The sequence below is a fragment of the Nipponia nippon genome, unplaced genomic scaffold (assembly GCF_047370975.1).
Source record: "Nipponia nippon isolate SJK-2023a ecotype South Korea unplaced genomic scaffold, ASM4737097v1 scaffold_10, whole genome shotgun sequence".
NCBI lineage: Eukaryota > Metazoa > Chordata > Aves > Pelecaniformes > Threskiornithidae > Nipponia > Nipponia nippon.
In genome coordinates, this window is record NW_028262291.1 from 11129863 (window position 1) to 11391056 (window position 261194).

Here is a 261194-nt window from a genome sequence, read left to right on the forward strand (position 1 = left end):
CATATATTCCCTTCCTGCTCCCCAAAACTGTCCAGCCCAGCTGAATTGTGAACTGTGATTCTAAGGACACCCAACTTCTATGCTTTTTCAAAATGTAAATAAAACTTCCCCCTTTCATCTATAAATTCCCCAAAACTCCTTCAAGTCCTGCTCTGTCTAGATGGAAGACTCTTTTTTTCTCAAAAGATGTCAATTTTAAAATGAGGCGGTCACCTTTGTTTCTAAGCACAGTAGTCCCTATTTGTTTCATGCCCCTATTTGTTTCACAGCAACAACTGTTGGGAAGGGACCTTCATGATGCCTCTCAGTGAAACTCCAGATTTAACAGCTATAACATCTAGAACCAAAATCAATGTTCATGTCAAGTGTTAATCCACAGCTCTCCTGTCCCTTCTTCATGGAAGTGGCCAGTTTCAAACCAAAGCTTCAAATTTTCTCACGCTGCCCCACAGAAGGGGCATGGGAATGCCCCCATTGAAATCTACAGTGTAGAACAGAGAGGCAGGTAAGTAATCTGGCTTGGGTAACAAGAGCTGCTTTACTGTCATCCCACAAAGCTGCTTCGCAGGGTAACTAGCTCACATGGTGTTTTGAATTGCTGTGGCTGGGCTACCTGTGGTACTCAAACAAGCTCTGTCACCCCCTGCAATATCAGGTATATTTAGAGTGCCAGTGTAGCCCTGCTCCCAAGTTTTGATGGTGAAAAAGGAACTTCAGTTTGCGTAAGTGTTAGTGTCAGCCTTTTGTAGTGTCACATTCATGCTAGAGACAACTGTCCCAAAGGAACGGGACCAGAGCTAGCATTTCCCTTCCTTGGAGTCAATGAAGCAGCCTTTGGTTAGAGCTGCGGTCTGGGTGACTGGAGTAACGAGGCTCTGCAGTCCATAATTTTGCACTGTGCATTTCCTCCCTAAGGAGTCGCATGGCTGGTTTATTGAAATCACACACAAATAGGTCTTAAGTGCATTTCTTAGCGGTTGATATTAGAAAAAACTCACATAGCCTAATCGTGAAATATGCTGGTGGAACCTGCAGAAATGTGGGCTTTATTCCTGGCTTCGGGACCAGTTGGAGGGCTGACTTCAAACAAATCTTTTAACCCCTTTGTGTTTCAATTCCCCTCACCTGTAGAAGAGGGATGCTCACCCCCTCTATGCTACTGCCATGTGCCAGCATGGGCTGAGCACATTCTGGGAGCAAGACTGGGCAAGCCTGTCCTACTGCTGACCTCCAACACCTATTCCCTGGATAACTGGAGAGTTTCAGCTCCAATGGCAGCCAATACAGGACCTTTACCAGCACTCTATTCACTAAACAAACATGTCTTTTTATTGTTGTTATGATTGCAGTTGGTTGACAGAAATCCCATAAAACTTGATGTTGTAAAAAATAATAAAAACATTTAATGTTACAAAAAAGTTACTTTGATACTAAGCGCCAAGTTGGCATGACTAAGAGTGTATTGTCACAGACAGTAAAACTACCAACGCTCCTTCCACTCATTGAGAGGCTAAGGCCACTCTGGCCAGGGCCCTTGGGTCCCTACACCCCCTCACCACACACCTTCCAGGAGAAATCCTCAGCAGACCCTTCTTCTGCTCTCAATTGAAGTTACTTTAGTAGCTTTAAAAGTGGCTCTGGGCTATGCTGCTCAACTCCAGTTCAGAAACTGCACTTGATGAGGCGAAAGACACTCCACTCCTTGCCATGACTTCATGCTCTGGACCACAAGAAAACCTAGCAGTGACATGGATGTCCCCACCCTCTATCCATGTAATGGCCATATCTGATCATCTGGTGTAAGCCATTTTGTAAGCTGAGATCCCAATTTTTAAACTGCTGCTCACCAGGCCAGTCATTAGATTTGATCTGAAGTTATTTCATCATTGGGATGATCTTTTATAGCATGTGAAGTATTATGAAAGTTAGTATTATTCCAGGGTAATAAAATCTGCATTTCAGAAACTTTTGAATAAATATTTAAGAAAAAATAGAAATATGTTAGGTAAAGTTTAGTTTATTTTAATTTTTATGACTCCTCTGGATGGCAGGACAGCTGTATTGGCTGCATAACATATTTTTTAGAGTTAGAAATATACAGCCATCTGTTCAGCTCGTAACATGTGTTAATAGGTATCTCAAATTTCAATTCAAGAAATAACCATCTTAATAAATAACATAACAGCAGGAAACTTGGGTTAACTAATGGAGACCTAGCTGTAGTAGTACTACATCTGTTTAAGTTAGTCACTACAGAAATATTCAGGTACCAAGTACTTGGCTTAAATAGGACCTTTAGTCAAAAAGCATTCGAAAACTGCATTTCCTTGAAGTTTGGGACTGAGACTAAGAAAAAGACCTAGCCAAAAGATTTCCAGCTTTATGTTGACACTTGGATACATTTTACGGAGATGAGAGATCTTTACTAACAATATACCCACCCAAGCTTCATAAACTTCTCCTATGGACTTGGTGTGCCAAAGATGACCCTTCAGATAACTTCAGACCTACCTAGACTTGAAGTTCAGACCGCTAAGTCTAGAGGAAGAAAAAAACCCATGCAAAATGTCTGAGTTAAGACCACCATTAAATTAATCTCAAACTGTGCAGCCCCTGTAAGACATAGCCTACTTAAGTGGTCTCAGTGCAGAAAATGGTCAGCTCTGAATTTAATCTGAAAGGTGAGTTAGTACTGGATGATAATATCCTGTACTTGCATGGGTATGCACAAAGCAAGACAAATTACAAAATAAAGTAAAAGTATGGTGTTGTTTGGTTTGGGTTTTTTTTTGTTTTTGTTTTTGCTGCTCCAGAAGGCTGCTCTTGCTGCACAGTAACAGGCAGCGTAAAGGGCTGTAACTCTAGGTCTTTGATTGCCAAGATGAAGAAAATGTCACTCTCAAGCAGATGGTACTGCTGATGCAGAAGGTCATGGACTTGGAAATTCATGTAAACAACCCAAAACAAAAGCAAGGGAATGGTAGGGATAGTCCGTTATTATCTTTCAATATTGAAAAGAAGGTTGAGGAAGCACAGCAAAAAAGGAATGCCAGTTTATCCTTGGATTAGCTATAGAAAATGCATTTGATTTCCTTAACAAGAACTAGAGGGAAACATAAGCCAGCAAAAGAAATCATGGTCAAATCCTTGGACCTCTACAGATAAGGATCTTATCTGAGTATGGGGAACCACAGAGGACACAGTGTCAACATAATTAATGGTCCTTATGCCATTTTCCACTGCAGGGATGCATTCCACTCCCCCACCAACCAACTGGATGCTGGAGGGGCCTAGGCGCCCTAGTCAATGCTGTTCCTGGTTCAGCCCTTAATTCTAGGACTGAGAAGCACAGAGAGCAGTTGACATCTTCCTCTCCCATCTCCAGTCATCTTCCAACTATAGCTCAGCAGACTGGTGAATTCCAGTCCTTTGTGGCTAGCATGGGGCATATGTCATACTGGAGAAGCTGCAAGACTATGACTTTATGATTTCATAAAGTACCTTCACAGGAACTAATTAGGGGGTAACTTATTAGGAGAGAAACCACCGAGTTATGAATGAACTGTCAGCTGCTGTGCCAAGTAACTTGCATCAGCAATTACAGTCATAAACGTTCTGGGTAAAAGCACACTTAACAGGACCCTTTCACAGGCTGCGCAGTCTCTGTCACAGGAACAATTTAGTGATTCCTTCATTTGTGCCAGCTCCAGAAGGGCCTGGAAGATCTGTGCTCTCTATTCAATTTCTGTGACATGAATTTGCATCCATCTTTGCTAGTCATTAACCACTCCCCTCCCCCAATTTTTAGCTCTTATGGCTGCGGAGAAAATGATTCAAACATATTTTGAAACAGCAAGATCTTCCTGAGTCTGTGAAGAGCCTAATAAGATGCTTGTGAATATGGACTGCCCTATTCATATTAATCAGTAGCTTCATTGGTCTCACAGCCACGGAACTGGTAATTTTTCAACAATATACTAAAATTAATTGAATTTTTCATGTGGGTTTTGCCACAGACACAGGACATTCATTTCACTTTGTTTCTATACTCTGCTGGAATCTCTCAGCAGCTGTTTCTATCTCAGCACTATAAGCAGAAATCTGTGGGATTATGGTACGTCACTCCTGCTCTCTCCATTCAGTTAGGCAGCTGTATAACTCATCTCTGGCTCAGCCCCTGGTAGTGTGGCCACACTGAAGTTACACCAAAGTTACATCCCCCAGCACCCAGTCCATGCCTCCATATCTTTAAGCTTGCTTATAAATTGGTACTATCACGTGACAAATTGACAAACTGTATCTATAAGAGGCAAAATCAACCAGTATGTTGTATTTTCTCATGCACTCCTTATCACTAGGACAACTTGTAAACATCCAAGCAGCTTTAAACAGTTGCACACTAAAGAATATGAACCCGACAAGCTTTCAAAAATGCACAGCCCCAAACACAAAAATACTTCCCGCACAAATAACCTTCCATAGCTCAGCAGCAGACACAGAGTTTGAAAACTCTCGCAAACAACAGAAAGAGACATGGCATCTAATTGGAAAGAACACCTTTCCATCTTAAATTGAAAATGGAGTAAAAAAACATTTTTATCTTCCATTCTTCTCTCCCAGATTGCATTTTGTATCCATCCCTTTTTAAGAATCACATCAAAAAAGAAACACTCACCTTAAAGTTTCCTAAGTAAGAAACTAGCTGTTCGTACAGTACTTCCTATGTGCTAGTATTCAAGGACTTCCAGAATATGATTAAAATATTATAAGCTGCATTTATGAGAGCTGAAGTCATGTAAGGTGATTTATATAGGCCATTGCAACCTTCCTATCAACCGTAACTTTGCTTAAGGCTACTGTTTATGCGTTCAGAAAATACTGGAGATATCCAAGGTCTAAGGCACCAGAAAAAAGAAAAGAGAGACAAGCGTCTGTCATGGTACATAGAAAATTAATCCTTCTGGCAACTCCTGCCCAGCCCCAGATTAATATGGATTTACAATTAACATCATCAGTGAATCAAGCAGCGTTGTAATTGTTTTTGCAGCTACTCCAAAACTTTATTCTGCACAGACATAACCTAATTCTAACTTAGTGAGACAGAACAGCTTGACACATTTGTTATCTAAAGACCACTTCAGCCAAAGAACATAATGAAAAAGCATGGGAACTTGACTCAGGAGCAAAGGCTCTTCTTTAATACTTGTTCCAAAAATAAAAAAGCCTCTCCCCCCTACATGTCTCATTATTTCGTATTCTTGAAGCTCTAATTTTGCCCCAAGGACTGCCTCAAAAATACATTCTCTTTGATAGGATTGCTTAATACTGCTCAGTCAAGTGGCATTAGAGCCTTCTGAGGGAAAGAACATATTTCTTATTCATTTTCTTGACTAATTAGTAAAAATGACTTTGGGAAACCTTAGTTGTAGAAGTATCACTCACCTCTTTTTCACAGTGGGTATTAATAACCAGCCCGCGCCATTGCTCGACGCCCGAGCACAGTTGGCAGGCAGTCCTGCGACACCAGCCCTGGGCCCTTGTGGAGTAAGGTGCTGTGGCTGCAGTCTTCATGCAGCGACTCAGGTCGCATGCATGCCAGGAGCAAACCTGTTATTCCCTCTCACAGGCACACTCTTACCGACTTCATCACTACAGTACCTAAGGGCTGCTACAAAGGGGGACTAACCAAGTGTAACCAAGTCATTCCTCCAACTAGTCTGTAAGTTTCTTTCCTTAAACTCAATGAATTTGTAGAGACACAGATAGTAAATAAAGACAGCGTGCCTGAATCACACAAACATTGCAAGCTTACTTCTATAGTTTGTTCAGCTATGAAGTTTAAGAAGAAAGCAAGGACTATCACTATGTGCGGTAGTATGTTTTCATTGTGTATTACACCATCAATACACTAAGGTATTGACACTTGAAACCATTTCCAGTAAGGCTGAGACAAGACAAAATCAAACCCAAGGACCTGAATCTACAGTTCTCACTAAATCAAAAGCAGGATTGTTGTTGACATGTATAGAAAATAATGACTCAGACCCTAAAAATTCATGATGTTGACTTACATTTGTGATTTTTTTTTTTTTTTTTATACACAAGACTGTATTTAGAGTTCTTTACACGAGTCCAAGAATATGGCCTGGCCATTGCATTTCCTACTGTTAATTTGCTGGAGTGTTTTTGTAGTCCAGTATGTAAAACTGTCAGGGTGTGATGCAGAAAAACAGGCTTTATGAAAGAGCATGAGGCCAAATTGAAATGAACCTCCCAGCAAAGGAAGAAAGGGGTTTTTCTTGTTCCTCAGCACCACTGCCCACCGGCTGAGCTCGGCTGGAATGGCTGCACTACAAACAGCCACCTCAGACCTTTGGTTGAGCCATGAGGCCACAGAAGGTCTCCTGACTTCCTTGGAAACCTGTAGTTCTAAGCATTTCTCTCTGGCTTTCTGTGGATGTCAGAGCAAGGCTCAGAGGTAAAAAAAGAACACAGATCCTGCAAGAAGTGTTAATCTTTTTGTTGAGAGAGGAAAGTATTCTAGAACAAAAAACCCCATGCTTTGGGGCACATGTTCCACTCTGCAGTTACTCAAGAAAGAAGAATTTCTTCCTTTGCCTAAGTATCCAGTCATTAGTAACATGCTGAAAAGTGGTCTTTTTTTTCTGTAGAACCATATGCACCAAACTAGGTAATACCAGGGTAACATGGTGGGAATTCTCACTTCCTCGTGCCCAACCAGCACCTTTCACTTGCTGTCACAAGTCAATAGAAGCAAAAAATAAAATAAAACAAGAACAAAAAGAACCCAACAACATCATTCTTAAAGCACTGCCTGAGCTTCCACTTAGACAAGAGCAGTTGGGCCTATTCCAGCAGGTAATGAAATCCACTTCTCTGACAAAATGGGACATGATCATATGATTTTATTGCTTGTTTCTCTTTCCTGAAGAAGTTCTGTCCTCAAAAACGGTCTCTGAGCTTGACAATATTAATGATATTGATTCTGCTTGACAATATTTCAGGACTTCTGCAAAGACGTCTCGACTAGAGCTGAGCTGTAAAAAAATACCTATTTTTTAAAAAACGTAGCAGAATATGATGTGTTGCCATGTCCACCAACTGTGAACATGACTTTTCATCAGCTATAGGGATTGATTTAATACAGCTGTAATCATGAGGCTTCTGAAAAGCACAGTGGGACCTCTCAGACTCTGCAAGCCTCCCTGATACTTTGAAAGAGGCACTCTATGTCCAGATTTCTCTCTTAGGACTAAAACCACCACACCAGGCAAAAAGGAATCTGTGACAGCTTCAGAGTAATTCTGTTCCTGAGCAGAAGTGCTGGCTCTGGGAGGTGAGAGAGGGAACCACAGAGAAGAAGAGGCCAGGAGTTACTCCCTTTCTTCAACAGTGCACAGCAGTGACAACATCTGCAGAGTAAGGACAGGATGGAGTGCCGGGAATAGATGCAATACATATCCCACACACCCAACAGAAGAGTCACTTCACCTTCATCTTGCTTCACCAGTGCTTTGGAACAGCTGTGGGGAGAGAAAGACTGAGCCTATGGGAGCGGTGGCTTTAGGGATATTTCTGGGCAGGCCTTCAAAGCTCATTTCTTCGCCATATTTCCATGGGTGTCCATGAAGACTGCAATGAATAGTCAGTCATCTTGATCCTTCCCCAACTCAATGCAACAGATCGCAGGGAGAAAGGACTCAGTTCCAGATTCTTTTTACAGCTAATGGTATCTCACAGTTGTTTCATTCCTCACACCCTGGCAGCATGTGTTAGGGAAACATATGACACTGAGGGCCTCTCTCCCTCTCCATCTCATGACAAGCCTGATGAGATCAAGAGTCAGTCAGTCTGGGGTGGGAGTCAGTAACAGTGATTCTAGCAGATGACCTATCTGCTTCTCTGTGTAGGGCATAAGGAAAGGGAGTAAGGACAGCCCACAAAGCTAACAATCAGTCATGGGGCGACTCTTCTGATTCTGGTGGGTATAGTAGCTACATGTGTGCAGTCCAGAACCTATGCTAGCTCGAAGTCTGAAAGATTCCAATACAGCATTTTACCTTCCCTCAAAATATCATAGCTAGTCTGAAGAGGCTCCTACGTCAACCCTTTGCTAATACACCTGCACAGAGCAAAAGAACATCCATCAGGGCCAATATTAGAAACACCATACCAGAGGGTTCTCCCTGGAAGAGCCAGAACCAGTGGAAATGTGGCATGTTTTGCTCTGTCTGGTTGCACACTCACCACAGATCATGTGAATGGCTCTGAGTTTACTGCTGTGGGAGCACAACTGGCATCTTTGAAGCTTGCTGCTGAACTCCTCTGTATCGAGAAAGAGGGTGGCCCCTTTTCTTGACAGATATCCTGTTGACATGAGGCTGCTGTGGTGCAGCCTAGCTGTGCTGTCTTGCGGGCTGTTGGCAGCCCCTGGCTCTCCATGCATGTATTAACCAGACTAACATGGGTGCATTTGGGAGGGTGATGAAAGGGCAAGATTTTGCTAAACATCCTATGAAACTTGTGAGGAGTTAAATATTAGTGAGTGTGGGTATTCATAGGGTTTGACCTCCAAAGATGTTAAAGTGACAATCTAGGGACAATCTAGCAACAAAAGCCTAGTTCTTCACAATATTTGGGCACCTAAATCCTATCCATGTTAGCAGGCACTAGGCCTTTGAGGATGTAAGACAGCAGTTCAGATTTATTTAGATCAGTGCCCACCACAGTCCTACTGCTTCAAGCTCCTGGTTGGCTAAGCCTTGGAGCCAGACAGTAAGGAATGCTTGACGTTGGCAGTGAGGTGGACATATCTGACAAGTCCAAGTAAATTAGCCATGGTCATGGTGGAAACAGGGTGGCAGAGTAACAAAAGGAAATCATCTTATTGCCAGAGACATGGTTTAATGGCTAAACTATGGTACTGTACTTCTTTTCAGAAGTCACAAGCAGTCCTAACTGAAGAACTAAACCAATCAAACTCTTCTCAAAATATTTCACTGATAATAATGTAACTGGCTGGTTTGTTGTTGCAACTAGAAGCAGATCTAAATAAGAATATGACAAACTGATGGTACAAAATAAAGTTACAACAGTAATTAAATACAGAACTCTGTTTAGCAATGCAGGTTTGGTTATTAATCTTGCTGGGTTAACATTTTGGCGAGGAGGCAGTTAAACATTTGTATTTTGAATTTGATCTTGTTTTGTCATAGAATGAATTTGAAAGTTCTGGAGGTGGTATCTATCAAAAACCTTGCCGTCTGAAGCACATGATTAGCATAGGACAAATGTTCTATGTTGATATGCATTTGTGATCACATTAAAGATTTTCCTTAAATCAAGACACTTTAATACCCACACATTCTCTATCTAGCCACTGGGAAGCAGGTCCTGTGGGGTCAGGTAGACCACTCTGGGCTATTTCATAGCAAAACAGTTAGTCTGCATCACAACAAACTGTCACACTTTAGGAAAAAGCAATTCTACCATGGTGTATTCTGAATTACAGACAGGCCTCAAATGGTCTCCACAGATGCCAGCTCACTAGCAGCCTGAGTCAGATAGCCCATCTGTCTGAATGTCTATCGCATTTCTTCAGATCTTTGGGTACATTAAAAAAAGCAAATTTTTGCTGCCTCTCTTCCCCTGCTCATCCTCCAACATCACTTCCTTTAGGATGTAATGCCCCCAAATGGCTTTGGGGCAGCTTTTACAAAGGAGTCCCATTTTGGATGCTGTCCTAACTCACCACAGAATAGTCCTCTCCCCTCCTCATACAGTAGTGTGCACTCTGAATTTTGTAATGCAAAAGCCCTGAACCAAATCCATCCCTAACGTAACTCTACTGAAGTCAAAGAAATGACTCCAAGAATTGGTTTGTCTCTTGACTTTAATACCAGAAAAATGCTTCATCCAGCATAAAAGTAGAAACTTAGTACACACTTCGGTGTGTTAGACAGCCTTGTCATCTCAGCACTGTGTTTTCTTTTGAATAGGCTTATTATCCATATCTGTGTTACTTCTGAATCTGGATATTGCATTTGTTACACAAAGAAAGAAAATCAGTTTTACTGCTTGAGACAGGGACTGCTGAGACAGCTGAGTTTCAGCGTATGTTAATAGTACAACTGTCCTCATTTAAAGAGATAGTCAAACCTTTAGTAAAATTTTCGTTTTTAAAGATTTCCTCTACTAAAGTAAGTGTAACTACCATATACCATTGCCATCTAGTGGAAAGGTAAGTAAGAACACAGGTTTCCTTCACTTTAATAGCTATCTGTGATGATCATTGATGATTATTTTAGCTAATTTGGAAGACCTCTAGAAGGCATACTGTAAGGTCCATACATCTCTCAATGCCTGCTCTGCTCTCAGGGAAATCAATAGCTTCTATTTAATTTATCTTCTGGTATGGTAAAAAGAAGTGTTTGATTGCTGTTAGCAATCTTATTAATAAAGAGTTTTTCTTTTGAAACAGAGGAAACTTAGCTTGTTTCCTTATCTTTGATTAAATATAACATTCACTAACTTAATTGAAATACATCGTGTTAGTGGATTCGCATGGTCAATAAGGAGGTATTTCAGAGACAACTGCTGTGAAAGGGGAGGTCGTGGTACAGCAGAAATAGAAATAATGCTATAGCAATGCAGCTCCTCCTTGGCTTCTCTGAAAGAATGAAATTAACACAGCCTTTTGCAATTAAAAGCATACGCAAGATTCGGGCAGCCTGGCAGATTAAGCATTGAATTGAGGAGCTTCTACACAAAAACTCTGGTCAGGCTAAAACACTTATTTCTTGTAGCCATTTGTTTAATGAGTTTACATCTGCTGTAACATTCAAAGAAGTCAGTAGAGCTCAAGTGTTTGACAGCTGCTCTTAAAAAAACCAAGGAGGACGCGCTTTGCTCATCTTCCTCGCAAACTTTAGATAAGGATGAGAAATGTGACAGAGATCCACTGGAAAGCCTCAAAGGCAAAATACATGATATCTAGTTTTACTAGATTCTTGATCATTTACAGTTCACCCTAAAACTCCCACACATTTGTTTCTTAATGTCCCTCATGCTCCGTTAAACCTCACTGCAGCAATGTTCCCATAGGAATGTGGCCACTTGCCAGACTCTCTCATGAACATTTCATTAATCTTCTTGGCTCTCATACAAACTACAAAACATTATTTGTTAGCAATTTAACTGTTTTGCTCCCAAATGTGCCAGAAATGTGATCTTTGCTATGCTTTCATTCAAGAAAACACGAGGATAATTATATAGTAAATGAAATGAGTTTTTTTACATTTAGCAAGATACAATGCCATGAAAGGTAAACTGATTATCTTGTTTCTGGAATTAATTCTTATGCTATCCTAAACACCCAAATCATTCTCAAATGTTAAGATCTAAGTTATACTTAACAAAATACATCTTTAGATACAGTTTTATTTCAGTACATTACACAATGATCTCTGACTTCTTTAATAATTCAGACCATACCATATAATCTACCTACTTCAGAGGATAACTTAACAGAAAATACTGACTGTTTCTGTTTTCTGGAAGTCTGGCCTGACCCACATCCAATGATGTTGAGAAAAGACTATCACTGGCTTTGCAACAAATATGAAGAGTCTGTTAGCATGCAAAGCTTTGAAAGCACACATGACTTGCCAGAGAGGAGGAAAATGATTTAGAGAAGAACAGCTTCATCCTCTGCAGAGCAGGGAGGACTTAATTCTAGATATACAGATACATAACTTTTATTTCATAAAATGGGAAGCTTCAGAGTGGTATCAGTGGATAAAGCTGTCCTCAGGTGCATATAACACTAACAGCACAGAAGCAGATTTTATCACTCAATTTCACCTGGGCTTAAAAACCCAAAAGTATCACACAGACAGACATGCAGATGCAATTCAGCTTCATGTGAGAAGTGTAACCATTTTTTAACTTTGCAGTACCGCAAATAACAACCTTCATATGTGTCAACTCCATGAGTTTTTTTGTAACCGATCTATAAGAAGTTCAGTTAATTCCTCAGATCCCATTTTCACTTTGCAACAATGTGACTGTTTTCAACAATTTGCTTCCATGGCACTGCACGCAAAGCAGTATGCATCTGCAACTGAGGGGTGAAATTAGGAGTAAAGAGTAAACAAGACTGCAGCCATTTAAAAGGACAGGATCAGAGAATTAAAGGGAAGGGAATGAACAACAGCACATTTAGAGGTCTTTCTGTTTTCTCTTCTGACTTCTATAAGTGCACACAAGAAACCAAAACATTTGGGATGTATCCAAACTCAGGCACTTTTGAGGTTTTCCCAGCACTTTTCTGGCTTAATATTGCTCTGCAATGTAATGGGCAGAGACATGCAGCCATACTCTCCATATTGTGCAGTCATCAAATTGCAGTCTGTGTGAACAGACACATGTTTGACCAGCCATGAACGAAGCAATGGCCACAGGCTGTTTGCTGGGTCAGAATTTAGATTTTTTTTCTTAGAATAATCCTTAGGGGAGAAGAAAAAGGTCTTGCAAATTATGTTGCAGAATGTGCTGGATTGTGGCAATAACTGATTGATACACGCTCTTTCAATCCTACCTTTTAAAATTGTAGCAGGGAGATGAGTGGGGAAGCGTTATGAGTGTGTCCATAGAACATGAGAGGTTGATGATAGAAATAAGAAGCTCTATCAGTTGTTGCATGCAGCAAGATAAAGAAACCATTCAAAGCTTTTAATGTTGCTTGGAGAAAAGGAACAGGAATGACATAGTGCTTAAGACCAGTTGGACAAAAAATTTTTGATGAGACAACAGCATGATCAGCTGCATGATTTTAATTGTTTGGATGTTGGGTTGATCAACTACCTTAACCAGGAAGAAGGGACACCTAGAAGATGAGGTAAGTCATAAGGTACGACCAGATGAAGGGGGGTTTCAGAGCTGGGCTGAAGGGTTAAAGTAGGTAGGAAAAATTTGGTAGAAAGGCTCGTACATGATTTCAGGAGAGTCAGGGAAGGAGGAAATAAGCAATGGAGGGGGCAAGGCACCCAAGAAAGTATCTGTTGTTCTTAGACGGTGATTCAAGACCTGATGCAGCTCTTTTAGCACTGGACTGACAGTACTCATCTGCAGTGTTGCAAGGGTTAAAACCAGTCCAGAGACAAGCACATATGTAATTTGCCATTTGGAATGAGCATTCCCAATTTAGCTTTCAACCAGTGGCAAAGCCTAGTCATAGCAGTGAGATGCCAAATATTAATTTAGGCAAAGCTACGCTGCTATATACTCTTGGAAGCTGTATGATTAGAAGTCGTCAATAGAGTATACCTGACCTAATTTCTTATTTTTATTTCATAAGTAAAAGCAACTCAAGGGAACCCTGAGCACAGAGACTTGCTCAACCCACACCATAATTGGACTCGCTGATTGAACTAGCTGGTTGGCTAAAATTGTATTCTGATTAAATTGTAAGACCTTTTTTCCAAATGGCAAAGCTCTCCGCCCTGTAATGCCCGAGAGCCCCATCCGAGAATTACAGTGTAAAGAGAAAGAGAGTGCACAGTGTCAGACAGCCTCTGTTGTTCCCTCCAACAAGTTATAAATAAATATAGGATACTTACAGTGTTCTGTACTAGAGAAAGCCAAGATCAAGGCCAAGTGTCAGTCCTCCCTGAAAATAATTGCAGTATGCAATATAATCCTACATACTCTAGCAATATGTAGCCTAAATAGAAACGAACAGGATAGTACTGGATTGTGGGTGGTGGAATTGTACCAGACCCTGGGAATTTTATGTTAATTAAGACATGCTGATTAATAAAGAATTTTAAGTTTTAATAAGCCAGTAACAAAAGAGAAATTGTGTTTAAATAACAGGCGTGTCTTGATTCCCTGGAACAAATCTTCTGATTTTTAATCAGGGGAATTCACCTAGTGGAAAATTTTGCCTGACTTAAGACAGCAGAAGTTTTCTCTTGGTGTTACTCACTGCGGTTTAACTCCCTATCCCAGAGGTCTGCCTGGGTAACTGAACCATTGGGAAAGAGGTCTTAGAAGCAGTAGAAGTTACCGTCTTGATACCAAAATTACTGGGTGAGGTTGTGTCATACTAGAGGAGAGAACAGAGTATCACAAGACTTCTGGGGTTAAAGTGTTAAGGTACATGCAAGAGACCCAGCAACACAAGATAGTTCAGCTTATTTCCTGAAAGTGGTCAGAAGGCAAGTTACAGGTCTGCTAGGAAAGACATTACTAAAAGTGCTGGGACTGCGCTGCCCCAGCAAGATCCTTCCTCTCCCACATCAGGGTACAACTGCTTCTTGCCCCTACTAGTAGTATGACTACACATAACTTCCTTAACCACAAAGTGAATGACAGCCCCAGATCTTTTCTGTTACTGAGTACACGTGGTAACAGTGACATCCTGAGGTTTGATGCAGGTTTCCTTGTACATATATCCCAAAAGGAGGCAGAGCTGACTCGGAGAAACTTGTCCATTAGTATCCTATCTTGACATCATGCTCTGCACCTTGGTGGATCACACAATACCTTGTAGATTATATAAAGGTGCTCTGTTCAATGGAGGGACATTATTGTAAGCATGAAATAGGAGTCCAGACAGTTTTGGTAATCCAACCGCAAACAACATAGGCATAGAAAATTTACTGTGGCTAATGAAAAATGAAAAGCAAGGTCTAGTTATCTGCAACTGAATTTCAGAAATTAACACTCAAAACTTTCAACTGAGGAATACGCATGTTCCTGAAAAGCAGTGTGACTGTTCAGAATATCAGTAGATAAATCTGTACCCTACATCTGCTTCCTACCAACTTGATAACTTCACAGTGATTGGGAAGTGCATAGTGTTGCAAATTCATTGCCAGACTATCCTTCTTACATGGGAGGACAATGTGCGTCCAAGACAGAAAAATCTCTGAATCTGGACATGGAGCTCTGGCTAAATGAAGCTGAGTTTGCTACGTGCCTCTAATTTCTTTGCTTTGATGGAAGTCCTAATGTCACCACTTAGGCAATGAGAAGGCGAGTTAGGGCTTTATCAGGACTAACTGGCGGCAGGCAGAGTTGAAGGCAGATCTTGATTAAGTGCTCTAAGCAACTGGAATTAAACTGTGGGACTGCAGAGTCTGAGAAGTAGTGGTCCACATGCAAGTTTTCATTTCAGAGCCCCTCAAACTAAGCCCCTTTTAAATCCTGACCTTTTTCCTCCAGCTCTCCTCTTCAAGCTACAAGTAAACTCATGGAACCTGCCAAAGTAGAAAACTAACTTATTAGTCACAGGACAGTTGGTGGCACACAGAGCATACTCCTGATTAATTTATCAGTCTAGGTTATTTTACAGCCAGCTGGCCCACCCTCATTGTGTTATATGAGCATGTTGCAAACTATAAAGTGTTCACACAAAGATACATTTCTCTCTCTTCCCCTCACCCTCTGCTTTTATTTTGTACTTGTTTCTTTAGAGATAGTGGTGTTGTGGGAAGGCTCCATGAAGTATCTGTATGCCTGCTTCTCATTTGCATTAAGAGTCTCTAAGGTGCCATGAAAAGTTTAGTGTTAAGTAAGATTCAGGCTTTGATTTCTGTTAGGATGAGAGAGGGGTGGTTTTGTTTTAATTCTTTTTAAATTGTGTAAATTTGATTAGTATTGCTTCCTTTTGACAGGCTACACTCAGTAGTGGCTCAGATTACCTTCTCTGCAATTTATATTTGAGGAGTTTATTTGATTTTGGCATTGCTTTATTAAGAGAAGGCACAGTGACCCAATTAGAAATATCGGATAGGGATCCTGACCAATTCAATCTTTACATTTTATCTTAAAAAAAGAACGAAAGAAAGAAAATAAAAGTTCCCAGATAGCAAAATCATGAAAATCACAAAGGGAAGTGCCACCTAAGACTATACTTCTATCGAAAATGTAACCACCACAAACTTGTTTTCCACTCGTCTGAATCAAGACTGGGACTCATTTCCCAATGTGTTAGAATTGTGCATTTCTTTTTTTGTCCTCTTATAGTTTGCAAGGCAAACAAACAAACAAGATTAATTACAATACTTTAACGGTCTGTCAAATAAGGCAGTTCTGTTGCTTACTTTTTAAGCTAGTGCATTCATGGGAATCTTTTTTTTGTAGCATTATCTCATAAAAATACACATGTAAGTTTAGCACAAACCATAAAAATGTATTGTAGACTTCAGCTAATCTAGTATCTTTCATTTGTAAGGAGGATTTGGGTGGAGGCCAAGTTAATTAAAACCAGAATAGAAATGTCTTCTATTCATATGAGTCATATACGTCTGACGCACAATAGAGTCTGCGCAGCTAATGGGTTAATTTGTCCCGATAATACAGAAAAAATGAAGCTAGAGGTTATGACACTGTTTGAACTGAGTGCTGGTTTCAGACAGTAGATGGGCAAGGTTATTATGCAATTAAGAATACAGATCTGCTCTAAGGATGTCCTTTCTGTCTATTCAAGTGCCGTTACAAACAGTTCAGAGAGATCTGGAGGTACAGACGGCTTAGAAACCCAGGCCTGACACCTTCAGTACTCTTATTATTGTAACAACATGCACATGAAAGTGTTTAACCTACTGTCACATGGAGGAAAGTCTAAATCACATGCATGTAACTTGTAACGCTGGCAATTTCCTCCTAGCTGATGGCCCTGCAGCACTTCAATGGGAAAAATTCCTCCCCAAGCAACCTAACAAACCCACACACTTACTTGCCTCAGTGGCCTGATGCTGAGCACCTACGTCTTTACCACAAGAAGTGTGGTAATCTTTTAAGCTAACAGCCTTTGTAACTCCTCTGGTCCCTTTTCCCCTGAGGACTGGCATTCCACATCAGCCTCACTGGTAACTTTCTAGCTCCTTGTTTTACACCGCAACTTAAAGGCACAGATAGGGTACAGAAAGGGGAACCTGGTTCCTAATTCATGCCTGTCATGACCTCCTGTGTAAAGTTAGAGAAGTTCTCTTACAGCTTTCCTCCTCCCACATTCCTGCGAGACTGTGAGCCTTTCAAGACAAGGACTGTATCATAGCATGCATTCATGGAACTGCTAGTGCAAGAAACCCTGTAGGCATGGATATAAACCAAACATCAATAATAAGCACACCTGAGTTATATTTGCCTACAACTTAGTGCCAAGGTTGAAAGCAGACAGCAGCATTCTGCTACTCTGCAGTTGATTTAGTTATCTGATCTCCAAGGGCCTCACAAGAGAAGTCATAAATTATCCTGGTTTTTCAGCCCTCATGCAGGTGAAACTCTTAATGAATACAAGAGTGGACAAGAAGCATATATCTTTTATGAGCTAATTTACAAAGTGGCTATAAGGGATCCTTTGAGGAAAGCAGGCCTTAAAAGTAATGGTTTTGTGGGTGTAATTATATAGGATTGTGCTAGGATGTGAAGACAATACAACGCAGGCCTCAGTGTAAATGTGACTGAGGCTTCCTACGGTGATACGAATATTTATCCATTTCTAGGTAAAACAGACTCAAATAAACCACAAGGACTTTTCTCACATATTTAAAGTTAATTCAGTATTTTGCTGAATTGAGGCTACAGTCCTCAGCACCTTGCAAGTTTCAGACCGCACAGGAATATACGTACTTCTTCCCTTACCTAAGTATTGCCACCCAAAAAAAAAAAAAAAAAAAAGGAAAATTACATTTAAAAAAAGAAAAAAAAAAAAAAAAATGAAAAAAAAAAAAAAAAAAAAAGAAAAAAAAAAAAAAAAAAAAAAAAAAAAAAAAAAAAAAAGAAAAAAAAAAAAAAAAAAAAAAAAAAAAAAAAAGAAAAAAGGAAAGTTCTGATCACAGTGATTTTCCCCCACCCCCCTGCACGTAATTTAATAGCCCTCATCTGTTCATCTAATAAAACAGTTATAAATTTGGCATGTGATCCAATGGACTAATCATTCAGAGACATGACTACAGTCAGCACCGTTCATTCCTGCCAGCATCAAAAGCCCTAAGCAGTGGATGGTGCTGATTAGTCACAGCTGAAGACTTTAGAGCCTCAACATGCTAGTTTAGTATTAATTTTCACCTAACTGGAACAGTGCAAACATCCAGGAGAGGGAGGAATAGTTAAAGCATGTTTTCAGGCTTATTCCCAATAAAACTAAACTGAGCCAAGTAGGAAACAGTCTGTGCAGTCTGCCACAACATGGAGATCTCAGAAGGGAAGCAGAAGATGTTCTTCCTGTTTTCCCTCCCCAGTCCATGTGAGGGGCATGGCCCCAGGCAGATTTTCTGCTCTTCACACAGAATATAAGGCACCAAGGTTGCAATCCTGGAAAGTCTGTTCAAGCACCACCTCTCCCTGAAGCCATCTAAATTTCACCCTTGATTTACATTTGAAAAATCCCTAGCATTTTATGCCTGCACATGTTCGAAGCTGACCCAGTCTCAATGGGACTAAGTAGTTCTAGTTTTAATCTGGCTGGGATCCAAAAATGAGACGTAGCACTCAATCTAGTACTTGTGCTCAGAGAAGGCCCAAGAAACCTCAAGTGGCTTTACAGACAAAACGCAGTTGTGTCTGCCATCTTCCTAAAACACAGCTTGTAAATGATGTGGTGCTCACCTTCCCATGTGAGCTCACCTAATGGCTAGAGAACAGGGAGGAAGCAGGGGATGAAACTATTATTTGCTTTGCCTGAGGAAACGCAAACCTGACTCAGGCTGCAGGCTGTGTAGGGTAGGAATACCTTCTCTTGGGGCTGTTTTGACAGCAGAGTCCTGGAAGAGAGGAGTGAAAGTGACCAAAGCTCAGCAGGAACTTTGCATTGAAACAGAGGTGATGTTAGTCCTGGTTCCTCTTCAAAATGTGTTTTGGTATTTTAGCACCCTTTGATTAACTAAAATATAGAAGCGGGCCTTACAGGAGGCCCAGAAGACAGGTTCTTCCCCCAAATCCTTTTCCATCTTTTTAACGACCTAACCACCAGTTATGCTCCCTCTTCTGCTCTCTTTCTCTCTCTGTCTGTTAAGGTGGAATTACTTTATACACAGAGTTGCAACTTCAGCTTATGAGTCAACAGTGCCCCTCCAACACCACTAAAAAAAGGCATATCACCTTAAATTTGTATTGCAGGTTACGGCACTCTTCCAAGAAGGAGGAGAAATAACTCCCACAGGTGCAGAAGGGCATTAAACCCATATCTTTTATTTTCCGGGTGAACAGTGATGAAGAAATTGAGGTAGTCAGACGGTAACCTTTCTGTTGCACTGCAATGTTTGAAGAAGAGCAAGTCTACTTGCTCTTCAGGACAAAATTCATAAAATTCAGGACAAAAGCCATTAAGAGCATATGGTAGGGCTTAAGACATGGATCCTAAGCAAGTAGAGATACTACTTTCCAGCCCTGCGTAATAGGGCTGGGACTGAAGAATGGCATCAAAACTCACCCTGTCCTTAGTGTTCCCTGTTGATTAGGCAGCTCTGCTTGGTGGTCTCAGCTTTACAAGCAGACCTAAAGATCAAACACCTGCTTCTGGATTCATTCCAGTAATTCAGTGGCTAAAAATGTTGATATGTAGCACTTTAGATGCCTGTACTTTTGACTGGTTCCAAGTTCTGCGTAGAAGCTCCTGCATTAAAGGGTCACAACAAAAACAAGTTTATAAAAAAATAGATCTCAAAACCTTCCTAAATGCAGTTATTTTCTGAAACACAGTTTAATTTCGATAATTTTAACATTTCACTAAAATTTTGTTAAATTTCTAATTAACAAAATTACTCTGCAGAAAATTGCATTATACCCAGCTGCAATATCACCACTAAAGTGCACAGCACAGCAATATTAAAGCAAAGGTATACTTTGCTATTTTGAGTCAAATACGGCATTTTCCCGACCTGCTGCTGTTAATCATTTCAAGTGTATGTTTACATGGCTGTTTTTGCCAACCCACTGTCAGCTGTCACCAGCCCCCGCAGTAAATAATAATAAACACCAAGTACACCCACAAAGAGGTAACTGAGAATGCGTTAGATGCATAGAGAGGTCTGGAAGCTCTGAGAACATAAACCATAGAGCCTTCCTAATTTTTTGTCATACATCTCATAATTTGACACAACAACAACATACAGTGTTGATTTTCAGGTGCAAATTTTATTGTGGATCATAACAAAGGTTTCAGAAAAAGCACAGGAAAAAATCAGCAATACAGTGTCTCTTACTTACAGAGTACATAAAATATATTCCGTGAAAGCTACCAACTCTGCAGTTGAAGGCAATGCAGCTTAATTTAAACTAATCCGTATTTTCAGATACACATGTTAAGAAGCAAATTTTGCAAATATTCTTTTTTCTCAATTAGTTTGATATTGAAATTTAGAACCAAATATTTCAATGACACTAACATCGTTGCACAGTGTATAGTACTAAACTGTTAGACAGAAAATAAAATCTCATTATTGTAAAGAGTCACACAGAAAATATTGTCAAAATATATAAAATTAGCCCTAGTAAATGTTAAATGACTCAAAACGTCTTTGGAAAATCTGTGGATGCTGAGGTATGCATAATTTTGGAATTTTGGTGCTGCTATCTCCATTTTTCATGTGATACATCAAAAAAAAATCTTAAACTAATTATAACTTTCTACAAAGGATTTCTTCAGCCTTTAATTGTACTTTAGCTGTAAAGAGAAAACCCACACTAATTCTTACAGTAAAATGACAAAAGTCTATTAGGTAACGGTGTAGAAAAACTTGCAAGAGGGCTTCAAGGCACTGTTCTCTCTTTGGGTGCTTGGCACACACACAGGCCATTCATGAAAGCTGTTTTGATAGGAAGAAAAGAATAACAAAAACTAGACCTAAAGCTAGTATCTAGTACATTAAATACTATATATATCTTTCTCTAATGAAATAAAACCCATTACTTTTAAAAGCCATTCTGCTTTACAACACTGTGGCTTGCAGTAAGGTGTCTGCTAAATTAATCTGAAACATGAATTTAAAAACATACTTTACAAAAATAAGTAAGAACAAAGATCAACCAAGTAGCATTTACCTCAATCAATATAGTCTGCCTGAATGTCAACCATTCCCAAGTACTGTAACCCTCTGTAAAACAGAAAGGACCAAACGCTCTGTTGATTTAATGCCACTAGTTTACATGGAGATATGCCAATAAGCAACTTGGTCCACAGTCAATTGAAGTAGATTAGGACCTTATCCAGCACTCGCTGCTCCACTTGAATTCCTGAACTATGTAGCTGCAACGGCTGCTGGCCCCCTATAACAGGAAGATATCTACTGACTAAGAAATGCGAAGAACTAGATATTCTGCAGTCAGCTCATTTAATAAGAAACTTGGTGCGTCTGTACTCCATCGGAAATATAGAGCAATCCAATTCTGGACGTTATGTGTATGTCCCAGGTAAAGCTATGCAAAGATTCCTTCAATACCTTTTTTCTAGGGCCTGTTCTTTATAGCAACTAAATGCCGGTCAGTTGGGAAAGAAATCTGAAAGGAGCTGATCTCAAGAAATTGGGATTTTAGATAATTATTTTGACAACATCTTTTTGACATACTATTAAGAATCTGTAGCTCCTTTTTGAAAAAAATAACAGTTTTGTGTGGTTGACAGAGCATGCCAGGATCAATCAATAGGGAAAGGATGCCCATCTCCAACCACAAAACAAATCTGGATACCGTATTGCTGGATGCAATAGATGGATTAGAAGTCAGAGAGTGGCGGCGGCTTGGATACTACCTGGCTTTAGAAACCTAGCCAAAGCGCTGACATAGCAGCCTCGAGATCAGGGGCTCCCTCTGTGACCAGTAGAGAAACTGGCCTCTCCAGGTGACTGTTCATATCTTACATGGTCTAAATCCATTGATTTGGATCTATTTAATCATTTAAAGTAATTATAAATAAAATCAGGATTGACCTAAAACTTAAACAACTTCTATCTTAATATAAACGGTGAGGAAAATTCTGCATTCAGCTGTACATCAGTATACACTGCTATGTATCGAGAATACAAGCATCATAGGTGTCGGCAGAATTTGGCTCAGCTAACTTACCATTTCGCTTCCCTGAAGGAAGGTGCTGGCCTGCACTGATTGCTGAAGAGCAAACTGTCTACAGTAGTAGTCTATATTTCTATAATATTCTGTATCAAAGCAATAAATATTAGATATAATCTGTATATTAGATTTCATATTTATCTGATAGCTATTTAAATCTACACTGTCAAAAATATAAGCAGTGACCCACTCCTACATGGCAGCATATACTATTTGTGTGAATGTGTTAAAACTATCACATGGGTCTATATTTACATAGGACACTCTTGTTTATATAGCAGATTTTAATTTACATAAATTCTTACCATAGGATAGCTAATAGTGTAAAGGTTGGCTATTGTTTAAATGTTTCTATGGTTCTGCATAATTGCATTTCAGCATGAGGATTTCATCATTCTGTGTCAGTTTTATGTTTTTTAAGGATGGAAAATGGAGCCTGACAGACTTCAATATCTCCAATAATGTTATACCAATATAGCACAGGAACACTTATTTTCAAGTCCAGGCAAAAACCAGTTTCACTGTTCCTAACCTTTTTCCTTTACATATATAAATCTCCTCTTTAAAGAAAGTGCACTCCTGAAAACAAGGGCAATCAAAATGTTTTGGCATTGCTGAGATGTAAGAGTATTTCAGCTGAGCATGATCTGCAGAAAAACCATCATACATATATTAATTAACAATTACAATTACTACAATCTAGGTGTGCAAATGAAAAACTTACATGTGAAATATTAAAATAAGCTGAAATTGCTGCTGGTATATACATGAGAAGTTCTGTCTCAGTTTGCTCAAAAAATGCTTTGGTAATTCCTATCACTTAGCTTCTCAGATATTAAAGATATAATGAAAAAATGTTCATTTTCACTGAGGTCAAAATGTCTAGTTATTTACCTGTGTAAAAGGCAAATAATTGTTATTTTCTGCACCTCTAATTTCAGAAACTCAGTTAAAAAATATAAAGGTAAAAAAATATTTTAATAAAGATATTTAGAATGCTTATAACAATCAGATAACAATTTCTGAGTTCAGAGAACATCCAGATATTGCCCTTTGAATTAAGTATTGACTTTCCTTTGCACAAGTTGCTATTTACTTCTCAGAATAATAAATTCTGTGCCCCTCCCAGCAGAAGTCAGTATCATTTTGTTATTAAACATCAGTTAGTGTTCATCAAAGACAGAACATGATTGCTTGTCTTCCCTTTATGCTAATGTTGCACTGGAAAACTCTACATTAAAAAAAAAGCCTGGAAAACTGAAAAATATGTAATGCTTTATATACTAAGTAACACATAGCTGTTATTGACTGTTCTTGCCAGCACTGCATTTCTTCAGATGAAGAGACTCAAGAGCTGACAGATTGCTTTCCCTTTCACCTACACCAGTTCTGCCATAATTGGATGACTATTAACAAGTCTCCTTCCTGCACTAAGCAGTCCGAAGATTTCTAAACAGTCGTCCAGTAATTTCTGCCTAAGGATTTTTTTCTTTACTGTGTAACCCAGGATCCCAAGAATCTCTGGTTGCATTGGAACACTTCTTTTGGAAAGGTATATGATACTAACATCAAGACTTCTAGCAAATGATTAATTTACTCTTCAACTTATGCCAGTGCAGTTTTTGACGATTAGCACTTGTGTCAGGCAGTCTCTATCAGCTTCTTCATGGAAACATAACTGGTGCTTGATATCAAGTCTAAGGGAAGAATCAACTCCAATTTGTCTTTTGTGTCTTTGCTAAAGCTAGAACAAAACAGATAACAGCTTATACTTGGTTATGACTAGAAAAAAGTACTCTTTATAGCCATGTAAAATGACCAAAGAACCTTATGCTGTAATAGAGTCTTTACAGATGGGAGTAGTTTTGACGTAAAAGCAGTGCTTTTGTATCTGAAAGGCTACAGGAATGTTTCCAGAAAATAAATCTTATTTTTTTGTGTTAGACATTATGCAGCAAAATACATTCATCATAAAATCAACCAAAGGGACAGATTCTAAATCCTATTTAGGAATAAATCTATACTTGCAACCTGGTAATCGTGTTTAAACTACTAAAAGAAAAACAAGCCATTCTTTTACTTTCTAATACTAGGTAATAACACAAATATTATAGGGAAACTGTATTATACAGGTGTGTTTTCCTGAAATGTGTACTTTGCAAAAAAGATCTCTTCCTTGAACAAAACCAAGTGACAAGCTGCAAAGTGTGCTTATGAGGAATGCTCAATAACACATATTTAAAGCACATTATAATAAGTCTGAAGGAATGAGTAGCCACTTCAGTTTGTACCCATAAAATTCAAGCCTAACAGCACTGGAAATATAAATTAATCAGGTTAAGTGCTTGAGAAAGTCTCTTCTTTTTAGCTGTGAAGCGAACAAGAGTATTTAACTGTTTCTCCCCATGCACATTTCTCATAATTAGAATGCAACCAATTTATCATGGATAGAAAATCCCCAGATTAGAAAAGATATATGTAAAAAATATTAAAATAGATACTCAGTGCTGAATCTTCCTATGATTGGCTTCAACGGCTGATTTGAATTAAAGTTACTAAATCTTTTTTTCATTCTTGCTTCATCTACTACAAAACAGTGTGAAGACAGTTAATATTGAGACATTAATTCTCCCAGAATATACCCAAATACCTTCTTCCAAACCTTTTTCTTCATAACTTATATTAGTTTTAAATCTACTATGAAAATAGTAGTGCAAGAATAATCAATAAAAAATTCTTCAGGTAAATGGTTTAGTTCCTTTTAGGATAAAGATGCAGAGGAATACCAATGAAAAATATGCTAGTTATGATGCTTTCTTTGTTAACACTCCTTTACGTCCCAAATCAATTCTTCACTCCACGTTCCTGTATTTGGTAAACAAATTGTACAGTACTCTCAGTGTAGACTTCAAGTCACAATTTACAATATCTAAAAAAAAAGAAGACAAGGGAAAAGACCATTAGTAACTTCATTAACTCAAAACGTTTTCAGAAAAAGTGCCTATTCTCTACTCCCTTTCCTTGTTCAGATCCACATCCATGAACATTCGAATCACAAAGATAGTAAGAAAGAGTAGAAATACAAATAAAGCACAGCTTTTAAACTGGCAACTCAAAAAATCATTATTTCAACCACTTCTAGTTAGGTATACAAATGGCTAATGGTGCTGATGAAGAAATGCGACCAAGGTTTAGATGCCCAGGAGACAAATTGTGCCTAGGATTACGTATATTTATATGACTGAATCTTCAGTTGATTGTGGACCAAAAGTAATGATTTTGAAAAAATCATCAGGCAGGAACCAACGGAACTCTTCTCTATATGTAAGAATTGCAGGACTTGGCCCATTCTGGGCTGCAACATCCTTTATTAAGCCTAATTTCAGCAAGATAGCTAGAGGCAAGTTTAAATTTTCAGAAGGATCTAAAGAAGCTAGGTATACAAGTGCCCCTTGAAGACACTTGTGAAAATGCTTTGGGTTAGCTGATGTACATGGCTGAATCAGTCCGTAGAAACTCAACATCTAAAGTAAAGGATTTATAGGAAACAAAAAGCTAATGAATACCTGCTGTTTCCAAGAGAAGCTGTTGAGAAAGTCAATATTATTTCACAAGAAATCTATAAAACAAACTGACAAGTACTACTGCAGCAGTCTACGCTAGTGCTTCAAGGAATATTCAGTCTCAAATAGGGACTCAGAATTGCCCTCAGAAAGAACAGAAAAGAATTAGAATAGAATAGAATTAGAACAGAATTAGAATAGAACAGTCCTATCTCTTTCTGTTGACTGTATAGGAACTCCATCTCCTAACTTTGGTTCTTGGAATTGGCCGTGAAGGTGTAAAGCAGGTGGTGTCCCATTATCTTCAAAACCTCCAAGTAAGCCTAGTAAATTGTGTATGTAATCATCAGATATTTTTGCCGTTATATTTATCTACAGTGATGTTTCTCACAGATTGTGAAGGGTTTATACTTTGAAGAACAAATCCAATCAAACCTATGCATGGTGTCCCAAAGCATGCAAACTTTGAAGGGCTAAAGGTATTAGCTAGACGGCAAACTGACATCCATGGACAAAGGGTGAAAATAATCAAACCTAGATTTTGTGCTGAGACAACGCATGGTCATGAAACCATGGCCAAATGGTTTTGTGGCTCTTAATAAATCAGATCAAAAATGCTTGGTATAAAATGAAGAGAAAATGCCAAAAGCTACCCAAAGGGCACATTGCTTCCACAACATCATGTTATACGCAAACAGTATTGCAGAGTATAATTCGGGAAATTTCCTCTTTTAGGCCAGCAGCAAGATGTAACATCTTCATTTCCTAATATAGAACTTCAAATGAATAAAGAGACAACTTTGACAGGTCTTTGCAAAGTTAACAGAGTACTCCACCAGCACAACAGAATTCCACAGAAAGGTCCACACTAAAAAGAAGCATGCTCCCAGAGAAAGATGAGTTATTTCCATTGCTATGTGTGTTTGACCAAAATGTATAACATTTTACTGGTTGCAATTTTCAAAAAGAGAAACTTGAGTTTGGCTTTGATTTACACATTTCAAGAAGTAATCTGAAAAAGCTCAAACTGCAAATGAATTCATTACAGACTCAGTAGATTAATGTTCTAGCCATTTTTACAGTAAAAGGTCACGGAAAGCTTTTTAATACCTTTTCAATTATATTGCAAGTAACCCAAATAAACTGTTGACCCCATAAAAATCATTGGTTTTCATACTCATTTATTTAACCACATTCTTTTTTCCACTAAATATGTTTTTCATATTCTAAAGCACTTTTCAGCATATTTTTTCCTCAAGAACCTCAAAGAAACAGTGTAGGAATTTAAAGAGTATTTAGTATACACATTTAGGGTAAGATCCTTTTCAATACTCTTTTGCTCACTGGAAATTTTAAGTACGGGCATTGTGCCCAATGTAACAACACATAAAACAGATGTGTTTTTCCATTCACATTGGGCAGGAAGTTTCATATTAAGCATTTCAATAATTGCACAAGAAATGTCTTATATATGCTGAAATATCCTTATGGCTTGATTTATACTGGAAAAATTAGCTGTGCCCTAGAGCAATAAATACCTGAAAAATTAAATGCTATAAGAATTTTAAACCTCCATGGGGAGTACGGGATCACAGATACTCTCTGTTTTACTTGGATCCCTAGATTTCACTATTTCCCCCTTCTCTCTTTGACTATTTCAAACATAAAAGTTTGTGATACAGTCACCACTGGTTTAGTTAAGCACGATTGTGGATAAGAGTTCAAGCAATCAAAAGAAGCAAAAAAAATAAGACTGGGTGGGTCCAGACTAAATGCATAGACAGTGTAGGCTCAATCCTGAGACATAAATTTTTTTTGCCTCTGTGTGTGTATGTGTGCTGCTGTTATGATCTGGAACTTGGGAGGGATGGAAAATAAGCAGAATGGAGCAGAACTTGATTCAGTGATGTGTGCCTGAGTCTCCAGAGAGCCCTTACTATTAGAAATAAAACTGAGCATTAGCTTATATCAACTCCTTAGGGAATGACAATCCAATATTACAGCAGGAAAAGACTCTGTGCACCATACAATGTGAATATGCAATACGTCTTGAAAACACTTATATATTGGCTATTGTGGTAGGTAACCAGCAGAAGCCCAGCTACCACCCCTGTTGGGAACAATGGAGCAGAAGCTGCACATCCAGCTCCTGCATGGTAAGAAGTAGTAACTTCTCATGGGAGGAACCACAAGAGCACCCTATAACATGGTAAATCATAGAATCGTTAAGGTTGGAAAAGACCCTTAACATCATTGAGTCCAACCGTTAACCTATCACTGGCAAGTCCACCACTAAACCATGTCCTCAAGCACCACGTCTACCTGTCTGTTAAATACCTCCAGGGTTGGAGACTCAACCACTTCCCTTGACAGCCTGGTCCAATGCATGACTACCCTTTTGGTGACAAAGTTTTTTCTAATATCCAACCTAAACTTCCCCTGGCGCAGCTTGAGGCCGTTTTCTCTCGTCCTACCGCTTGTTACTAGGGAGAAGAGACCGATCCCCACCTCGCTACAACCTCCTTTCAGGTAGTTGTAGAGAGCAATAAGGTCAGCCTCCTCTTATTCAGACTAAAAAACCCCATGGGCCCTATATCCAGCCCGAAAAGCTGGACGTAAACCCTGTATTTATATGAGCAAAGAGGAGTGGAATCCTGGTCCTGCTAAAGTCAGTAGCAAAACCTTCATCTTCCCTGAGGACACTTTTTAGTTTCAGTCTCCAGCTCTAAATCTAATTTAAATACGCATGATTAGGTCGTGCACTCAAAGGCAGTTACGTGAACATTTGAAATCCTTCTTCCACGACATCTACCTCTTTTGTGAAAATCTTGTAAATTACACTGGAATACTTGAGGTTTAGTATGAAGATGTGGGATGAGGGAAAATGGAGCAATTGGAGCAATTCATATCTGCCAGTGACACCATTCACAATTGTATTCTTTTTCTTTCAGTGAATATCTGAGTATTACTGCATATGTTTGGTCACGCAAATCTTACCCCGGCAACTCAAGAAAGGAAGCCTTGCAACATTTGAGAAAGCATATCTATCAGCCATTTAAAATACAGAGTTATCTGAGCGCTTCAAAATGTATCTTGCCTTTTGCTCTTGGATTGACGTTTTAGCCTTCATTTAGCTATACCATAATCCTATGAGATAAGATCTGGATCCAACGCCAATTTTTAAGAAGGCACAAAAAAAGTAGAATAGATACCTTCTGGTCTTGGCTTTGGTTTTTCCAATCCACCATCTTGCATTAGCTCAAACGCAAAGGATACATTGAGGACCTAGTAATATAATAAAGGTAGTCATTATTGTGAACTATATACATATATATACATACATATACATATGGTCAAAACAAGATGTATTTAAAGCTGCAGACCGAGATCCTTGGAAGGAAAAAATAGTCAGGTCTCCATATATCAATGGAAGATCTGGTCCACGGAATCCAGACAATCCATTGTTCTGTTTTTTCTGGGTGGTGATGGTGCTTTCAGAAATACAAAAGTAATTGAAAAATAACATGTGAACTAACATTACCCATAGAAAAATTACTTACAAGTAAGAATAGCCCACCTCCCACAAGTTTAAAAATTGGAACATGACGGCCCATGAAGTGCTCTTGTCTTGAATAGACAGCTGAATTGCCTGGATAGCAACAGACACTGGGGTAATGGTTGGTCTTAAAATGATACATTATACATATATGCCTTTATGCTTCCAAAAAACATGAAACCTTTCAGATGTTAAATTCTTGGATTTTGGACACAAAAAATCAGTTCTGTCATCAATTCAGGTGAATAATTCTTTATACATTTAATGAACAGTAAGTCTGGTTCAATGACAGCATCACACAATTGCTGCCAAAATCAGTTAATACTTTCTAACCACCCTATCATTAATATAATTTTCCCTTTTATTCCAGATAAGCATTAATACTGAGGTCTTAAAAACACTTGGAAATGGTTACCGGTACAGTCCTCTCTTGATTTCAGCTATTTATATCAAACTTATGCAAAAAAGTTTGTGTCATCCTTGTACTACTAGCCATGTTTATATGTTTATTTGTTTTTAACAGAAAAATGAAACCTAATTACCTTTTGTTCAAAACTATCAGGAGTCAAGAAAAAGCTGTGCAGAGGAACAAAATAGCCTTCTAGGAGGCCCATTAGCAGGACTAAGTACACACCATCTGCAAACTGTAAAAAAGACATTTCTCAGTACGTTTTCTGAAGTAAAAATTTCACCAGTCATTGCTTTGCTTAATGAACAAGATATACATTGTCTAATGCAGAACTGTCAACAAACTACTAAAACAAATATTGTAAATTGCAACTAAAAGATCTCATATCATTTCTTTGATTCCTTTTATTTAGTTAGTACGTTCTGTTATGTCTTCTCCAAAACTGACCTAATGCTAAAATATACATGCAGAATAAAGTTCCTGGAAAGAGAGGTCGTCAGTGGCTTTGATCTATGCCTTTGCTTTCTATTTTTTTTCTATTGCTTTCTACTAGTTGTGAGGAATCAGAACAGCCACCTTTCAAGCTCTCAAATGGCATGCATTCCCTGAGCAGCAAAAAGCAGAATGAAGGTGCAACCTCATGACTGCACTGAAATTCAGTATATTGGAGGAAATAAAGGAACAAAGAATCATCTTTGTCCATGTTCTGCAAATCTGAGTCAATCTAATTTTAAGTGTATGTAATTACAGATAGAAGATACCTAACTGCTATGATATATGTTCATTTCTATCTAAAAAAATAGCAACATCCATAAGATTTTGTTAAAGGCCTCTCACTCTTAACCCTGTGGCATCAGGTCTATCAGTGCACTGAGATATCCTCACAAACAAACTGGGTTATCTGAAGCAACCCATCCCCTTCCTGAGGTAGATAATTTTCTTTCAACGGATAGAAATACAGTCTCTCATCTTAGGGAATACTGTTTTGGACAAATGCTTAAGGGGTTTCTAGGTACATTTAAATGATACAGTTTTTCCAAAAGTAAACAATGCAATAAGAAGGCATAGGAAACAGCCTTCTGAAAGTCCTTATTTCCATCTAAATCATCATTTTACCTGTGAAAAATCTATATCAGATTGATAGCTATTTAAATAAACCAGAGATTCTTAAAAACATGAATCAAGACATAAAATAAAACCTGTCCTGAAGACGCCTCGGTTTTTTTGATAGTGCAGATACCATCCTGCCTGCCTGACCTTGTAATTTTCTTATGATAACTGCTGCAATTGTTCACATAGGGAGGTATTAATACAGCAGGATTAAGCCTTTCTTTTAGCTTCTTTCCAGCCAATTTAGCAGCTGAGAACAAGAAAGAAGACCATGTACCACATTATTTCTGTGGTGCAATCAAGCCTGCAGCCCAACTGCACAGCTGCCTATACACTTGAGTAGCTTTACTCTCAAGAACGTATCTCACTGAATAGAGTCATTGTAATCCCATGCGATTGCGTGCCTGTGTAAAGGTAGGCAGGAAACAACTGTTCAGCTTGTCGTTGAATCAAACCAAGCAGATAGAGTTTTTCCCTGACCAAAACAAGCACAGGTTCTGCTTACAACACTTGGCAACACTCAAGAGGTAGCATCTGTTAATTAATTTTTATGCTAATGGAAGTACGAAACCATTTTAGAGCAATTTAGCTGCCCTCATGATTTCTCTGCTCACTTGGTGTGGATCTTCTTCATATGAACATATTTAGAATTGAAAGGTTTCCCGCTGAAATAACATCTTAGAGCTCAATCAATAAGAATTCAATGAAATTTCTGGATAAAGTTGGGGGCATAGTGCATAACATAGTGCAACTATCCCTCCCCCTTTAAGAAAGGCTGTAAAATCCTACCTGGGTCTCCAGTTCAGTGACCTCCAAATTCAATTTATTGAGATGCTTGTTCACAAAGGTGATGAGAGTCTGAAACATGAAAACAATGTAGTGAAGGCCTATGCAGTAGGGCAGCAGGTCAACGCACGCAGTATGAACTCCACTCAGAAGAGAATCTGCATGAGTGAAGAGACTGCAACATAATTTTAAAGTTTTAAAACTGAAATGTGACACTAAAAAAAAAAAAAAAATCTTTTTTTTTCCAAGAATGAAGAACAGAAATAAAATGAACATGATGTATATAAATAAAAACACACTGTTAAAACATAATAATTCTTAAAAAAATCCTTGTAGCAGACTACAGGGAAGTGGGTAATTGGACTCCACTCAAATCTGACAGCAGCCAAAATACTCTAGGTCAGACCCCTGGCACTTGTAAACTGAATACCTCTTTGGCATCAGTACACTCAATCTACCAGCTGGGTTCTACTCAACATACTCTTTGTGAGAACTTCTTTTTGATGGAAACTTTGATAACTACATGTTCTTCTGTGTTCCAAAGGTAAGTTCATGCTGCTAAATATTAATAAAAAGTAACATTACAATCATGAATTTGTATATTTGTTGAAGCATAAAGCTTAGTTGTATTTAATGTATGCAAACTATGCCAATTATATGTTATATACATACACACTCACTACATACGTACAAACAGATACACACAAGCATGCACATGCACACATTGTGTATTTTAAAAATAAAAACCTCCCAACCTTTTTCACGACATTGAGCTTGTCTGGAGCATGGTCAAATAAAGTATCAAATGCATCTCTTTCTGAAAAACATTCAGATATGTTAATATACTGAGCATCAGTTATCCAAATGCAGAATAAACACTTATTAAGGCACACACTCATTTAAGACAACAGAGTCAGCAAACAGTTTCAATATAGTCTCTTTGTATTCCAAGTACCATGTGTTTTGCGTACTGCTCTCTTGCTATAAGCTGCTAGTAACTTATTATCTATTATTTACAAAAAGCATAATTTTCAACTAGGATTTGGATTACCTAATAACCCTGTTCCTCAAAAATGAACCAAGAATGGTATCTTTATGCATAAAACCTTAAACAGCCAGATCCAGGGAGCTAAGTAACCAAATCATTGTGTGCAGAAGAATATGAGTTTACATCTAGAGTCACTACACATACAGAGGAAGATTTTCCCCATGGGCCATTGACTGCATTGTGGTCTGCTATATTATTAACCACTTCAAGCAACCTTATGACTACACAGCTGCAATACAGTCCTTTATATAGATGTTTTTGGGCCATTCTGATATGCAATTTAGGACATTACCAGCAGGACCAGCAACCTAGGGTGGCATGACTGGAGTGCTACTATAGTCACCTTCTGAAGAAAACAGGAAAAAAAACCAAAACGGCACCAGAGCCTTTTCTGAGCAATTTCCATTTCAACAATCACCTGAATGCTAGCGAATGACTCTACAAAAAGCTACATTCATATTCTTCAACAAAAAAATGTTAGAGTAGATCCCAAAGCAATTGTAGAAGAGAGACCTTATACAAAGTAAGACTGCTCAGGGATATCATTGGGAAAAGAAGTCATGCATGTAGCCTTTTAAATCAGCTGTAAGGTAGCCGTTGAAATAACACAAGAAGCAAATGCTAAATTCTTGGTAGGACTCCACCTAAGCTCCTCAGATGAGTGTTTTCTGTTGGCCAGGCATTTGGGCAGTCTCAATACTAGCAGTAAGACATACTAGGCACAGGAACTTGCATGGTGTTTAGGCCTGCTGAATAATGACTCAATGCCATTAAAGTGTAAGTAGGTAATGTATGCAAGAACGCCAACAAGTTAACCAGCTGGTTTATGATAAGACATCATTTCATATTATGCTGGGAACTTAAGACCATTAATACTATTAAAGTAATGTTCTGGAGGTTAAACCACAAAGCACCTGCAAATTAACACGTGCTGAAAAGCAATGAAATATGTTTTAAAGATGGCCAAACTGATTTTAATGCTTTTTTCCTTTTGTTAACTGCCACAATAGCCTGTGGTGCATATATGTATATATTTGCCAGGGCAACTTGAAATCCTCTACTTCCTTGCAGTTTGATCAATGTGACCACCCATTGCAGAACTAATGTATACTTTGTCTGCCTCAAGAAAAAGATAATAAACAAATGAACTTACCATGCCTTCCCGATAATGCCCTATTAAAAAAAAAAAAAAAAAAAAGGAACAAAACACAGTTATATATAATTCACTTGCACACATTGCGCTGCAAAAGAAAACAGCATACATGGCCAGATCTTCAGCTTGGTGAAAACTGGAGTAGATCCCTGGAATTAAGTAAACCTTCATCAAGTTACTCCAACTGAGATCTGGATTAGTCTGGAGTTCATCAGTATAATATCTCCTGGCTTCACTAAAGTCTCATGGGAGGCAAGATCTCAGATTTCCTACTATTGAACCAAATCAACACACCTTGCCTTCATGAAGATTTTCATGTTGATTTTGTGAAAACTTTTCCCTTTGCTTTAAAGATGCATTTACCACACCAACTACAATACAATTCCAGCCAAAACAATGCTTGGACTGGGTTCTTACAGACTGCAGCATTTTGCTCCAGTTGATCCTTCATGTAACTATTACACGTAAAAAAAAAAATAATCCATAAAGATTCATAATAAGTCAATAGTCTGGCTTCTCTCCATTCTGTTAGAATCTAGGATATTTTACTATTGCTTTCTGTTGGTTTGGAATAACATTTCTGTTATAAATTGTTCGGTGAGATGACAGGTACAGAGCTTACTACTGTCATTTTACATCCCCAAAGTCCAAACACCTAAAAATAGTCATATCACATTCCTTTTTGAAAGAATCTAGTTCTCTATCAAATTAATACCAACATAAAAGAATGAGGCATATCTTGCTTGTTTGTGTGAAGGACTTTTGAATAAAATAATAAGAAATATAATAAATACAGAAATAAATTCATAGTAGATAAATATAAAATAGAGATTTTGTATATCTTCATTCTGTCTTCTCTTTTATCCTGGTCTCCTGCTTTTAGTTCCCCAGCTCTGTATTTCATCACCCTTTTGTATTTTTAGATGCATGTTTGCAGCTCTTGAAAAGGCTAAAATACAGTCACTGGCTGATGCATCATCTTCGTTGGAACCCCAATACCAAAATCTAAATATCAGCAAATGCTTGGATTTCTGAGATGCATCTGTGTTCAATTACTGAACTGCTGGCAAAAGTGGTGTTGACATACTCAGTGTTACCAGTTATTTCCTCTTGGATTTGTCGAGACTGGAGGATTCCTTCTCGTTTCTGGAAAAAATAAAAAAGTGACATTTTTCTCAGTAAAGTTTAATGCTTAGGGTACAGTAAAAATTTATTTGTGATCTACAAATATAATTAGATAAGAAACCTGCAAAATAAGAACTTTTTAAGAACAAACTTACAGTAATATATTATTTCACCTTGCAAGTATTTCAGAAAACTCTTTTGTACATTAACAAGAAACTTGAAACTCCACCTGTAGAAGGAAGTATTTCTTTTCCTTTCTCCATTGTTCTTAATGCACTTTTCTTTTAAAGGCCCCAATTCAGCAAGGCATTTGAAACACCTAAACGCATATGTAAGTATTTTAGTAGAGGTATGTCTAGGTGAGTTGAATTAAACCTTGTATTTCAATGAACAGCTTGGCAGATGGTGCCCATGCTTCTCTTTTGCAAAAATCTTGCTCCTAGGCTATCTGTTCTTTCTGCCCTGTTCACACACTTTCTTTTTTGCCTCAGTGTTTTCCTTTTCTGACTTCTCTCCACACAAAGAGCTCTATTTGCTTGTGATGGAAAACCAAAATGGAAGCTAATCCATTCACAGCCTGCTCCAGACCCTCATTATCTTGGTGTTAATATATGCATTAATTGCAATGTTCTTCAGATGCGAGAAGTCCTCCGTATGTGGTGGTGAGTGGCCTGCATCTAGAAGCTGTGCACAAAATGGCAGAAGCCAACTCAAATGGTTGCTATTTGAGTCAGTTGGACAATGAAAGAGTTTAAAAATTTGACGTTGTTTCCAGGATGCTGATCACAGTCATCTGGTGGCGGTGTAAATACCACACATATGTTTAGCCTCTCTTTGTGTTCTCTCTGTTAATTCTGTTCATTGGAATTAGTAAAATTTTGCAATACAGAAAGAAAAGTCAGGCAAATGCTGACGACTGCATGTAAAGTCTAGACATTAGGCAATTATTCATGATTCTTCACTCCCTGTCATACAAGGAAATGAGAAAAATAAATTTATGCTGGTCCCAGACTTGCCTTCTGCATGGAAAAAAGAAAAGGAGAATAACCTTTCGGAAAAGTCCTTCGTGGCACGTGAACTGGGGCTGCTGCTCTTCCCTGCCTTGGAGAAGATAGCACATCACGACCTGAGGCAGCCCTCAGTGTATGATGTGCTGAGGATCTGGCCAGTTTTGAGCCTATTACTTCTATACTGCATTACTAAAATATATGAGGATCAAACTTACTTTCCACAAGAAAGCCATACATGGCACCTTCTGGGTCACTCCAGACTGGCACTTGGAGTAATTTGAACTGTCCTTTTAGCTAGATGATAGTTTCAAGTGTTTTCTGTTAAAGTCCTGGTACTAAATATCTTGCACATGGTTAAAAAAGCATTCAGGGAGGACCTTTGAACATTAGAAAGACAGAGTGGAGTCCAGTGTGTTACATACTGAAAGAGAGGGCACAGAACAGCTGCTGAGACATCTTCTGTCACCTAGCACGACAGTATGAACAAAAATTATATCATTTAGGGCTATCTTCATTTCCAGCTTGTGCGGACAGCAATAAGTACTTGCACTTGAAGTTACAATCTAGCTCAGACTAGCTTAAGTTAGAATTCCACTCTGTTTGGGATTTTTGTTTATTCTTCCCTTTGCTGCAGTGTGAAGAGAAACTTCTGTCTCCTCCTGACGATGACTCTGACATGCCAATGATGCCTTCTCGAGCAAAAGCTCTATCGCTCTCATCTCCTAGAGGAGCTGAGCATCATAGCAACAGCAACTGTACTTCTCAGTGCCCAGTCTGGTGACAGGGGAGAAGAAAAAGGCTTCTAATACTCTACCTTCCCTCTGCAAACATGCAAAAATAGCTCAAAACATACTCCAGTACCAACATAAAACATATTTTCCTTTTTGATAAACTGCAATTAATATCAATAGGAATTCTGCACCTTAATCCTATTGTCGACCAAAAGAGGAAAAAAAAAAAAAAAAAAAGACATCAAACCCTAGTTTTGTGCCTGGCATCAGATCACTAACATTAATGGAATTTCCACACTGCCTAAATACAACATGCATCTGCTGGACACTTATTTGACCAGCACATGTCAAGATAGACTTTCCTATGCTTTTGATTCATAAAAAGACTGGTGAAAAAGTCCCAATGGCAACAATCAGAATGGACCTTAGAAACACTAGTCTAAGCACCTTCTCTGTGAAGGCTGCTTCCCATACATCTTTTGCACTTTAAAATCTCAAAATTGACCCTAACACTGATGTCACCTGTTGTAAAGTTTGTTTTATACTGGACAGAGAATGACACAATATTCCTAAAAATACAAAGAAATGCTACTGAGGACTGAAAGACTGTCCAGCAATGTTCCTTAAAGATAACAGTGGCTATAACTGAAATAAAAAATTATACAAATGAATATCTACTATTTGAAAGTCACCGAGAAGTGAGGCATGAATTAAGATTCCCCATTAAAAAGTAAAGCTGGATGCACATTCCAGCGACCACAGAAGACTTTATTTGGGCAGGCTTGGCATCTTCTTCCCTCACAGCTGAAAGACTCCACTGAAGGCCATGAAAGATCTTCCTAATCACTTATCATTTTAAATTGATGACTACACCTAGAACAAAAAAGTACATCTGAAATTTGGGTAATATGTCTGGAAATGGAAAGGGTCGCTCTTCTTCATGTCTCTTCGCATCAGGTATATGTCAGCAGTTTTATAAAACTGAGGGCCAACTGCTTGATTTCCCACACAAAGTCCCATTCTGAAAACCTTCACACTATTTGAATGGGTTTTGCCTATGTATTGTTGCTATCCATTTCGTCTGGAGGATCACATTTTATAATTGCCCCACCAAGATGAAATGCAGAACTATTCTGGAGCTTTAAAGGACAAATACATTTGTCATAGGTTCAAAAAAAGACTTCTTGGGAACCTGGAGGCAATGCTGCTTGGAAACATTTCAGACCTTCCCAGGGCTTTCAGAGAGGCAGTGGACCAACGATCTCAGATTAAGCTTGTGGTATACACCTTCTTCTAATCTCATTAATCTCCTAGCTTTGCTTAGCGGTAGTTTATGCACCCAAGAATTACTGTCCCAGTGCTTAGAATATGCTGAAGCCATTCTGGTTGCTCTGCCAATGCATTCTTATGCCCTCGGACTTACAGCTCTTGCACAGAAGCAATCTGTCACTTAACCATTTGTGGATGACATAAATAAATAATTTTTTAAAAGAGGCAAAATGATAGCAAGATCCAGCTCTCTGCAAAAGCTCTCACTTGTTTCAGTAGAAATGATCAAACAAAGCCTAGGCTTTCTTCAAAATTATTCATTCCATTAGTATAGAAGGAAAAGAAAATAATACAACAAAATAGATACAAAAGGTCCAGCTATCACATTTTTTCCCAAATAAGCTTATAACCCAGATTTCATATTACTCTCATTGCTAACAGCAACAGGAAAAAGCTTTCATAAGAACTGTGCTGATTACCTGTTGGGCATGAGCACATTTTTTATTTCAGAAATATCTTTGTTTCTATTTGAATAAACTACACCCAGCCAACACGTCAACCCTCACATTTTATGATGTGTTTCTAAGCCTAACAAAATCATGAAATGAATTAGGGTAGTCTTCCTTAAAGACTTCATAAAAGTATTTTGTTCTTTTATTTTTCTCTCTCTTCTATTCCCTTTATCAAACTTTATAGGGTAGAATTTAAAACCAGCTACCACGTGGTCTGTTGAGTTTCCCTAGGCATGACCTTACTTTACAGAATGTTTAGAACGCGAGGCATGCAAGTTTGAACACTAAATTAAGCTTTAGGATCTGCTGATTGTTGATTAAAACTTTCATTGAGTTCAAAGGGTACGTGATGAATTATATAGAACCAACCCCACAGGACATGAAAGACAGATTTAAAAAATAAAAATAAAAACCCCACTCACCATAAAATCAAAATGAAAAATGTCTCGAACACAATTACAGTAAGAATACTGGCCCCCACCCTATGTTAATAGGAATCAGCACAGCCTTGGAGTTCCACTGATGGGCTTTCACTAAGAACTGTGTCTACAGGGTGAAATCTTCTGCAACATTACTTGGATTTTATTCTTGTGCAACTGCTTTCTCTGCCATTCACTGGCACCTGAGCTACAGCTGTGTAGCTGAGGCAAAGCAGTGAGTCTGATTCTCCCACTACTTATTGTTTTTAAATCGGTTTATCTCTACTGACTTCAGTGGATTTGCTGTTGAACTACATTGGCCTATTAAACAAGAGGACAATTACATCCATTGATTTCAATGGGAATTTTGTCTGCATATATGGAGAACCAGATCTTGCATTCTGCTGTCACTTTATTTTAGGACTGTATTCTTTTTCTGGTTTAGTTTCTCATCCCAAAGATGCCCTGATGGCTGTGCTCCTGATTTCTTACGCAGATTTTGGAAGAACTTTGAGATAAACCAGTGTAACTAATATATTTACAATAGTCAAAGGAAAGTGCTTGAAAATTATGTTCCTCTGAAGCCTTAGACACGTAAGTACAGATTTGCTGGGGTTCTCTTTCATCATCTGTAGAGAAACCCACAAAGCAGAATCTGAGAGTCAGTGAATCATTATCAGGCATCAGTGATACATCTACCAGAGACCCTCCTTCAGATTTCTCCCCAAATTGCAAAACTTGTCTGATTTGAATGCTGGAAAAAGGAGTGGTTACTTTCTCAGATCTGTCCCACAGATTTTCAGTGACACAAAATTTGAACAATAGCTCTTTGCACCAGGTACTTCAGGGTAACATCAGTTAAAACACATAAATAAAGACAGTTACAGTGCGAAAAATAAAGGCAAAGTTAGAGAGAGAAAGAAAAACAGATTGAATGGGAAGAGGACAAATAAGATAGAGCAAGCACAAGTCCAACTGAAAGAAAATTGATGAACAGAATAACATGAAGAGTTTGGATGGATCAGGCTCTAATAAGGAGACTGAGTGACACAAAAGATTTAGTTGATGGGATTTTGTTGCATGCTTATGAGAAAGCCAACACTGTAATCAGACTAAATTAGCATGCACAAGGCTGAAAAAGAATATTTAGTCACCTAACATGAATCTGAATGTAATAAACAGTGACAATTCATCATTCAGTGCCAAGAATGATTTGAATCTCTATACAAGTGAGAAGACCGTCAAAAATGGGAAAAATAATAATTCTAGAGATCATATTGGGTGATAAACAAACACATTCCAACAATAATAATGCTTCATATATTTTTAATGTCGGAGTCTGGCCGCTTTACAATCAAAATAAGACATTCTGAGCCACAGCTCAATCTGGGAAAGCACTTCTGCCTTTTTCTGGTTGAAGCACTGTCAGCAGGGAAGATGCACGTGTGTTTCTTGTCAGCCAAAGAGACACACGGATGCTCGCCCAAACACAAATTCTAGATGTATTTTTCAAGAAACCCCTCAGTCAGTTTCACAACTCTATCAAGAGCTGTTTAACACCTCTCTTACCTGCACAACAACCACCTGAATGGACACATGATCTGGGAGTCTGATTGGTGCTCGAAAATACTGTGATAACGCAACCAGAAGATGAAGTATTGCTACGAGACTTTTAGCATGAACAGCTGAAATAGATATTAAAAGCACAAGTTACAAACTGCAAAGTAACTAGGGCACATATTTTCACTTTTTAGGACGTGGGGGTTATGGGACTCTCTTCCTCTTGCCACCTGGAGCCAGAAGGCACTTTTAAGGCATCTCTCCTTTACTGGTCTCCTCCTGCTCAACAGGTCATGCAAATGCAGCCCAGTCAGTAATATGCGTCAGCACCAAAGCGTTACTTTTTGCAACATGTCTGGATGCCATAGGCTTGTGTAGATGGAAATCTAAAGCTAATCCAAAAGCCAGATTTCATGTACAGCAGTTTAAGTGCTGTCTCTGCATTCTCCTTGCCTTTCCTTTATTCCCTTTACTTCAATAAGGATTTATGGACTATCAGAAAGATATTTTTGTACTCATAACATGCACTTATTCATTTTTAAGTGTCACAATGTCTGCAGGATGATAAACGAGCCTATTTTGGCAGAAGCCTTAAGCAATAACTTACTAAACTCAATGACTCAAACATTCCTCATGAAGTTGTTATAGTTCTTGTTATTGAAGCTTTTTCACAGCAGGTTTCATATGGGTAGTTAACACTAACACGACTTACAAGATATCAAAAGCCATACTGTAGGAAATCCTTAATCAAGTATCAAACCATTGGCATGAAAGTGAGTAATTTCTATTTCTTATTATTGCCTTTCTTTGTCTTCTGTTTTGTTTTTGCATTTATAAGCTTCCCCAGAGTAGTATCCCTAAACAATCTTTGATAGCTACAGTACAGTGCACTTACGTTCTTTGTGCTTGAACTAATCAATCACTACTACCTTACTTCACTGGTAAAGCAGGATCAGATTCACTAAAATGTCCTTCTTCATTACCTTCCAATGCAAGTCTCAACTCTGCCATGGAGATACTCATCCATATAAAATGTGGCATTGCTGTCAAATTTGGCTGGGGTGCCAGTGGTCACGGATGAGGTGCTTTAGCAGAACACTAAAAAGATGTCTCTCCGCCTAGCACCGGCGTGTGCTGCAGCTGGCTCCAGCTGCTGCTGTCTATCTCTACTTTAGCTCTAAAACACATGTAAAACATTAAATTAAAACTAGAATTTAAATTGTCAGGCCACTCCAAACACCCTGCCTCCAGCTGCATAACAGAGAATGGAAAATAACCTGGGGGGGAGGTTGAAGAGAGATGGGGACAGAAAGCTCCGTGGGACCACACGAAGGGGAAAGTCAAGAGATGCCTAATGTTCACTCTTCCTTTCTCGAGCTATTTCTCTCCCTCTCGCTAATTTTTTGTGAATGGAACTGGATACAAAACAGCTCAGCTCAAGACAGGTATAGAAGACAGGGAAACTGCTATATACTGGTCACCAGTGTGAAATGATTCTGGATACCAAACTTAAAACAGAGGCCTAATTTTCTGAAACTGCTGATAATCTGCTTTCTGCATCACATATGCACTAAAATGTCTTGTGCTGGCCACTGAAGGCATTTCTATTAGATATTACTGTGTTCATTTTTAATACAATAAAACAGGAAGGGTGCAGTCCTAATCTTGATGAGAGCTTTGTAATCAAAATCAGCGGTTCAGATTTAGCCTTAAATGACTAGAAATATTATTCATATCTATGTTGCAAATTTTACACTAACAAAGGGTCCTAGGGCCTAACTCTCCTTCCACCTATCTACTACATTTGTGCAGGTACTTGCTCGTTTCAGCAAACCAATTTAGTAACAGAAAACCTAAGCTGGTATGCATAAGAGCAGAAATACCATACTTTGCCAGACTCTGAAAAGACAGTTTATTTAAACTGGAGGCTGAGCACCAGTAAAGAGAGTAGAGTGTAACACATCTGGAAGTGCCCTGCATAGCAGCTCATACCATAAATACCAGGCTTCAGCCCTCCCTTATCGTTGGATATTTCAGAATTCCAGATAGCAGCTATAAACTCTCGGCTGTCAACAAAGGAGAACAGCATAGAAAACACGCAACTTACAGTCAACGTTCCACTTAATGCTTCTTGGAGGGAGTTTAAGGGTTTCATTGATCTTTTCAAGTACTGTCTGTAGCTTCTGTTTCTGAGCAATTTCAGACTGAGTAACTTCAGCAACATTCAGCTTCTCACTTTCAAGTTTCTCTGAAGTGATAATAGAAGAAAAAACAGAAGAAAAAACACTGTCAACTCCATGAAGAACATAAAGACATACCACGCACCCAGACGTACATTCAAGAGATATTAGACTTCCTAGTTTTAAAATTACCTGCTTTTCCCTCCAGAACCACTTTCCCCCACACTTCTGAACTCCTAAAGATACAGTTCACCTTTTCTCTTTATTTACCTATTGCCAAGGGGAAGGCCAAGCATTAGTGAAAGCCACACTACTAGCTAACAAATATTTGCTGCAACTCCCTTTAGGGAACACCAGACTCTGAGGTAAGGCCCATTACTTCTATTGGTACTGGATAAAGGGTATTCTGTATGCAAGTGGCTTGTACAGCAGACCATCAAACCTAGGAAACAGATATACCAACTTTAAAATTATTTGTTTCATCAGTCTCAGCTCCCTGGCTTCTCCCTCAGACTCAGGAGATTTAAAAATTTTATTTGGTCCATTTGTGATAAAAGTGAAGTGACACCATATTCATAGAGGTGGAGGGATGCACCCAAGAAATGTGAACAAGTATTTCTGGAGGTATGAAAACAACTAAAACCTCAGGCAATTTCTTTCTGTGAAACCACTGCCATGTTCTGCACTCAAAATTTGCAGTAGATTTTAAAATACTTTATGAATTGGTTTGTTAATGATTAGTACAGATTGCTAGGTATATACATACATGGCTTAGTGTTTACCATTAAATAGTAAGCAAAGAAAATTTAACAATAAAAGCTCCCTGATAACACTACCAGAAACAAAATGCTTGGTCGCCTATCAATTTACTTCTATGAAAGAGTATCTTGTTAAGCTTGGTAAGAGTTGATCTTATTCTCATCAAAGCCAACTGAGTATCTTCCCAAAGAGAGTGAGCCCGAGCTACCAACCTACGAATCCTGCCTAAGAGACTGCTATCTCCATGGGTTTCTTGTGCCTCCGCAGAAATCAGTCTGTATGTAGTCTCACAACAAGACCAAAGTCTTTAGTTAGCATAGACCTGATCCACAAGGAGTAATGGAAAAGATTCTACTGAAATCAATAAGTGCTGGATCAGTATACGCATATTTAGAATAAGGCTGTATCTGATACACATTTTTGGGGTTTTGGGTGAAGTCACTGAAGGTCTGCCCACGAGAATCAAATTGCTCAGTCTGGGGCATACCCAGTCCATCACAATATATTCAATAGCTTAACCATTCATAGAAGGGAATAGTCTGTGTAGTCTTTATTAGAAGTGCTCACACGATGTTTCGAGATTCATTTAAGATACTGAAAAGAAATTTACTGGAGACTTTATGAGCTGTAATAACTAAGAAAATGACTTCCAAGCCAACAGTTAAAAAAGCACACGCCAGCTCTGCATTAGCAGTTTCTTTTCTCTATCTGTTTCTCAGCTGAAGCTCAGTTTGCAGTCCACTGGGTACCATTACCTCAGTAACATGAAAAGCCAAACATCAAATCAGAAAGAAATTCCAACTTTCCAGAGAAACTTCGCGATGTGAATAAACTATAGTATGGAACCAGCAGAGATTAAAAACATCCACCATTGTACTGAAAATACCCTTGCCTTCAAACTTACTTTCTACTTGTAACACGGTTAAGTTTGTACAGCACATATGCAGATAATAAATTTAACTGGAGCGAATACTGTTGCCAAGACAAGAACCCTCCCTCTCTAGCACCCCAGGTAGGCTTTATGCTGTTCTCATCAACTACAGAGCACCACACATTGCACTGTAGCTATAAGGATTGTGCATACAGCCTACTGCTCAAGGGTCTCATAATACAATGCTATTTTTATATCACTTAGTGGCATAAATGTAAGATGATACCAAGGCTCCTAAGTAGGAACAAGTGATCCACTTACTGACAAAGTGCCCCAACAGCATGCACATATATTTTTTCTTACCAAATAATTTCTGCAGTACTTGTCCATCATACAGGTCTTCAGCCAAGTCTTTCACAATAATCCTCTCTCCTACTAACACATCATTAATCCAGTCAATTAATACCTATATGGGAAACACAAATTTGGCAGTATTATACACTATTCATTTGCAATTTAAAACACATGTCATTTTGTACAATGATGAAACTATTTAGCAGAAAGAATACCAAAGCTGCAATGGCTCAAAATACAAATCAGTCTGAAATGCCATCAGAAGAAAACAGCAAGGACTTACAAAGGACTCTTCTAAGGTGGCTGTGTCAATGCACCATGATGTCTAGACAAATACGGGACTGATGCAGTGCCTTCTGGAGTGAAATCCATCCTTTGCTTTCAGTAGTATTTTAACATTTTATTGTGAAGCAAAAGCGTTGAAGTCCATTCTAATGAAGCTTTCTGCTAAAGTTCTAACCCCAAGAATCACAAAGACTACAAGGGAAGTCGCTGTGATCTTAGATTGGGGGTGGGATGGGACTAAGAATCTGGACTCAGGATTTTAATCCAAATTCTTAATTCTCACTGTGCCGTATGTAGAGAAAGATACTGCAACAAATGACCTGCCCATTTCACTGGGATGTACACACCATGTGGTTTCATTTAATTAATATCTAAACAGTGCTTTGAAGTGTTCAAATGAAAGAGGCTGGGATAGCATTAAAAAATAGTTTCACTTTCCTGAAAGTGTTTACATGCTTTTCATTACCTTCATTAGTTCTTGTAATTTTGGGTCATTTCTTGAATTTGGATCAACCATTGTTCGGACTTCATTTTCCTCTAGAAGGTTTAAAAGAAAGATATTAGAAACTATTACAGGCATGGAACTTTATTTTACATCAAGCTCTTATGTTGAGATGTAAAATTGTTGTGAATTACCTAGCATAGTGTCCTCAGGGTCTAGTTCGAATGGAATTGGACTGAGAGGTAAGTTAATGGCATTTATTCCTTCTTCCTGTAATTCAGATACTAGGAAATAAAAAAGAAGAGTTTGGTCAAATTTCAGTTCAATTTTACTTACTATTTCACTCTTGCTAAAAGTAGCATTAATTGTCTTAGAGTCATGTTCTTATAAAGAAATTATCAGATAAGCCTCTAGGTGTAATGACAGCAATAAAATATAGCTAACAAAAGTGGGAGGCCCAGCCAACAAACCTTTACTTGTACGAGTAGATTTTTCATGGATAATGGTACTGGAATCAATGCAATTTCCTCAAATCTTTTCCAGGATAAGGCCCATTTTCCTCAAATTTTAAAAGGCTCACTTGCATTTTAATGGTCCTGACATTTTAACACTAATGAATCATTTTAGTTAAGGGAAATGATTATTGCTTTCAGCTATGTCACCCTTGCTCTGGAGATGCTTCAAGTTTAGCTACTTGAGAAGAGCTGGGTCTGGCTATATATCCACGCAGGAGCTACCAGACTGATAAACTATTCAGGACTGAAGGTGCAGTCGTGGCACACAGCTCCCTCCATTGTTCAGGTCAGAGACCAGCTGGAGCAGACTGGGGGAGGCTCCTGGCCCGTGTTCTTGGCCTTTCCTTAGCAGAAACCATGGCAGCAGGACACAGGCGTAAGATGATGAACCCTCAAAAGTACTGCCTTAGCGTGGAGTCCAGACAGGTTGAGAAAGAACTTGGACAGAGGAATGAGGAAGTAATCCCAAATCCCATAGTTTGGACATGACCACAGTTGTCAGGGAACATGGACAAGTTCTTACTCAGCCAAAGTCCCCTAATGCTGCAAAAATCAATGTTCTTGTATTAATACATGCTCTGAGAACATAGGAACAGGGAGATCCAGAGAAGAAGCGTAAAAGCAGTCCTGCCACTAGTGCTGTACTGCACAGGTTCTGTACCTGGTATAGTTCAGAGCAACTTCATTCATGCCTCTGGGTGACCCAAACTTTAACAGTTTACAAAGACAAAACCCTTCCTTCACTGCCCAAACATGCCTCCATAACAGAAGAGAATAAATACAAACGAGCCAATACACTAATCCTACTGCTATGGAAGAACACATAGCACTGTGCAGGGAGGACACCCATTTTGGTCATCAGACAAGTTTGTACCTTGCTTTGTAACCAAGAAATCGGTGCAAACCTGATTTACCAAACCAGGAATGAGGCTCACTGTCTTATGAATGAGAAGTAAGTAATGTTGTATTGACCACTCACTTTCCAGTGTACAGACCTTCAACAGAACTGGTTGTTAGCACAAATGTTCCAGTTTAAAGTTAAAGAACTTAATTCAACCATCCTACATGTGTCCTGAACATTCAAGTAGCTGTATACACCTTCTGACATGAACTAAAATACATGATTTACATGCAGATGCACATTCGCCATCTAACATTTCAGATTTGCTACCTGAAGCTTTCTTCAGTTTATCTTGGAACTTACAGAAACAATTTAGGTTCGGAGAAAACAGAAAAGTAGAAAGTGACAGTAGAGATCTTGTGTTTTGTTCCAGGCCCAGTGACTGCCTCGTAAGTTAGCTTTTGGAAAACAGTTTTACGTCTCTGCCTTAACTTCCTGTGTGCAGTAAGTACAGCTAAGTTTCACATGAACACTGTGATAATTCGTCAGCTGGCGTGATAACAGTACTTAAAAATTCCCAGATATTTTCTATGCTTTGTGAAATGTTTTGTGCTCTACCAGATGAAATGTCTGTGCACATTTCAAGAGTCTGTAGCTGTATTCAGGCATTTATGTAAGATTCATAGCAATAATGACTTATTACTTTTAATTGTACAAAAATAACTTTGAAAAATCCACTACCTTCAATACTGAAACACTAACTTCACTCCATACACACACCCTGATAGTATATTTGTAAAATACAAATACTGAGCAGCTCTAAAGAGTCATAAAATAATGTTGACAATAATAGTTCCCTGGATTGTTGTATATCCTCTAAAACTGATGGCTGAGAGCAATGGACCAAATTAATCCCTCATGTAACTCCATTGAGTTCTGAGGAGTTATAGCAAGGATGAATTCGGTCTAGCATGTACAATCTCAGGAACTGTTTACACTTAATGGCATTTTTTTAACTGCTAGCACTCCTTAGAGAAAATCATTGTTGGTTTTATTAACCTCTTTGATTTTTTTTTTTTTTTCATTTTGGTTCAAAATGGTTATGGGCATAAAAATGTCAGTGGATAGAAAACTTCCATGTGGAGGTCTTTGTGTTCTGAACTGTTTAGTTCATGGAGGACTTCCGCACAAAGGTTCCTAGGCAGAAAACGTTTTTTTCACATCAATCCCAAGAGGGAGCATAGAAAATAAAATCCAACCGGCTCCACTGAGCTGTCCTATCCTGAAGGGCTGGATGCTCTGCTTGGGCAAGACATGCTGGAGGAAGCAGTCAGCTCATTTTCCTAGTGAAGGACAGTGAGGAAAGCTTTTGGCTCCTCTATCCCCGGAGCGACCCACTGGCAGAGCTCGTTGACACTTCTCCACAGAGAGAGAGTGGACCTTTCAAGGCTGATCATTTTGTAAAGCCTTCTCTACAAGGCCCACTGAACCTCCCCATTTTTGCCCTCCAATGTGCACAACTATTACATTCTACTTTTAATAACATGACCTTCATCACATTACCAGACTTTCTGAAAATAAGAGAAAGCAAACAAAAAAAATGGTGTATCTTTGCATGGAAAGGGAACATAAAATACAAATAAAATAATAATAAATATAGATGAGAAACTAATAGATTGATCTGTTCTAGAATGCATTGCAAGTGTTGTATTTATTGTACAGCAAGAGCTAAGTCCTGCTTTGCTGTATGCAGATATACAGAAGCAGTGGTCTTGTTCCCCCAAGCAGCTCAACCGAATCACATACATTTCTCACACCTGCCCAAGCCACATGCAGAAGCTACCCAACACACCTCCAGATGATCCAAAGATCCTAAATGGATCCAGTTTGCCAGAGAGGACAGGTCCTCCTCAGCCACTGCATTCTGCAGTGCGCAACACATGCCCAAGGTTGGTATTATTCCCGAAATAAAGACTCCTCCTGCCCTCCTGTCCCCTACAAGCAGAAAACATGATGGAGAAACCCCTGAGCCTGATAGCATCTTTTTCATTTCTTTCCCAATACTGAAGAGATAAGATTTAACTACAGATTAATAATACTACTAAAAGGAGCAGGTAAGAACACATGCATTATATGAAGATGTACGTAAAGGGAGAGAAAATGTATTATGCAGTATAGCCTCACTTTCCAAGAATTTCCATCAAAAAAGTTCCATGACAAACCACTATTGTACACTTAGGTGTTTATAGAGGAACCACCAAAATGTGACTGAGGTTAAGAGTTTGCATACCACAATTTCAGCAGACGAATCCATTTTTCAGCTGCTTTTCATTAATTTGTTTTAATTAATTTTCATGAAAATCACTTCAGCAATTTAGTATTTTAATAAAAACAAAGCACACGGGTTTGGGACAATTTTTGCAGCAGCTGAAATTAAAATAAAATAATCTAATTTCTTAAAATACTTTGAGGAATGACTTGGAGCATCAGTAAGACCTCCACACTGAGTCTTACAGTGTAAAACCCAGGAAGGGAGGAGGGGACACAGCTGCAGCAGTTCATCTATACCACACCAGTTGCCAGGAGCCAGACCAGCACACTAGGACCTGAGGCAGCTCCTCTGAAGGACAGTATCCACAGGGTTGTCTGCTTGACATTGGGCACGCTCGGCCACTGGACGACCCCAGCAATTAGAGTTAAGCGCACCTTTCTGTTCTCACCCTCTGCTGCGGCCCAGATACAGCCTAGTGCGTCAGCTACCATGGGGCTTGTTCTCGTCATGCTTATATTGGCATGATTAGGGACTTTATCCTTCTGGACATGAGAGGAAAATCCAGTCTTTCATGTTTTTTTTACAGTCACCATGCTGAGTGGAACTGAGAGTTGAACGCACTTTTAAAGCAAGACCCTTAAAAGCAACAGTTACACATGGCCCAGACAAATCCCTGTGGATTGGCAATGTGAAAGGCCCAGTTTTAACTCTGGAAAAGGAATGGACACTTCTGCTCAGACTTCTGATTCAGCTCCACATGCCAAATTTGTTATGATGTAATCAAGTGCAACTCCACTGCTATCAGCTGTCAACAGACTTCCTCCTATCATGCCAGCACCAAATTTGGCCCCAGAGCTGGGGAGCCCACAAGCTTGTATCAACAGCAACTACAGCAGCTATTTTAAGCTGGATAGAGTTCTTATTGGTTTAGATGCTCTAGGATTACAAGGTCATAAACCTATGCTATCAAATCCACGCGGGTGCTCTGAGCCAGACTTTGCCCTTTGATGCATGCATCCAACTGCCATTGAAACTGTTGGACGCCGAGCACATCTGAAAGTGGAGTACTGCCCATACGGTTTAAATTGGCTTAATTCCTCTAGTACATGCAGCCTGTTGCTCCACATTGTATTTATTAGACAGTTTCATTTGGGTTTTTTACTTGTTTATTTTGTGTGCTGAAGGCTTTTTGCTGCCCTGTTTAGTATTCAGGGCTTAATGTTATTCCGATTTGAATAAAATACATCTTATTATTTAACTGAGCTCAGAAATGCCCCATCACCCAACACACTCTCTGTGGTTTAGACGTATTTTAGCATATCTATCCAAAGAATCATAAAATAAATACAGCAAGATGTAGTGTTAAATGGTCTCTCCTCTGAGCACTACAGCCATGTCTTTCCATATAATTGATTCCGTACTTGCAAAACTAAAATTACTCAAGTGCTACAACACTAATGGATCAATTCTGAAAGTTTGTGATTAACTAGAACAGAACCCTAATGTTGGAGGAGCACAGTGACACAATGCTTCTAACCTCCATCTTTCAAAATCAGGAGATTTAAATATATGCATATACACCTACATAAATACATATATACACACACTTCTGCAGTTCTTTAACTTCCTTGCTTTCTTTAATGTAAGGGTTTTCCATTCAAGGTCATCTCTGCCATTTTTAAGATTGCAAATACTTTGGTTTGGGGGTTTTTTTGTGTGTTTGTTTTTTCTTTTTTTTTGTGTGTGTGTGTGTGGAAGCTGAGATTTGTTGACATTCACATGACTCCAGGAGTTTAAGCTTTCTATAAAAAGTCAAAGGACAAACTACCTGATATTATGAACTACTATGGCAGACAGTAGCTTGACATGCCGTGTCTCTATCTTAAGCTACTTTTTCCTGGAACAAGCACAACTTGGAAGGCTAGCTGCAGACACCATATTGCCAGAGTAACACTGGATATTTGTATATACACTCACATTCAAACATGCATGCATATGCTACATATTTTTACATATGTAGCCAGAAATTACAGCCAGTTTAGAAAAATGCTGATTTTCAATAAGAAATGTCTTTACTGCTCTTGTACAGAGATATCCACTCAATTATAGTTGAACCAAGTTTAGATGAATCGTTTTTGATTCCATATTCTCTTTACTGGGTGCAAGCTTCTGATAAATGCTCATGACCATGATGGCTTGCTTTTGTAACCACTTGTGCACAAGAGCCGCTTTACTTCTTATACTGACTTGATAGTCTGCAATGTATCCGCACAGATTTCAGTGGATTTATGCTGATTTATACCAGCTCACTGGCTCAGTGTTATTCCTATTCCCCCTCACATACTCCACTTTTATACCCTGATATAATTCCAGTGGAGTAATTCTGAATTTGTACTGGCAAATGTGAGAAGAGATCCAAACTACCTAACATAGTCAGAGAATGAGAGAAAAAACAGTAACAGCGTTTTCAAAAAGTCCTAGTTTAAGCCTTTACAGAATAATACTATTTAGTCAAGCAAACTTACGCAATTGCTTTCTGGGCCATCCATCCAAAATATTATTTTCTAATGCTTGTGTGTGTGCATCTTATAAGTCCACAAAGGGAAAAGAAAATATTAATCTAAAATGGTACTGCCTAATATTCTTGAATACATAATTCATCCAATATGGATTTTGGCAGCTCAGCTTAACTCCGAAACAAAAGAAATCCACACAAAAGACAATAAATCTGCATTACACATGGTACTAAAATGATCCAACGGATTTATAGATGTTTACAAGTTTGCAGAGTGTGACACAGCGTCCACCAGAAATTTGATATTCACAGCACAAAACATCGTAAACATATGTCTGCAACTACAAAGGGGCCTTTTTATGTGGGGATCATTGTTAAAATTGTCTTCAGAACATAAACCTTAAGTTGTAAATGCTACTCCCCATTTATTCTCCAAGACATAACAAATGGGGAAAGAAAAGCAGAGATATGTTTGTAATTGAAAATGTTTCTCAGGAAATGATCTGTACAGGAACATCATTCTCATTCCATTAACTGCTGACTCCAAGCCAACCATTTGTAAAAGTAAATAAATATGCAAACTGGCTGACAACAATGTGCCTGCCTTTAATGTTGCTGCATTAGTACCCAGTCTCCAAAAAAGAATCTATTTTCTTTTTTCATTTCTCCAGTAAACCAAACATGGCATACACACAAAAGAACGGGAGAAATGCTGTTCACAAAAAAGAATGGGAGAAATGCTATAATTTGATTTTCATGTATGCAATACAAATTAAATGCTTATTGCCTTGAACTTTCTTTAAAGTCCAAAGCCACTCCAAAGTACCTCAGTGACTAACTTGCTGTTCCTTTCTTTTTTGCAATTAGAAGGGAAAAAAATCCTCCATAGATTGACAGATCTCTGGTCTGAGTAGGTAAAAAACAACAACAAAACAGGGAGCAAACTCAATCCTTTTAAAGGGTACACGTGATTTTCCTCACCACGTCACATGTAGCTTCATTAAGCCTTACATGCTTTCACATTTCGTTTGGGATGAAGGTTCTTTCTCAGAATTTTCCTGTAGTTTCTAAGACGTAACAAGCGGTGCGGTGTCACAGCTAACACAGATGCCGGTCATTCCATCCATTCCTTCAACACACCCTCTCAACACATCTTTTAAAATACATCAGCAGTATGTGTAGATGTTTTGAAAGGCCTGTCAGCCTATAGGAGTGTTTAAAATATCACTGAAAAAACCCAAAAGACAGCGTTGGGAACAAACGCAGGCAGGATTTCAAACGACACTGATTTTTCCCCCACTGAAGAACAAACCATGCATATAAGAAATGCTGTGACCATTCCAAGTCCTTATCAAAATGTGCTGCGCTGAATCTGATCCCAGCATGAAAACTCCTCAAACAGCCTCAGATACGTTGGTAGGGTCTTTGTGCAAAAAATACCTGCAGGTTGTTAGCTGGTCTGCACATGGTATCCCTAAATACAAAATATTTTATTGAAACAAATCCTTTGACAGCTAAGACTTCCAATTTATTGAGATATTTACTGTGATATCTCAGAACTGAATTTATTGAGATATCTCAGAACTACACGGGGTGCTCGGGGCTATCTGGAGACAGAAGGGAGAGCATTTTTATCCCCTTCACCGATATTTCTCAAGTTATAACAAATCTGCAGGTAGCAATGTCCAGAAGAGAGTCAGGCAGACCTCTTGGTGTAGTCCTAACCCTAACCAAGGGGAGGCAACTGTTTATCCTATATGCTCACCAGCTTGCTGCAACATTTTTTTCCAAGTATTGTGGAATGTAGAAGCTGATTTTATAGGACTGACTTGCCTCGTTCTCTGAATCACCAACCAGCTAATAGTAGCTATTCCAACATCAACAAGAGGCGCTCATGCAGAAAAGACAAAACCAAAGATCTGTTCCAAGAAGTCTTTCCCAGCCCAACGAGTTCTAGCTATTCTTAAGGGAAAACCCAAAAATAGTTCTTAGGAATGCGAGGGCATACTAGTAGCAAGCTGAGGATTTCCTGAATTTCTTGCTCTTTTCTTCTTATGTATATAAGCCTTGTTTTTGAAGGAGAAAAAAATTGTCAGACCCACTGCATCTCAATAATCTAGATGACTTCTTCTTCTTGGAAGAATTAGAAAAATGACTACATTTACTGGAAAGTTGAAGTTCCTTTTCAAGGACTGCGAATTGGTTTATGTATCACACAAGGCCACTATGTATCACACAAGGCCACTATCAAACTGTAATTCCTGGAACTACTTGTGTTTTAATATAAACACCTGGTCATCTTCAAGGAATGACTTTGTTACAAAGGATCAAAAGACTTGTAGTGGCCAAGTATTTCTACACCCCAGAAGGAAAAAAACAAAACCAAAACCACCTTAATATCTTCTGAGAGCTCCTCATGCAAAGACCTTTCTTTGGTATCAAAGTCAACCAAGATAAAGTTTGAGGGTGACACCAAGGCTGGACAAGTAGCAAGCACAAGGAAGACGGGATAAGAGTGGCCCGAAGAAATTAAAATAATAATGGATACAAAAATGCAGATGTATTACTTATTTGCATAACTGGTAGTTTGCAGTCCGTGCTTTGGTACCTTCTGTGTCAATCCTGAGCATCTAACTGTAGTTCCCAGATCCAGTACAACAACGAGAATTGACCTGTGATATCTAATTCTTTTTTTCCCCTCCATTTTGAAGATTTTCATTTTCTTGCTATGTTTAATATTTGTGCCTAACACAGAGATGGTTTCTAAAAGTCTCTGCAGTGTGTCCTAGGGAACTGAAGTTTCTTGTCAAGGGCAGAATCAGGATCTAATTTGGGAATTGGGATCTAAAGACAGGCCTTCAACATGGGAAAACTAGGCTGTGGCTTTGGCTGGATCAACAGAAACCCAACTACATCCTTAAAGAAAATGGCCTGGATTTGATGAAGGGCAGAAAAATGAAACCTTAAAATGGCAGAAATATATCTTCTAGCATACTGAAGAATAAACTGCCTTTTGGGGTTCTCTTGACCAATGTGGAGGTTAGCGTGCGTTTGACAGCAGAAAAACTTCAGGCTTGGATTGTTACAGGAAAGAAAGGTAAACTTGTTTCCCCATTATTCCCCCCTTATTTCCTATGAGCATGTATCATCAAGATGCAGATCCACTGTGTGGAAGCCCTCCTGTCCTTACCCAGCCGTACAGTGTGAAGGCTCATTTCAGGGACAGAGAGGAATATATTAGGGCTGTGGCAATCCCTGACTAGAGGGAGAACTTTTGGTCAGCTGGCATGAATCACAGTGTGGTGTGATCAATAGTATGGCTGTGGTATTCTCCTAAAACACATTTACACAGAAGCGTAAGATGATGATGCAAGACAGGACTTCGGTAGAACAAACTGGAAATTACGTTTGGCTTAGGAAAGCAGAATTAGTTCTCAATTTGCACAGGAAATAAATCAACACTTTCCAGTCTAGGTTCTCAAATCCTTTAATCAGAATTAATTAGTTTAGCATCCCACCAACAGAAGAAAATAGCATTATCCCCATTCTGCAGCATAGAAAGTGACGCACTGCTAGATTAAGGGATATATTGACATGTTTCCTTTCTGGAGACACGAATTCCACTTGTAAAATGGAAGCTAGGCACTTTAAAAGTACAGCGTTGAAGACCTGTCTATAATGTTATACTAAGCCTGATGTAGAATAGACAGGAATACCCATACCTCTTGTTTTCCAAACTCATATCATAGCAAAGAGAACACCCTTCTTTTCATATAACCAGTAGTAATGATTTTCATCCAACCCCTTGCCTTGTCCTTCAAAGGCACTGCCTGGTACCCTCCTGAGCATTCCTGATCCTACTCATTTCCTTATAAAACTCAAACAGCTGCTCCAACTTCCAAATGCCCCGCCTCAAAAAAATTACCCTACTGAACTGTTCATCTGATTATGGTGTTCACATGTTTCTTATCACAGAACAAGTTGCAAGCAATGTAAGCCCCAGCACTGTAAGGGTAAACCCACAGGTCTGAACTGCACATGCATTGCAACCGTCTTTTCAAAGATATCTCAAACAAGCTGTAAGTTCGGAGCAGCACTTGCTACAACCTGTCAAGCACCGTCAGACAAGGGAAAAAAACTCTGTATAATGCTCCTACCTGTTAAATGCATTTCATGGGTTGCTGTCATTACCAATGTATCAATTTCAGCATGCAAAACATTCATACCAATAGTAGCTGTGGCTGTATTTCCTACTTCACAGGTGAACACACAAAAAATTGCAATTCAAGCATCTAAGTAAATAACCTTAAATGGGTTTTACTTCATAGCACTAACACATTCAGAGTGTCCCAGAAATAATCTGCAGCCTTCAGTTGTTGATGACATAAATGAGTTGATGTTAATATTCCTATTAGAAAATGTTTAGTACTACAAAATTTTCATTTTAATAAGCATGAATATTAAAACTTACCTACTGCATGATACATAGCCCATTCGAAAATTGCTATCTCCAGCATGCCTTTGACTAGAAATGACAATTTTCCCTGAGTGGAAACTCAGCTGATAAAAATCACTATTTTCACACTGGATCCAGTATTACTTAAGGACTGAATTTGTACCAAACTGAAGTTAATAGAACGCATACTCCTATGAAATACCGCTAGGATGAAACAGTTAATTCTATCTCACTCATACTGCAGAAATATTTTCATGGAATAGCATTCAAAATTAACAAACTACTATATTTTCTTCCTTTTTTACCCAGGAAAAATGAAGTCTGACAAGGGCAAGAAGAAAATAAACTCCCATTCTTATCTTCAAAATATTACAAACCAAAAATAACTACCATTGCAAAAATATAAGGTCGGAAAATAATTCTCCTATAGTATCACAGAAACAAAGATGAAAAATAACTGAATGAGTCAGTCTAGTCTCCTACCTTTAGGGCAAAATGCTCCACAGCCCATCATAGGGTCGCTGGGCCACCCTCATAGTGCATCACAGGGAGTACTGCAGTCTTCAAGGTGTTTGAAGCCCCTTGCTCTGCAGGCCCCTTTGCTGCTGCTCTTCAGAGAGGCTGTATTAGCTTTAGAGCCTGTTTTCCAACAGAATGGTCCAAGCACATCACAACTCTCAGCTCAGAGCATTGCTTCAGAACAAGCGACTGACTGCCTATATAATTTAATATGGTGCCACATGAGACTCATCTACAAAAGAAACTAAATCTGCTTTTTGCAGCTTGCTAAGTTGCATTCTGCATGCTGGGATGCAGTTTTGACTGTGTGCTTTTGTTATCAGTCATAAAACTGAACAAAATGCTCAACAGCAAGTGTAAAGCACATGTTTTTACCAATCTCATAGTTCGTTTCTGCTGTAGGTAACTTGTACCTTTTCCCCTTACAATCGAATAAAGTCACAATTCCCCCCAAAGTGTAGGAAAGGTTTAGACACGGACATGGCAATATTGGAAGTGATTTTTTTTTTGTGTGTGTGTGAAACAAAGGCTGGTCAATAAGAGCTACAGAATTCTTGAATCCTGTTGCCAGAATTGAGATGCACATGCGATATTACCAAATTCAGGTCCTATCACAGTACTCCTTTCTCTATAAATACTTCCCTACTGAAATAATTAGCAAAAGTCACGTGGAAGGAGGATTAAGCTCTAAAACAGGCAAAAGCATATAAAAAGCTAAAAAGCAGAGGAAAGGAGAAGTATGAGTCATCAAAAGAATAATAAACTACTGGTAAGAAATGAACTAGTTTTATGGGCTATGGGTCCTTCCAAAGAGGGACAGTAATGAAAAGATAATCTAAAGCAATTACTTATTCGGGCTAAAAATCAAATTGCTATGAGGTTTTCTACAGACTAAAACTTTTCAGAAGCTGTAAAATGTTTAAGTTTCTGTTTCAGCTTGGAGTGGGATGAGGGAAGTGACACATCCCTGGCTCATTTTTAAGTCGTGGAAAGTGGTTACCTTTCTAGTTTCCAACTGAAGTTCATTTAAAATACCAATGCCAAAAGACAAGTATGGAGAACTGAGAGGTATTTATTGTTTAGGGTTATCCAGCTGTGCTACACACCGTTCCTCCCCCAGGTTTTGTATCAGATGCGATTCCCTGCAGAAAGAGACACGGAGCTCTCATCACTGTTGTGAAACCACATTCTTCGCCAGTTCTAAGGAGTCTCTGATACACATCGGTCTGCAGCACTGGGTCACTCCTAAAACCAGCTTTCCCCCGCCAACAGTCCTATTTCATGCTGTACTCACAAGTAGTAATGGGGCTTCCCATTCTGACTCCTGGAGTCCCATTGCTTTCTGGCACTGGGAAACTGGATTGCTGAACTGCTGAATAACAACATTCAATTACAGGACAATACTGAGCTGGCAGTTCTTTACCAAGCTTTCTTTTTCTTAATTTCTGAATAGAACCATAAGTGTCCCAGATACTTTATTATGGCAATCCCATGCGGGAGGTAAAGTACAGCTAAAGGAAAACTACACTCCACTTGAAACATCAAGGAGGATGCTGAGGATGATTATATGTTAAGAAAACTCACAAAGTCTGAAGCCACAGCAACCTGTATCATCAATTCAACCTATTTTATAAGTGATTATTTACACCTGTTTATAAAGAGGCACTTTTTTGCATGCACAAAACCAGCTATTTTAAAAAAACTGTAAATGAAAGTTGTTTTTTTATGATGAGTTTTTGTACCCACAGTAGTAGCCAAGAGATCATGTCCAGGTAAACTGTTCTAATAGGTGTAGTTACAGTAGAGTAAGAAAGCTACAAATTAGCTAAAGCAGAGCTGCTTTCTTAGAGGGCGTAACATGGCAAGAAGTTGACAATAGCAGGTCTGAAGCGCGTAGCTTGGGGACCGAGCAAAGGAATTTCTAATCATACTCTCTGTAATCCATTTTCACTTGCCACAAACAAATTCAAGCAGGACTTAATTTCTAATTCCTGTAATCTAACAACAACAACAACAACACCATCATTCAATGTGTGCCTCCCCCTTCCTTCAGAAGAGATCACTGGAGGGGAAAAAACAGCATGTTAGTAAGATGCTTTGGGCCTAGAGTTTCCCAAACTGTTCCTAAGGGCTCACTTTCAACCCCACAATTTTCAGCTTTGTAAAAACAGAAGTATAGCCAGGGAAGACTAAAGTCTTTTTCAAGCGGTTTTGGCCATCAATACAGGAAACAATTCAAAGGCAACATGACACTGATAGCTTAATTTGTGAAAATGGATAAATACCATATCTGCCACATAGCACATTAACCCATGTAACAAATAAATACAGAAATAGCACTGCAATACTTGGTTAAAAGGTTTTGGTTCACAGAGGAGGAAATTTAATTAAAGCATGTAATGTCAATTACTGTCATTTGTAATTTTATTTTGCTTCCCTAGAAACAATACAGATGCAGGATTCTAAAGTTACCTGCATGTTTGATGCAAATGGGATAAAATTATCAAGGTTCTGAGAAAATCCAGATAGTAGTAGGGAAAAAAATGCATTTTTACCTAACCTCATTCATGGATCTTCTTCAAAGTGTTGATTACATGAGGACTGACATGCCTCCAATTTAAACATATAAGCCAACAACCCAGACCTGAAACAAGACTTTTATGTTTAAAAAATTGTGTTAAGTCATCAAAAAGGTTGGGAGGGGAGCAACAGCCTAATTCTCAGCTATTGCAAATGGGCACAGCCTTACTAAAGCCAACAGAAGAGCATTGATTGATATCAGAAGAGAATTTGGCTTACTGTTTATACTGATTGATTTCAATTGGAAAATTACAGGGCCAGGTCCTTAATGCTTCTCTCCTTTGCTTTGCTCTGTGCAAAAGTGACAGAGACCTAGAAGCCATGTAGGAGACTCCAAGTATCTCACCACCACAGTAATAAACATTGCCAAATCTCGGCAGTCCTTCTCCTTTGCCATACACAATGCACTGCAGTATCAGCATCCATTTCTGCTTTTACACAAACTGCTTTTCAGCAGTAGAGCTCAGTGCTGCAAAGAAGCATTCTACCCATATCGTATTCTCCTGAAGTCGGGAAATAACACCAGAAATGGACGAATTAAACTTACTGTCGGTGAAATACATATCAAATATATTTCTACCTTGCAAACTATGATCTGAGCTACCACTAGAATCAGCAGGAGAAAATCTGCTGTAAAGACCTCCGAGGCATTTTCCTTTAAGTACCACCACTTCTAAATATGGCAAGCATCCTGCCTTTGAAAAATCATACTTTCCTCAATAGTGTAATGCTACAGTAAAATGGTGATTAGAATTATAGGAAAGAGCTAACAAAAGAAAGACAAAACCAATCAGATGCTTTCTCATGTCTCTAAACGATACACATAAATTGTCTCTATCAGGTTCCTCCAGGCTATTTCAGGAGTATGCAGAACACAAAATGATGCAGATTCATTACAAAAAGTCTAAATCTAATCTACTTGAATTTAAAATGCCAGGAATCACGTAAATGGAAGATGAGAAGACAGAATTCATATGTTACACATAAGCAGAACAAACAAGAGTCATACAAACTGGGAGTCACATAAAATGCTCAGTTACCAAGAAATTATAGGTCAGATCTCTGGCAGTGCCAAAGTCTATTGGTGTATAACTGCAGTGAGGAAAGAGGTGTCTCCAAACTGCCTTCGTGCCTTCCCCAGTCCTCAAAAGGATGACGTGAGGCTGGCATCTGAGATTTCAGGGGTGTTTTGTGGGGTATGAGTCACACTATTTTGTCATTGAAGGTCTCAGAGGTCTGCTACGCTTTCTGAAATCCATCTGTGGAACTCTCCAAAAAGTTCTTTACTTTTTACAGTCCACTTACACGAGGGCACATACGATATGAAACTTTTTGCATCCTAGGTCGAGATTTCACCATGCTGAGGAAATCCTCAGCTGTTCCAACAGACCTGGTGTAAAGCCCCTCCACATCACTTTCACAATCAGCACAAAGGCCTAGGAAGCAAAGCCAAGAAGATGCCCTAAGACAAACAGTGCACTAGCTATTCACAATTTACTTAGCAAAATTGAAATGTGAAGATTTAATTGTGATTTTCAAAAGCACTTGCTTTTGGCTAAGCTTTGCTTTCCTGCAAATCAGTACAAAAAAAAAAGATAGATTTTAATCTTTATGCCTACCATCAATGCTTATGTAAACTTAACCTCCCCTCCCCATTCACCATGGCTAAAATCCAGAAGTGAAGAATTCCAAAACAGACTGTGTAATGCAAAGGGAGGAGGTAGATACCAAAGTTGCATTTTTAGAGGTGCAAATTATCAAACTGTGTCCTTCCCAAATAACACAGAAGAACGCTGACAAACGTCATTCAAAAGGGGCAATTCCAATTAGACCTAGGTGGAAAATGCAAAAAACTAGACTGTTGACAAAAATAAAATATCATTGACATGACACAGTTCACCTATAATATAGCTGACAAATGGCTGAAAACAAGTTGACAAGATCCTGAGGGATTACCGCTCCCCCAGTACATTATTATTATTTGTAGTGCATCTTGCAAGGTCCAAGTGTTACTAAATACAGGCAGGCCCATTATCTGTTCCCCTAAACACACAGGAGAAAGAGAATGATGTTATAGCTATAAATATACACACTTTTTTATGCCTTATGTCATAAACAAAATCTTTAATACAACCTTACATGCACACAAAATCAGATCATTTGGAACACTCATTAATACAGCCTCTCTCTCCTAATAAGCAAGTCTCATTCCCTGTCATTAAATCTAGACACACTCAAGTCTAAAACTTTCACCTGGAGCCAGGCTTGTTGACTTGTTATGTGCTGACATTTTAAACTGAATGCAGGAATTACTCTCTTCTCATTTTCTAGGCAAGTTATGCTGGATCGAAATCTAAACATCAGCAGTGCTACTGAAAATACAGAGACAACCGCCAAGTCAGCATAATCTCAGCAGCATAAAACTAGTATGCAGATCAGACCTAAATCATAACTCCTGCTGATTTCTCTTGTGGCATAAAAATATTACTCAGCAAGAGTAAAGGCAGCACAATTGGTTACCAAATACCTTGCTCAGTGTTATGATATTGTTTCTCAAGTGAAAAACTACAGTGTACTGATTTACAAGGATGTCCAAAACCAGCTCAAAGTTTGTAGTTTGTGCCAGAGTAAGGGGAAAAACCCCTTGATTTATAGACCTGCACATTAACAAGCCCCTCTTTCTCGTTACCTCTCTCTGCTTCCATTTAGTTTTCACATTACTTGAGTTGGATTTCCTTTAGGCCTGGGTCCTGTTCACTAAACTGCATTAATATACCAATTCCATCTTGAGATCTCCTTTTCTAGAATACTGCCAAGCTGGCAATATGGCTCCTGAGAGACTACTTTCCCTGACACGCAGTAAGCTATTTATTGACACACCACTGTTCGTTCCCATGCAGTTTTGCACCTAAGCAGTGAACTGGATAGCAGTTCCATATGTTGGAACTGTTACACTTCTCTGGAAAATTGTATTACTTTGGGTAAATAAAAAGCTAAGAGCAGCAGGAAAAATATCATAAAAATGCAGCCGAATGTTTCATCCTGCCTCCATCAGCAAATTTGGTCTATGACCTCTGCATATGAGTCATGCAAGTGCTTTAAAACTTGCAGTGATTTATATTTTCAGGATAGGAAGTTCAAGGCTTATATTTCTATTCCCCAACCATACATTATTTTTCTCCATACACAATTTCTTGATAATTATCTATGAACTAAAATATATAGGCATCTTTTTTTCTACTTTGTGGTGCATATTAACCAAAACCATTCATCTCAATAACCAGTCTCTGTGTTCTTGGCAGAGTATAGCTGATGTGTAGGTTATTCCTGGAACCATACTAGGTTGATGCTCTCATCACAGTTTTAGTCATGGAAACAGGCTTCTACCAAGACAGGCATTGTTTGTGAAAAAGGAAATTCCCAGCATATCTGTCAGAAACAAGAAGTAGTAGGGTACACCACTTTAAAAACAAAAGTATCTAATATTTACACAGTGCTGTTCATCAGAAGACCTTAGTTTGTTCTACAAATCAAGCAATGCGTGTTAGAACTCAGGGCTCGTGTCCCACTGAGAAAGCACCCTCTCTATTCTCAGTCCCTCTGAAGCACAGCTTCACTCCTTGAGTCCCACATTTATAAAACAGATGAAGAGCAACAAGTCAAAATACCACACAAGCACCAGAAAAACAGAGATGTTCTCACCCATCACATGCACACAGACTATTTCTGATTCCACTTTCAGTAACCTAACTTTCAATTAGTTTTTCAGATAAAATCATTAGTATACACACCACTGTTTTGCTGCCATCCTGCTGATCAGAACCAGTGACTAACTTCGGCAACACCGAACCAAGCAGAATTATTTCTGGACTTTTGTAGGCCGCTAAAGAATTGCATGAAAGCTTCAGTGAACTGGACTGCCTATTTCCAAGAGTTTCCAGGACTTCTATCATGTGGGCACACTCTGGAATGGTGAGATAAAAGGTAACTCTACAACCCACTGTGTAAACCTGGTACTTAGTCTACATATTTGAGATCTGAATTTTAATCTCAGAAATGGTAGTGCCAGGGTTCAAAGCACATGGTCCGCTCCAGGAGCAATCTGATGGTCAGTATCTGGGTGACCTAACGCTTCCCTGCATGTCTCACAGGGGGGGTCTTGGGTCCGCAGACCCGTGTTTTCTATGGTCTATTTGACCTGTATCACAACACTTGAAAAATAAGATTACCCGGAAGGTCTCACTCACTTTAAAGAGATCATTTGTTTCCTTTGTGATGCAGGCCTATAAAAACCACAGCACAGATAAAGATATGTTAGCTTTACCCTCTAGGGACCAAGTATAGGAATTAGCGTATTGGTTAGCTACAACTGATTAAGCACTTTGCCCTCTATCCTGTAAAATTTAACAAATAATCTCTTCATTGAGAAAAGGTGTAAAAATCTATCCCCACAGCTAAATTCTATAGGGCTACTTGTCTTCAGCTCACTCCTCTGTAGGATATTTTATGACACCAAAATCAAAGGGTCTTGCACATCAGAGTCTTGACTGTATCGTGTGGCACTGTTGTGTTTCCTGTGTGCTCTCTTCAACTGGTCCTGCCCAGATAATGAGAACTTTTCCATCTTATACCTCTAGAGTACTAACAGTGACCAATAGTTCTGCTTTACCTCATGGGAAATCTCTGGGGTGTTGTGAATCCTGTGTTGGCAGTTTAACCTAGGTGGAAATCTGTGTTCATCCTTGGAAAGCCTTGCTTTAAAACTATTTTCTGAAACATTCAGACTTTAATTGATCTTAGTATTTATTTGTAGTCTGAATGAGTTAAAACGCAGGTGAGGCTCCCCTGCTGAATGAATGATTAGCTTAAGCACAAAACCTGATCTCTCTGACAGATCTGGATCAGTTTTAGAGCTCTGCTGCAAAATGTTACATCTGTGAACAAGTTAATCCTGGTTTTTCTGTTAGCTCTCCAGATATAACCAGGGACCTGAAAGCTTCTGTTTTTCTTCAGATGTGTCCATTTTCATTAGTACTACAGGGCACGTCAGGCAAATCCTGCCCCTTGTTACTTGCGCAGCCCAACTGCAATTAAGTTAGTAAGTCTGTTGTAGTAGCCAGGATGGTGTCCAAATCCTTTTCCATAGCTGTGGTTGTTCTGTAGTGTTAACAGGAAGAAGAAAGTAAAACCTTAATTTGTCACCGAGGTAAGCATCTATCGACTCTGGGCACAAAGAAAGGCCAACAAATCTCTGCTGTTGAAGAACGGCAGTGGCACTTTAAGCCTCATGATATCACTCTGATGCAGATAATGGTCACGATCACTGTTTTATGGATAGGAAAACAGACAAAAAAAAGAATTTGCATGCAGCCTCAGAACAGAACCAGGATTAGAGCTCAAGGGCTGCTGGCTCCCAGACACAGGCTTAGTCTACTTCAGCAGCAGTACCCCACGCTGTGTAAGCTTCACCAACTCACCACAGCATCACTTTCCTCTCACCCACTTCATCCTCATTCAAGCTGGTCACCTCCTGACCACTCCTGTCACTTTGTCCATCTGTCCAGCCCCCCCTTGTTTGCTGTCACCTTTCTACTCGCCCACTCTGGTGCTGCTGCTGCCACTTCCCACCTGTGCTGTCATGGCTTCCCCCTTCTCCACCCTACAACGGCAGGCACAGGGCCAGAGCTGGTATGTCCAAAAGATCTTGTTTTCCAGATCCTGCAGGAAGCAGAATCAGAAGTTAAACCATGAAAAACACTGCCCCACGCTGCCAATCCAATTTATCATATTTTGAATGCAGGTATTAAAAATATGAAAAGGACTATTAACTCTCTCGTGTCCCACTTAGTAGCACCTTAAATTGACTGTTTGAACTTTGCCTTACAAGTCCGTTTCCAGTGTTAACCACTGATTTTACATTACATCCTAGATCGCGTAGTTCTCAGCATAATCTCCAACTTCCTGTGATTCCTGTAAAACACTTTTTCCTGACAATTTTTAAAGAAGTCTTTAAAAAAAATATTAGAAAGAGAATCTGATAGTCTATGCTCCTCAAAACCAATGCTCTCAGAATTAAGTTTAAAAGCACTAGACAGGCAAAAGAAAATATTTCCTGGATCAATCAAGGCTTAGTGTAATAAAGGGAAGATGTTGCCTTTAATAGTCAAAGGAATCTACCACCTTGTTAAAGAGTACCAGCCAGCTAACCCATGTTGATGAACAAACAGGAGATTTTCAGTTTCTGGGCCCTCACACGGTAAACCTGTTGGTTTATAATTACAGCTCTCTTTGCTTTGCCAGGGCAGGGAAAAAGGGCAGGCGAGAAGCTGTGCTTCACCACAGTAGCACCTGCATGCAAATGCAGCGATATCAGCTTAGGCGCTCCGAAGGGAACCACTTGCCGTAAGTAAATGCAGTTTGACAGCAGCTCCTAATAAGAGGAAGGAAATGAGGGACAGAAAGAAAAGTGATAGGAGACAAAAGGACTTTATAAAACAGGGCTTTATTGCTTTCATTTATAGCATTTTCTCTTTGTTCTGTTTAAGCACTGAGCCTTCCAATTCCAGACACTGCACAAAAGAGATACCTGTCTAAAAAAGTTTATTTCAATCTGGAACTGTCTTGCAAGATGCTTCACAAACTCAGCAGTCCATTATTAGGAGTAACAATAAGCTACCTCTAATTAATCTGGCACAGCCTTTGCTTCTGATACCAATCAAATCAATATTAATGGAGAGTTTGTGCTCTCTCATTACAGCACAAAATGGGTACCAATCTTCTCATGAAGATTTTTGGACCATAAACTGTGTTTGAGGTCAGTGTAGTTGGCTTCTTCCCACCCCCCTTTTTTCAACCAGGATGGAAAAAATATATAATGATGTGCTATTTAGTACCTGGATAAAAATCTACATTCAGGCTGCCTACACTGAGAGACTAAAACCAGTTCAATATGAAGAAATCTCAGTCTAAGAAAATAAAGATTTTAGTAGCTCGCAGAGCTCAAATTAAACACTTAAATAGGTAACACTAGATATTTCTCATGCTGCCTCACATTTCTCTATTTATTTTTATCTGCAGGATCAGGCGTGTTAGAGAGGGAGGCCTGGTAAGAATTGCCTCAGCCATCATTCTTGGTTACTTACATCTGTGGTCAATTTTCCACACTTTCTTCCATAAAAGGTAAACGAGGCACTGTACTTGCAACAGGATAATCTAAACAATATGAACAATGTTACTGTTAAAGACCATCTGGCTCATCAAGCACAGCTCCAGACTTTTAACTCCTTGAATAAAGTGTGGAACCCTGCAGTGTATTTTTTTATCCAAAATTCATTTTTTAAAACGGTAAAAGTAGAGCTCCTGGAGACATAAGGGATTCAGAGTGTGAGGAAATTAATTTTCTGGTTTTATCCCTCTTGTATCTTACACATGCCGCAATCCAGGCTAGATACAAAGACTTAGACATCAAATTTTCCTAAAAAAAAAAAAAACAAACCTCTAAAATTTTCTGCAAGAAGCCGCTGCATGTAACTGGTATGTGTGGGGTTGACATTTCAGAGGGGAGACAAGAGGGTTAAGTATTTCATAATTCACTTCAACCTAATGGCCTGATCCTGCCACTTCTTAAAAGGTAATAAAAGTCAAAGAAGGGTCACCAGGAATTAGAAGAAAAAAGCGGGGGGAGGGGTAAGGGTGAATGCAACCAAAGAAGGCTTTTGTTAATTGTACACACAATTTCTTATCTGTTTGATAATTAACAAGTGACTGGTTGGTGGGAGAAAAATGTTAAAGCAACGCAGGAACAAAATAACCTGGAAGAAGGCAAGCCGGTAGGGAGAAAACAGAGCGACCCAGAAAGTCCAAAGAGCAGAGGAAGCACTGGAGCTGGCTGTACTCTGCGCACCAGGAAGCCAGGTCACGGCTCCGTGCCTCAGTTTCCCCACCCACCCACAGGGTAATCGCAGCCCACGGAGGGCACTGCCAGGATTCAGTTCTGTGAAGTGCTCTGAAATACAAAGCGGCAGCAGCATGCCCCGTGCCTTCAAGCAAAATAGCCCCACAGACATACAGGAGTTAAATATTTTTATACATTTAAAAGGCTATGGACTTCAAAGCACACTTGTTTTTGAACTGAACAACAGATAGAATTAAATCTTGTCATCGGTCTTTGTTTCGTTTTCCCTCAGCTCTAACTCTGTGATTACTGTGCAGAGTGGGTTAAACAGCTCTGCAGCCCCGTAAGTGCTGGGCTGTAACAGAGGGCAGGGTTTTGGTCCTCAAGAGGCTTTTTTTTTCTCCAAAGAAGTTTTAATGGCATTATAAAAAAAAAGCACAACAACCAACTGGTTTGTTGAAATACTTTAATGCGTTTTATTTAATTTCTAAAAATATTTTTGGAAGGCGAAGCAAAGAAAATGAATTAGAGCATAGCTGGAGTTTTTCTTTTTGGGTAAACACAAAAATTAATTTTCATATTCATTGGTTCCTTGCTTTAAATTCTGCATCTTGCTTTAACCAGAAACATCACCCTATCTGGTTTCTAGGTAGAGCACACACATGACTGAACCTTCCCCTACAGTAAGTTCTTCCAGCCACTCCTAGAAACATGTGCCCGCAACCCCTTTTCAAAGTTTACTCTAATTTGATCTAATTTTCATTGAAGCTATTATATCATAAGCCCACTGCAATATGTACTGACATACACATGCTAAATTCTTAGCTTACAAAATCTTTTTAAGATGCAAGCAGAGCTTTTTTTGATTTTTAAAGAAATTGTATTTAATATATGCTCATGACTCATCAATTAAAAAAAAGCAGTGTTACAGTAAGCAAGATAGGTCAGGCAGCTTTATGATTAATAGGGTCAAAATGTTAGAATTCATAGTTAAAACTTTGGTTGCTCACACTGAAACAATTAACCCTATCTACTGAGCACCAACTATATACCAGCCAAAAAAAACCAACATAAAATTTCAGAAAGAAGCAATATTATATCACAAAACACTTATTTTGGTGTGTGTTCCTCCCCTCCAAAAAAAAAAAAAAAAAAAAAAAAAAAGGCAAAAAAAATTCTCCAATTTATCAAGAGATTTTCTGGGTGTAACTTTTCCAGAACAAATCTAGCTTTTAAGTATGAGATGTTAGAGTACCATGTGTAAACTAGACATGCCCTAGTGGCTATTGTGCTCCAAAAACGTCCTGTTTTCTGGTGTACTAAAAGTTCCTTTCCTCATACTGAAGCTAATATTAGGATTTGGAAAAGGAAAACAGAAATCATTTCATCAACAAGGAGTCTCTTGCGGAAACCTCCTGTATGTTAACGATAACATCAGTTACAAAAGTGTCTGCCAATTATACTCCTGAGAAAAATCATTCTTATTTTAAATTTATTTTTCTGCTAACTTGACTGAGCACTTATGATAGTAAGCATCAAATGCACTGTAAGCAACTACTGGATTTTAATTAAGAGCATTCCACAGGAATAATACTAACACGTGCTGAGCGATAAGCGTATACGCACTAACACTGTTCTGTAAAGCCTTAAATTACACACTTCAGTGCGTTAGATTTAAATCCTAGAAGACATTGGCACCAATTGCTGGGATTACAACTTTCAATTAAACCTAGAACTAAAATTACTGGATTTCAAACCATTTCTTTAAGCCACACCTGTCCTCTAAGCCTTTTCACCCCATTCACACTTAATAACCCTTAACATTTTTAATCTAGAAAGCTCAAGTGGTCTTTCAAATTGAATCCTCATCACTGCTCCATTTCACATATCTGGAAACTGGGGCACACCATAATTAAATATCCAGACCTAACACAGGAACCCGTGCCATGGCCACTGCTTTTGAAGTGACTGTACCTTGTTCCCAAACTTGTTGCTCATTCTCACTCTCACATGATCATCATCTCTTGCACAAGCATTCAAACGGCCTTACGATAAATTACATCAGGAAAGAGCTTCAGATTAAAACTAATCAACTTTTCAACAAAAAAGGTTAGTTTTAACCTATGTCAGTTCCCAATCCCATTCATTCCACAGCCACACAAACACTTGAATGGGCTCAAGGGAGGTGACACCCCAGGGGTTATGATGAGAGTGAGACTCTATCTTTCAGTCAGCTTGTAAGACTAATGAAACTACAGCATTAATGCTGGAGCTTTCTAATATCCTGCTGTGCCCATGAAATCACGCACACTCAGGACCACGTGATCATTCAGCAGAGAAGGTGAAGAGGGAATGCGCACTCAAACAACAATATTCCAGAAAATACAACCAATGCTAAGGGATGGGTCTTCAGAAAGCTTATGGTAAAACTGAGAAGCTCCTTATGTAGCACACTGAAGGTACCAAAAACTTCACATAGTCAGAGGCCAAATGGGAAAATTCACCCAAGAAAATATTGGGAGAGAGGTTTGGTTTCATTTGTTGGAGGCTGGCAGAGCATTCTGAAAAGCCATCATATGCCTCTCATACTCATCTACAGCTGTATGTTTCTGGCCAGTAAGTGCTGAGCTGGTCAGGCCTTCACTTGCCTGTTTTTATGTTAACTAGCAGATATAAGAGATAGAGTTGCTATTTATAAAAAAAAGCTTTTTAAGTGAAATATTAAATTAACAAAAGAAAAATCTAGCATCCCTATTTAGATTATAAACATTAGAAAAGTGCCAGATAATTATACCCACTGGTGTAATTCAGCTTTTCTTTCAAGACCTGAAACTGTAAGATTTCTCTGGAGCCTTTAGATGGTCTTCTCCAATGAAACACCCAGAGGAAATACTTACCTTTTGGGGGCAAAGGGAATAGAAATTGTACTCTGGTCCATGCATGTAAATCAATACAGCTGAATCTGTAGCCATTACTTAGGAGGCGTGCTCTAGGCGGGCACATCTCAGGTTGGGATTTTCAGAGCCAAATAGTAGACCTGGCGACAGAATGTTACATTGAGTCAGCGCAGCAAAATTCTCTAGTTGGCTTTGAAAACCTCAGTCATGTTTCCATCTAACTGAAGAAAAAAGAGGAGGAAAAAAAAGAAAACAAAAAATATAAATTCTTTCCTCCTGATCCAGAACTATTCTCTATTTGAAAAAGTAGTTAATTGCTCTTCTAAATAATGTTAAGCTTACTTAGACTAAATCTCACCAAGAAACATTTGACCCAACCCATATGAATTTCATATGGCAGCATACTCAAATTTTCTTAAAACCTCATCCTCTTACTCTTGGCCAAGCCACAGCTGAAGAGCTGCATGGATGCTGTGCATGGTGGAAAAGTAGTGGAGACACAGGAGAGAGCTTTGCACATGCACTTTCACACCTGGAACACTGTGCCCAGTTCTGGGCTCTCCTCTGCAAGAGACATATGGAGCTACTGGAGAGAGTCCAGTGAAGGCCCACAAAGATGATGAACAGCCTGGAGCATCTCTCATGAGGACAGGCTGAGAGAGCTGGGACTATTTAGCCTAGAGAAGAGAAGGCTCAGGGGGATCTCATCAATGTACACAAATATCTGAAAGGAGGCTGTAAAAAAGGCAGACTATTTTCAGTGGTGCCCAGTGACAGGACCAGAGGTAATCGGCACAAAAAAACCCACAGGAGGTTCTGTCTGAACATCAGGAAACACATTTTTACTGTGAGGGTGACCAAGCACAGGCACAGGTTGCCCAGAGAGGTAGAGTCTCCATCCTTGGAGGTATTCAAAAGCCGTCTGGACACATTGGCTTTAGGTGGCCCTACTTGGGCAGAGGGGTTGGACCTGACGACCTTCAGAGGTCCCTTCCAACCTCAGCCGTTCTGTAATTCTGTGACTCCAGGCACATAGTCATCTTTGTAGCTCAGCAGTGACACTGTCATGAGCAATTGTGAATGGATGGAGACACATCATCTATCTCCCATCACACTGCCTGTATGAACCTAAAGTCCCAAGGCTCTGGTACACACAGTGATTCTCCAACTCAGAAACGCTCAGAAGGTTCAACTATTGATACAAATTGGAGAACAAGACTCCCACTGCAAGAGCAAAGAATTGAGCAAAGAATCCACCAGGCCATGCATGCCCTCAACCACTCTTTCCATGCACAGACATCAAGTAAATAACTCACATTAAGGAAATCTAAGCCATGCACGTATACAGGAACACCTCATTCTTTTCTTGAATTCCTACAAAGAGTTAGATTCATTTAGTACCCTGGTAAAATGTGGTATTGCACACACATGCTCTGGGCATAGGATCTGTTACAAATCAAAACTATTAAGAATTATTTCATCTTTTCTCTTAGCTGATGTTTGATATATTTCAGTAAGTATTGTACACACCAGGAAGTAAATGACCGGTGTCCTTTGAGAAGAAAGTGTGAAGCTAACATACGTCACTTCTGAATAAAGAAATGATCCTCTCCTTCTCTGGAGATTGACAAAAGTGGGTGGCCGTTTTCTGCAGATGAAATCCCTGAACCTGCACATTCTAGCCCATACTCTTTTTGCTTTGAAGCAAAAATAAAAATGCTTGGGTTGCTGCTTCTTCTGCAAAGGTTTCAGTGACAGTAACAACAATGTATGCTAACACTTTGAAAGCCTGGGGAACTAAACGACAAGGAGGACTCCACTAAACATAGAATTCTCTACAGTGCCTGGATGAAACAACTGAAGAAAACTGCTGCAGCTGATTGTACTGTCTCTAGGTCTTGGCATTCATTATTTAAGTTCAGTGGAAACTGTTCAGCCTTGAAGCAGACTGACTCATGCACTTTAACTTCCAATTTCCTGCAAATGATCCATTAGTTTTTGGCAAGTTTCACACTGCACAGTACTTCCATGAAAAGGGCTGTTCCCAAACTCTTCCGATTTCAACAGTGTTTTTTGTAACAGTTTTAATGAAGGTAGAATTTGTAGATACTCATGCCCTTATGAAACCGAACGTGATCCCCACCTGAAGACGTCCAACACACTTAAAGGTAAACGAATGATTTAGTTCCTAAATATTCTCATCAAATGTACTTATTGGGACAAATCCTACCGGGCTATGCTATACTCTCCATATGAGGCAGTGGGCATTTATCAGAGAACAGAACCTGGGTTTAGATGTGCAGTGTTAAGTTTCATCTTAAAAGGAAAGTAAAAAAATACTTACATACTACCTACACTTCTCCCAAAAGCGCACTGCCTACTCCTGTACTTCTCTGGGTTTACAACGGCTGAAGTGAGCCACTTGGTAAATGCTAATTCCATCATTTGCAACTACAATTGGTTTTAAATTTACCATTCCCTTCAAATATTTTGTCACCAAGTGGCATCTGAAATATGTCAGTAACTCAAAATGGAAAATAACTGTGGTATCTCCAATGCCACCATTTGGTAACTGTAGATAAATGTGGTCTAGTAAATGGTGACTAGTAAAATTCTTCTTCTTCCATCCCCAGGATGTAATTATTTAAAAATGAGAAAAGCGACGAAAACATCAACATACATACATGTGAATACAGCTTTCAAAGTACTTGGTAGGATTCCAAATCCATATGTGCTCCAGTTCAGCTGATACAGTAGAAAAGCTTTCCCCCCTAAAATTAGTTTTTTAAATTCATGCACCTTGCAGATCGCAGGGCTGGAGTCTTGTGTTTATCCACGCTCTAAGAATGCTACAGTAAACAGATTTCCTTACCTCAGCATATCAAATCTCGATCTACACAAGGCAATCATAAACAGGTTGCAGACTTTTCATGTTCATTTCAGTTCCCTGGGACTGTCAGCAAGCACAGATTATTAACTGACATTTGCAAAATTCTCTACTCTTTGTAAGAACTGATCCAATCTCATCCAAATAATTTTACTTAAGTGATACAACCGTCAAACAGTAGTGGATTTTTGGCCACTACAGGAAAGTTTAGATGCGACAAACTAGGCAAGACGGACTAGTAGCAAAAAAGTTTTACAAAAGAGAAGCAAGCTCCAGAATGTTTTGAAAGGCTTGATTTTAAGTGTGTAATAATACATTGTGTTAGACTAACAGGGGATTAGACATTGTGGGAACTTAAGTAGCTATTTAGGCACCTAGATCCAGTATGTATTTGGGTGTCCAAAAGAAACCTACCAGCTCTACAGGTGCCTGCATCTCAGCTGGTAAAGTCCAGCAGGTATCTAATTCCCTAGGGCTGGACATGAACACAGACATAAACCTGATTCAAAAAATAGGTGCTTTTTTCCCAGCCTCCTTTCCTAAGCTAGACTTTGCACAGGTATTTCCACTGTAAATAAAATATGCAAAGGTGGCAGATGAAAGTTATAGTAATTATTACCTACTGCAGAGGGTTACCTTGCTTCCTGCACAAGCAATGTGGCATTCAATGTTTCATGGCAACACTAAGTTTTCCTTATTTTCTTGGTATGTAAGTTACTATTCTCCACTTCAGAAAGAACTCTCTCCGACCTTGCTGAATCACTAGGAAGTATCCCGAAAGACTGGTTAAATGCTCAAACAATTAGCAAAAACCTAACCCCTTTCTTTCTTTCTTTCTTTCTTTAATGAATTCTAATTTCCTCATTTTTAAAATGTGTAATTTCTTGCAGCTATGTTTATGGTTCAGTCTGACAGATCCGCTTTGCTCTTTCCACTACATTTTCAAGCCTTAACATAGTACGTGCCTGATTTAGTCCTTAAGCTCTGCACACTCTGACTTGATCCATGTATGCACCTCTTTGAGCACATGAATGGTTTCTTGACTCGTCTACTTGACTTGTCTACTTGCATGCTTATTGTTAAGCGAGGAATTAAGTGGTTTGTCAGACTGATCCCAAGTGCTTAGCATCTGAACGGCATGAATTTTTACTCGGTTGAGTAAGAAAACCTTTCCCAGAGCTTCATCTCTCTATCCATGCTAACTGCCTACATACGACTCTACTTTCCTGACAAAAGAATAGAATTTACAGACATTCTTATCTCTCTGGGATTTATTACTGAAACTGGACACCAATGGTTCAAACGGGGGAATCAAATGAAGCAGAGCTGGTATACTAGTCATCTAGGGGTTAGGCTAATTTGTTAGTGCCCTTGCTGTTTCTTGCCATCAGCCACTATGCATCCACTCTTTAAATTCTGAAAAGAACACCAACCTTTAATCTGTGGTATTAGTTCCTTTGACAAAATGGAAGATTATGTCTTTTTCCCACAAGCCTTCATGCGAAGCTTAGCCAGCTTCCATCTGGTCTGGCTAATTAAATGTAAGTTAACATTAAGTTAAGAGCCAGCTCCAGCCCACAGACCTTCTATTCTGCAACTGCAGATTTATTAATTGGCCAAACTATTTGAGTATTTAATTCCAATTTTTGATTACTTCTATTTTCTCCACTCTCTCATGAAAACAGGGAAATGTTTTTGAAGACATATTTGCATAATTTCAGCTCAGAAACACAAAACATTAAGACATGCTAATAAGATTCTGAGCAGCCATAAAATTGTCAGGTTTTTTTCTTCTGTATTTGACATGTTAATAAAGTACCATCATAACAGTGTGAAGGATCTGCCTATTATGCACAAGATCTGGAATCACTGGAGCTGTACACTGTTAAGCTGGCTGTGACCCACAATCTGGCCCTATATGTACTAAAACTAGAGCCAGTTGTTGTATTCCTTATTCAGTCAAAACTTTCTTTGACCTTAATGGGCATTCTGTCTGAATGAAGAACAAAGGGATTACATCTAATATGGAGAGTTACTAATTGTAATCATGCCCACAGTTAACTTTTGATAAAATTCATTTGGAAAACTGAAAATACAGAGAACCTACTAAGCCAAAATGGTGCTTTGCGCTATTTTTAATATTAACTCTATGCAGGTCTTGTACCTAATCTGTTTTTCTGTATTTAACATTAGATGTTAGAGAGGAAAACTATAAGCTTTAAGACTTCTGAAATACATAATCTGGCAAAGTTAGATTTTTGAATTGGTTTTAACACCTGATTTAACACTTTGAGAAAGATTGCTATTAAGTAAAACAGCTTAAACCTCTTAACCAAATCCTCCTCCTTTGGGATAGAGGCAAAGATCACATTAAGAAATGCTATTTCTTCATATATTTATCTAATATAATGCCTGCTGCAACCATATGTAAAGCAAATTAAAAAATGCAAAATCCAGAAAATTTCTGCCTAGTTCACATAAGCAAAAAAATTAAACACTGAGCTGCTAAAAAAAAAACAAACTGAAACAAAAAAACAGTTAAAAGTTCTGTTTCATATAAAAATCTAAACCATATCAAAACATGCAACAAAGTTACAAAACCAACAAAAACTGTGAATGGCACAAAGCACTGTCTAATGGAGCAAGACTAAACACTGAAATTAGGAGACCACTGCTCATTTCCACTTCTTACCCTGCAAAAGATCACATGAGTAAATCAACTCAATCCACCTTTTTCTGCCTCAGTTGCCCCAAGCAGACGGTACGGATAGGACAAATATTTCTCCCTTTCTGTCCCCACTCAAAAATTCTCCGGTGTTTAGAAATGCTCAGGTTAAGATGTTCTGTGTAAGGGCAGACTACTAGCAGCTATTATTATGTTGGAAATAAAAATGGACAAGTAATTCACTTCTGAAAGACTCTGAAAACAAAAATGCTGTTGTTACAGAGTGCAAGACCAACAACAGACACAAAGCATTTTTGATTAAGTTTAGTTATAATACGGGATTTTCTTATCAATTTATTCTGTTCTCTCCCCTACCCATTAAATTTTGACGACCTGCTTGATAAAAACCTTTCTCATGAACCTTTCAGTCTCTGTTTTATCCTCTGCCTAGCTTGCTTTGCATTTCTGCTCTTACTGTACACACCAGCTCTGTTTTCTCTGTAGCTTACGCTGGGAATGCCGTTCTGCACATAGAGTTGTTACCTTTTACTCAGACAAAAGCAACTTGGCTCAGAACGTCTAATAAAATCTACTGGGGTAACCCCTTCAAAAATGAAATACAAGAGGCAAAATGCAATCTAAATTTACTGGTCGTGCTCTAAGATTAGACACAGTCTTCTTCCAAAGACCCATTAAGATGCAGCTCATATTCAAACCACCAGACCTGCAATCCAGCAGAGCGCTGAGCTCCATTCTGACACACTTCCTAGCTGATTCCTGTGCACCAACTCCTGGCACTCACTCCGCTCACGCCCGCTTTCCTCGTGAACTGGAGCCACCTTGTGCCCTACAGAGCACCTGCACCCTGCTGTCCCGTTAGGAAAATGTTTATTTGCAAAGCCTACTGGCATTCTGCACATCAGACGGCAACTCCTAAAAACATTTCTTCGGATAAATTGTTTTATTTGTGAGTAACTGTGTCAAGTCAGTTAAACATGAACAAAATAATAAAGATGCAAATCAACTGGATGCTGATTATTTTTTTTCCAATCCAACCACCACCGAAATGAGTTTTTAGGAAGTATGCAACACACTAAGTCACTTTGAACACTCGCGGTATAATGAGGACCACCACCACTATTTTCTAGTTTATTATCTGTTCTTACCTATAATTGAGAATTATAACAAAGCAGTGAAAAGAATCTGAGACCATGAGCTGCTTTGCTGCATGTTTTATTTTGCTGTAAAACAGTAGTCTCTTCCTCTACAGTAACAAATTTGAGTGCACAGCACACAGCCTTAAAATGCTTACAAGTGCTACGGTTCAGATTTGGCCTCTAGCCATAAAATTCAAATCCAGCTTTGAAACATCCACAAAACTCAGAGCTGAATTTTTTTTGTCTCATTAGAAAATGGGGATCACACATCAAATAGATCTGGACATATTTCCAGAGGTTACTGGGCCAAATTCTGTCTTAGGACCAAATCTACCATATTCATGCTCTTTTATTCTAACAGGATCAATATCAAACGTGTTGAGGGCATGCGAGTACTGAGCCAATACGTATTTCCTTTCCTTCTCAAAGCAAGGGTGATTTTCTTTATTCTAAGGGGGGAGGACAGATGTGATCACACCTTCTAGTAAAATTAATACACGTTATTTAAACACATGAGACCTGACATTTCTTCTTAAGCCTGAAAGCATGGGCCACAAAAAAAACCAAAAAACCACCCCCACCCCCCCCCCAAAAAAAACCAAAAATCCCCCTGAACTACATAGTTACAACAAAAACTGTTCTGGCCTTTTACCATTCTTCTTCTTCATGCACTCTGACGACAAGTTAGGCATATCATCTTTTGAATCCAGTACTGCAATACATTATACTGCATTTACTCTGAGCACTCTGACATTATCATTATCTTCTTTTGTGCCTGACAGCAACTACAGCTCCTATAATGCCATTATTGTAATTAAGAACAATCTGAACCATTGACAGCATTGCCTCGTTTGCTCTAGAATCCCCTGTGCATTAGTGTTCTTCTAAACCAATATTTCACTATTAATAGTTTGCTGCTTTAGAACCGCCTATGGTTAAAGGAAAAAAAAATTATTAGGCCTCAGCCTAACTCGATGGTCAAAGAAGAAACTTGTTAAGAAAAAATAAATGAAAGGCTGTACACTGGCAAACTGTTACGCTTTTCTTTACACACACTGAAAATGGATTCACACCCTGCCAACCTATTCAGGCTGTTACCCAGGTGAGGAAGCTTATTTTGGCTTGCTTCAAAAGGACCACCTGTACAGATACAAAAGAAAACATCTCTCTCTTCTCCCACTAAATGTACCCAAAGTACTTCTCCATCTAAACTCTCCCTTTCATTAATCCAGCTCACAGTTGGATAAGTAGGGCATAGCAATTTAGACATTCTTGTCTGGGAAATTCTGACCTTAACACCCACCCTTGCTGCTCATGTGCTCTCTAGGCTGCCTGTAGCCCTGTCCATCTGTTTGCAAAGTATGACCCCTGCTTGTTTGCTGAGCCAGGAAGGTGGTCCACCATAGCCCTATGATTGCTTAACACCCAAGTCTTTGACTGTCTGTCATTCCAGGGAAACAATCAATCATGGGCTAAAGAAGTGCAGGTACAACCGACAGGACAGCACTGACACAGCAATGTGCACCTCTTAGAAGCTAGGGCCAGAAAGCCCATGGCCAGGCAATGAGAAGCAACTTACATTTTTTCCCCTGTGGTAAATGAGAAGCTGGAGTATTAAGTCCTAACCTAAAAGAAACCAGCAGTCATTACCTGCACATTATCTGGAAAGGGCTATGTTGAAGGATACCTATTGAACATCACTGGTAACATGGAGTTTTACCTATTTTTAGTAGACATGAACACAGGAAAGCACTATATGAAAATGACCAAAGAAACATGGCTAGTGGAAAAAGCTGGTATCTCCAAAGGATAATACAGAAAAACACATATGAAAGAAAATATTTCATAACTCCCTTTCTCCATCCTGTTTCTAGCATAGTTAACTTCACCTGAATTGTTTGCTTGTGCACTGCTGCAGCCACCAAAGCCAAGAGGCCACCTCTAATTAGAGCACTTAAAAGTTGTCTTACTGCATGCAAAGGCAGGCAAAAGAGATTCAAGTACTACATGAGACTTCAGTACAAATACTAAAGATGTGGCGACAGATTTTTCTTCTTGTGAACACACATTCCAATAAAAAAATGATGAACCCGATACTAAAGAAACATTCATGAAATTATAATGTTTATACTACATTTAAGATTTTTGATGCTTTCAAAGTTTTTGCAGTATGAAATTGTATTTTCATGTCTGGGACATCTCTACTGTTCTGGAGATGAACAGCTGCTCCTCACTCTACCACACCCTTCAGTCTCTGCTCAGAGCTTTTAAAGGGAGGCAGTGGTCGCTGACAATTGTTACACCTCTTCTCCTACCACCCTGACTAAAGTCCCTTTTTCCAAGTGGAATTTCATAGGTTTCACTATGAATAAAGGGTACTCTCACCCACCACTGGGTCAGTGCCACAGACTGCTGACGGGAAGGGAAAAGAACAGCATCAGCTCTATGCTGAGCAGAAATCAGAGAAGCCAACATGACTTAACCATGACTACAACTACCAAGAATGATTCACAGAAATATATATTCCAGGTGTTTTCTTTTGCAGAAATAATTATCTAAGAATAACAAGATGAGTAAGGTATTGTCAGCCGTGGTACACTACGTGGTGCTTAACACAAACATCAATAAGAAGCCACAAAGAGAAATGAAAAGACTAAAAGAAAAGCAGTATCGCTAACTCATGACCAGTGTGCTCTCTTTAATTTTGTATTAAATCCACATATATGATAAGAACGTTTTACAGCACCACATGCAATTATTTCACAGGGACTACTACAAAACTAAAGGGAAGGCAGAATATCTGGGAGACTGTAGAGCCTTGTTACTTAACCCTGCAATTCTTCAATATTTTCAGTAAGATCATCACTTGGTTGAACAGTGGCACAGTCTAGAGCCAGGTGCAGGATTAGGGTGAACAGATGGTGGCTAATCTTCCTAATACAGCTCTGCCAATACAACTCACTCTTGACCAGTCACATCCCTGTTTTTCTTTTTTTTCTGGCCCTTGGTTTTCTCTGGCCCGAGCACAGGTTGCCAAGGGGTAGTTGCATGGTAGGCTAAGGATTCACATAAGGCTGGTGATCTGGTTTTGCTTTTGGTCCAAGACATCTTTTGTTTGTATTTCAGTCTGGTCACCAAAGTGAATTAACTTACTGGTGTGCTCAACACACACATACATACCCAATCCCAAGGGGGACAATGGTATTAAAAGCAAGTAATATTATCTATTAATAATTATTAGCACACCAAAAAAGATGTACAACGACATGTCTAAAGAGCAAGGCTCTAAGTGCCTTGCTACTCAGTGCTCCGAGTACAGCTACACACTCGAAGCACAGGAACTACTATGAGCTGCAGAAGGCACAAGGAATACACAGAGAGCAAGCTAAGCCTTCAGCCCGACCCCAGCCCTGCATTTGGAAGAACTGCAAGTGAGAATGTGAAGCACTGCAAAATATCCTGCCTTCCAGCACATCCTCTCTCACACAAAATGGCATCACACTGCTCCCACCACAGCACTGACTGCACCTAGTGCAGTGTTAACTGCCCTTTCAAGGGTCATCTCTTTTTGGCTTCGGCTGCAGTTTAGCTAAGAAAATAGCCTATCATTTGGGACACAAGTCAACAGCACCGTATATCTTAATAGGAACTGGTGTGGGGAGGAAAAGGAAGGGGACAGAAGCAGCAGATGGGAAAGCTACAATACTTTAGGTACATCTCAAGCACTGCTTTTCTAAAGCTTCACTTCGCAAAGAACTGTGCCCTTAAAACTGCTGACTTCACCTTCAGCGACATCAGCATTTTGCTGAAAAAGACTGCAGAACTCTGTGGATTAATATAATAGGAAACATTTGATCTCAGATACAGTGAAGTAACAAAAGAAATGGACTGTCCTTATCTTAATCTCAGTGAGAAAGGCAGAGAGCCCAGTATTAAACTGTTTGGCCTGCAGGGAGGGCATGGTTTACTGGTCGTGGAAGGCATTGAAGAGAGAAAAGAAAAAGTAGGATATATCCCAGAGATTCTGTCCAAGGGAGACTCACAGAAGCACACACCTGCACTCACAGGAAGCTGCCTTTAAGCTGAGGGTTTCAGAAGATGTAGAAACCCGTAAGCCGTAATCAAACCCAGCAAGAACTTTTCTCTTTTTCAGTCTTGGTCTCTTGGTCTTCTCTTACCTTCAGGGCAGATTCCTTAAATGCTAAGGGAAATATTAGAGTTCTAAAATTACAGATTTTCTTGAGAGTACCCTCACTTTACTGAGGATGAAAATGAGAACTTCGTATTTACTCTTCTACAGCTTCACTTGGTTATATCCACCTTCATGTTGAAGACTGGGTGCATGTTTTTATGAGTCTGGTATCAGGGATAACATATTTTAAATCTGGAGATGTAAAGAAAAAATTAACATTGAAATAAAGGAACATCAGTCTGAGCTGTTTTCTAACTGTTTTTTTCTTCTTTCGATGGCTCTGTCCTGTAATTTGGAAGCACTGGAGGCTCTTCAACCACTTGTTCAATGCTGTTTTTACTTCACCACTTTAATCTTCTTTACCTTTCATCTAGATAATTGCTCTGCATCTAGCCAACTACAGCAGATACTGAAAAGAACTGACAAGAGTCTGCTGTCACCATGCCTTCATCACAACTGGCCAGTCAGAGTACGAGCTTGTTGGACCAGACCAGTCCACCTTCCCTCAGTTGAGATCCTGAACCATCAGACACCTGAATCTTTAGATGATCTCCAGAGGTCCCTTCCAATCGTAACTATTCGGTAATTCTGCAACCCAAGCTTGTCAGTCTCTATGATAGCATGGTCCAGCTGGCATCTCGTGGCCACCACCCCTTCCCCACAGATGGGTAACAGCTGCTGTAGCAACAAGCACTGCCAAACCACCAAGCACTCTCATCCATGTCTGCTCACAGCACCTTGAAGAGCTCAGCAGTGACTGCTGTGACCAAGGCAGCACAAGGAGAGGAGGGGAGCAGCTGCTGCTGAAGAGAGGAGAGGAAGGGATGGACACAGCCTTACAGAAGACATCCTCCCTCCCCCTGCCCTCCAGCCCAGTCCCTCCTCCCAGCCCAGCAGCACCTCAGAGAGCAGCTGCTTTCTGCAGCTCTGCTCCTCTTCACCACCCCCCTTCCTTTAACCCCTTCCGTGCATGTTTAGTTTTAGCCTGTATGAAACCTATAGGCTCAGCCAATGAAGAAATTGCTCAAATGGGAAAAACAAAGGAAATAAAAGCCATGCTTCTGTAACAGCTAACTTGCCCACACTATCTAAGGCTGCTTTTGGAAGTCAAATGCAAAGACAGAGAGTTCAGTGGCTCTATGCCCACATGCAGGCAGTCAGAGAACAGAATTAATGGCCATATTGGGCCAGAACAGCAGATTAAAGTCCTGGCCCCTGGCAGAAATGCATGCTTAACAACACAGAGAAAAGAAAACCAACAGAACTTTTTCCCTTGGTATAAGCTTCCTAATAGCTGTGAATTTCATGGTAGGTATTTAACGATTTCTGAATCTGAAATGTCTGTGATGGCCTACTTGATTCACATGTGGGCCACTGCAGACATATTTTTTTTTTCATCTAGACTCCACGCAGACCCATTTGTAGACCCCCCTCCCTTTTAAAAAATATTTCTGGCATCCAAAACATCCTATAGCAATAAGTTTCAGAACTTAAGCATGCATAGAGCTGAAAAAAAAAAAAAAATTGTGTCACTTTAGTTCAAAAGCAACTGGATGGACTTAACGATTGGGGGTGCTCTTGTGGGAACAGACAAGAGAGCCTGGCTCTGTGTCCTCTTCATACACATCCCCTATTGCACGCACGGGTCCTCCTGCCTCCAAAGAGACACCACCACCGGCTCCTTTGCGTCCTCTCTGGCAGAGAAGAGGTTGGCAATGCTGTGTTTTGTGCTAATCTCAACACTGCCAGTGCATTTTACGTATCCTATGTTTTACAATCCTATATGATCTAACCCCTTCACATATGTTTACACATGCTAGGAGACACATAAAGCAGGCACTGATACGCTCAGCTCTACCATGATAGGGTACCTCTGGATATAGACTCAATAATGCGTCTGGCAAAAATTTGGGCATCTGGGACGCACACGTTCCTACACATTTGATTGCTGTAGATGAAATACATGGACCAAGCATAATTGGACTGGGCCCTACATGAATATTTGGTTAAAACAATGACTTCTTTAGAATAAGTTTGGGATTATCTGTGATTTCTGAGATTCAGAAAGGCATTCACAGGTAATATTTTCCTATTTTTCTCTGAACAAACCAGAGTCAAAGCCTATTAGGGGGGAAAAAAAACAGAAAAAAGAAAAGTCTCTTGAAACCAAAAACAAAGAGAAAATGCATTATATAAAATTCCCAATGAGATCACGAGTCCTAGGAAAACTTAAATGCCAGAAATAATGTTAAAATGCAGATTACAGCAGGAAAAGAGCCAGAAAAGTATGCAAGATATACAGATAAAGAGCTCTAGGCTGCACATTATTGCATATGCAGGGCTTTTCGCACTGTTTGTGGAAGTATAGGGCCTAACATAATAGGACACGGCCCTCAATTTAGCCACATATAAACAATAATAGATGCTTGACAGTGTCTTACAGATAACAGCCAACAGTGCTGATTAGTTTGTGTTTATTGCAGGGAGCAGCGCTTGTGGAAGGAGGAGGCAGAGGCAGTAAGGCAAGAGAGGCAGACCCAGAAGCTATCAAAGGCTACAGCAGCTACTCTTTCACCGGCACAAACCCAGCGCAGCATGGCTTGACAAATGACAAACAGCTTCAAGCACGCTGGAGCTGTCATTTACGTATATGCCTGAGAGTTGCATCTGGAGGGCTATTGCCATCCCAGCATAAGCAACAGTTGGGTATTACATCTACGCTGACAGAAGTGTTTCAGAGGCAATTGTCTTTCTTTCTACCGAGCAATCCCCTCAACGGTCAGAGGAGAGAGGCCTCCCCAGATATCCCTTGACAACGTGGATTCAAAGGATGGAAACAAAAACCCAATGCTCTCCTCTTGAGTAGTTCGTCTTCTTTTCATAGGCTGTAGATGTGCTCAGAAGGCTCGTAGCAATAAAATGACAACAAACTAAGCAGGTGAGTCGTCCCTCAGTTTTTCTTTTTGCTTTCCACATTTCTTCCACTTAACAGAAGTATTTTATCTACTTAACAGAACTTGCTCCACGGCAATAATTATTTCAATGGTGGTACTAATAGGTTTTGTCCAGCATCAGCTACACAGATGTCTATGATGTGCCTGTGGCATTACACCAGGGATATGGGAATATGTAACACAGTATATAGGGGGAAGATTATAAGCACATTTCAGTTGCTATGCACTAAGGTTGGAGGTAAAGCACATTATGTCAGACATCAAAACCAGCTGTTCAGCTATTCTGATGGCACAAGAAGGCCTAGGGTCAATATACTGATATGCTGCAGCTAAAGATAGAAATTCAAAAGTACTGATATAAGAGTGATGATAAAGCCTTCCCCATGCCATTTCCTTTTCATAGAAAACACTACATGCTATCTTCAAAGCACCAGTATGAAATTAGCATTCAGTGGCCCATTTTCATCATTTGCACTATGTATTAGCAAATACAATGGTAGAACACATACCAGTTCTTCTTTCAGCTTCATCTGCATCTTAAATACAGCATCAGGTGAGAGCAATAGAAAAGAAAAAGCCTGCAAAGCATTTAAGCTAGTCTAGAATCTCTCCCGTGAGAAACAGACAAGTAAAACAAAAGTCTACTGATATAAAAAAAAATAGCCCTTTGTACCAGTAGTGCATTACTCTACTCAAAAAGAAGTTGCAGAAACAGGTCCAAAGAAAATAATTCAAATCTGTCAATTAAAATTCAGCAGAACACTTCTTGTATACTAAGAAATACATTTATTTCATAGTAAAATGCCCATAGCCAGATCAAGCCACAATCTCTCACACAATAAGGTATTTTAGTCATGGATTCCAGAAAGACAAAAATTTTACTTAAAACACCTGGAAAGCTCTCATCACTCTACACTTATTCTTAATTTGTATTTTTAGTTTGTTCTAATTTCATATTATTCTGTGAAATGCATGATGGCAATAAAGTAAAGATTACAAAATTGAAGGTTATTTTCAAGAAATAGCAGAATCTACAATATTTTACACTGTTAACATATCCTTCCCAATACAGAGAATACGGCCTACTGTGACCTCAAATACCAAAATGAAATTAAGACATACAAAAGAAAAAGCAGAAATATCATAAGTGGAAGCTAGATGAAAATTCATTCCTTCTCCTCCCATCGACACCAAATAAACTAGGCAGAAGAGCAGTCAAATTACTGAAATTGATGTCATATCAATTGGAAAATCAACTGAGCCCATACAATGAGCAGTAATTGCTCTCTACCAAATTCATGGATCCAAGCTGTCTGTTTCCCATCTGCTCCTACGCAATTTAAGCAGTTCTGAACTTTGGTCCCTGTTCCCAAATGCGTCACAGATTTATTAGCACATCAGGGGCCAATTCTTAAGATTCTCCACTAAGGTAGGCTATTACAAGGAGTGAAATTTCTGTGTCTATAATTGCCAGGCCAGGAAAATTGGAAGAGGACAATCACACATGACCTTACTGAACCCACCATGAAAAATTCATAAGATAACACAACACACACCCCTACATCTAAAAAAAGAGGTCATTCTGTTCTCTCCTTGCACTTGTATAAAGATATGTTTAGTACACAATGCAGACTACTATATAGAGCTTACAAAAAAATTTAATTTGCAGTTGGTTTTTGCTAATACAATGAGCTCCACTATGTATCTTAACTCCTCTAGATAAGGACTGGAGTCCTCCAGTAGCATATATGGGGTAGCTAAGTCTTTGAATGCCTTTCAGGAATGAAAGGGACAAAATCTTACTATAAACTACAAATAATTTTTGCATACGACAGTTTAGTTGTAAACAGGTCATCCAATATTCTAGTATTATCACACAATTTTCTCATTAGATAAAAAGCCAATTATAACTAATTCCAAACATATTCAGTCATTTGTAATTTTTGTTACTTTATCAGAATTTATACACTATTTAAAGATGCAGCTGCTCATGCTCTCACAGGAAAGACTAAAGTACAATGTTTTCATCCTTGAATTACACCAATGGTGATGAGATACTGCAAACAAAAAACAAGGCTAAGATCCTACGTGATAGATGACAACATAAGCAAAGTTGAGCTCCAAATTTCAGATCTTATTAAATAGTCTCTAATATTTAATGACAATGTATTTTCTAGATTAACATATGTCTTAAAGTATAACTAATCCCTGCTTACATCATGTGCGATATCTCCAGTAACAGTATCTCGGGTTACTCTCTCTGTTTTGGTCAATAACTTGTGCTGTGATATTAGAGAATTCATTTCATTTGTCTAGAATATTCTCATCTCTAACATGGGTGGAATACTTACTATTGCCAAGAACTTTGAAGTTCATAAGGGAAAGCTTGCTATACATTTTTATATATATTCATACATATAAATTAATGTTATTACAGAAAATCCATTTTATATTGTATTATAAACTACTTTTGCTACATCTAAAACTACTTACTCTCTTTATAAATAATCTGCATAATTCTTCACCATAATATCACTTCAGATCCTAATGGATTTTCATTTGGTGGAGCATTTTGGCACTGGCTCTATTGTTGCAGTATACAAAAATATCATTTTGACAATGATCAAAATGCCTGTTGATGGTATAAATACAAAAAAGATATCTATATTATCATATATCATCTACAACAGTTAACTAAATATATAACACAGGTAGTACTAAAATGTAATTAGTATACTACCTACAACAGATAAAAAAAATTTTTGCATTATTTAAAAACACTAATTCTTAGCCCTCGTGGTAAAATACCGAAGTAAATCAGTAAGCTTCTGTCCTCTATGTAACAGCAGAACTTATACCAACTGAAAGACAGAGAAATTTTCAGTTGCCCCTTATTTATCATAAGCGCACCAAGTCCCACTGACTTTCTTGACCCATTGCTCAGCTGTAAGACCCTGGCATGCTCCTGAGTTTTTGATTCCAGGTGTGCACCTTCAGCATGGTCTGGCTTAACACAAACAGAGGGGGATGCAGCAGAGGAACAAAACAGGTGTGTGTGCAGCAGCCCCTTGGTAGCCCCTGAGGGTGCACAGACAGGAAAAAACCCATAGTAGCTCTAGCCAGGTCTAAAACCCAGTTGATCAGGAGACTGGGATGACAGAGGCATCTTCTGCATAGTCTACATTCATCTAAAAGAAAAATATTTGTTCTACTGCCCATACATTAAAGATAACAATAAATTGGAATAACCAGAATTGTTGCCTCATGAAGAAATACTGACACAGATGAAATCAGAATGTGGATTTATGCTACTGGAATATTAAAATCACAAAGCACAAGACTTAAGTAGGTAAAAGGGGAAATTAATACCCTATGCAGAAAAAACCACAGCATTATTTCTAAAGAGTTACTAACAGTTCATCGTATTTAGAGACCTTACATGATTAGAGATCAACATTCACAACAAAATGGGGTAGAAATCTGTATCAGACTAACAAACTGGATTAGAGAATAGATCCTGATGTTCTACAAAAAATATGAAGAGTAAAGGTGCCATCCAAGATTACTTCATTCTAGTTTACAGAAGTTGAAGGTCTAAACATGGCCAGTAGAAAAAACACTTTTTTTTCAAATGCCTAAGACTTATACTTGAACATTTTCTAATACATTATGTGTGTTAACAGTTGAATAACCATGTGCACTCCTATGTCTGAGACCTGTCTCTATAGGAAACTTGCCACTAGATAGGTCAATTAAAGTGGGAAAAAAAATCAAAGAACAGAGCCTAGATGAACAAGTAATCTGACTTCCTATATGAAGTTCCTAGCTAGACTCCAAGTACGCCTGGAGCCCTACAAACTGGGGCAGCACAGCTTAAGATGGAACCCATGTGTGTCACAGCCTGCGAGAAACAAGGTGACTCATTAATAGTTTGCAAACCCATATTTATTTCTAGTGGAGGGAAGATTAGGAAGCATGAGGAGGACAGGCTTCACAGTAGAGGATTTACCAGCTTTGAAGCCATCTGAATCTGCTAAAAACAAACAAACAAACAAACAAAAAAGGAAGATAGCATAGTATCAATCTCACCACTATATGTGCTTCCACAAAAGAAATGCAATAAATACATGCAGAAGTAAGAAAGATGTTAAGGTAAATTTAATAAAATACTTTTTCTTCCATTAGCAAATAACAAACTCCTCACAAAGTTAGAAGAATTTTCTCCAAACCACTGTTATTTTTAAATAGACTTTAGAAAATTGGGAAATGCAAAGGACAAGGAAAACACTAATGTTGTTCCAAAATTTCAAAAGGGTAAATATCAATATAGTGAGATAATGAAATGGCAGGTACAGGTTTTAGTCAATAAATTTAATACAGACAAGTAAGTAATGAGAAGAAATATGATTTCACAGAATACATCTTTTTGTAAGATTACAAGATTGTGGATAAAAGTAACTACTGCCTCTAACAGTTTGCTGGAGATTTATGACTTAATATCTGTCACTAAGGAAAACAGCATTGTTTAATAACATTAATAATACTGGACATCCTAAATCTACTACAAATAGGCTAAAGATCTCTAAACATACCTACAATATAGACTCATCACAGAAAATTGTTGCTGGTTCAACGCCGCTACCATTCATGAATACCCTAACAGAATAATATAACAGGCTGGGTAACCAATGAAGTTTACCATTATTTACCGTTTCATCAACTTCTGGGCCATCTGCAATGACCAGAAAAAGCCAACTAATGTGAGCACAATCGTGCCACATGTGTTTTAATTGAAAAGCAAGACCATGCATCTCAGAAAGATGACATGACAGTTACAGAGTGAGGGACTGTACTCGCCAAAGTTACATCATCCTTGTCTGCAGCACTGGTGCTACTCTGAAATACTGTGCCTGGTTTCATTACCCAGGTATACATCAGAAGCAAGGGTCTGCTGAGCATAATACCCTTCTTTGCAAGAATGAACACTGCTTGAAAAACTGTTCTGAAGTGACTGTTACTTTGGTTCTATATGCATCGGATTTAACTTAACATCAGCTGTGAAAATGATGGGTGAGGCTAAATTCCAATTCTCTGTCTCATGGCATTTTAAATAGGCCGATTCAGTAAGGGGTGGATATTAATTCACACGTATGGACAAAGAACCAGACTCTTGTACATGCTCGGTGTTATTCCAAGGTCGATTGTTGTAAGGCAAAGGTTTTTTGCTTAGTACAGGAACAATCAGGTTACATTTTAAGCCTTTGAGGAATGATTACTATTAGAAACATTAAATCAGTTGTGTGCTTTACGCTGGTTTCTCAGAGCAACGTGTATTGATCCTGCTGTACACCAATATACAGCAACACCTTACAAGTCCCAGGTTCTGGCTTTTTGCACCACAACTTAGAAGGCGAGTACTCCTGGCGGGCTGCACCCGCACCCTGGACAAGCCCCAGGCCCTCCCCAGCTGCGCGGAGCTGCGAGGCGCTCGGGCCCGCAGGCCTAGCGGGCCCGCAGGCCGCCGCGGCCCTCGCCCGCCGGAGCGCTTCGCCTACGGCGGGGAAACGCTCCCCTTCCCCAGCCCGGGCACCCCGGGCCGCCCTGCCCTGCCCCTCTCCGACCCCGTCCCGCGGTACGAGCTCAGCACTGCCCCCCACACCGCGGGCACCGCTCGCCCGCCCCGAGCTCCGCGGCTCCCCCCGCCGCCGCCGCCACCGCCCGGCCCGCGGTGCGGCGGGCCCGCCTCGGCCGCAGCGCCCAGCCCGGCCCGGCGCGGGGGGCCGTCAGCGGCGGCGGCGGGGCCGGCGGGGTGTCTCCGGGCCGGCTCCCGCGTTTCTCCGCCGTGACGCGCTGGCACCGGGGAGCGGCACCGGGGAGCGGCGCCGCGGCCCCCGCCCGGTGCCGGCGAAGCCGCGGGGACGAGGGGGCGCGCTCCTCCCTCGCTGCTCGCCTGCCCACCCCACCCCGCGCGTCCTTCCCCAGTCAGCCCCTTCCTCCCGCTCCCCAGAGCCTTTTCCTCTCCCCCTGTCTCCTCCTCCTCCCACCCCCCCCATTTCAAGGTAACTCCCAGGAAACGTGCAAACCTGTAATTTTTACCTTCTTTGGCTTTTTTCCTCCTCGCCAGCGTGCCGCCGAGCTTGCCCAGGAAGGAGTCATCTTTCTTTCTGGACGGGGGAGATTTTGGGGTGGGGGACTTGGGGGAAGAAGGGGACTTCTGGGGGGAGGTTGCCATGATGGCCCAGCCGCCGCCCGGGGATGGAGGAGACGGGTCCGAGGCCCCGACGCCGTGGGAGGCTGCTCCCGGCTCTGAACGGAAGCGGAATTATTTCAAGCATTTGAGGCAGCTCCTGCTCCGCTCTCCCGGCTCTCCCGCTCCTTCCCTCCCTCCCGCCCGCCCTCCCGCCCGCTCGGCGCCCGCCGGGGAGGGCCCGCTCCCCTCGCACTGCTCCCGCCGCCGGGCCCCTCCTCAGCCCAGCGCCCCCCTCTCCTCAGCCCAACGCCCCCCTCTCCTCAGCCCAACGGGCGCCCCTGCCTGCCCCTCTCAGGGGGTTCAGCCATGGGCCGAAGGTCCTCGTTTTAGCCGCCCGCGAGGTCTGGTCCCTCAGGCTCAGGAAAAGGGTGTTTCGCACAGCCCCGGGAAGGAGAAAGCCCGGGCCTCGAGGAGGGCTGCAGCCCCACGGTGGTATGAAGGCCGTGCTGCCCTCCCAGCTGGGGGACCCATAGCGTTTTGGGTGGCCGGCTGTACACTGAGGCGCAGGAGAGTGCCTCGCCCCACGGTCCATCCGCCTGTGCGCTGCCTTGCAGCGGAGCCGGTTGCTGACTCAGGCTGGTTGGTCAAACGCACCAATGTAGGTGACCACACGCACGAGAGTGCTAGTTAACGCGGGTGCCAAAAGTATAGACAGGCAACCAGGGCTCAGACAGCTCAATTCATCCATAACTAGTCATAAGTGAAGGCTCTGGAAGGATGAGGGGTGGCAGCTGCACGCAGATGTTTCTACACCCCGTGGTCAGCACCGATAGATAAGAATTAATGAGGTAATAAAGTCTCACTGAATAGTTTTGTACCAGTTAAAGTTCAAGCGTATTACATACATTTCAGTCTTGAGCACATTTTGCAAAGCAGCTCTCCTGCCTGTAGGTTTTGGCTACATCTGTGGTCAGAGGCGGCGGGCATCATCATATCCACTTCTAGAAAAGAAAGCGACTGTTCTAGACAGACTGGTATAAAAGCCAGCGGGAAAGAAAGGTGACTTAGCATGATAGATTGCCTATACCAATCCTGCTTTGATTTGCAGATGAGTAACTTAAGAGAGAAGTATCTTTAAAACACGTAATTTGCTGTGACTGGTTCAGGAGGCACCCAGGACTGGAACAGCATTACTGTCATCTGGATGCACTACTTTCACTTACCACTTAATCACTCGATTAACAATTCAGGCAAAAAGCCACACACACTTCATGCAAATATCTAGCTATCCATTAGGCATAATAAGTGAAATGAAATTACCATGAGGATATTTCTAAATCGGCTAATAATTGTTGTGTTTTTACAAGCCGGTAACATTGGTTAGCTGATGAGGGGTAGACATCAATGCATATTTGTTGCCTGCAGTTAGTATATGCCCTGGAGAAAAACTTTATTCATCTATACTGCCATCAGTTAAAAGCAGGAATGAGCCCCAGCGGTTAGCACAATCTCTCCTTTCCTTACATTTGCTCTCTGGCTCGCAGCACCGATCGTGTCTCAGGGCTGCTGTTTACAGAACAGTCCAAATTTCACATGTTATTCTCTTTTTACAGAAGTGCTACTCATACAGTGCATAGATTAGGAGATGAACAGTTTTGAATAATTTTTAAGAACATAATAAAAGGCTATTTCAAAAGAAGGAGAAATAAACACATCAAGCCCTTTTTTAGATGCATGTGAATCTGTGGCATTTACAAACAGAGCAATGACCCAACTAAATCTCCATTTGGACCCAAATGACTATACGTAGATGTCAATATATGATTTTGTGGGCACAGCAGAAGAGACAGCGTTTTGGCAAGCACAAGCGTGCTTGCCTTTACTACTACATTTCCATTAAAGACAGAAGGAACAAGCCAGATACCTCACGAACAGTAACAGGTGCTGGCTTGTGCAGTATGGGAAAGTCAGAATTCAACATGCATTTGCCAAGTCTCACACAAAATAGCTGAAACGACTCAGCATCTTTCTTTCCTATTTCACTATGCTCAGCATATGTAAATTAATGACAAATGCAATATTACTTATTGAATACCCTCATGAGCTATGAGTGTTTTACATCACAAGGAGAAAATAAATTTTAAATGAAACTTAATGTGTTTAAAATCTGCTTTATCAGATCTGGAAACACAAATACTGTGTGCTTTAAGTAATAATGCTAAAGCAACAGACAGACTTAAGTCTACTGAGGTTTTTTTATGGGTTTCTTTCAGAATTTATTTGCAGTTCTTTGGGTATAATATTATTGCAGTGTTTTTCCACTTACGATGTTTCTCCTTGAGGATAGTTACAATTTTTTTTCCCCTATATCTTAAATTTAGAACTACATATGCTACTTTTTTGTCTTTTGATCTGGGAATATATATGAACATATGACCTTAAATTAATATTGCATTCAGCACAAAAGGCCTTAAAGATACGGACAGGGTCTAAATTATGGCAGCTATAGGAATGTTGATTTTAAATAGCTAGCTCTTATTTATACAGTATTTTAACCACAAATAAAAGCTGCATATAAATTCAGTGGGGATTTTGTTTGGCTAGGTTTTTGCTCTACTTCACAGTTGATAATTGAATACTTTCATGATCATGCTCCATGATCCCACGCACAGGACACAGCAGTCAGCAGGCTGCTGTTTAGGCTGACCCCGCTGCATCTGGCATATAGAAATCTGGAGCAGACCACGAGAACTCTCACTGTGCTCCCTGTCAGCGCCTTGTTCTTACAGATGAGCCAACCAGTAGCTCAAATTAATTGCATCCTGATCACATATATATTTTTGCCAGGCAATAAAAGAAGGCTAAATCCACACACCTAAATAATTCTTATTCACCTGTGTATCTGTCCAGGCACACCTGGTTTTTATTTCTTTTACTACGGGACTCAGAATGATCGTGAACAGAGTCTTACTTCCCAAATGAGGTGGAAGAAGCAGGGTGAGGTCAAGAGGCAGGGTACATAATATACCATCCATGGGCTAGGCTAGTAAGAAAGAGCACTGCAGCAGCCAGGCTGGTTAAGGCTGCGTAATAAATATTCATTTGTCTTTGAGTTTTCTCCTAACATTTTTCTCCTAGGTGTACTTCTACTCTAGCCTTTTGACCATGTGGTCATTTAAAGAGTGGAAGTGGAATTTTCAAAAATGTTTTATCAACCTACTGCTATTGCCGTGGTTGCCTACAGTAACGCCCTTCACTCACTTTGGGAAGAATAGAACTAGACCGAAGTCTACCCTCTTTATTTTTCTAAGTATTTGCAGTCAGCCTTCTACCGATCTGCCAATTCTGTGTGCCAATAACTGCTGAACATGCCCGCCCCACCCTGAGTAACAGTTAACAGCACACTAAAAGAGCCTGCTTAGAAAAGAAGACATTTCCATACAGGTTACTTTGCAGATGTTTAATATCTATTTCTTGATCAGGATTTTGCTGAGTGCGCCACAAAATACCTGGAGATAACATCTCTGGCAGGACCTGGCGCTCCTGCACGTGTCCGTGAGCAAGACACACAAGGCACCTGCTCCCTCAGGTGAGGTAAGGCTGTGGCTGATGCTGGCAGCCCAGGAGCCTGAGAAGCATGAGCTGCCTCCAGCCCTGTCCTGAAGGAAAGGGTTTTTGAATTTCACGGGGAAGCCTCACTCCTCTTGACATGGCTGCAGGCAGTGGCCACCTCTGCAAGTGCTGGGAGAGGCAGTGCAGGGAGCAGGCTAAAGCACAGCCATACCTGGCTGGCATTTCTACCCACATCCTGCTCCTGGGCCAGCCAAGTCCTTCGCCAGCTGGTCAACAGCTGGAGAAGTCAACGTGGCTGCAAGGTTTTGAACACGGATAAAAGTGTGATGTATTACTTCCAATAAACCTAGCAGGCAGGTAATTCCTGTGCAGTCCTGAGAACTTATGTGTGGTATTATCAGAGGAGTCGCCACCACATCCATCTGCCTCTGAGGCATGCAAGATGGAAAGGAAAGGACATGACAGTAGAACAAAAACCTCAGTTCAAATATGCCAAAAATTACCTTGACCTCTGAAGAGAAGCAGCTGTCCATCTGTCCTCTGAAGAGAACTATCAGTCGGCATTTGTACATCCACATCTCTTATTCCATACCCATACAAGAAAGTTTATACATCCCAAAGGACTTTGGGATTTCAGACCCTATCAGACAGGCCCAGGGTTGACAGATCATCCCAGTGTGGCTACATTATAATAGCAGAAAGCATCAATATCAGGCGTTGAAGGGTTCCAAATTTTCATTGCCACCATCATCTAAAACTCACGCTTGGGAATAAATTTGTTTCCAGCTCACAAAGTGAATTTAAGATTGAGCATATGCTTATGCTTGAATTTAAAACAGAGCTATGCTTTCTACTCAGCTTGTAACTTCTTTGGGATAAGAATCTTCTCTTTAAATAAACAATATAACAAATAATAAATTAACATAGTTTCATAAAAGTATCAGAGTATTTCCAACCAGATTCTTAAAACGTAAAATGTATTTTTTGTTGTACATCAAGGAGCAAAAAGATAGACTAAGATGCAATGAGGAAAAACGTTTAAAACTTTTCAGTAAGATGAGAACATCATCCCGGTATTTAATGCTTCTGATAACATGTCGTTCCATCAATCAGTTATTTATAAATACCTGGCCAAGCTTACTTGCATTGACATCTGGCCTTCTTGAGGTAGTTTTAGAAAAAAATCAATATTATGATTTTTTTCTTAATAAGCTTAACTTGTGTCCTTCATTTGTGCCTGTAATTTTGTACATATATGTTACATGAATATTCCAGCAAGTGCATTGCTGGCATTCAGGGCCACCAGGTCTCTTTCCATAGTTCATTAGAACCAACAGAAGGGACCACAATTTGTTCATAAATATTAGGCAAAGAGATTTAGGTGAAATCCAGCAAATACCTTACTCATGACAGAGTATTTGCCAGGATCTAGGTTCATGAGACGTGGCTGCCATGAAGACTGCAGGGATAGTCTTTGCATGCTAACATGGCAAACGCATCGTGCTAAACTATGCAAAAACTGTACGGTCCATGCAAAACCCAGCAGGGGCAGCTTTAGATCTTACCAGTAGCTTGTCTTAAAAGATGTACAGTATCTCCAATCTGCTAAGCCACATCCTGTTACTTGGTCAAGCAAGAAAGAAAACAGAGTATATCTTTCTGGAAAGAGACTACTATACTAAAGTGAAATTCTTAGTTGAAATCAGGTATGGATTGGGCTAAAAAGCAGAGGTTTCAAAGCACAAGACCTCTAAGTTTGTTGCCTGTGCCCAGAGAAACCTGGCCAAATACCCTAAAAATCAGCATGGCGTTCCTTTACCTTGGGGGGCAAATGGATTGATCTTGAGTCAAATAATGGCTTACAAAATCCTTTTCCTGAAATTCTTGTCCAATTGAGTTTCTTTAGATCTATGATCTTTTGAAGAGGGGACAAGTGTGTGTGTGTGCTGTGAATAGGAGGGAAGCCTCAGTAAATTCCTATGGTGGCATTTCTACCCACATCCTGCTCCTGGGCCAGCCAAGTCCTTCGCCAGCTGGTCAACAGCTGGAGAAGTCAACGTGGCTGCAAGGTTTTGAACACAGATAAAAGTGTGATGTATTACTTCCAATAAACCTAGCAGGCAGGTAATTCCTGTGCAGTCCTGAGAACTTATGTGTGGTATTATCAGAGGAGTCGCCACCACATCCATCTGCCTCTGAGGCATGCAAGATGGAAAGGAAAGGACATGACAGTAGAACAAAAACCTCAGTTCAAATATGCCAAAAATTACCTTGACCTCTGAAGAGAAGCAGCTGTCCATCTGTCCTCTGAAGAGAACTATCAATTGGTTCAGAGTCATTGAGCAGGGGACAACGGTGCAGGCACTAACATAAGCCCAAATCTTGCTTATCCACTTCTCTCATCTCAAGCAGCAGCTTGTCTTGCTCTGAAGGCTCTCCCACTGGTAGAAAGCAACAAAACGAGATGACCTGATAGAGGTAAATTTACTGGAATTTGAAAATTGGCAATTAAGGTTTTGATCACCATTTCTTAGTCATCCATGCAGTGACACTTTTCCTTCAAGTCTTCAAGGAGCTGTTATAATTTGTATGTCATGCCTAAGGAAATTAGGTGGTGAATTCCTATGTAAGAATGTGAGGAAGGTGTTGATCTCATGCAGTTTGCAACCGCTTGTGTTAAAGGTAGGGTTGTAATGCCCTCTAACTTCAGGGTGTCATTATTTCTAAACTAAAAAATGAATCTGTGAATGGCAAGATGTTATGATATACTTACCAGTATATGAATTAAGAAATTGATATAATTTCTTACCTATAGATCTTTCCTAGACACACATTACTACACTGTAGATACCAGTGGAGAGAAATTGCTATGGAAATGATTCAGGGACTTCAAAGAGTGAGATATAATTTTATTTTTTCAAATAGAAAATTGTTCACATCTAGTCCATTTAGACATAGTCAATATGTTTCAGCACATCACATTATACTCAAAAATGACAATGCCAAGGACTTAAAAATGAACAAACCTACTGTCAGTGAGTCAGTTTACAGAAATGATTGAGCAGCAAGAAGACTCATAACCAAACCAGTGTTTAAATACATTTCTAATACAAGCCAACCATATTAAATTGACCTGTGAACAGTGCACATAGCTCCTCTTTTTTTCCCTCCTTCTCTACTCTCACGATATATGAAGACCTGCTTTAAATGAGTTAAGAGTTTAGTATTTTTCTAAATCACTTGCACAGTTCATTTTTGGATCTAGTCTTTTGAGGTACTTAATATCAGGCAGGGTAATAGTAGCGTGACAGGTTTTTCCAGCCAAGAGCAAAGACATAGTTTTGGGTGGAGCATGCATTATGACAACATGGCATCCAGAAAAGTACCTTTTTAGCAAAGAATATTTTTGAGGGCCATAAAATGCTGATGGCCTTCAGCTTCTGTTGACTCTAATACTCTCAAGAACTCAAATCTTTGGAGCTAAAAGGAAAGCACCCTTTCATGTTTGGTTTTATAGCCGAACAGGTACCTGCTGTAAACTGAAATCTCAGGGCTTATATACAATTTAGAGCAACCTGAACCCAACCGATTGCAGTATGTGCATCTCCCCTGGGCAAGCAGACTGGACTTCGGTAGAGGAGAGCCATCTTCTCCTCAGGACTAGGGCATCATGTTTCTCTGAGGCTGCCCTTCTTCTTCCTCTTTGTACGGCAGCAACACTAAGGTGAATGGACTTTTTAGATTGTAAAAGTGAGGTGAAAAAAAAACAGTCTTTGACTGACATAACTGAATTCCCCTCCTGTGCAAAGCACTAAGAAGCTTGCTTTAAAACTTTTTAAAAATACCTTGAAAGCATTATGACTCTCCGTTTTCTACAGAAAACTGTAATAGATGTTCTAGACAGTCTTGTTCTACAGGATTACATGAAGCGTCTGGGAACAGTGATAAATCCAGAAATTTTGTCCACAAAACTGAAAATACCAGCAGATCTCAACAGAGAAAAATCAAAGTATTTATTGCTGTCCTGCCTGCTCCTACTTTATATCAATATTAAGTAATAGAGTTAGTTTAAAAAAGAATCACTGCAATCTATCTCAATAAAAATGTAATATGAAGATCAGGTATGCTTAGCCTATGAATGACAGAAAAAAAAAAAGCCTGATGGTGATTTGGAACACATTCAAGGATTCTGCTGTGTCTTTCCACCACAATGAAAGACAAATTATATTGTTAAAGCCCTACACACTATGTTTTAAGGGTATCCCTTCAAGTTATGGTGACTGAGAACATTGTTTAAAAATCTTAATTCATATTTTATTACTAATTATTTACCAAATCAATAAAGCTATCTACTCTACAATGCACAGCTTTATCTATACATAGCTGTTAGAAATACACATTTATCAATCAAAATCAGAGACAACATCCAAACTGTAAAATGTAACCAGACACTCTTACCCTCTTTAAACAGTCTAATAAATAAATATAAATACATAAATATTGTGGAACAATAGTATATTACTTGCACCAATAGAGATATATTATTTATCTGTGGTCAACAGTAAAATCTTGCTTATATCTTTAGAAAGGGTATTTTAAATTTCTTACAATACAGCAAAAACTTAATATAATTCATAAATTATTGTGACAGGATCCAGTGTGTCTGTTACCCTACAAGTACTTACCAAGAGGTTTTTTAGTTTAAAGCTTTTGTGACAGGAATGCTTCTAGCTTTGGCTGTACCATAGGCAATTGCTGCATATTAGCACCATTCATGAAATAACAAGAACATCAAATCTTCTCAGAGCATGAGGTAAAACGATATTCAAAACGAAACAGTCTTTGAGTTTCTCCTTGTTTTTTCAATTTGAAAATCTAGTGCGTCATACATACAGTTGGCAATACTACCAATCTTAAATTGCAGAATTATCTCAGTACTTTGAGAAAGTACTTAAATTACACCGAATACTAAGGAGAATTTCTGTACATCTGCTTTGCCAATATCTACAAATGCATGTACAAAAAAGACAGAAGATAGCTTCTTTAAGCAAAAATATGCATATATTCTTAAGCAGCAAGATAAATGTAGTTTAAATGTACCCCCAATATTTTCTATCAAATGTTGACATTACGAACTCAAAATTTTTTGCAGTCCTTTTGAGGAATTATTCTCAGGGAGATCTTTAACTGCTACACCACTCATCACACCCTATGATACTATTTGTGATGTATTTTATCAAGCAGTTGTAAAGCCTACCCTATAAATACTAATTGGGTCTGGATTACTATTTTTAAATTATCATTTAGCATATTTTAAAGACCTTAATCTGTGACATACAAAAGCTTTTTTCAAGCATGTAACAGTTTTAAGGGTAGTCACCCCTTTGATAATCTCTTACCATTTTACAAAATGTAGGGATTTAATATTGCTTTAACTTCTTGTTCAAAAACACACAGTGCACTAAAACTTACAAATACCTGGAAAATTAATTTCTGACATTGCATTTACAGTAGTTTTAATGAGCGCTTATATGTAGTCATTAGGCAAACGACCCTTCCTCCACCAGAAATAAAAACTAACCTTATTTTTACGAGATGCTCGCTTTCTGACCTTTAAATAGTTCACCATGGCTTGGCTGTGCCAAAATATTAACAAAACCACATACAGATTCAGACAAACAGATGGAAAGTAACGCTGTCTCAAAAATACTAAATGATGTCATCGTGTTTCTCAGAAACTCTGTTCTCAGCATTAAAATAAAATTCCAAGAAAACAACAGAGCTCTGACTTCCCTTTCACAGACCTTGGTGCCCACCAGACAGGTAAATTCAGTCCTATTCTCTACTCCCATGATCCTTTAAGCTGACAGTGGAATGACTCACTCTGCTATGAGCAAAAGAACCGCTTAAGAGCTTTTGATAACAAAATGACGTTTCCCAAATAAACTGATTTTAAATTTGAATTCCTTCATTTTTCAGAAGACTGTATCTCCGTGATTATGAATATCATGTGTGGCTGTTTAAATCCTGCTCAGCTGATAGCCTCTAGATAATATAATGCTTTCAAAGTGCTGGTCTTCTGCTTTTTCTTTCACTCTCTGCTCCTCTAAGGTAGACACAAGTTTGTCCCTTTCTTCAACCACTTTCATCATCTCAGTAAAAATTTCATCCTCTTCGTTCAGATCCATCTCATCTTTAAGGCTGTCTAAAAGATCATAAAACAAGAGGTTAAAATCCAGGTCACTCTGTTGTTACACTTCGCATTTTAACTGTTGATGTACAGCTTGAATTAATATTATAGTCAATGACAAATGAAGTCAATATTTTAGTAATTAGTATAGTAATATTTTAATATTACTATAAATGTTTAATTTAGTAATTAGGATAGTAATATTTTTCATGTTACAGTTCAGGGAAAAATTCTCCTGCATTTGGGCTACTTAAGGTTGAGCATTAAGGCTCTTAACGTCTAGAGTAGATCTTTTAGCAAAACTTAGATGGGAAGGGGTAGCAAGAGCACTACTTGTTTATAAAAACATTTAAACTGGAGTTCAAATTTAGTTTACACAGTAAAAAGCCCAACTATGAAATGCAGTACCTGTAAGAAAATGGAAAGTATTTTTCAGAAAATGTATTGAAAACTGCCATCACTTATAATCCACATGCTTAGAACACAACAGGATATTTTGGGGTATTCAGTGCTCCTCCCCAAAACTGTAATCCCAAGTACCTAAAAGCAGTTCCAAAATACTGCAGTAACCGGTAATGCCACAGTTAACATAAAAGCAGACAAACTTTTTTGTGTTTGGGTGGTTGAAGACGTTACTTCCCGTTGCTGCCCATCATTGCATGTTAGCTGGATGTTGCTGCCTGCACAGCACAATTAGTGGAATCACATGTGCAAGTGCTTCTGATCCAGTTCAGTGTCAAACTGGACAGGTTAGCTTAGCTGTCTTCACTAGAAGTCAGATGAGAAGATCTCACGAGTTGCATTTTGCTGGCTGAGCTGCACTCGCAGAAGAGCACAGGAGGAAGAGCTTCAGCCACTCTGGTCCTTTTTTGGAGCAAACAGGGATGTGTACAAGCATGGTCTACCATTGTGGCCTGGAGCATACTCTCCCCTTGGACTTACCATCAATGGCCATTTTCTCTCTCAGCTTTTGTTCCAACCTGCTTTGGTGGTCCTCCAATTCTAGTTCTTGGGCTCTAGATACAATATAAAGTACGTTAAATAACCTTTTTTTCAGTAAAGACATATATGTTAATATTATTTCAACCAAGAGATCCTGTGTTCTGTTTATCCAGGATTTTCTCCTCATGGGCATTGAAGGCTAAAAGGTTTGCCTGTGCCTACATTGCCCCAGCAACCACTACCACCTTTTGCATTATGTATCAGATTAAGTTCCCTCATACACTGCAACACTTCAGGCTTTAACCAGCTATGCTTTGTTGGTGGCACCGACGATGTAATTCTTGATAGGACTGAAGGGTCCCACACACGAAGGGCCCTGCCAGGCCCTTTGCACAGGAACGGGTCCTGAGGCAAGGGAATTAACACATGTGAACACATCCAGGCAACAACGTTTTGTGTCCTGCAGTGATAAAAGCAGCCTACTTTTGCTTTTTTAACTCTGCTTTGCAGACAGTGTGAGCAGGGAGCATTGCTACCACAACACCCAATGACAATCAAAGGGGAAAGAAAAGGTTTGGCCCCTGGCAGCATCAGCACAGCTGGGGAGAAACCAGGGTGCAGCTGGAGGCAGCGTCTGGGCTGCAGCTCCGCACACAGCGCGGGGGGCTGGCTGAGTGATATGGAAATGATAAACGGCAATGAGCAGCCGGCACTGGTGTGAAATCCAGCGGTGAGTAATGACTGCTGCAGCTCTCATTGCCGTCCCATGTTGCCCAGAAATAGTGGAGAAAATAGCTGAGAGTCACCTCCGCCTATCTGTTGAGTGTGTTTCCAAGGAGGCGAGGGAGCTACAGCCAATATTGTTTCCATCAGCCACAAACAGCGGCATCTGAGACGGGTTTTATTTGCTTGGTGTATCTGCTTGTTTCATTGCTGTAGTGAATTCCTAGATCTTTTCTCCTATGTCCAATAAGAACTGAGATAAACTTGTCAGACTATTTTGCTTCCATAGGAGAAAGTGCCCCAGTGTTCATTAGACCCACATTATGTAAAGGCAGAGCATCTATATTTAGAGTATTGTGTAGGATTGAAATAATTGAACCACTGTGAGAGGAAACAATGAGGAGGGCTCAAGTGAAAATCTGTGTTCCAGACAGATTGTAGCTGCTCTGGGTACATTGATTCCATGACAGTAGCGAACTGCAGCACACAGCAAGGTGTTCAGGTGTATTGTGAGTACACTTTTCCCCTCTCCCCTGCCAATCTTTAGTACTAATGCTTGTCCTTACTTACATAATCAGGAGCTCGGACTCATAACGCATTAATTTATTCTTCTCCAGGACCAGCTCAAACCATTCATGTAGCATCTGAGTTTCATCCTTTGTGCCTGAATCTGTTTAAAATAGGAGAATTAAGTGTGCATGATCAGCTTTCCTTCCACTGCTCTTACCAGTTAAGTTGACTTTAAATAGTCCTCATTTGTAAGCCTAGGTGAGTTCAAATGTAGATTTTTTTTTTTTTTGCTGTACGTAACTTACATCAGTAATGTCTGCGTATAACAGGTATAACATTCTTGTCTGCGTTTGGTTGAACGTTGTCGTTTGTTGCAGTTAAGGATGCATTAGATTTAAAAACACTTTTGTTTTGGAAGTTAAGCTTTTTCTTTCAAATAATCATATAGACATTCTTTTTTTAATGGGCACTTTTTCTTTCTCTTACTTCTGCCTTTAATGATATAGTTCCTCTGTTGATACTGGACTCCAGCAGCTGAACTATAGTTATAAATGGATATCCCATTAACACAATTGGACTTCAGGATATACACGCTGGCAAGTATCAACTTAGTCCCTGCTTCCAGTGCGCATAAGATGCACAATCAAATCCTCTACAAATTTGCATTCATTTGCCAACTGGCCTCTAAATCTGCCTCTGCTTTGAATGACGGGAAAGGCTGTGGGACAGGACAAATCTGTTATTACTGGGTGGTTTTGTAACACTTTGGGCCAGGCCATCACTGGTAGGCACTATACAGACACGAAATACAAGATGGTCTCTCTCCCAAAGAGTTCATAGCTTGACTCTGCCTTGCGGAAGAGAAGGATGGATTTCTCTTTCACCAGGTAAGGGCCTTCACTGCTCCTAAAATGCCGTCTGTACAAAAATCTTAGGCAATGAAGAAACCCTGGGTGTTTTCAAGTGGCAAGTCAGAGCACATATGTATTTCTTTTCCTTGATGTCCTTTTTAATGCTCATCACTTTACATTTTCCATTCATTTTCTTCACAAAACAAAACCACCCCACCACCCTTTGATGCAGAATTACAGCAGCAGCGATAGCACCGCAAACACACCTCCCACAATGTCTGCTCTGCCCATCCGCTGTCTGTTGCCACAAAATAATAATCACTCATAGGAAGCAAATATCTTACGCTACTCCAGGTTGAGGCAACAATTTAGGCAACACGCTGAACACTTCAGAAGCATAAAACCAACAGCCAGCCCATGCTCCTGCCTCAGCACGTGGTCATTGCACACCCAACCACGCTGCCACTGCGTGTTGGAGGCAGGGACAGCCGGACCTGGGACAAAGCAAAAGGAGGTGCCGCCAGCAGGCAGGGGAGCACAGCTCTCTCCTCCTCAGTCCTTACGTCACACTTCTAGAAAACCAAGCATAAAATCCCCATAAACCAGCCTGGCTATTTTCTGTGGATGGAGACTTATGTGATTTCTCCTACTTTAAGAGGACTGCACCTTTATTTCACATGACCGAGACCACTGAAATTTAAGCCCAAAGGTCTCAGGTTCAAGCTTCAGAGATGACAGTTGCAAGAGTATCATTAAACTAGGTTACCAAGTGGAGAGATAGGCAGAGTCCTGGACAGCTCAGCAGCGTTTCAGATGCCTTTCTGTTGTCGTTTTGAAATGTGCTTTGTTCTTGGCCCCAGGAATTACCCTCTCGCCCCTCTACTGCTTCAGCTGTCCCTCACTTTAACATCAAAGCCAGGACTTGACTCCACTCAGGAAGAACCGTTTAAAGCCCGTCTCCTTCAGGCAGTAATGATCTCATCCAATGCAGCCGTTTAGCAGTCTTCCTGACCAGGAGGGAAATCGTTGGGTGTTTGGGACCACCAAGCCCATTTGCGTGCCTTCACCCCACACTGTCATCCCAGAGAGCCTGGGTCACCTCCTGCCAGCGTCGGATGAATTACATGGGCCCCCATGCCGAGGACAGGAGTCATGCTGGCTTGGGTGCAGTTCCGCGATTTCACATCAGGATTTGATCCCAGTCTGAAGTTACCATGAAACAGGAAGATAAAGCAGCAGGAGAGGACACAGCAACCTTGGTCTGATTTCTGCCCAATTCCATTAAAACTTGGCAGTAAGGGATGTGTTCCTGTGGGATCTTCCAGGTCAGCAAGCGGTGATAAAAAAAACGTCTTCTCAGAGTGACCACTGGAGCAGTTCTCGCTGGAACATGCCAACAGTGGTTTCTCACAGGTCCAATGCAGGGATGCAGCATCAGTATTCAGAGCCTTAGGTCTTCGTATGCTACCATCAGAAGTTATCATCAAAATCTGATCTATCTTACTGTTAGTAAAAACATTGTAATTGCAGGTATGTGTATGCCCTGCACACACACAGAAGGTCACTATTCCCTTTTCTCTGTTTTCTTGATTAGGCAAAAATATTCTTTTTTCTAACTCTTCCTCTTTACACTTTAAAATCTCTATATCTCTAGTAAAAGACTGTTTATCGTAGGTTGATTGAGGTAAGCAGAGTAACACACTTCGCAAAAGTGCCACTCATTTTAGCAAAATCCTCAGTGCAAGCTGAAATAAAAATAGCCCTTTTTTTTTCCTCCTTCTCCATCCTACAGAATGCCCCCCAAGTGTCCCCAGGGGCATTTTTTCCCTGAGCTTTTCAAATGTTTGTTAATAATAACATTAGTATTATTTAAGTCTGATGGAGTGCTTTATGCCTTCCAAGGGCAGAAGCAGCCAATGAAGTCTTTTGCATAACACAGTACAACAGATCTTTTTAAAGGTTAGAGGGAAAACAATTTGTGAGTTTCTTTTGTGAGCCACGCTGGCTTTTTCTTACAGCATTGCTAAAGCAAAACTTTCCTCCTGATTTACCAAAGTCTCCTTTAACCTAGATCCCATTTGAAAGTCAGATATTCTTCTAATTACATCGGAGATATTTCTATTTTCATCACTTTTGAGGGCATGACAGGCTGCAGAGGAGTATTTACTGAACGCTGTTGTCAAAACCTCAACCTTCTGTTCTCCAGAGTGATGTTAACGCTGTCCCTCCATACAGCAGTCACACAGTAAAGAGGGCTCAGCCAGTTTGTGCCTTTTTAGGAAGAGTTAAACCTTATATTCCTTATTCCTACAGGTTTTCAACCGATTTCTTTTGACTCTGTTGAAAGTTCTGCGAAACCTTGGATATGCTCCTTATGAAATCTGAAACTAGCTGGAACAGGTGCAGATATTTATTCACCTTCCAAAACATGGAGAGATTTCTTAACAGTCTCTCAACACAGATTTTCTTCTTTACCATCATTCTTCATGATTTGTGTAGTCAACTGATCGGTTATGCTAATTTCAGTGGAAAACCTGTTTCGAGATTTTTATTTCTGTATTTTCTTGTAGGCGGAAGATCTCCATAAGCCTCCACAAATGTCAGTGGAAAACAAAGCAACGGTACATCGGTGATTTATTATTTGATATTTCGAACCAGAATAAAGGGAATATCGAGCATGAACAATTATTCATAGGACTGATATTATTTCTTTTTTTTTAAATGCATGAATTGTTGTCACTACAATTAGAAGATCATCAAAGCCTCATTTTGCTCATCGGTCTTCATGGCAGTTGTTTCGCACCCACGCATGTTCTCTTCTAATTCAGCTGAGGAGCTAATGAATAACTCCCCCTAACAAAGGGGCCATTCATCCTGGGCTTACAGAATTATTAGAGGAGACTTGCGTAAATGTCACTGAAGACTAGTATTTGCAGGCCTGCCTCTAAATTTGGTTATTCACAACCTTTGCAGCTCAATATTATTGCTGAACTGTGATCGTTTTCTAATTACCTTAATAATACCTATTAAATCACTTGAATTGCATAAGCGCAGACCTGCCTAGATACAACTTAACCTAGTAAACACTGGTCATTCATTAAACAATAATGTTTATTATTTTTAAGAAGGTTGAACAGAATGTTAAACTCTGATTCCTGCACCATTACACATATGTTATTACAAGCCACAAAGCACTCACATTTTGTTTGGGAAACTTACGGCTTCATGCTTTTGCACCAGAAGAGTTATTGAGACGCAGTAACATCCTACATTTCAGTATCTGCCCTATTTGTAACTGGCCACCTACACACAAACAATCAACAGGGAGAAAAAATAGTACTTTCACCTTAATGAGGGCAATCCAATTACTAAGGATGGGAAGAGAATGAGAAGCATCAATCTGTTGGCAGACAGCCTTCTTTGGGAAATGTGATTGTCAAAACAGCAAAAACAAGAGGTGGCTCTAGGCCATTTATCCTGGTATTCAGTGTCTATCCCAAGAGCTAGAAGCCTCTTGTCCCTCTATATTTTTGACATTTCCAAAAAACCCACCCTTATACAAATCAGCAGTAAAGAAAAAAGCTAACACTCCAAATCCTCAAAGTCTTTTTAGCAGACTTTCTCATAGGCAGTAAGGTGGGTGCCATTTGATTAACGGTTATGTTTTCATTTAAGAAAAAAAAATATGCTAGCCTTTTAAATAACATTTGAAATAGGTTGGCACTATCAATTATAGGAAATTAGTCAATAAATATAAAACGTCAGACAAATGCTCTCTTGCCGAACTGATTAGTTCAGTGTTAGAATAGGGGCGATAACTGCTAAGAAATATGGCATTAAAAAAGCCAGCATGTGGAGATTTTGCTGGGTTGCCTAGCTAAGACAACAACAAGATCAGGTGCCAAAACATATCTAGGTTTTCAGTGTTGTGCAACTGCCTGTCATGAAAGCACACAGTTCAGCTTTCTAAAACAGAGGTAAATAAAGACAATGTTTGCAATCGGGCTGTTAGCTCCCCAGAGTCCTTTCAGCACAGAACCACAGCCCCCTCTGAAGTCCCTTACACACATGGTTCACACTCCCATCCCCATTTTGAGCCTGGCAGGAGCCCCTAAATGTCCCATCCCTCTGTGGGAGGTCTCCTCAGCTTCACCCCATGCGTGCTGGGGAGCACTGGTAAGGCTGGGCCGGTGGGAGGACACCACAGTCCTGGGTGCTTGGGACTGTTGGTTCAGGTGAGCGAAAACCTTGCCTCCGACCAGGGCCAGGACGACATCCCTGTTATCTTCCACCCGCTGGGGGGAAAGCTGTGCGGTTCGGGTCTGTGTGCCTGCATGCTGCTGTTGCTATAGCATGGCCACCGGCTCTAATCGTATTAATGGCATTTCACACTCCGGGAGAAGTCATTAAGGACTCTGTTACTAGGCACGGGCTGCTGCTGGCTTGGTAACTGAGATACAGCTCCTGGAAACCTCACTGGTCCCCTCCTGAAGAAGAAATTAAGCTCAGGATAGGATTTTTAAAAAGGGGGGGGAAGGGGGGGGGAAATGTAGATTTGGGTTCAATATTAAGGCAAATAATTCCAAATCTGTGATAACCAATAGAAAATTTATAGTATGCAGCATAAAGGTGCTTGAACTAACAGAGTTTGAGGAAAAGGGTAAAGAATGATTTTTGTGCTTCCAGTTATTGTTACATTTCAGATTTTGCACTGAACTATTTCTATGACAATCATTAACGCCCCTCTGCTTTGAAAAAGGTTAAAAAACCCACACCAAACACATACACGCTGCTTCATTTACCTGATTCTCCTCTTAGTTCTCTCTCCAGTTTGACACCAAAAATCTCTAGAGCTCTTTGTCTTTCCTCCAATTCTTCTAGTTGGCGCTGGACTGCCTGCAAAATTGTAATGATATAAAAGCTACAGACATAACTTAAAAATTCAGAGACAAAAGATGGTCTCAGTGGTTAGAGAAACAGCTTGACAAGGTCTCAAAGGAGTCGTGGGATTTGCAAACTCATTGAGCGTATTAGGCATCTAAGCTATTTAATAATTCCACTAGGTATCTATCCACATTTTTATGTGGGTAAGTATCATAGGTACTAAAAGAACCTCAGTTTTTCTGAACTTTAGTTCTTCTGTTGTAAAACAGAGATCATAACATTTCTGTGTCTCGTAAGGTGTGAAAAGTCAATACCTTACACATTCAGAGGTGCATATTCTGAGATGCTACATGAATAAAGCTCATACAAATATTGAAGGTTTACAGATAGAAAGCTTTGCTAGCTATTTTGCTGTCCATGGGGCTTTGTTGTTTATTTTGCTTTTATATTTCACAAGCTTTTGACACAGGGAGGAAAGGGTCTAGCAGCTAAGAAGTGGTAATTCAGTGGCACTTCAGGAAGGACTTCTACATTCATTGGTCCATCTGCTTTTAAATAAGGTTTTCAGAGATGCCATGTGAATAAGAAGCATGAAACACCTTAAAAGGCTGAATTGTCAAGGAGAGCTGCTCAGCAGTTCCCATTTCAGGCTATGTTAGGGCATAGCAAGCCAAGCCTTCAGGATCAGCCCAACAAACACAAAAGATGGTTCAAAAAGTTCAGACTTGATTATTTCCACAAAGCAGTAAAATAAGAGAAGGCATGTATGCATCTAATTTTACCTTGAGATAATTTACAATTCTCAAATAAAAACTATAACATAGTTGCTCTTACTTTGGAATAAATAAGATACTACTCTTCTTTCCCATGAGTTTTAATGTGTCACGGATTTTATAGTAACAGCTAGATATTAGCATTTTCTAAAATCCACTGTCTGGTTCAAACACAAAAGTTCTCTCCTTTTCAATTATACATTTTGCAAAAGCAGTGATGTTTACGAAAATGGAGATTTCAGATTCACATCTGAAAAACAACTTACTAGTTTTCTTTTTTAATTTAATATTGGTACAGAAATAGCAAGTGGAAGCTCCATCCAAAACTATCCACCTGCTATAGTAATACAACAGAAGATGATGGACAACTCTGCCTTCAGAAAGCCTGCTCTCCCCACTACCATATCTTGATTACCACTACAACCTGAATTAATGCGATTAAATCTAGCTCAGGTTTCTCTGCCCTATGCTACAGTACAGACACACACAAAAAATGCTTATGGCCACATAAGCCATTAAGTTTTGTGTGTGTGTGTATATGCATATACATACGTGTGTGTGGTAAGTGAAATAGATAAATATGAAAATGTTGACACCTGAGAGAACACAGTCTGAGATCAAGCTGTGCAGAAGTGCGTTCCCAAATCTTTGAACTGTAATTGGAAATAATAAAACAATAGCAGAGTCCAGAGCTTTTCCAGCATTTTCCAAAGAGCAGGACCTGTATAAAGTGAAATGACTTTCCATCATTAAGAAAGAAAACGGTTGACTTTCACTGTTATGGCAGAGAGAGAACAAAAGCCATCACTTTGTTTTCGTACCCTCCTGTAGTACATAGGGGTAATAGCTGAGTTTCTTACGTTCTCAGGGGCTGATATTATTTCCCCTTTCTATCTCTTTCCCTCTTCAGTGTATTATTCTCTTATTGCCAGTCACTACTCCCTCTTGTTCTTCATACACAATTACAAAACTATGATGATCTCCTGGGGCACACGTGGATTTGTCACATATAGAGTTGCAAGGCCTTGCCACATCCATCTTCCTGCTCCTGATGTTTTGGGGGGATTTCAACACAGAGGGCAGTGAGCCACAGTGAGGAGCGAGGGGGGCGCAGAGCCCACACGGGGTACCCCCCATCCTCACTAGTCACTCTTGGGAGACAAGTGGGAGCTATGTTTTCACCTGTGCTTTGTGAAGCCTTTTCAGCTCCTCTTGTTTAATCAATTGCTTTGTCTCCTTCTCCAGCTTCCTTCTCCTTCTGAGAGTCCTTTTTGCCTACAAAAGAGAGAGAGGGGAAAAAAGGCAATCAAAGCATAAGTATGCCATTACAGGTTTTCTCAAACTTTCCCCAGAATCACAGAACCATTGAGGCTGGGAGAGACCTCTGGAGATCATCTAACCTGACTCCCCTACTCAAAGCGAGGTCAGCTACTGTAGGGTGCTTGGGGCAACCTAACTGAAATGAAAATGGTCACATAGGAATATTTTCATGCATTTGCCTACGTTGACTTTAAATCATTACAAGCTCTTATTGCAACCCTAAGTGAGTGCGAACTGTGCCTATCAATAAAAAATGCCTAAATCACAAAGTTGGCTATGTGCAACATACCACTATACCTGGCTTCTGCAGACATCACTGTGATCAGGGAAGAAGCCAGGCACAGGTGGTGGGAAGCACCAGTTTAATGAAACTCAACCCATTTCTATTGCTGTAGCTGCTAAGTAGTAAAATTCACTTTGGATCGCTTGTAACACGGTAAGAGGGACGTATGCAAAAGAAACAGCCATCACAGGACACTACCTGAAGCCCTACAAAACCTTCCCCAATGCTGTTTCTCTGCTGCATTGCAGAGGTTTTTTGCCTTTCCCTCGGGCAGCTGCGACTGCTGCTGGGCAAGCGGGGCAGCATGTGCTGCAGGGCTGGCCGAGGGAATCACCTGCGCTTGCTCCATCTTGCCCTTGACCCGAGATACCTGGAAGCACTTCAAGGCTGTGGTTTTCCCATTTTGGAGGAGACAGAATATATGAGCACCATAGACAAGACAATTAAAAAACTAACAAGCCAGGAAGCCACTAAAATTTTTCCCACTGAGTTTTTCCAGAGAAAAATGGTGGTACTGGCAAAATAGCAGCCAGTGCTGGCATGAAAAGAGGTGCTGGGAGGCAGCTGAGAGAAACAAGCTGAGTGGGGAACGTGCATCAAACCTGAGTCACTGCTAACACCCGTGTGCAGCAGCTGGTCATTCACCCCGTTTCTGCAGCTGCCCCAGCAGCGCTGCCTTTCCCGCTGCCTGGTCCTGCCTGTCCCTGCAGTTGCCTGAACTGTTGGGAGTTGCTCCTATTCAGTTTTCTCCCATGTCTCCCTTCTTTTCTCTGCCTTGTTTAAACTTTATTTAATTCATCATAATAGTATCTTACTATAGATTGTCTTTCCTGTAACAGGAAAGATGAATGATGAATTCTGACATCGCAGCGCATCCTGACACAGACACCGGTGGTATGCACTGTCACACGCTGCTGCTCTTCTGCCTCGTAGCACTTCAGTTCCTCTGGAGCTGTGCAACTGGGTTTCCATTCAAAGCCCTGCTTGGCTTGCAGCTTGGCTGTTTTTTTTCAGTGCACTGGGCAGCCTCTTGCTTTGCTTTCCTTTTTTTTTCCCCTCAAAGGCAACAAATCAAAAGGCCACCTTGTACTATTAGTTCCACTTACTGATATTCCCTCCGCAGGAAACATGCTTCTGATGAGCTATGCAGGCAATAAAAGCTCTGTTTCTTCAAATCAGAGCTGTGTATCAAGAATTCACTGGTGCTTTAACCCTACCGCTTCTGCTAGCCATGGGAACCAAGGTAGGGCTTGGAGACCCCAGCGTGCAGCCAGCCCTTTCGGCGTACAGGGTCTGGGTGCCACTTCGTGGCTCAGGCAGTTGTGCCGATTAGAATAAACACAGCATTTTCCACGCAACCTGCCTGTAGCGCCTCTCAAATGAAGTTGTATTTCCCCAAGGGAGATCTGCATCTGTTTGGTTTAATTTTTTCAATAGTTTGCTTGTTGGGCTACATATTAAGGCCACTTAAGAATGCAGCTTCAAAGTGGTTTCAGTGAAACATGTCTGCTTGTCAAATTAAGACCTTCTCTGTCAACGTTGGTGTAACCTGGGGGAATTAACGATCCAAAGAGGAAACAGAAATTTTTATTTTCATCTGTCTTGAAGAGTTTTAATGTATTTTTCTCTCCATGACACGTAACCTCCACTGATAAAGCATTCCCATCCCCACTTTGAGAAACTGCGGTGTGTTTTAGATCAGAATCATATGATGACTGTTAAATACAGTCCAACTGAGGAAATATCTTTCTGTTTCCAAGTCAAGGTTACCTTGTGTGTTAATGAAGGCTTGGATTCAAATTCATCATCAGAGGAAGAAGTCGAATACTCGGTAGCTTGCTTTCTGACAGGTAAGTGTTCACATCCTAAAATGTAGAAACAAAATAGTCAGTGAAGCAAAAAATACTGTTCTTTAACTTACACAGACACTTTGCACCTGCCCTGAGTTCTAATCAGCAGCACCTAGAGCAATTTGGAAATTTGGCTGATGGCATTAATTAAATTTTTGATCCCTGTCAAAAACTCTGTCTGGGTATATTTGACTTTTTTCAGGTATTACATACAAATAAATTAATTCCTTGAGCACACTGCATGTAGCATGCTGTTCTGAATGCACTCAACATTCATTAAAATGTATATCTGAAGTTAGCCATATTACCCAAATGATTGTATAAGACTCACTATACAGTGTAATTGAATGCAAAAAGTCTGAGCCAGCTCTTAAACAAATTACCCTTATGTGGCTTGTAGCATCTGGCACCCATTTTTACTACATGACATCTGCTCAGTGTAAAATAGTTGGCGTCAGAATGTCTGGTCATATAAAAAAAATCACAAATGTAATCAGAAGCAAATGGACTAAGAGAACAAGGCTTTATCACACAGCCTCATACAACATAAATATTTCATTAATTATGTCTAAACAAACGTCACTTATTTTTCTGCTTTAGGAATATTATCACATCATTGAACTGTTGATTAAAATGCCATAATAAGTCAGGAAAATCCATACATCACAACAATACACTCCATAAGAAAAACTCAAAGGCTGCCTTTGGAAGAAGCATGCTTTCAGAATTATAAATTAAATTACATTTAATTGCAGCAATTTTATCATGCCTGTTTTTCCAGCATCTTGTTTCAACTGGGTGTAAATATTTGAATTTCTTCTTAATTTGTCTAATTCATAGCTTCATTCTCTTTATTTCAGAAAATAAAACTGCTTTTGAAACATCTGTCTCTACGCTTCAACCTGCTACAGGGTTAATGATTAACAGCTGGGCAACATCTTGGAAATGTACATTATTTAAAGCTAACAGTGCCATTTTTCTTTGTATCTGCGAGGTAACAGTTGGCTTTCTATGTGCAAGTTGTATTCACATTAAAATCACTTCCCATTCTCCCAGTGTAAATGTTTCTTCTTTGCCTTGTCCTGGATCCCAATCCTGAAGTAGGACTTCTGTCTCAAAACCTAATTTAAAATCAGGATCCATGAAACATGTTCATCCCAGGTAGTAAAGCAATGAAAGCAAATCCAAGTAATTTGAGGCAGAAATTCTGATTTTTCTCAGCAATCTCAATTTTAGAAGCACCCAGTCCTTGTGTCAATGAAGCTGCAAGCTCAGAGGGTCCAGTAGAGCAGACCTGGGTCCTGCCCTCCTTTTTGCAGGCCAAGGCCTTGGGCAGCAGGAGGTGCAATTGCCCTGGCAGAAATGTCAGGTGGGTCTCCAGCCTCTGGGGTGAGTCCCCTGCTCCAGAATTGCCCAGGCTGCTACCCCACACCTCCCTGCCTCTTTGCACTTGGAGGAGAGACACAGCTCCTTCTTGCTGACCTGCTGGGGACCCTCCGATGGCTCACGACTGCTGGGGTGACACTGGTGCCATGCACTGCCCCATGCTCTGCGGACATGAGTGCAAATCCAGCTGTACCCCATCTCTGCCCCCGGCAGGGACAGTCAGCTGTAAAGCCCTTCCCAGTGCATGAGATGGAGGAAGGCATGGGGGTATCACAGTTACTATTTCTTTTGAGGAGTAAACTCACCTACCTTGCTTTTCACTGTGCAACCAAAAGCTTGCAGTAACTACCCTGCAGTCAGGCCACTGGTGGAATCAAATTCCATAATATGCAAGTGGCAAAACTTACAGCCTGGCAGGGCTGGAAACACAAGCAATTACATGCTCCCTTTCTTCTCTCAGCTGTGGGAATAAGTGACTGCTTCCCCGTGTCCTCCTCTTTGAGTGATATCAATAATTTAAAAAGTGTTATAAGGTCTAGAGGAAAAGCAGCCTGCTGTAACACAAGGGCACCTGCCTCCTCCTCAGTGGTGTGACTCGGGAGCTGTTTGCCTTTCTGGGATAGAGAGAGCGTCAATGACTTCCCCAAGGACTTCCAAGGGCCATCTCATGAGCATGAGGAAGCTGATGTCTGTGCACAGAATAGATTCGTAACATTCACAGTCCTCCCAATGCCTATCTGCTATGGAGAGCCAGGTATTTGCACCTTGCTCTGCAGAGAAAGGCCAGTTAGATTGCTCTGAAACAGCTCAGCCTTTCAAGGGGTATGGTACCCACAGCCCTGTGAGACAACAGCCACCCGACTGCAATCAGCAGCGTTCTTCATTGTCTCCACCCAAGAAGCCTACAGGACGAAGGACCATGTGAAACCACCCAGTGATGAGGCATCTGATGGATCTACCTGTGCACATTGACAGTTATGGCGTCTGTCACATTTATTGCATATACATTTCACAGCACTGATGTTCTCTGGTAATACAATGTGGATAACTGAAGCATGGGCTTCACCAAGGAGGTGCCCAGAAACACACAGCAAAGAGTGACAGAATTGGGATGAGAATACAGGTTTTCGGCTCCCAGCTGTGTGGTCCTGCCACATTTCAGGGATATAGAAACAGTGGGACAGTGCATTTCTTTCAACATTAAAAGGGCAGCCACTCAGTGCTCTACTCAGCTATTTTTCTTTGGCTATTTCCTAGTGGAAGAGAACCAGAAATATGCTCTAAAATGTACCCCAGATGCAAATTTCAACTTCAAGACAACTATAACAAGCATAGTAAGAAATTACCTCACTGAATGAACTTGCTTTATGCAGAGCTAGAGAGAAATACCACAAGTTTATTCTATTTTTGGGAAAAAAACAACCAAACAACAAAAAAAATCCAACCCAAAACCCACCACTCTTCTGTATTACAGCATCTATATGTTCTACTATAGATGACTGAGCATTAATCTTTCCCATCTCCAAAGGGGTGGTGTAGGCAGAATTTAGTTGCCAGCTGTGAGGATTTGGACAAGGAGTTCACACATAAAAATGTTCAACTTAGGGACTCTTACACTTACTGGGTCATTTAAAACTGAACCTTAGAACTGCAATAGTAAAGTTAGATGATAATAATTTGCCTACTCCAAATATGTCAAGCCTTAAAGCTCGACAGCTACAGAAAAGATCTCAGAAACATATTGTTTTTTCCAAATATTAACTCATGTCTTCTAGACGTGGGCTTTCTCTTTCCGGCCATGTCATTCCTTCAAAATGGGAGTTATTTATTACTTATTTCTTAAGTACTCTAGCATCTCCCTAACTTCCAAACTAACATATGTTATACCAGAGCTTTTCCTCCCCAGCTAACATGACTTTGGATCACTAGGAACAGTCAGCCATAGTTTTAGTTCTTAATTATAAAGGGGAAAGGAACAAATATTTCTGAAATCTTTATTAATCTATTCTTGATTTCTACCTCATAGTAGCTACTAGGAGTTTGGTCAAGAGACCTTTCCAGCATACCTGATTTACAGCTGTCAAATCACAGGAAACTGAGTATTAATTGTTACTGTTATTAATTGTTATTGAATCTGACAGTGTCATAGAATGCACTTCAAAGTACAAAGTTGGAGGAAACCTCCAATTCTTGATATTGTGACTTCGTATTCTCATATGCATATGTCATAAGAGACAAGAAAAATTACATCCATAAAATTAGAATTCCTTCGTATGGCCAGTTCCTTACAGTTTGGTAATCCAAGGGTGGGTCTCAAAGACACTTTGCTTTGGCCTAAGTGCACGGTCATTGAACACCATCAGCAGTAAATCCCTCGCTGTATTCAGAGGGATCAACTGCACCAAAGTCCAGTGCTTTTGAGAACCCCTCCCTTAACATATAAATCTAAGGTACTGCTTTTGCTAGGAAACTTGAGGTCCTCTGAGCAAAGAGGGAGGTGTCATATGAAGAGGTTAAGAAGGTGATACCTTCTGCTAGATGTGGGAGCACTGCTGATTGTCCTGAAGATTTACAGGGAAAACCGCCACTGCTGTCACTCTGCATGTCACAGCTCACCTCCCTTTCCTGGGGTGTTTTTGTGTCACAGGAATGACTGTAGTCTAAATACACAGAAAGTCTTGGAGCAGGAACTGGTTTTATAACATGATGTTATATTAATCTGTTGGCTTTCTCTGTAAGTGTCCAAGATTGCATATTTTTACAAAGCCATTGGAGTTAACCGTGACCACTTTAAGTACTTCAGTGTTTTACAAAAGGGAGAGGCAAAGCTACCCATAGTTCTTGGGGTACTGGTGTCCCAAACCAGATGGGAATTGGCATGAGGTAGGAGATGAAAAGAAAGGCCAGTAGCAATCAAGAGTGGGCTTGGCTATTTGGGTTCACAACTCTGCTTCTCCACAGATTTCTCATGTGGTCTTAGGCCCATAATTTAATCTCGTAGGGCCTCAGTTCCCCTTCTGAAATACAAAATCACTGAGATAACAGTGTCCTAGTGGACAAGAACATTGCAAACACACAGACTTTCAGTGGTACAAAGATGCAGTAATAGGAACCATGTATGAACCTGAAATACTTGCAAGGAATACCTTTTCAATCTAAAAGTGCACAAAACCAGCAAAGTGAGTTCATAACACATCTAATTTTCTCACCAGCTGAACTGGTTGTCCTGCTTAATGAAGTGAGCCATGTAAACAACACAGTCACAAACTGAGTTATAACAACTCTCATCTCTCTAAGGGACGATTCTAGGAATGTTTTCACACAATCCCTACTCTGTCAGGGACAGAAATATTCCTCCCACATCTCCATCGCTATCAAGAAGTAAACCTGGAATCACAAACATCTGCCAATAACCAACCACCTTCGTGGGCTGGTCTTCAGAAGGTCTGTCTGTAAGTCAAAAGTAACCTAAATCCTGTATCCACTACTGTGTCTCATTACAAACACTGCTGACTGCAACTCTCTCATACAACCTGGCTTAGCTCTCTTTTTACTGTTGTTTTTCTGTGGTATTAATGATTTTCAGTATCTATAACTAACATGGCACTTTGACATTGTTTTGAATTTCAAAAGGACAAGTAGGTTTAGGAGGCAACAGTTAACCATCTGATTGATCAATTTTATTGATTAAGATTTTGGGGTTGCAGGTTGGAAAACAAAGGAGGAATCAAAGCCTCAAAGATATTTGTGCAGTAAATAAAAAATCTGGAATTGCACCTAGAAACTCCAGTGGGGCTATCTGGGGACATTTGTGTATTCTACAGGCAAACTTAGATAGGATTTTATTTTTTTTAGAACCCATCTCTCACTGAAAACAGTACATGAATCCCCACTACTTCAGTAAGATTTGCCTAGGTCCTACACAGGTAGTCTGTGCAGCCGGATCTCTGCACAGCCCAAAATTTCCAAGTGGCCCTGAGGAATAGCTCTTATGAAACAGAAAGAAAGTGTTAGCCAAAAAGCCTTTAGACCAGGTCTGGATATCAGAAGCTGGAATGACCCATATGGAAGGTGTGACTGCAGGCGTAAGTTTGAGCGACAGGCAATCTGCTGCTGAGTAATTTAGATCTCTGCTTTCTCGTGCTGAGCTTCAGCTGGTGGCTGAACACTTGGCAGGAGATGACAGAAGGCCAGAATATAGTTTTAGTTTGGATAGACGCCTGGGTCTGAAATGCAGAAGTCATCAGCATAGGAAAGACATCTGGACATGTATTTGCAGATGAAGTAACTAAGATAAGGTGTAGGGAAAGATGAGCAACATAACATAGAAGTAGACACGTAGGATGAGACTGAAGGTCCTTCTAGTCTGTCTCCAGCAGTGGATGTCTAAAGAAACGCTATAGGCACCGAGCAGTAGTCATACGTGTTTCCTCCCCTTAGCACTTGCCCAGCCGCCAGGCATTTTTCCATGCAAGAGCTTTCTAAATTGGAAGTGGTTTCTAAGCATTTGGTTAATCCTCAGTGGATTTCTCTTCAATGAACTTGCCCAGTCTCATCTCAAGCCCATGGACTTCAATCACCCAGCTCATTCTTTGGCTCCACAAGCCAACAGCCCATTGAGGAAGAAAACACCAGGGTAATGTAAGACAAACCATACTTGCACAGAACAAGTCTGTCTGGCCTCAAATAGGATAGAAAAGCCCTACTGCAAAGAGCCAAGAGGAGTGTGAGAAAGATCCTCATTAAATTGGTTTCTGCAAGGTGCTGGGAGTATTTTTTTTCTTTAAAGAAAAGAAATTTTCTGAGATTCATGGTAAATTTCAAGAGAGAAAAATGACGACACGTAATGTGGGCTAAAGCTCGTCATCAGTTCATGACTGAAGTTTGCCAAGCTTGGGCCTCAGACAAGTGCCAATTTGAGACAGAAATGCCATTTTAGAGAGCCAGGCAGGACTTGGCTCTTTACCAGTTTGATTTACTCAAATACGAATGTTTGAAAAAGTTCAGGGAGCTGCAATGTTGAAATGTTGAAGACGACAGATTACTGGGCAAATGACCAGATCAAAGCTGCATTTTTTTCTTCTGAACAGGCTTTGCAATGCCTATATTTAATAATTATAACAACATAATAATTCCTTTTTTGGCTTACACAGCAGAGGAATGCAACACATATTAAAACAATATGTTTTTTCCAAAATACTTAAAACATACACAAAGTATAGCATTATTCAAACCTAACAAGAACTTCTCCCACAATATACCAATTATTTTAATACAGTTAGTTAAGAGCAAGTCAGCTTGGCTTAGTTGACAGGTGATGACTAGGTGTAGTCTCAGAAAAAGCCTCCCATGTAAGACAAGGGTGAACACTAGCAACTCCCTGTGGCTTCAGTGCGGTCCTTAGCATCCTCTGGCTCAATGGGTATGCCTGCTTTGTGAGTTGATAGATAAAAGATGCTCCAAGAATCCAGTCCAAAAATTCAGGAATGAGAGCAGGAGTTATTCTATCGATTTTAATGAGCTTCAGATCAAGTCTCTTATATACTGTATATCTTCCTCACAGCATGCAGTAGTTCTGAAGCAGAAAGGATGCAAAAAGGATCTGGCAGCTCACTGGGAACATTTCAGTGACTTCACATTTTACGTACAGATTGTTATTTTAATGCTGCAGTACAGCAACAGTTTTGGGGTTACAGTTTGGATTGCAATTTAATAAAGTAAGAAACAAACAGGTATGTCAATAAAATTCAATAGGTTATTTAGTTAAATAACCGTGGTTTTCTGCAGTGGGCTAGTGGAAAGATAGATCATGGAGAAAGACAGGTGGGTGCAGCTCTCGTACCTCATATTTCATACCTGAAACTGTGCTGCACTTAATTCTTTCTAAGCCTATGCTCAGATTACTCAGATTGCTCTTTGTCTGACATCAGTGTTTCTTAGACTCATCTGCAATTTTAATACTAACCTTGTTCTTGCAAGCAAACATGAAAATCGATGCCTTTTAATAGACTCACAAATAGGTCAGAGTAGGTCAATAAGGTGCTATCTCCCCTCAGATAAAAGAACAAGGGGATATTAATGACACTGCAAAGCTCCCGAAAGTATGTCTACAGTTCGGTCACCACAACATCAGGCAGAGCTGAAGAGACACCTGCTGAAAAAGCACATACACAAAGCAAACCTTCTTGCTATTGCACCCGTATTGCTTCAGACTGAGCTCCTCATGGAAAGGGTAGCAAATATAGTCTACACTGCGGTGGAGTTTTCGGTGCTTATTCTTCTGCTTGCCTGCTGTACTCCGCCCTCCACAACACACTTTGCACAGCATCCCACTCTGCCTCACCGCTCCTTCCACCTCAGCGAGTACATTTTCCTGACCCAAACACATTCGAACAGCAGCAAGCAGCAGATCAAATTTGCGTCCGGGGTGTTATGCTCTGCTTGCAAATCCACTCTGCTCCTTTAAACCAGAAGCAACTCCTAAACCTTAACCAAAAAATATATTTATTAAGTCTTCCTATGTAGAAAGTAACTATAAATTAAGCATAGCATACAACAGATACATGTTTGCATGATCACACACAGGTCTTTTAAATGTTAAGTGCTATTACCAGAAATAAATAATTCCACTCATGCCCTCACCTGTGGAAGGATAACGTAGCCTGTCTTCTGGAGAACGGTCCTTCAGGAAAGGTAGAGATGACATGAAAGAATTCCCTTCTCTGTCACAAACTTTACTTCTCAGTCTATCAAAGAGCGACCCAAGACCACCCTTCTGTGCAGAGTCATCCAGATTGTCTTTGGAGGTGTTCTTGGGCTCTGGAGATGAAAGGAGGAGGTGCCTTTCCTTACAGATAAATATGTCATCCGTGGGAGCCCCTGGAGGAGTCTCTTTAAAGGTAAACTTTTCCAGGAGTCCTGGGACATCCTCCATCCTGGTGCAATATGATTTCTGAGGTATACTGGTCATCTTGGAAGGCCTAGTGTGAGGACTGTAGACTGGGAAGGATACCTTCTCGCTGTCATTCCTTGGAGATCTCTCTTCAGAAAAGTGAGATGGATTTGAGAGACGGTTCCCATTTCCTAAATATTCTCCTGCCCACTCCTCTACTTTAAGCTCCTGTGGCTGAGTGTTATTTGCTCTATTATTGTTACTGTTCCTTTGGCTTAGGGAATAGCTAGGAGTACTGGGGAAGCTGAAGAAAGCTTGTTCTGAAGAGGCTTTGACTTTGCTGTCTGAGTCCTGCTTTAGTCCTTCTGGAGATGAGGTTAGAGGCTCCAAAATGGATCTTTTGATCGCATTGGCTATGAGCCTCAGTGGTGATTTTGGCCGGCCAGCTGCATGCTCCCTGGCAACTGCATCTGGACTCCTCAGAGCATCTTTTGTGTCAACTGGCAAAGCTGGTGGAGCATCGTCTGCACATAAGAGAGGCACAGAACGACCAGATAGTTTGAACACGTCTTTTCTCCAGTCAGCATCCTTCTCCTCTGAAGTCCCCGGCGCTCCTTTGTTTCGATACCCTGGACTGCTTCCACGTAAGTCTGTCCTGTTTGAATCATATGACACGGGTCGCTGTTGAGTACAAAGTACCAACCTCTTTTTTGTCTCTAATTCTTGCTCAAGCTTTTCTTCTGGGTGCCTTGTATTTTTTCCAGCTTTCTCTTTCAAATCCAGAGATGACAGCACTTTTGTCTTCCTGTTAAGATGTTCTGGTTCAGGGGTATATTTCAGGTTTTTTTCCTTCCAGCCCTGGGCTGTGTATGTCCCATTGTCAACATCTATATCTTCAGGCTCAGAAAAATCAGCAGCCCGTGTCCCATTCCCAGGAGGGGTCTGTGGGGAACCTCTAGTGCTGCTCTGAGAAGGACAATGGGGCACATAGAGGCAGATGTCTTCAGGCATCTCTCTGGCTTTTTCTTTTCCTTGAAATGCTGGGCTGTAGGGTTTGAAATGTCCTCTTGTAACTTCTGGTGGTTTCTTGTAAGAAGCCAACTGTGAAGCACATGAAAAAAGATTATTTTAGTGGTTAAAAATATTGTTTAATGTGTCCTTTATTTCATATAATATTTTAGTCTATTTCGATCTTAACATAATACTAATAAACATATTTACTTTATATACACATATATACACACATATAAATGTAGATGTTAATACAACAAGATGAAAAGTTTTTCTCCCTAGAGGGCTAATATTTCTCTAGGAGTAGAGATCTAATACTGCTGGAAATGTTAATAGTCTAAAAAGAATGTTATTCATGCTAAGAACCTGTCATATCTTTAGGAATTACCTTTAATATTTTCCTTAGAAAGAAACAGTCCTATCTACAGGAAAATAAACAAAAGCAGATCTGCTCTGTTCTCCTGTGTGCATTCCAGTTGCATCACCTTAGAGTTTCCAGCAAGCACAAGGGACCACAATCCATCCTCTCCAACTGCTTTTGTAATATTGCAGGCTTACATAGCACAGGTAGGAATGAATGACCCAGAAGAGATTGTAAAATGCAAGACAGTAGTTTTAAAAAATTCAATTAGTTCTCTCTTATGATTATTTTTCCTTTGGTGAAGATTTAAATTTATTACTCTAGCACCAAACTCTTCTGCTGAAGGTGGTAACAAGGATAAATGTCCACATTATCTAGCCAGCAGAAAAAACTAGAGGGTTTTTTTTCCTTCTTAAAAGGGAGGTATTTTATCCTCAATGCGGTACAACAATGGACGGTGAGAAGATTCAATTCCTGTTTCCACTTATGTGCCAGATTCCCAAATTCACACAGGTGAAGCCATTAATCTGCCTGACTTCTCATTTCCCAGCAGCATCAGAAGGTAGGCAATAATGATTACTCCCTGTTTCACAGTTGTATTTGATGACTAAGATTAATATTGGCCAGGATCTCAGCTAAAAAAAACCATGAGAAACACTAATAAACAAATAAACACCCTCTTAATCCTCTCTCTTTAGAGTAAGAAAAAGGCCACTATGTGCTGCTTATAGAGTGGTAGCTGCAGCATGGAGTCGCCTCTCCTTGAGTGCAGCACGGCCAGGCAGCATTGTGCAGCTCTGCTCCCCTGGGACGTTCCCTTCCTGGCCCTATTGTCCCGGACCGGATTTCAACTACCACCATGGATATGGAAGACTTGATTTTTTTCTAATGTAGACCTGAGGTCAAGCAGTTTTAATCATGTTTAACCCAAGGGTGAGGACAACTGGCTAGGACACAGAGGACGTGGGCTGGTCCTCACTCCACCTGGCTCTGAGTCCGGGGAACGTGCTGCCCTTTTCTCGGGACAGTCAGTCACAACTCCTGCTGCAGTGCTGCACTTATGGCAGGCTCACCCTTCCTCAGCCTTGGGGAGAGAGAAAAGAAAAAAAAAAAAAGGGCAGAAAATACAGTGGAAATCCTAGGTCCCAAGGGAAGCTGAAGATGCTCCTGAGCTGTGGGAGGTGTGGAACCAAGGGCCTGCTGCAAATTAAGGATTCTTCTGCCCACTGGATGCAAGGGGTAAACATTAGACATGGGCACACCTATGTCTAAGGGCCGTAACGGCCTGAAATCCCCCAGTCTCCTATGCCAGGTTGCCTATGGCTGGCACTATGCAAGCCCTTACCTTGGTTCCCAGATTTGCTCTCCAAGTGCTGGCGCTTGCCTTTTGCCCAGTGATGCACAGCGATCAAGTGGCATTTAAGCCATTCGGATGTGACACCTTCTCACCCCACCGCTGCTGGTACCTGGCCTTGCCCAACATGCCACATGTTTCCATCCAGCCCTAAAACCACACGGGCAGACCAACAGCCAGCTTGGGAGCACTGGGGGACAGAGATTTGGGGGGTTTCCTCTCCTTTGGGCAGAAACTGTGGCACAGAGGAAATCCCAGTGGCAGCTAAACCCCATGCTGTGAGGGAAGGTCAGGGTGGTGATGAAGGGTAGGTGGCTGATGCAACAGGTTAGTGCCTAACTCAGTGCAATCGAGGTCCGAGTCCCACAGAAAGCAAATGTCATTTAGCCGCGTGATTTGGGAATGATTATATCAATCAGAGCATCCAAGTCTCTTCCCTATGTATAGCACAGGCATAACTCCAGCGTTTGCTGGTTACTGAGAAAACCAAAACTATTTGAAAGACCAGAGGATGCTCAGACAGCCTGCCGAGAGCAGACATGCCCCAACAGTAGTCACTCTTGTTTTGCTCTGCACAATTCTCCTTCGTACCTGTGTTTGGGAGTGATCCTCTCCAGGACCACTTTGACAGCTGGCTGAGCTGTCCTTCCAGTGTAGCCCAGGTTTCTTGCTGGACAGTAGAGGGAAACCTGCCAAAGACATAAATTTTACCATCATATTTGTATTGCTTTTGTCTTAAATAAAGTTTGCAATTAAGGAATGAGAGTAGAAAGTTAAAAAGTCATCTGGATACAGTTGTACCTGAAGAGCTGACCTACAGTAATGAAGTTTATGGCCTCACTCACACGTGTGTGCACACTGTGCCAAACACATGTTGACATTTTCAGCGGTGGACCTGAACTGCTTCCACTTTTTGGCTGGATGTAGTGAAGCAGCTTTTGAGTTCCAGGAAACTTTCTGGAAAACTAGCTCTCTTTAGGGGCCTTTGAGGCCTTAAAAGCAGAGACAGTCAAAACAACCAGCGACTTTTGAAGCTTTGGGTAGTTCCGAGAAATGAAGAAAATGAATGGCTTCTGAGAGTGCTGTCTGTCAGAATGGGAAAGAAATGGGCAATATAACCACCCACAGGCCATAAGGACAGAAACAACCCTGTGGTCTCCCAAGCCAGGCCAACGCGCTGGGGGCTCTCCTAGGATCAGGCAAGGTAACTAATTGCTAAAGGTCTTGAACCAAAACTAGCACAAACAGACTTAGATCTGCTGGAAACAAAAGTAGGGAGGTAACTTGCACCTGAAGGGAGTCAGGAGAGTTCTCTAATATTTGTGCCTGTGGGAATTTTACATAATAAATAATCTTTGGACAGAAGAACAATATCCCAGAGCCAAGATATTACCATGTCAAGCTTTAACATAACAAGTATATTTATAGCTAAATCATTAACTCCCAAACCCAATTATTAGTTCTGAAACCCACAAAGGTTCCCAAAGCAAACTTTGGTTCTTCTACGCAGGGATTAAAAGCTGCATAAGGACAAAAGCAACACACCAGAGAGAGAAGACAGTTCCTGCATGTGGACTTCAGAAAAGGCAAGCCAGGGAGAGAGGCCAACTTTCCTTTCCTTTCAGTGTCTCACCTGTGCGTTCCCAATCTCGATGTAATTTGCTACGTTCAGTCAAGAACGGAGGGAAACGATCCGCTGGAGTTCATTAAGGAACTCCCATAGGGACCAGCAACGAGGGGCTACACTGAGACAAATCCAGCTTTTGTCACCTGGTTAAAGGGATACCATAACTCTGCTCTGCTGCTGGTCTTGCTTTCTGTATCTTTTTGCAATCAGTTTTCAAGGGAGGGGAAAAGAAAGAAAGAGAAAAAACGCCCTTCAAATAATTTCAGACATTAATTGAGAAAGTCCAGTGATGGTCCTCTAAGAAAGCAGCATCAAAACTTGAGCTACTCCATTTTCATTTCCACAGCCTATCCCCACCCTACCCCGATTCTCTGTCCCTAGTACAAACGCTCCTCCTTTCCCACCCATGCTCATTGACCTTTATATTCTGTATAGTTAATTGCCCATGGGAAAAGACAAGAATCCAGAATGAGGATGAAACCCCACTGTTACCTGTATAAGTGAGCCAGCGGGGTTTGGCCTGATCCACTAAAGCCCTTCGCCTCCTGGCACGGGCGAGCGTCATGGCTCAGCACACTGAGGAGAAACGCTGCAGCAGCAACGGCCCTAACACCGATGAGGGCTTAAAACCCACAGCCCAGGGGTCCGCAGGGTGACGGCCCATGCCCGTGGGGAGAACTACTTCCCACTACAGCTCTCGTGGGCATGCATTAGCTTACAAGGACAGGGCCTGCACATGTGTGAACATCGCTTTGTGCAAAGCCACAGCTTGCTATCTTTCACAGAGATAATGGATGTATTCCCACCAAGACGCTGAATCCATACTTGCAGCTTCACATTTAAAACAGGATTTTTTAAAAAAGTTCCCTGGGGCGCTATCATGATCTGCTTGGCCCAAAAGCTACTCAAATTGACCAAGATAAATTAAGAGCGCGGTGTTCCCTGTGGCCATGCGACGGGGATTAAAGATTTCGAAAGGTAATATCCTGCTCTGAGCCTTTCAGCCAATATAACCATGACACTGATTTCCTTTCCTTGGCTGCGTAGCGTGTGCTGTTTATGAAACATATGTGTTTTGGGAAATAAGTCTGAAAAGGAGACGGATTTTCCTTTCATGTGACTGATGATCATATGAATTCTTGTAACCAAATATTAAGTGGATTAAATATAGAAACTAAGATTTACAGTGTTCCTCCAGAGAGTAAAAAATGCCTTTATTCTGTTCCCAGTATATGCTGAATGTGCTTTACACCTCATTTTAGCAGCATACTTGAGGTTCGGACAAATTCATGCAGCATGGCGCTTCCCTCTCAAAGGCTTTTAGCTCCCTCTAGAGCTCTTCGGAAGCACACGGAAGATTTTAATAAAATGATGGGGAAATTAATTGGCAAACGATTAAGTAACTCACTTGCTGAGAACAAGCTGAAAATGAGTCGAAATTAAGAGTGACCCCCGGTCTTCTCTTCTTTCCTCTCTCACAGTCTTTCTTTTTTCCTCTCAAACCTGGAATAAGCATCATTTTTGTTTGATCTTTTAAAAACTGAGAGCTATTAAAGCAAAATTTTAAATCCAAGCCTTTGGTGAAGCCAACACCTGATTATAAACCAGTCCACAAATGCTGTACAGTGCTCAGAGACAGCCCCAAGGCTGACACAGATGCCACGAGACTTTGAGGGCACCCTGCTCTGCCTCCCCGTCCCGGGCAGGGGACAGCCTGCCCCCAGGTGGGACATCCCAAGTGGCTGCTCCAGAGAGGCCTCACAGGCACAGTGATGCAGCCCCATCAGGGCCCGTCTGCCTGTCTGTCTGCCACAGCTCTGGGGACAGCCTGTCACAGGGGATGGTTTGCTGAAGATGAGCTGGGTGGGAGCATCCTCTCAGGACTGTGAAACAGGCCCATGCATCCTCTACTGAGATTTACTGAGTTATCCCAGATGGGTGCATTGGGGGCCTCCAAGGGACCGCAGGGTCGGCAGTGACAGCACTCACACGTACCTGCAGGCACCTGACTCGGAGGCGAGTCTAGCCCCAGGAAGGAGAGATGCAGCTTGTCTCCTCTTTTGAGATATAAAACTTATTCCTACAGTGGGTACTTGCAAATCATCTTGAAGCTTATTTGTGCATTCAAACCAAGCAAGCCAAGACGCCTTTGCTTGAATGCTGGTCCCATAACAGACAGAGGGATCCTGCTCGTTTCAGGAGCAGAGCCCTTAACTTCTCTGAAGGCAACTGGGACTCTGAGCGGCAGCAGAAATCCTCTCCGTTGCAGAGGGTAGCTGAGGGCAGGGTTAAAGAGCGGCTGTCACCACCATTCCCCAAAACCCGCTGTCTCCATGCCCAGAAACTGTGGCACTCAGTCACATGCACAAATCCCTTCTTTCCGCTGCTGTACATTCATGCGTTATACTTAAGGCTGCCAACACCCCAGCCTAACAGATACGACAGCATTTCTAACCAAGTTGTGAGAGGGTTTGGGATGCTGGTAAACTCACCCAGCTCCCATACTGGTATGATCAACCCCGGCAGGTACCTGTGAGTCCTTAGCGGGGACTAGGCAGGCACTGCGTGCGCTTGCAGAGAGGCTGTGCCGAGGCTGCTGGGTGACCCTGTTATGAGCAGCAGAGGTGTGACTGGGGATGGCTGCCTCATTTTGGGACCACAGCCCAGGAGGATTCCTCAGATGCAGCCCAGGCTGCAAGGAGTGACCACACTGTGTTTCAGAAGCCAATCGAGCACAGACCCAATCACTATTGAAATCACTGCATTCCTGCGCGATTCCCATGGGCAGAGAGGGGTCAGCCCAAACCAAGCGCAACTGCTAGAGGACACGAACTAGTAACGCTCATTTTCACCAGCTCACTTCTTGGGATGGCTATTAGTACTCTTTCCCTTTCCATAACCCAGAAACATCACCTGCTTTTTTCCAGCAAAAGAGAGGTGATGGGGCACTTGTAGGCGGGTGTAAATAGGCACCTCCAGGAGCAGTTCTAGTAAGTGATACTCCAAATGTTAGACCCATCGTTGCACCTGATCAAAGCCAATCGGCACACGCAGGGCTAGAGACAGGGGTGCATTTTCCTGGCTGAAGAATTAGAGCAGACACCACTTGCTGGCGGGTGTAATAATGTAGGGAACAGTCACACAAAAAGGGGACTTGAACTTTTCAGGATAAGAAAATGGAAAAGAAATATTTGTTGCATCTAGTGACTCAAAAATACAAAATTTTTAAAGGAAAGGAGAAACAGACATTTAGGAGACAAGAAAACAAAAGACAGTACAAATAGAAGAAACAATCGCTTCTCAGGCTTTACTCACTCGTCTGGAGTTTTCTTCTCCAATTCTGATACTTATTTAATGCCGTGGAATGAAAACTGTTGGCTCTCTGTAGTGCTACACAGAAACAGAAAAGGCGCATGGTCAGCTAATGCAGCAAAAGCCAGAGAGCGAAAATAGAGAGGGGGGAAAAATCCCAAGAAATAAACCTAGTGCGTGTGGGGGGGTTAGTTTTCTAACCAGCCGGTCCCGCTCCGGGCCCGGGCCCCGGTCCCGCGGCGGCGGCCGGGAGGGGGCAGCGCGCACCCGCCGCCAGCGCCGGCCCGGGAAGGGCTGCGGGCGGCCGGGATGCTCCAGGGAAAATCCTTCCCGCTGAGCCCCACACCGACACTGGCTCTTTTCTCCGCGAAGCCGGCACGAGCAGAAAGGCAGGCAGACAGACGAACAGACGGGGGGACAGACTGAAGGGGTAAAAACATATTAAGGATGCTATAAAGTAGCTGGGTGAGAGACAGGCTGCTCATGAAGATCTAGATAACCTGGCTGGCATGGCATGGAGAAAGGCGATGGCAGGGAGGAAGGTGACACGAGCAGCCAGGGATGGGGAGAGCATGAAACTGGGGAGGAAAAAGGATAAAATCCTTCAGTGACTGTGCGCGGTCACACGCTGCTGGGCACCATTTGGGGTTTGCTGCTGTCCTTTTTTTGCCCTAAACAAGGGCTTTGTTATTCAAGAGTCAAGTTAAATTGCTGTATGAAACCTCCTCTTTTCTGTTTGGATTAAAAATGCATACATGGATGTGGGGGTGGTGGGAGACAGGAAGAAATGAATGCTCATGGCCTTTTATTTTCTGCAAAACCATTTCTTTGGTTGTTTTTAGCACATCTTGTAGTTTTGACTTTCTCCAGCTTCAGAAAGGAGTTTCCATGTGGAGGCAGACTGTTCCTAGACCTCACCCCACTTCCCTGCCAGCTGCATCCTTTCCTACTTGTGCTTTCACTGGATACAAAAATTTTAAGCAGCTACTGATAGAAATACAAATTGAAGCAAGCAGAGCTCTCTAGTGCCTCCCAACATCACCCTTGCCTAGGCAACACTGCGAATATTGCATTGGCTACTAATAACGCCCAAACTTTTTACCTGTGGGAAAACATTCATCCCATCCCTGCAAGCAATGCACAAGGTGCAACTACTCCAGGTTACCCGCATCATGGAAATCCTGTTTCAGCTACAGCACCCAAAAGGCAGAAATCCCCCCTGAAAAAGACACCATTAACGGGTGCAACCTGGCCACATCGCAGCTAACAGCCTCCGCTTTGAAACCTCTCCCCCCCAACCCTGACTTCAGCCCTCAGGACAGGCTTCTGGAGCATCCCCGGGTTGGGACACTACTTACCATCGGCAACTTTGGATGTTTTGGAGCTTTCCTCCGGTGCCACAGGGCTCCTGACGACTGATGCCCACCTCCGGACAGGGCTCGGGCAGGCGGGGGGCTGCAGCAGCGAGGTCCGTCCTTCGCTCACTTCGGAGTTTGATGAGTCGTCGTTAAAATCAGACTCCAGCTCAGAACTACAGGGGAAAAAAGGGCAAGATGGAAAGAAAGTGGGACATGTCAGAAGACACACGGCGTGGAGATAGTTGTTCCCCTTTAGTGCAACAAGTACCACTGTCAGCCCTGGCAGCCACGTGGGCAGCAGAGAAATAGGATGTTTTGCAGCCAGAGCTGATGTCCTTATTTTGCTTTTTTCATTGTCATTACTACAGGACTGTAATTTGCAGTAGGTGCTACACAGCTGAGATATCCCCATTCCCATCAGACTTCTGCTGCCCGGATTTGCACCCACAACTGCTACATTCAGCACCTGGAATCAAACTGGCATCGAGAGAGACTTGGGGTGAAACACACACCGCTTGGTTAGCAGGGATGGGCCCTTCTGCCTGCAAGGCTATACCAAGATGAAGAAACGGAAAAAGCAGCATTTGCAATGCCGTAGTCTGCCTAGAAGCAAGGCATGAGGGTCAAAACAACACTTTTCACCTTTTTGCCCCACAGATTTTGGAAGTATTTGGAAATTTCCGTGCTGGAAATCATGCAGCATCAGCCATTTCGACCCCAAGGTGACAGATGATGCCACACTGGCAGCCACAGCTTGGATAGTCACCTCTGTAAAACTCAGGTATTTTGTTATTGCAAAACTTGGGTACTTTTGTTATTGCACCAGCATCATTTCGTATCATGTGTTGGGCACCTCACGGAGCCATGGGGAGAGTTTCGGACCACAGCAAGCTGCTGCGCTTGGTCCTGACCCCACTCCTGGGTGCCGCGACACAGGACGAGGAGAGAGCCCGGAGGAGAAGGGTGAGGACAGCCACTGGCCCAGCAAACAGGGCTTAGGCAAGAAGTTGAAGGAAGTTGTGTCAGTCTAGAGAGAAGACTGAGTGAAGCTACGTGAACAGCCTTCAAACATGCAAAAAGCGCCTATAGGAAATAAGGAAACAAACTCTTTGGGAGCCACTGGTACAGCCCATTGAGCAGCAAGCACTATGAGGCACCTGCGCTGATCACAGAGGCAGATTTTGACATCTCCTTCTTCAAATGTAATTAAAAATATGCCATGCAAACACATGTGAATGGCACACACGTCGTGACCTTGCCTCTGGGCAGGAGAACGACCATTTCAGGTGCTTATTAGTTCTTTTTTCAATAATCACGGGATGTCTTTCATCTCTAAAGGCCAGGCTGTAGGGAACAGCCACTTTCAGGCCTTCTGATGTGACCGCATTCCCACTGCCATAAATAAGTGTGCCACCATCCCACTCGGCCTATTTTTAATGCAAACAATACTGCTAACCTAATTCGTAGATTTATTGTGATGATTAATAGCTCTACCTTAAAAAAGAGGTGCTTATGCCATGAGTAGTTCTGTTGGCGTGGCAGCAAAAAGCTCTTTTGTATTTATATAGCACTGCCTTGTAGAAAGTACAGATTTATTGTAACAGCCCAAGGCACAGCCCAGGAAGCAAGAGGAAGAAGAGCTAAAAGAAAGGCTGCAGACAGTACAAAGCCAGGGTAAATGCCACACGGGTAGCATCCGCCAGGCCTGCACCGCGGCTTTGCCCAGATCAAACCAGCAGTGCTGGGAGGCTGGGGCCAGGAGGCAGAGAGGGTGGGAGCACAGCTCTAGGTGCATTACTCTCTCGATAGGCTGAATCAGAGTGGCCTTAAGTTTCACCACTAACACATACTTTTTAGGTGTCTTTCAAGTTTTGTCAAGTATACAGATATATATAACAAAGTACAAATATATGAAGTCTTTGATAGCTGAGATGCTGTGTGGATGGGGGGATACCACACTGAGATTGGGCAGAGCGCCACACAAAAGAAAAAGACCTGCCATTAACATTGATTGATATATTTCTGTTTTAAAGAGCAAAATGTTTATTTTCCTTGGCTAGCACGGATGTAAGTGCTGTAGTATGAAGCTTCTCCTCTGATCTCTGCTCGATAGGTGGTCATTATTCACAAGTACCTAGAGCCTGAACTGCAAAGCTGCATCACCGAGCTGGTCATTTTCCCCATCCCACCGAGTGCCCCGCAGCCAGCTCAGCACTGCCATTTGTCACTTGCTATTTCTCTCATCCCCCCTTTTTAGGCAGGGGCTGGCCTGCCAGGGCGGTGTGAGTCAAAGTGTGCCAGAGCTGCCGCAGCAGCAGGAAGCTGATCTCAGAGCCACTGGCACCAGCCGTGCCGGTGACAGATGTGGCGTCATCTCTCACGCCGCGTCCCGCTGGCCGGGAACCAGGGGCCGCGCCATCCAGCCGTGGGGGCTGTCGCAGAGAAGGGAGCTGATCCCTTCAGATCAGAGGGATTAGCCGACTCTCATGCTGCCCGGGCGCTGCGGGGGCACCACGAGCCGGAGGGTATTAGCGAGGGATACAAGCACACGCTCCGCAGGGGACTCTGTCAAACAGGTAGGAAACCCTTCCCCAAGCTCTCCATCCCCCATGGGATAGGAACCCCAGAGAGGTTCATCCTTCCCCAGAAGAGCACCCAGACCCATGCGGCAGAGCACAAACATCATTTAAAACCACCACAGGGAATAGCAGAATGTTGCATTTCTAAAAGCATTGCTCTCCACAAGCTACACACAGCACCGTGAATTGGTGTTTAAAGGACGTCAATCTGAATGAGCTTCCTTACACAGCAACAGTTTGCAACAGTTGGCTTTGGGTTTGCCTTTTTTTTTTTTTTTCTTTTTTCTTTCCTCCTCCACTTCTTTTTTAGTTCTTAGTAAGGAAAACTGCTTTACTCTGGGAGATACCAATCTAATCTTTAGATGGAATGAAATTCCACGGAATCCTGCCCAGAAAGCCAATATATTCTAATTTGTACGCAGAAATGGGGCTTCCTCTGACAGCTCCCCAAGCATCATCAAATTTCAGGTTTCTTAGGGGTGGGCAGGCCCTCAAACGCCCCGGGAGAGGCCCGGGGTGCGGAGCTGCAGGATGATGCCCAAGGCGGGAGGCGGCCATGTCACAGGATGCACCTTTTGCCACAACACACCCACTGCCCTAATCCCTGAACCGACATTTTTTGGTACACAAAGAGCTGAACCCGGGCTGATCAGGGCAATGTTTTTCTCTCTGATTCAGGCCCCTGTGTGGGATGCGAATGTTTGAAGATTTCCTGCAAAGTGAGTCATGTGTCTGGGGGATTTATGGCTGCGGTAAAGAACAATTGTTATTCTGAGCGGTTTGTCTTTTTCTTTTTTCCCCCAGTTTTACGTACATTCAGTACTAAATTCTGTTATATTTTTCCTTAGTGTTCCAGAGAAAACAAAGCTGCTCTTATGGGTTTTTTACAGGCTTACTTGTATTTTAAAGTACCTGCTTGCATCACTGGTGACCATGACTCGGATAGCAAGAAGGTTGTGCTCGGTCATCTCCTCCTCGGGGATGACCCTCACGGTGGCCCACTCGGGGGAAGGGGGTGAGAACCAGCTCTCCAGGTCACAGCGCTCAGGCGTGCTCTTTGCCTTCTTTGGGGATGTGGGCTCGTCGGCCATGGGCAGGCAGCGGTCTGGGAAAGCACAAAGGTGATAGCAAGGTGTTAGGGGAGGAGGGAGTCCATGGGGGGGACCTCACCCCCGCGTTCGGGTGGCCCTTGGCCATCGCTGGCGGTTTCCATGTGGGGCCCCGTGCTGTCCCCACAGGCGCAGGCAAGGTGCGCACACCAACAGCCTGGCACAGCAAGAACATCCCTTCAACCCAGTACAGCCCTGCCGGGGCTCGTCAGCTTGGATGCAGAGAGAAGGAAACTCCAGGGGCAGCCTCAGCTTTTGCAGCTGCAGGTTCTTGCTCTGCTCAGTGGGACGGCTGTCAGGCTGGTGGCACCAGTAAGACACGTGCCAGCCACGCAAGTAGGGATTTACAGTCTCTTTTCAGGCCCCCGAGGTATGTGTGCGTATAGCGGGAGGCAGATGGACCAACCTTGCTTGGGTGGCTAAAACTTCAGCCTTTCATTGCAAGTTTAGGTCAGTTTAGGACAGCAGGAGTGAGCAAAATAAACACAGGCTCTTCAGGTTATTTTTGAGCATGTACAACAAATACAGACGCCAATTTGGAAAAAGAAGAAGCATCACAGCAGTTAAGCAGCACCATCCCTGAACTTCACATTCAGGCGGGAGGAATAAAGAATAAAGCCAAGTTTCCCTCGCTCACCCCAGGTGATGCAGACAGAGCCAAAGACAGGAGATCATCTCTCCCTGTGAAATCCTTCATTTCTGAGCAACCTCATCTATCCACAATCTCCTGCATAAGCAAATACAAACACATCAGCTGCACAAGCTCCCCTGGGGCTCAGTGCAGAAGGGACAAATTACAAGCTCCAGGAGAGTGGCTTTGCTCAGTTCACCTCCCATGTGTGGTGCTTTTGCCATATTTAATTCAACACTGCTGCTTCTAATTTACACCTCTATAAGTGGGAAAAAAATCAGACCTGGGACATGGCTTATTTTCTCATCTATTAGAGCAAACTATCTAGTAAACATCAATCAAACTGCTCTTTAACCTGCAGCTCCTCCATTTATTGCAGGAGTGCACTCACCCCTGTTCTCCACCTTGCAAGGGTTTTTAACTTGAATGCCAAACACTTGCATGGGTTGAATGCAGAAAACAAACCTGCTGGGAGCAAGAGTGCTACAAGCAAATCCCAGACGCATCAGGAAGATTATATACACAGCAGAGCCTGAGCGCTGGCCCACAGGACCCTCCTGAGCAGCAATTCCCCGCCTGCAAGTCCCTGCGTCTGCCCCAGGCCGTCGCACGTGGCTGCTCACTTGCAGTCGAGAGACAGCGGCCGCTGGGCACTGCTGCTCGTGGGAGCAGACACAGCAGGTGTTGCAGCTGCATGCCCCGCACCGCACTGAGCTCTAACCCCACCTCGGATCGCTTGGGCCGTCCGCTGCTGTCCCCTCCCTGTTACCATTTCTGTGGAGCTGTGAAACAAGGTCCTCAAAACAAGCCCTGACAGCAGAGTTACACCTTTATTTTGCACGATTCAGGTAGCTCCCAGCCTCCCCTAGGAAAAGAAAACCGGTGTTCTGAGCTTCTGCACTTCTCCCAGTTATCGTTTGTGCTCACCCCCTTTCTACGTTTGAAAATAAGCACCCTTTCTACGTTTGAAAATAAGCACCACCGAGGAAAGCCCAGCTGCTGGCAGCAGGGTTGACTGCTCTACAAGTACAACTCTTGTGCTGGCCAGGTGAAGCTCCCTTACTTGCACTCACAGACTGAGTAACATGGCTTTGCAGTTGTTTTTTTTTTCAGTAGTTTTACTGATTACACTTTTCCCAAGCAGCACAGAGCATTGCACTTTTCAAAAGGCTGTGGTGAACTCTGGTTTTTCACCCTTCATAAAAGTCAGCGTATTTTCTTGGCTTGGAAACGCCTTAAGACTTCACTGCTCACAAGAGTTTTGTGTGGCTTTTTTTTTTTTTTAATTCTTCTACTTCTGTGTACAAGAAGCCAAGGAGGATGGAGGAGTGGCTCACTGCTTCTCCAGAGCGAGATGCTCCCATGTGAAAACACATGCTCAGGCTCTACGTCCAGCTCACTAGCAGCACAGCAGCCACGTGCTTCTTGACTGCAGAGATTTCATTTCCTTTGGGAGATGGAGGAAATTCATCCCTCTCTGATTTTTATGTCTGGCTTCTACTTTGGCCCAGCCAGGCCACCCACCCCAGAGCTGCTCGCAGGCAGCGCACAGCATGCCGGCAGCATTTGGGTGGCAGCGTGGGAGCCCACAGGTCGGCAGGACACGTCTGCCCGCAGCAGGGCACAGCTATCCTTCCTTGCACGGGGGCATGAAACCCCCCTGGGAACAACCCCCTCTCCCCCAGAGCTGGGCTGGACCACGATGTGCCATTTCTGCTCTCCAGAAGCAAAGTAGAAAGCAGTATTGTGAGCCAATTTGTTAAATCTAAGTCCTTCAAATCAACTTTCTCCTTAAAAGATGCTGCATTTTTTATGAAAATCAGAACATGCAAAACCAAACAAAAGTTTGCCAGCTCTGTCTATAAACTTTGCACCCATGCTGGCAATAAGCACTGCTCAAGGTCACTGCAAGTGGCTGTTAAAGAAAGTCAGTTTTGCCATTTGCTTGCACGGTGAGTACGTATTCCCTTTCCATCCCGCGCATTAATGCCTTCCCCACCACGCTAATAGCAAAGAGGAGAAAACATGTTTATGACTAACAGACACACAGCTGGAGAGCATGAAAACCCACAGACAGACAGACTACCTAAAACGATTCACAGTGTGGTTCCTGAATGGGAACAGATTTCCAGTCAACAAGTCCCTCTGCAACGGCCTGTTACATATCCAGTTTTCAATGACTATAGACATAATAGTCAGAGCTGGTGAAGGACCTCAGGATGTCATCCAGGCCACCGGATGATGGTGACGGGATGGCACCGTCACCTCTCTCTGAAGAGTTACATTTCTGTGCTTGCTTCCCTTTTTTTTTTTTTTCTTTTTTTTTTTTTTTTCTTCTCAGTATCCCCTTCTTGAATTCTGCACCTAGAAGCTGACCCTCTCAGGAATCTGTTAGGCAGCCAAGTCCTTTCTGAGCAAGATAAGTTTGCATTCACAGCAATAATGATCAGGTTTAAGATCAGCATCCTGCATTAGCATCCACCTTGATCTAATGAAAGATGTCCCTGCCCATGGCAGAGGCGTTGGACTAGATGTTTAAAGGTCCCTTCCAACCCGAACCACTCTAAGATTAGAAAGCAAAACTACTCCTTACTAACATTTAATCAATATATGTATTGTGACATATAAAGTTGAATAAACTACATTGCACTCAACTCCAGAAACTGGACCACCTTGGTGTTCCAGTGTGCGGGACACCCACGTGTGTGCATTAGCTCAAACTTTGTCCTTGTCTCCCCAGGACAGGAGATTTTTTCCTAGAAGCTAAGAGCCTGAGTCAGAGGAACTGAACTCCATGAGATAAACACATACAACGTAAGAGCTACAGAGGCATCCGGTCCGCGGGACAGAAAAGGGCACAGCTCCGTTTCCTGCCCGTGCAAACCGGTGCCGTGCCGCTGACCTCTGTGGGGCAGCACCAGACGTTATCGGAGGAGAACCAGGCCTCAGGAAACAGTCACTCAAAATAGCATTTGCATAAGAGCTTACTTTATTTCCATCACGCTCACTTCAGATTTCCTACTATCTATGTCTCAGCATGCTAAAGACCTCCAGCAGTGAATACGCCTGCTCCGTAGCACAGTTTGGACTGGAGTCCCTACTAATCCTTTGCCAAAACATTCAAATAATTTACCCAGGAGGGCATGGACAAGCCGTGCATGGGAAGGCGTTAATCTTAGGTCGCAGTCAGCCAACCAGATCTGTCATGCGAGTATGACTGCAGGGACAGGCAGCACACACCACAAGTAACTCGCAGCGCGCTGCTGGCCAGTTAAAGTGGAAACGTCCTAACAACAACTGGCTTGCGTTTTTTAGATGCTGAAGTTTCCTAAGCTAGTCAGTATGAGTAAGCCGGGGAGCCAACGTGCTAATTTCCAAATCCTCCATGTCCTTTGGTGCTTTCCCGCACACGTCTGAAGGGAGGCGAGCAGGCAGGGCAGCCCTCCCGGCTCTGCTCAGACACGAGCAGCAGGTCCTCCGCAGCCTGCGCAACCCAGTGCTTACGCTGTCTGTTTTATGGACCGCACTTACACAACTGTAACTTGCTGTCTGAAGGTCTGGTGGGATTATGAGAATTTAAGTTTTCCATTCCTTAAGTTGTTGCCCTTACTCCTCTGTCATTCACGTATTATGATCCTTCCTCATCCATCACACTGCCCCAGTGCTTTGTTTTGGCCACACCATTGCCATTTTTCATTAATCTCCCAGTTCTCCTCTCTTCTCTCCCCTGCCAAGCACATTGTGCCTTCCTAATTTATCCCCTACCTCCTGGTTACCTTTCCCCAGCTGCCCTTCTCAGGGTGATGTCCCCAGCAGGCTCCTGGGTGCTCCCTTCCCTCCTCTTCCAGCTCCAAACCCCAACAGCCCTCACCCAGTTACAGGCTGGCTCTGCTATTGGGCTGGGGACATCTTGCTGGCTCAACAGCAGGTGGACCTGGCCCAAGGCGAGGGTTTGGAGGAGCTCTGCTCATCAAAGCAGTGAGAACAGCTTTGCAGTACAACAAAACCAGCCTCATACTTTCTGCTCCTAAACCGCATGACAAAACCACAGGTCCCAAATCGAGAGCGGAGCCAGGCTGGGTTGAAGCACAGCAGCCGGTGGCTGCACTTTACCGCCGGGCACAGCGTGGGCAGGAGGAGGTGCGGCTGGTCTCACCCTCGCCAGCCTGAGGGCACTGAACACACCGAGGAAGGGCACGCTGCACCATGGCATGGGCGACCGGCCTTCGGAGAGCGCGCTGCCTGCCCAGCCAAAGCCTGGAGTCAGTTTATTCGCTTTAGTCCCAGTCTGCAGCCCAGCAGGACAGAAGTGTTGGGTTTTTTTTCCCCCATTTCAAGAAAAATCTGAGTTTCTGCTCAGGTGGTTTACGTTCAGTTCCTCAGTTACATGCTTTCCTGAACAAAATAAACGAGTTACTTTAAAGGAATTTTCCAAAGTATCCATAAACCCAAATCCTACTGAATTCAGGGAAAACCTCTGTTTTAACCTCTATCCTCTGCTGTCTGTGTTCACAACAGCAATACTAATGCTTCCTCCGTTCCCTGCTTTGCCAGGGTTGCTGGTACAAAGGGCAACTTGGAGCTTTAGGAAGTTGTCCCTTATGCAGTTACAGCTAGAAAAACCAATGCATAAATCTAAAGCCCTTTAATATAGACAAAATTTTGCAATGTATCTTATACTGCAGAGCAATGCTCAAAATACCGGTGCATTCATGTCAGCAGTGACAGTTCTGTTCAGAGAATAACCCCAGGGCAGGGACGGCCGATCTCGGTGGCCTGCTGGCCTGGGGCAGCACCATTTCCACACGCAAGCTCTATCACCCATCTCTTCACTACAAGTGTCTCTCCTCAGTCTGAGCTCTCCTGATGATCAGCTTGCATTGAGAGCAAATAACACGGCTTTAGGATTTGGGGTTTTTTTTATGCAAGCAGTGGAGCTTAGCTGCTTTCAGTTATTTAAACAGCAGCAAGACAGTAAGTGATTTCAACAGAACAATCCTGTATTCATCTGGCCCTCCCACTCAAACACGATGAAAAATTTGGATAAACAATTTCTCCTTTGTCTGTGTTTCAAAGCCCACCTCATCCTCCGTGCACTGGGAGAGAAACAACTGTTTTCCTTACAGGGCAAGGATTTAGCTAAACTGTGTGGTAACTGAGAAGCATCCCTAAAGCTTCATCTGCAGGGCTCACATTGGGTCGGCGCTCACCCGGAGGTCAGGGCTGTTCAAAACTCGCTCCGACGTACAGGCTTGGCCAAACAGCCCCTGCAGGCCCCACAGACAGATGCAAACCTCTTTTCAGCAAAACACACTTTTATTCTCCATGAAGCGTCATGAATTGTTTTCCCAATTCACCAAGAGTGCCGGCTCACCCTTGCATTCAAGGGACAGCCATTTTTGTACCAAGTCTCGAATGAGTTAGAGATGCAGCCAGTGAGGGACAAAGACATAAAATCTCTGCAATGCTGGGAGGATTTACAAAACTTGGAGGCGGGCCTTATTGCATCTGCACGATATGGTCAAGGAGTAACAATCCTTAGTTTTTCCCCATAGCACCAATAATCCAAACACCACAGTCATTTACTCACAAAAGGTAAATTAGCAAGACCATTTGGACAGTAAGACCATCTTTGGCCAGCCTGTGGCTTCTGGGTAGACTTGCAGGAATTCACCCATCACACCCAGCAGAGACCGCGGCCGAGCGGCCTGGACCACTCAGGGAAGTTTGTACGGAGGAGCAGAGAAGGCAACAAGGCGACCCAAGCCTGTGGGATGGCACAGCAAGGCCCTGTGCTGGACTGCCAGCCTGCACCCAGCGCCCCAGCCCTTCAAAATCCTTCACCCCGCTTTAGGGGAGGACGGGCTGTATGAAGACACTCCTGCCTCAGCACGGCCTCCGAGCAGGAGCCGGGCAGGGCTGGTACCATGGCAGGGGCCTGTTTCGAGCTGATTATTGAATCTGAGAAACAAATCTGAGAATCAAATCTGTAGTTTGTTTATGGCTCTGCAAAGTAGCAGTCTCTAATTAGGAATATAATTATGGTTTTTGGAGGTCCCTGTATATACAAGTCCAGCAGCAGCCCTCCTGCAGGAGTTCTGAAGAGACCTTTCCCTTCATCTCTCTGGAGACACTCTCCCTGTCTGAGCCCTGCAGAAAGCACACAGGCCCAAGGCAGCTTCATACTAGCAAAAAGCATGCAAATCCAGTGTGGTGGGTTTACTCACTGAAAGATCATTGTAACTGTGATTCTCTCAATGACAGGCTTGTAAAATTCACAAACGTACAGAAGAACATCCAGTGATGATCCACCTAACCTAAAAAACATTTTTGCTCCCCCCCCCCCTTAAATTATTTTTTGTACCAGCATCCTCAGTGGTCTGGATGCATTTCAGCATCTAACACCACCTTCAAGCAGCACCGCTCTCCTGCAAAGGCCCTGTGCTCGGCAGGAATGGCCGAGGAGGGAGCATGGTGGTGAGACCGTGTGTGCAGCGCTAAGACCCAGCTCTGCAGTGAGGACGGCTCTGCAGGTCATCCCGAAGCCCAGAAACAAGGATGGAGAAATCTCTCAGCGTGCAGGATCAGGGACTCGGGGATCTCAAGTGCTTTTGTGAATACCTCGGTTCACCTTCCTCCCTCAAGTATGGGGGCAAAGCTGACAGCCAAGCCTAGCAGTGGAGAGGTCTTTCTTGCCTGTAATATGCTGCATATTACAGACATGAGCTACGTGAATATCCTTAAAGCCCTGAAAGCTTGCAATTAGTTTTGTTAGTCATTTTCTCCTGGAGTGATTTTTAAGGCAGTTTATACCCATGGAAATACAGGGCAGGTCTCCCCCACAGCTACCAGCCACCTGTGCCGGTTTTACTCAAGCTAAACAGGAGCAGCATGGCTGCACAGGCCTGTCAGCCTCACGCTGGAAGAGAGCAAACCTCTCCTGGCATCGCAGGGCGTCACTGCCAGTCCCTGCAGGGACCGAGAGAAGGTTTGCATGGGGCACCGAGCTGCGCAGACCCAAATCCAGGACCGACGCTGTGACGCTGTCTCGGCACCACCATGCACTGCCCAGCATGGCCAGGCCAGGCCAGCTCTACTAGATTGCTCTGCCAAGAAGCTCAAGCTCAGATTTTTGAAAGCCCAAATCTCAGAGCTGTTTACTGCCCCTCCATGACTAACAAACTGCTAAATGTTGTCTACCACCAGGCAAGATCCCTCTGCTACTCCGAAACAGATAAATGCATCATCACATGCCTCCTCCTGGTCCCAGAGGCTTTGCCAACACACCAGCCCCGTTTAACGAGGGAAAGGTGCTGATTTACGCGCTGGTGACTCACGCGCACCGTGCCAATGCAGTGCTGCACACAGAAGCGCTGAAACCTTTTTCCACGTTATGCCATGCTTGGCAGTGCAATTGCAATGGGTTTTGCTGAGCTGATGAAACCACCACAGTCCCATGACAGTCCCTGGCACAGGTCCCCGTCAGAAACCTGCCTGGGAGCAGCGTGCCACCGTACACATGGAAAAGGAGAGGCCCTTTCCAAAGGGGCTTCGTGTCCACCCACCTGGGGCTTCGCAGATGGCTCTCAGCACCTTCTATGATTACCATTTATAAGGCGCTGATCTCTCCAGCATCTGAGCGCCCCCACTGATAACACCAGGGCCAATGAACAGACGTAAGCGGGAGATGTTATTCATATTGGTGAATCCCACTTGACAAGTCAGCCTGACTTTCTGTACGGGCTGCTGCTCCCGAGTCATCTGCCAAACCAGCGTCAGGCAAATCACATTACTGTGACCTGACAAGGAGCTGACAAGGGCTTGGGAACCAGCCAAATCTGGGCAGAGCCAAGTCCCCGCTGGGGGCAGCTGGGCCAGATCGGCCATTTCCCCCCCACCTCGGGCAGAGCACACGCTGCCCACAACAGCACAAAGCCTGACCTGTGCCAAACACCGTCCCCGTCCCCACCGGGAGCACTGGGCCAGGCTCCTTGGACACCAGCTGGCTCAGGGCAGCTGCGTTTTATCAGCTTTGCTCAGGAGTGGCTCCTCTGTGCATGTCTGCCTGTCTTGGACAAAAATGGTCAAAGATGCTCCACTGAAAAATCCCCAGTGAAGGCAGCTGCAGCAGCCTCCCCAGCCAGTCAACGCCACCATGCCATAAGCAGCCAGAAGCACTCATGTTTATCCTCCCTCCTCTTCTTTAGCTGGTTTTAAGTCATGAGAGGGGAATTAATTTTTAATTAATCAGGTATGGTGAGAGCTCCCGCGGTACTTCTTGGCGAAGGCAAGTCAGACCGAGCGGGAGCCCCACACAAGCAGAAAGGGGGAGTGAGCCTTGCTAAGCTAACCAAAGTATGAAAACTTAAACTAATACAAACCCAGAGAACATCCCTGAAGGCAGATGAAAAACAGAAACAGAGCCAGGAAACAACAAATTTTTAAATTATATCAGCCTTTCTGCTTTGGGCCACAACACACCCAGCGTACTGGTGGTCAGGAAGAAAGTTTCTGCAGGGAGGCTGGTCCAGAAAACACCCCCGAGAGCACCCTGATCCGTGGCCTGGGAGGCTCCTCACGCCAAGCACAAGGTCTGGTGGCTGACTGGGTGGAGATGCCCCAGCTGGGCCCTGGAAGGGGGTAAGAAATTGTTCATACCTGCTGCTGGCAGTGAGAGGGGACCCTGCTCCGACTGCCCTGCCCCGAGGCCAGGCAGCTCAGCACCCACCCCACGGCTCAGGAAAAAGCAGACAAGAAACAACCGATTTCTTACAGCCCCGTCCACATTGCATACCTGTGTGACAGCCCTGTCCCTGTTGCATATCTGCGTGATGTCCCTGTTCGGCAGGGGGGAGGAAGAAGGAAACCTACTGGAATTAGGTGTTGCAACCTGCACCTGGGATGCGATATTTTGGCACCTCTGACACATCACGTTTTTGTGACTCCCTGACAGCTGTGAAGCAGGAGCAGTACTTACCCACAGCTGCCCCAGCCGTTCAGGACTGGCAAAGGGCTTTCAGGTCCTCAGGTGAAAAGCACCACTGAAATCCCAAGTGCTGCTCTTATCAGCAGAGGCGGGTGCCCGGGCACCCGGGGCTGGCACACAGCTCACCTTCCCTGCCGTGCAACTGGCCCAATACACCACAGTGCCCCCCCGTACAGACCCCAGCCTAACTTGTGTCCTGCCTTTCCGGCTGGCAACCCCCAGGCTCTTAGCCTGCCACTAAATGGTGTCACCCCATAATTCATTCACAGGATGAGCGGGCTCTGCCTGGCCTTGTATGGAGCTGCTGACTAAGGCAACGACAGCAGTGAACAATTTTAAAGTGGAGCTACTCATAAATGTAGGCAGCTCTGATCGTGAAAGCAAACACCAGCTGGCATCAAAAACTGACATTAAGACATTCAGTCAGCAGACCACAAACTGATTTGTAGCACAGCCAGCACACTTCACTGCCTCTCTGACTTCTTACTGTATAATAAACAAAAAAGATAAGTTACGAGTCCTGCTTATAATGCAGCAGTGCTTTAAGAAAGCTGTGGGGCAGAAGGAAGGTGTCTTCATACCAGTGCTGTGGAAGCACAGCTGACATGAACCCATCCAGCACGGGGGTGAGACACAGAGCAGAAAGGACTCGCCAGGGAAGCACAGCCCACGTGGCACTGCGAGAAGGAATGGGGGAACCACGACACCTCCAGCTCGGTTGGACCTTGGTCTTGCTGCAATACTCGGGTTACCAGCCCACACTGGAGCGAAACCTGAGACAGCTTCAGCTCTGCCCTGTAGCCTGAACCTCAAAACGTGTAGGGCTGCATGGGAGGATTACCTGTGTTAAGAGTTTGAAACTGAAAATATCCCATTAAGATATTTCACAGATCTGCCCTAAGAGACTTTACGGCTCCTAGTGGCATTCCCAAACTGACGGCCTATCCAAACTTGGAGTTTCCATCACACCTGAGAAACTGCCAGGCAGATTTCTGTCCTTGAAAAAGGGCTCCTGTAAAAGATACGATGTTTGACATTTCACAAATTTCAGTTCTTGCCACCTCTCTCCTCCTTTTTCCTCAGGCCTCCTTCATAGATCTACAGAAGTCAGTTCCACGTTACGGTGGCTAACAGGGCAAAGAATGAAGACAACCACTGCTCCATTTCTGTGGAGTGGCACACCGCTCCCTGTGCACCGGGGCCTGATCGCCTGCCCCGCTTCCAACCGCCAAAAGCAAATGCTTTCCTGCTGCCCCTTCTCCACCCGTGGCCCAGCGACAGGCTCCACCACGGCCCATTCCTCCTGCCCCCTCGCCAGGAGCCCATCTTCTTCCACTCCCCCGTGGGCCCACACCAGCACCCACACAAGTTCTTCAGCAGCAAACCACTTTTTCAAAGAATCCATTACTTACTCGATGAACAGACACTTCTGAATTCAGGCACAAAATATAACCAGGGAATTTGAAGCTGGCAAAGCAAGACAGAGCCCAAAGCACACGACTTTTGAACGCACCCAGGACAGTGCACATTTGCTCTAATACAAACTAAGCAAAAATTAATAGAGACAAAGGAAAAAGCAACTCACTGAAAACCTACTAGGTATGCCGAATGTACGTATTTATGGAAAATTGCTTCTCAAACAAAACCGGCTATGATAACACACTATTTTTATCATTTTAGAGTAAATATATATTTTATCAGAGCAATCTGTGTTAGTCTGGTATATTAATGCATGTAATAATTGTGAATTTGGAGTGCAGCCACAATGGTTTCAGTCTCTAGAGTGACCAGTGTCTGTTGAAATAATATTTTTTTTGCACACAGACTCAAAGCACCAAAAACCTTAAAACAAAGATGTGAATTAATACCTGCAGAATAAATGCTGAAAGAGCAAATTCAAGACTATAGCAATATGCAAATTGCTTTGCAATTTCAGATTTCAAAAGAACATATCAGAACTTCCAGCCATTTCAAACAAGTTTGGAGCCCACCACCTGATGAGATGAGATCAAAGCTTGCCTTCTTTTTATGTTAAGACAGTTCATGAAGAAAAGGAAAGAGACTTGGTGAAATATTTACATGACTAATATATATACTTGGATAGAACATTAATTCATAATGTCTTCTGATCTTCAGCAACATGATCTTTCATGCAAAAAAATCAAGTCATCTGCAAACATGTCATGCCTTCGAAAACATAAATATTAATGAGGAATTCTGTGCATTTCAGAACTCATTGTTTTGATTGGAATGTAAGGAATGAGTGAGCCAGAAATGAATTAAAGTCAATTATAGCAACTAATTGCCATAATGCTGTGGGAAAACGCAGACCATAGCCCTTGCTTGAGGTTGGAATACATACACAGAAGCAACTTTCACTGGCATTTTGTAGCTGTAGCAGTCTAGAAGGAACCAAGAGGAGCAGAAATTACTCCTCTGGGTAGAGTTAATGAAAGGCTGACATTTGAATTTGAGCAATTTTAAGAAGCTTTGTCTGTACTTTTTTCTCCGAATCAAGTACACTTAAAAAGTGCAAGATCTTTTTCATTATAAAGCATTAGCATAATTCTAATAAAGGAAGGTTATCTTTACAGAATCCTGACATGTTTGTTTTTCATTAACAGACATCTAGGCAGGTCACGCCGCGTTGCTTTGAGAATGAAAGATTGGTCTGGCTTTTCAAAAAAAACACATCTGTGTACGTATTTCCAATCCAAATGGCCCTGGTGGCAACAGACAAGTTCAGAACCCATTTGAACCAGAATAAAGAGGAGGAAAGACAGAGCAACTCCTGAGCCTGCCAGACACAGCAAACGTCACCTCTGCACTTCTAGTGCTATAATGGCATCTATAACATCAAGTAGCTTTCAAGTCTTAGAAAGCATTAACTATGTAGAGCGGCATTAGTATCATCTGCTCCGAAACCATGATTTTTGGAAGGCACCCAGTTCAGCGGCAGCTCGAGACCAGAGTAGCAGCCTGTTTGCCATTCAAACAAGCACCGCTGCCAATTCCAGCTTTACAAAGGGACAAAGCATGACTGCTTTGGGGTGCATTTGTAACAGCGTGTGCTTGCTGGAGACCGAGAGCACTGGAGCTTTTGGAGAGAGCTCAACGCAAGAGCAGTAGGAGGATTCAAGCCTCCTACTCGCAGGGAGGTCTGCTCATGTGGCCAGGGGAAGACAGGAGTCCCAAATTAGGCTTGTTAAATTCGTTCAGAACTTAACCCGCTTATGTCTTCCTCTAGCAGCATTACTGGGAGCAAAAGAAGGAATATTTAGTTTTATTGTGTAATGATTTTGACTGAGAGTGAGGGAACTAACAAACTTGCTCCCCTCACATTGCTCATTTTGTCTCTTTTATTTCTTTTCCACACACTGTGTCCTGTCTTGTCCACTAGCATTCCACGGCATGGACTGTTTACTACTAGCTATGCTCCTCTAGTGGTAGGATTTGCTAGTGATTTGACTTTTTGGGCCTTCTGCGCCACCCTGAGCAACACAATTACCACAAGCCTAGGCTCTGACATTACTCCAATTCCGAGCTATTGCACTGATGTTTTAGCAGGAATAACTGAAACTTTGTGAGAATGGCACGAACATCTGATGCCTTTCAAAGCTTCAGTGCCAAACAAATCATCACCTTCTACAGACACAAAAGCATCTACTGATGTTTCCACGCCACTGCCTCTGCCTAAAATGATCAAGTAAAGATGGTAGAAATGATCCTGCTCCGAAACTGTAAATTGTGCAAAGAGTAAATGTAGTTTTACCCGAATTGCTTTGTCCATTGCAATTAAGGAAGTGCCAAGTATTGTCTTAAATAGTATTTGTTGCTCTATGTTTTCATTATGCAAATCATCTCCCCCTCGGACAGCGAACTTTCTGCTGTGCATGGTGGCTTTTTCTCTGGCAGAGAAGATGGAGTATTTCATTGGGAATAACATTTGTTCTTCTTTAACAATGCTGTCTTTAGCAACACTTTCAAAAAAAATTCATTTCTGTCATTCAATCAACCCTAGTGAGGCTCAGTTTGAATTAACTTAAAAAAAAAAGTATCACACAATCTTTCCATTACATTATTGGGACTACTCTTTCTGGGATTTGTTTCTTTTTCTTGAAATACAAAGGAAGAGATTATAGCTTAAGAATTGCAGAGCAAACAAGAGAAAGAAGGTGAAGGGGAGGAAGACTTAGGAAAGCTCTTTTGGACAACCTGCAGTTTAAAAAGAACCACAACACCGGCTTTAAAAACAAAAATGAAAATTTTAAAAAAATCCATGACAGAGCAAAGGAAGGCAAAATAAATAAGCAAATAAATAAATAAAACAAGGCTACTGTTAACAGATAATAGGTCACCACTAGCTGCAGCTTCCAGGGGTCCAGAAGATACAGGGAGCTTGCAAATAGCACTCCAGAGCCAGTAGCAAAGGTACAGCTTTACCCACAGTTATTACCTGCTTTTCCTGTACATAAGATCCCAAACACATGTAACTTAGCATGACATTTGTTAATATGTAAAATAAAAACATAAGGAAAGGTAACAAAAGTCAAAGAGAAAAAGACAAGTGTCATTTGTGTATGCAATACAAGCAACCCCCACGCTCACCAACACCAACTTAGCATTCCAAGGAAAGAGAAATCCCAGCACCAGGCACCTCCTGATCTGCAGCAGATGGGATAACTTGTCAAGGACCCCGACGTATATCCCTTTCAAAAGGGACACACATGCGATTATACCACCACAGTGAAACTCTCTGGCCTTTGGGTCAGGCCACAACAAGGATAACACAACAACATCCACCAGAAGAGGAATTTGTGAAATGAGTGTGAAGTCACTATTAAGCCTCTGTCCTCAGGAAATATTTTTAAAAGGAAAAGATGAAACAAGGAGACTTATAAAGAACTACATTTATTTTTGTTTACAGCAGATATCATAAATAAAGCTAAAACAATTTTCACTGTGTGCAAAATACAGAATTTCCATGTGAAAATTTAAATACAGTGTTAAAAACCTATTTAATAAAAATATTCAGTTAAGATTATAAAGTAAAATGAAGACAGAAGATTTAGGAGGAGAAAGGACAGAATCCTCACTGGCTAGGAAGAGCTAAGAAGACTCTGCAACAGAGGATAAAAAACACAGCAATGGGAAGTGGTTTGAAATGGCAGACCTTTACGTCATGACCTTCATCTCAAAGCATGCTGAGCTTTGTAACAAAACACCGTAGCCCTGAAACAGATAGGAAGTCATGTCCTAACCATTTGTGCAGGAAGTGACGCTTAAAATAGAGAGGTTTCTGTGTGGGCACAGCACGGGGATTTTCAAAGCCCATCAAGACATTTTAGGATACCCACACAAATAAATACTATTGCTTTAGTCATGCAAACATACAGGTCAGCAAGATAAGGTGTGGGGCTCTGACCCTGCAGCCTTTCTGCCTTCCTGGCTGAGGTGTGTGAAATGGGGCAAGTGGCAGAGGATGTTTTGCCCCTCCTGAAAACTGCTGTTTAGATCAATTCCCGAAGGCCCTTCCCTTTGAAAGGGATCCTCAGCAGGGAAGGATTGGTCATGGCCATATCAACCAAAACCTTAGCACACTTGCTTGTCAGACTGAGCCCTTGGTTCTTCTTTGGATTCATTTCCCCTTCCAGATTATCAACACGTGATTACACATACTGGCACTTATATAAAAAATACATACAAAATAATCGCACAAATTTGTCATGGAGAGTAGTGGCAATGTCTCATGCAGCAAGACAAATCCATTCATCAGAGTGGCAAATAGGGCCTAGTTAATTAGTTAACAAAACAATTCAAACCAAAACACTCTGGTTATATAAACTTGGCCTTTTGATATTACAGACTAAAAATAGCATGCACATCTATTGCTGTTAGACCTGCCTACTATGTTACTTGGGGTGGAAGACTGGAATTTGCATCACTTTTTCAGCAGAATCCTTTTATATCGCACTTTTCCAGTATGAAAGCAAAGAAGTGCTTACAAAGTGCCACAGTGCTCAAACGTTACTTGCTCATTGCATATTTGAGCTCATTGGAAATTTGCTCATTGCATAGTTGAGCTCAATGGAAATAGATGTTCATGCTAACCAGGAGAATCAGCTAGCTAATCTTGTCCTGACCTTATCTTAAATCTTTCCTCCAATACTTTGAAAGAAATAAGGCTTTAACTAGTTCTTTCAAGAAACAATATACTTGGCTAACTTACCTTAAAGGCACAAGGAAGTGTACATGCACAGACACAGAGAGAAAAACATTCTCTACAGAGAGCGCAGATGTTACCTTTTCTAGAACCACAAACTCAGCAACAGGTTAAATGATCATGCCAAAGCTCACATCCATTAATATACCAGACACACACAGTTTGCTCCAAAAGTCTTAAAAAAAAACAAAACGCAAAATGAAATGCTGTCAAACAACAGTGTTAGTCACACAATTTTGGAACTGGCAAGCAGAAAAAATCACCTGAGAGCAGAAAGGCTTCAGCCAGTGAGCGGGTGCAGCACCGGAATGATGAGTTGGACTAAAAGCAACAAGGGAGATTGACACAGAAGACAGCAGGAAAAAGAATACAGAACTTAAACTTGGTTATATAGGAAAGCATCAGAAAGATTACGTATGCACAAAGAAGAATTGGCCAAAATGAAACTGCCTTTTTTCATTATCTCATGAATGAGGACAAATAGGTATGAATCTTACTAGCAGAATATTAAGATGAAGAGATTAAAAAAAAAAAAATCTACCAATTAGATTGATACCAATAAAAAACCTTTCCAACAGAAGTACCTGCAAACTCGCGGTGGAATATGCAGTGTAATTAAGATTCCTCAGAAAAATGTTTTCATTATGCAAGTTCCCAAATGGTGGTGTGAGAACGTAGGGATTTTATTCCCTATTATATAAATATATATAAAGCCAATACTATCTTTTTAATTTTATTATTTTATTTTTAAACTTTCTACTAGTAAGATTCATTTGCTTTAAATTCATTGGACAGAGATTTCCAAATTTCTTACTATATCACCATTTTCTGTAAGTTTACCATTATGGACACTGCTGAAAGCAGAAAATTTCCTGTAGTAAACAGCAGGGGAAAATTTCAGGAAAAAATGTTCCTGAAGACTGTGGTGCTGACAAACTGAAATAAAAACTGATGGCAAGCCAAATTTTAAAACTTTACCACTTAGCAGTTTGCTGTGTTGCAGGTAAATCGCACTGCAGATTTTTTCCTTTTTAGGGTGAAACAATTACTGTCATTAGCAAATAATTAAAAAGTATACAGTGTTCCAAAGTAGGTTTTTTTTAAATGCTATAAAAGAGGTACAGATACATTCCTTTACATATATACAGATGCCCACCATGTTACTATAATTGTTGCTGTGTCCAGTCAGTATTCTAGCAAAGTTTTGCTGAATACATGTTTGAGTATTAATGGCAATTTATTTCAAACGAATGCTACCTTATATCTAAACCATTTTCTTCAAGCACTTTTTCAAGTTGTGTGCATATACTTAACAATTTTTTCCCAAATTACATAAGCCACTCTAAAATGTGAAAAGCATTGTAGTTTAAAGAAAGTCAAACTATCTAGAAGAAAAATCCAGTTTGTCATTTATTTTAAACAGAAGACACATTTACTTTTAATACCTAAGAAACAAAACAATTCAAATCATCTTTTCCCACATTATGTTTAAAAAAAAAAAAAAAATCAAAAAACTGCCAGCCCATTAGCAGCGCAGTCATTTAAGACCTCTGGAAGGTGACCCTCAACTTTGGTACTAACTGAATGCGACATTATTTCCTATTATTTAAGCCACGTTCTTTGGGCTAGAAATAAATGCTACAGATGCTTTTAATTTTAGGCTATATATATTACCATGCTTATGTATTTACCTGTTTCCTGGTTAACTTCTGAATTTAAACATTTAAGTACTTTAGAGGCAGGGAGCATGCTTACCTCACTGGCTAACTAGGCTGAAAGTAAATCAGAATTTGGGATGTTGGTGTCTCCTTGCTGTTAAATAGCTTATTTAACCTATCCTGATACCTTCTGATTAAGGTAGACCTTGTTGAGAGACATCTGAAAGAAATTTACTTAATAGCTGCTCCAGATTATAGAATTTCACCTTTCTGCCATCAGCTTTATACATTGAAATTAACGAAATACCCAACTAAGAAGTAAGCTCCTTAGAATACGCTTGTAGGTTTTTGTTGTTTGTTCTAAACTTGTATTTTTAAATAATTCCAAAAGGCAATAGGAGCAGTGCCTACCCAGAGGCTCAACAGCAGTGATTTCAGTTACAGATGACTGCTCCATAAATTGATATTCCTTGAATCAGCCACTTAATGAGGAAGCCTTTACTTGAGAAATAAGTCAGGTCTAATTACACTACCAGTTCCTTTGACTTACAGTTTCAATCAAGCCTTCACTCAACTAAGATTTGCTCTTCAAATTTATTTCAAAACTTTAAATAAATTAGTAGCACAGACTATACCCGCTATCAACAAAGGGTATCTATCACATGTAAGAAACGTAAAAGGCATGACTAGGAGCAATGTGAATTAAGTCCATGATTGATTTTCTTTTTTTTTTTTCCTTTTTTTTTTTTTAACATGCAAGTTATAAACCTCATAACCCAGAGCAAAGATGAAAGCAAGAAAAAAAAAAAAAAAAAAAAAAGAAAAGGTATGTGCCATATTCAGGTTTCAAGACCCAGTCATTTGTCATAAATACTCCCCAAACATCTGAAAGAATGCATTCTTTCTTGGTCTAACAAAAAAAAAAAAGGGGGGGGGGGGCACACACAACAGGGAGAAGAATGGTTTTAAAATGTACCACCCCCTCAATGGTCTGATCACAGGATAAAATGGGAGGGGGGGGGAAATCTACAAAATATCCTTCATCCATCTCCGTGTTCTGGAAATGTGTCTGGACACTGCCCTTCATGCTTTAACATACAGTACACTTATATTGAAAATTTTGATTGCACCTCATTTATATCAGAAGGAACCCACCGTTCATTTAAGTCACACATTAAATTGCATGAAAAGTAAAAAAAACCAACCAACCAACCAAAAAAAACCCTCAAGAAAATAGTGAGGCTGTTAATTTTGAAAATCTGAAAGGCACAACTGAGCAAGACACGTAGAAGAATTTAAACCCTACAGAATTTTTTCACCCATTCAAGCACATTTTCAAGTGATAGCTCTGCTTCCCGGTACATATGAGTAAGTACCTCTAGAAGAGCACAGAGGAATGGCACACCAAGGCTCAAGAGTTCGTACAAGTAGGTATAGTTATATGCATTGTCCCTGAAATGAAGATTGGTAGCGTGCAGAAAACCATGCATCCAGTTAGACAGGCGTCTGGGAATGTCAAGCAGATCCCTTGTCACCCGAAGGGGCCAGCTTAGCGTGCCCCTAAAGAAGGAAGTCAGGATACCTGGGGACCTGTCCTCTGGACTGCTAGCAGTAGACAAAGTGCTTTCTGTGGTGGTCTCTGTGGGTTTGGGTTCCTCTTTCTTCCATGCTTCTGTTGCCTCCTTATATAAAGCATTAAAAGATGTTAAATACACTTCTAAAATGGAAAGTCCAGTTTCTGTTATTCTTTTCAAGTTTTTATATATATATTGACATTTCCAATTGCTTTTAAGTTCAACTTTACTTTGTATAGGAAAAGCTAATTTCCATTGAGAACCAGACTATAAATATGCCAAATTCACAGAACCAGGAGGTTATATTTTAATATTGATTTTACTACTTCGGGACATCAGGTAGAAAACATCTTACACAGACACACACACTGCACTCTGCTCCAGATAAAGCTGCCTCAACATTTCCTGCATTAGTAATATAACCAATACGTACCTTTCCCTGGATCTGTAATGTTGCTCTTCTCTTTCTGTGTTTAGTACTGATTTTGCAGTGCGTAAAATGAGGTTTACAGTAAAATTTACCTACAAGAGAAAAAATAAATTATATAATATTTTATCTATATGTCTATGGACTGAAACCCCACTGTTGCATCTATAAAAAGATGAAATCAGCATAATTAATGGTTGGGCAGCAAAAGGAATGGGAAATTTGCCATCAACTCTGAATAGTTCACAGCTCTGAACGGGTTTTTTTACAGTATACAGATTTGCACATTTGTTAAATAAGGCAAGGTCATTTATCTACCCCACAGGTTTAAGATTAATAAACAGAAGAAAAACAAGATTCTATAAATACCAAGTCACAAACTAACACAAGACATGAAGCAGCAAAAAGTCAAATAATCAGTTCAAAAAAGGTCTTTGCAAAAGATTCTCTGGACTGCAAAAGAACCACCTTTGGCCTTGAGTCTTTAATCCTTTTGTACAAAGAGATCAGGTTAATACTCTGATCTCAAATCATTTGGAAGTAGCAAGGGAATTTAAATTCTGTTTAATAATTTCCCTCTAAACTAAAAAACCAAAAACAAACAAACAAAAAAACCCAAAAAATAAATTCCCCATCTCCAAACCCCAGGCTGCAGGTGGGATTGAGCGCCCAAGATTTGAACCTCCCATTCTACAGCAGACTGGAATAAATTACACTGCTGCTTGGCCAGTACTACCGATTTCAACTCCTGAGCCATAACATCTTGAAAGAAATAATCTATATTCCCCCCCATCCGTGTAAATCTGCCACTATCATGGCTTATCCTTATAGATCATGTTATTTAATGGCCAGTTATATATGAGAGAGGAGACTAATTCTGTATTGTTAGAGAAAAATCACCTTTTTCCCCCCCCTGCTTTCAGCTGTGATTGGACAAATTGCATTTTGGTCACTCAATTTATTTTCTACTGAGGATTTCTTCAGGCCTTTCATAACTGGATTCTTTTGAAAGACTAGAACTGCAAGTACAAGGACTCAAAGATCAGCATGGACGCAAACAACATACTTGGCAGATTTCCTCCTGACCGAGCTACTCGGCCAGGTCTTTTTCCCTAGTTCCATTAAAAGCATCAATATTCAGACATCTTAAAATATTCTTAAATAGCTCCTATATTACCTTCTTCAACATCAAAGGCATAAATTCCTAAACGGAGTGTTGTAGAACATATTTCACACTTGAAGCACTCCCTATGAAAGAAGTGGCCTTCTGCACTCAGCCGCTCCATAACATATACCCGTTTTTTGCAGAAATAACAAATGTCACTCCCCCCAACAGACTGAGGAAATTCTTTTCGCAGAGATCCCTGTTAAAAGATAGAAACAGAAACACACATAAAGCCATTGCACTACACCCAGATATAAATTCTTATTAAGTGTGCAGCTGCTTTTAGCTGCTTAAAGTTTTACACAGCACCCTCCACATGCAATTAAAATGAGCATCAGTCAGCTTTTTTATTACTCATTTGCTGCAGTTCTGTAGGTTTATGCAGCAATTCATAAATCGTACATCACAAGGAATTCAAGGGGTGAGTTTTCAGCTGGACTTACATCCAGTTTCCCTCTGGGAGTTCACCGACATTTTGTGTTTACTCAGGTACAAGAGCAGCATCAGCCCCAAATGCTCGTTCACCACCCTGCACCGCGTTGGCTCAGGCACTCGCGTCTCACAGCTGTGAGCATCGGTGTTTCTCAAAAGAGGGCAAAGGCAGACCTTGCCAGCCTCGAACAACAGACACTCATTTGGAGCTAAGAAAACAGACACCCTGAAGTCTCAGTTCTTACACACTCCGGAGAAAAATGTAGGCTTGTGCTTCAAGATCCACGACAAAAAACTGACAGTCTTCGATGCTGGTGTCTGAACTAGCATTCACATCAGCTGCAGACATGCTTCCCCTCTCGGCCATGTTCGTCCTGAGACTACAGCCCAAACTGGGGCTTGGTTTGTTTTAAAAATCAATATCATTCCTACCGCGGACATTCAGAATATTTTTAACTCATTGGACTTTAAAATATGATCCATATTGAAAACTTGACACTATTTTGAAAGTTTTTGTTGAATTTGGGCTGGCAATTAACATTCTTTAATTGCTGCAAATCTCATCCTCTCTGTATATACATGCAAAAGGTACAGAAAAATAAATTATAAATGGATTAGATGCTACTGGGCTTCCCTTTTCTTATTAGAGGCAGATACAAGGATGTTACTTTGCATTATTGCATTCTGCTTAGTTATAGGTTGGTACAGAGGAGCATCCCATCTCTGCCACAGCTGCCAACATCTGCCCTCTTCCCCTGCCTCCCCCTGCTGCCACGTGAGGGGTACCACGCATGGGACAGAGAAGGCACAGGCTTGGAGAGTCCAGGCACATACAGACAGCAGCACACAGTCCACACAACTCATCTTTAATTTGCTAGCAAAAGGCGGCCTTGGAACAATTTTTTTAATGTTAAGCGCAAGTCACAATCGTCATTGTCACAAGTTCCACTCTTGTGCTTAAAAGTTGAGAATCCTATTCCAAATCTGCCATTAGCAATCCATTTTGCTGTGATGGATCATTTCAGAGTGTGAACAACATGAAACTTTTCGAATGAACAACGATGCAAATGGAAAACCATACAAATACATTTCTAAAAATGCAATGTTAGTAGGACAGTCAGATAGTTACAATGAAGTGGAAGCAATCAGAGTTTAGTGCTGGCTAATAAGTGTCATCACCACAACACAACACCTTACTTCACTTCCCAATACCTGACAGCTCTGAGCAGTGGAGGCAGGAGATGGAGAATGAGGAATGGGGCAAGAACCTGTAGCTCTGTCCAAAGACCGCTTCTGGATTCAACACAGAACAGTGTCAGAGTTTAAAAACAACTCTCTTCAAAATGAGGCACGGTGATTCAGCATTTGTGTGTTAAAAATAACTTCATAAACACGTACTGTACAAAACTTTCTTTAGAAGCCACCCTGATTAATAATTGCCTTCTGTTACTAATTGTACCAGTAATTACATTTAATAAAAGCCTCCTGAAGTTTTAATTCATATGGACAAGTAATAAAAATATAAATAGAAGACATGGTGAGCAACATTTCCAGCACATCCACACATCAGCATATTTTGCCAATATGCACTTGATTCCTTAATAAGTGTTAGACTAAGACCCTTCATAATGCTTAAAGTGCTCCACAATCAGGGTCATACATCAGGATGACATTCTGGAAACACCACTCTTTTGAGTTATTGTTTCTTTGTGGGTTTAGTCTTACCAGTTCAAGGGGGGAAAGCTGTGGCTTGGGTCTATGATCATTCACATACAGATTGACAAGAACTTCAGCCACAGCTCCAATTGCACGCGAGACCTTTCCTACAGTCATCTAACCAGAAAAGGGGAGAAGATGAAGAACAGAAGGGAAGGGCTTTAGTTATTCTTGAAAAAGAATTTAATGAGAAAAGGGCAAGAATTATTTGAAAACATGCAAACAATGATAAAGAGAAGCTGGGAGAAAGAGCAGAGGCAAAGTCTAGCAGAGCACAAGCATGTTCATGCGTGATCAGCGTGGTCCAGCTGGTGGCCACAGAAGGCTTCCATGCAGCCCACATGTTTCTCCCTGCGGATGATGGAGAAATAGCTGCTGGGAACAAATGTTGCTCCCACAGCACAAGGCCTTCTGCCATGTCTGCAAAAAGCTGAGCTGGGAACTACTGCCTGGCTACCAGGGTTGGACCATTCTGACAGATTAAGAAAACCCTTATGGTTCACTTTGACTTCTTGGGACTTTGTTGTTATATTTCGGAACAGGGGTGGGGACTAAACTGAAGGACCACAAACCGTGGCATTTCAGGAAACATTCTATGAAAATGTACTAGAAGTCCCACAGAGAAATGTTTTGTTGATGCTCACAGAGCAACCGTTCTCCCTCTCCCCAGTGACTCATCTTAATGCCAGGGAAAACTGGAGAAACTACGCTCACGAAAGGAAGACATCTCCTTTATCTCCTTCATCACACTACTGCAGTCATGAATGTTAGGCTGTTTCTAACCAAATTTATCAAATAGACAGGCCTGCAAGGACACTGTAGTTCCTTAGGCTGTGGCTCCAAACGCACCGTAGTCAGACCACTGACTACATAGTCCAGGCTTCCTTGCGAAAACATATGCCTGGGGACTGGAAAAGAAGAAAGGTGTGTGTGCATGCACGCGCACACGTGTGTGAGTGGCAGGCAGGTAGGTAGGTACTCCAGTTCTCTGTTCCTGGAAAAAAGACTGTGAAGACTTCATAGATTTACAGAAATATTTTCTGCCCTAAACCAAATTTCCTGTAGCAATTTTGATTTTAGTTTTATAGCCAATATAAGACACCACAACCTCTCTGCAAAGGCAGCAAGGGCCGTCCTGGTATGGCCAGGGATCTGATACTCTGCTTCTGAAGCCAGAAGGATCCTAGAGGATCCATGATCTCCTGTCTTACACTCCATTTGCCTCCCACAGAGTCCAAATTTTAAGTCTCTCACTTCTCAGTGAAATGACTTTTGTACTGCCACCACTCTAAGTCTTGCTAACGGAAACGTTTTAAAATATCAGAAAGTTACCACGAAGAAAGGAGAAAGACATAAATGCAATGGTATTCATGATACTTTAAAATAATTCTAAAGCATTTTCTATCAAGCTTAAAATCAACTACAACGCATTGTGGGTGTGTTTTCAAAAATTATGATGGTTAAAAATATTCTTGCTATTAAAAAAGTTCAAGTTCAGGAACTTGGGAACATGTCCAGTCCCTTACAGCTCCCCGTATCTTTTGAGAGTTATCCCATAATTAACTTTATATCCAGGCAGATACAAAATATGTATTAATAAGATAAAGGCCATTCAAGGGACAAATTTCTGTACTGCTTGGTTTTGTTTAATATAAAAAGACTTTTAAATATTATTCAGTATCTGTACAACTTGTGGGGCAACAACAGCAAAGTAAACTGTTAATTACATACCGCAATGCTCTGCTAAGTGGTACATTAAATTATAAACCAATACTAGAAGTGAGATTACTTGCTACTACAGGAAAACTACATTCCTTTGTATTGTTTAAGATCATGGAAGACAAAATTTTCCTCCCTGAATTCAGCACCTCTGAATATGCTGAGCAACTTTTAGGCCACATACAACTTAATACCCATGAGCTCCTAGGTAAAAGAAAGCATTCAAAGTCAGTTGAAGCAGCAAGTCTACCTTGAACTGGTTAAACGCTGGAGCAATCAGTTAAACAATAAGGCTATGCTTAAAGTGAGGTAGTTGAATTTCAGGAACAGCATCCTTGAGCCTGAACTACACCTTGCCATTCATCAGGTTGGTTGATTTCTGTTCTCCACCCATCGGAGCAATCCGTGTCAACATGAAAGCAGTCAAAACAAGAGAACTGCATGTTTATACATACTTCCAAAAATGTTATTAAAAGGAAGTGTTCTTGTAATGAGTGTGAATTCACATTCCATGTAAAAGCAAATGGGATTTCAATTTAACCTAGTGACCAAAAGATGGCTGGTTGCTCTCCTCTCCTCATCAACAACCACCAATGCAAACATTGTTGCTACTGTCCAGCGGGGAGGGCAGGAAGCAAGTGGACTTGAGGACTGACTAGATCTCATTTTAGAGAAACTCTTTAATAAGGACATGTTACTGGGGGAAGATCTCTACTGATTGTCCTTACTGAATTGGATGTGCAGGTAGACAAGAGATCAATTTGCTACAGCCTTGGTACTGCACCTTTCAAATGCCATTCAGTCACAAAATAGAAGCATCAGGGCAGGACGCGAATCCACCAGGGCAGCCCATGAGCACCTGCCACCAGCAGAAACCTGCAGAGAATGGGAGGGACAGGGTGTGCAAGAGCAGCGCTGCCCTGCAAGGCTCGTGACTTCTCCCCTCATACGACAGCAACACAACTGTCGAGTGATCCCCTGTGTCTTCTCTAAACCTCACCCTGCTTATGGACAAGGACTTCAATAACATCCTCACCCATTTAATCGTGTAAGGGCAATAAACTCCAGTTGGAGGAGAGAGGGTCTGACCCCAAATCTACACACATTCTTTTAGAGAACCTGTCAACTCTTGCACACCTTCGCTTTTGTCAACAGCACACACATGTCTGCCTGCTTGATGCTGCCCAGGTACGCTAAGAACTCAGCATACACATAATAGGTTTTATATTTTGCTCATGCACTTACTACCCTTGAGGCTACTGGTGTACGTGAAGTCCCACACACATATGCAATTTTGTAGTGCTGGGGCCACTATCAATATGTAACAGGCTACTGCTCACAATTCAGGCAGATTTATACCAGTAGCTTTAAATCCTTTATTGGAAAGGAATCTTAAAGAGTTACCTTACATGGTAAATTTCAGGAAACAATCAGGAAAACACTTAAAAATCCCCCAAGAGTCTGTGATTTACTAAGACTATTGACATGTGAATGACATGATGCCAAAGCTTTTCAGCAGGTTGATCAGGGTGGTTATTAATGTGGGAGGAGAAAGCTGCCTTCTGTCTTTCCCTGTGCTATTATAAATAATAGCACAGCCAACCATCAAGAAAGCCTCAGTAGTATTTTCTTAAAACAAAGGAAAAAGGCTCTCTGCCTCCAAAAGCATACAATGCTTCCCCTCTGTTGTTTCATATCCTTAATGATTTTCCCGGTCTTATTTTGCTTTGAGGGCGATTTATTTATTTTTGATACCACCTGCTACATATATTTTACCTCTGAGATAAACAACATTTGAGTAATAAGTTACTGTGTGTAGGAAACACTCAAGCCCTGCTTACTGCTGGTAATTAGAGTCACATCACAGAAGGCAAGTACTTGGTCCAAACTCTGCAGGCAGCAAAGCCTACTGATTGCAACACCTTCATAGTTCTTATGACGACGTATTGTGTGGATTCACTCATGCAAAGCTCAGATGAACACAATTTTCTGAAGGTCAATCCAACTTTAAACAGAAAACAGGAATAACCAAAGCGCAGCCTGTAATATAATATTTGTAAATTCATAATTCTACCTATGTGAATTTTGACAGCTGATTAAAGCTAGAAGGTAGTTTTGATTATTACTGGCAACTTTCATATAGTGTCATATAGAAGTTAATTCTTAATAAGTTGTAATAACTGTATGTCTTTAAAAGAAACAATATGCTTCCATAGCCTTCCTTTCAAGTGCTCCTTTCAGAACTGAGGCTTAATAACAGGTTTCTGTAATAAGACAGTATGATTTCTTACCCACCGTTTTCAATAATTATGCCACCATAACTAATACTGTTCCAATGAAAAGTCAACAGATGTAAAGGACTGTCATGTCTGATAACAATGTCAGTACTCACTTGAAATAAAAATGACAGTACTAACTATTTAAAGGATGGGAGGGTGCTGATATTTATAAGTCATATCTCATGAAGTCTTAAAAAACTCAAAAGACTTCTATTATCTTCCATTCTTCTGCTAGGAAAAAGCAGAAATACTGAGAGCGACATGAGGAAGCTCCTTCTGCTGGCTTACCAATCCTGAAACCCTTTTTCATACTTAAGTCTAGACTTAGCTAGTGATATCTCTCAGAACAGAGACCAGAAATACAAATCCCGAGTCGTATAACCCCACCCTCAAGATAACACACACACAGGCAATTACCGGTACATATTCACAGCAGAGCAGTCCAAACATATTGTTAAATTATCATGCACCCTACTTGAAAATGCACACTGTGCACCTGAAATATTATCAAATTTTATTTATATAGTGCTGCACATTTAGCCAGTGTTTTATAGAGTATGATAAAATTTTCATGTTCTGAAAAGTGTGCAATCTTAAAAGATAAAACACGGGGACAACAATTTAACCATGGAAGGGCATGGACAGATTGCTTGTTATGAAATCAAGGCCGCAGCAGGTATTCCCTGAAGATTTAATACTCTTACAGTAAAAACAGCAGTAAGAAATCTGCTTCTTGGAAAAATTTTGCTTGAGAAGTAACAAGAGGTAAGCCAAAACATGGCCTCTGTAACTTGAAGAGGAACAGACCTTAAGCTGCCAAAGAGAGGTAAAATAACAGGGGTATCACAGGCCTGAATCGACCTCACAGCACATGAATAGTACGAAGAACAGTAACGGTCCTGGGCAGGATCCACTTTACTTGTGCGAAGTAAGTGCACTCAAGGGGGTTTTTTGCCTGCAACCCCCTCCCCCCCCCTTTTTTTTTAAATCTACTTACTACCTTTCCCATTGAAATATCTGCAGTAATCCATCATCACTTGGGGTTCATTTGGATCAGCTTTCTAATACTGCATCTGCCTCAAAGTGGAGGAAAGTAAAAGTTTGCCTGTTCATTATCAGACCTCCTATTTAAAAATTCTCAAATATGCCATGCCAAATACACCATATTTAGACATATGTAATGCATGCAGTGTACAAGAGAACCTGAGCCTGTACAACCCTATGGAGCAGTATGCTAGGCATCAAGATATTAATGCATGTAGATCTGCCAAAGAATACATGTAGTCCTACCTAACCAGCCAAATATTTACCAAATGAGATAAAGGTATATTTACTGTACTGGTGACAGAACAAGATTTTCTTGCCTCAGCTGTGTTGCATTCTGCCATTACCTCTGGAGACAGCATTTTCAATTAAAGTAAACTCAGCCTGCATGAAATCAAGTCACAACAAACTATTGCTACACCATTTAAATACAATAGCAAACTAATAAAAGGCTGTGAGTGCGCTTTAAACAAAATGCAACTGAATTAAAACATCCAAAAATGATTGCTCAGGCCAAATGTTCTCAAAGAAAAAATAATTTAAAATCCCAGTAAAATTATCACTGACAGAGTTTCCATATGATTAAGAACCTAGTTCTCATATTCTAAAGGGCTGTTCACATTGGTTTTGGTTTTTTTTTATTTTTTGTTTTTTTTTTAATTCTCTTTGCACTGCCACAATAGTTCTCCATATCAAATGAGCAACAAACCTCAATATTTTGGAAACCACTACTTAGCTTAAAAGCCATCACATGCTATACTTTCTAGGTCATAAAAAGTAAGAGGTAAATCCAGGCAAAGGAATTATTTTGAAGCTAAGGGAATTAGGGGATAACTGCAGTAAGGCACCTGCTGGGCTTGCAGCGTCCTTGAAGGGCTGTGTAGCCTATGTTTTCCTGGGGAATGAGAGGAAGGGAGTCTTTTCAACACAGCTCCATCTCAAACAAGGAACGCGCCTTTGCAAACTGCAAGTCAGCTCAGTATCTACCTGCTCAGTTACTGCTGAGGCTGTGAGCCCAATTTCCAACCAGCACCAACAATATGGTGCAAAATAACCTAAAAAGATCTAGACCAATTCCACTAAATGATCCTGCCCAACGCCCACCAGATGGGAAATTACCTTCAGCCATGGCTTACCTGAAGTTGGGCAATACTCATGTTTATTTCATAACACTACTGTTATTTAAATACAACAAAAGCAGGCAGAATGCTTTGCCCCTCCTTACAGTAAATGGAGAATTTTGCTGAATAGCACTTCTTTCATGTGACAGGCAGCAGAGCCGCCAGCTCCAGCAGCACCTGCATTGGGTCACAGCAGCCACCTTCAATACTTCTAGAAACTTAGTGTGTCCACCTTTATTTCCACATCAACCCTATTCAACACTGCAGTGTTCCCAGACTGCTGCTACATAATCTGTGGGTGAAAGAAAGGCAACCCAGGCCTTTATCTGCCCTGAAAAGCTGAAAAATATCAAACTTCCCTCAATTAAAATCCTTCTAAAACAAGGGGAATTAGAAGCCAACATCATCTTATCTTCCTCAGATAAAAGCACAGCCCATTGTAACATCAGCATAAGTAGTAAGAGCTGAATATCTGATTCAAGTGTTATCTAAATGCTTGCATTCAGAGCACGCATGTTTCCTCTCTGTAAAGTTTGCTGTTACAAAGAACTGTATTCTAGCAATTAATGTGCAGAAGCAAGTTTAAAGTAAACAAACAAAACAACAATAAAATCCGTCTGTATCGACAAGTGCTCATACAATTCTAAGACATGTCCTCTAGTTAAAATAACCATTATTGTGCAGGTTCTTCCCTGCAGTCCAGATGGACATTCTTATGAAAAGAAACACAAATGCCACCCAAGAACAGCTAACCGAACCCATAACACTCGGTTAGCTGTACAATGCGAAGCGCTCTCTCTGCTAGGCATGCCTGTGGTATTATCAAACAACAGAACGTTTAAAATAAGCGGCAATAAAAAATTTTCAGAATTGAAACAAAAATTTTGGGAACTATTTGCTCTGTTCTTTACCTTTATACCTGAACCATATTTAACAATGGCTTTCCTGTTACAAACACGCAGAATTAACAACAGTGAACAAAGTAAAGTTAGATTCAAATGTGAAATACAACAGATCTGCTGGCAGCGCCTTCCATCCAAGCCATTTTCTCAAGCAGCTTTAGTGCAAGTTTGGATTTTACAGGAAAAATCTGTTAATAGAGTACCTGTCTAGAAGGAATAACAGGGGAAGCTGAACCGACAGATGATGGAGAAGAGGCAGCAGCTGAATCACGAGGTGGAGGGCAAGAGGTAGTTGGGGGCTGAGAATGGGATAAGCCTTTAGTAGGTAGCTTATTCTGTGTAGAGCAGAAACAGGAGAGTTATGCAAGAGACAGTGACATTAGCACAGGTTAAGAGAATAATTTTACAGTCATGCATCAAGAACATAGAAAGGTAATAACTGCAATTCTGCTCTTTTCTTTATTTCTGCACAGTCAGGAGCCATGGAAACCATCATGGCAAAACCTTCATGGCAAATGATATTATTGTGCCCAGTTTTCTTATCAAAAATATTTACAGTGGGCAGAAAGGTAAGATAGTGCTGGGGGAAAGCATAACGAAACATAAGAAATGCCAGATTGCACTGATGAAGAGCTACTGCTCACCAATTCATTAGAAACTGTGAGCTACCAGTGAATACTTAAGCACAAGACATGGTTTATTATAACATTTTTCTCTCATGCTAAAGTGCTCTGACTAGATTTATGAATTAGATTATGTTTTACCACAATTAAATTATGCAGTAATATTTAAACAAAGCTTTTTACCAGTTGCACTGGAATCCACATTACTTTTCAGATCCACCCAGGATGAAAGGAAAGTTAAAAACAAAACCATTGCAATTTTTTCACCCCATGAATTCTTGTATGTCTTCTAACTCAGCACTTCTTCAGGTGCAAAACCTAATATTCACCTTTGGAAACTCCATGTATCCAAACATTGAAGCAAGATGTGCTGCTTTCTCTTTAATGTTCTTTTTATGGAATTCCCTATTTGCTATGGTCTGAGCTCTTTTCTGCAAGAAGAGCCAAGGAAGGAAAACCAAGAAAAGAGAGAGAGAGAGATTTCAGTTAATGTCACATACAGCATCAGAATACAGCAAGTTTGTGGAAAGACTTTTTAGTGTCTTAATATAATCTAAAGTCAACAGAGAAAAAGACAGCATATCCAGGGAAAATACAGTATACAGAGTAACATATGCAATTAAGAGACAGAAAGGAAAAGAAATTGCTTGTCACCTGTTTCATTTTTTCCTCCAGGTGCTGAAGACGCTCAAGCACTCCAGAAAGTACAAATGCAGCAGAACAGGCAGTTGAGAGATTTTCAGAGGTTTCTGACAGACTGGGCTGGGTATCTGCTTTTTGTACAGTCTTTGCTCTCCTGGCCATATGATCAGAACCATTTAAAGACTGTTTGGGTTCCCTGACCTCGTGTTCACTCCTAGCTACCACCTGAAACTGGGAAACACTTGAAGTGAAAAAAAATCTGCTTTCTGCACTACCATGCAGTATATGCAGCTTTTAAGGATGCTTCCGAAAGCGCAGCAGAGTCATGCACGTAACTAGAAGTAAAATTTTCTCACATCACTCTTCGCACACTATCTACTGCATCTCTGATGCTTCTGTCCATGCACTGAAACAAATCAGTCCTGCGTAACTTATGCAGGTCTTGACATCCTTCTCTAGGTTTGTCTCAGTTTTTATGAATAACTCCAGATAGCATCAGCACAGAAGAACATGACACTACATCTCCTTTTAATGTTTTTAGCAAAGGTCCTGGGGCTTTTTTTTAGCATCACATCTGTCTGAAACTAAACTTACAATCAAATTGTAAGAATATCAACAGTAGTTCTTGGCGTAATTCTAGATCTAGTCTGACCCAAGTCAAGCTATAATGTACTTCACATTTAAAGCATTTTCTGAGGAGTTCAGAATAGGTCTCTGAATTTGAATCTTCATATAAAATAGCTTTTGAAGTAAATGAAACATTTGAACCGGTTTGGATTTATCAAATTCAGTCTTAAAAATGAGCTTCCAGTTGGTCTTTTCATGTCAGTTTTCTACTTCATCCTATCTGTCCAATTCAAATAAATACACAAACTTTCAAAATTTCTCAGAATTAAAATTAAAAAACCTAATGCAAATCAACTTGCAGTGTGCTCCTCATGTTTCAGGATAGCACACCTTCCTTTAAAACAATTCTCAACTGGTTTATGAATCCACATTTTTCATCAAGCTGATCTGTAGATTTCCACATGCAATGCAGATCTCATTTCACTGCAGACTACTCTTGAAATGCCAATACAGGATATTTACTTCCATTTAAAACTCTAATGTAAAGTGAATGTCAATACTATTTGATATGAGATTGCTTTCATTGGAAGTACTAAGAGAAAAATTTAGACAATGTATTCAAAAATTTTGCCCCATGTATATGATGCTGCAAAAGAGCTCTCAGCAGAAATTCTTATCACAAGTTCTACTTAAAGAAATAAAAAAAACCTGGGCATCAATATTAGCTTTTCAATGCTAAAGCTTTTATCTTAGACATTTTTGCCAGGTTGCTCAGGGTGGAAAACTCCCTTTGCCTTATCATTACAACAGCCCAAAGCATTGAGTGCATACACAAACAAATTTTCAGGTACTGCTGTAATTTCCTCGCACATTAAATGCAGCTATGTAATTACATTTATCCAATTTGGATTCTAGATGTGATAACACAGAAATTAACACCTATGTTTTTAGGAGTTTTTCCACATAGTTACTAATTCTTTCAAATAGTTTTCTCATCTGGTCAAGCAGGTGTAAAATAGCCTTAAACTTTAATATGGTTTTCACAATTCTCAGCTAAATATATCTGTTCACTCTGCAGATCACATCCAAATATTGTTTTATATACTCTGTAGTTACACAATAACATTGAGTTCCCAGCACTAAGAGAAATGGTGTGCTTGGCAGGTGTTACCCATATGAGTTCCTACCTGCCTTTTTGGTTGAGGTGGAAGAAGACTTGGATCCTTAGGTTTAGCAAAGCGAGGATTAATAGGAGGGTCAGAAGAGAGCAGAGTTGGTCTATCTATTGGCTCCTGGCAAAGCGTTTTTAAAATTAGAAAGACAGAGTGGAAAAAAAAAAAAGGAAGACAGTAAATAGGATTCAAAGATCTTTTGAGGCAGAAAGAAATAAAAGCTGCTTTTAAAGACACATTACTATGGAGCTTAACAACACATTTTGCAGATTTTTGTCACCTATCCATTTTATTAACTCCTTCTACCATTGAAGATATACTTAAAATTGAAGCACATTCAGTATTCTTTAAGAGGGGTTATGATCAAAAGGTAAGGCATTGAGGCTTCCTTCAACATGGCCAAGCAAACCACTGTACACATATCACACGCAGAAATCTCAGGGCATTGACAAGTAGCCAGGTAGGGTGCAAACAACAGTCGTTCACAGACTGAGAAAGTCACTTGACATCTACAAAACCTACACTTCTGGAGAACTTAAATACGTAAATAAACAAATGGATACAAGCACAAAGAATTAAGAAAGCCACCACCCTTAACAGAACCTCAACACCTTGCTTATCCTTCCTTCACATCTTTTAGGTGACAGATCTGAACTCAGCTGACTCAAACCGTCTCATTGGCTATAGTGTGATTTTATCATCCCTACCTTGACAGCACGGGATTATTTTTAAAACACTACTAGTCACACTAACAACAAACAACGAAAATGCGGTGGAATGTATAAATATATTCCATTATGCCTACTTTAGGAATGGAAATGGCAGCCGGACACATGTTGCAAAAGATGTTTCCACAAAATTTTCCACAAAGAAAGATTCAACTGGATGTGTAGTGTCTTTTATTCATAGAATATAGGGGAAAAAAAAAGTCCTTCTGCAATACCATATGCAGCCAGCTTAGACTTCCACACAAAGAAAAAATTGTACAAGCTAGCTTACAAGAGATTTCCAGACATTGCAATTCCACTACACTTATTAATATAATAGATATTAATACATTATATTAATACGCATTAGTCAATCTATATTAGTGATATTTTGTTTGCTAAGTATTGAGAGGAATAGCTTTAATTTGCTTAAAGTAAAAAAAAAAAAAAGACAACCCACTTCAAACACATAACAGATCAATTTTTTCCCTTGGAAATCTGCATCACATTCACAGGGAGGGACTACAGTTTAATTTCAGAGATTACTTTTATGTTCATCTATGACTTACCTGCCTCCTAAAAATTGTATTTGGAGCATTCTCTTCAAACTTTGCCAACAGTTGAGTTGCCATTGATTTAACTTTATTCTGGTTCATTCCTTCTCTGCCATCACTCTGTTCTTTGCCAGCATTTGTCCCTTGGCTTGAAAAGCCTGAAGCCTGCAAGGAAACAACAAACTGTTTTTCTCAAGTTTACCTACGACACTCACGGAGAGAGAGAAATAGAGAGATAACATCCTTATCAGCAAAGGGTGAAAGGAAATACAGTCTACAGTATAATAAAAATGACACTGTTTAGCATGCAAATGTCACAAAAAGAAAAAAAATTTTCTTTGGTCCCAGAGCACAGTAAAAAGGGAACATGAATCAGTGCTGGTGATGATAAAGCAGAGTCACAAAGGCAGCTAATCAGAGAGGGGCTAGGAACGAAGCTGCAATGCAAAGTCTTCAAACAAAAAAATTTGTTTAAATAACTGAGTTGGGAAAAGGAAAAAAAAAAACAACCCAAAAAAACCCCAATGCCTTAGATGTTCTTGGGTCAGAAAGAAAACCAGTGCAATTTAGGTAATGCTGTCCTCCCTACCAAATGATTTAAATAAATTTAGCTCTTCTTTAGTACATTCAAGATTTTAAGGGGAGAGGCTTTTTATTCCCGCCAAGAACAAGAGGCCAAGCCCTGTCTCCCTGACTCCCGCTGCTTCCTGAGCTCTGGTGCTCATCAAGGAGCTGGATATGTGCGGACACCACTGAACACCAACCTCCTCGAAGACACCAAAAAGACCTTTTCGACGTCTTTTGTTAGTCTCATTTTCTTCCGTTTTCCCTTCAACCTGAAACAGTAAAGCCAAAACAAGTTCTGTGGTTTACTGCAGCAGTTACCAGATTTCCCCAAGCAGTTTCTCCCAGGATATTAACTTTCATAAGCAGGAAAGTGTGGTCTGGCCTTTGTTAAACAAGGCAAACACAGGTGAGCAGCGCCAGCGTGCGGGGGTCCTCACTGCACCGGCGTGCCTCATTAGGCCCCCCCCAGCTCAGCAGGATCATTCCTCATGTGAGGAGCCTGGTGGACCTCGTGGCAGTTATCACGTATGTAAAAGCTGCCCTGTAACCTCTGACTGGGAGCTCCCACGGGACTCTGATGGGTAAAAATACATGCTCGTACACTTTGTTGAACACAGGCCCTACAACATCGGTTTTTACCTTTTCGTCTTTCAGTACTAAAGAGTTTATAATTCATAAAGCACTAGCACATCCTTGAAGAAAAAGGCATTACAGCATCAGTTATTCTGTGAATTTTAATCTGGTTTCCATATAAATAACAAAATTTTAAAAAATCTCACTCTTTCACTATAGCCTCCACATCTCTTAACCTAGATATCTGCATGAAGATCATGTGTTCCTAGTGCAGACATATCTCCTTTTTTGGAGCAATTATTGTCTGCCTTAAAGGTCTGTCTCCCTTGTAAGGTTCATCTCCCTGACTATGGCTTTACGTTAGAGTATTTAAGCAACCAAATGGCCTATTTTGTGCTCAAGCTATGCACATGTTAAATTATTTTACTGAACTAGAGATTACACAGACAATAAATAATACCTCATACTCAGTCTGCACAAACTTGCAAAATATTCAATGCTTAAAAATTTGTATCAGTTCTTATTAAAGAATTAAAATTCTTATTGAAGAATTGGTACAATGGAGAGATTTTTTTGTCTGATAAATGTCATGTTAGGTTATATTTTATGAACAATAAACTACATTCCACTTATTTGCATTTGCCCACACTGTAACTTAGTGATTGCTCAGCCAACTTAAAAAAAGAAAAAAGAATAAAGAGAGAAAGATCAAAGAATACAGGCTTCCTTTTCACATATACACTGTTTATAATAAATCATTACGCAGTAAACAGAAGCAATCCCAAACAACTTTTGGGCAAACACCAAAAGAATCACATGACAATATTTTCATTACTTTATATGCTTTGGTACATTGTCTTTCAAGCACCAGCTCTCAGTAACCTAGCTTTACACTACCTATAATCATTAGTCTACCAAGGAAGAGTGAACAACATAACAGCACAATGTATTCTGCATAATAATCTGTACCACATAAAAGCAGAATTTGCCTAAGTGAATGGCACAAACAAGATGTTGCCTTTCAAAAAAATCTTACATAAAGGACTTTCATTAACATATTTACAAAGAAGTGAAAGACAAAGCAGTTTAATTGCCTAGCAAAACTCCAAGAAAGAGGACCGTGCCCTTTATTGTATAAGCGCTTCCATTCATTTATTAGTCTGGAGCACAGGAAATCTCAGATCCTCTCCAGCCCAGCTGACACTCGTAGAAGAACGGAAAACACTGTCCAGCCCAGCACACGCTGCCAGAACAGCTACCGCCACACCAGCTCCAGGCCCCCGCTTCCAGGTCTCTCACAGCCTGCACCCAGATAAGGATCCCTCTTCCAGCCAAGTAAAAGGACAAACTAGATGGTATGGAAAGTTTAGTAAGTGACATTCTGTTACCCTGGATGGTTTTTGACTCTGTGATACGCAAGTGCTCTCCTACTGTCATGCCTGGATAATGCTCAGCACCACTTTTTGCAGGGGAAAGAACCATAAAACTGAAGCCACAGCCAAGCTCTTAAGTCAAGCGGTTGCTTCCTTCCCAAGGAGCCTCTTTTCCCAGCTAGTTTCAGACGGTTATGGCACTCGCAAGTCTCTGTCCAAACCTGAGTACTGTGTTTCTTGCTAAGTTCCATGCCCCATCCATGACAGGGCTGCAAAGTCTCATACAAAATAAGGTCTTGACAGTCCTGCTTCCCAAGCTGATTTGGAAAATATCGCTTCCATTCTCCTTTCAAACGAGCCCCTGTAGTGTGAAACCAAAGGGGCCCATCAAGCAAATCACCGCATGCTTTCATGTAGTGCCAAGAAGTATACCTCCTGTTATGACAGAAGGCTTATTTCATGACAGGAGGTTAGTCAGAGGGCTGTACGGCTTAGTAATGGAAAGCTCTCCCTACTACTAAAACTCTATTTACTTCTGCAAATAACTCATGGAAAAACAACAACATTGTGGTCATGAAAAAGGTTTTTCTTCTAAAGAAGTTGCCCACAAGAAAAAGCAATATTTATTTTGCTTGTTTGGTTTCTCAGTGCTTGGTTAGCTGGGAAATATGTCACTTGGTTTTGTGCATATCTGGGTGGCAGGGAAAAGTTATTTCCTAAGAAGGATATATGAGGTTACCGGGCAATTGACTGTCCACAGGTTTTGAAAATGTGTTTGTGGATGGAAAATATTCAAGACTTAAGTCAGGCTAGGAAATATCTGGAAATTCTGGAGTACTTCTTCAGCGGGGTGTGTGTGTGTGTGTGTGTGTGTGTGTGTGTGTGGGTGTGTGGGTGTGTGGGTGTGTGTGTGTGTGTGTGTGTGTGTGTGTGTGTGTGTGTGTGTGTGTGTGTGTGTCTGTGTGTCTGTGTGTCTGTCTGTCTGTCTGTCTGTGTGTGTGTGTGTGTGTGTGTGTGTGTCACATTTCTACCAAAACTGAGAAGATAAGATAGCAACAAATCTAAAAAGCAATATATTAAAATACTGAGAAACGCAGTACATACACGTACATGTACATACATGTACACAAACTTTTATTAAGGACACTGAATTCCAAAAGAAGTAGAAAAACTGTACTTTTGCAGGTAGAGTCTCTGCATAGGTGTAAATGAAGCAATACAGTTAAGCATTAAGGATGTCTGTTTAAAAAAAAAAAACACAAAGGAAAAAAAAAACAAAAGAAAGAACTTGAGAATCATCGTAGTTGATACACAGTTTCTGGCTAGCCCAGGAAACTCAAAACCTGGCACAGTTTTGCATTAAGCTGTGTTTCAGAAAACGCAGAAGTTTAATTCTAGTGGAGGAGCACATGCTGCTGTTTAACTTGTACTGATTAATCTACAATAGCTGGTCTTGAGACACTGCTGCCTCTGAGCCAGGTTGTGCAGACACTCCCCATTTAAATTGACGTTAAAATGAAGGTAGGCTTGGCTGTGAAAGCAAAGCCCCTCCTCAAGGTCTCCTTTCAGAAGAGGACCAAGTTAATGAATAGGCAGAAGGTGAAACAGTTTATTACTGCATAATTTCATTAGAGTAACTTTTAAATTAAATCATGTAAAACTTTTGAAGTTATAATCCATTCAGAAACACATAGGCAGTACTCTCACTGCACACAGTCCTATGCCAGCCAGCATTAACTCAGCTCTCCATAACCCTTCAAGGCCCTGGAGTCTTTAATCGCAACATGTATGGGCATGGATGTGTTTTATACAGGGACACAAGCAGGGCATGTCAATAAGTTTTCATTAATAAGTGACCAAGAGAGAAAAGTATATGGGCATGACTAAAAGATCATTATCTCAGAGTCATGTTAGTCAGCCTGCCCTCTGCTTGTCACCGTTGCAGGCTTTATACATCTATAAGGGTTTGAAAGCTTCCCTCCAGAACCTTGACAGCATCCACAAACTGTTCAAATCACTGCTTTATTTAAAAAACAGTACCCCCGCCCAATCAATAAGCATTCTAGCATACCAGTGATTATTTGAACCGATACATAATATTATAGCTGTATATTTAATTCTAGGAATACAGAACTACAGTACTATTTTTCTTAAAGGCAGAAATAGCCCAGAATTCCAGACTTCCCCCATCTCAAAAAAAAAACAAAAAACAAAAAAACACCAAAAAAAACCCCCCACAAACCCAAAAAACAAAAACCCAAAGCTCCCAACAAAAATATAAAACTTATCATCTAGCACTTCACAAAACCTCCTAAAAAACCTTTTGAAAAATTTCCAAAAACAAAACATAAAAGACTGTACAGGTAATGGAGCCAAGATCTCAAATATTTCAAGTTGAAAACCACAACTTATAAACACACCAATTAAAACATACTCCTCGCCTCACTTTTACCTACATGGAAGAAAACTGACATGGACAATGGATCCTAATTCTTCCCAACTACACCCAAATTCTTACTGTGATTCAAAATTTTGCATTTACAAAGAACACTTAACTGGGACTATTATTAATGCTTCAGCAATTCAACACTGACAATGCTTCAGTTTTATCCTTACAAACATCATCATGATTGAGTGTGCATGTGTGTGTTAGCTTTGTTTCCTGTGAAATCTTATTTTACTTTTTTACTATGCTCAAAAAAATCTCCTTCTACAGGTCTGTTAATAGTAGGATATATATAAAACCCTTATTTCTGAGCTTGACTGTTTATTTTCATCTTTTAAAAGAGAAAGATTTATAGGGAAAGCCTTCCTTCACAACTTACCTTTGGAACTCGTTTTCTTGGTAAAGTTAAATTGATGTAATTATTAAAGATGAAGTTCGATGATTTTCCTGAACAAAGATCATTATTTTCTCCATTTTGCTTGTCGCCAGCATCTGTTCAAAAAATGATTGCTTAGGATATTTATTCAGGTTTTTTTTTTTGGTTGTTTTTTGTTTGTTTGTTTTTGTTTTGTTTTTCAAATACTTCAGTTAAGCCAGAACTTTCCAGTTGAGTACTGGTAGCAATTATATATAAGAAACCCAGGCAAACAAAAGTAAATATATACAATGTAGGGAGACTTTTTAAAAAGGAAGAGAAACACCCAGGAATGGATGTGCCGTGTGCAGTCATCCTTACCAGAGAATCACTCTAATGATCTGATACATGAACTTCATGATGTCAAGCTGCAGTTATCCAGCTGCTCCTGTTCTCTGAAACCACCACGGACCCACAAAACCCTGGTCTTCAATCAAGTTTTTCCCTCTTTCCTTTTTTAAGCACAAGGTAACTATTGCAGACAGGAGCAGGAACGCTGGCATGCCAGAATGGCTCAGCTGGGAAAGGACTCTTGGCTCAAGAGCAGTGCTCATAAGCAGCCTGGATGAAGTGCTTCCGCTCCCCAAACTTGCAAGAATTAGGAGCAGCCTGGGTTCGGCTTACCTACTGCCCGCAGAGGCGTGCCCCTGAACAGTTCGTAAAACTTGGAGAGGTACATGACCATGCTGAGCTTGTCGGGCTCCCCGGCTGACCCCACCTCCTTTCCCGTGGTCACAGGGGGGATCCCAAACTCCTGCTCAGCAACATCAAACGCCAGCTGGTTGTTTTTGACAACGTCCTCTTCGTTCAGAGCATCGAAGTCGCTGCAGGGACAACACACCGGCATCAGTGGTGGTTTGCTCTCTGCTCCCCTCGGAAACACGCAGCGCTCCCTTGCCCATCAGAGCGGTGCAGAACAGCACCATGAATGAGGGTACAGGTATTTCACTGGGTCAAAGCTACAGAGTCTACACAGTGCCAAAGGTAAAGGTCTCATACAAATCCCGTTATTACAAATCCTGGCTTTGCCAGAAATGTAATTTAAAAGCTATTTCACTGCACTGGATTTTGATGTAGTCCCACAAAAAAGGATTCCATTATTTATGAAGAAATGGAATTCCTCCTCAGAAGTGCCAAGAAACCTTTTTTCCTCTCCAAATACAGCTGTGGTACTACAGATTTCACCTGTTAGCAATTGACTTTTTAGTTTCAATTAGTTCTATAAATCATCAAAGCCAGGAGGAGTAAATTTAGGCTAGCATTTTATGAAACAAACATGTTATAAGTGCGCACACACACATGCATAGGCACTACCTTTCTTTTTAAGGTGTTACATGCACAGTTTGAATGAAGACCTCTTGTCCGTGTCATAACTGGATTTAGCAGTGCACTAAAGTACATCACACATCTGGAACTGTTATCCATTCTCTAATCCATTTTCTATGGGACCTATTCTAAGACTCTTGATCCCTTGAACAGCTTCCAAAATTCATGATTAAAATAAACATGTGAATAAATTACGAAGCTCCAGGCAGGGTAGTTTCTTTCTCCTCATAAGGAATGTGAGTTTTTGAATCCACAAAGAATTTCTCTCTCTCCCCCCTACCCACATACTCTGCCTGTTTCTGGAGCCAGGGGGCTGCAGGCAGCCCTCTGCCCCAGCCCTGCCCGCAGCCCACAGGCAGCCGCCTCTCTTGCCTGCCCAGCTTTCATCTGGCCAAGTCCTTCAGCAGTCCCATTTAATAGAAAAAGCCAACAAGATCCAAACACAATGTTAATTAAACAGCAGGAGGGCTGTTAGCTCAGGAAGGTAAATCTATCAACTTTCTAGAGAGAGTGGTGCTTAAGAGACATGTTTTCCACCGACAGCAAAGATTACTTTGCTTTCTACACTCTCTCCCTGCCTTATATCCACAAACCCATCCATAATTCCTATTTTTTTCAACTAACCTGAGGCAAAAAATATCTTATTCTTACAATGTCAGCTCTTCCTCTGGCAAAGCTGTACAAACAAGCACCCTGGGTATCGCTCCTATATTTTCCAACTTATCACACTTCATAAAAGAGCTCAATCATTTATTTCATTTATCCACAATAAAAGGAGGCTGACAATAATTTATTCATGACTCCTAAGTCTGTGTAGGGTGGCAAGAGAATGCATCTGCTGCATTCTGGACACTGGTGAGAGGACAGAAGAGTCACCCCACTACAGACTGCATCAAACAGGCCCAGTAAGCCCCTGCCAGCAATTGCCATTTCCTGACACCTGTTACACACTGACCTTCTTGTATCCAACCAAGGAACCTTACAAAATATTCATACATAAGAAGTCAAGTCTTGTAGGGTTAGGACCCCAGAAGCACTGTCAAAAGGGGAATGCTGGCTTACATTCAATCCCTAAAGCAGTTAATTTTCAAGGGCCAGCCCTTGTTGCATAGCCCACATGCAAGGGCACTGCACTCTTCTGGACAAAGACTTGTGCAAAACCACCATCTCCTGTGCACCTCCATGGCCCAGCATTTCCCTACATGACTCACAGCCACCACTACAACACACTGAGGGTGGCTCATTTAAGGCCCATCCGGGTATTTCTGCAACTCATGACAGTACCATTATGGCTGCGGTTTTAAACATATACTAAAAACCTGCCTCCAGGGACCTGGGAATGCAACTTTCACATTCGCCAAGCACTGCAATTTTTGTTTTAAATAGCCATGTGACTCCCACAAACATGATCATAAGTCATAAGGTTCAAAGCCTTCCTAGCTCTTTGAAAGCATATATATTTCATTTTAAATGGCATGCAAAAACATACAGAAAAAACAAAGCAAAAACAACTCCACCCTCCCCATCCCCCAAAACTGGCAATGGTACGCACCTCCTCGCAAAAAACAGCAATAGAAGGGGACTGTAGACTATCGGTGTTGTTCTGGTTGGTCTTACACTATACTTTGGTAAATGCTTACTATATCCTACACTCAACAAGATCTAAAGATGTCACTTACATGAGGTCAGGTCTGAAGCGATGGATAATTGCACACAATGCAAGGCCACTTTTCCAGGAGGTAGTCAGGTCTGTGACATTAACGTTACGGTACCCTTCTGTCTGTTTCTGACACCAGGTCAAAAGCTTGTTAGGTCGAATATCTGACTCTGCAGTTACAGTGGAGAGCAAACATTTCGATCAGTTTTTGTACGCTCAGAAGGCTCCAAATATTTAGCCGCAGCAAATATGAGATGTCACATACCATGTCTTGAGAGATTCACTGATCTTCTAATGGAGCTTACTCTTTCAAGAGGACATTGTTGTAACTCATTGGTAACATACAATTGTCTCACCTACAAGTAAAAGCAATTGGTGGCATAATGTTAGAATTGCTTGGAGAGAAAAAAAGTTTTCTTTCTAGGTTAAATTGATCAACAGCTGGACCTAAAGTACAGATTCTCCTGAAGATTTTGTTTATGTGCTACTTGTGGCCCTATTTCTCCTGGACAAAAAATTAACTGTGACTTCATAAGCAAGCCTTCTAAGTACTGACCTGGTGAGGTCGAACACAGCTGGAGTTCAAGTTCGGGTATCTTGTTCCTGGGTCAATGGTATACTGGTCAAAGTTCTTGTTAATATTTTCAGGGGTAGTCTGAGGCAAGAGTCGATAAATGCTCTCTCTTATAGAGAAAAAAGATACAAGAGATATTGATTAAAATAAATATTTATTATATAATGAGTTTGTTTTTTTTTTTTTTTGCAGCTACCTGCACCTTATTTTGATTCTGCCAGGACAAGTGTTATGCATTAAACATATAATGCATCCATCCCATCTCTTATCCCTGCTCAGCAGGAGAAGGATGCCAGACAGAATGAGGGCAACAAAAAGACAGAGTGTTAGAACATATGCCCATATTTTCCTGAGGCAGGAAGCGAGCAAGAAAAAGAAGAAAAAAAAAAAAAAAAAAAAGGAGGTTACATCATTCAGTCATCTGGTTTTGCTTTAACATCCACCCAAGGAGTAACTTCTTTACCACATAACAGCACTAAATCCCGTCATTCTGCAATTCCTATAACCACCACAGCCTTTTTTATTATGCTGTTCAATTTTCCATTTGGGACTATGCTGTGTTTGAGTCATCCCACAGGCTTCTATCTTAAAACTTCTCAAAGCACTGTACTTAGTAATGCTTCTACTTGCATTACCACAGCCATGACTATTTCTATTATGTATCTGCCCCGAAACAGCCTGGGCAGCTGTAGCAGAGCAGTGCAGTTGCCATCAGGACCAAAAGTCAGCAACTTCAACCATCAGACCATGGCGACACCAGGATTGCTGGTGTACTTAACAGATTTTTTGCTCTGGTCAAAATGAGATTACAGAGAAGCTTATGATGCAGCATTATAGCAATTCTCCTTTGCCACACATTTATCCGTCTAAATAAAGAGAGCATCAGGGCTACTAAGCTAAAATGCAGAGTTAAAATCACAGATACCAACTATGAAAGCTGTTAAAGTATTTATTTAGACTTGTTTCAGGATTTTCTTTTTTTTTCATTTAAAAAAAACAGGTGCTGAGATGGTTGGAGGGTTAGTCTTTTGACACAAGGTATCTTTGGTTTATTTCCTTAAGGATCACACATAATTCTAGTCATTAGTGGCTTAAATTAGTGATCTAAACCCATGTCATGCACATTGCTGGATCTCTGTATTAGTGTGCGGAAGCTTACAGAGCAACGGCGTATCGCTATTGTAAATTGTTCAGTGACCTGAAGGAATGGATAATTTCAACCCAGTGACACTGCAGTGAAGAACAATATTTCTCCTGTTGGCATTCTGAATTCTACTGCCTTCTACCAATACTGCAACTCTTTAAAACACTGGAAAAGATGGAGAAGACAAAAGCAGCACTTACCGTTCAGCAAGGATTTCTAACGGGGGTTTTCCTTGAGCCCAACTCCGCACCATCCATGCAGTATCAAAAGCAGCTAAGAAGCCTCTTGCACAGCCAGTACCCATTGGCCAGAAGGGCTGCAAGAAGCATTTACATTATAATTCCTTGTATTTCTTAAGGTCTTATTACAAAAGTAACTTTCAATGTGAATTTGGAGTCTAGGGTTTCATACTGTCTTAGAAAAGTAGCCCTGAAGGAGTTAAAATACAACATAGCCAACTCTTGCAGTTTTTAGACATTTCTCTCCTCCAAGTCTTAGGTAATGAAAAAGACTGCTTTCACTTTTTTTAGCTTCTATATTTAAAAACAAATTCCTTAACCTCAAAAGGTAAAGGCTGAGAAGAAAAAAAAAAAAAGACAAGACTCAATAATCAAGAATTAGTCAAGGAAAAAAAGGGAAAAAAGATGCCTTCTCATCTTTTAATTTTGCTTTGGACTGATCTTTTCAAACACTTGAGGCTGTTAGCATGATTTAAAAAAAAAAAATAGTTGCAACATGTACTTTTCACTTCAGAAAGAGAAAGAGAGAACATATTAAGGCAAAGAGACTGCAATAAAAATTTGGACCAAGTTTTCCTCTATGATGGAAGTAAGGAAAATTATGCCATGCACCCAAGCTGAGGACACACAGCTCAGCTTTCAGACAGAAATACAAGTTGCATAAAGCAAAACAGGATCTCAGCCAGAGACTGCCAGCCAAACATTAGTTATGACATAAACTATGGCATAAAAAAAAGGAAAAAAGAAAAAAGAAATCTATTCCAAAGAAGGTACCACTGTTTCAGGACATGTAAGAGAGGACAGTTTATTTTGGAGGGTAGATTGAATGGCTGGATCAAGGCGGGGGGTGGGGGGGAACGACAGGGAAGCCTACTTGGAAGACATTCCAAGATATACCTCAAGCAAACTATCTCCAACAAGCGCCACCAGGAGCTGATGTCTGTGCCTCTCTCTCACTAGTGCAGCATTTTCAGATGCATACATGGAAGTAAAATCAAACATCGCTACATCTGGTTGCCCATAGTGATTAATTGCAAAATCCAAGGAAGGCAGCTGGTAATTGGTTGCAAAGTCAGCAGCTTCTCTGGCGTAGGACAGCAAATTGCTCTGGTTCACATTTTCCCCACAGAGGAGCAACTCAGTATCAATATAGTCCTGCAAGGATAGAAGCATGTAGGATTAGATATTCCAACTATCCTCTCTGGATTGGAACGCTGCAGTCTCATAGAATGAGTGGCAATTACACACCTCACAGCATAAAGAAACAAGCGAGATTTGTTATCTTCTCCAAAAAGTTAATACACAAACATAGGTTACTGTACTACCCCAAACAGGAACTCTCTATGCCAACACTGAATAAGCAGCTTTATTTGCAATAGAATATTATAGTGCCTCCCAGTTACTTGGTTATGTATTGTTTTCATAACATTACTTCCCTCCCATCAAAAGATATCATCATCACTGCAATGCTTTTTTGCATGTGTGCACCCCTACATCTGAAACCACACAAGAGCAGAAATACCGACATACGGATGACGTAATGTGCGGGTCTCAGCCTGAAGGTTTGGCTTAACATGTCAGTAATAACACATTCAGACTTGGATTGTAGAAGCTTTTCTGTTGTTCTGGTTTGGGCTTTGGTTTTTTTTGGCCAGTGGGGTGAAGGGCTCTGCCTTTACAGGTCATCCTACTTAAAGCCAGTGATTATTAATGAGGCAGTTTCTATTTACAGCTTAATCGCGGATTAGACCCCTAATCGCAGGGATGATACCACAGAACCGCTATTAGCCCAGTTGTTTCAGATAGACTGTTTTTATTTTTCCACTCAGACCTGAGCAGGTCAGGAAGACAGCTCTGACAGGCCACAGGTGTTGCTCCTCTTCTCCAAACTCCCCACTGATCTCCTGGAACTGCCCCCACCTACAAACACCAGCCCCCCACCCCAGGGCCCACCTCACGCTCCCCCCCGCACTGCGGGGGGCTGCCACCCTTCCCCTCTCCTGCCCCAGCTAGGCAAGGCCACCTGCTCCACCCTGGGAGCCCCAGTCCTCCAAAAGGGCAGGAAATCGTGGCACTGAGCAAAGTGATCCCATCAGAAAGCCAAGAAGCCTTCTGATAGCTCCTCACAAGCACTTCCTCTGGGAAATTATACTCGACTGTTTTGGCACTGTCTTACTTTGTAAGAAAAATTGTCCTCTCTTGGGTTTCCAGGAAGAGAAATTTAAAAATGGTGCCAAAACACTTTCTAGAAACAAACGAAAACAAACCCCCACATCTTACAGAAGAAGGAGGTGGGGAAAAAAAAAAATAAAGAAAAAGGAAAAAAGGCATCAAATTCCCAAGTACCTCTGAAAGTTCAGGTCATTGTGTTTATAGCTTCCTAGTATGTTGCACTCACTCTAGAGAATTTGCGATTTAGCCTGGGGTAGATTTTAACACTTCCTTATTTGCCTGATAAAGCTGGACACAGCTGTACTAAGTTCGTCTTTAAATAAATGAGGGTTTTATTTTCTGGTGTGATGACCAGACCATGTATTTCCAAGGTGAGTCAAGATCCCACGTCAGCCAGTTTCAGAACTGACAAGTTTAGGAAGTACTGTTTTCAGTTCTCTATAGAAACTGTGCTGACTGGAGGGAAGGGGGGGGGGGGGGGGGGGGGAAGCCAGAGTAAGATCTAAGTGATCTGAACTTTAGTGAAGTGATCTAGTAAGTCTATGAACACCCTCTACAACACGCAACAACGTTTATGCAGATGTTCACGCTTATTCTGCGCCAAGTAAATTAAATAGGGTTTTAGCCAGCATTTTTACATACATTAATAATCACTCCTTTGTCCAGAAGACTCTGCTTTTTTGCTGTCATCACAAAATAATGAGTGCTATCTTTATAGTAAACAATATTCTCCAGGTCAATTCCTGAAAAGAGATAATAGATTTGTTAGGAAGCACAGTACATTGTCTGTGTCATTTACAAGAAACATGTGATTGATCTCCACGGGTGTGTTTCCTTCTTGGGATACATTCACTTTCCCAGCTGGGATGAAGCATTAGTGGACAAAATGCTCTAAACCAAAACAAATCAAGAGAGGAGATCAGCCTTACCCCACACGAGTTTGAGCATAATTTAAAGTTATTTAGCATCTTTTAAGATAGCCAGTTAACTACAGCCTTAACAGTCTTCTGAGGTAGAAAAGGGGAGCTGTGGGGAACAGAGTGCTTTTTATGTTGCTAGGGCTCTGGCATTGGGTCTAACCAGGAGTTTTGGTTTCAGTAGTAATAATAATAATAATAATAATAATAATAATAAAAAAAAAAATCAGCTGTAAATCAAGAATGGAATTGGTTGTACAGACAGTGGATACAACTACTTTGAAACCCCTTTCCACACAGATATATTTCACAGTTTATATTTTAAGTATTTATGGCGCATTCCTGGCTAGTTCTTTTCAGTTTATCAGACCTACACATCAAAAAGCAAGAATAAACTCCTCCCAGAAGGGCAGAGCCTTTTTCATAGGGTTTAAGCTGTTCGAATGGATACAAACAAAAACAAACCATGTCTTAAGGGAAATCTCTGGGCACTGCAAATGCTCTTCTGAATTTGTTAAACATAGCAGACATTTTTACAGTTGAGAAAAATTTAAACATTAAAACAAACTGATGTGGCAACGCCCAAGCTAAAAAAAAAAAAAAATCTCATTGTACCATAAATGGACACCTCCATCTGCAAGATTCTGACATCAACAGCATTTTATCGCTGGGGGGCTTTTTATACAATGTATTTGAATTGATGTTAATAGGAATAGGAGGGTGGCCTGGCACATAAAGAGTTCCTCTACTGCCTCTTGTATTTGGTTGTGGAAAAAAAGAGGATGCACCCACCCGTTTCCTCTTTAAGGTCCTGGAAGAACTTCTGATTGAAGATGAAAGCAACACCACTAATTTCTTCTACCTTGGCTTCTGCAGTTGTATTTCTGTTTATAAAATTGGCAGTGATAGCTATAGCCAGCTTTCCCCGGAACTCCTTCCTCCTGAAACCTGGTAAGCAAAGAAAAGAATTAAAAACACTGGAAACTTCACATTGGATTTTCAGGAAGGTTGAGCTCAAGGCAGCTCAGTCTCTTTCCTATGTCTAGTCCTACATTTCATCAAACAACACACCATCAGCAGATTACATCATTCCTCCAAAATTCCCTTGAATGCAAAGAGTCTTTTCTCCGCACTTCCAGCTGCAAAACTGGAGCTGTACTGCATTCAAGATAAATCGTATTAAAAAAATATAGGTCTGGAGGGGAACTAATGGGAAGAAGTTGAACATGGGAAGAAGTTACGGGCAAATAATGACTAAAGAAAAACAGACTGGAAACAGAGCAGATCACATTTAATAGAGAGAAACATTTTTAACATGCTAAATAGCAAATAAGATTTTCGTTACATAGGTGGTAAACAGCTTACGAAAAAACATGCAAGAGTTCAACAATCAAAAGCAGCAGAGAAAGATCCAAAAAATAGAAGTCTCTGTAACAGTGCTTAGGTGCACACGCTACCAGCTAACACGCTTTTTCAAAAGATCTTAGGAGTTGAAAAATATTCAGTGGCTTAAACTGTTACATTTCCAAGGTGAGACTGACTGCGAAGTTACTTGCTCTCTCGCTCCACCCTAGCTTCCTCTTGTCACAAAAAAGCCCGCTAAGCCACACTCTTGCAATCACACATTTAATTTTTCCCCTCGGCATATTCCTCTTATCTGTAAGTAAATTCTGAAGTAGGGCAGAGGGTCCTTAGAGTATTTTAAGCCAACTGAAGATGACTTTTCAGAGAATATATGTATTTTCTAAGAAGAAATAAATCAGCTATGAATTTTTGTCTCTGTGCTTCTTGATGTGCTCTCGTTATTTCATTGGGATAAATTTAATATGACAATACCAGCTTCCATATGTAAACAATCTTCAGTGCACCAAATATTCCGTTAGGCCCTGGTACTATGATAACCATTAACTTCTCAATAGAGTCTGCAGCTGCAGTAAGAATAATTTTGGTTTGCTGATACCTGACTACTTAAATGGTCTTTTACGGGGGATAGCTAGACAAGAGTGTGGGGAATTTTCTAATAGAGCATGATAAGAAACGAACTCTAAGCATATTGTGGTTACCAGATATAAGAATAAGCAGACAAACTATGAAGCTGATAAAAAAAGGAAATGCTGTACTTAGTGAACTGAAACTAACATGGAAATAATTAAAGCTACAAGGGGAATATATAATTAAGTAACAGGTTTGTTCATGTGATATGGGAGCAGCTTAGCTAATGTCTCGCTAAGAAATACAGCTCAGGTGGTCTGAATTCTCAGCAATGGCTCAAGCTCATGAAGCATTTCCCCCCCTCTTCCTTCCCCCGCAAGTTATTTATTATGTTTTGGTATTGCTTCCAAAGTAACTGCTTCTGAAATTAAATCACCTCTATAAAAAGAGCAATACCTCTGAGCAATACCTGCCTTCATTAAACACCCGGCAGTCACATTTTGATCATTAGTTCAAACACAGTGCAAATTTACGGCACAATAGCAAAGCCTATGCAATTCCTGATACATATCTTGTCAGCCTCCTTAAAGTTAAATCATCACGTAATTACTTAACCTTGAAGCAAGCCCAATGGCATCATGATGCATTTTAGAGGCAATGAAGATACATAGTGCTGAGAATCAGTAATGACATTAAATGTCTTTATTTTGAGCTACAACTTAACAACAAAAGCAGAAGATACCACATCAAAAATAGTTTCCACACAGACTTCAGTGGATTGAAAGGTAGCCTGTTGCTTTGTGTTCTCCTCTGACTTTCAGGCCTTCCAAAATATGCTAAAGACTATTAATAAGGCTAAAAGCACACATGCACCTACCTTCTAATGTGTTCCTGCGGCCATCTGCACCAATAATAACATCAAATTCATACTCTGACAAAGGGTGATCCATGGGGAGAAATTCAGCCCTCCAACCTATCTCTAAAAACACAAAGAATAATATTTATTCATTCTTCAGTAATACAATGGAAAAGTGCTTTCAGAGTCTGAAGAAAGGGCATTAAGATAAACGGTCCATTTCTCATTCAAACAGAGCTGAATTCTGCCTCAGTTTGAAGCAGGGAAATTCTGCTGCAGTCAAAGCTACGTTCAGGCTGTATTAGCAAGGTGTCAAGCTTGTAAACTGACAACAAAAAAAATTGAAGCCTTCATCTGGATCACCTAATGCACTACACTTCCTCTCAGATCCGTATCACAAGAATATGCTTAAGCACTTCATTCTCACAGAAATAGCCCCACAATGACCTTATCAGGGCAATACGTAACTGATGTGGTAACAGCAAGGAAGGACTGGGCTTTAAAAGAAGAAAAATAGCATTCCATCGTCAATACCTTTAAGTGTCTTCCAAATAGAAATTAAATGGAAGCATACTCACAAAGCTAAACTTAATCTTTGCATTAACACAAAGCTGATTATGTGAAAATGTTTGTATTGTCCATATTTTAAAATTCTATATGCTTTAATTACTTAAAACAATATCTTTATTGTACTGTCACTATATGACCATTTAAAGAGAGATAGCATAGTATTTTAATTAAAGTAAAATTTTAAAATATTTTATTGCTACTACACCCTAAATACTAATCTTAAAAAAAGAGAAATCTTTCTCTATTTTATTTAAAAATCTTGCATAAGATGTCTGATAAGACTCTGTGTGCCAGTGGGAGTTATATCAAATGTGAAAGCAAAATGAGGCCCAGGGAGCTTAATCCATCCTCAATATTTATATTATCAATCAAAAATTGTTTTTGCAGGAAGATACCAAAAAGCCACACCAGGCTCCCTACAAAGCCTCAAACACATGCCAGGGGACATAGTGCAAAACCTCAACTTTGACTGGGTCGTATTCTAAGAATTATCAGTGCTCTGTCACAATGATACTTATCATGCTTACAGCTGCATATAGCAAACCTAGCTGAATAAGGAGGGCAAAAACCTCGTATTTCTTTAACGGAATTCAACTACCTTGAATGATTTCACATAATGCCCAACACAAAAAGAAGTTACTGTGAACAGAACTACATTATGATAAACAGTACTTTGGTTTTCTTGATCTTCAGGAGGTTCCAGGACTTTCACGAATTCTAGATTCACATGGATTTCAACTCCTAGTATAAGTGCAACTTTGAAGAGGATAAGTTGAAGTTGTCGAATACCTGTAGACAGTGAGTAACAAAGACGTATTTAATATGTAAGTCATCACAGCTGCTACCAGCATGCCACCCAACTGATACTCACTGTTAACAGAAGCATGCAGCATTGTTATTTCCTATATTGTGATGAATGCAAATGCTGTAACCACCACAGGACGTTGTTCTCTTCCAGCACAGTCTCGTAGGTAGTAAAACTCATTTCAGTGAGTTTCTTACAATACTTTTTTTAGAGCTTTCCTTCTTAATGATATTTAAAGGATCTGCTAACCAATATGTTGAACATCTTAGGATAGAAAATTTTACAGCATATTTCCCTGTAAAATATCCCATTTTTGCATATTTTCTCATTAGATTAAGGGTTGTGTCTACCTTCAACATGCTAGAATGAATATAAATATTCTTCATACATCATAATGAAAACCTATTGTTCAACAAATCCAGACTAACAAAAAAGCTGCTCCATAAGACTGTCATTTGTTCAATTGCCATTTTGCTTAAATGAGACCATTTTTTTTTTCCTCTGTGTGCACGCATGCACTCACGCACGTTTAAGGCAGATGAGCTTTCTACCAAATCAAGAAAGTATCCATTAATCTTCTGACCTCGGTACACCTCTTATCTGAACAGTGCCCATGCCCTCAGATACTTACTGATGTGATCAATAGATCCTGCACAGAATTTTCCATAAAATTTCTTTGCTCCCAGTCCCCGGAGGTCATGGATTGTAAATGGCCAGAGATGCAACACGTTGTTCCTTGAAAAAGTGTCCCGCTTCTCCACGACAACAACTTTGGCTCCCAGGAAGGCAAGTTCTATGGCAGTCCGCAAGCCACATGGGCCACCTCCAATAATTAAACACTAGCAGAGAAAAGAAGGAGTCTTACACAGGGTTTTATATTGACTTCCACACAGTTTCTAACTTACTCTATTGGTACGACTTGATATTCAACCAGACTTATGCTACTGAGAGTATATTCAAGTCATCTATTTAAATCAATAAATGTTCAAATTTTGTTTGCATGTAGTGTTCAGTCATTTATACAAGAGGATAAACTGTGCTTCATGCAGACATACAAGCATCTGATAAAAAGATATAACAGAAGAAACAGCAAAAAGCTAAACACTTTTGAGCATTTCTAACTCACTCCCATTTAGCGTTTCAAAAGTGCTGGCAGTAAACAGGATTACAGCTACATAAAAGGGAGGGGAAAGGAAATAAGTGGTCTTGGTGTAGGCTTTTTTTTGTTTTAAAGAGGAAGTTCGTGTACATTTGCTAGAATTGTTAGACGAATCTATGATAAGCCAGTAGTCTTACAATATTAGTTACTCTCTCTCTTTCAAGTGAGCGATTATCCTGAATTAACAGACTAGTCTACAGACTTGTCCTGCTGCACCAGAGCCAGGGAACTCAGCCTGTCCTATTCCATTTCATCCAGTGGTCAACATCCTCACCTTCAGGACAATCACATTTTAGAAGTTAGGCATATATCATCACATATCTAAGTTTGGGCATCCTCAGAAGAACCGCTTCAGAAATGATTACAGAGAATTCTCACCCAAATTTTAGTTGACAGCTGTAAGCTTTCACAGACTAACAAGCAAAGGATTTCCAGAAAGCAAACTAATTAAAACTCAAACGTATCTAATGCTTACATTTTCCTGACTGATTACTAAAAACTGATTAGAAACAGTCTTACAGCTGGACAGCATTGCTGTTCCACACCTCCCCCCAACCGCCCAAACCCCCCCAAAACCCACACAGACTTCACAAAATCTATGCCAGCAGTTCAAGCACCGAGCTCGGGCAGGGCGGGACGAGGTGGGCCTGAGCCGAGGGGAGAGCTCTGGCTGCGAGGCTGAGCTCTGCCACGTTGCAAATCCAAACCCGTTATCTCACACGCCAGACATGCTCCTGTGCGTCCCGCACACATAGCCAGACAGTGATTACAGTTTCAAAGCAAGCATGGACTGTATCTGGAGGCTCATTGGATGAGAGTCTGGTTCCCATTACATTTCAATTTCATAAAATAGAGTCATTTATTTATTTTGGTTTGTTCGTCATTTGTTTTCAAATTTAACAACTTAAGCAAAAATTATCTGGTGCTGACTTTTGTCCATGACTTTTGTCCAACCCAATGGTAAAAGTGCAAAAATTTTTTTTAAAATTGAATAGATAATTCAAATAAATTCCCACTGAAAGAAGAGCTCCTGTGAGGTGCTTACGCTTTGCTTTAGGCAAGTGTTTTGTTAACTAGAGATATTAAATAAGTTAAAGTTAGGTTGTTGCATTAGCCACTTGGCTTTCTTCCTCCTAAAAGAACATATTCCATTCTTAATTTCACAAGAACACTCCTCACTGCATGCTGAATATTAGGAAAACAGCAACAGATGTAATTATATAAAGGAAGAAAATGGAGTGCAGATGTTATCCTGACTGAAGAGGATCACTGGTGGAGTCTGGGTCAGCTCTTTTCTGCACATGCTTGTTGTGATTAACATGGGAACTCTGAGCTCTGACAAGTAAGTGACTGCCTTCCCAGCTACACAGTTTTCCAGTAATGTTTAGTGAGCAGTTAGAAACATTTTACAAATACAGACCATACATGGTCTGATAAGGTGGGGTTGGTTTTTTGGCTAACAAACTGTATTATATATAAATAAATGCAACTTTAAAAAAAAAAAAAAAGCAGTCTTTTGAGATTTAGTCATAGTGGATCCTGCCAAATAATAAAACCCACACAGAAAACACTGTTAGTTCCTCCTGGTGCTCTGCAACACAGTATGTTAAAATTTTAAGGAAGATTCTGCTCTCTCCCCTCCTCCTATCGCCATTGACAAAATATCTTCCAAATTGCCTAGAGACACTGTGAAAAATGGTTGTATATTTGCTATCATCCATGGTTACCTTCCATAAACATATTTATCTATGTCTGAGAACTATTTCTTCTTTGATTTATTAAGGACACTTCCTGCTGGTGTAGAGCTTACTCTTGGCACTTTGTCATCTTTTTTGACACTTCTGGGGTGAAAACCAGCACAAAACCCTTGCAAAGGTAATTCTTACTGTGCTTACGTTCCTACCTTTATAAAGTAAGGAAAGGGACTGTACCACTGTCCTGTCCCTGCCCTCCCTCCCCAGCTCTCTGCTTGCAAACAAAGTCACAGGAGAAACCTTGCAGTCAGCCTAGAACAAACTTTGAATGTTTCCTGTTTTCACCCCCTGTTACCCCGGTCTCCTTGCTCATCAGGGGCTGCTTTTGAAATTAATTTCTTGCAATTTAACACAGATTGTGACAACTGACATCACATAAGGAAGTCTTGAATAATCACTCCTGAAATCTAACAAACAGGGTTGGACAAAAGCCAACAGTTTCTTGACATCCACATCGCTATTCACAGCCCAACTGTCTTTTAATGGTGCCAGATCATCTCCTAAAAAGGTAACGGGTAACTTGACTTTTCAAAGCATCTTCTGCAAATTAATCAAAGTAACAGTTGCTGAAGAGGACTGACAAGGAGCTTTTGCATATTTCTTGTTCAGGCTGGAAACGAAGGGAGAAAGACTTGTAGAGGTTACAGGGCAGCTCACCCAAGAATAAGATCATGACTAGACCTCTATGACCAGCCTGAAGAATCAGTATTACTTTGGATGCTATAGCCTGTTTTACTACTGAGAGTATACCACGTTAGTGCACGATAGCAATACGGAGAGAAGGCATTTTTGTCAGTGAGAACGTCATAATATAAAGGGCTGATCTTCTGCCTGCAAATGTATGAAAATGCTTCCTGTCAGATGAGAAGCTTCATGAAATTTAATACGCTCCCCAAGAACAGCACCTACGTTACAAGACGGGAGCAGGCAAAAGTACAGAAAGAATAAATGAGGACGGAGAAACCAACAGCTATGCATTCACGTGGCAGATTAAAGCGCGTGATTTTAAAATGCCGAGTTTCCTCCTTTATGCTTTATGAAAATAATTTATCTTTGCACGTATTTCACCCAAAGATCTTATAAATGCTTGAAATATCGAGCACACACCCTCTAGAAGAGAACACACACACACTGAGAAAAGGAGCTGTGACAAGGACTCCAACCTGGCCATTTCCCGGCCCTAGCCCTCACCACAGCCCAGCACTGCGCCCACGAGTTCCCCAGCCAAGGGGAGAAAAGCTGGGCGCTGCCAACGCCCTGCACGCACCAAGGCAGTGGCTTGCCCCGCATGGGCACGCTTCTGCTCCATCACCTCATCAGCAACAGGACCAGGTAAACTTACATACCTGCACCAGACTCCAGCTACGCAGTAACTGGCAGTACTGAAGAAACTGCCTGGAAACACTAACTCCGACGAGCAACGGTCACCATGAGTACTTTTCATGAGAATTTTATGTGAGCTAAATTAATCCATTCTTGCAAATATCCTGGATATGAATGATACTAATTACTGATGAGAATAAATGCGAGAATGAGAATTTTACAATTATGATAGAAATTATCATAGGTAAATGGATATGCTGGTTTGAGTTAAACTTCTGCAAGAGTATTTTTAGAATACCAGTCATAAAATTCCCATTGAAGAGGACTAATGCAAGTTTATAGGCCAGTAATAGTTACCTAGTGGCAAACTAGTGACTATTTCAGTTTAACATGATAAATACCAATTAATGCATGGAAATTTTTGTACTTCAAAATAAAACACTAATAAACCCATGAATATTTTATAAAAGTTGACTACTTAAGCTGCTGAGTAAATATTATGTTTCTACGGTACTGTTAAAAAGTACTGTACTTTTCCCTAAGAGATAATTAGTTGTTCCTGTATAAATCTTGTCCCACACTATAACCAAGCACACTCTACTCATTGCATTATTTATCTTCCCACTGAAACAGAGCAGAAACATCATGTATTTTTTTTTCCCCGGTACAATTGAAAGATACAGAAAGTTTCACTTGTAATAATATAAACATACACAGCATTTGCTAAGTCTCATAAGCTTGATTCTACTTAAAGGTTGATCTGACTGTAAGAGATGCTACTTTCTCTGTATTAGTATGTTTAAGAATGGCAGTGCCTTGAAAAATCTCCAGAAAGTGTTTCCACACTGAATAAGAGCACTTAGTGCTGAACTAAATGGCAGCACAAGTTACCTCTCCAAAAGCAGAATGACTTTTGTGCCAGGCACAGGTTTTCGATACGATCTCCTGTATATAAGGTACAAATATATGACTTACAAAATAGGAGGAGAGGAAAGGGAGAGAGGGATGCGAAGTAGAGGGCTCTTGCAACCCCTCCTATCCCCCACTATTAAACCTGCAGCCTTTGAATCCAGGCACCTATATCCCATGCTGGAAAAACCATATGCAGTTTAACAGCTGAGAATTTGCAGAACGCCTCCATTGGTTTACACAGTAAAGTAAGCTTACAGAAACAACTGAGGTTTTGAGAGAAAGGAGGGAGAGAGAAAGAATACAAGCACTATGTTTAACAAAAAACAAGATAACACTCCACAATGACCTAGTCACAAAAATCTCACCCACTTTAATAATTGAAAGGCAGAATCTACCCATTTACCTTGAAAAATGTAAAAAAAAAAAAAAAAAAAAAAAGCTCTCAGCATTTACATGCTCACAGTCAAGGAATCTACCAGTTGGTAGTAGCATGTGGGTGGGGGATGCAACCAAACAGCATCTCTCTGCACAGTTAAGAAGAGACAAATCCCATTGTAGCTCAATGCATTACACTGTTAGCGTCCAGCTCTAAATCCCTCATTCCTCTCCTGCCCAAGGTACCAAACCATTAAATTAGTTCTGGAAAATAAAAGTGTGTTCAATTATGATCCACCCACCGTATGTTCTTTGGATGAAGAGAGAAGCTACAATCAGTCCAGGAATTCAAGATTTTCTCATTTCTGCCTTTCAGTTGTTTTGAAGGTGAAAAAGAGGAGACTAATTTTAGACTCTAGCTCAACAACAACTGGATAGACACAGAGACGCCTTTGATTGTCCTAAGGCACGCCAAGTCAGAAGCACCACTTCTACTCTTCAGTGAAAATACACACATATACTAGTGAAAAAATAGTGAAAGCCATCTGCCTAAATTAATTTAACTTCCTTCAGCTTATATGTAATATTTATCCAAATCACCAATTGGAAATCAAAACCTATAGAAATGGATCATGCTGCTAGAAATGAGCACCAAGGAGTGGCTTTCCCCACACACCTCGAAGCCACTGCCTGGTGCTGGAGGTGCTCTTCCCATGCAGTGATAGGAGGCTCTGCCCATGCCTAGACAGCCTGCAGGATGCAGAGGGACAGAATACTTTGCCTTTCCATGGCAAACCCTCTTCCATCATTTGCTCTGGGCCTCAGGTGTGTTCATTTCCGTAGTCACCAGATCTGGGACTTCACATCAGCCCTGGCCTTTGTACAACATCCAAAGTGACAGGGATGCACCAAGGATTAATTTGACTGACTCCACAGGATTACATCCTACGTGGATTTGGGCAAGTGTTTATTTGTGATAGCGCTAAATGTGCTGCAACATGAGATAGGCACAAAATGTAATGAAACAACACATCTTCTGGATCAGCAGTGATTGTTTCCCTGGAAAAGCTCCAAAGAGAAACAGCTGCATAAGCAGCTAAGGCAGACAGCTACCAGAAGCTGCAGGGGGAAGCTCTCTCCACCACAACGCTTTTTACTTCATCTCCTTTACTAGACATGAAAATGCTTCTGGCAAAAATAGGACTGCTCAGTAGGACATTCCTGACTTACTGACTTAGAGTTCATCTCACATTTGTAGCCTTAGATTTTAATCACATAAATTATTGACAGCCGCTGGATACAACAGTTCAGTCAAAGGTACCCTGAATCCACTGAATAGCCAATATAAAGTTTGAAATGTTATGATTGAAGTCACCAAAAAATAAAATTCTATATGCCACTTCAGACAATGTTAAAATTGTCAAGAGCTAATGCTTTGTTTAAAAAGAAAATATGAGAAAGAAAAAAAGGTTAAGCTCACAATAGGCATGACGTGTTTAGTCAATCTAAGATACAAGTCTAGTCTTGCTACAGCCCTGGTCTACCAAAGCACTTCAATATATGGTTGCTCCCCTGAACTCAACAACTTTATTCAGGCACTCACTGCTTCTCTAGACAAAGACCCCCATACAAAGTGCTTGTCATCTCCTTTTCTACAAACTAGCCCAGCCACTGGCACCAACGAAGGATGTGTCGCTATCAGACAGCTCAGTTAAAAGACACGAGAGCTATGCAAGTATAGCACTCTCTTGACAGTAACATGCCCTGCGTTGCATGAGATGCTTGTACTCGTTGTCTGTTGCCTGACTCGTTGAACGCTGCCATACCTATACAACTGGTTTTACCAAAAGACAACAGAACATGACCCTGTCAAGAACAGTGACGATAACTGTAGCTAAATATGACAGTGATTTGGAAGGTATCCATTTGACTACATACATATACAGAAAATGGACAGTGCCAACCTAAACCAAGAATTTTCTTTTTCATTTTTAGAAAGAGGCCAAATACCAAAACATATACCCAAAATTTCTGTGGTTAACAGGTCTATACTACATGCAAATATTAAAAGAAAAAAAGAAAGAAAAAAAATTACTTCTTCCATCAAATGAAGGAGGAGGAGGTGGTATAGGAGCTAATTAAACTCACCTTACAAAAATTAAGTAATCTTTAGAAGCATATTTTCCTCTATTATAGTATGTTTTATGAGCTCCTTATAAAATTAGTAAGGTTAAAAATGTTTCATTTGACAAAAATAATACTCAGTTAAATGTATTTTAATGAGAGGTCATAACTCTCCAAAGGGTTATGTGAACACTACTTAAATGCACTACATAGAGTTCCAAAATCTACCTTAAAATACTATTAAGACTAGCTGGATCTTGCTGAACAGACATTTTTGGAGAGTGAACACCACATAAATACCACTGTTGGGGAAGTTCAAAGACAGCTAGGAACAGCGAGGCTCACGCACCCCTAATTGCCAACCAACCACAGCAATAAAACCCCGTCCCGGTGCAGGAAGCACAACACAATGAGTCCACTTCTGCTTTCAATCCCACCAGTATTTTACCCTATGTACCCCTGGCTGAGCACCTCAGAAACATGCAGTTTTGGCATCTCCTGCCAAAAGCACCTGTATCAGCAACTGGCAAAAATGGAGACATTGCTATTTTTCTTCTTAAAAGACTGTAACATGGATTTGAGGCTACCTAATCTAGGCTGATTTTGGACAGAGCTCTTTCCCCAGCACTGCGCCCTGCAGTTGCTGCACTTGCAGCTGGACACGGCACAATCCAGGGATCAGAGGATCTATCTTTATTGCCCTCCTGTTTTACTGGGTCAAAAGGCCAGAAGCGAAACATTAGTACATTTATTGCATTCATTTGGCTCGTCTTCACTGGGATTTTTTTCTCTTTTTTGGAAGATAAGCTTCTGCATGGAAAAGACCACGTGCTTTCATTTTTCCTGGATGAATTTGGACACACTTGTCCATCGATATCCTCTCAGATATATGTACTAATATTAGATTTGTGTATAAAAATGTTTCCATAGTTTGAAATGAAAACAATGGTATGAAAGACATCTGAAACTTATAGTCTGCTATGCAACACATTGAAGAAAGGCTGTATGCATTCAGTGTGCTAGAAGGTCAAGAGTTCCTTCGTTGATGCACCAAAGCTGTCAGGACTTTGTTATTTGGAGCTTTTCTGAAGAGCTCTCTCAGGCGGCATTGGTCATATTTAAATATGTTGACTTGATCCCAGAGCTTTTATAACAATTTACAAAAATAAATTTTTAAAAATTGCAATTGGTAGACATAAGACAGAAAAGTATCTCTAGAAACTTTCAGTTCCCCTGCACCACGCTTACAGTTACCTGAAGAAAACCTGCACATCATCTGACAAGAAATGTTATACTACTTTTAATAAACAGATTATCCACCAGAAATCAGGCAAGTGCTTTAATCCAAAAATCTCCTCAAATAAAGCACAAAATAAACCCTCTAACATTCTTTGGAATTAAGAGTGTATTTGCTGTTTTCTTACCTGTTTTTCATTGTAATCAAAACAGGGGGAAAAAAACCCACCACACCCAAAAACCAGAAGAGATTGGTTTCTTTTCTTTTTCTTGGCCAGCTGCTTAAATAATCAAAATGAAAACAAGATAAACCTTGCAGAAAGAATGTTGCCTGACTATCCTGGTCATGAATATGGTTGGCAGCATTTAAATACCTTGCCTTTTTTTTGTAGGCTTATGCCTGTTATGCTGACATAATGCTTTAAGGCTACCCTTAGAAATTTAGCAAAAAAAAAAAAAACCAAAACAAAACCATGAAACAAAACAATTCATCCAGAAACAGAGAGCTGGTGAACAGAGATGAAGAAACAAAGGCACGAAGAGCCTCACCTCCGAGCACAGCAGAGACCAAGCCACAAGTCTTGGGAGCCTTGTGAGTAGTGACACTCGTGAGATTGAGATTGCAAGAAAATAATTAATCCTCTACATGGTTTCAGGGTCAGGGGCTGACCAGCCAGTAGAGGACTTGTCTACAGACCCAGAGGAAGGGATTTCTCATGCTTTATGGCATCCAAAACATGCAGACAAGTTGGTCAACAACCATGGCTCTGCTACAGGAAGAAGTTGGTAATATGCTTTAAAAAAAAATAGCACTGTTGCTACAGCCTGGTCTGTCTACAGAGATGAAATACTACACTGAACCTAAAATTTTTAAGGAAGCAACAACAATTACAACAATCTAATAAATCAGCTAAGCTTCTGCTTAGAAACTGGCTTTTTAAAGTCAGTGGTGAGTCAAGTTATTTCAAGGTCATTTCACAGAATATTTGAAAATATGTTCTAAAGTACATTTGTTATATTAGGTGAATTATTAGCCAATATCTAATTAAGACTTGGCTTTTAGAAGGCAGTACTGGGTAAATGAGCTCATACAGAACTAGCCATCAGGTCTGAGTCAGAATCCAGATTTTTAAATTATTATTTATTTATTTTTAAAGAGCTGAATCATTTAATCCCATAATTTCTAACTTTCCTAAGCAGAATGACTGTACAGTAGTGTATAGCAGCTATAGCTGACCTCAAAATGCAATGCTGTACAAGAAGGCAGCAATTCGGGGCTTCTGGGATCTAATTTCTTCCAGCTTATCATGCAGTCTTCAAAGCTACTGCATTTTCCAGTGCTAGCATTCACAGCCACTTAACTACTAAAGCCAAATACAGCTCCAAAGAGTGATAACCTGATTTTTTTCCAGTTTATTTAACTGGTCACTTGCACATACCAGTTTACCAGAGGTAGACAGTGCATTTACTTTTTACATTTTTATTTACGATTTGAAAATGCTAGGAATTGACCACGCAGCATCTCTTAGCAATATGACATCCGATAGTGTCAACAAGCAAGATGGACTTGAACAGTTCAAACAACTAGAATTAGAAAATGAATCTTTAGCGTAACATTTTTAGGAAGGTTTCTGATAGCAGGGAAAGTTAACAGCACTCATACAGAAGCAACAAACCAGGCTGCTGGCAGCATATCGCAGAGCAAAAATTAGATTTCGGCACCTCTAGTTCTTATTTCCGAAACTTTTTTGGCCGAAAACAAAGGTGGTACATAACAGCCCTTATTACTGAAGGAAAGAGTCTTGAAAAATAAAAGTAAATATAAAAAGGTGAAAAAATATGAAAAGGAGCACGTTTCAAGGAGAGGGGCAGAGAGTTGAAGACAAAATTTGGCAGCAAATTGCACATCACGAGGTGTAATAGTCTCTTTTGCACCAACATCTGACACAACAGAAGGGAGATAAACATATATAGAAGATCAGTGTTTATTTACATGGCCATGTATTAATGACTCTGTTTTCACATTCCAGCCAGGGTGAAATTGAGAGGCACCTGCCTGAACAACACCGGCTGTGCTTGTTCTGCCACTATCAGGACGGTATCTGGGCTGACAGGCAGTGAACTTCCTACCCCAGATGCCTACAGCCAAGCAGGAGACAGAGCAAGGTGGCGCAGGCAGGCAGTGAGCAGCCCCAGCGGCAGCCCCACCGGTCACAACAGCCCTCACCTGTCAGGAGAGGCTTCCTACCATATGCAATTATTTCCTACCTCGCTAAAAAAAACAAACAAGAGAAAAAAAGAACAAAAAAAATCTGACAGAAATGCCTCTGCCTTCCACCGAGCACTTGCCGATCAGCGTACCTTGTTATTAATGACCTGGGTGTGTAGTCCTTGGCAGGAAGCTCACTACCATCTCTTGCAATGTTTTCTAATCTGAGTTACAATTTACCCCGGGGCAGTTGTTTTATCTGAATTGTAAATCCAGCGAGGGTGGCAGAGAGCACAGGATGGGGAGGTGGACACCAATCACAGAGGGGAGTATTGGCTGTTGCACAGGTCCTTTTAAAGCCGCTCTTGTAACTCATTCAAAGGGGCAGCAGAAGCAAGCAACACAAGACTAATTCAAAGTGTGGCATAACCACATGGTTCCTTCTAAGTTAGTATCTTAGTCAAATGAACAAATCCAGAGAGTGATGCAAGACAAGCAAGGCAGTATCTCTTGGTTGGTTTCTTAAGCAGAAACAGGCACGACCTTGGGAAACACAAGCTGTTCTTCAGGGTTGAAACAGGAGCAGCAAATGTCCAAGGCAAAATGCAAGTTTTGAAAAACCAATCAGAGTTTGATCTAGCAGGATTAGCCAGACTAATAGAGAGAAGGTGAAATGAACAACAGTTCTGGTTGTGCTCCAACTAACTACGTAGTGTTCCTCTTTGGCTCTTCCCTAACGTAGATTAGGTGAAGGTATTTAAGCCTCTCCTACAGGTCACGTTCTCTAAAGCTCTGACCATTCTTGCTGCTCTGGACTTGCTCTAGTTTACCTGCCTCTTGCCTATAACACATGCTTCAAACTGGGCAAAATATTTCAGCTGAGTTTTCACCTGCACCAACTAGATGGGAAGGAATCCACCCCAATCCCCAACACACCGCAGGCTGCCTGGGACAGGCTGCCAGAATCAGCTCCCCTTGGGTCAGCCCTATGGACTCAGGGTTGGTGTGTGGTCTCTTGTGAGCACCAGATCATTTTCTGCAGCATATTCCCAATTTTCTCTGGGTGTTGCACTCCTTCGTTAGAAGGGTCATAATTTTCTAGTAGCTTTTAGAAATTTTATCCTCTTGATCTCAGACCATTTCTTCCACTTTTCAAGATATTTTTTTTTAAATTCTAATCCTGCGTTTCAAAGCAGTTACAGCTCAATCCAGTTTGGTTACATCTGCACCACCTCAATCCAGAACCCAACTTGCTAGTAAGTACAACAAGCACTGGTCTACAATAGGAGTCACTGAAATCCCACTGAATGCATTCCCCCAGTCTAGCAGCAAACTATTGCTAACACCACCGTAAGTACAGTTCTCTAGCTGCCCATGTGACATAACGTAAACCACATTCACAAGTTTGCTCGTTAAAGCAAGGGCTCTATGAGGGTCAAGTCAGAATTGCAACTTCTGCTTCCCTCAGACATGCTGGGCCAACTTCTTCATAAAGGAGGAAGATACCTCTATCTGGCTGTAGCGTTCGCAATCAATGCAAGATGTCACTGTTACCCACTTTGTCCCTCAAGCCTCATCTCCCAGTATATAGTATAACAGGCCCACAGCTCGTACGTATTTCTAATTTAAAGCTTCTCTAGGTATGAAGTATAGCTCTTATGTTAGCTGAAATGGTGTAATGCTTGTCTCTGCCATCACCCAGGACCCAGAATGAAACCAAGGCCCATTTGGGTACCTGCCAGACTCACACAGGTCAGGAAGATTTGAAGCAAAATGTGGCCAGCTACCAGAACAACAGCTCGCAGTTGTGAAGGGTTTTTCACCACAGAAATACATGGTTCTCCCCGCCACCAGGTTTGTTTCAAAATACAGCTTAAACTCACCCAAACATTGCAGACCTGAAGAAAAGGTTAAAAGACTGAAGAATTAGAAAACTATAATAACGTTACATTATGGTATAAATTCAGTTTATTTTTCAATAAGCACTTTTCATCAGATATATACGTTAAGACACCAATATCCTAGAGACCTGAAATGGCAAACAGGTGTCTACATTAGTTTGCAGACACAAATGGATTTTGTGTGTAAATGTAGACACCTTAGGGAATGTGGGAATTTTGAGGACTGACTGACACAAAATAATCCACCTTTAAACACTGTAGCAGAGAAAGTAAGGCAAATTAACCCAATTTCAAGAGCATTAAAGGGGAATTTCTACTTTGTCAAGACAACAGATCCCAGTTAATCTTTTTTTTGACCACAACTCTATCACTGTTAAGGCTTTTTAGAGAGAAAATACGAATAGAAATTCTGTTATTTCCTTAAGACAATCAGCTTCTACTAAAATATTTTACATTTTCACTTCCTACACAGCATCTCTTGGAACTGTGGTATTTTACATTCTCCCAAACGTATACTAAAAACGATCTGCACAAATGCCTAAAACAGAAAATAATGTAGAATTAGATTTGTCAGCAGAAAGAGAAAAGAGAGCAACCACATCCCCAAAACCCCAGTTCTCAGGACAGGCATGGGAACCTCTGGAAAGAACCTGAACTGTAGGAGACAGGAAATTGCCTTATTGTCTGAAATCTGTTTTTTAGCAGCCAAGTGTTTAATCACTTCTTGGTAGCAAAAGTTATGTATTTCCTCACTTATCAGTACACAAACATTACCAGAGCGCAGCTGGAAACGTAGCTAACAACAAACCTGTAACAACCACATCTGGCACCGTCGGGGCCTCTCTGAAGCCAGGAGAAAGGCCTGATGTGAGCAAAGCGTCGGCCCGGGCCGTGAGCTGGGGGCCAGGCGAGAGCACACCTCGCCCCGCACACACCGCCCTGCCTGGTGGATGGACACACAGCCAGCTGCTTCATACACTCGAACCCAAAAGCATTACAAAGCCACAGTTACAGCAACATGCCCTGTCGTAACCTTTTGTTTCATTCAAACTTAATTAAGCCACTTGTGGTGACAATAGTAGTGTTCTGTGTGAAAGTAACTGGGTGCCCCTCCCTGTGGAAATCTTTATAAAATATCTAGGAAATCAGGTCAGGGTGGGACAGTTCCCTTCTGTCGATTACTTGCAAAGCCATTAAGCAAGGGACAGAGAAACAGTACAGTGCTGTTAAAGTACAGATGTAAAGCTACTGTTATCTTGCAAGCCAAAAATTTTAAAATTCCCAAATGTCTGAAAGTGTCTTATTTAGGCTCTCTGACTATGCTACTTTGGCTGGGTTTCATTGCTTCATTGCTGATAAATCTGAAAAATCGTATGTTTGTGGAAATGTCTGTAGGATAATAAAAATAAAGTGATTTCATTACCAAATCACATGCCAAACATTTGCTTTTGCTGACGTAATTTGGCCCAATCTCAGTTTAAAACACAGCTCAAAGAGTCAAATGCTTTGTTTTCTTTTCAAAGAACCCTGTCTGCTGTGTGTCCTGTCATCACCCGTACTTCTCCCCATACTCTCCCTAAAAGTCCTTAGAAAAATGAATGCATAGACAATGTTCAACAAGTGTGGCTTCACTGCACGTTCATAAGTGATTTGCTGCTTTTCCCCTCGTCTCAAACGAATCTTCCTTACCACTCATTCCCATTAGTCCCATATCTTCTACGACTTTGAAATAACTCTATAAAAGCTACTTATTAAAATTCTTAAAAATAAGTTTACAATGGAAATCCAGTGGAAAACTTTAGGTGCTCTGTCCTACAAGGCAAAAGCAAAGAAGCATAGATACCAAAATAAACAGCTTGTCTTTCAAGTGTACCAAACACACCTAGGTGCTACTTAAAAAGTCAGTAGAACACATGGCCCTTAATACCCCCAACACCTCAATAGGTTCTGGATTCCACGATCCAAGCGCTGTGTGTTTGGATAAAAAAAAAAAAAAAAAAAAAAAAAAAAAGCATCTGAATGTCTTTTTGTGAAAAGTCACCACCTTTCATTCAGTAAACTTCCTATAAATATGGTACTCAACTTCTAGTTTCAAGCTTTATGACCTTCACAGGAATGTATTTTTATTATAACGAGAGAATTAGCAATGCTATCTAATACATCTAAGTTAAGTTTTGTGTGTTCATTATAAACCTAGATTATCAGGTTTGGAAATCTCCCCATTTCAATTATTATTCTGAGGAGATTAGTATGTCCAGCAAAAGGGATGTGCCATCTGGATATTTGCTCTTTATAGAATAAACAGGTTAAAGTTTTCATTATAATATGGATATTTTTGAGTTGGAGCACAGCTGGCATTCCCTTCTTTCACCTTACAATTCAATTACTCTCTTAAGAAACCAAATATTTGTCTCAAGGGACACAATCAATGATGACACTTGAACACACAAACTCACTGGCTTCTGTACCAGTACACACAGCACAGGAGAAACCTGGCTGAAAATCCAAGTTACCTCTGAAGGATCAACAAATGCCAGCACTTCAGGAGGAAATTTAGCTACAATACTAGCAGGTTTATACATGCTGGATGATTTGCTTAATTAAAGAGACAAGTAGTTGTTTAGCTCTACAGAGGAAGGTGGGGAGAGAGGAGAGGAACACATCTAGAAGCCAACCCACCTAATTTACTACGAGGGGCAAGACTGCAGATTAGGATGTTTGTAAACAACTGCGGACTGGTAGGAAGCCAATTTCTACCTAATAACAAGGAAAGAGACCTGGTATCCACTCCTCGTCCTGCTGATTACCTTATGGCTACATAACATGGCAGCACCTCTCCCTTTCTCAACTCTGTGGGAAGGAGAGCACCAGGCAAAGTAGGTTTTAACAACTCCCAAAGCATTCATTTGACAGTCTTTGGAAATGGAGACAATATGAAAAGGAGCGGAAGGGGTTTGGCAGATAAAGGCTGTCCCGTTTTATCATTCGCGGGTACACCAGTGTGGTTAGTACAGGGAGACAAGGCTCAGAGCCAGTGCTGAGTCAGTCACAAAACCTCCATCCTCCATCCCCATTTCTGACCCAGGGCTCCGCTTCAGCTGACTCACACCCTGGCCCGCAAATCCCCTCCACTCCCGTCCCCCCTCAAGCCACGTGCTCTCCATAATGCTGCCTCGGCTAAAGCAGCACCCCACCAGAGGAGCCCATGGAGCCCTCCCTACAGCAGAGATGCCAATGCCACCGAGCCCGGGTAAGACTGACAGCATATGACGCTACTGCAAAGAGCCACTGTGTTTTTACTCAAGCCCTCGAAACGTGGTCATAAATAATTTGAGAGTCATTCTCTTGCAATAAGTTTCCCAACAGGAGTTTTTGGAAGGGAACCTAATCTATTACAAAACAAGCTTTGAAAGGCCAAGTCCAGGAACGAGGAAAATAAGAGAGGCCAACACGGACAGAGTTCAAGATCATTTCATTTGTTTTTCAAGGATTTATATGATATATATACACTTATACCTACAAATGCACGTATGTGTTTATATACACAACACTCAAAACTTCTTAGCTCAATTTTGCTTTATGCTAATGTTGTCCACTTAGGCCTTGAAACCACTGCTCAGACTGTACAAGTCCTCTGCCCAGGAACTGTGCCCAAGGCGGGGTCTACAACAGGGACAATGCTCAGAAGACCAAAGCTGTGCACAGGAATTTGCCACTGCCCTCCCCGCAATGCGCAACACCATCGTCTGGAACTGGGTATATCCAGAGAGAAACGCTAGAGTCTACCAAGGCAGCTGATAATTACACATTAGCACTTTAAACAACGTTTCCTTAGCTGTCCTCAAGTGGAAGCATGTGTTTTGAAAAAACAGCATACATGTTTGAGAGGGAAGACAACATCACATTTGCATGCTTTAGAGAATCAATACCTCCCTTCAGAGCAAGTCTGGGATGTTTTTATGTGCAGCGATCTCTGCTCTCCTCAAGCATGAATCTACAGTCATGGGAGAGCCAGAATTTCAGGTGCACAGCATAAGCCAGGTCCTGCTCGCTGATACATATACTTACTTACCTCAAACATCAGTGGGAGCCTCATTTATATGTGCATGCACATATCTGTATCATTTGCACAGGTAAACTGCCAGTAAATCAGGTAAAGAATCTACTCCATACAGAGAGGTTCAAATAAATGTTTAGGGAACGCTCACATATGTCTTAAAAAGGCTGTTGAATACACCCTGCAACTAGCTGGACGAATTCTTGTTCATCATTATACTATGTCTTGCATGTTCAAAAATTTAGAGACATTCAAGCTGCTAGCATGGTGAACAACATATGCTAAACCTTTAATCTTCTTCAGTTGTCTAGCTATGTTTCATTCCATGAAGAAGAAAATAACCATTACAGATTCCAAGAATGCTACTCTGCATTGATTAGTAAAAGATGAAAATGAGAGAGAAACGTTGCCAGGATAATAAAGTTGCGCTCTTTTTCTAGACATATTTGCAAAAGTCACAGTATGATTTCTAGAGTTTTGGCTACTTAAGACAGACTTCTGTTTCTCTCTAATACTGGTGAACTGTGCAAATGCCAGGTCCAGAAACAGCTATTCTGAACAGTACTCATCCCCATTTTACAAGTTTGTGATGGAAAGAAGTGTATGTTTGATACAGATTTAACGTACATACAGAGGGACTCCTACAGTTTCAAAACAAGTTTGTTTCTGCCCCAGTTTTGTGCATGTCTTTCTGCAGCACTTTGTTCTTCATTTTTTTTTCTTCTACAAAGAATTAAAGGGAAAATAAAGTCCACAGTAAGGCAACTCTGAAATAGCAGTGGGTTTGAACTTCTTGAAAATTGTTCAACTGGCTTTATTCATTCAGCTTAAAATCATATCATTGTAGAAACTTTGAAAGCCATATTTGGCAAGGTTCTTCAAGAGCAGTTAAGACACAGGATTATTGTTATTTAGTTGGAGTGGAACATTATGTATGTATAAAACTTGTGTATATCATAATGAGTAACTTAAGCGTGGCTGAAGAGTTTACAAGCACAAAAATCAACAAATAGAGCATTCACCTTGAATACTGTGCAAAAAAATGAACAGTTTTCGGGAGAGGCACCAGGTCCTTGGTTTGTAAAAAAAAAAAACAAAAACAAAACCAAAAACAAAACAACGACCAACCGAACAAAAAAAACCCGGCCATGAGGCCATGAGTAGTTTAGATCCTAATTGCATTTTATCTCCTTTATCTCCTCCAAAGATTGGGAAGATTGCAAGAAGCCAGACAGATTGCAAAGCCCTATCTGAGAAGAACTGTGAGCTGCAGACTCAGCTACAGAGCTCGTGACCACAACCTCATATAAAGCCTTCGAGTCATTTTTTTTAAAATTATGCCTACTAGCAACCTTGGCTCTGTTTACAGAGCTGCAATTGCAAAAATCCACTTAGCTCATTTTGTGATCCTGCTTTAACAAGTAAGATTTTTACTCTGAGATGATCTACTTCAACCAGCCCCCAGGCAACTCCACAGAGGTGAGTGCTGGGCACTGCTCTCAGGATTTAGCCTGCTAACTCCTGTTTGCCTGCTTCACTACTAAAAATAGTTGCTAGCATAACATGCAAGAAAGACAGAAACTTAAAATCACCAGTTGCACCAAAGGAAAATTGTGGTATGTATACTGTACCCTAATCTCTCTGCACTGGCATTTTGTTTGGACTGCCAGCATTTCTGAGAATTCCTTATCTGTAAGTGGGGCTGTCAAAGTACACCATGGCAACGATCAGGGAGTCCGCCGTCTTCTCGCAACATGTCTCCTCTCATTCATGTTGCATAGATAGGCTTTCACAGCAGACCATGATTCACGTGTGAGGAATGTTTGGTAGATAGCCCCACAGAGCCCACGGACTGCGGTTACTGCTTTCATTTGCAGCAATCTGAAGATTCATGTTTCTCTCGTTAAATCAGTGATGACACAGTGCAGCGCAGGTCTGGGCATGGTCCAGGTTCATAATGAACATCTACAAGTATTTCACAGAATATCTATACACACAATGTTCATATACAGATATTCTGTATTCATTTGCAATTTGATCATATGTGCATCACAGATACGTCCGTTAATTTCTGCAAATACTTACACCATGCCACTAAAAATAAATCTTTACTCTCAAAGAGCAGTAATACCATACTTTCAACACTGCAGAAGGTGTTGATTAGCCTCCTGCCTGGCAACCTTGTAAAGCATTACACAAGCTGTATTTTATGTACCAACCTATTTCCCTGAGTCTTCTCACCATGTATAAAAATTAACCACTTTTCTTAAGACCTTTGCAGGGCCAGGCCTTGGCACTGTAATGTCACATTTGAGAGAGAAGCACTTCATTTTTATATTTCACATGGCTCTTAAAACTGCTTTTTTGTGTTGCAAATACTTCCCCAAACTAACCATAGAGATTTGGACTGGGGGCTGTATGTGTAGGTGAGGTGTATGTGGAATATCTCCTATAATTTGTTAATCATCAGACACTCTCTCATTCCTTCCCTTTCCTGTCTGTTTTCATCACAAATACGCTCAATGACATACGTTCAAGGCCTTCTCAAAAGAACAAAAGGGAGGAAGGAAGCACAGGTCAAAGAGGGAAACAAAGGGAAAAAGGAAAGGAGAAAACCAGAGGCTGTCAGGAAAGCAGTGCAAATAGCTGTAATGGCACTCTTCATTTTCTAAAGAAAACTGTAGTAAGGACATTTATTACCTTAGAAAAAGTTAATAATAATTGGGAGCTTATTAAAAATGAATAAATAAAACCAAAGGCCTCTATATGTACTGAAGGTAACATGGTGTCCTTCTCCCTAGCACTTTTGAGAAGTTTCAATGCAATGATGCAAACAAGAAGACAGACCTTCAACACTGCCTGTCTACTGAGTCCATAAAATAACACTTCAGTGATAGCTTAAATTAAAAAGTCCTCCACAGTTTGGTGTCTAGTTACTCCCCAGTGTGCCCTTCCTCTCTGTTCTACCTCTATGCAGTCAAGTAGCTTCTTAAAATTTAACCTTCTTGGGGCAACTTTTAGCTACCACTTGCAGTAAAGAAGTGAATTGCTCTCAGACAAAGCTATTAAAAATATTCCATGATAGCTAGATGAAACAAGTGGCATGAACTAGAGTATTTTGTACAGTTTTATCAACAAGATTTATACCAACGCTCAGTGGTTCTCTCTATCAAAATATGGTATTCATGCTCTGTTGAAGAGAAGATAATTTCCTGTCCTTTCCACAACCAAGCAGATCACCTCCTTCAGTAACTACCACATAGCAATTACCCACATTCTGCTTGCAAAAAAGCGGTTACAGGAAAGTATTTAAATCCCTAAATAGTGCAGGATTTTCTTTTGCTACTGTTTAGCAACTATTGCCAATTCTGGGTGACAAAGACAGATCCTCAGGCCTCCAAATAGCACTTTCCAGAGAACCGTTTAGGAACTGCTGTTGAAACACATTTGGCCAGCCCTGGTCTCTTACAGCATGCACCAAGCAGCAAACAGAGGAGCCTGCTGAATATACTATGATTTGCACCTTGCAAAACCCTGTTTAATAAAGTAAGTAGTTCTTGTGAGCCTGGAATGAATGAAGCCTACTGCCTCATGACTTTACATCTTATGCCTGCTTGACACTGACGTCTAAAAAGGGCAGAAAACATTTCTGCCAAGATTGAGGCAGATTGTAAAGCAGGGTGCTTTTAGGACCACTCCTACATGCTGTGTGCTTCCACAAAACTTGCAGAACAAAAATGCCTGAAAATTTGTCAAAATGAGTTAGTATCAGCCAGTTTCAAAAAGTACATTAAAGGTAGGGTTACATGAATGGACACATTGTACGTGATGGTATAAACCTTGCTTCTGCAGAAAAACAAGTTTAAAAGATTCTGAGCTATGAAATCTAAAACTGCACTTCTCCACTTACCTTAGTGTTCATACAAGATTTTCCGCGTTTATACTCTTTGTGACTTGCTCTTTTATCCAGCTTGTTCCACAAAGCTTTGGCCTTCCATGTGGTCACTCTTGACTTCAGTTTGCTGTAAAAGTTTCTATTGTCCAAAGGATCTAATTCAAGTTGGCGAGTGAGAATATTAAAGGCCTGAATGGTACCTTTGCACGTTGATGCTTGTACAAAGTTTTCAAATATCTGGCCAGCTTGACTGTATTTTTCATCATCGTTTTCCCCCATGTTCTGAGAGATGTGTTTGAAAAGGATTAAGCTGGAGCTCTTGTCCTGGGGTACAGGTGATCAACACTACCAAGTACTTCCAAGCATGTTATTCCTAGAGGAGATAAACACAGGTCATGTTAAAGCAGGTTCTGCCTAACAAAATTAAACCCACAAACTGTATATCCGATATGAACATAAAAGCACAGCATATGGCGACTGGATAACCAGGTACAAAAAGTTAGTAGTGGCATCCAAGGTAAGTGTTACAAGTAAACATAACATGCTCATGTTGTCATGACATGTAACAAAGGCTGTTACAAAAACCCTACGAACTCAACCCTACTGCTTCAAAACAACCAGCTTCACTAAGAGCCTGAGGATTTCTTTCATTTTTGTTCAGTGATAAGTGCTAGATAACAGATGAAGAAAAACCAAATGTCCAGATGCTTTTCCCAAGCAGAATTTATGTCACAGCAGATACATCTATGGTAACGTTTTGGTCTTAGGAATTCTTAGAAACCTGCAGCCAAAAGTCAACACTATTTGAGAGAATTTTCTCCCATTGCACAAGCTAGGGCCAAGAGTGCAGCTTAGCCAAAGCAACTTATAATTGGCACGATCACTTGCCATAAGTAAACACACACAACAGGCTAAGCAGAAACATTATCACAAGTTACACCAGAACTGAAAAAAACAGAAAACAAGTAACCACAGAGAGCTCCCCTTTTTCTAACTCTCTTGCCATAATGACAAAGGGTTCGGTGCTTTAGTGCATAGAAAGGAATTTTATCTCCATGTCTCCACATGTTAAATGCTAAAGTTATGCGTTTGGAGTCTTACCTTGTCATGTGCTGATGATATAAAGTAATGATGTTTGGCCCACTAAGCCCCATTGGCTTTTCCTAGTAACATGATCACTGTCAAACTGTGCCTGATATTCCAGATAAATACCCTTACGTTCTCTAAGAGCAATGCTATTCTAAATTAACATAAGTTTGCAAGAACTAAAATACTTTCATTGAGGCACTCCCTTATCCTTCTTTAACCTTGCTCTCAATCTCTAATGGTGAGCATCTTAGAGTCAGCCAAGGTCCATAGAAAACATCCAAGTGGCTTTCACATTTTCCAAGAAAATTGTTACAGGTTATGTACAAACTTGTCCTCAGAAGAGGGTCTACCTGGACTTAAGTCCAGAGATTTAAGTCATATATTCTTTTTCTTGCTATTAAAGAATTATCCACCAGACCAAGAAATCAAAAACTAAATCAATGCTTGTCTAACCTCCCACATAATTAGTTATTTTGCTTGGAACATCATCTGTTGGCTGATAGTTTTAGAATAAATTGTTAGAAAGGCCTTTGAAGTTATGCTTTTTAATTTAACACTGTTCACAAACTATTCATTCTCTGCTTGCATTTCCTTCAAAGAAGAAAAGAAAAAACATAACCAGTGTATTTAAGTAAGGAAGAGACCTACCATGTCTATCTTACAATCCTCTAATACAGAAAAATATTATGCAACTTATTAAAGAGGTCCCATGGGGAGATATAAGGAAGCATTTGGAATACTCACATTCCCTGGCTGCACTCAAAATAAATAACCTTTGTGTGCACATCATCAGTCTTTTGTTGGTTTGTGGGTAAAATAAATTGGCAATGTTGAGAGTTTGTACGTTTTCTTAGACCAAATGTCATGATTAAATATTTGGTGCCAAGAATAAGTCAGGAAATTTTTGTTTTCCCCTCTGAATACTTCATTTATAGTATGCTCTATGCCCTTTTCTGAAGAGCTTTGTGAGGTAAAAGCACAAACATTTTATATGCCCTGACTTCCAGAAGGTCTAATTTTTCAAGAAACTGAGTGCCATGAACTCCCATTGACTCAAAAGGAGTTGAGGACATCCAGCACCTTTCCAGGTTCAAGTCCTCAATGATTAATGAGCAAACCCCTCCAACAATTGCATGCCAGCAGGACGGAGCCCGGCCACCTTGGCTGCCCAGGTGCAAGGGGGGCCCAGCATGACCCTCACCAGCACCGGCTTTGGGAACACAGAGCTACACAGTGGTTTTTGGGTCAGTCCAAAATCATCCAATAGATCCAGAAGTTCCTCGGGAAAGGTAGAGGACTGCCACGCAGAAAGGCCAATATATGTCTAGGTTTAAGCTTTACATGAGTGCTATTACAAGGGGAAGGCAACACAGGGCAACTAAAGATAGCAACAGCACAGTGTAAGATACTACAATGTGGCTTAAACAGCTTGATATACAGGCACCCCAGGATTCGAGACCCATTGAAAAAAAGAATTAAAACCAAGGATAAACACGTCGGTTACCCGACTTCCATACCTGCCGAAGATATTTTTTATAACAGAAAAGCTAATGTACTTTTCTCTCGAAATAATTATGAATAGCTTCTTGGTGAGTGGGGAAGCATGAGTGAAACATTCCACTTTGGACATTTCAGCTAATGAAGTGGCAGTCAGATTAGGTTTTCTTTATTGCTATAAACTCAGATCGTTATTGCTTCAGTGCTACCAAAGACTTTGACCGACCTAATAGCTATAAAACAATGCTTCCTCTCCATTGTTTTCCTTAGCTCACCACAAGACTGTTATCATGTTCGTATAACATAAATATCTCTAGAAGTTAACTCTGGCGTAATTGATAAGTGAGTCTGATCACAAGCTCTTTAATTTAATATCTTTTCTGCTCACAGAGAGGACATTTTTATGGCCTCAGCTGTTTCCATCCAGCAAGGAAGGCAGGAAGATAAAGGCTCAAAGAGCAGAGCCGTATCTGAACGAACCAAGGAAGAAAAGCAGCACGTGCCAGGGCCAATAACAGTGAGAAGACAGAAGAGACAGGCAGCAGGAGCGACTGCAAGCAAAGGGAAGGGGAGGAAAACATTTTTAGCATGATGCAAACCAGTGGAAGTAGGTGTTGCACATGCATGCACACACACACAAACACACGCAGCAGGTCTGGGCTTCCTTTGCCTTTCCACTGGGGAAGAGACCAGCTGGGAAGGACAGCCAGGACACCTTCCCCACCCTTAAAACTTCCCTCCTCCACCACCACAAAGCCAGGACTGAGGCCATTCTTTCTGGGCACAAAATTTTCTCCTCATGAACTTCCAAAACACTCCCATCTTGTCCACACCGAAAGGCTGTGGAGTGGTATCTCAGCAGAGACATTGGCTCACCAGCGAAGCATTTCTCCTCGCTGTGTCAGAGGTCATGTTCTCCAAAAAAGCCACATTTTGTGGTCAGAAAGGCAGGATGAGACAGGAGACTCTGGTTACTGGGGTTTCTGGCTTGCTGGAAATACCACTTTTTTCTCTTTTTTTTGGCGTGAACACTGTGTTGACAGATGACAGAGAGGAAGACGGTGCTCTAAGTATATGCAGTTCATGGAAAAGTATGCGTTTTTTTCTGAGGAGTCACCAATATTTCACTGCACTATTGCACATAACTGACTAGAAGCAATGCAATAAGGACAAGATGTTGAACAGAGTAATTCTTAACTATAATTAAAGTTTCCTGTTCTATAACTGTCTCAAAGACTTAAGAGGCAATGCATAAGCTGCTTACCTGTAGTGAGGGGAAAAAAAAAAAAAAAAACAACAACAACAAAAAACCACCCAGTGTTTGGAGAAATACTTGAGTTCTTAGAATATTATTATTTACCCTTTTACTTTCTTCATCATACAGATCATTAGGGATGAAATAGAGATCCGAAAGTCCCATCAAGGTGAGTATTGATGCTGAAACTGCAAACTATGCTTTTCAAAGTGACCATTGAACTTCCTCTGGAAACGCAACCCAAAAATACAATGAAGTTTATTTGAAACTTTACTGAAGTGCTACAGAGCCCAAGAAAAATTTGGGCCACAGAGAGAAAGAATTAGAGAGCAGGAAATAGCCTGGACAAACAGTTCTTTTAAGTCAGAATTGAAGCATCCATGGGTTAGATTCACAGCTAGTAAGAACTGTCATTTTAGGTTGCACGCATGATGTATTAAGCACATACAAGAATTTGGCCTTCCACAAGGCTTCCCGTGGTATTGCAGAAGTCTCTAGAGAGCTCCCAGACACAAAGTGCAGACACTGGCAAGAAGAAGGGTTGCATTTTGATGATCTCTTCTACTGTAATAAGTTAGCCCAACCTCCTTTCTGCCTCCAGTTGGGGGCAAGCAGGAACGTCAGATGAGAGAATCTGAGAAGTACTATTCATGCCTGGTGGCTGCCCAAGGAGAAAGTGACGATCTTATTACAACTTAAAGGAAAGCAACGGAAAAGGGACAGAGAAAAAGCAGAAATTAAAGCAATGGTGCATGTACAGATGTATACATATGAGAGCAAATGCCTCCAGTCTTGGCTGATATTTCCTGTCAATGAAACAAGCTCTGTTAACTGTAGATGACTGAGAATAGTGAAAAAATGCCTCCACTAGCAGGGTAATTCCACTAATTATCACTAGTTAAATGGATGTACAGCGCTGGTTTACATCTGCACATGAAGCCTTTCAGCATAATACAGCAAGTAATAAAGTTGACATATAGGAGTCATTAAGTGAAAATAACTTAAATTTTTGACAGCAGTACCATGTGAATTGCTTGTCAGTAGTGTTTTGAGGTCGTATCCTCAAAAATTAAAAACCTTTTTTGGCTTAGTTGTCCCACTGGAGACAGAACAACCCTAATTTTAATTCAGACTTGCAGCACTTAAGTCCTTCCTTAGTCCCTTAATGCTCCATTTCTAATATTTGAGAACATGTTCCTCAAGGAGATTGGAAAAGAATGAAATTCCTTGCATTTCAATACCACTAATCCTGATTCCATTTTCAATAGAGCCCTAATTCTGCCATGTTTACCGAGAATAAATTCTTTTATAAAGACTTCAGTTTGGCATGCAGGATACAATACGTTTATTGTTTGCTTAAGGTTAGAAACATCAACAGAAACGAAAGACTGGATTCTGCAGCATCTGTAGTAATCATTTACTTTGGCCCCTCCTCATAATCTGTAAAAACTACATTATTTCTGCTGTCTCTTCCCTGACATAACTGTCTAAAGTCTCAGTATCATTACAATAAGTGAAATTTGCAAGTGAGACTGGCTGTGTTACAGGACCTTCTAGGTTTTTCAACTTAGTTTCTACTCACATTAGGCACTTTGTTTTCATGGTGACCATTTTAAATATAAATATTTCTATCTGGAGGAAACATAGCTTTTTGGTGGTTTGGTTTCTTTGCATGTTTTCCTAGAACTGACATAAAAGGAAAAAAAATTTTTAAATGTGATTCTGGTAACAACTGAAACTCTCCCTTGCTTTGCTTATAAAACTGGTTAAAAAACACAAAAGTCCATTTGCCTAAAATACTTGTTTTCTATTGGTGACAAATAGAAAACACATTTCTTAATATGCACAATCCTAACAGAAACATCAATGAACAGAAATTGCTTCTGAACAAAGCTTCACAGTCTCTCTTTATAAATAGCCAGATTACTTTTCTGTATTTTTATAAAAAGCTGACTTCCACAGAACTCCTGCAAAATAACTTTTCAGGCCAAGTATGGAATTCAAAACAGTTCCTACCGAGACACTCTGTGCCTATGAACTTACAAGGTTACCGTACACGCTATCAGCTTGTTTTGCCGAAGTTATATGAGACATTTAAAACATAAGCCTTCCAACAAGTGCTGTTGTGCCGATTTAACCTGCTACATCTGGAATCATCGCACAATAAAATATAGCTGGAAGCATGTGCACAAGTACGCTAACACTTTGCAGTGAATATTTTAGATATGTTCACAGGAAGCATAAAATAAAATGACCTAGCTCTAGGATTTTATCTGCCACACAGACTAAGTCACATTCCACGCATTTTAAAGTTGAAGGCTTTAAAAATAGTTCAGTTTGTTTCTTGATGTTACTTGTCTGAGCTTTCCAGTTTTACTGTGGGAATACACTAAGACACTGACAAGTAAAACGAGATCAACCACATAAGCCGGCAGCTTGCATACATCTCCAGTCATGCAAACATACATTGTTGGCATGGGTAAAGCATGGGATGCTGCCCAGGGGTCCAGGTGCGTAATCCCAGAGATGGAGGCTCAAATGTCTGCCCCTACCACAGCCGCTGGTGGGCCCAAGCCACGCTGCACTAGCTTTACCGTACGGCCACTCTCGCAACCCAGATTTCACATAACACGGAACAGAAAACTGGCAGTCGCGGGGTTCACACCATTCTGCCGCCGGCACAGTAAGTCCTGTCCTGCGAGCATCACTGAAACCCCCGGATGCCCATTTTGCAAAGCACAGGCACGAGTATTTCAAGTGAAAGGCAACACATAGTTTTCCAGGCATTTGTGTGCAGCATATACTTAAACTACTCATCAGAAATACTGATGTATTACTGAAGAGTGAGTTCTAAAATAAAGACATTTTCTTTTTTTTAAAGCAATGGTGTTGTACCTATACCACTTGAAATTGTAACTCTAAACTTTTAAATCCAATGGTTTTGAGGAAAAACATCTCTAGCCCAATTATTATTCTGTGCAGATTACAGTGAGTATTTAAAAACTATTATTTCTAACAAGGGTGCTAAAAGCTCTATTACAAGGTCACAAGTTTCCATATAGTCTGCATCTTCAAAGCTAACTGTAGATGATTAAGGCACAGTCATTAGGGGTTAATGTTATGCATAAACAAGATATTAAAACCTGACTCTTGTTTAGACTGGTTACAAGAAAGAACATTTTTCAGCTCTGTAGTAGTAGATTATAAGCACAATATGAACAACAGTATAAAGTTTATGCTGATGTTTTCCTAGGTTGGGATCACAAGAGCAAAGAAAAAAGTACACCATAAGGATAACATCAGCAAGAAAGCAAGTGTATCTCTTAAGAAAAGGCACCTGTTACTTAAGTTAGAAAGATGTTATGAAAATACTGTCAGTGAAAACAATTAAAAGGACAAACTTTAAGCTCTTTGAAAATCCTGCCTCTCTTTTCCTGTAGTGACACTTATCATTTCAAGCTCACACAGTGGAACAGCTGAGATATAAAAGATAATCACAGAACAGGCAGTAGGTTGGTTGTGTTTTGATCAGCATAATATTTTTTACTTTCAGTAGAATGTTAGGACATTGGACCAGACAAATTCAGTGAGCAAGTAATATCCTATTTACCATTACCAAAATCACATCCAGCAGGGAGGCAGCAAGGCTGGATGCATCGACCCGGGGCAGATAACACGAGAGGAGGCCACAAAGGGAGCTCCGGCACCACTCCTGCCCAGCTGCCAGTGGGAGCTTCAGCATCCCGCTCCTTCTCACAGCCCTGCAGCCTCCTCTCTGCTCCTCACCCCCAGGTCACAGGGAAGACTTAGATGGCACAACTGTGTCTGTGAGGAGCACAAAAAAAATGCGTACCCACTAGCTGACAGAGCTATGTCAGCAAAATCCCTGGTATAGATGCAGCTATACCAACAAAATTGAGCCACATTTGGCAGCAGCGGTTACTCTAGTACAGCTTTCCCTTTGTATGCATGAGGATGTAATTATGGAGGTAAATACACCATGAAAAAAGAACAAACGCATGAACCAGGAAAAAGCAGACTCTCTTAGTCAGCAATCATGGAAATAATGTTGGTTCATGACTCTGAGAATAGGGACAATCCAGAAGGATGGGGCAGGGAGATAGGCTATGTACTGACACAGCAACACAAGAATGCCAAGGCCTCTGCAGTGCCCAAGGAGGTGCCACCACATTTCTAGGCAGCTGGTGGCCCCCAACAGGGACCATAGGGCAAAGGGGGCCACCAGTCTTGGTGCTTTCCTGCTCTCTCCAGCTGGCAGCCACCCTATGCCCAGATATAGCCTGTCCCCTTTCTGTGGCCACTCTTGACCCAGAGGGGCTACGGAGCAGAGAAAGGTGACCAGCACTGCTGCTGCTCAAACTGAGAACTGCCCAAAGATATCAGCTGGAGACACCAGAAAGTGCCTTGCAGTGAGGGACCACAGTGGATACCAAAATAAGACTGTCTTTTGTTTCCCCTCAGGATTTCTGTGAGAAAGCAAATTAATGTTTGTTTGGGTTTTTTTAAGCAAAAATATGAAATGATGGCTGGGCTGAAGCAAATTGCCCAGGATATGTCTTGAGGGGGGTAAGAAAAAGAACAGCACCAATGTTAGCTTGCACAGAATAGATGCCAAAAGCTCTCTGGAGTATGTTTCAGATTGTCTTTCCAAGTGTGGATCTCTGGTTATATGTCTTCTCTCCAGTATGTTTCCGTCTCATTATTGGGGCTGCAGCAATTACCCAAGAGCTGAACAGGAGGAAGAAACAGTCAGCACAAGGGCTGCAAGACCCGGAGGGCTCCAGGCCGTGATAATTCAATTTGGCAGAGCTGCCCTCATCTGTAGACATCAGACTTCCAGATCAGCAACCAGGATTAATCCACTGAAAACACAGACAGTATTCCACTGCCAATCATCAAAGAAATAAAACATTCTGGGCAATACTTTGACATGTATACACACATGCTTTTAAGAATCAACACATTCTATTGTTATTTTTTTAATGCAAGCTAGCACACAATACTTCCTGCAGCTTACTGGGGTATTAATGTTATCAGTCACACTGAAATCCATGGGAACCACAAATAAGTTAAAGAATTAAAAAAAAAAAACAAAACAAAAAAAAACAAAAACACAAAAGCAGTTTTGAGTGAATGATACGTTCCTTGGTTAGAGTAACGTCAATTGACCACTGAATACCAGCCACTGAATGACAGCGGAGAAGTGTGAAGCCGCACCCAGACAAGTCAGCCAGAGGGTGGTGGAAAACCAGAAAATTTAGGTTAAACACCAAACTCTGCTCCAGGGAACATTTACATGAAAAGACAAAAAAGAAAGCAAGCTACTAGGATTGCTTTGTATCCGTTTTCTTTTTTTTTTTGTCCGTGTAAACTGGACCCATAGTTACCGGAAGAGACTAGAAAAGACATCACTTCTGAAAGTAGAAACAGTATTTTTGGAAGAAAATGTGCAGGACAATTTCTACCCTCTCGCAGCCTTGACTTCCCAAAAAATGAAGAAAAACAAAGTATAAAAACTCAAAGATTCCAAAAGAGTTACAAAAACATCATCCATTTCTGCTGCAGAAAAATCCTCTCAGTCAAACACCAAAATACATCTTGAAACATTATTTTTGGGAAATCCATCAGAGAGAAAAAAAAAAAACAACAACAGTGGGAACAAAATGTTACGAAGCAGCCCCTTCAAAAAAAACTTCTGAGGGCAGAACATCATTAACCAATAATAGGAGAGATGACAAATTCATCACTGTTTTCACAAGGCAAGCTGAGATATAGTCAGAATTAAATTATGATTCATCTTCTCCAGCACATAAAACTTTACCAGAAAACGTGAAACACCAAAAAAGCACTTCTAAAAGCACTAGTAATTATTCATCATACAGCCTGGTTCCAAAAGCCTGAGGTTTAAATCCTCTGTGTTAGTCCTGTCAATGATATCGAAGGTCAGAGGTGGATGCAACTTCACATATTAAAGTCTTTATGCAACACTGGCCATTTGATTCCAATCACCTACCAAGCAGAATGACCTATGTTTCAATACATAGAAGATGTTACCATCAGGCTCTTCATTAGTCATTCCTTCATTTGGAAAATTTACTTTTCCACGTACCTGTGCTTCACTGCATGTAAGTGGGCAGACACTGTAGGAACACAGGCACTTCTAAAGTGCCAAGGCAAAGAACAAAGTCAATTTTTTCTAAAAAGTTAATTTTCTCACTGTCATCTAGTCCTAACATTCGCTTTACTGTATAGAAGATCCAAAATTTCTTAATGAAATAATGCATCTGTAGGAGACTATGGCCAACATCAACACACACATATCTGAAAGTCAACGTTAACAGTCTTTTTAAAGAGCTGAGCATGTGCAAGGACAAAAACATTACAGGTATGTCGGACATATCCAGAAAGTTTTAACACAGCGTTACTGTTTCATTCCCATATATTAACATGAGGTTACATGTAACAGCTACAGCTGTTTGGGGATCCTGAAAGGATGCCATGTGGTGATTACATGTTGCTTATTTGAGAATAATGTTTTCAGTACCAGCCTAGCTGAGAGGCATCACATTTCTTCCCCTTCCTACAGCTACAGGAAGACAGAGCTAAAGCTGCTTTGGTGCCCCAACTCTCAGTTCGTAATTTTCAGAGACAGAAAGGATTAACTGGTTCTGGGTTTGCAGGGCGCCCGGTATGCACGGTCCTGATTAAAGCTGGCTTTGTTAGAGAAAACAACAATGTAGGAAGGAAAGTGGTTTACAGGAACACCTTGGGTCAATTCAGTTTTGCTTTAACGCAGCCCAGCCTCTGCCAGCCGGGTGGATGCCCACTGGCCCGTGCGCCAGGGCTGCCAGCCCCCCGAGGCCATGACTAGGGAGGGCGTGGGGCGGCTGCGCCCCGGCCCCCGCTGCCGTGGGCTGCCCACGGCCCCTGCGTGGTCCCGAGGCTGAGCCTGCACAGCCTGAGCCCCCAGCGCTGCGCTCCTCCCTCACCGCACCTGCTCTGCCAACAGCGGGAACCGGGGAACGGCAACTGTCAGAATACTGGACGTTTTTACTCAACTTCTGATCAGAAGAAAACCCAAATTCTGTTCATGAAATGTGCGTACCTAAAGCAAACCAACTGAAGACGTATTTAGTTGTTATAGTTCCTTCATATACAGTTCAAACGATTTTAATATCCCCCAGCTTATAGAGACCAAGAAGGAAAACAGAGAATTGACCATCAGAAAAAGGATGGAGACAAAAATTTCTGGATGTAAAGAATATTTCCTTTGTGAATAGCTAAGTCCTCCACTTTGCAAATATGATTTTAAAAAAAAGTATCGTTACTGAGCCTGAGACCTTATATTGGCTTGGACTTCTCTACAGTTTTACATTAGCACAGATTTCTCCCTCTCTTCTGATCACAGGTAAAAAGTATTGCTGTTATTTCACTGAAATGTGCAACCAGATCTTTATCTACACTCCAGTTATCAAGCTTTAGTTTACTAGGAATAAAGAGTTAGCTAATGCCCAAACACAGTGGATGTATTACTATTGTGATTAAGTACTAATGCAATCAGTGCCCCAAGAGCTGTATGCACAAAACGGCACAGGCTTTGTTGCAACATCTTTCAAACATAAGACATCCTTGGAGCTCGCTATGCAGGGCTCCGAGTGTTCATAAACCCATGACAACAGCACAGAACTAGCCTTCACTTGTGTTGCACTTTCCTAGCCATTTAATTACAGACTGTAGCGATCTGTGTTTGGCATACCGCTCTGCCATTGCCATCCTGAGCCTGACTTTTGGCCTAAGCATCAGCACAGAGGTGGCTGGTGATGGACAGGTGCAGACAGAGGAGGGCAGATCTGTGTTTGGACCAGACCAAATTCTGCCATTGCCTCCGTCACAGCACAGTGATAGATGCTGGTTAGGGATGAGCAGTTGAAGGACCCCCATGCAACACCACTCACAACTCTTCTGCAAAAAAAAAAGAACCACATTGGCAGAAATACCCCTAAAGATCATGTAGTACCTTTCAGCTTTGTAAAGCATTGGGGTGGGGGGAGAGAAAAGAAAAGAAAAAAAAACCAAACCACTTTAGCAGTACTGTTGGACGCTTGTCACACTTCAACTTTTCTTTCCAGCTGGGACTTGTTTTGTTTTTAAAAGATACATGAATATTTTTTTTTCTCCTCCAAATAGTTTCTTGGGACTGCTACTTGGATTACCAAAGAGAATGAGCAAGCAATAAACTGCATAAAGCAAAGAAAAGCAATGATATTTTCTGAAGTAAAAGCTGAACTACGATGCAGTTTCCCCTTTCGATTTTGAACTGAAGTTAAAAACAGGCTCTTCAGTACATGCTGCACCCACAGACATGTGATCACAATTCAGTCTCAAGTATTGTGCAGTTATGGCATGGAGAGAAGAAAAAAAAAGAAGAAAAAAAAAAAGACATACACCAGAAGTTTTGGACAGTTGGCACACCAGGTCAAAATGGATACAGTTTGCATAGTATGAGCTCACCCCCCTCAAAAAAAAAAAAAAAAAAAAGAGTCAACACACAAACTAAACCTCAAATGAAATAACTGGCAGAGGAAGAAGTATGGAACAAGTTTAAAGGGAATTTATATCAGCTCTGGAAGCAAAATTTTCAAGGAACAGTGCTTCCTTTTGCATGCAAGTCACACTACAGCCAGATACTACTTAAAAAAACCCTCTCAAACCAATACCAAAGGGGGAAAAAAAAAAATTAAAAAGCACAGCAGCATGAAAAAAGCTTGTATGCCAGTTAAGAGATTTCCATAATGCATTTCTAGATCAGAAACCCTTATGAAAGGGAGCCGGGAAGCGACTGCAACAGTTACAGAATCGGTCCATTTCTTTAAGGTACAACATGGGAGTTTTTACCCCCGCCCTCATTCCTGCCAAGCACAGATCACTATGAAATACATTAAGTTCGAATACTCCAGAACCTCCCCTGTGTGCAGCACAGATTATCATAGCAAAGGCTTTGAACATCAGTGTCTCTTTGGTGGTGTTTCTGGTGCCTGGTGCAGCTAGGCAGGATGAGAGGCTGTCAGACCTCATCTTTCTATGAAAGCTAGACTGAGCTTGACGACTTCATTGATGCTATCAACTTCAGGGAATTCCTTTCAAACAAGGTCCATCAGACATACCGCTGTCTGCATCTAGGGAAAATGGGCTCCTTTTAGCCAGATTAACTTGCTACCTTAAACCGCCACATTTAAAACCACACACATGCACATCCAAGGATATATTAGTGACTTGGCTTTTAAGCGCATATCCCAGGCCTCCTGCTGCCACTAACGATGTGGAGCCTTTTATGAAAAACTCTTTTGTTTTATTTCATATGATGGTTTACCTGTGCTCCATGATCCAAAGTCCTCCTCACCCCACGACATATAGCTGGGGCTCTTTCACCTCTGCCCACTGCTGACCACTGGTCCTGCCAATGGACGTGACCAGCGCGCTGCCTTTAGGGGAACAACACAAGAACACGGAGAAAAATGCAAAAGCCTTAGCAACGCAGTGTTTGCTTACCAGATGCCCTACTGCAGCAATACAATGACACCCAGAACAGTTTATTCCTAGCTTTCTATGACTGACATGATTCAATTATTAGCTTATTTTTTTCACTGCAACAAAAGATGCCATATGTTTGCATAAAAGAAGGAGACTAAAAAATTTGTAAAGAGTTGTTGGTTGCAGATGTTGAGTTACATGAGTGGCCACTACAGTCTCTCCTGTTGTTGCCCATAGGATGTGCACGAGATGCTGCTTTGACTATATAAATTGGGTCTAAGAGAGATTACTAGAAAAAAGTGCAGAAGGCAGCACTTCATTGGATTCCTAACATCCAGCGTATCAACTAATTACGAATCAACTTCTACAGAGCATATTTCTCCAAGGCATCTTGGCAGGCAGCGTATGGCAACACGTGAACAGTTCACCTCAGTATTTTCAGGTCACACTATATCCTAAATGGGTCAATGCAACATCAGGCAGAAAGCACCCTTCCTTTCTAAAAACAGAAGCTGACAGCTTTGCGCAGGCCCCTCACAGCCCATCTTCTGGCAGTTGGGGCAGCTGCACTTACTTGATTACTGCTTTTACCTCATGGCAGACCTTTACTGGCAGGGCCACTCCAGAGCAACCATGTCTCCTAGTGCTCTGGCAGAGGTCTATTAATCATTAGCGGGTTAAAAGGTCAGGTTAGCAAATCTGCTTAAGGTATATGCCCAACAGGCAGGGGCAAGGATCTCAACCAAGGACGTTAAGCACAGCCACTGCTAACGTGACCCCACTTCTCTGGATCTACAAAACGCCGAAGCAGGCAGAGGCAGTGCACTGCGCACGCAGGCACTACCTTCACAGAGTAAAGTCTCCATCCAGGCTCCGACAGACTGCTATAACCTTATAGGCACAGATCCTTCATGTGTTAAGGAGCACAATAAATCCAACATGCTTATATTTCCCAGACAGCAAACCCAGATTATTAGCAACAGTTACCAACACAATTACCACAGGAGTTCCCAAATGGATTTCTCTACATTCTTCCCTCATCCTGTTTTTCTGATCTCTATGAGGCTGCACACCAGCTCATCTCACAGCTTAAAGCTCAAAATTTTACTGCTGGAATTTTAATCAAAAGCAACAGGAACATAATCTAGAATATAGGCTTAGAGAAGAGAAAAAACAGGTAATGGCAAAAAAAGCAAATGAGCAACTAAAATACAATTTTGGTGGAAGAAAAAAGAACCTTTGGCCCAAGTCTCACTGCCACTTTGGCACTTTCTTACAGACGTTCACTACAGTTTTGTAAGTGACACTGACCAAAACCTTCAAGTCACAGTATCTTGAGTGAAATTTTTAAACATGCTATCCAAGCAGAAAGTTCAGCTGTTTCCACCTCCCCTTAGCACTGGTAAGGTTATCATTACACTATGTCACTGCTGTAAAACAAATCCAGTCATCTACAATTGCACCACAGAGAAGATGGCTCTGCTGAAAACAGGGGAGGGACTGCATCTGCTGGGGTGTGCCAAGCGAAACTCATCAGCATCATAGCACATGACTAAGCATGTCTTTGGGACGTCAATACTCAACCACCAGTTTGAAAATAAAGGTAATTTCTTCTTATCTCCCCCCTCCCACCAACCTGTAACTATGGGAAAAGACAGAACATTGCAAATGAAGTTTAAGAAGCCTCAAGAAGAAAAAAACACCACACCACAAGATAGGAAACAACTGTTCACACAGGATAATGACTGTTAATATTCTATTTAATATTAAAATGTATCAGGTAAGAAATATTAGAAATTAGGATCCTGTTTCTAAAAATAGAAAGGTGACTGCAGATACACTTGACAGAGACTATTCATGTGAATACAGGCCTGTAAGGTAAATAAATAATTAATGTAAATGTTGCCTTTTTTGCCTAATTCTAATTGTGAGAGGTAATGCTTATGTTGTCAATACTAGTTTCTAATGAGTGGGTCCAGAACAATCAATTAGTTTTCATTTTAAATTCCCCAGAACTGGTAGACAAAAAGCTCTCTTTCTTCTGGATATCTTCCCCCAAGAAAGCAGACTAATCATTAAAATCATAATGAATCATCAGCCAAAGGAAGAAAACACTGTTCAGCTTCACTTCCTCCTCCAAAATTAAAAGACACATTAATTTCAGCCCTGTATCTGGCATAATATCCCAGCAAAATATTAGAAAACAGACAAAACCCGTAAGGAAAGTAGAAAATTTGGAATCAAAACATGAGCTGCTTCTTAGTATGACAAGGGTGTATTTTTCTCATTAGAGAAACAGTCATTAAAAATAAATGCAATGAAGGCTTCCATGAACTCCTCAGAAGCGCTGATCACAGACTTACAAAGTCTGTTGATACCTAGTAGGAAAGCCAGACAAAGTAATGAAGTACGCTGGCTTTCTACTTTGTAGAAGTACCAATAATTCTCACTCTCACACACATTTTTCAATAAACTTTGCACACGGGTTAGCATATTGGCTACACAACAGCTGATTAGGCAGGCAGACAAGGAAAGCCTTGCCATTCTTCGCTTGTCTGTACGTTACTTCAGTACAGCAAATAAAACTGGAAACTAGTGGTTCAGTCTCTTTGCGCACTAGAACTATTAGAGTGAAAAACCTGTGATATATCCACATTGATATTTACCTCTAAATTAAATCCTGTATGCAAATGCAGACCTGCAACACTATATATGCTATTCCTTTCTTTATCTTAGAAATCAGTGAACTAAAAGTGACACTTAAATAATTATACAGCTATTTTCCAGAAACCAGTGTCTGTAGTTATATTAGCTTGAGACGTCAGACAAGCCAGATCACCTTAGGAACACGTATCCTATTAAGTTCTGGGCCAGTCATGTCCTGTTGAATGTTTTACTTGTCAAAGAACCCACAAAGCTTTAACTCAAAGGGCAAGAGAGTTTCATACTGAAATTGCTTTGTAGAACAACCCGCTTTACCTGACCATATGAAGGATACATACAAATGCTCCGTTAGAAAAAGCTGAGGCAGGAAACTGTCAAATACAGTGTTAAGTCATTTGTGTATTTTATGGAATGTCACGTTGAACCTTGGACTTACCTTTGTAACAGGGAAGTGTTGTGAACAACACACAAAAATGTCTCACTTTACTACAGAACAAAAGGAATTATGCAGCTATTTCAGAGCAATGCACGATAAGCATAAAATAAATGGGAAACAAACATTTTGACTCTGTAACTGAGCTTGAAGGTGCTTCTACACACAAGTTACCAATAACATCATTCATTAAGTCAGGTAGTAGCTAAAGAAGTAGCTATATACAGGTTTGGTGGTATATCTTTAAATGCATCCATAAAGAAGGCCTTAAGATATTATCAAGCTTCTGCATTTGTCATGAAAAAGCATTAGAAATATTGCTGGAGTGCTCCACATGCATGCATTTGGGAAGCAATCACAACTCCTCAGTAAAAAAGAAAATGGAGAGAAAGAAAATAACCCTGCCCTTTGCATTTTTGCATAGGCAAGTGCAAGATAAAGACCTTGTGAATCTCCTTTCCCACAAAAATACACAGAGGAAAACTCCCCATTGTGGAGTTTTATTCCCAGATCAGAAGGAAACCCAGAGAGAAACCTCCCTGAGCAAGGGGCCAGCATCCACCTCTGCCACCCACCCCCAAGCTTCTGTGGAGCTCCCGGTGCACAGCACAGCTCCTCCTTCCCGTGCCAGCACCCGCTGTTCCACATCTCCCAAAGCCATCTCCCTCACAGGGCCGCCGTCAGTCCCAGGATACCTTAACTCTGCATCGAGGCACGAAGCGTGCTGAACTGCCCGAGGTCAGCATCCCACTGAGTCCACCTCCAGGGGAGAAGTGGTGCTTCCGAAGGAATAAAGCCATTCCCCCCGTATGCTATTCTATATTTATCTTGAAAATTCATATGTGAAGTATTCATTAAAATTACTCCACAGAGGATACTAAAGGCAATTTTTTTCCCCCACAACATGCACAGAGCAGGTTGGCCTAGTGCACATTAACCTATTTTCCTGTCCTCTTATCTAAGCATCAGAGTTACAAATAAGATGCGGCTGACCTGTAGTGCTGGTTGTGTCTTACTGTACTGTACAGAGCAGCTCTGCAGTATGTGCTGGGGAGTATTACATTACTCATCACCCCTCTTGCTGCAATTTCAGCTCAGATACCTACTCCCAAATATATACCAGGTACCCAGGACAGGACCCAGCGCTTCATTAAATATTTGGCACATTGTCTCAAATTACCTTTGACACACAGGGTTATTTATACATCATGGCACATTGCATGCCTCTGCGACAAGATAGCATCACACAATACTGCATGTCAGGAATGCAGGCAACAGATTTAAACCAATCCCCACTTCAAGACACTTTTACTAGGAAGCAGGTCACAAACTGAGTAATATCCGTTTTCTGTACTGAAAAATGTATGCTATTCATTTCCAGGAAATAAAGTCAACCACCCTAATCCTTCTCCCCTCTCACATACACCCCCCATCGGAACAGAAGAAAGATGGTTTCTTCTGTCTTAACAGGCTCGCTGTTGGGATGTATTTAGTTCTTTATGCAAGCCTTATTCTTCCTAATGCATTTGCTAGGACACCTAATGTTGACTTGGTGCAAGGGCAGTGTTTCAGAGAGTAATTACAGCAAGAGGTATCTGGTTACATCCATTGAATTCAGTTTTGAATATGCACCAACAGTTCATATTTATGGAGCTTGCTTCCAAGCCTTAACCATGTGCACATTTCTGATATTCATTCAGCCACATTAATGTTCTGAACACAAATACTGTACAGAGGAGTGTCAGTTGTTACTTTTAAAAATCCATAGACAGAAACGGGAGGAACCTACAACCTGCATTCATCTTATGAAGCAGAACTCTGAAATCTGAAAAATGGCTCGACTTCAATATTTTTCTGTCCCTACAGCTGTGCAATTACTTAGACAATTTTCTGAACTGATAGAAACAGTTGGTTGCACAGGTGGCAACCATAGGAATCCTTAGCACTCAGTGAAAGGGGAACACCAAACACTGCATGGAAGACTGGGAGTTTGGATCTGAAAGAGAACTCATTCACATCAATTATCCAAACCCAAATATCACATTTCATCAGCAGTTCCTTCAGTCCAGCTAGGATGGAATGAGACCTGGAGAAGTAAGTTCTCTTCTCAGGATGCTCACTCCTTTACAACCCCTAACAGGAGAAAAGCAACAGAGATTCACATGTACAAGTATATACTGTGCCAGATCCACAGTGGGGGTGAAGTGACAATGACAAGTATATATAAGATCAATAAATAAATAAAATCAGCACTGACTATACACTTAGTACCATGAAGTCAAGGCCAAGTACTTCCTGCAATACAAACCCAGAATTTCCTCCTAATCAGTTCAGCTTGCTACTTAAAATTACTCCCCAGCTCAGCACAAGGTGACACAGCATAAAGAAAATCCATAATAAACAGCCTGGTAACAAGCATATACAACAGATGATTCTGTATGAAAAGGAGCTGATCTCATGAGTAAGCAGAAACCAAAACCTACCCACTATCTTCTAAGGTTCATTAAGGGCAATGTTTAACCAGAGGGTGTTTTCAGCTGGAAAGGTGTCAGCAGAGAACATTGTGTTGCATTATGAATTTCTCCCTTGCTTTTAGCAACTGCCTTCAGAGACTGCACTTGTTTCTCTAAATCCTTCTATGCTGCTCCCTGTGTGCACAAGTTTAGAGGTCAAGGGTACTGCACATCCCTAACACCACTAACAGATGGGACTCAACTCAGCCAATAAGACAGATTACAGTTATTGTGATATACTCTCATCCGATTACATGCAAAAAAGAATTCCACTATCTGCCAAACCTAAGTCTTCTCAGAGAGAAGGGAAAATGCATCTTCCACTCCTGCTCCACTTTCTGCTTTGCCTTTTTTTTTTAAAAAACCAACCAACCAAACAAAAACAAACCAAAAAACTGTTAATGATTTTTTGCTGGACTCCATCATATATGATTTGCACATGATAGACTAGGAAAAAACGTCTTAGAAGATTTAAAAGCCTTCCAATTGGCTTTTGGAGTTGCCTATTCAGGTAAGAAAATGGCAAAATATGTTATCTGAACCAAGTAGTATTTTGATGTACTCAGTCTTTCAAAAGTAACGCGATATTAAAAACAAACAAACCAACCAACCAACCATAAAATATGCAGAACAGTTAAGATAAGCAATTGCATTACCAAAGACTATTTCAAGTTGATTATAAAACATCCCCACATATTCCCAACGAAAATTTCACATGGCTTGGGAAATTCTATTTTGGTCCTTGACTATGGCAGTTACACAGAAGGATAAACTGTAACACCCTTTTGGGCATTACTGCAGTCTACACAGGCAACAAGCTGCAAGCTTAAAAGGTCTGAGAAGGATTTATCGTGAAGTAACGGACCCAAAGAACCTGCTTTTTAAGAAGCCAAAGCTCCACAACACACACTTACACTGTCAGGCACAGTCATTTTAAAAACTGAATTGGTAATATCCACTCAGCTGAATGCAGCAAGCAGAGAAACTGCTGGCATTATTTGTCCAGACCAATGCAGACGAGATGCCAGGGACAAGAACGAAAGTTTAAATCTAATCCACATATTCCCATCGCACTATTCGATAAACCATCTGCCTGAAGGAGTCAGGCCTCAAATAGGAAGCTTTCAGAGACCAGTTAACAAAATGTAGCAAAGTGTCCAGAAACAGACAGGCAGGTGATCTCTAAACCCATGGGTTGTCTTCAGAATTATTCCCTCCTCACCACCTCTTAACCGTAACAGCTCTAGGAGGAAAAAAGCAAGAAGAAATGAGCCCAAGTTCAGACCTTCCTCCTAGTTACATCAGTGTTACTGGGACACTGAAATAAAAATAATCAGAACTCGAACTGAATATAAGCTAAGGCAGTAGCGTCTACTATAATTTGTGTTGAGGTAGGGTCTACCTTTCCCAACAAGGAATTAGGCTTCTTTTCCCCCCTTCCCCACACAGTGCATTGCCCACAGAAATTTGGAGTGGATAATAAAACAAAAAACGCAAAACCAAAACTCCTCACTGAACAACAGCCCGGAGCAGGAAGAAGGGTTGATAGCACACATAGCTCAGATTCAAGCACAAGTCTGAATTTTTTTTCCATTCATGGAACTAAGAGTCTAAATATGACTAAAGATCATTTTAGGGAAGTTTTTACTTGCTTGTAAATGTAACTATGCATAGATGAAAGAGTTATTCTTAGTCATCTTCTCCACGTCAAAAATAAACCCAGCGATTTCCAGAATGTGTCACAATACAATATTAACGATGTATCTGCACAGTCACTGAATCAGTGCACACTTAATAACCTTAATTTAGAATATCTGTATTTTCTGGAAACAGTCTAATGTACCATGCTGGAATACCCCGAACTACTAATACCACTTCTGAAGGAGTCAATCTGCAGCATAAACACCTCTAAAACTGGTCCTAGTGATGAGCAAAGCAAACAGCGTGCCATCCCTTAGCAGTCAGGGTGCCTGACACAGAGCAGAGGCTGCGTTTTTCAAATTAATGGACTCCTCACACAGAAAGAGCTTGAAAAGAAAAGGTGCATCAAAGAAACAATTTGCTCACATACAAAATGCACACGCTAAACGTGTATTATAAGGGAACACATGTATTATACAGATACGTGCATGCCAGGCTGCCTGTACAGGCATACAAAGCAACCCCTCGGCCTTCCTGGAGCTCCTTGGCTCTGAACACAACACGCGAGCAAGCTGAGAAAACAGAAGGACCATACGGGGAGGCAGACCTCAATTTCAGTCATCTGAAATTGTCTTCATTTTAAGGGAATCAAAACACACCATGCCCCTAAGAAGCAAAGCCTCTTCCACTACAAAACAGAGTTTTTCTGCTGACACCAGGGGAATCAAACTGAGACGAAGGACTCCTGAGGAACAGATACGCGTTACCAAGGACTCACAACAAATGTTACAGCCACGTGGAAGAGTCCCAATGGGAAATATATAGCATTTGAAAGTTTTCCCCTGAGTTTTCAAGATACTAGTTATAAAATACCAGAGCAGTGAGACGGCTGGAGCAGATACAAGGTACATGCTAAAAGAGGTGAAAGACTTAAAGTATACTCACGGAGAAACCGGAGAGCAATCACCTCTCTTGTTTCATGGTTTCTTACACTTAAAGAACATCTCCAGCCAAAAAACAGGCTCTCTCATCTCCACAAGGAATGGGACATAGACATCAGACAAGAAAACTCTGCTTCAGAATATCTTAGAAAAAACAAAATCCTTTCAGATCATACTTACTTCTAGATGCTAGACAAAACTGAAGGAAACCTGAACTCCTCACAAACAGCAGCACAACCGCTACCCTGATATCAGGGATATTTTACTGCTGTGCATCTTTAGGGCAGCATTAATGCAACTAAGAACAACAAAAAAAAAAATTCAGAGTTGCAAACAGAGAAGACTTCTCATTTCTGTATACTCTACTGGTTTCCTAAGAATTCACCTAGTTTTACAGATAGGGCAGGAAAAGTCACGTCACTCGCTGCAGGCCACGTGGCAATTTGGATGCAGCATCCTTCAGCTTCCCGTTGGAACTTCATTTCTCCACCACACAGTATAAGCTGCATCTCCAATGTCTTTTTCTAGTACTATGAAGAGAACAGCACTAACCAATGCCAAGCAGCATTTTAAAACCTTTATTTGTCAGGTATGAACTTGACAGGTCTGTTTAACGTGGGGCATAATCCATGTTTTACACCAACAATCTGGAAAAGGAGAACTGAATAAAATGCATGAGTCGAATGCGCTGGTACGTGGCTAGTTAGCCTCGTCATAAAGCAACCTCCCAGCACACAGCCTTGCAGTATGGAGAATCCAAGATGTAGGAGAAGGACTGAGAATTTCTCAACCCAAGGCTTTAGCTGAAAAAGACCATTACGCCTGTGCTGTAAGTAGGTGTGTCCATTCATACCAGCTGATTTATGGAATACTGATAGCTTCTGGCGTACGTTGCTGGTGACCCCATCACCCCAGCCCTGTGCTATTGCCACTGTGGGCTTTGCTATCTGCCCGAGGGGGGAGGCAGCAGTGATAACGAGGAGGTGGGGCAAGATTCAAGTCAGGGGAGTAAAGTGGCTAATTACTGCTTTGGACAGCAAGTAAAATGGTTACGCAGATAAATCCAGCACTTGTATTTTGAAGACAACTTGTATTTTCAAGCAGAGAACTGTAAAATTGTTGTACATTTTTCAAGTTTCTAAAGAAGTGAAACATGACAAAAACTGAGACTGAAAATAAGATTCAGTCTGAGTAAGACTAAGATCAAGGATGTGTTGAGTGTTAAGTGAGTCAACACAATTTTAATTCTTAAAACGTTTACTGACCTCATAATACACAAAGAAAAACTGTATAATATCTCTAAAGTTAGGAGCAAAAGTTTGCTGATACTTCAGTACAGTATTTTAGAAGCGTATTTTTCAGATGCATCCTCCACAAAGGATAAAACTCACTGTATTTAGATAAACACCCAGATAACTTCAAACTAAGCATACATGGACATACACTTATTCAGAGTGCTTGTGTAAATGATAACAGACATGGATTCCAGTTTGGTCATTGGATAATGTTTTCCACCCATGTAATATAATTAGCAATCAACACAGAGTGGCAAAATGAGGGAAGCAAGATGCCCTCTTTTCTCCCAGATCAAGGCACTTCATGAACATCAATTAGATGTTAATATCCCTGGGAGGCAAGCGTGACAAGTCTTATTAAGCCATTTTAAAGACTAGGACACTGAGTCACAGAGAGATTAAGAACTTCCTCAAAACCAACAGCAGAGTTAGAGAGGGGGCAGCTACACCCCAGCCGGGCCTGGCGGCATGAGACTGCACCGCTCCACCTTATTACAACATTTAGAGTCTCTAAGGCCAAAAAAAAGAAGAAAAAAAAAAAAGTTCATGCTCATATGAAGTTTCCCGGCCATGCCAACGCCTTGGGTTTGACCTGCAGGGACCATCTTTAGATACAAGAATGCAGTTTGGTTTCCATGCTCAGATCGCATTTTGGCTGAAAGTACCCGCAAGGTTGCCAATTGTAAACGGCTTTTAATGTCGACAGAGACCTCCAGATCTTTTCCGATAAGTTCGAGAAAGAACTTCAAACTTTTTGATACTGGTTCAACCCTATAAGCCTAGGGGCAAATAAATCTACAACCATCGCTCTTCAAGCCAACCCACGGCCAACTATCTGAATTCAAGTCACATGCTGAATTTACACATTAAAAACGCAGTGAACATGACAAGACAATTACTATCGTAGGTTAAGACATACTTCAAAGCACGAAGAAAAACCCAACCAATGCCATATTCAATTAGCCCAAAAGGTGAGCAGAGAAGGATGTTACGCTGATTACCACACTCATTAAGACGCGTCCAAACTAATAGCCCACTTCAGTGTTGTAACACACTTGGAAGCGTTTTGCTGTCTTAATCCCAGGGCGCTTCGGAAGCTAAAGATTATTTTTACTTTTCCTGCGTCGCCTTCCGACACAGCGCGGGAGCGAGCCCACGCAGCCACCCCGCGTCGCCACGAAAGCGCAGGGGGCAGGTACAGCCCTGGGCTGTGAAAGCGCCGGGGCCGGCACAAACCCACCCGCGAAGCGCAGCGCAGCGCAGCGCAGCGCAGCCCAGCTCGCCCCGCCGCGCAGCCCGCCGCGCTCGGCCGGGCGCTGCGAAGGGACGACGCGGCCCCGAGCGCCGCCACCCGCGGAGGGCGAGCCCGGCTGCGGGTGCCCGCACCCGCGGGGGGACCCTCCGGCCCCGGCCGCCGCCGCCGCCCGCCGGAGTCCCGCTCCCGCCGCACCTGCTCCGCCCGCCGCAGCGCGCCCCGCGGACCTACCGGTGGCGGCGGCCCCGCTCCGCATGCTGCCCGCGGCTCGGCTCGGCGCGGCTCGGCACGGCTCGGGGCGGGGCGGGGCCGGCCGATCGGGGCGGGGCGGGGCGGGCCGGCCGCCCCAGCCCCGTGCGAGGAGCGGCCGCCGGGCGCCCCTGCGCTCCGAGCAAGGTGCATTTGCCCCGCCGCCTCTCATCGGCATCGGGTTTTCTTTTCCCCCACGCCCCCTCGTGGCTTTTCGGGCCCGGCCGGGCGCGGCGCGGCGTGGGTCCCGCACCCCGCTCCGCCTGCAGCCCCGGCGGGGGCTCAGCGGCGTCCCCCGCTCCGCTCCCCGCGGGGGCCCCGCCGGGGCGGTGGAGGAGAAGCCACCGCAAATGGGGAAGCGGGGTGGGGGTCAGCGCACCCGGCAGAGCGTGAAATAGGGAACTGGGACATGGTTTCTCTTGTCTGCTTAGCTTCTGTATTTGAGGAAGCTTAAAGGTTATCATATATTCAGGAGATTTAAGAAGATGTCGCTCAGCAAGCACATGGAAAACTACGGGAAAGAAAGTTCAAGACTGACAGCTAACCTAACTAACAGCACTTACACTACAACTCCTTAACTTCTATCAACAACACCTTGCTAACAGTAGAAGTTTTATGAAAAAAGAAAAATAAAACCAATTAGGATTCACTTGAACTGCTGCAACAGGGAGGGTAAAACGCTCTGCAGCTAAAGCTTGTATCCACTAACCTACAGGTTTAACAAAACCCTCAGCAAGCCTACTTTTGGGTAACTTAAAACATTCATAAGTATTTTGACACGTGCCACCCAGACACTATACCTTAAGCGACCTTGAGGAAGGCTGTGGCAGAACAAGGGAGCAGGACCCTAGTCTGCCATGCCATGAGCTACCTGACCTTTTTCACACTTGCCTGCTCTGAGCCAAATTTAAAGTTGCTTTGGAAAACATGGAGAGAAAACAAGTGTGAATGTGGCCCTATTTATCCACGCACAGGTGAAGGTAACACAATCTCTAATGAGCCAAGCATTTAACCAGCTCTCTAAAATAATTTGTTGACCTCAAGGTAAGCATTTTGTTTTAGAAAATGCCTCTCATTTGGGTTGAAATTTGTCTTCTAGCTGCTTGCATCATGCTTGGCTGAAACCAAGTTTTACTCAGTCATTAACTTTTGAATTGCAGTATGTTTATCTGCTTATTTAACTCTGGGAGATTAAATATACTTTTTCCTCAGAGTGATAAAAGCTAGAATATAGAAATAATGGTGCATACCAATTCCCTGTTATCTAAAAGACTATCTTCTTTAGCAGCCTTGAAGAAGGCAAGAACAAGGAATGAGAAAATGCTCTTCGCAAACTTCCAGCAAAAATGATCTGTACTTAGCAAAGGGGGGCGTGTGTATGAAAGAAATAATATCTATAAGATTTGTACAAAGTCTTCCTAGTTTCAGTCCAGCATTGACAGCCACATGAAAGCAAGATTCCTCCACAGAGAACCCAGAAAATATAAAGTAAAAAATAATTTAACCCCTCCTGGGAAATATTGCAAAACTTCCTTCCTTCTTCAGGAAAGATGTTCCTTCTTGGTTAGGAAAGATGCTTACAGCACCGGCCTCCCATGTATCTCTTCACCTCTACCAGCTGTCCTCTTCCCTCCACTCCTCTCGGAAAAAGTTACTAAGTCCATAAAAAGATAACCCTCTCCCGCCAAGTCCTTCCAAAATTTTTATGCACTCCCTAGGGAGACATGTCACGGGCTGCATGAAGACTGCCAGGGACCTTGCTATTCTAGTAACTATAAGTAGTATATTTACTGATTGTCCTTACATATTTGAGCTTTGAAAATGGCCAAAAGATGAATGTATAGTTCATACTCACTAATTGTAACTATTATCATAACCACCTTTTAAAATTACGTTTCACGAGATGTTACTTAACCAGAATTAAGAAATTCTTTATTCACAGTCACATCTTCCTCTTTCCAAAGGAAAACATAACTAAGATACAGTCTAATCACTCTGTGCTAAGATGAACGCACTTCAGTAATGATTAGATTAATAAACACTAATCAAGAACCACAAATTTGGCATTACATGTGGCTCTGTTGGCTACCCTAGCTCACCCTCCCGTATGTCAAGCGTGGGACACGCAACCATAAAGGGAAATAGCGACTTCCCGGGGTGCTGCGCAGCCTCCCCTTCCAGCGAGACCAAGTTCCTAACCCATTATTTTTAACAGTGCAGCTCCTTTATATTTTTTTTTTTGTTCAGTCCTAGCCTGTTCTCCCCCATTGAAAAGATAGGGAAAAGGAATAAGAATAGCCCTTACAAAAAACAATCCAGCCTTATCAACTAGTATAAAGCCATGCCTGCTAACTCCGCTGTAAGATGTTCATCCCCTCGCTATGGCTGCTTACGTAAAGCACTCCCTTTCCTGACGTGTGCAAGCCTTGCTATTCAAATTCTTGTAAATGTAGTACTATCTACATATCCAACACAATAAAAGCCCTTCTTGTGGTATTTAAACAACCTGTCTGATCTTTTCTGATTAATTGTGGATTTCTTCAAAGTTAACTGAACTTTTTTATACAAAAGAGATGGTCTGGTTGTTACGTTGTAGCCTGCATCTCAGGAGACTATGCTGAACTCCCTCCTCCTCCGCTCATCTCCTTTATGACTTTGAGAAGTCACACATACATGGTGTGTTATCAGTTCATGATCTATAGGGTTAAGGTAATAAGACTTCCTTACCTTGTGGGGGCTTATGAGGGTGAAGCCCTCACATGAGGGTAAAACCTTGACATTCTACTATATCACACCAAAGGCCATTATGGGTAGCATAGGTATTTTCCTGCTCTTGGTTTGAAGTTTGTCATCATATTCATTTCTGGTGAGAATCAGTAGTTAAATACAAATTTTCATGTTCTCTTCCTTCAGTAATGCTTTTTGTTTTAAATGAACATATAAAGCCATTACAGTGGTTCTTTTAAAGGAATTTTGCTTTATAGATTGAGGAAAAGAAAATAGATCTAAGGAAAGGAAGCTGAATTCTTTATGTGGGAGCATATAATTTTCCTGGAGCCTGGAATAGCTGGATTTTCTTACCACATGTGCAGGAAATAGCCCTTCCTACCCGATCCTGAATGTATCAGATAATGCCCTTAGCATATAATGGAACTAGTCTAGTGTCAGACACCTTCTAAGCAACATTTCTGTTCAAGATTCTAAACACATTAACAGATTTATACCTGTCTATTGAGGAACAGCTCAGAATGCTTTGGTTCATTGGTAAATAATGAATATTTAAACTATTCCACAGGATCCTTGTTTCTTAATTAAAAAAAACAGACAGATGTACCAACAAAACACACCTAGCTAATTTTCTAGCTCTCTTCCCACAGATGACTACAAGTTCATTTGTTAGGGAAGTTAGGGGATGGGTCCTTCATCACCTCATATTAGCAATTTCTCATACACTCACTGCTGCTGCTGCTGCAGTAACAGCGACAGGGCTCTCCCACATTGGCACAGAACTGCCAGGATTGGTATTTGCCCTGTGTTGCCTCTATCCTTTAAGAGAGCAAGCTCTAACAAACTATCCCGCAGCACACCTGGCCAGCAATACATCCTCAGGTTGGTAACATTAGTCCTTCTTTCTTCAACACAAATAAATATTCTGTTGTTTGGGTTTTGGGTGGGGGTAGGGGGTGAAATTTTTTTTAGTTCGGGTTTGTTTGGGTTTTTTTCCCCATAAGTGAATAATTTCTCTGATATTTTGACAAAAAGGAGATAGAGCTTGTCTGATGCGGGTTACTGACCCAAATCTAGGAAATTTCACTCTTTGGATCACATGTCTTTGCTGGTTAAATCTCCCTGAAGCTAAAAAGGATTTTACTGATGTGAAATTTCTAATAATATACCAAATCTGAGCACAGGATGATCTCTTGTTCCCAGTATCATTCAATATCAACCGATTCATTTCTTAAGACACTTCGATAACTGCAGTCTCATACAGAGAGTACCCAGCTAGCCAGCATCAGTCTCTTCAAAATCTTCACTTCTTGAGTCTAAAAATTCCTTCTTTGAAGGCAGATGAGCCTCACACTCTGTAGGATAACTCTCATTTTAGTAAGGCATAAAGTTATAATCCCATATTTGTTCCTACAACAGAGTCACATCTCAGTGTCATTTCACCTCATGTAAAGGATAATGGCAGCTCTGGTGATGTTGTAATTACAAATCATGGAAACATTTTTTGAGTTCTGAAAAGCAACAGCTGGAACCTTAAGAAGTTTGAAACTTCTCTTGGAGCATATGTCATTTTGTAAGGTATATTTGAATTTTGAGAAGATTTGACAGATAATCAAATAAGGTGGACATTATGAAAGGTAAAATAAATCATTATTATAAAGAGTTGCATTTTCTTTTTTTTTTTTTTTTCTCTGTCTTTGTTGTAGCCAGTCTTTTAGTCAGCTGTTAAAAGATTTAGTCTTCCACAGGATATATTTGGATATTTTCCCTAGGGAATATCATAATTATTGCACTAAAAGTCTTCATTTTATTAATGCTGAGTCCTCAGTGCTCCAGGGGCTTTATTCCACAGATATTTTATATTTTCATTTCTGACATTTGGGTTTGTGTGCTCAGATACAGTTTTGATTCTGCTTTGATTTGCAGGAGTCACTACTCTGAGAAATACATAAGAGAGAATATCAAAGGCATAGAGCTACTTCTCCTGTTGAAATAAGTGTCAACATCTCACTGACTTCAGAGAGCAAAGGATCAAGTAATTAAACATTGTTTTGCATGGATTCCAATAGGCTTTGGATCAGGCCTCATTTTCCTAGCTGGTACTTGCAGCTTTGCTGCTTTGGATTCTGCTGACAAATGACTCTGTAAAACTAACCGACCAAGCTCAACAAAGCTGATAAGATTTCCTTCCTGCACTGCTGTGCTAACACCTTCCCTGAAAACGTACTCTGAGGTTGGTCATACTTGATTTCAGATTAAGACTTTGCAGAGCAAAGTGAACCTTCAATGTCAGCTAAAGTGATAAAGAAATTTAAGTTAATGCACAGTCTTTCAAGCCAAATTATTCCAGGCTGCGTACAGCTGGTAAATAGATTCTGCTTTGTTAGGGTGCTAAAGCATCTGCCTGAGCCGGTAACTGTCAGCTGCTTAAAGGATGCCACATTGCAAAACAGCCAGCTAGGTTGCTTCAGATTATATCAAGACAAAAATACAGCGATCTGTGATAGAGATGTTGGGGAAATTTTGTGGAAAAAAACCCCAAAACCCCAATAAAAACAACACAGAAGACTTGTGTATTTAGCACACACCTGCATGAAAATAGTTCCTAGAATGTGACTGTCAGTGAATAAAGGGAATCTTCTGTAAATACATGCTTAATATAAATTAACCTTTCTGTATGTGTTGTCAGCAAGAACCTGAGATTATTTCTCATCTGTGGGAAACCTTCTGTCAGAGACAAAGATCACTTTCCAGATGCTTTGATGTTAGCATATTAAATCTTAGCAGAGACTTTATTTAATTAAATGTTATTTATGTTTTGTGGGTGTTACTGAACAAAGTCTTCCCTGAGTGTCATTAATGGAAGAATGACAGAGAGTTTGAACCACTGAGGACCATCATGATAAGTCTGAGCGCAGAGATAGTCTCTGGTGATATTTTAGGGAAATTAGTGTTTCTCAGACAGCTGAACACTCAGACATGCTTGTCTAGCTCAAGGATGAAACCACAACACTTCTAATTGCCATGCTTCCAGTTTCACAGATTCTCATCCTTCATTTTTAAGTTAAACACTTCTAGTTAGTCTGTGCTATTGTAATTGTTTCTTTAATGAATATGACTCCATATGCATGAGCAAACCCACGTTAGAAGTTTAACGCTAAACCTCTTTTTTTTCATTCTTAGGGAAGCAGGTACTTTCTTTGGCAGTTCTAGAGTTTTCTTTGGGAGATTCCAGGGACCGATCATTTACTGTGCTGCATTATGCTATATTAGAGAAGAGATGACCTTGCTTCTCATGCTTAGCCAGGAAGGAATGGCTAGGAAGAAGATGTAGTCTTTTTTTAAAATTACCTAACAGAAATGTTTCTAACTTGCTCCATGGAGATAATAGAAAACAATCATCAACTGCTGGGTATCAGTTTTGTCTGTTATACATTATTGTCTGTCTTGACAGCATTAAATAAATAAATTATATGTATTCAACCCCCCTTTGTTTAAAAAATAAGGTTGCTAAGAAACAAGTTATGCGTGTTTAATGCCATTTACAATCAGCATTTATACAAAAACATGAAATGTAGTGCTATTACAGTGCCAATAAAATGCAAACTCGTGGTCTGGGCGAAGAAGAAGAAATGTGAATTTTACTGTCATGTCATAATTAGGACTCTGGACAATGTATAATTACAACTTCTAAAGTTCCTTTCTGTGTTCTGGATTCTGTCGGAAACGTCAATTAATGTCACTGACATTTTTACTCTCATATTTACTCTTTCTTCAGTGTAATGTTGATACGGATTTCCAAAGGATACTGTCAGGAAGAGTGGAATAACTAAGGACCTATAGGTCCACAGAAATTGTGTATATTATGCTTACATATAGTTCAGCAAGAAAAGTGTTGATGTGTATAAAAATTTGGTTTACCTGTAGGTTTGCATTTCAGTCTGATTTATATGTGTTACAAATATTTGCATATGTAAACTTGTTCAAAAATACTCAGTTGTTGTTGTGGCTCAGGAGGTAAGTGGTTATGCTCAATGAAGTACGCATATTGACATTTTTCACTACTATGCTTATTGGTAAGAAAGAAAATTTCATCCAGCCTCCTACCTTTCACTGGAGTCAATCCTATGCTCATTTAAACCAATAACCAACTTTTCTTCTGACCTCACTCAACTGCAAAAACAAAAAAAAAGACTGAGGATCTGTTAAAAGCCAGGATTCTGCAGTCCTCACCGGAGGCCAAATAGCAGCACAGCAACACAACTGCTAAAGCTAAAGCTATTCATGGCATTGATAGGCTACCCATAGTACAGACACAAAAGAGACTTTTTCCTAAACCTGGTGTTGTAAAGTTGTGAGTTATAGGTCTCTAATCACTACCTTAACCTTAGGAAAACTATCCTCAAAAGACTGGACTTCTTTCTGGGTAAAAATTACAACAGTGTTCTCAGACTGCTACTCAGGAATATATTCTTGAAAGTTTAATTGCTTTTTAACTACCCACTGCAACTTCAGGTTTTTTATTTTATATCCAGCTACAGCAGCACTGAAGATTTCTCTTTCTTATCTGATCACAGAAAAAAAGCAGCTTATTCCTGTTTCCACCCTTTCATCCCTGGTTTCTTAAATGAGGCCTAAAGCCATTTACCTCTTTAACCTTATGTGATAATTAAGTTGTTCAAGCTTACTCAACTTCAGTTTCCCAGTTAAACTGGCCCCCTTCCAGCACTGTCAGTTTTCCATAAACCTATAGGGAAGAGCTCAGCCTTACATAATGCCTCCGCTCCCAGGGGAGCTCAGCGCTGCCATGCAGATGCAGGCCATGCGCAGACATCAGTGCTACCCATCTGCCAAATTCAGAGTGGCTCAGGAAGACACAACCCTCTTCAACACCAGTTATGAGGGGGAAGACAAGTGCTATAGCCCACCTGGCAGAGCAAAAGAAGCTTTACAGCAACCATTTGACATGTTGAGACCACATGGGGAATAAGGCCATGGTCATTCTCCTTCCTGCCACAAGCTTCGGATATTTCGAAGATGTTGCAGGTAATTCAGCCCCTACTGCTGCCTCCCCCCAAGACGGCAGGCTCTGCAGCACCACGTTTCCTACCACCACTTGGCTATTCACTTAGCGCTTGACAGAGGGGTGCCACGTCATGAACTGCCACCAGCTCCCAGGGTAACACTAAGGCTGTTGAACAGCCTCCTTTCTGTTGCTTGGGTTTTCTTAGCTCCTGTGATCTCACTGGATCACAGCACAAGCAATATTGTTCTTGACAACCTGTAAAATATTTTTATGAACTCCATAATTTAGTATTTAAACACGTCATGTTAGCAACTTCAAACAAACAAGTGTAGCTTAAAGAGAGACCTTTTCAGAGTTGCACCATCTGCCAATAGCTTTCCAGTCTCAGTGACAGCATAAAAAAAAGGTATTCTTTAATTTAAAAAAAAAAAAAAAAGGTCCTATGCATCTGCAAATTTGTCAACAGGGCAGTTGGCATCCCTCCACCCTTCCTGCTCGTGCATACCCAGAGTTTGAAATATCAGATTTCAGCTGGTGAAGGAGGAGCCTGAACACACGGAGAGCAAAGCCACTTTGAACTCTCTGGAATGGTAACAGCAGCACTTGGGGAGAAAACAAAGCCTGGGCACAACTGCGTTTTCACAACAGCTGAAATGAAGACATCTAACAACTGCCACATTCCCAGGGGAAATCTTGTTGAGCAGAAACTTAGCCCATCAACTTGTTGTATGATTGCTCCACGTTGTTCACAGAACTGGCATTTCTTTCAAGTGCCCTTCATAGGTTATTTAAAATTCATACATGAGACTGACCTGTGAAACTCAGCACAACTGAAAAGTCTTCTTTTGCCATTCAACCTTCCTGATTTGAAAGCACTTCTTTCTGCATGTGAAGTGCTGCTTTTAGCTATATTGCATCCTTGCAATTTCTTAATGGGCAGCAATTATGCTGCTCTTTCAAGACATGCATTTGGCATCACTCGTTTACCAACACACTGGTTAACAAGGTATACGCTAAAGACTAAAAGGTATTTTCAATATTAAAGTCAATTTCAAATAACTTCACAGGATTCAAGTGGTTTATTTACAATTGTGCAATACTTCCTGGTGATCTAGAGATCACTGTCTGGCCTTTCATTGACACGGACAAATATTTGTCGTCAGAAAGTAAACGGACGTTTAGATATACATGGATAATTCATACTGAATTTCAATCAGATACAGTCGTTATCTAACAGACTGTTTCAGAGAATGGTTTAATGTGAAACTTTACAGATGAAACTTCCTCATTTAAAAAAAAAAAAAAGTTCTACATTTCAAGCAGACTTCCGTCTTTAATGAATTGAATTAAATGGCTGATTCCCTTCATGACCCTGCCACTTCTCTTATCATTTACTCCAGGCAGTGATAGAGTAGGATTTTTCTTTTAGTGTACAGTAGTAGGATTTTTAGCCAACACATAAATTTCACTGTGCGCTCATGGAGAGAAAGCTTATATGTACTTTTTTATTTCACAATATACCCAGATTTTGGAAACTTGCCCACTCTTGCCTTCTGTTTTGCTTAAAACATTGGTTTACGAAGCATCAATAAGCATCTTAAACTAAGCTAATGTCTGCCTGTTGTTATTTATAAATGTATAGCAGCTTGCCTGGTGGCCAAAGAACCCATAATACTGCTAGCATTTACTGTTTGTTTATATTATATTATAATATTTTATATTTAGCTTTTTGTTTTTTAGTGAGAGTTTCCCTACAGCATTTTTTTTATTTCAGGTTTTAGTTCAGCCTGCCCTTCATACTGTATGTAGTACCATTTTCACCCTAGCAGCTCTGTATGCCAGCCAAAGAAGGTCAGCTGAGAACAAGGGGTTGGAGCATCTCCCAGGGCCTGGCTGGGCTTTATTACTAGCACTTCTGTGGACAAATATGCAAAGTTTAATGAAGTCAGTGGAAAGACTCCCACTGGCTTTGGTTAGCTTTGGATCCAGCTACAAATTAGGAAGTTTAATTTTAGTTCCATTACTTGTCCGCAATATTTTTTTCCTGTGTTAACAACATAGCTCCTCTTTAAACAACGACAGAACTGCTCTTTTCAGTCAAATGATCAGTTTGTCAGTAAGTTACCTGTAATATGACCAGATAGGGATCCTAAGATTGCTGCTAACTGGAGAGGGGAAAAAAAGACGCCCTTTCTGGTTTTGTGGACAAAGTCATTGACTTCAAGGGAATCGTACAGTATCCTATTATGCTTTGTATTCAGCATGCGGTAAAATACCATTCTGAAATGGGGGAGTAGCTGTTATCCTACCTTTCCAGAAGAACAAAGTGAAGACGAATCATAGTCCTAGGAAAAACTAGGGAAATCATAGGAAAACTTGTGTAATGCGACTCACTAATTGAACAATGGCAGAAGCAGTACTAATGTAGGAATTCCTAGCTTCTGTATCCCGTTCCTTGCTCCCTCTGTATGTATGACATATGACCTATACATACTGTATCACAGAAGAAAGCACATAGGAAGTGCACAGTAAATCAGGATTTTGTCAGTTTAACAAGAGTAAGTTTAAAGAAATATGTGTTCTTGGAATCAAAAGCATAGGCATTGAAAACAAAAGGACAGCTATCAAGACAGTTTGTTTTGGAGTTTAAAAGTTATTACACATTCATCCGAGTAAGATAAAGATGTAAAGAAATAGTATTAAGTAATTAAAGTGTTTTGGGTTTTTTTAAGAAATAAAATTTTCCATTAAAAAATACTGGTCTTGTACAACAGACAACATCTAAACATGCAGTCATGTATCAATAGAATTTGCTTTCTGAGTAACAATTTTCCCTCATAACATTTTCTATTTATAAACCCCCTTAAGCCTTTTGCAGTATATTTCCTGTTCTGACATACCACTTAATCACCAGAAAATGACTCAGCCAATCAGCCCAGGCACTTCCCAAACACAGGATTCAAAACTAGTGAGAAAATTATGAGCATGCTCAAAACTTGACTGATGAGTCAAAATACTGTTTAAACTGATTCTTTTTCTCTAGATAAGGAATATGTTAGAAATTTTTCACCTTGTCACTGGAAGCACTTAGGCACTTGTTCAGCAAGAATAAGAATATTTTGCTCATTCATTCACTCTGAAATGCTTTCTATTTCTGTAATTACTCTACCACAAGATTATATTTCAAAAGCAAACAAACAGGCTTATGACTGAGATTTGAAACATGGATAACTCTCCCGCTGCTCTTCTTTGGTCTGGGGTGGGCGTTGTTAGGAAGAAATGCTTGATCTTTTTAGCTTGCATAAGAAACTATCTTGGAAACACAAAGACATAACTGGATAAAATTGTCATTTTCAGCTTACTTATTTACTAACTCACTGCTAATTTTCCAGCTCTAGAATATCAGAGATTGTTACATTTTCTGTGCACAAAAATGAATGCTGTTTAAATATTCATCCATAAACATCACCCAGCATATTAATCTGCGAAAAAATTAGAGATGGAACTGGAATACAGAGCACAAGCAATCTCAGTTCTCCTTTCAAGAGCAGAAGCATTATCAAAAACTAAGAATGGAGTTTCATCCTAAAACATTAACTACTACATAACTACTATCTGCATGATTGGTCATGGAAACAATGACAGAAATTCTTTCACAGTCCACAGTAAAAGAAGAGCAGTAGAAGTATTTCCTTTTGTCCAGATGTAAAAGCACCAAACTTCTGGCATTTCAACCATTTAGCTTAAAGACAGCCCCACCTGCATGCGTTGTACTAAGCTGTATGCACCAACAAAACCCCAAAACATTCCTGACCCTTTGGAATATCATGAGGGACACAATCTGCAAATAAACCTCAAATCTGTAACAGATTAGAAATAGTACCATAGAAATAATAGTATTTTGCATTACAAAGGACAGGTTTTTATTTTGAAGACTCTTGAATCTTACCCTGTTTTGCAGCTGTGGATGTTGTGGCTTAAGGAAATAAATGTTCACAGTGCAAGCCATTGGCCAGGCTGAGAATGGAACTGACATATTTTTACACCTGGTCGCAGCTTTCACCCTCGTAGCCTATCCACCAAACACTTGCCTCCATTATTTTCAGTTGCAGATAGGAAGAAGGAAGCTATGGAGATTACATCCAAGTAACATCACTTATTCAAAATCTGTCTTTTAGATAACAGCTTCTTTTCTGTTATTGTTTCAGGTACTTCCCAAATCTGAGGCAGGAAGGAATAATCACTTACAGTTTATGAGACCTTGGTATTAAGCAGAAGAATACCCATGGTCCACAGCAAGAAAATTATCCTCATTCAATTTTTTTTTTTTTTTTTTTCCAGAGAGAATAACCAGTCTCTCTCTAATCCCAGTGGTTTCTTTCAAGCAGACTTTTAAAACAGGTTGGAAGTCACAGAGGAACATGTTAAATATCTACACACAAGAGAGGGCTTTTGAAATGAAACCTATTTCATATTAACTGAGCTAACTTCATATTAAGAGTCTTAATATGCCATTTATGGGTATATGCATGGTGTGGCAATATATGCCCCCATTCTGTACTGACCTGATTCCATGCCAAAAGTGGTCGGAAAAATAAGAATGCCATATCGTCTGACAGCCAATGTTATTCTGATAAACGTCCGAGGTCACATTCCAGTGTTATCATTGCTGGCCTTTCATCTGCAGAAGCTGTTCTCTCACTTTCACATCCAGCAGTACAGCCAAGTGACTCAAAAACAGCTGAAAAACATACAAGGATAACTACCATAGAAACATCAGGGGAAAAAATCAAAATACTAGAATGTGTTCAGCTACAAATGCAGCTTCAAATGTGTTAACATCTATTTCTACTCCAAGCTTTGTTCAAAGTATCTACCTTTCTACATCACTACAGGCTTACTGTGGGTTCAGTATGGAAAACTGACAGAAGGTGTGAACAATGAACTAGCACTTACAAAAGCTTTGTACATCTCAGTATCTGCAAAATGCCATGAGTTCTCCCATCTCTGAATGGCATTTCAGGTTCCACATTTCTCTGCCTCTGATATCAAGTGACATTATTATGGTAATAACGAAGCTGCTTCTCAACACTGCAAAATCTCAACATGCTTTGCTAAGTCTTTGCTGTTAATCAGGAAAAAAATTAAGGTTCTTAGGTAAGATATGCCTACCTTGCCTCTTTTTTCTGAGCCAAAATTCTTTCAGCTGGTCCTATAAGGGACAAGATAACCTTGGCTTCTCTGGAAAAATAAACATTTTTATAGCTCTACATTATGCATATATTTACTGGGAGAGGAAGGAGAGATAGCTCTGCAATGTCATCACAAGTTTTCCTGCTGACCGAGGGAAAGTACATGTGACCCTCGCCCTATAGCTGCAAGAAGTTTTGATTTAAAATTTTGTTTTAAAATAGATTTGGACAACTGCCTAAGTCTGAATTCCTGGAGCTGTGTTCTGCAACAGAGGGGAAGGAGGGAAAGAGATGGAAAGAAGAGGGAAAGAGGGAGGAAATTGGATTAAAAAGAAAACTCCCCAAGTAAACATAGGTGAAATAATTAAACAGAGACCTTGGCAAACTCCATCTCTTTTAAGTTATTAGGAAATAAGGATTTGAAAATACATGCAAGTCAGCCAAAGTATAATTAAACAGTTCAACACTGTACCTTTTATTTAACAAAAAGTCATTATGCAAATGTATTTTTTAGATTAGATGGAGCAAAATGAGATGTATACAGTACAGAACAAAAAGTAAACTCATACCAGGCACCAGTATTACTTCCAAGGCCCCTGCTTGTATTGTGCTCTTGAACAACTCCTTTACCCTCTTCTGTGGACAGTAATTTGGTTAGTTTCTCCTTTCCACCTTCCCCTCTCCTCTGATATGCTAAGTTCAGAAGCGGATGCAAAGAGCAAACCAGCTAGAGTTCACCTTGGTCACATCCCCTCCATAGGTAATTCAGTTTACCTTTCCAGGGAGGTCACAAAAGCAAACTTCATCAAGACAAGGCAAATTAAGAAACACAACAAACTGCTATTGATATATATCTTGTTAGATAGAACAATAAAACCAAACACTCACCAAGGAGTAATATATAAGTTGGCCTTTGGTTAAGAAATGCTCAAGAAGCAAGAATCCATCAATTATACCAGAAATAGTTCCAAAAGAAGCACCAACACCGCACATTCAGAGGCTCATACTTCCATAGTAAATTGGGAAACTTGTCACCATATGCTGCTGATTTACTCAGGAGGGAAAGACAACTTTCCAAAGTGACAAGTCAGATTAAAGCTTCTTCCCTAACTTGTCCCTGAAAAAGTCTTGCTAGCCCCAGAGGGAACTCTGTCTCCTAACCTGAAGGGATGCAGCATGAGCACATTTTTGCACATACAAAAAGTTCACAAGACTAACACCCATTTAGCTTCATCCCACTTCCAGTGACGTCACTGCTGCAGGATCAGATCTGCATCTGGGTGATGAGAAAATAACTTAATTTCTTTCAACAAATTATAACTATATTCTTCAATGCTCTTTCAGGAAGCGCTCACATATGACAAAAAGGTAAGGCTGTAGATAGCATAGGTTAAGTGATTTCTAAACTCAGTTATGTCCTGTTGGCTAGGAGTTACTGTTCCCCCAGATGCAGCACCTCATCTGACAATAATGCCATTGTCATGCAAAGTAAATGGATAATCTTAAATCACGTTTTTACCGAAACTGAACATTAAAGCACTCAAAGTATTGGCTTATTTTAAAACCACTCACTACTTTTGCTGGTTCTGATAAACTTCTGCGTGAATTGTTGTATGTGCACGTGGAAAGAGAAAATAACAGGAATGGAGCCATGTCTTCTACTGTTTCAACACATGTTGAATATACCCTTGATAGCAGAGGTTACTAATAATCAGAAGAAAAATAGGATTCAAAGGAAGATAATACATAGATTAAGACTTGAGGAACTTTATCATCATTTACCTTGACTTCCTATCTAACACGGGCTGTTCATTTTCAATCATGTACTTTCTGCTTGCATTATAGTACCCACTTTAGAAATATTTTAGTCTTTATCAAAAAAGCTTATGCATTAAAGAAACTTCTGCATACCAAAGAAGATTGCACCAAGAACTAGCTTGCCTCAGAATAAAAAACCCTGCTGCTGCAGGTTATTTGTGGCTTGAATGTATCTAGTTTCTGCTTCCAAATTTAGGGTGTTTCTTCTGCTTGATTATAGAACTGACAGTCACCTTTCCTTTACTTGTAGGCTGTGATAAATGCTAACTCTTGGACTAAAAAAACCAAATTAACCTTTGTTAGACTCTTCCTTTATAAGTACTGGTTGTTAATATTCAAACATATATTATTCAAGTGATCGTGCCTTATCAAATTATTCAGGTCAGGTTTTATAAATGAATTGGAGTCATCAGCATTTTCCATGTTGACTCTGATAAAAACATGGCATTTCACCAGAGCAAGAACAAATTCTTGGGAGTAACAGAAATAATTCAAGCTAACTAATCTTCTCTTATAACCACTTTTTCAGCCTATCAGTTAACTAGCTATTTAATATTGCATTTCTCCCTTTCTTTTTATTTTTTTTTTTTAAATCATAATGTCCAATGTTCTTAGGATGATCAAACCATATATTAGATCAACATAGGTATGTTTATTAGCCACACTTACAAATGTACATTACATGTCCATTGTCAAGCTCTATCACCCATAAAACTATGTCAACTGGTATTAATTATGTTACCATTAATTGTTTTCTTATTGCAACCCATCTCGGATTTTGTCTTATTTTGCCTCTAGCAGTCTTAGAGTAACTACTCTGAAGTTCATGATCCATACCTTTTCCCAGTTTAAATATTGGTACATCATCTATTTTTAGTCCCTTGTATCCTACAATTTGATAAAAATGCTACTTGATCGAAAAATGCCTTAAGCATCCCAGCTTAAAGATATGTACATACAAAGATATGTACATACAAATGCCTTAAGCATCCCAGCTTAAAGATATGTACATACAAAGATATACATATGTACATAAAGATATGTACATACAAAGATATGTAAACATATCTTTGTATGTACCACAAATTAAAAGTATTAATAAAGAGGGACACATGTCATCACACAATGCAAAGAATAAATAATAGAATAACATGACTTGAAAGTTTAAAAAAATTATAAAGTTCTGCTCTCAATATATTGACTCTAACAAACCCTTTTAATAGCAGTGACTGGGCGGGAAGTTTGGCAGGAATCACAGTAATCCAGTCCGCAGTAAATAAAGGTGGGGGCAAGTTTCAAAACATCTCGGGTGGTGACAGGGTCAAAGCCTAGCGCTCTTCTACAAATGGTAAAAAGAAAATGTTCAAATGCTTGAAATAGTATTCTCGAATGGAAAGATTCAAAAATAGCATAACAGCCTGAATCTGAAAGGATACAGTAGCTGAAAAATAATTCCATATAAAGAAAAAAAGAAAATCAGTAAATTCAGTGAGTGGTTATACTTAGAAGGCCTTAGTGCCAACTTTTTTTCTGGTAATGACTTGTTGCCAACCCTCCTCCTTCTAAAGATAAATAATATCAAACAGGCAGCTTTTTGGTCATGAGAAACAAGCACAAAGATAGCCAAGACTTAGCAGAAAAAGATAGTGAAAGGCTGCACTGGATCAAATGGAAAATAAACCCCCAATATTGTGGATTTCTATGGCAGAGTTAGATCAATCAGAAGAAACAATTTCATTCACAGAGCTGACAGCCTTGACTCTTGGACAGTAAGTCCAGGTTTATACTGGCCCTAAGCCCATTCACCCTAGAACAAACAAATATGACCCTAAAACAAAATCAGGGCAATGATGTTTGACTTTTCAAAGTGGCAGCAATATTTTGTCTTTTATGTAGAATTTAAATCTTCCAGTAACCTGCAGTTAATATTCTGAAAGCTTTTTATCAGTTAAGCTGTGTTCTTGTCCCATTGATAGATCTTGTTTCTATATTTTCTCTATATAGAGTGATTGAGTGGATTAAAAGTCACTACAGTTATTCACATGGGAGAAGACTATTCATCTGGGTAAGTATTCTTCTTGTCCCAAACACTACTGACCAATATGCCAGAATTAATAATGCATATTGAACAAAATCCAGCTTGTGAAGAAAGCCATTTGTAAAACAAACAAAACATCTGTGATTGCATGCATGACATGACAGAATCTTTTCTCTACGAAGCAACAGAACAGACCTATGTCAGCTGGAGATCCTAAATTTGAACTAAGCAGCATCAGGTTTCAGATATGCACCAAACCCACCTATATCTCAATATTTATTTAGACTTTTGGATCTGTAGCTGCATTTGAAAGGAAGAAAGATGTTTATGGAGAGATATACTGAGTTTTAATCCCAGTTCCTGTCTGGGTGAGCTTGGCTTCTTCTCCTTGCATCTTCAACAGGATGTGAAAGTATTTAGAAGTGTTCTTCTGTGTGAGGAAGACCTTACTCATGTGATTACTGGGTTAAGAGGTACAGGTTAATGATTGTAAAGTGCTTTGAAATCCTGAGATGAAAGGTATTGTGCAAGAATGATGATTTTATACCATTTAATATCAGTTCATTCATGATGATGTCACATAATGAGAAAGGAAGTATTCTTAAGCTAGACACTCAGCTCTGGCAAGGGAACTTGTATTCTGGCTGCAACAAATTTTCCACGTCCATGTGGCATAGCTACATCACAGACCCACACATTCTTCACTACAAAATAGAAGTGATAATACTACACACACCCCCCCCCCCCCGCTAGTTTTCTTGAGCAAATCTAATGCATGTTTGTGATGGGTGCAAAGCTGCTTGGGTGCAATGGCCTTATAACACATGATAACACGAGTATCATCACATCAGACAAGACAACATAATCTCTATAGTCCTGAGATAAATTGCAAACCAAGTGGGGAAAAGGAAATACCTTTTTTTTTTTTTGTAAATAAAGTCTTCCAGTCTAGCATGTTGCTGCCTTTTACTGGGCCTCCAGCCTTTCTGGTTCATTAGCAGATTTCTCACACCCAGAAAAAAGTCACCACTTTTTTTTTTTTTTTTTTGCCTAGTCTTCAATCACCTGGTTCACATTTCAGCAATACTCCACAGACTATATCTCCTGCCAGCTGGTGAAAGAAAAAAGTGCCAAATCTCTCCCTGTATCATTTCCCCAGTCCTGCTTGCCACACCTGTGAAATAAAGGGAAGGCAGAGAAGTAAAATGAAGAATACAAATGGATGGAGGAAAGGTGAAGACCCCAGAATATTTCTGTACCAGCAGTGGGAAAAGGGTTGTAATGTTTTCTTCCTTTATTTTTTACAAAAGTGTAATATATACAAGCTGCTGAAGCGCTATAAAGTGTAATTCTACTTCTGCAATGCTGCCCTCTCTAAAGAAAGGCTTAGTCTCCTGGAGAGTTCTGGGCATGGCAGAGTCACTGGGACAGGGCCATGGCAGCCTGCCTCACGCCTCCATGTTGCTGCAGCAGGTAACCCACTCATCTCAGACAGACACTAGTAAAAACTTCATGTTTCTCCATGACATAGCTGCACATTATATAAGTAAATACGTCTCTCTGTGTGTAGCTGCACAGAGGAAATATTTACACTGCTAAGCATTTGGATTATGAAAGCATAAATAAAGTGAAGGCTACTGGAGCCACTGTAAACTGTCAGAGTTATGCTAGCTTAAGTATGGTGAGATACACTCTATAACGTGCACCATTGTATCACATGCTCTGGATATGTCAATACTAGAATACTGAACTGTGCTTTTAGGAAAACTGTATCTTCAGTAAGCACTGGCAGCATCTTAATCCCTTTAGTATGGCTCTGATACACTGATCACCAAAATCTAGGGCAGGCCTCTGAAGTAGTTGGATCAGGCTCTAATGCTCCTTTAGATCATAATCCTGCAAAGATTTAACATTTACAAATAACTTCATCATGTGAGTAGTTAAATGGGATGTTGGAAGATCAGGGTCAGAACTGGAACATTCAACAAATTCCAGCTTTGGTTATATCTATCAAGGATACAACAGAAACAAGAAAAAAGCTAGGGTGGCTTCTAATAGAACCTCATTCTTAGGAACATGCAGCATTTGAGGACTTGCATATCAGCTTAAATTCACCCACAACTATTCAGTCCTATCAGCTTCAAAGGATTTTAATCAGCAAGCGAAGCTAAGTACATCTGCAAAAGATAGGGACCTGGGCTGTAGCAGTCTTTCTTCTGACAAATATTCTGTGCTGTGGCCCAATGCCTATTTTAATGTTTCCCCACCCTGTTTCTAAGCCTCTCTTTTTTTTTTTTTTTTTTTTTTTTTTTAACCTTCATCCTCCAAACCATCAAACAGGATACTTACCTGGATACCGCAGAGTGCAAATACTGTGAGGCTTTTACCTGTAACAACAACAACCAAGATAAGGTTAGAAATAGGAGCACTGAAAGAGAGAAGCTACTCTTTAATTTAAAAGCTAAGCAATGAGTGTTTATAGCCCTCAGCTGATCTAGGCTACCCTGCCCTTGCCACCTCAAAAATTCTGGCTGTGGATTTGGCCTCTTACCTTCTGTGTAAAGCACTGGAAGTTTAATTTGAGGGAAAACAGTTGCATTTTGTGAGCAAGTTTTGTATGGTTTTGCAGGGGGAAGAAGAAACTAAGCAGAAAAAGAGGTGTCCAAACAAAATAAATTCTAAAACAGGCAGACTATAGATGTGTCAGGTGAGAAGTATTTTCTTGGTCACTGCTAGGTTTGATATTGGATAATTAAAAAAGATTATCTAATTCTCCATGAGGGTTTCTACCTGGAGATCTGCTAGAGCCCTGCTGTGTTCAGTCTGGTGTTTCTCATTAGAAAGCCTCTTCCCTGTTACTTACACATCTTCTCTCACAGAGATAAAATCACATAATATTTTAGGAATAAACACTCTCAGAAAAATGAAAAGTGTTCTGGAAATAAAAGAGGAGGAAAACAACTGCTTGGACCTGGCACCTGGTTTATTCAATTTATACATGAAGAATGAATGCCATTTATTGCATATATTTTTTACTTTTTCATTATGAAGAAAATAAGACCAGAAAAAAACCAGCAGTGATTACTGCTGGTTTTGTAGATCAGTGTACAATGAAGATTCACATACTATTGGCAGAAAAACTGGGCAAGACCAGAGTATGAATGGTAAATTCAGAAATTCCTGCCTATCTGAAAATTATGTATAAGTATTCAAATATTGAACAGTGCAAGTATTACATGTATAAAGGAACAATCTTTAGCATGTTACCAAGAATCTAATTTTGTGCAGAATCTGTCCTTCATTTATAAAATAAATCCATCTATTTTATAAATCACATGTAAAAAGTACTTTCACTGGTAACAGAAACATTGGTATGAATGCTTCTTTAGAAGTTATCACTTCCTATTATCCTTTAGAGTTAATTTCTAACAGTTGCATAATGGCTCAACTCTTTTTTTATAGGCTGCAGTGATATGATGCCTGTAAAACTGAGGTTGTGAAATGCAAACTATTTTACAACAGCATGTCCCTGCTATCACAGAGTAGCTTCCACAGCAAATTCACAGCTAAATATGTTTTCTGTACTTGTATACTGATTTCACTCCTGATAAACAAATAAAAGTCTCCCTCTATCATTACAAGATGTCAGCTGCAAAATTCAAGGTTTTGAACAAACCTTTGCTTGAAAGTAATTTATTAAAAGCATTAATCTTAAGGTCTTGAAAAGATACACAAGTCAGAAATACAGTAGTAGTGGCTAAATGTAGAAAGTAAGTCATACTACAATGAAATAATTGTCATTTCTAAATAGAGGTCATCAAGAACCTGTATGTGCCTAAATCCTGGCAGACTGAAGGCCTATAGTAGTCTTTTTCCAATATTTTAAACAAGTTTCTAAAATCTAGTTTAGATGAAAAAAAAAAAGGTGCTAATTAAAGTATCTCTATATTTTGTGACTGAAGAGTCAAAGGAGATGCTACCATTACTTACTACAGAAAACACCGTGTTAATTAGATTAGGACAGGAAATTTGAATGCTATTCTATTTGTTTAAAATAAAAGTGACAGGGTACAAAAATAGGTTGCTGCTTCCAAGCCACACAATCGCCTGGTAAGAAAAAAACCCCATCCAAACGAAACCCTGAAAGTTGGGTTTTTTTAACAATTCTATATCTAGTAACAAATTTCATCTTAGAAAAGTTTTACAAATCCTATTTTTTCTAGTCATTCTTTAAAATACAATGTTCAATGTAGGGGTTTTCCAGGAACTAAAGGCCACACCCATTAAATAGCTCAGCTGTTCCTGGTTTAGAAAAACTCATAAGCAGAAGATCATCTCACCAGCCCATAAAAAGAGATTTCATTTTTATAGTAATTGGCTAAATTAAGTCACATTTCTAGATGTGTTGAAAACAACCACGTGCCTACGACAGCACTGTCAGTAAGTGTGACTAGAGAGTCATTAAATTCCTAATCTGAAATTCCCCAGTACAGAAATCCTGTCCTGTTGCTTATCTGCTAATAAACAACCAACAACTGTGTATGAAATATCACCAATCCCAAGCATTCTAAAATCATGGCTCAGGCCTCCCAATCAGAATTTTTTTCACAATAAATATGCTTTTAATTTGCTTTTCACATACAACTGAGCAGGTTATTCAGTGCTTTTCTGCAACCACAAGAGCTTGATATGTAAGCTATTTTCATGCTTATTTTAAGGAAAAAAATCCAGAAGCTGCAGGTCAACAAAACCCACCAAAAATCATGACACTCATGATATTGTGAAATCTAGTGATGAGACATATGGAGAAATGAAGTGATACATGACATTTAAAAAGCTGCTTATTTAGTTTTGTCATGTCAAACAGACCTATCCAACAATTTTGACATGCATCATAGAAGGGCTCTTCTATCAAAAGGAATTAAGGTAAGACAGGCAGGCTAAAAAACAGAGTCCTGAGAAGATCAAAAGGAAAAAGAAAATTATTTGCTTGCCTGCAGGAAAGGGAAAACCTCATTTAACTAAACACCCAGGAGAAAAGGCAGCAGGTACACAGCTTGAGAATTTCCATCAATGGTACAATTTACCCTCTTGATGTCATCAAATGGTGAATGACTGTACATACACATAAGGACAATCAGCTACATTCTGTTCTTAGTTGTAGTCACGCAACCCATGCGTGAGCAACTACAGCTTAACCAGTGATTGCTTTTTTACCTCTCTGCATTCAAACATGTTCATTGTTTATGTGGATGTAAAAGGCGGCAGTATTTGTCCCATATTTCTTCCATTGCTGCATCTCAAGCCATTCTTGTAAGACAGATTCAAGGTACTGTGGAGCCAAGAACAACTGATACCATGGGGATTCTAAATGGGCTCCCCGCTTCCCTGAAGAAATGCTGTAAACCTAAGCCGTAACTGCTCAGCCAGTACGAACAGGCTGTAGTCCAACCCCATCCTCACATGTAGCCTCCATTCACTACACCAGGATTTCACAAGAGCAACTGGAGGCAGAGTGCAGCCATTGTGTTTCAAAACATTTGCAGAATGTTTGGATATAATTCTTTGAAGAGGATTTAATTTTCTTAATGAGTCTGAGTAAATCATTAGCCTCCACAGTTGCACAGGGAATAGTTCAGGAGATTGCATGAGGTATACTTTAGCAGAGCAAAACAACACAAAGATCTCAGACTCAGAACAGAGCAAGCTGTTCCTCTAATATTTCTACTGCACAGTGTATTTTTAAAATACTGAACAAACCAATCACACTGAGTGATTTTACTGTACCAGAGACTATACATAAAATTTTTCTTGACAATATAATTAATATTCCTTCTCATATCATGATTTTACCATAAACATTCATATTGAAGTGCCTTCATCCCTGAAACCAAGTTAAGGAATTATTTTGATAAGTGGAAGTGTGGAAGAGTGGAAATCTTAAGCAAATGCCTTTGGACCCAGGTCCTAATCGGTGTTCACTCAGCATATAACATTTACTTGTGTTCTTTTAGTGACCAAAGATCTGAATATTATGCTCTGGAAAATGACTGTCACAGTGCCTGGATGAATTCCATTGGCCACGAGTCCACCAGTACTGGAGTCCAAGTGAAGGAAGCGTTATTTAGTCGTGCCATTCTCCACGTGCCTCTCTCTGCCTGACTCACCTTTCTGATACTTTCCCCGCCCCAACTGGTCATACTTGCACTCTGCCATCTGCTCAGCCCATCTCAGCAAAACCCATGTCTTGTGCAAGCAGCCGTCTGTTGCATTCCCTCAGTGGGAAGCCCATGGGGACAGAGGGCACCCTCCAGAACAGGGCAAAACACTTCCTAAAATAACCATAGCTATGACCCCGCTGTAAAAACTGGCTTTCCTGGGGTTTATTCCTCATTGCCACGTGCCTGCCAGCAAAGAACCTGACCCTTTCAGATCAGCACCAACTTAACGTGGCAGGGAGCCATAGGAAAGCTAGCACTTCAGGTTAGCGCTCCCTTTCCCCTGCTTTAACCTTTATAATCAAATACCAAAAAGAATGAAAACAAACTGTGGCTGTCGTCATTGGTGCATTACATTTTCTGTTCTCACCAGCACATTTTATTGGTCACTGTTAGGCCAATGAAACATAACATGGTGTTCCTTTACCATTTCCCCCTTGCCTCCCTTTTTAAATTTGAAAACAGGTATCTTCTTCTAAGCTAAATACTTTTAGCTACTGAACTTCACAGAAAAAGGTCACAAGCTGACTCATCAACAGCCATCATAAATGTGTTAAAGATCCTGGACAGGACATCAGATCATATAAGTTATATAAATGCCAGGTACAGAGATACTCGCCACCCAAGAAAACAGGTGTATGTGTTCTTAAGGTTTACTATGATTTATGAAGTAATAACCATATTACTCCAGGCCAAAGTGTCCTGGGCCTGATCCTCCACTGCTTATCATCCATGTACATCTATATACATCTTCTACACCCCATGCACAGAGTGAGCTTTCAAATAAATCAGAGCGGAAGGGGGTTATATCCCTTTGTGTGAGGCATAAGCACACAACAGTTGACTCTAGAAGCTGACCTGCCAAGTTCACTGAGAGAAAGAAGGACAGTTGTTAAAAAGAGTCTAAGAAATAACTGTAAAGATGCCTTTATCCAAACAATTTATATTCCAAGCAGTCAAAATACAGAAAAAAATGTCCTTTGTGCTTACTATTTGGCACCACCAGCTGGATGTTCTAAGGAACTAAGATACAGATTTTTACTGCTTAAAGCTGGAAATACTAGCAAAGTGATCTTGTGGCTTATGGTCCTATTACACTATTTTGTCCTGCTGGTAAAGTGTCAGCTGTAAATACTTGGTACCTTCTGCACAAGAGGATGACCCTGCTGAATTTTGTGGGCTGTGTCAAGCAGCAGTCAAGTGAAATCTTGGAAATACCAAAGGATGCCCATCTGTATGTTGTGTGCCTCTGGTAAGATCTCATGGCAGCAGATAGAATGTGTACCAGGGTCCCACATGGAAATGTATTGCCCACCTCACCTGCCGCCTCGCCCCTATGGGTACTAGTGTTATTGCAGAAGGAGCTTGGTCTCATTGCTCCCAGCCATACCAGTAGTATGCTCTGGGCAAGTGGCCGAGCACCATGTGTCAGGGCAGATGCTCCAGTGTCGAGAACGTTTCACTTGGGCTGATTGCTGTAGCACGCTGTTGCTTCCTGCAGGGCTGTTTCTTGCATCTGAGCTAGTAGAGGGTGCTAACAGCGACACAGGGGAAGAAAGGGAAAAAGTTTTAGAAGTCTAGATAGCACCTCACAGGATTTTTTTGCAAAGCCCATCCTAATCCAGTTCGAGTCTATGACAAACTTGCTCTGTGTTACTGTCATAAGTATTTGGCATGTATCACTCCTTTGGAGGAGTACACAATGTGAGCTAAGTAGGAACAAAATGTATCATTCCATTTTACCTGCTGGCAGAAAAATCCTGAAAGGATTAAGTTGTGGGTAACAGAATATACTAGAAGTGTGTAACATAAGTGATGCAAAAATATTACTTCTTAATACAGAGCAGCATAAACATATCAATCACTCAGCAGGGTTCTGCTGTCCTTATCCCTTTGCCAGGGGGGGTGATGAATGTCATGAAAGGAAATAAAAATGACCTCCTGTAGATTCAGAATAGGTGTGGTGGTGGCAGATTACATCTCTACTCCCAGTCCTGGAGGCAAAACTCCTGTGTACAAACGTCCATTGTGTCTGGATACTTCTCTCTACTTAAAAGACAAAGTAGTTCTGTTGCAAGCATAGGAAGGGAAGGGTGAGTAACTGCCTGAGATACGAAGTTTTATGTCCAGTGAGCTCAAAGGCATCATACTTCCCCACAACGACTTTTAGTCTAAGCAGAATTGGCCCCTAAAGCTGTGCAAGAATTGTTTCCCCTTCCCAGACTGGATTCCTGTGCAATGCATGGTGGAGGTACATAGTCCAGCCCTGAGGAAGCAGGTCAAGTGGCACAGTGACAAGGACCGAGGATGGAAAAGGATTAGAGAGGCTGAGTCAGTCATAGTAAGCAATGATTAACTTCGGGGTTCGTTGCTTTTGACATTCAGATCATGTAAAATCATGGGATTACTTCAGTGCCAGTCAGTCGCATGTCTGAGCCCTTCCCTTCATTACAGGCACCATGGATGAGACAGATCATACCAGCAGAGTAAAAAGCAAAAGTTGAAAATGAGTAAAAGGCATTCACAATAACTTCTGCTTCAGTGGAAACATTGCTATACCCATAAACAAATAAACTATAAAATCTGGCACAAGAGGGGCCCGGGACTGGAATAGCAGGAATGTTGCAGATCAAGATTAATGTGCATTGGCAGAGCTACACGGAGAAACATGCACGGCACCTGTCACCACAGTGCCTGTCTTGAGCTAATGACGTTAATCTCCTGGTTTCATAACCACGGTACTCAAACCTACATTTTAAAACAACACTTTGTAGATTGTAATGTAGACTATTTTGAGGGAAATTTTGCTGAGAAGAAAAAACATGCATACATGTAACAAGCCAGCTGAACAAGAAAGCAACACATATCTATAAAAGTGTTCATAGAGAAAGGATCTCACCTGTTCTTAGGAATATATATACATGCGTGTGTGTGTGCGTGTGTGTGTGTAAAACTATCTATGTGCTATATGTGTTGATAATAGGATAAGCATTAAAAAGTGTGAAATGAGAGATGAGGACTTTCCAATCCCAGTCACGTGAGGTGCTGCATAGTTCTTCTCAGAAACCCTTCTCACCTTCTGCCTAAAACCTGTGCTGCAGCCCAGACAGAAATTCCGAGCCTGGATGCGATGCTGGAGAATCTGAAGCCTTGCTTACAAATATCTCCAATAGGCATCTGATTAGTTAGATGCCATTACGTTATTCAACCAGCCTTAAATAACTATTACACTATTTCAGCCACTAATCCTTTCTAAGAAAGACAAGTAAGAAAGCATTAATTGGGTGACCATTACATGAGTACTATACTTTCTTTAGGACTGAATGTACTGCAGGTTTTGCTATGCTGTATTACTTCCTGAAATATTCCTCACTAAGCCCTAACTCTATTAATGTCAAAATTCCTACTAATTTTAGTGGGTCTAGGAACAAACTTTCTTTTTTCATCAGCCAAGAACAGCTCCCTCAAAAAGACGGGAGAGATTAGATGCAGGATTTTGTAGCCATGTCTCACATCAGGATAATACTATATTTTCACGTTGCTTTTGGCTGTTTTGTCTTGAAGACAATAATGAATATCCAAACATATCAGCTCTCAAATCCCAATGAACTCCTTCTTCTTATGTAAAAGATATTCTGAGATAAGCAGTACCTTTAACTGTGGGAAGTGTATGTCAAGCCTGAAAATTTTTCAGTGTTTTTCATTTCTTTTAAAACTCATTCAGAAAATTCCTGGACAAACCATCAGAGATAATTTAGCTTATTTAGGCATAATGGACTCAGTATACGCTGCAGTGAGAAAAGCAGAACAGTCTGTCACTGAAAGACCATATAAATATTGTACGTATTTTTAGAATACCCATGTAAAATCTGAAATAATTTTACAGTTAATAGGAGGTTCCTACTTTTGCTCTTTTCTCTCAGGAAAACAACAGATGTGCAACTGCTTTAAAAACAGTGGGCAGGCAGTGATCCCGTACACCACAGGAGTGTCCTCAGCCCACTGACACCCACTAGATGGGGATATTTCCATAGGACACTCCTGGATGGTTTTGGCCTCCCCAGAAGTGTTCATCCAGTGTGCCATGACTGTACCAACACCAGCTCATATTCGCATTTCAGATTCTTGAGTTTTGGATAGGATCAGAGTTAACATGTTATAAATATTAATTCAGAGCGGTAACATGCAGTTTGGGACAGCCTGGGGAGATCTTCTCTTTAAGAGCAGCAGATCCATATAATTTTTTTTACATTAGAAAGAACAGATGAACATATGCCTGTGCGCACACACACACACACATACTTGCACACATAGATGTGTTCAAGAGCCTAAATGGAGCACAGGTCCTACTACTTCTTAGTTGGAGTAAGTGCTTCTACAGTCTTTAACAGTTAGACAACTCAGACATGCAAGACTTTGGACACAGACTGATTTTTCAATGGCCCTTACGTGTTTTGGTATTAGTTAAACTCAGTTACAATTTAAAAAAAATATTTCAGATTTGCTTGAAAATCAGACACTTCGATTTCATATATGTGTGTGCTTATGAGTATGTGGCGTGCAAAAGACTGCATGATGAGTGAAAGACATCTAGCGTATTAAACAGTCATCAATTACAGTGAAAAAGGCACCAGAATGCATTAATGCTGTTTGCTTTTTGTAATTTCAATGGTCTGATTTTCCAGGACTCCTTAACACAAGCTACAGAGATCAACTAACGGTGGTGATTAACCAGCCACAGGAAGCATGGCTTTTCCTATCTGTTACTCCCAGTTCTTTGAAAAGCAATGTTCACCCCCAGTTTAAATCTTCCATGGCTCAGCCAAGGCTGATTTGACTGTGTGTAAGATACTTCTTTTCTGCAGCTCAGTATTTTTTTCAGTCTGTAAGAATCTTGTCAGTACTTCCTATGCAATGGGGTCCACAAAGAATAAGGAGTTACAGAAATGCTGAGCTTTATGAGGCCCTATTGTATGTATAGCTGTTAACTTCAGGACTGGAAATATCCCTTATTTTCACCATATGTTGCACAGGTTTGGGGAGCTTTGGGGATCTGCTAGATCCACTCCCTTTCCGTTTGCAAGAACACCACATAATCATGATTTTAAAAGATTTCTGTGTTTTTACCAGTATTTCATCTGTGCTCTTTCCACCTCTCAACTTCTCTGTGTTCCTAATGTGTCACATGCAAAATAACTGAAGAACTAGTTGTTTGGTATTTTTTGAAATCACTTACATTAAAATGGTCTTTCTGTGAAACTCAGGGAAACCAGGTCCTATATGAACTCCACAGGTCCTGTATGAACTTCATACACTCTCTATGAACTTCATATACTCCACAGCACAAGACAGATTCCAGAGACCTAGGAAATCATCACACGTACCACTGAGCTGAATCACTATATAAATGTTATCTTTGTTAACTATTTATTCTCTTACCCCTACAAGCTGGATAAGAGCACAGGAACCCACACCTCACTATCAACAGGGCCACACTGATCTTTTTTTTTGTCTCACCCCTTTTCCATTGCACTGGTAACTGTGGATTTTTGCCAGCTACAAGTAGTTCTTGGCTGGCATTTGAGAAATAACTTGGCTGGTAGCTGGGAAAAGTATGCAGGGATGATCCACCAGAACAAATTAACTCCTTGGTCTCTGCTATATTTCTTTGACACAGCTAGCTTTCCTTTAAGTATTAGGTGCTACTCAAATCCTCTGAAGTGCCTTCCTTTGTCCCCCTCCCAATTTGTTTATTCAGAATTATTTCAAATGGCAAATTAGAGGCATGCATTAAACTAGAGTATATAACATATGGAAAAAAAACTTACGGCCCCATCTCATTACTTATATACAGCATGAGTAAGAAAACTGACACTTTATCCACAGCCTGCAGTTTTCCTGAAATAAACCATCAGTCAGTAGTCCTTGCAAGCTTAATTCTGGACAACTTTCCAGTATCAGTGATGTAACCCAGTGGAACTGCCAGAAAGAGTTGTCCAAGACAAGCTAAATCAAATTTTTATTATAAGGCAAGATGCTCTATGTAACATCATGTTTTCAGAGAAGCATTTGCCCAGTCTCTTTGTTTATCAGCAAACCGATACTTCTTCAAACTGTAACATCCCATTAACTTAAAAAAACACTAGTGTATTCAAAGTGTTGTGGGGAACATCTTATTTCTCAGTTTGAGCACACACTCTCGCAAGAAAACAATCAGAAACTCTATTTAAAAAGTTGGTCTTGATACTTACATGGTGTTACATGTCCTTTAAAAAATGCCTAAATTAACTTCATGCATGTGCAATGTTGAGATCCTTTCTCAAATATGTAGAGTGAAAGCCTTCTAAAGACAGAAATACCATTGGTGAAAGCTTGCTATGAAGTTGGTAGACATTATTGGATATAAACTGCAAATATTTTTGTACTCTAAAAGAGGACATTATAATCACAGTCCAGCAGCTGTGACCGAAGGAAAACCATGTTCATGGTCAGCACCATGGGAGAGGCAGAATGGTAGCACTAGGGACACGGTTCAGCAGTCTTTACATTAAAGCAATGATGTGTCTGTGCATGGTGCAGACTCCTAGGTGCTGTGCAGCCTCTGAGACGTGCTCAGGCATCAGAGAGCTCAGCCTTGCAGTTCAACGGAGGTTACAGAATCCCTTGGATTAAAAACCACTTTTGTTTTCCTGGCCTATGGAGCTGAAAAGAGAGTGATGCAGAGGCAGTTGAGAATCTAGCCCAAACCACCACATGAACTTACGCAGAGACAACAGAAAAGACAGTAATTTCTAATGATTATTTTTTTAACTCTGTCATTTACAACAAAATATTAGTCACTAGAAAATGCTTTTGTTGTTACATCTTTGTTGTGTTCCACACTGCAAGTATGACCCCCTCTTATCTTTTTATAAAAATGCTAGCAGTATCATGGTTTGTGTTGTTCAACAGCAATTCTTGTTTTCACAGTTCCTTATCACACAAACACATCTCTATGCTTCCACATCATCCCCACCACAGGGGGGAAACAGTTCTAATCAAACAAGTGCAGAGCCTACAACAACTGTTTTGACTGGCATTTAAAAGACAACCTCACCAGCTGAAGAGCTGTAGGGATACCAAGCACATGAGATCAATCAGACCCGGTTCTGACGCAGGCTTAGGTCCAGGAATAAGATCAGTGTGCTCTACTGATCAGTCTTCAGCCCACCCCTCCTACCCTAATTTCAGAGACATCTGTCCATGCCAGCCCAAGCCCTGGAAGGGAATCTGAAAAGAAAGAAGAGGGAGGCTGTAACTGAAATCACCACCAAGACTTTGCCGGTTTCTTAGTTTTCATGTCATCTTCAGAATATCTCCAATAAAGAACTGGATGCCACACTGGTGAAAATTAATTAATTAGGGGAGTAGTGCAGGTGTGCTACACTAATGGTAGGGCTTCTAGTTTAATGGCATGCTTTTTGTGTCTAACCACAGGCTCCAAATGAAGTAGCCAAGAGAAAGAAAGGAGAGCCCATTCAACACAAGCACATATAGGAATGACAGACCAGCCCATGGAAACATCTCTATGCAGGAGCTGGCAAAGGAGTATAGAGTGGTAATTGTTAAAAAGATTCAGAATGGATTAAATAACATAGCTGCAAAAGTAGATAACTTACAGTGAAATCCTTTCCCTTCAAAGGCTGACACAGATGCATGTGCATGCAGCAAATATATACAAATACACCCACTTGTGTGAATTATGCTGGAAAGAAACATATGCATGTTAAAAAGTAATAGGAAAACCTGTGCTTTACGTACTGTATAATTTTACTAAAGCATATTAAAACCTTCAGATAGACGGCTTATTAACCAATCTTTTGCCCTAAACGATGGCAATACTGTAGCTTTCCGGGAAATGAGACACAAGATGTGTCTGTCCCTTGCCACATCTCTGTCACATATATATCACAGAAGGGCTGAAGGATATAGCATGATCAGAAGTTGTGCTTTGCTTTTGCAGAACTTGACAGATCAATAACGTTGTGAAAGTATTTGTCTGACTGGAGGCTTGGAAGCAGTCAGTCAGAGATATAAGAAAGCATGCAGTCTTGTGAAAGACAGAAGTTGAAGTATAAATGCTTTATTCCAGCTAAGTAATAGTGACGTTTTCCTAGTCAGCTCCTGGCCACAGGGCTGCCTGCCTTAGGCTGTGTGAGTCTAGAAAAAAAATGAAAACTCAGCTCGCAAATCACGAGGCAGTTGCCTTGAAATATGTAAGGATATAAAAATCATTATTGTAAACCAGAGCAAGATTCTTTGCATGCTCAATGCATGTTCTGATAAGGAGAAAACTGAAACTTCTTCCTGGGGCATTTGCTTTATTAAGTTTTTTACTTCAATAAGTACCTACAGCAAGATGTGTTTTCATGACACAGATAAAATACAATTATCAGGTAATATGGTCCAGTTTAAAGGTTACCAAAACCTCTTTTTATTT

General features: G+C 40.7%; 2 protein-coding genes and 1 long non-coding RNA gene across 4 annotated transcripts; all 3 read right to left on the reverse strand.

The window, feature by feature from the left end:
* Positions 1-20146: 20146 nt before the first annotated feature.
* Positions 20147-89933, reverse strand: PARVA (parvin alpha). The gene is made up of 13 exons (XM_087744670.1): positions 89678-89933; positions 45432-45521; positions 45262-45332; positions 44520-44622; positions 42454-42594; positions 40356-40471; positions 34808-34866; positions 33721-33740; positions 32275-32336; positions 31523-31591; positions 29757-29858; positions 28871-28943; positions 20147-25024 (listed from the first exon to the last, which is right to left on the reverse strand). The coding sequence occupies exons 1-13, from the start codon at positions 89811-89813 to the stop codon at positions 24948-24950; spliced, it is 1119 nt and encodes a 372-aa protein (XP_087600796.1). The 5' UTR covers positions 89814-89933; the 3' UTR covers positions 20147-24947.
* A 6305-nt stretch (positions 89934-96238) lies between these two features.
* On the reverse strand, positions 96239-229779 carry MICAL2 (microtubule associated monooxygenase, calponin and LIM domain containing 2). 2 transcript variants are annotated; one of them, XM_087744681.1, is made up of 36 exons: positions 229679-229779; positions 205328-205685; positions 184999-185206; positions 184235-184351; positions 183014-183115; positions 180997-181152; positions 179930-180030; positions 178013-178270; positions 177077-177192; positions 175715-175841; positions 175424-175514; positions 175181-175328; positions 172800-172999; positions 172140-172252; positions 167566-167637; positions 166817-166966; positions 165556-165660; positions 163814-164026; positions 163489-163590; positions 162740-162871; positions 155481-155588; positions 154968-155048; positions 153336-153522; positions 152165-152253; positions 151740-151839; positions 132463-132655; positions 128972-129144; positions 127617-127691; positions 123266-123363; positions 119699-121049; positions 111591-111685; positions 109400-109492; positions 107363-107456; positions 101770-101869; positions 100477-100550; positions 96239-99549 (listed from the first exon to the last, which is right to left on the reverse strand). In XM_087744681.1, the coding sequence occupies exons 2-36, from the start codon at positions 205589-205591 to the stop codon at positions 99365-99367; spliced, it is 5871 nt and encodes a 1956-aa protein (XP_087600807.1). In that variant the 5' UTR covers positions 205592-205685; positions 229679-229779; the 3' UTR covers positions 96239-99364. The 2 variants fall into 2 exon arrangements, with proteins under 2 accessions (XP_087600807.1, XP_087600815.1); XM_087744689.1 differs by lacking the exons at positions 154968-155048; positions 155481-155588; positions 162740-162871; ... (1 more) ...; positions 163814-164026; positions 165556-165660.
* Positions 229780-247552: 17773 nt separating this feature from the next.
* LOC148057063 (uncharacterized) lies at positions 247553-258020 on the reverse strand. Its single transcript, XR_015701495.1, has 3 exons — positions 257952-258020; positions 248847-248884; positions 247553-247671 (listed from the first exon to the last, which is right to left on the reverse strand). It is a non-coding gene; the product is annotated as an uncharacterized LOC148057063 (long non-coding RNA).
* Positions 258021-261194: the final 3174 nt, after the last annotated feature.

Bases quoted from the DNA above. Each gene is read 5' to 3' on its own strand.
- PARVA (XM_087744670.1), bottom strand. From the start codon at position 89,813: ATGGCAACCTCCCCCCAGAAGTCCCCTTCTTCCCCCAAGTCCCCCACC. The intron at 34,867-40,355 runs GTAAGAGAGGTG...TATTTTTTCCAG, and splicing joins TTCAGGTGGTTGTTGTGCAG to AAACGAGAAGGAATCCTCCA. The intron at 31,592-32,274 runs GTTGGGAGGTTT...TTCATGTTTCAG, and splicing joins AGCTCAATGTCGTGAAAAAG to ACTCTCATCACCTTTGTGAA.
- MICAL2 (XM_087744681.1), bottom strand. From the start codon at position 205,591: ATGGGGGAAAACGATGATGAAAAATACAGTCAAGCTGGCCAGATATTT. The intron at 183,116-184,234 runs GTACTGTTTATC...TTGTGTTTTTAG, and splicing joins TGAAGATCAAGAAAACCAAA to AGATAGGTTGGAGGGCTGAA. The intron at 121,050-123,265 runs GTACGAAGGAGA...TGTGCTTCACAG, and splicing joins AGGATCACTCCCAAACACAG to TTGGCTTCTTACAAGAAACC.